Source organism: Macaca mulatta, chromosome 6 (assembly GCF_049350105.2).
Source record: "Macaca mulatta isolate MMU2019108-1 chromosome 6, T2T-MMU8v2.0, whole genome shotgun sequence".
In the NCBI taxonomy this organism is placed as follows: Eukaryota; Metazoa; Chordata; class Mammalia; order Primates; family Cercopithecidae; genus Macaca; species Macaca mulatta.
The window spans coordinates 133466996-133755353 of NC_133411.1; the positions used below are offsets into that span (position 1 = coordinate 133466996).

General features: G+C 40.4%; 1 protein-coding gene, 1 long non-coding RNA gene and 1 pseudogene across 6 annotated transcripts; all 3 read right to left on the minus strand.

Moving 5' to 3' along the window:
• Window positions 1–7407: 7407 nt before the first annotated feature.
• LOC144341245 (uncharacterized) lies at window positions 7408–10185 on the minus strand. The gene is made up of 3 exons (XR_013418126.1): window positions 10046–10185; window positions 9677–9758; window positions 7408–7520 (listed from the first exon to the last, which is right to left on the minus strand). It is a non-coding gene; the product is annotated as an uncharacterized LOC144341245 (long non-coding RNA).
• An 88816-nt stretch (window positions 10186–99001) lies between these two features.
• On the minus strand, window positions 99002–211892 carry ZNF608 (zinc finger protein 608). 5 transcript variants are annotated; one of them, XM_015140667.3, is made up of 11 exons: window positions 209228–209671; window positions 207114–208203; window positions 163771–164026; window positions 111707–111794; window positions 108774–111228; window positions 106311–106728; window positions 105576–105748; window positions 103320–103473; window positions 101234–101315; window positions 100882–100923; window positions 99002–100001 (listed from the first exon to the last, which is right to left on the minus strand). In XM_015140667.3, the coding sequence occupies exons 2-10, from the start codon at window positions 208017–208019 to the stop codon at window positions 100920–100922; spliced, it is 4536 nt and encodes a 1511-aa protein (XP_014996153.2). In that variant the 5' UTR covers window positions 208020–208203; window positions 209228–209671; the 3' UTR covers window positions 99002–100001; window positions 100882–100919. The 5 variants fall into 5 exon arrangements, with proteins under 5 accessions (XP_014996153.2, XP_077860607.1, XP_014996152.2 ...); XM_078004481.1 differs by lacking the exons at window positions 100882–100923; window positions 209228–209671 and adding an exon at window positions 211563–211892; XM_015140666.3 differs by lacking the exon at window positions 100882–100923.
• A 57677-nt stretch (window positions 211893–269569) lies between these two features.
• LOC704506 (large ribosomal subunit protein eL28 pseudogene) lies at window positions 269570–272150 on the minus strand (annotated as a pseudogene).
• Between the last annotated feature and the right edge of the window lie 16208 nt (window positions 272151–288358).

The following is a 288358-nucleotide window of genomic DNA, read 5'->3' on the forward strand; positions in this document are numbered from 1 at the left end:
ACTATGCTTATGTTAAGATTATCAAAGAATGTGGAGCACTGAGTCCCTTTTGTTCTTTATAAAAAATACCAGAGCAGAAACCAATAGTTTGTCAAACAATTCACCATAGCAAGATTTTAATAAATGAGTCTTTTTGCTGAGATAGCAATTGCTTTACACAGAAAAAAGATATAAATTCCATGCTGCCCTGGATCTACCCAAACAAGAAAAAACATTCATAATTCTGGAAATTTTCTAGTTCAGCAACTCTATCAACTTTCAATTAACCTCAGAAGCCAGGCCATTACTGCTGCCAGATTAGCTCAAAAACTCTCCAGGACCCTTTAACTCTTTACACCGGGCCTTTTCCACATTTATTTGTCTATTTCTTCTTTCTCTCCTCTGCCTCCTCCACTTTCTACTCCTTTATATCCTTCTTGATCTACCACACCTCAGTGGTGAAGGTGGGCAAAGATGGCTGCCATTGTGGTATCAGCAGGAACTAAACTTACTTGGGAAGTCAGACAAGGGGATGCAATCCCCATAAACATGGAAAATGCATATTGATTCTATGTTATCAAGCTCCGCCTTTCCCATAGGTTGCATGTGGCAAGATAAAATGCCAGGATGGGGACATTTGTACTGCCCAGCTTCCAAGCTTGCCCTCATGTGCCATATGTCAGATTTCTAAGAACACTGTTCATTTTTCCAAAAATGAACCTCACACATTCATAGGGCAGCTCAAACTTCCTGTCCCCACCAAAGCATTCTTCATAACCAAGCAGACAAAAAAAGAGTTGTTGGGAAACGATCTCGTGCTCAGAATCCATGGCAGCAAATGCCTTATGATCAGGAAGTGAGTGTTATTTAAGTGTGAGATGGTTCCTCTCTAAAACAATGGTGCCCAGAAAATAACTATAATCATGTTATTTTATTACTTTGCCGTCATGCTTGTGTATTTTTAACCACTGCACTGTGCAAAGGAACTCCTTGCTCTTCTCTTTCATGAGTTTTCTTTGTTTCTACCCACTTTCCCCCATCTTTGCTACCCTTCTTTGAAGTATTTGCTCATATCATTCTCCCTTTACAGAATGCCCTCCCTGAATCTATTTATATAAATCTACTCTTCACTTCAAAATACAACTTAATTGCTTCTCTTTTTCCAAGCATTCTATGATCAAAAGAGCAGGTCATGGACTTCTCTGCCTTGAATTCATGTAGCACTCACTGACCAGAGCAAGGTTTTCATTCACGCAACAGAACTTGTTTAAGCACCTACTATATCCTTAACATAATGCCAAGCCCTGCACTGTATGACATTTTCTAAATGAATAAAATCTACTTTATCAAAGAAGAAAAGATATCACATGACACAAATATCTATACAACAATGTAGAAGATGATGAATGTCTTGAAAGATACATAATTTTATAATTCAAAAGAAGGAGACAGATGACTTCTCTCCAGGGAAATTGCTTCAAGGATTTGTTTGCTGTGCCAGTCTAGAAGGAATGCTGATCTCTATCACATTATTATTTGTGGCCCTGGAGTCATCCCTCTTGCCTTTCATCATTTGTTGCCTTGCACTGTTCACTTGCATTTTTAGATGCTTCTGTCTTGCCACTATAACTAGATATGAGCTCGAAATGAACTGAAATCTTGCCTTATATTTTATATGGTTCCCTCACTACGCTTTATCTAATAGTTACACAGTAAATATTTTTTAACCCAACAAACCCTTATTTAACCCCTACTGATTTCCAGACTCTGTGCAGGGTAGTTAAGGATGGCAGCCAACTTCCGCAGAGAGAGACCTGGCCAGGAACCATTCCACTATGGAGGTGAAGAATAAACAGAACTTTATAGGTGAGTGATGGTTTACCAGATGGACAAGGAGAGAAGTATTCCTGATGCAAGAAGAGGTTGTCCAAAGGCCTGACAAACCAAGAAATAGGAAACAGAAATTGAGGCAGGAGAGGTCTTTATTGGCCATACTAATATCTTACCCTAGAGTCTCTGACATCCACAAAAAAATGTAGTATTATTGCAGTGAGATGAAATCGGGCCACTGCACTCCAGCCTGGGCAATAGTGTCCAGACTCAGTCTCAAAAAAGAAAAGAAAAGAAAAAGAAATGCAGAATTAGTTCAACCACTATTCTTATTTTTATGTTAAATGTAGAATTTGTAACATTGTATTGTAAATTATAAAACAGAACAAAAATTCTATTTTCAGGTTGTAGTTTTTCCTTACCTTCAATCTGACAAGATCATCTAAATCCATGTCTCCCTTAAATAAACAATTTGGTCAGTTAGCCCATCCTAGGGTCACCACTTCTCCAGATTATTAAAGAGAAATTAATTTAACAAACAGATGTCTTCTTATCAGATACAATACTGTCCCTTCCTAAAGAAGCATTCCAAGCAAGATTCCTTTAGAGCAACCACATAAATTAGCACTGGCACTTGAAGTTGTAAATCAAGAAGCATTTTTTGGTAAAAGTTCTAGCCAATGGCTACTTCCACGTGGCTTCTCTGAGATTTGCCAGTATTTCCAGAAGGAAGGAAGCAACTGTATGAAATTTGATCTCCATAGTTGGACTTCGTCATCACTTCGTCACTGGCTACCCTTCCCCACTGCTATCCTTTCATGAAAGTCAAAAGTTTCTTTCTCATCCCAAAACCTTCTGGAGATTCCTGTCTTATGAACTATGAAAAGGTATGTTACTGGACAAGTACATATTTCATTTGAAATCCCATCTCTGTTTTAATAAATGCATTATTCATAATATAATACCACATATACTGGACATGTTTGTCTGGATCAGACTTATTTTTTTCCCAAAGGCTATAGGACAAGAGACATTTAAAATTTAAGTAGGCCATAGGCTACTTAAGGCTATAGGACAAGAGACATTTAAAATTTAAGATGAAAGGGATTTGGTTTTAAAAGGTTACTAAGAAAGCTATTAGTAGAACAATTTCAAAGGTGGCTACTCTGTGGACATTTCTATATTTTTATTGGGTACAAATTGGACAATGGAAAGCATTTAATTGACAAGTTGGGGGGAATACAAATAAGTGTGAATTTTATGCTTAGCTAATAAGCATACAAAACAAATTATGTGAAAATTTTGTCTAAAGGAGAATGGAATATAATTTCAAGAAACTCTCTAAGTGACTCAAGGGATATTAATGACCACACAGAAAAGTGGGAAGTAAATGTAACATGTAGCAGAGCAGGGTTGGAGTCAGACACTCATACCACGGATAACTGTTTGTCATTTTCCCCGTGACCCTATAGCTCTCCAAGCTCCTACGTAGAAGAGAGTTTCTGTGTGGAGTAGCAATAGCCATGTTTTCACCAACTCTGAAACAATCCAATTTGAATCTACCCTTCATGAGGAGGGCTGCCTATTCTCTAATAACAGAAGTTTCCCCCTTCTTTCCTCTTCTAAGTCCTGTGCTCAGGCTTAAAGCCACAGTAAAGAATCAACTGACACCATTCAGGCAATAGTTTCTAGCAAAATCTGACTCCTCCCTATGCCACGTGTCATTTAAGGCAATCAGTGCGTCACTGAGACCTACAAAGGTCCTGGCTACTCATCACTCCTGCTCTTCCCTGAGCAGCCCCTTGCTCCTCTCACTTCACTTCCAAGCCCTTTTAGGATCAGCCTGCTTGAGACTGCTCCTGACAGCTGTGTATGGCACAGCTTCCTTCCCCACTACACCTGCCTTCCCGCATTACACCTCTCCAAGGCATTAGCTCACATCGATAATCACTGAGCAGATCTGCTCTGCTGCCAGCTATGCAGGGACAGGACTGAGTAGGAATCAATATATCCCAGGACCAACTAGAAGACAAGCGACATCAACATTTCTGCCCTTTGAGAGAGTCAGGACGCTGGGAAAGAGAGACAAAGGGGCTGAGGGAGGGGGGGTTGAATCAGTCTGGGCTCAGTAGGGTGTGCTTGTGGAGTGCCAGCCCCGAAGTTATTGCTCTTTCAAAGTCAGATTAAAAAAATAACATGAGACAATTTGTTCAATTTAGTCCATCTTCTCCATAGGGAAGAGAAAAGTGGAACCAGCTTTGCCAACATGGCAAGTTCAGCCAGTAAACTGGGTTCTCCATGACTTTGATCTGAAAGAGCCTGTATAGCCACGGTGTTGGCAGTTTTGTCACACTTAGAGCTGGAGGGCAATCACTGGGGCTGTCCTCGGGGGAGTGGCCTGGGCTACCATATTGGAAGCAACAGGATGGTCCATGGGTTGTTTTAGCTGGGGTTTTATGCTAGGAACTTAATTACTAAGCATAAAGAGGAAGATTTCCTCAGCTCTCATGATCCACCATATGAAGGCGATTTGTTAGAAGAAAAAAAAGACATTTAATGACCTCTCTTTAGGGCCTCTTAGACCCACATCATCCTCCACATCTAGGTGAGAGGCTCCCTTCAGATGAATGGACTAAAGCCTAGGATTATAACCAATCACGTCCCTCAACTCTCCCTCCTCCTGTTCCTCACAACTTAATTAATGCCATAACCAACACCCCTGTTGCCTAATCCAGGAAACTCAAACCCTACTTTGTTTCTACAACTAGCACCTCCTATTCAATCTATCACAAAATCCTATTGAATCTGCCTTCTAGACATCATCCTTGTTTCAACTCTAGCTTGGGCCACCATCGTCTCCTGTCCATCCTGCACAGGTCCAGAGAAGTATACTCTCAAAATGTAAACAGAATTATGTCGCCCTCTTCCAGATTAAAATCTATCAATTCCTTTTCACTGGTTGTCATTAGGATAGTCTAAACTCCTGACTCTTGCCAGCAAGGCTCTTCATGGTCCAGCTTTTGCTAGTGTTTCAGATCACATCTCCTTGTATTTACATTTCATCCCTCCACATACCAGTCCACTCACACATACAAACACATATGCAAACACATAATACACTCCATGATTTAGCCATATTAAATATTCAGCTCTTTGAATGAGTCACACTTTTTCCCTTACCTTGCTGAATACTTTACCCTCACCTTATAGGATACTCTTCCTCCTATTCATTAGTACTTACCTTACAAGTCAGTTCCTCTGGGAAGCTTTCCGTGAACAACCGACCTGTATCTTCATAGTTTTTAGAGAAGTTTGGTGCAAGATATAATTATGGCTGCTGATTGCATTCAGATGCATTTAATTTTAGTAGCATCTCCTATTTGCATATTTACCTGGTAAGTAACCATGGAACACAAATGACGTTTTATTCTTGTCCCTTGTGTCCTCAGCATAACCCTCTTAAATAATTCTGCCTTCCTGGGAAATGTGGTGTACTATAAACTTTCGCTGTGCAAACTTAGGCACTTTACAGGGCTGTGCAGCAACTGATTTATGCATTCTTTGTATAAAACATTTAATTGACTCAAATTGCAAAACAGAAGAGATGTGTATTTGACGGCAACTATCTACAAAAGGAGTAATACATTTGCCACCAGATGATCATAATTGCACTTCACAAAACCTGGAAGATTTCACCATTATGTATTTTTGTTATTTTTAAAAGCCTCTTTGGTAAACACAGCCTCTGGCCTTGCGGTCTTCACTAGCTAGCTCCATTTGATTGTGATTGTTCATCTTCATTAGGAGCTTCACCTGTAATTGAGTGTATTTAAGAGAAAACCTGGTGGGTATTTTAATACAACTTGCAGTTGCTTTCATGCTCCAAATCAGAGATTCTATCCTGTTGATTTTGCTCATTCCTAAGTTATTTCTTTGACTTGGCCACTTGAATAAATTCTTATATTTGGATCCATCCTAAACGGAAGCCTGGTATTCAAGATATTATTTGATCAATATCTTAAGAGTTTAATGGCCTTCATTTATTCTCCTCCATTTCAGTTTTACAGGTGTGTTTTAAACTTCAAAGGCCTTCCAAGTAACTCAGATGTACTATAACTTCTCCTATCATCTGAAAAAGATGGCCCGCTCACTGAGGTTTGGAAATATTTTGCTCTATAGAGACTCAAAGATACATGTTAGGCTCTTTCAAGATGCACCAAAGAGACGTGCTCAGGTTACTTGTAAAAGGTCATGGGATTTGTTGTACATGTTTATTAACCAGAGTTCTTTTCATCCTCTCTTCATTATGGTAGAGGCTCCCCTATCAACCTCACTCCCTGGACTCTCTTTCCCTCATTCAAATAACAAGGCTCATGGCATTCACTGCCTCAAGGGAGGGTTACTGCAGTAAAAAGTAAAGAAAAATAAAGTCTGACTGGGTAGAGTTTCAAGGTTCTGGTATCCTGAGAAGAGCCAGAAATCAAATACATGAAAAAGCAAAAGGAATAAGAACTACTGCCCCTTCCCCTGCGTATACATCAAGATCACCTTGGCTTCCCAAGGGTGGGGAAGGAAGGGTGCTGAGGGAAGGAACCAAAGGAAAGGGACATGTACAGGTTTGCAATGAGAAGGGGCTTGGAGTGACCGTGAGGCAGCAGTGACATCAGGTCCCTGGGTTGCCTGGCCTCTCCTCCTTCAATATCCCCTGTATTGCCAGCAGCAAGCAGCTTCTGGGAACTGCTCACCTCTGCAGACTGTCTAGTCCTTACCTGCAAGCAATGCACCCCGCTTCTCTAAAGAACTGTGCTGTCTCTCCTTCCCATATTGCACCCCACAAAAACCCCCTGTGACAGCAGGCAGTACTTCCTCAGTGAACCTCTGGGAGTACAATGCCAATCTGGCCCCAGATGTTGTCAGTCTCAACAACCTACCCAGTTTCAATAAGCCTCAAAGAAGGACAGGGAATTGGATACCCCGTGGGGAACAAGTAGGATGAAAAGAAACGTCCCTGCACCTGTACGCGGATACAACTGGGCTTAAGCTTCCTCAAACCCCACTTCCTTCTCACCCTCGGCCCCTGAACCAGGAAATGGTAAAACACACTATTAAATAAGAATTCACAGGAAAGCCAGGAAGTCAGCAAATCATCCCAATTAAGCCCAGCCAAACCTCACAGAGGCCAGAATATCATTCAAGACACAATGCCACCAAGAGCAGCCACGAAACCATCTTGTCCCCTCAGCAGCTAACTTCTGCTGTTGCCCTCTCAGGTGCTGCACAAGAGTGGGTGATGCAGCTTCTCTCCCTGTAGCTGAGTCTCTAATTGGTCTCCCTCTGCTGTAACCAACTAATGCCAAGAGTCTGAAGTTCAAAGCCACTCAAGTGACAAAGTGGCAGGGTTGGCCAGTTAGCTCATGAAGAGCTGAAATGAAGACTAGGGCCACACTCTTTTTAGGTCACATGTCAGCCTATGAGTCAGCTGCCATTGGAGAGAACACCAGTTACTGGTCAAGTCCAGTGAAACCAAACCCAGAAGAAGGACTGTGGTGTGGTGACTATGCTGAGACTTCACAGAAAGAAACAGAGTAACTGTCAGGTGCTTTACATACCAGGCTAGGAAAGGATGTTAGGATTACAATGCTGTCTGCATTTCAGTTCCTAGGACCCAAAAGCCAGAGATGAAGTAATCCAGCTGATGTCACACAACTCATCTGGAATAAAAAAACAGGTTTTATTGTAGAACTCAAAGTATACAGTACACGTATAAAATGAGGGGCATACATAACACTTGTCAAGTTTGCCAAAATTCCAATGCCTTTTTTTTTCTGATGTGTCCAGATAGAGGTGTGGCAGCATTGCCCATGCAGAAGGCACAATACCTGAAAAGCGGATGACTTGGTTCTCAAATGCAACCAAGAATGCATTTAGGAGGCCAAGGCAGGAAGATTGCTTGAACCCAGGAGTTCAAGATCAGTCTAAGCAACATAGTGAGTCCCTGTCTCTACAGAAAAAAAAAAAAAAGCTGTGCATGGTAGTGTGCACATAGGTAGTCCCAACTACTTAAGAAGATGAGGTAGGAGGATTGCTTGAGCCCAGGAAGTTTGGGCTGCAGTGAGCCATGATGGCAATGCTGCACTCCAGCCTGAACAGCAGAGCAAGACTCTGTCTCAAAAAAAAAAAAACAATGCATTAAGGAACAAGGGCTAACTCTCCTGGACTAGAAGGTTTGTAAGTCCTTGAGCCTAGCCAGCAGTATCTCTCTCCCACAGGGTAGGAAGGAGAATACAAAGGCTGCGGCTGCTCCACAAGCCAAAATCACTAGTGTCTAGGCCCATGTGCATTTGTGGCATGGGCTGAATACTGGAGGCCCTTGGACTTTGCAAAGTGTCTCATGTCTATGCAATGCTCTCTTCAGTTGCCTTTTCTGTACTGGCAAAAGACTGGTTACATTCGTGCCCAAAGATATGAACTTGAGCTATTCAAGATGTTTTACAACCATTTCTGTGATAACTCCATGAACACACACTCAAAAGCCATAGATTCTGTACAATTGCGTACTATACTTAATAAGGCTTTGGGGGTAGTGTTGGGACAAAATCTATGGAACTTTGTCACTAAAGCCCTAAGAAAAACAATAACAACTCTCATAAATATACAGTCACAGTTAACTTTCTATTGGCATTAGCACTCAATGCCACAGTTTATCATTTGCAATCTTAACCTGAAACTTCTGCTTCCTCCTCCTTAATGAAATAAGCTCTTGAAGGCATGATGTGCTTCTAATAGAGACCAGTTTCATCAAAACCAAAAACTATATCCTTTGTTTTAATACAGAAAGAATTTTTCTTTTTTGAGATGGAGTCTTGCTCTGTTGCCCAGGCTGGAGTGCAGTGGCCCAATCTCGGCTCACTGCAAGCTCCACCTCCCAGGTTCACACCATTCTCCTGCCTCAGCCTCCCAAGTAGCTGGGACTACAGGCACCCGCCACCAAACCTGGCTAATTTTTTTGTATTTTTAGTAGAGGCAGTGTTTCATCATATTAGCTAGGATGGTCTCGATCTCCTGACCTCATGATCCACCCGCCTCGGCCTCCCAAAGTGCTGGGATTACAGGCGTGAGCCACCGTGCCTGGCCTACAGAAAGAAATTTTTTTAGTCTTTTTATCTACACCCTCAGCTTCCTCAGATAGCTTAACACATTGAAAAATATCATAGTTCTTAAAGCCAGTAAATCAGCCATGGTGTTAAAAATAGACCAAAAGAGTAGAATGGATTCATCTCTTTGCACTTTCTATTAAGATATGCATTAGGTCTCTCAAATTAAAACCAGAGCAGAAATTCTCCAAAGCTAGCAACCAGAAATGCAGGTAAAATCTAGATAAAGGAATAAGCATCCCCAGAGCTTTTATCTCATTAAAAAAAAAAAAAAAAAAAGACAAGGATGAGGGAGGTGAAAGGAGATGGGATCATCTGGGTTCTGACAGTCACATGAACACTGATGGTGAGGAGGTGAAGATGAGGACTTTAGTAAAGGAATAATGTTCTCATCATAAATTCAAACTCTTTTCATGCTGTTTCTTGCCCTTGTTCCTTGTCAAACCACCTCCTATGCCTCTGTGGTACACATCCCCTATAAAAATGACTGATCCAGTCTAACCCATCAGGCACGCATAGGTCAGCACCATGTGAGAAACTCCCTCGGGTGCTATCTCAGCACCAAGGAGAGCTCCAGGCCAATTGCGATAGTAGGCCATTTGTGCTTTTCCTTCTGAGCAACTAAGGAAAATCCAGTCCATCTCACTCCTTCACTTAGCTTTTGGTGTGCATGTACTCCAGGAGGATTTCAATTTTATATCTCAATAACTTACGTCATTCCTCTCCCAGATTAGGCAGGTCCCATCCCACTGCATTTCACCAGAATGCTATTCCAAAATGTGGTCTGGATCCAGGCTAGGGTAAAACAAAAGAATTCAGTTTAGAGAAACAATGAAACTGTAATGTCTAACTGAGAATGGAAGTGATGGTGGCCCATGTGTGCCCTGTGTATGTTTGTGTTAGTGTGTATGCATGTGTGTGTGTAAAATCAATCTTCCACTCACAAAAGTCATTTTATGGGGATAAAACTATTCACCTTTCATCTAACAATTTGAAATTAAGATATTATTAATTATACACTAGGCAGGTTTTCTCTCAGTTGAAAACATGAGCAATTTACATTATAATACAAGCACACTCACGTTAGCTTTCCATTTTACTTGTATCGACTCCTATTTATTTCTTCATGATACTTGTTTTTTTCTTCCCCTTCAAAAAAAGAGAACATGAAAATAAAATAATGGCATAACAGAAAATAAGCTGTGATTTAGGTTGCCTTTTTATCTTCTTTTATTTCAAAAGAATGATCTGGAACAAGGAATACTTTTGTGAGGTAAAACAGATGATCCTCTAAGAGGACTGCACAGTCTGTGAGTATTATTGATTTTTCTTCCTAAGTCATTTCAGCGATACAATCTTGAGCTGAGTGACCATCGATAGTAAATGATTTCCAGCCAGACACTCAATCGTCAGACCTGCTTCTCTCAAAGGTTTAGCACTTCTGGTGAAAATACATACATGGATTCTGAAGCAGTAATATTGTGTGATAGAAAATGTCAACTTCAGAGGATTTTTACTTATTATAATAAGCCCTGTAACTGGAATTACAAACAAGAAAGTGAAAAGGAAACCACAGTTTCTGCTAGTTTTTTAAAAAATGTTTTTCTTCAAGGTTTGGGAAATTACAATAAGTAACTAGATCTATTGCTACCTAAACCTTAAAGCCAAAAAGGAACAATTTAAATCACTCAAGATCAAGATCTCTTGTATCAAAGAATGTATAATGAGACTACATGTCAACGTCATGAGTAGCAGCACCACCACCTTGAGAGATCAATGATGTAATGATCCATGGGTAATAGGGTTCAAGGGACATTTTCTCCAATCCCTGGCAAGCTCCTGCTGAAGCTCCAACCTAAACCATATTCAAGCCAAAAGCTTTGAAGAATTCAACACCAGTCTTTTTCTTGAGTTCTATAAAATGCTAAGAGTCTGACCACGAAATTCAAGTTTCAACACAGCTCTTGGAAACCCAGCAACAAAAGTCCAAACCTTCATCCTTCAGGTTGAATGTATAATTTCCCAACCATACTTGTATAGACTCCTATTTATTTCTTCATGAGACTTGTTTTTTTCTCCCTGCTCAAAAAAAGAGAGACTTGAAAATAAAATAATGGCATAACAGAAAATAAGCTGTGATTTAGGTTGCCTTTTTATCTTCTTTTACTTCAAAAGAATAATGTGGAACAAGGAATACTTTTGTGATGGAAAACAGATGATCCTCTAAGAGGACTCTCATTGGGGTTTCTCTCTCTCTCTATCTATCTCTCTCCCCGCTCTTCTTCCCACTTCCGCCACCGCCCCCTCATTACCTCAATCCTTCGGGCCAAGATGATTCTGCCCAAGCTTATGTAAGTCCTTGGAAAATCAGAGTGCCTGTGAGCCACAATGGATCCACCTAATGAAAAAATAACACTCAACTAGATAAAAATGGAGACACTTTAAGAACACAACTTGAGGTTCTAGTGGGTTCTCCCAAGATCTTCTGCAGAAAGAGTAGCATTTAAATGCTTAATCAAAGTCATTTAGCAGGGAGTAAGAAAACTCAACAGGATGCCCTGCCAGTGTCATTTTCCCTGAAAACCCTACAGTGTTAAGCTTTGTCACCTGCATAAGTAGCATTTCCACAGGTTCATGGGCTTACACATTTGGCCAACTAACCCACATCCACTAACCAAGTAGATATGCATTAAATTTCCCAGTTTCAAACCACTCATCATCTGCTATCTAGCTGATCAATTTGAATTACCACTAACTTCACTATAATTCTGTCTCTATTTATAATGATGCTGAAAGGCTTTGAAAATTGTCTTGACTTCTTTAGCACTTACAGCTTTAACTTCCCAAATCCCAACTGTGAGAGTCTGTCCCCCCACAGAAAAGGCCTATGGAAAATAAAGGAAAGATAGAAGCAATGAAATTGGATACATTTTCAAAACTCAAAGACTGGTTTTGTTTGGAAAGTCTGTTTCTCTCTTTTCTGAAACACAGAAGAGCCAACAAACAAACAAACAATCAGGCTGGTCAATTTATTGTAAACTGGAGGTAGTGTATAGGGATTGACAGAGGTGCTTGGCTGGAATGATGGACAACATGGAGGGGTGCTCAGGGACACAATCGATAGATTACCTCCTATTCCCATTTGTGGTAATTGTCATATAATAGCTTGTTTAAGTCTTCTCGCAGGCCTTAATTGCAGACTGGGTTCTCACCTTTGAACTATAATCCCCTAGTTTTAATTGTAAACAATAAATTGTCTTTCAAATGTTTTTGCTTTTCTTTGCCTCCATCCTCTCAAAACTGAATCCGCCTCAGCTTGACATCTAACAGAAGGTGTAGTGGTGAGAAGGAGAGAAGCCAGTGCAGACCTTGGCAGTCACCTCTGAGCTGAGCTTCAGTGACTAAGACACACTGACAGAAGGACCTAGAAAATGTGGCATCGACAAGCAGTAGCTAGTTCACCAACCCCGAGCGGCCAGCTTCACTCTGACCTAACTTTCTCTCCACCCTCATCCTCTCGTATTTAAAGGCCTCTGGGGGAAGGCACTATTGGCCATTTAAACAATAAGTTTCTTAGAGCTTGTGCCAGATATTTCTTTTTAATTGCTTAAAGGCCTCGAGAAATAAACGTTACACCACTGAGGTCCTTCAACTTGTTCTCGTATGAGTCAGGAGCAGAACTCTCCCTCTCTGGGTACCCTTCCTATGTATTCCTTTGTATATCATTCAGAGTCATTAATCACTCCAGCAGCAGCTCCTTCTCATAGGATATGTGGGAAATGATAATGTTTTATGTGAGTAATTAATCCTGTGGCAGATGTGGATTTCCAAGACTACTACCATTAGCACATTGACAGGCTTCCGAACACATCTTCCAGCACTGGTTAGTAATGATTTTAATATGCTAATACTACGTTACTCATAAACAAGAAACATTCAGGCCTTAAGTTTTACATAAGTGCTATTATTTGCAGAGGCTTTCTTTCCAGAGAAGACTGGTGATGAGGTTTTTATATTCTTAATGCTGCTGTTGAATAAACAGTGTCCAATTAACATACCAGCTGGAAGCACCCCATTCCTCAGTTCTGTTTCTTCCTATAATATTCAACGTTTATTTGTAAAGCGAATACAATAATTCAGAGTGAAACTAACAGCCATTTGGGGAAGAGAAAACAGGAGTTCTGTGCATTATTTTTCTAACAATGTGGCTTTCAGTCTTGGATATTATAAAAATGACTAACAGAGCTACAAAAGAAAATGCAGGAAAAAATACTGGCTGTATTTAATAATTTAAAAACATTTCTTAAAAATGCAAAGCTGGTGTATGCCCCGTACTCGCTTTGCCTGGTGGCTGCTAAGTATTTTGTCACAGGGTAAGCTTGTGGTCTTAGACTCGCTACTTATCCAGAGCTGGCACAGTTCACAGTCTGCAGCCTGCTTTATTATTTCTCCCTAGTTTAGGTAAGGTAATAATCCCCAGAGAGTCACAGTACCTTCTGTCTACCTTTCTTCTTGTCACATTTTCTCCTTAAAGATGTTTTAGTATAATAATGAATTGCTATCCATAGTAAAGGTGCTTAATCATAATTTGGCTTCATGCTGAATTCGTCAACGGCCACAGTCGTTGATGGGCAGTCTGTAACAGCAACAAAACAGAGTTGCCACAGAACTGACCCAAGGTCAAACCCTCAGTGTTGGGAAGTACAAAAACACTGCCTCTCAGGGAACGCTGTTTCTTACTGTTTCGTGTTTAACACGATAAAAGGAAAGGAAACCAGGCATAAGAAAGACTTTTTGTAACAAATCTTTTTTTTTTTTAAATAGACATTTTAATCAAACAAATTGGGAAACAATTTTCCTGTGGGTTTAGACAGAGCCCCAAAATGGGAGGGCAGAGGGTACCTCAAGAAACTAAAGGAATGGATTCCAGCATGGTCAGCTCGTGACAGTCATTCCTGTTAGGCTAGCACCTGCAAATGAGAGTTTTATTGGAAACTTCTCTTCAGCCCAACGTCCCACACAAACAAGAGGGTTTTGTTTGTTTGATTTGTTTAGGCCGCTATGTTATGTTCCATGAACAAAATGATCTTTTAGAAATATCATGGAGGCCAATCTAATTTTTTTTTTTTTTTTTTTTGAGACAGTCTTTCTCTGTTGCCCAGGCTGGAGTGCAGTGGCGTGATCTCGGCTCACTGCAACCCTCCGCCTCCCAGGTTCAAGCGATTCTCCTGCCTCAGCCTCCTGAGTAGCTGGGATTACGGGCACACACCACTATGCCTAGCTAATTTTTGTATTTTTAGTGAAGATGAGGTTTTGCCATGTTGGCTGGTCTCCAACTCCTGACCTCAAATGATCTGCGTGCCTTGGCCTCCCTAAGTGCTGGGATTACAGGCCTGAGCCAACGCGCCCGGTCAATCATTTAGATAAACTGCAGAACAATGCTGCAGGTACAACACAAAGCAGAGTCCTGCTCCTTCCCAGGGAAACAGCTAGGAGATAGTGTCACGCAGGCAAGGTATTCCTTTTTGCTGACTGCAGATCCTGGAAGATCCTCCTCTCTCTTATCCCTATGTCCTTTGTCTTTTACTTCAAGGAAATGACCGTCTATGAGTATATTCCATGGCCCAAGCACTCTCCACCCTGATTCAATCCTCAGAACAACCTATGAGACAGGAATCATTTGCTTCATTTCAGATGAGCCACAGCAAGGAAAATTAAATTGTTCCAGGCCCAGAGATTCAAATCCAGTTTTGTCTGGCTCCAGACTCTGCTTTCATTATTTCCTCTTCTCATCTTCCCAGCGCCAACTGTATTTCCTAGAAACTATTCTTGAGACTACAGTATGATCATATTATTCCTGCCTTGGAGGAAGTCAAAATTTAGCGAACAATTTAGAAGTTTATTCTTGATATTATCAAAGAACATTTTCACCATACGGAGTATTTGTAAAAGAGTCCATTTAAATTGAAACCTTCATTGGTATAACCAAAATTTCAAAACTAGAGTCAACTTCAAAGTTTGGATTTTTTTTCACTCTTGTTTTTAATAATTCTTCTCCTGAACAAAGTGAGATGCCTGTGTAATGAGATAACAGGAGCATTCCCCCAAAACAGGTAGAAATCTTCTGATCAAATTAATTGGTTTTAGTGACTTAACTATAAGCGTATCTCAAAGATTGAACTATTGCTACATGTTATACACCTAAAAGGAAGTAAGATGCCTGAATTATATTAGACCCTCTACACAGTTAGTTCATGCCTTTAAAAATTCTTTTCATTTCATAGGTCTCATGTGGCTCCTGTGGGCTTATGTGAGACCTACACTCCTCTTCCTCCATTGGTCTATAAAAGGCAGGAGGCATTGTTTTTCAGTGCCATGAGCTTTAGAAAATGTACAGTCATGATCCCAAGATGATGTTTTTAAATTCTTTCAATCATCCTCTTCTTAGCACCCTCAAATGTCCTTAGTATGCTGCTTCCTTAATTTAACAAATGATTATTGTGTACCCGCAATGTGCTAGGCAATGTGCTAAGAAAGCGTGATAAATAAAGCTGACAAGGTACTTACCCTGGTAGAGTTTATATTCTTTTTTTTTTTTTTTTTTTTTTTTTACGACAGGGTCTTGCCCTGTTGCCCAGGTTGGAATACAGTAGTGTGATAATGACTACTGTAGCCTCAACTTCTTGGACTCAAGCGATCCTCCTGCCTCAGCTTCCCAGGAAGCTGGGACTACAGGCACACACCACCATACCCAGCTACTTTGTTTATTTTTTATAGAGACAGGGGTCTCCCTAGTTTGTCCAGGCTGGTCTCAAACTTCTGAACTCTAGCAGTCCACCCACCTCAGCCTCCCAAAATGCTAGAATTATAGGCAAGAGTCACTCGGCCCAGCCTAGTTTATGTTCTATACTGGCAAATATTTTTTAGTATTTTTTAGTAAAGAGTAAGATAGTAATTATTTTAGGCTTTCTCGATCATACAGTCTCCAATGCAATGACTTGATTTTGCTATTGTAGCACAACAGCATCCATAGACAATACATAATTTAGGAAGACAGCAGTGTTCCAATGAAAGGTTATTTGTAAAAACAAGCAGTGGGCCAGACTTGGCCTGTGGACCATAACTTACTGATCCCTGTTCTACTAGAATCCATGTTGTTACGGGTCTCACTTCTTAATACATGTATTATTAAAGTAAACCTGATATTATTTTCAATTAAACTTTTTATTTTGATATAATTATAGATTCACATTAATTTGTAAAAAATAATATAGAGGAATTCTGTGCACCTTTCCCCCAAGTGGTAATATCTTTAGAAATGATAGCATGGTATCACATCCAAAATATTGACATTGATGCAGGCAAGATACAAAATATTTCCAGTACTACAAAAATCCCTCATGTTGACTTTCTCTAGCCACGCCCACTGCCCTCTCTACCTGCCCCTCCTTGACCTCTGGCAACCACTAATCTCTATTTCTATAATTCTATTTTTATAATTTCCTTCTCATCTCTATAACTTTAAAGGGTAAGAACACATTGTTTCCTACTATGATTTCTGTTAACACAGAATACAAAGTCACATCTTACTCTGCGTTAGATTCTAAAACTGGTAAATGAGTTAAAACTTAATTGTATATAAGAACACTTAACCTTAACAATTCTTAGAAAGGCACCACTTTGTAGATATACATGCCAACTCACTCGAAATAGAGTAAAGCCAGCACTTCCTTCAGTGGTAGACCAGATGGCTTTGTCTCTATTGTGGCACCTACTCATACTCAGATTATATATCTTCAGTCACTGGAATTACACTCAGCCCTTCAAGAAAAGCAGCATGTGGGAACTGAGGCTACCAAAAAAAACAACAGTTTCAGGTTCCTATCTCAAGTCCCTTATGCCTTATGTGATGCCCATTGAGTAGAATATCTTCTCCATCCCTCACTGTCTCCTTCTGTTCCTTAATGCAAAGCACATAATGCCTAGTGTTAAATATATTGATTTCTTTGATTATCGCTGGAGTTTTTACAATATTGTTCACTGTCTTGGTAGAACTCATCTAACTCAGTAGAAAGAGCAAAACTGCTGTCTGCTTCTATGTAAGTTCCATCTATTGGGTTATACTACTTTAGCCAGCTGGTGTCTTACAACTGCATCTGTTACTTAAAAAAAAAATAAAAAACACTCTTTCCTTTAGTAGACATTATATAGCTTTGTTATTGTAATTTTGGGCACACTGCATGAAGACTCTTATCTAAAATTGGATATTTGTTTTGTACATTAAGAAGATAAATAGGTTTGATTCTTGTTTTATTTTTTATCTTCCATGCAGTACAGAGTGCAAACATTCATAGAAAGAATCAATTCCCTCTAATACTAAGAGCTTCATTGTCTTTTTTTTTTTTTTTTTTTTTTTTTTTTGACTTTCAAAGACCTTGGCTACTGTAAAACAAATCTGTTATAAAAAAAAAAAAAAAAAAAAAAAAAAAAGTAAGCATTATTCAAAGGGAGCACTCTGGTATGCCAAGTTTTCACCCAGAGGGAATTTTTACAGTCAAGTTACAACCCTCTTAAAATAGGGTTATAATAGAAAACACCATTAGACAAACAGTAGTCACTTCAGAAGTTCTCTTTAATAGCAGTATAAGCATTGGATATTTCTTCCTGGGAAATATTTGAAATACCTAAATGTGTTCCATCTTTACTCAGCCATGCGCCTTCTAAATAATCTCCTAGTACAAGTGGAGGTTTGTGACTAGGAGAACAGCATGGGCTGTCTCGAATGTTTCTTCAGATATCTGCAGTAAGTTTATGCCCTTCACCTCAGTCACTCTTAACATGAAAGAGACTTGATTTAACTTCTGCCCAGCAGTACACCCTTGGACTGTTATGAAATGGAAGCTTCTATTCAATGCACGAGCTTGCGCCTCACAATCTCAGCTTTCCCCAGGGACGGCGAAGTCCTCCCTCCTTAGCCTTGGCCGTGCTTGGTAGTTGTGGCTGTTTCAACACACATCTCAGGCTGCCTTATAGAATCATTACTGGTGCACATGTCCATTTTTCCCATCAGATTCCAAGCTCTCAGAAACAAAAACATTATTCTCTACAGCATCCAGTACAGAGCTTGGCACATGGTAAGCGCTTTTCGAAACAGCGTGTGTGAGAAGAAAGCCCCCGAGCCATGTTTACTACTGTAAGTGAAAAAGGTCTGGGATATCAGATTTTGGCAATACATAGGACTAGGGACACACTGATCCTGGGTAAACTACAACAACAACAACAACAATTTTTTAATGTAGTGTGGGGAATTAAGAAAAAAACAATTTAAAGAGATAAAAAGAAATAGAAAAGGAGTAGCAAGCTGAAACTGAAGTCAGATAGGTGAATGATATCATCAAATCTGGAGTTAACCTAGAGTAAATTTCAACAGCAGTGCAGGACGTGGGTGGCTAAATTTTGTCACTGCCGCAGGTTGAGGGAGTTGAATCTGGGAAATATGCTTTAGTATGGATCCTCCAAAACAGCTAGAGAGATCCCAGGTTAGAAGCACCCCACTCCCAGCTCCAAGAAGCAAACACAAATTCTCTCTGAAAGAAAGTATTGCCAGTTTAGTCTCACATGATTCTTAGAGATTAAGTTGAGCAAAACAGGAGCTCACAACAGCAACAACAAAAATTACCAACCACACAAGAAAATAAGCAGCTATAAGCGAATTCAGCAGAAACAAAAATCCATCAAGTTAGTGTCTCGATGATTTTACTGTTGGAATAATTCTAAGATAGAGAATATAAAATAGGTATGATGTACTTCTTAAAAATATGTAATTTTTCAAAAACAACTTTTGGTTTATCAAGCAACAAAAGACTTTACAAAATTATCAGAAAGATTTAAATAAGAATCAAACCAACTTTCAAAAATAAAAATTATAAGCATTTAAATTTAAACCTCTATTGAAGTATGAGACAGTCGATCATATACACTTGAAGAAAAAATTAGATAATGGGGTAATAGATATTTAAAAGTTACTCACAATGCAGTGCAGAGAATAGAAAATATGGAGAAGAGTTAGTGAGAAGACTAAGAATCAGTTAATTGAATTTTTAGAAGGAAAGAAGAGAAAGAATGGAGGAGAGGCAAAATTTTAAAAGGCAATGGTTGTTGGGTGCGATCCCTCATGCCTGTAATCCCAGCATTCTGGGAGACCAAGACAGGTGCATCACCTGAGGTCAGGAGTTTGAGACCAGCCTGATCAACATGGCGAAACCCCATCTCTACTAAAAATACAAAAATTAGCCAGGCGTGGTGGTGGGCACCTGTAATCCCAGCTACTTGGGAGGCTGAGGCAGGGGAATCACTTGAACCCAGGAGGCCGAGGTTGCAGTGCAAGATCGCGCCATTGCACTCCAGCTTGGGCAACAACAGTGAAACTCTGTCTCAAAAAATAATAATAAGAAGAATAATGTTAAGAAAGGTAATGGTTGATGATATTCCACGACTGATGAAATGCAAGAATCTTCAGACAGAGGATGCAAAACTCGTATCAAACAGCATAGATAAAGCCAAATCCACACTTAGACATATTATAGTCAAAGAGCAGAGTATCAATGACGAAATAAAGGATTATAAGGCATGTAGAGGAAAACTGCAAATCAGAGAAACAATTAAATGGGAAGCAAGATTCTCAAAAGCTGTGGTGAAAGCTGGAAGATAGTGAAAGAATGCCATCCGAATGCTAAGGTATACAACCATCAACCTAAAACAGGATATTCAGCAAAATACCCTTTAAGAATGAGGATGAAATAAGGACATATTTAAATAAGCAAATACTGATACAGTCTACTCAGCAGACTTTCACCATTGAAACTTTTAAAAATACATTTCAGAAAAAAAGACAGCTGCCCAATACAGAAGAAGAAAATGAGAAAAACGAAACTGGAAAACATGTATGTAAATTTAAGCAAACATTCTATACAATAATAATGATGCTAATGTCTGATGTCATTGGATTAAAAACTAAAATAATGAACAAAAATAAAAGGTATTTTGGAGAATGGTTCTCAGAATAACAAATGTTTTAAGTTTGTGTACGGTTTGGAAAGACATTTAGATAAGACTAACTTTGGACTTCGGTAAGTCCAAATAGTAGTGGTAATCCAAATACATAGTAAAATTTCACATGTAGCCACTACAAAAACAGACAGTCATATTGTGTCTGGAGTTGGTTCCTTCTGGTGGGTTCTTGGTCTCGCTGACTTCAGGAATGAAGCCATGTACCTTTGCAGTGAGTGTTACAGCTCTTAAATGTGGCACGGACCCAAAGAGTAAGCAGCAGCAAGATTTATTGTGAAGAGCAAAAGAACAAAGCTTCCACAGTGTGGAACGGGACCCAAGCAGGTTGCTGTTGCTGGCTGTGGTGGCCAACTTTTATTCCCTTATTTTTCCTGACTCACATCCTGCTGATTGCTCCATTTTACAAACCTCTAGCTAGCCACAGAGTGCTGATTGGTGCGTTTTACAATCCTAGCTACAGAGTGCTGATTAGTGGATTTTACAATCCTTGTGTAAGACAGAAAAGTTCTCCAAGTCCCCACCTGACTGAAAAGTCCAGCTGGCTTCACCTCTCAATATTATCCAAATAAGTGGAAGGAAACATAGAATAAGAACATAAACAAATAAACTCAAATTTGTACACACAGAAAAGTCATGATATAGAAACTACGAAGTAATGCAGAAAACACAAATGTAAACATATTACTAATAAAAATAAATGTAAATGATTTCTGTTGTCCAGCCAAGGAATAGAGATAATCAGATTGGGTGGGAAAGCATCCGGCTATATGCTGGTCACAAAGTAAAGTTTAAAAATGAATACATGGCAAGATTGAAAGTAAAAGAATGAAAATTGATCAAGTTGAAAGTCAAAGGAGAAAAAAATGTAAGACTAAAATGAACCAATGAAAACAGGGTTAAATATATTAAATCAGAAAAACATGACCTTAAGAAGCACACGTTTTTCAAAAAAAAATGTGTCACCATGGTAAAGGTTGTTCTCAACAGAAACATGTAAAAATTCAAAATGTATATGCACCAAATAGGGACTCAAAAAGTACAAAACAATAAAGTGATAAAATTACAGATAAAAAGTAACAAATCCATCATTATAGTGGAACATTTCAGTATATATCTCTCCATAATTGATGGCTCAAGGTTACAAAAGAGTGGTAAATACGTAAAATTTTAAATCACAATCCACATGCTTGACATAAAAGATGTAAATAGCGGCCAGGCGCAGTGGCTTACGCCTGTAATCCCAGCACTTTGGGAGGCCTATGTGGGTGCATCATGAGGTCAGGAGTTCGAGACCATCCTGGCCAACATGGTGAAACCCCGTCTCTACTAAAAATACAGGAAAAAACTGGGCGTGGTGGCGGGCGACTGTAATCCCAGCTACTTGGGAGCCTGAGGGAGGCTTGAACCAGGAGTCGGAGGTTGCAGTGAGCTGAGATCGCACCACTGCACTCCAGCCTGGCGACAGAGTAAGACCCCGTCTCAAAAAAAATAATAAAATAATAAAAAGATGTAAATAAGATGCTGTGCCCAACAATTGGAGAATATATAATGTTCCAAGCACGCATGGAACATTTACAAAAACATCGTCCACACAGAAGCCATAAAGCAAGCACCAACAAATTTCAGATTTTAACCATAATGTAATCAAGTTAGAAATGAATAATTAAAAATAAGTTATGTGAATTTTTGAAAAATTCGTATAGCCATTTTTAAAAGACTTCTAAGTAACGCATAAGTCAAAAACATTATAATTGATATTTTTACATACTTACAAGTAATTGTTAACTTGAGAGAGGTAAGCACCAATGAAAAGCACAAACACAAACTAGAAACTTGAAGAAGGTATTTGCCACATACAGAGCCAAATACTGATTGGTATTCAGAATATATAAAGAAGTGCTGTTAATCATTAAGACAAGCAACCAAATGGGAAAAGATATGAACAGGTATTTTAGAGAGGAGGAAACAAGACTGGCAAATGAACCTATGAAAAGAGCTCAACATCATTCACAGTCAGGGAAACACTAATTAAAACACAATGAGATACCATTTTTCATCCATTAGAACAGCAAAAATTAAGAAACCTGACAACACTAAATGTTGGCAAGAGTGTGGAAGAAGAATCTACCTCTCCACTAATGAGAATATGAATTATCTTAACTACTTTGCAATGAAATTTTGTATTGTTTGGAAAAGTGAACTCGCAGCCAAAAACTGCAGTGCCAATTTATGCTAGAGGAACTTTTGCATATGTATACCAGGAGACATGTATGTAATTATTCATAACAGAATTATTGTAGCAAAAAAACTAAAACCAAACAAATTAAGGATATGCACAAATTGTGGGTATATTCAAACAGTACAAATATGCTGTTATGAAAATGAATTAACTATAGCTATGTACAAGAGCATGGATGAATTTTAGAAACATGTTGAATGAAAAAAGTAAAGTATGAAAAAAATTGTATTATATTTGAAATCAAAGCTAAATACATAGTGATAAAGGCATATGTGTTGTGCATCTGTGGTTAAAAGTTATATTTAAAAATGGGGAGGAGGAGTTGAGAGATGGGGAAGAAAGTTAACTGTTAACGGGTACAGTATTTCCTTTTTTAGTGATAAAATATGCTAAAATTGATGGTGATGATGGTTGCAGAACTCTGTGAATATCATAAAAAAAAACTTTGAACTGTACACTTTAAATGGGCATATGGTATGGGTGTGGATTATATCTCAATACAGCTGTTTAAAGGAAAAAGCAAGGGAATGATTAAACACAAAAGTTTAGGAGAGTGGTTGCCTTTGATAACACAATGATGGAGATCAGGTAATTTGGTGGATATTTGTTGTAGTTTTATTCATGCTTATAAGCGTATGTGTGTGTGTGTGTGTGTGTGTATTTTTCCATATGTGTCAAATATCATGTAAGTTTAAAGGCTGCTAGTAAAACAAACAAATTTACATATTTCCCCTAGAGAAACCTTATTTTGAGCTTCCAGAAATTCACATGCAGCAAAGCCCCAACTCTGTAAAAGTGACTCACACCGGAATTGTTATTTCTGGAATAATTGAGTTTGTATGAACAAAGTGAAATAAATTTCAAACACTAAAATCCTCTGGTATATAGATTTGCCCATTATAATGCAAAAGTCTAAATACACTCTAGGAGTAAAACAGAACATAAGGACACTTAGATCATCAACTTGCCCTTGGAAGTGTTTTTAAAGTGAAGCTGACTTGTATAAAACCTCTTTAACATGAATGTTTCCATTGAATTTGAAAAAATAGGTAAATGCCTTTAACTTTTATGTAAGATATTTGCAGGTGGCCTTGAGGCGTGGAAAAGAAGACTGTATTAATCTGTCCGAAATTCAGCTATAAATTCTACAGTGTTTCACTCTTCTCTTTTTCAAAAAAATAATTATTTCACAGAGGGAACAAAATTATAAATATTGAAAACAATCATATCTAAATTGTATTAAACCAAAATTATTGTTAAATTTTGTCACCCTTTGTGTCTTTGATTTGTGTGTTCAGAAACAATAAGACATGGTGCTTCTAGGCCAGGTGTGGTGCCTCACACCTGTAAACTTGGCACTTTGGGAGGCTGAGGTGAGAGGCATGCCTGAGCCCAGGAGTTCGAGACCAGCTTGGGCGACATAGAAAGACCCCTGTCTCTACAAAAAATACAAAAATTAGCCAGGTGTGGTGGCATGGGCCTGTAGTCTCAGCGAATTGGGAGGCTTAGGTGGGAAAATCAATTGAGCCCAGGAGGTAGAGGCTGCAGTGAGCCATCATGGCACCACTGCATTCCAGGCTGGGTGACACAGAAAAACCCTATTGATTCACATTAGTAAATCTTATGCTATCATTTCAGCACCTTCAGACTTTATACAACTGTGGCTTTTCTGGTCATTGCCAGAATTTTACCTTAAAGATCTGGAAATAAACATACACTATGTGAAATATTGTCTTAACAAGACTTGACTACCATATTATTTTCATGTACACTTTTTTTTTTTTTTTGAAATGGAGTCTTGCTCTGTCAACCAGGCTGGAGTGCAGTGGCGCTATCTCGGCTCACTGCAAACTCTGAGGCCTCCCAGGTGTAAGTGATTCTCCTGCCTCAGCAGGCATCCGCCACCATGCCCAGCTAATTTCTTGTATTTTTTAGTAGACATGGGGTTTCACTGTGTTAGCAAGAATGGTCTCAATCTCCTGACCTTGTGATCCGCCCACCTTGGCCTCCCAAAGTGCTGGGATTACAGGCGTGAGCCACCACACCCAGCCATGTACACATATTTTTTAAGTGCTGGGCCAATCTCAAGTTGATTCACATTAGTTAAATCTTATGTTATCATTTAGGCACCTTCAACGAAGTCTGTAAGCTCCAAACCTTTCCCTCTCGCACTAATCAAATATCTTAAATTCTACTCAAAGAGATCTAGTCCTTTCTCAAAGACACTTCTGTCTTTCAGAGTCCCCTATTAAAGTGCAAATGCTGGCCAGGCACTGTAACTCACGCCTGTAATCCCAGCACTATGGGAGGCCGGAGCGGGTGGATAGTTTGAGACCAGGAGTTCAAGACCAGACTGAGCAATATGGTGAAATCCTGTCTCTACAAAAATTCAAAAACAGCCAGGTGTGGTGGCATGTGCCTGTAGAGCCAGCCCCCAGGGAGGCTAAGGTGGGAGGATCACCTGAGCCCAGGAGGTTGAAGCTGTAGTGAGTTGTGATTATGCCACTGCCCTCCAGCCTGAAAGACAGAGTGAGACACTGTCTCAAAAATAAAATAAAGTACAAAAGGCCTTCAGAAAGCAATGACCTCAAGAGAGCAGTTTTGCATGATGAACTGTCAGTTGGGCTCAGATCCCTGGTCTATAGAAATCTGAATCAAGATAGGGCCATCAGTAGAGGGAGGAAAAAGGGAAGGTGGGTAAGATGGAGATGACTCTGGAAGCAGAAGAAGGAAGGCAGATATTCACCAAGAGGAGAGAATCACAGAAGACATTGCCGGGGAGAAGGGGGATCAAGCAAAACCATGCTTCTCCATTTCACAATATTTTGGAAGGGTAGATAACACAAGGGAGCTAAGAGACTTGCTTACAATGGCAGCAGAACAAGACAATTTTGTAGCACGGCATCCAGAAACACCTAGTCACAGGTCACCAAATCAGTTGGCTTCAGCACTATGATTTTGAAACTCTCATAAAAAGTGTGTTAAGCAGAACAAAAGTTTATTGTCGTGTATTACTGTACACAGCATTTCTAGAATAATAGATTAGATGCCTCTAGGAGCTTAGAGAGAGAACCATATGGATGAGAAAGATTCCCCACTGATACTTGATACATGTCTAGACTCCCTGAAGCAACTTAATGTACATCTTGAGATTCAAGCCGGGAGAGGTTTTAATATTTATCTTTCTTAATTATAAAGGTGATACGTTTTCATCATGAAAAATGGAGAAATTGAAAATGACTGTAAAACACCATTTCATATTTATCAGATCAGCAAAAATTGAAAAGCCCAATAATATCAAACATTAATCAGGATAAAAAGAAATAGAAACTCTTTTATATTGCCGGAAAGAGTAGATTTTAGAACAACCACTTTGGTAAGACCTAGTAAAATTTTAAAATGTGTGTACTCTTTTTTCTTTCTTTCTTTCTTTTTTTCTTTCTTTTTTGTCTTGAGACGGAGTTTTACTCTTGTTACCCATTGCTGGAGTGCAGTGGCGCAATCTCGGCTCACTGCAACCTCCGCCTCCCAGGTTCAAGAGATTCTCCTGCCTCGGCCTCCTAAGTAGCTGGGATTACAGGAATGCACCACCACGCCAGGCTAATTTTGTATTTTTAGTAGAGATGGGATTTCACCATGTTGGTCAGGCTGGTCTTGAACTCTTGACCTCAGGTGATCTACCCGCCTCGGCCTCCCAAAGTGCTGAAATTACAGGCATGAGCCACAAAGCCTGGCCATGTGTACTCTTTAACCCAGAAACTCCACCACTAGGTATCCACCTTCGAGAAACTCACCATTTTACACAACAAACCATGTACAAAGATGTTTGTTATAGCACTTTTTATAATAATAAAAAAGTGAAACCAATCTATATATTCCTCAAGGGGGACAGACATAAACTGTAGAATAATATATAACAGTCAAAATTAGTGAACTGTATCTACAGATATCAACACGAATGATTATGAAAAATATCTTGTTATATTTTTATAAAGCAAATTACAAAAGGATATGTACAGTGTAATATTTAGTTATAATAATAACACATACTATATATTATTTAGGATACATACATATTTGTTAAAAAATACAAGACATATTTCAGAACAATGCACAGTATATGGGTTAACTTAGGCTACCAGTGACAAGAAATTTAGTGATAGTGGCATAAATACATTGGAATTAGATTTGTCAAATAGAAGTCTAGGTAAGTTGCCTAAGTTGAGATGGCAACTCTGCAGGCATGAAGAAAACAGAATTTTTCTGTCTCGTGGTTCCACCATCCATAGCCCATAGCTTCTACCTAGTGGTCCAAAAGAGCTCCTACCATGATAGCCCCACTCTAGCCAGTGTGAAGAAGGAAGAGGAAAGAGAAGGGGCCCTTCTTTCTTTAGGGAATCTTCCAGGATGTTGTACATATAACTTCTACTTTAATTCCACTTCCACTGGCCAGAATTTACTCAAATGGCAGTATCTGGGAGATGCAATGTTTATTCTAGGCAAACATGTACCAAAAGAAAAAAACCATGATTACTTCTACAAAGCGGGGGTGGGGGAATAGGAGAGAGTAGTGAGACTAAAGTTGTTACCTATAATGTCAAATTTCTTGTATGTTTTAAGGAGAGACCAGAAGCAAACATGGCCTATTATCAGCATCTGTTTAATTTTTGTGATGGGTGCATAAGTATCATTTCCATGATTTCCAATCTTGTCTATTTCTTTGAAATTTTCATAATTTAAAAGAAATTTGTTTTTGTTTTTGTTTTTGTTTTGTTTTTGTTTTTGAAACAGAGTCTCACTCTGTCACCCAGGCTGGAATGCAATGGCGCAATCTGGGCTCACTGCAACCTCTGCCTCCTGGGTTCAAGCAATTCTCCTGCCTCAGCCTCCTGAGTAGCTGGGACTACAGGTGTGCCTCACCACACCCGGCTAATTTTTGTGTTTTTAATAGAGATGGTTTTCACCATGTTGGCCAGGCTGGTCTTAAACTCCTAACCTTGTAATCCACCTGCCTTGGCCTCCCAAAGTGCTGGGATTACAGGCATAAGCAACCATGCCTGGCCCAAAAGAAATTTTTTTTAAGGCATGGAAAATATAAGAAAATAGCTATGTAGAAAAACCACTGACCATAGTTCCCCCATGCATATTACATATACATACACATGAAAATATCAGAGTTAACATTCTGGCAGCCAGGCCTTTGATCTTTCTCCTATACATATTTTTACACAACTGTGTTTTTAATATTTATATATTTTTGTAACCTACTTCTTAGTTTATTGCAAGTATTTTTCATAGCTTTTAAATTTAAAAAATATATAATATTTAATGGCTATCAGGTAATCTATCATAAGGATGTATCATAATTTAATTACCCCTTATTGTTGAATATGATGATTTTATAAAGGTTAAATAAACTTTATATTATGGATTTCCAATGTACCTATTTCATCTTCTATCACTTTGTCTCCAGATACTATTAATTTCAACATAGGAATAATTATTGGTGTTTCCCGTTCATTTAGTTACAATTCATCCCAAAAGCGGTTTTTGTTTTGCTAAGTGATTCTCACTGGTCTTTTGTCCAAATTTCTTAGAATCAGTTGAAATCCCCTGAAACCAGAAGTTATCCTCACATATTTTCCTGACTCTCCTGGAACTTCTATTGATTTTATGTGAGCCCACAAATATGACAGAGAAGCATATCAGGGAACTCTGACACTTGGGAATACTAAGAGTCCACGGTACTCTGTGTTCCCATCTCTGCAAGGCCTGAACAATATCTTGGTACAATTGATGAATGTGGCCAAGGTGCTCATTTTTTTTCCAAATGCTAAGTTCAATTCACTCTCACTTGTGCTCTCATTCTCTTTCTCATGCATTTTTAGTAGTCTTCCATTTAGGCAATGCATAAAAGATACCTTCCAAAACCCTTTTAACAGATCGCGCTTGTCATGCATGCATCCAAATGTACTTTAGAACTCTGTCTAGATACTATTGTGTGCCACAATTTAGGGATGCATTTTTAATCTAATTCAAAAATATATTGGCCAGGCATAGTGGCACATGCCTGTAGTCCCTGCTACTTAGGAGGCTAAGACAGGAGGATGGCTTGAGCTCAGGAGTTTGAGGATGTAGTGCACTGTGATTACACCTGTGAATGGCCACTACACTCCCACATGGACAATACAGTGAGAGCCAGTCTCTTAAAAAATACAAAATAATGCAAATACGTGTGTGTGTGTATAGATGTGTGTGTGTGTGTGTGTGTGTATAGATGTGTGTGTGTGTGTGTATAGATGTGTGTGTGTGTGTGTGTATAGATGTGTGTGTGTGTGTGTGTGTGTATAGATGTGTGTGTGTGTGTGTGTGTATAGATGTGTGTGTGTGTGTGTGTGTGTATAGTTACTACAAATTCTGAAAGAACCTACACAAAGAAAAGCTTTCCAAGAAATTCCAAATTGATTCATTCATTCATTTGACAAATGTTTATCAAGCATTCAATGGGTTTCACTTCTGGCACTACAGAAAAGCACAGACTAAACGTGAGAAGTGGATATGTAAGTAAACAATTAAGACAACGTGACGGGGGCAGTGGCTCATCCCTGTAATCTCAGCACTTTGGGAGGCCAAGGTGGGTAGATCACTTGAGGTCAGGAATTCGAGACTAGCCTGGTCAACATGGTGAAACCCCGTCTCTACTAAAAATACAAAACTTAGCCAGGTGTGGATGTGCACACCTGTAATTCCAGCTACTCAGGAGGCTGATGCAAGAGAATCGCTTGAATCCCAGAGGCGGAGGTTGCAGTGAGCCAAGATCGTGCCACTACACTCCAGCCTGGGCAACAGAGTGAGACTCCATCTCAAAAACAAAAGACAATGTGACACCTGAGTAGAGTAAGAGCAAGTTTGGGAGTATCAGTTTGAATATGTTCATGTGAGTGTCTTTGTAAAACAAAGACCTGGCCATTTTATTTGATTCTTTGATACATACTTACTAATCAAGTCTACTAAGAGAAACACGCAGACTCACAGGTTCTGCCCAGAAACTCCATGGGAGCCAGTATCCCTTTCTGTAGCCACTCTTCTTCTAACTCCTTTCCCAGCTATTCACAACTTACTGCTCCATCCTTACCATCTCCTTTGTTCTGTGTAGATACCAACTACACACATCCCTCACAATCTCATTCTTGGGGATTCCTCTTTCAGGAAACCTTCTCTGAGTTATGTGATATCCCAGACCTTTCTGGACTTATCTCTACTACGCCCCCAGCACAGTGGTTTGTAGTGGGATTTTACAATAAAAAGCATATGGAACAAATTGGATAAACTCAGATCATGCCTGCATTTGCACTTACTCTACTCAGGTGTCACATTGTTTTAATTGGTTTGTTTGTTTCTGAGATGGAGTCTTGCTCTGCCAACCAGGCTGGAATGCAATGGCACCATCTTGGCTCACTGCAACCTCCGCCTCCCGGGTTCAAATGATTCTCCTGCCTCAGTCTCCTGAGAGGCTGGAACTACAGGCACCCGCCACCATGCTTGGCTAATTTTTGTATTTTTAGTAGAGATGGGGTTTCACCATGTTGGCCAGGCTGGTCTCGAACTCCTGACCTTGTGATCAGACCACCTTGGCCTCCCAAAGTGCTGGGATTATAGGCGTGAGCCACTGAGTCTGGCCCATTTTGTTTACTTTAATATCCACCTCCACCACAATTAGTGAACTCGGATCATGCTTGAATTATCTTTAGCCAGATAATTTCTGGCTTTAATTTCTGGTTTTCTAAAATGGACATGGTAGATCAAACCTACATTAAAGACTCAATATTTGCTGAGTGAAAGAAAAAATAAATCAATTTGTGTGTTTCTAGTTCCCCCTTAGCAGAGTGCTGACCATATAGGTTTCAATCAATTGTCAATTGATTTCCTTTTGTGGTACAAAATTATGAATGTATCAACAGAAATTTTTAAAGTAGGTGTTCTTTTTCTAATGATTTAGCTTGGTAATTTTAATATATATTCAATTAGATACAGAATGTTTGGCAGCACCTTTTCAGAATTGGTAGTCACATCAACTTCCCATTTTGAATGACAGATGTAAAACTTTGTTAAAGAAAAAAAATCTGCAGCCCAGTCCAAGGTTCCTAGGAGGCTCACCCGTGAAAGGACGTACCCACTGATGCCCAGTCTACCTGAAAAATGCAAAATGGTCCCTGAATGTGTCATCTGATGGCCATTTTTCTTAGACACAAGGTGCAGCACATTACAAGATACCTACAGGATAAGATAGCGTTCCCAAACTGCATCCCTACAAAAATCTACAGCCATTCTCAGAAAGGCAGACATTCTTCTTTTCCCCTCCTGCAGGGCTCAGTTTTGTTCCTTCAAAAGTCATAGTTGAGGTCCTCACCCCCTGTACCTCAAAATGTAGCTGTATTTGAAGATAATAAGGTCTTCAAAGAGGTAATTAACTTAAAATAGGATCGCTAAGTTAGGCCCTAACCCAATATGACTGTTGCCCTCAGAAGAAAAGGAAATCTGGACACAGACTTGCACGTGCACAAACGGTGACATATAAAGATCCAGGCAGAAGACAGCCATCTACAGCAACGAAGAGAAGCTTCACCAAAAACTAGCCCTGCCAACACCTCGATATCAGGCTTCTCAGCCTCCAGAACTATGATAAAATAAATGTCTGTTGCTGAAGCCACCCAGTCTGTGGTACCTTGTGATGGCAGCTCTAGCAAACCAGTAGATCTCCAGGGGGAACCCTCCATGTGACCCTCCTGCAACCTGCTCATTGTCCATGTTACAATGATGAGCTGCTCGAGACCTGCCAATAGAGTTTATAAATGGTCTAACAGGGATCTGAAAATTAACATCTCTGCCCCAACCAGCTTAATTGCCCCCTCCCTGTGTGGAGAATCACCAGACAGCTGCCCCTTCCTCTGCCTGGCCCTGATTCTCTATCATACAGAGTTACTGTTTTTCGATCATAGCATTCAGTTGCAATCTATAATTATCTTGCTTTTTGCCTAACAAGAATGTAAGCTCTATGAGGGCAGATCCCTGTCAAATTCCTTATGTCTGTATCCCGAATGCCTAGCACAATGTCTCCCGGAGAGTCACAGATAGTTTTGAATGAGTCTATTATTTTTGTTTTTTGAATCTCCTAGGTAAGCACGAGCTCTTTTTGTTATATACTAATGCAAAAATAGAATATTTCTTCTTCATTTCAATTCATGAAGCTTTTGGAATACGCAACTGAGAGACCTAGACTTGACTTCTTTAAAAAAAAAAAAAAGCCAAAATGAAACCAGATATCCCTGGCTCCATGTGTACTAGCCTGCCTGACAGCAACAGTTCACAGTATTTTAAACGATGGAGGTTGGGCGAGGGAGGGGTTCAGGATGGGAGACCCATCAGAAGAATGATATTGCATTCAGAGGAGTGTTAAAAATGAAGCATGTGTTATAAATAGTAAAATACACCCAACTGTGCATATTAAGTTGTAATTCGATCTCTGGCTCCTTCTGACATTGATAAACCACTCATAGATTCCCTCTCATGGTTACGATGCCACGAGTGACTAACCTCTCTTAGTGGAACTTCTACCTCCTTAATTCCAGCTACTTGAGAGGCTGAGGAAGGAGAATTGCTTGAACCTGGGAGGCGGAGTTTGCAGTGAGCCGAGATCACACCTTTGCACTCCAGCCTGGGCAACAAGAGTGAAATGGTCTCAAAAAAAAAAAAGAAAAAAGAAGTGAAGAGCAGAAGATGTGTACATCAAGTATACAGGTCCTGTCACTACAATTTCCTCTATTCGGTATTGACTTAAACAATTATTCTGAAAAAGAAACTGTGTTTTCCAGATGGATAGAATGCCTGGACCACGGTGGAGGCAGTGCTGCTCTGGGTGTCCAGGGAAGCCCACTGGGCTGCTCTGAATTCCATGGAATGCCTTACAACCTTCAGCATAAAATGGCCCTAACAGCAGAAATATGTGCTACTGGTTCTCCCCATTTGACCAAGTAAATTCACTGGACTTATCCTTTGAAAATCAGTCTTGCTGCCACTAGCTCCACTGTCACTCAGTGCTTTTCAGCCAGGAGAAGCCCAGGGTGAGCTCTATGCCCGGGTTCTGAGCTTGGGCAGGGGTTTCACCAGGCACTTGGAGAATAAACATGAGCTCATTCTTCCACCTATTCATCAATTCCTATAAAGTTCCAAGGTCTCCCCTTCCTTCCAGGTATCTGGTTTATTCCCTTGGGAGCAATAGGACATCTGCTGAAGCTACCAAGTGTGGTGGCTGGTTCTGCCCCAAAGCACTTAGCTAAATCACGAGAAGGGAGTCTCAGCAGCTAAAAATAACAATAGAACATTGATAATTTTTTCTCTTCCCCTTCTCCCGTTCCCACCAGTCACTTTCACTTCAGAATGTTTTCTGCTGACATCAAGATAGGGGACAATCTAAAAGAAGAGGGTCAGCAGGCAAGGAAGAGAGAGAGGAAGAAAGAAAGAGGCAAAGAGACACATTCTGGGACAAACATCCTAGACAGGTCAGAGCACGTTCCCCAGCACATGGGCCAGCTGGGGGCCGTCGGTCCCTCGACACACACAGATGGTCTTGCAGAAGCGTCACACAGCTCAAGCCAGCCAGAGCATCCTGAAATTGACACGCTGGATGGTCAAGGACAGCCTGTGACCTTCATGCCGCAGCAGCAGCAAATCAAGCTCACACTTGGATTTTGAAGTGTGCTACTCTTCAACGAACTTTCGTCAGGAAAAAGATCTGGAAGTGCACACAAAACAGCTATTAACTAGAGTTTATCTCTGAGGGATGGGGTGGGAGGTATAGGAAGGGATTTGGACTTTTGACTTTACATCTTTTTATAAAAAGCAATAGAGTTATAAGTGGTTTTTCCTTCCTTTAGGGATTTCAAAGTTTTTATAAGAAACGGTTTGCTAAAACAATTTTTGAAATTTTTTATCTTTTATTTTGAGACAGAGTCTCCCCCGCTGCCCTCCAGGTTGGAGTGCAGTGATATGATATGATCTCACTCACTGCAGCCTCCATCTCCTTGGTTCAAGAGATTCTCATGCCTCAGCCACCTGAGTAACTGGGGTTACAGATGTGCACCACCACACTCATCTAATTTTTGTACTTTTAGTAGAGACGAGGTTTCGCCATGTTGGCCAGGTGGGTTCGAACTGCTGACCTCAAGTAATCCGCCCGCCTCAGCCTTCCGAAGTGCTGGGATTACAGGTGTGAGCCACCACACCCAGCCACTTGTATAATTATTAAATAAATAAATAAATATTTTTAAAAATGATTTCACAGGCATGATCACATTTAATCTTCTCCACAGCCCAGTGAGGTGAGCAAGGTGGATGCAGCTCAGGATTCAGTCACCCAGCCTTGGGTTTGATCCCTCTTTTCAAATCTACCAGATATAGAATCTGAGGGAGGAATTTGAACTGGTACCACAGATGTGATAACAGTACCCACTATGTCAGCTTCCTAGGAGAATTCTATTAACTTTTTTTTTTAAACAGAGTCTCACTCTGTCCCCGGCTAGAGTGCAGTGGCTCAGTCTCGGCTCACTGCAACCTCTGCCTCCCGGGTTCAAGCAATTCTCCTGCCTCAGCCTTCTAAGTAGCTGGGATTACAGGCACGTGCCACCACGCCCTGCTAATTTTTGTATTTTTAGTAGAGACAGGGTTTCACCATGTTGACCAGGCTGATCTCGAACTCCTGGCTTCGTGATCCGCCAGCTTTGCCCTCCCAAAGTGCTGGGATTACAGGCGTGAGCCACCATGCCCGGCCTTAGATACAACATATGAACCCTTATAAAAATGCTCAGCACATGAGAAGCACTCAGTAATGGGAAGTCATCATCATTGTTCTTGCTATTATCCTAGTTAGTAGCATCATTATTATTATGAGAGAATTTTAAGAGCTAAGTCCAGGGCAACACAGCTAGCAGTGGCTAAGCAAAAACCAGAGCCAAATTCATTTTATGGCTACCACATGGGAGGAGGTTAAACAGGACTGGTTGTACTACCCCCACCTTGAGTTTCAGACTGGAACAGGACAGCCGGAGCCCTCTCCAGAATCAGGCTCAGAGAGAAAGCCTCATGAGAGCCATAGTAATATGGACACGGGTCAGCTCAGCCCCAAATTCTTCCTGATCCAATCACAGATGTTTTGGAACAAACAATGCTATCAAAACAGCTTTTGGGGGGAAAAAAAGCCTGTGCCTGATGGGCAAAACCCAAGAGAAAGGTTTGAAGGAAAATTAATATTTATGTGGATAGACCTAAAATAACTATTTTTTTAAGACACGGTCTTGCTCTGTCACCCAGGCTGGAGTGCAGTGGTGTAATCACAGCTCACTGTAGCCTCAACCTCCTAGGCTCAAGCAATCCTCTTGCCTCAGCCTCCCAGTAGCTAGCACTACAGGCACGCACCACCATGCCCAGCTACTGGCTAACTTTTTAAATTTTTTGTAGAAATGAGGCCTTGCTGTTTTGCTCAGGCTGGTCTTGAATTCCTGGCTCAAGCAATCCTCCTGTCTTGGCCTTCCACAGTACTGGTATTACAGGTGTGAGCCACTGGCCAGCCTTTTAACTTTTCACTAAAGATTTTATTTTTATTTTTGTTGCTCATAAAGACAAACGGCAACAAAAAAGTAGTTTGACTATTCCTCAAGTCTTGTCACCAATTTAGTTTCAAAGCAATTCCAAAATTTACTAGTGTTTCATTGCACTTCAGGGTCCCTTTATTTTTATTTTAGACAGTGTGATTACTGCGAATCTTAAACATCATTACATCATTCAGATTGAGGTCTAAACTATGCTTCAGATCTTCTCTGTGTTTCTGTTAGGGCCTTGAACAGTCTGCAAAGGAGATTCACGGTGATTCTGCCTGACACCAGGCAGGAGAACTAGGACACGGCAGGGAGGCCAACGCCGGTGGGAGACCCACTGCCCCTCAGTGGGAGTGTCCTCGGGACCCACTGCCCCTCAGTGGGAGTGTCCTCGGGACCCACTGCCCCTCAATGGGAGTGTCTGCCTCTTGGAGCAAACACCTGGTGCTCTAGTTCATTGTGGTTAGTGATGACCCCTGATGTTTATATGGTGTTGAACTGTTTACAAAGCACATCCTTGTACATTATCCCCCACTATCCTCTCCACAATCCAATAAAAAACAAACATTATTAGCTCCATTTTTCAGCTTAAGAAACTGGACACTCAGCAAATTGAAGTGATTTTCTCGAAGCCATAAGGCTAGTAAGGAAACGCATGGCATGAACTCCACGTTGGCATCCTATCCTCTACACTTCGAGTGTTGTTTACACCTCTAATTCCTAAAAAAAATAAAAAAAAATAAAAAATGTTTTCCATTTAACCTCTCCATGCTTCAGTTTCACCACCAACACACTCTCACACCCCTACACATTCCCCTCTCCAAAACTGTGAAAGCTCAGGTAACAACAGGCAACAGCAAAATCAACCAATGCTTGTTGGAGTCCTGACAACATTGACAAAGTCCTTGGCAGGCCCTTCAATTTCATGATCAATTTCATGATCAATGGTACTGCAGCCAGAGACAAGCCTAGCTGGCTCTGAGCTGATCTCTACTGTGAAAATGCACGCACGGTGTACACATTCGTTTATATTCTAAGCACAGAGGATGAAATAATTCTGCACCGTGTCCATTTTTGTGCTGTTAAGGCATACGGTTGCTTTGCAAGCAAAACAGTAGATCTTTCATTTGCCAGTGACATTCCACAAAGTGCTTATAATTCAGTGTTAGCTTATCAGCCGTCCAATCTCCTACTCCAGGGAATGTGTCAACCATCAAAAGGAGAAGAGGAGGTGTGCTGCATCTTAATGGCTTTCATTTCATCAGACTTACTTTCTTAAGGGCATTTAATCAATGAGGACAAGTAGTAGGCAGATTTTTAAATAAATGTGTCACTTTAGGTTAATCCACAACACCGTTGAATATATTTGTTTATGCAACTCCCAAATATGTCCCTCTGTTGCTCAGCAGAATTGATAATCTGTAAATCAAAACATGTTACAAGTAGTTTTAAACTATCCCCCTAGGAACAGCTTTATTTGACCTGCCTGAATGGGAGATGTCCAGGAGTTTCAGGAACAAGGGTGTTGAATGTCAGAGCTGCTCAGAATGCCTGAGTGAAATGCCAGTTCCATTTACAACAAAGCCTTCTATTCATTCTTCCTTCCTTTCTTTCATTAGCCAGGTGAATGATGTGCTTAAAAAAATGTATTTGAAATGACAAAGAGCCTAGCAAAAAGATGGCAGACTGGGAAACAAGGAGGACTGCAGGAATCTTAATTTATTCTTTGGGCTACTATTAAATGCAGAAGGAAATAAAAATTGAAAGTAGACTGGAATAATCCTGATGGGGTTTATATCACTTTGCATTGATTATACCAAGATACAGGCTTCTGTTCGTTCTCTCCACTTTTTGCGTCCTTAATGTGCCCCAGACAAACAGAAGGGCTGTAATTGTGTAAACTCAGGTCCCATGTCAAATAGAAATTTCTTTTGCCATCCGTTATCAGCTATCTGAACTGTCAAAATATGATTGTCACATCTGCTGGAAGCGTATTGGCCAGGTTGGGACGTGAATGAGGTGTTGTTATTTTAGATTGATTTTCTTAATGCTGGTCATAAGCGTGCCCATGTGCAGGCGTGGAGATCCTTTCAGTCCTTTTAACAAAGCTTGAACTGTGTTGACATTTGTCCCCAGGCAGCAGTGTCCATTCAGAGTAGGACCTCTGCTGAGGCTTTTGTTGGAACCACTTAAATAATCTCTTTCTTCTTTCTTTTTTTTTTTTTTTTAACAGTGAGTGTTTACCCAATAAGATTGAGACTGTATGATCCTTTTGACACTGTAGCTAACAAAAGTTATTAATATTCTGTGGGCTTCAGAGCAAGAATCTATTTAATGGTTTCCAGAATCATTCAAATCCCAGGCACAGCCTTAACTACAGCTTTTTGTAGCTAGAAAAGGATATCCAGATCTGTATGTGTCTGTGACATTGCAGAGGACACTGGGGGTTGATAAAAGCGCACTGTATTATGTCTTTTCCCCATTTCTTTACAGACAGTGAGGGAGAAGATGGCTTTCTTGGACTTGGGAAGAGTCATTAAACTGCCAGTGCTGGTGAATGAACATCACAAGAAAAGATGATGCGCTTCGTCTTATTTTATTTTACTGAAAATAGTGACATTTACATAATGATGTCTAATTTCTTTTTAGGCCTAGTAAAGACTCTGCAGGTTTTCAGAATGTTGCCTCTGCTTCCTTAGGGTGCCAGGACCTCAGAGTTTCTAAGAAATTCAGGGAGAGGACCCCAGCCCTAGGTGCACCTCTAAACATACATAATAGCCAATTTACAAGAGAGTCAGTCAGAATGGATATTCATGTGCCAGCTTGTAGTACCATTCAGCTTTCAATTCTGAGACAAATTAAATTCATTCTTGTGCATCCTAGTGGTAATGTACAATTAGCTTTCAGAAACTGTAATATATTTTCCTATCATATAGAAGTCTTTAGAAATTTCAAGGGTAGCCTCTCCAGTCCCCTTAACACTAATCTTAAGTGTGTATCTCCGAAGTTACATAAATCAAACCATTTGGTAAACCGTGTTGTAACCTTTTTAAACATATCTCCCTGTTAGCTTTAACATCATTATATCCCATTGTGATGAAAATGGACTTTCTGTATCCAGCGATAATGAAAATAGCCACTTTATGCGGTTTCTGCATGCAATTATCCAGGCTTTTCTCAGACTCCAGAGAAATCTAAGCTAATTGCTTTGGGACTTTTCCTACATTTCCATAAATTCTTTGTTAATTTTTTATGAGAAACTGTTATTGCAGTCGCCCTTAAAGTTCCCATTGTATTCAATAATGTAAAGAAGTCATAATGGAAACAGCTATTTGCTAGTGTCCCTGCCAGAGCCAGTGTATTCTCAGGTGAGGTGGGAGGTGTTTTTTTCTCAGTTTTTTTTTTTTTTTTCCCAATACAAATTTTTCTCCATCTGAGTTTACTCAAAGCCAATCTAAAAGCAGTTCTATGTGGTGCACGACCTTGTCATTATAGGACGAGAATTGAGTTTGCTTTATCTGACAGTTTGCTCTGGATTTGCTTTTATACCTACTCATCAACCCCAAAGACAAAGAACTCTGTTTTAAGTGATAGAGGAGTAACTGAAGGAGCCACGTTTCCCAGGGAATGCTCTAAAATTACCTTAGATGTTACATTTGATTTACTGATTGCTTCAAACCCAGAGTCACAATTTCTGTAGCTTTCAATAAGCACTGCCTAAGAGCACCGCAAACACATTGCCAAGATGTTCAGAGATTTTCTCAGCCTGATTTTCTCTTTTGAGCTCCCATGGGTACAAGAGCACACCCTCTGGAACCACTAAGGGAAGACAATCTTCCCTCTCTTGTTCTTAGGCAGGGCTATACTAAACAGAGTCAGATCAGCCTGGTGCTTAAGACACGAAAAGCAAACACACAGAGAGGAAGAGAGATAAGCTTAGCTTTAATTAACTTATCTAGAATTAGCAATCAGAAAATATAAAAAGAAATCCTTTTAATATCAAAATACTTGCAAAGCTTGTGTTTTACAGCTTGCACTCGAGTTTTATGTCAAATCACATGAGAGACAGATATCAATTCATCAATCTAAACTTAAGATTTGTGCAGGTTACTATATGCATGCTACACCTCGATAAAAATGACATGGAGAGAAGACCAAAAAAAGTCACCTGAATGTGTCATCACTTTGGGCTTCTAAAGGCCTTCCTCTTTATGGGAAGGTAACGAGCACTGGGGAAGTTACTCTGCCACTTTCAGCCCACCTTGAGCTCTAGGTTGGAGGCTTTGGATGACTGACTTCCAAGAAAAGTACTTGCGTTCCCTGCAGGTTACTGTCTCTTAAATATTATAGGAACTTGGCTATATTTAGGGCAAACCACCCATTGGCTGCACTACACTCTTGGCTAGGGCACACAAGTGGTAAGTATAGCATAGGCCCGCCCACATGTGACCTCAGAACTGACCGTTCAGAGTGTGAAAGCAACAAACTCTTCTTGACATGAGCTCTTCGTTATCCACGGGTAGTTTTGGCAGCCTGCTTGTGAAAACTGCCCATTTGCAAACATGTTCTATACATCAGCAAATGACCAAGTGGATTTTCTCAAGTATCAAAACCCACTGGGAGACATTCAAAGTGTACAAATCCATTCATGCTCTCTTAAGGAAAACAGAATACACAAATATTTTCACAAATGATACTTGTTTATTTTAATGAATGACGTTTGTTTAAAACAATTAAACCTGCTGCTTTCCAGTCATAAAGGCAAAGTTCTTGGACCCCAGTGTCCCCCAGGAGCTTTCCCAAAGAGTAACTGTTCCTTTTGGTAAGCAGTTCAGTAAATCCGTGTTACATTAAAATGGAAGCTAAAAGAGTAATGTCATTTGGAAGATTCTTGGTCTGCTTTCAGCATATCTGAACACTTCACTTGGTACTGGGAAATCCTAAATGGTTCCCAATCTTTGATGGAGAGCATCAAGGCACTGCTGGTACGGAAGATGTTCTAGCTTCTCACAAGTGCACAGACATGGCTTCAACCACACTTCTCTCCAAATCACAACTCAGAATTCGGTCTCCTCTTATCTTCCAATTGGCATTAAGCATTCTTTCAACAGTTTCATAAACCATTTCTATCAGGAAGTAATTATTGTCTTTAACTATGGAAACATAAGTCAGCTGCATTACATAACAATAATAGCAGTTGGCCTGGCACAATGGTTCATGCCTGTAATCCCAGCACTTTGGGAGGCCAAGGTGGGCAGATCACTTGAGGTCAGTGGTTCGAAACCAGCCTGGCCAACATGGTGAAATGCTGTCTCTACTAAAAATACAAAAATTAACCAGCAATGGTGGCACATGCCTGTAATACCACCTACTTGGGAGGCTGAGGAAGGGGAATCCCTTGAACCCGGGAGGCAGAGGTTGCCGTGAGCCAAGATCGTGCTACTGCACTCCAGCCTGGGTGACAGAGTGAGATTCCATGTAAACAAACAAACAAACAAACAAACAATAACAGCAGTTATGTGATTTAAGGACATTACCACAAAGAAGCAAGGGTATGCTCTGAAGTCCCTATACTTACCAATTTGTATTTGAAAATTGAAAATTGGATGAGGGTGGAAGTACTATCACCTGGATATAAGAAAAGCTAGTTAATAAACAAGAAAATTTTTTTTCTTAACAACAAAATTCATGTGGAGCAGTTACTGACACATCAGCATTCCCTCATGTAATCCTCCTAACAATGTGATTTAGAAAGCGTAATCCCCATTTTACAGGTGAAGAAACTGAAGGTCAGAGAGGTCACAGAAATTCCCCAAGATAACACAATAAGTAACATAGTCAGGACTTCAGCCTCCCCATCTCTAAAACTCATTTTTTTCCCACTGTGTCCCATTCAAGGGTCAGCTCCTCCGTGCCCTTTGACCTGTAGCCTTGACCTATCGTAGTAGAATTGCCCACACGGTTCTTTGGACTCTCTCAGTGTTCTATATGAACTTTTTCTGTGGTGCCTATAATACTTCACTGCAGTTTTTGTTTATGTGTCTGATAGACCATGAGTTCCCTAAAGAAAGGCGTCTTATCCTGTATATCTTTGTATTCCTGGAGCTTACCACAATACCAGGCACAGGCAAGAATTTATTGAAAGATAATACTGATGCCAAATAAACATATATAAAGATACTCAAGTGCTCACATAAATAAATGCAAGTAAAACAACAATGAAATTGGAGGGTTTTTTAGCTACTAGACTGACCAATATGTTAGAACATTTTCTAACATTTAGTGTTTTCCAGGATGAGAAACAAAAACAAGGACTCTCCTACTTTGTTGGTTAGCATAAAAATTAATGCGTTTGAACAAATTGTTGGCAATACCTAACAAAATTTTAAATGTCCGCACCTCTTCTAGACATTTGCCTTTCAGATATACCCAAAAAACAGCACAAATATGTGTACAAGAATATTCATCATAGTATAGTTTGTAATAGAAAAAAAATGAAAACTTCCTCAATATCCTTAATAGGAAACAGTTTAAATTGAGTGATACATTCCTGTGTCAGAATACCACTATCTGATTGAGGTGCAGCCCAGTTGCTAAAAAAATAAAAATAAAAAGTTCTTTGCATACTATGTACTGACATGACATGGAGATAATATTTATATATGTGGAAGTCTCCATAAAGTTATACGAGAAACTGATAACTGTGGTTGCCTCCAGGGACTGGGGAGCTGAGAGAGATTGAGTAGGGAAACTTTTTTCTTTCATTTTATATTCATAGCTATATTAATGATTTTACAACACTCATGTATTAATTTGATCATAATTATGCAAAATGTAGAATTTGATGAATGACATTATTGTTTCAAAACCTGTAAACTGTCTGGCTCAGTATTATACAGATATTCCTTACACCAATCGCCAATAATGCTTTAAGACACAATGTGATGTTGTGAGGAGCACCGCAGGACTTGGGGATGGAGAATCAAGAGTTTTGTTTCAGATCCGCCACTTGTATAAACTTATGAAAATCATACTCAACCTATCAGCTCCTTGTTTGATCACCTGCACAACAGGCAAAGTGTCACCTACTTCATAGGACCACTGACAATGGTCAGCGAATGAATAAACAGGAGAGCTGTAACTTAACACCCAGCATATAGTAGGTCACTAATAATTATAATGAATGCTCTATGTGCTTTGTTTCCCACAGACAGTCGCTTGATTTATTAGCCTTCTCCCCATGGGAGGAGCTCAGAGACTAAAAAATAGAAAGAAAATCTAACTAGTTAATTTTGCTACTTATAGTAGATGTGTTTAAGATACGGAAATCAATGAAGGAGAACAAAGAAATAGCAGAAATAGCAGATTATAAAGAGATTCTGTTTTTTCCTTTTTGGAGATAGGGTCTTGCTCTGTTGCCCAGGCTCAAGTGCAGTGGCATGATCTTGGCTCACTACAACCTCCACCTCCTGGGTTCAAGCAATTCTCCTGCCTCAGCCTCCCAATTAGCTGGGATTACAGGTGCGCACCACCACACCTGGCTAATTTTTGCATTTTTTAGTAGAGATGGGGTTTCACCCTATTGGTCAGACTGGTCTTGAACTCCGAACCTCGGGTGATCCACCCACCTCTGCCTCCCAAAGTGCTAGGATTAAGATTACAGGCATGAGCCACCCACATCCTGCCTGTTTTGTTTTTGTTTTTGTTTTTGTTTTGAGACAGGGTCTTACTTTGTGATCCATGCTGGAGTGCAATGGCACAAACATAACTCACTGTGGCCTTGACCTCCTGGGCTCAAGCAGGTCAATCTCCCTCCTCAATCCTCCCACCTCAATCTCCTGAGTAACTGGGACTACAGATGTGTACCACTACACCCAGCTAATTTTAAATTTTTTTGTAGAGACAGGGTCTTGCTGTGTTGCCCAGTCTGGTGTCGAACTCCTGGCCTTAAGTGATTCTTTTCTGCCTTGGCCTCCCAAAGGGCTGGGATTACAGGCATGAGCAACCACATCCAGCTTTTAACAAGATTCACGGTGGATTTTATTGTTTCCACAATGGACAATGATTCCTGTTTGCTTTCTACTTGAGAAAGCTAAGGGTAGCAAATCATTCTTAACTAGGGTGACCAACTTGTCCCAGTTTGAGAAATCCTGGATCCCAGATCTCCCCTCAGTCTTCAGGACAGTTGTTCACCCTTTAATTGCAATGACTTGCCTGATACTCAATCTCCTCCCCTCCCCTCCCCTCCCCTCCCCTTCCCCAAAACTCAGCTTCACCTGAGCTGATCCTGGCCTTCCCCTTGAGGTGCTTTTCCAGCTTGAGAGAACCTCAGAAGAAGGCATAGCGAGCCCCTGTCCCATCAGGCAGCCTTTCCCAGCGTGGCAAGCAGGGCTTTTCTGAAACCAAGCAGGGTGCCCCGAGCCTCATTTGCATGTCAATGCCCTTTCAGTGGTGTAGTGATTTTGTTGCTGGGCTGGTCTCCCAGCTCTGGGAACAAACGGAAAGGTTTGTGTGCGCTTGTGAATGCATGCCATTCTCTTTGCTTTGCTTTGCTATCTGTCACCTCAAATGGTGAGGGTTAGACAAACAGTTCCTTGAACTGTTTAAAGGGAAACTACCCCTGCCTAAACAAGGCGGACTTGGATTTTCTCATCCCCGGGATAACGATAAAGAGATCGGACTTTGGCCTGTGAATCCACATTCAGTGCCTATAGAGGGATTGAAAGTGAATTCACTTTTTCTTAAAAGTGGCCACCAAATTAAATGGAGAAAAGGCTTTGTTTAGGTTTGGGTTTGTGTTTCAGCTCCCCACAAGCCTGGCTTTCATGCATTCTGACTGTCCAGGTCAGCAACCAGAATGTGCCTGGCTCCGCAGCTGGGCCTCCGCACGGCTTGTCTGGCTAAGTCCAGGCGCACATATTATCCCATCCAAGCATCAGTAGGTATTCAGAGCAGACAATTAGTTCTTTGAAATCAACTGGAAAGCCAGCATTCCTGTGCTCCAGTGAGGAGGAGGGGGAGAAGAGGGCAACTTTTAGACTATTAAAACATCCATCATACAGCCCTTTGCTATCAGGGGCACCTCACAGGAAAGCAAAGGCGACAAAGCAAAGAGTATAAACAGCTGCTTGTTCGTGATTCTGCTGTGTCTCTAAAACCTCTGTGGCTCCTGCACTCCAAGCCCCAGCTGAGTGGAAAAGAAGTGTCCTGTGCATCAACGTGTTCTTCAGGATGCTTGTTCTTCTCCGCACTGACTAGGAATTTTCAATGCCGCCATGCAAGAATGGCGCTTTACTTAAAGACACTGCACTATGTTAAGTAGACAGTCTGTCATTACTTAGCAGCCACACTATACTGTGGATGCAGTCCTGTTGTTTTTATTAAAGGGGTTGTCAGGATCTATAATTCACACATCATTAACCGCTTCATTAAGAAGACAGCAGCCCTGTGGGCCCTAAACTTGTAGCAGTTTGAAGACAAAGCAAGTAAACACTCTCCTTGACTGAGCCAGAGAGGCGACCCCCCAACCCCCCACTGGTGGGAGTGTCTGAAGAAGTGCTGTTTCCTAGAAGAAAGCTTTTTCAAACTCTGGAGCATAAATGTGCAAAACATGTTCACTTAAAACTGATTTGATTTAAGTTAAAAGCATTACTTTGCAATGAGCTGCGCAATCCCACATCATTCATCAAAACCAAGCCATCACTGGCCGCAATGTGTGGTTACTTAAGCATTTTCATATGCCCTAGACTTTTTTAATGGAACAAAAAGCAAGACCATGAAATACACAGAAGGGAAAACATCAAAAAATCTGTACACGGCCCATGACATTGGTATTCCTCTAACATGGATTTTACTAAGCATCATTTATATAAACAATGGAGCCAAATCCTGTTTTCTATTTCATAATGCATGTTTTCTCAGCAGTAGTACTGCAGATCTTGAAATACAATATGAGGGCTCTGGTTTCCCAGTGAAATCATATGGTTGGTGTATTTCCACACAATAAGCTTGCCATATGGAACCAGCCCCAGAGCAGGCCTGGATCAAACAGAAATAGCTAAAGATCCTGCACCTCTTGAACCAGCCAACTCAGCCAGTGTGAAGACCAGTCAGCCCTAATGATTTCTTTAGTCTTTCCACTTGGGTCCTATATTGGACTTTCTCTGAAGTTTTTGTTTGAAGAAAGAATTCTGTGACTAAAGTGAGTTGGAAATATACCGTGATGGGACTTTCTTGATTGTTTTTACCCTGTCAAAACCTTCCTGTTCTTACTGCCTTTTCTCTCGGAGCTCTACCAGGTAACTGGCTAAGTAAACCATACTGTACTAAAGCCAATGTAACGGATAAAACATAACATGTTATGTTTTTCTGCATAACATTTGCATTTATACTTCAGTCTTCAACCTCCTAACCCAAGAGAGTTGAGCATGAATTTCAGGTTCCATGGCAGGGCTACTTGGCAAAATAGTTTTGCCATAGGAATGAAGTAAGGAAGAGACTTCTCATACCACCTAGCAATCGCCAAGACGATGATTCTCCAAATGTGGTACCTATACCAGCAACATCAGCATTACCTGGGAATTTGCTAGAAATGCACATTCTCTGACCACACCCCAGCCCTACTCAATCAGAAATTCTGAGATAAGGGGCCCAGTGATCTGTGTTTTTAACCAGCCTTGCAAATGATTTTGATGAACGCAAAAGTTTGAGAACCACAGACACAGATTCATGTTCTAAGTGGTGTTACCTAGAAGCAGAGCCTGAGATGGGGATTCTTATGAAAGTTGTTTATTGAGGACCGTCTCTCAGTAGAAATCTGTAAGAAAGGAAGTTGGAGCAAAGAAAGGGACAGAGACAAGCAAGCATGTGATGTGAATTCAGGTGAAGTCTCTCCTTGGCCTGATTCACAGGAAGAGGATTCTAGAGTGCAGACTCTAGAATCAAAAAATCTGTACTCGGCCCATGACATTGGTATTCCTCTAACATGGATTTTACTAAGCATCATTTATATAAACAATGGAGCCAGATCCTGTTTTCTATTTCATAATGCATGTTTTCTCAGCAGTAGTACTGCAGATCTTGAAATACAATATGAGGGCTCTGCTTTCCCAGTGAAATCATATGGTTGGTGTATTTCCTCAAAATAAGCTTGCCATATGGAACCAGCTAGAGTTTGCAAACTCTAGAGTGCAGCAGAGTTATCTCCCTTTGAAGCAAAGGGCTAACCTTTGTCATAAGCCCTTCTAAGTCACTAACTATAGGGAGGACAGAGTCCTCCCCAGTTGAGGCCAGTTATCTGGAGAAGGGAAAGTAGTTGTCATTAGCAACCAACAGTCACATAGCTGTGGGATAGGGCGCCTGGGTGAGTGCTACTACTGCCAATATAAAAAGTCAGCTTCAGCAATAGACAAGCTCCACTACTTTTACTATGAATCAACTAAAGAATGACTCATCTACTCACTCTCAGTACCCAAGACAGTATTGGTTATGCAAATATGAAGCAGGAAACACCTTAAACTCCAGTCTGCACTGAACAACCACCAGAAACCTAATCCACTTCAGTCACCTTTGAGTACTATCAACACCGGAATAAAGCTGGTTTCAGAACCTGAAGCCACCAGCCTCATGGTGCAGTGAGAGAACATTTGAATTACTAGTTCCATACAACAGGAGTTTTGGATGCTTGCATATCTAGTCCTCCTTTTGTAAATAAGAGCACCCTGATTTCCCTTGGGGTACTTAGCCCTTCCCCATTGCATGCTGATCTTGGCGAAGCTGCAAATCACTGTGCCCGTCTTCTGCTAGACAAGGTGCAGGCATGTGGCTCAGTCTGGGTTGACTGATTGCTTTCCTTGTAATTAAAATCTTAATCAGAGTGACACAACTGACTCTGGTCAGGGCACATTCATAGCAGTGCTTGAGACTTGAAGAAATTCTTCATCAGTTCCTTCTGCCCAGGCCCTCAGAGGGCCTTTTTAAGTGGAATTATTCTTAATTCCTCTAGACCTTTCCAGCCTCAAATCCTGCCAGCAAATTCTCTTTTGCTTAAGTGAGTGGATTTTGGTTGCATGCAACCAAAGAATACTGACTGACACTGGTTTGCAAATTCCTTGAGTTTGATGGTCTATTTTGTTTTAGTGTTATGGTTTTTATTCAGGTTAGAAGAATCCTGTTTCCATTATTTTTACTACAAAACAAGCTACCTCAAAGCTTCATGGTATAAAATAGCTATTTTAATATGTTTATAGAGTCTGTGGGTCAGGACATAGCAAGGATGGTTTGTGTCTTCTCCAATTTTTTTTTTTTTTAATTAGCCAGGCATGGTGGCACTCACCTGTAGTCACAGCTGCTTGGGAAGCTGAGGTGGGACCATCTCTTGCGCTGGAAAGTTTGAGGCTGCAGTGAGCTATAATCGCACCACTGTACTCCAGCCTGGGCAACAAAGCAAGACCCCATCTCTTAAAAATAAGTAAAAGAAAGTACATAAAGCTAAAAGGCAACTTTATGAACCCAATCACAATTTTAAAGGAATTTCTTCTAATTTCTTTTAATATTATACATACATTTAACATAGTATATATGTATGTGACATTCCTTTTTACTAGTAATGAAACAGGAAAGTTCCCTGATCCCCCTCATAGGACATGCAGCAGGGCTGTGGCTAGCCTGTTTGGTCACTGCTGCTGCTCAAACCCCTGACTGGAGGGGGAGTACACAGATGGGCAGGTGTAGGAGCCACGGTGAGTGCTGTGGGCTCCAGCCCCATGCTTAGGGGTGGGTGCCTGCAGCCCCAGTGTTACAATACTCCTTTAGCCTTGCTGTCTACAGACAGCTTAAGTGTTAAAGTGTTAACCAGCTCAATGGACCGTCTGCCTTTTCACAAAGGCAGAAGGCCAGTGTGACAGCTTTCTGTATCCTGAGCTCTTGCCCAGCATCCTGGAAGAATTGGGTCACACACAGACTTGAAGGATGAATGAGAGGTTTTATTGAGTGGTGGAGAGGGCTCTCAGCAGGATGGATGGGGAGCTGGAAGGGGGAATGGAATGGGAAGATGATTTTCCCCTGGAGTTTGGCCGTCCAGCAGCTAAATTCCCCTCTGACCGGCCCCAGCCAAACTCCTCTCAGCTTTCAGACATTCCTTCCCTTCTCTCTTTCTCTGCAACACTGTTCTGCTGTTCGTCTGCTTGTCTCCTAGTCTCCTTGTCTGCTCTTCTTCTCATCGGCTTCTGGAGCCTGGGGTTTGCAGTTTACACGGGTACAGGATAGGGGGTTGTGGTGGGCCAAAAGGCAACTCTTCGGCAGAAAACAGAAATGCCTGTTCCAAGTTAGGGCCATGGGTCTCCAGGCTTGAGGGTGGGGAATTTGCTAGGGAACTGCCCTCTTCTACCCAGTATTTCCCTGTCTCCTGTCCATATCAGTAACACTCAGAGACCACACAGATTCATGCTCCCCTTTTGCAATCATACCCCATGCTCCCCACTTTCACGCCTAAGAGTACTTGACTTTTAGAGTACGAATAGCAGCTATAGAAGATTCACCTTTGGGATCCTTTAAATACAAAATGTGCTAACATTTAACATAGTTAAGAGAAACATTACATTGCTCCAGAGTCACAAGCTACAATAATCATGTCAGAAAGCAGAGTTTGCAGTCACTATTATCCTGTTATTCTTTCTTGCTTCCTCTGAAGCAGAAGTTTTTATCCTACTGTGGCAGGTAAACCCAGGGTAGTTCTCTGCCACATAGAAACTGAACGTGGCAAGAATGGCTATTCTGTAATTTCAATAAGATTGACTTTGCTTCTGAATGAAATTTGAATTTAATACATTTGCCTGAAGTAAACTAAATCCAGGCTAAATAAGAATCGATGTTGGAATTTTTTCAAAATGGCTTTCCAGTTTTCAGAAACGGTCTCAGCGTCACCCTCGCAGCATTTCTCTCTGCTCCTCTTTCATTGAGGTGGATTGCAACTGAGTCAAAGAAATTGAAGTGGAGCTTTCTGGGCTGTTTACTCCATCTCTCTGACATTTTCACACTCATCCATTTCTTCCTGCTTTTTGGACTTTTATCCTTGAATTTGGTTATTTTGAACTTTAATTTTTGTCTTTTTTTTTTTTTTCTTTATCCAAACCACCAAGGGTCAGTATTGATTATTGTGGAGACACGCACCTTGCCCCAGAGACAAAGACGCCTGTGGGAACAATCCCTGGTCACATCTCTTCAGCTTCTGCTTTGTCACTGTCAGAGTCACTCTCGTCTAGAAGCGAGGGATCAGGAAACCTCTGTAGCATGTTTTATGGGACTGCACACAAAGAATGCTAAATAAAATGGATGATGTTGTATTGTATACTTTGATATTAACCTAAGAGTGCCAGGGAGAACTTAATTGATTGATGATATGCCGAAGATCCATTTGAATTGTGCTAAGCTCATTCATTTCAGTTTTGCTGACAATCTGAACAGAATATTTGTTAGCATAAAGTCAGTCTCTGGGTAAATGTACTGTCAGCAGTGATATTGTACAGTCTTTCTGAGGTGAAATGTAAAAATTCTATCAACAATTTTTTTTTTTTTTTTTTTTTTTTTGGAGATCAAGTCTTACTCTTGTCCCCCAGGCTGGAGTGCAATGGTGCTATCTCGGCTCACTGCAACCTCTACCTCCAGAGTTCAATCAATTGTCCTGCCTCAGCCTCCTGAGTAGCTGGAATTACAGGTGCCTGCCACTATGCCTGCCTAATTTTTGTATTTTTAGTAGAGACAGGGTTTCACCATGTTGGCCAGGCTGGTCTCGAACTCCTGACCTCAGGTGATCCACCCACCTCGGCCTCCCAAAGTGCTGGGATTATAGGCATGAGCCACCGTGCCCGGCCTCTATCAACAATTTTTAAAGTAAATAAACCTAAATTTAAAAAATTTAAAGCCATCCCTTTGAGCCCCTGTTGACATGTGTAGGTGACTCATACAACTATTTCTTTCTCTTTTATCATGTTGTGTCTGGTCAGTGTTATCATAGTCTCCAGGGGGAACTAATAGTCTGAAAAAATATATACACCCATATAGAGAGAATTTAGTGATATGGGGAAGGGGGGTTCTGATCAGAGAAAAGAAATGACTGACAATAAAATGTGGATAACTACTTCACTTTGAGTCTTTTGAATATAGATCACAAATTATGATACATCCTTGGTATAATTCATCAAAATATGCATGCTACAAAATTGCAGCTAGTGCAAAGGTATCATTAACCTTCATTTACAAACAATGACTGTGTTCACTTCTCCCTGAATCACCTCAAGTCATTCTATTTTATTTTCATGAATTGGCCTTTAATCTTCCACTGATACATTTATGTTATGCGAAGTCTGACAAGAGGAGATTACTGAAAATCTCCTATTTTTCTTTTACGCAGCCTACTAAATGAGGACTGTATTTGCTCATCAGAAAATCAAGTATGAGAACATTCTAATATTTGCCACTTTGAGGGATGCGTGAAGAGAGATTGAGCTGCCCCCCATCTTCCCCCTGTATGCACACACACACACGCTTGCCACTGAGTTCAGTCTTAACCTAGAAACATTATTCCTAGAAAGAAGAGATATAAACCTAGTGACATTAGTTATGTGGCTTTTCCCTTGAGAGAAGTAGCTAGAGAGTGTGTTAATCATTTCCTGATATAACACTGATTCACCCATTTTTATGTTGTAAACCAAAGTTAGGACAATTTCTCATAGGGCAGAAAATGTGACTTGATACTCCTAAATATCAGCTAGCAGCTCTGGGCTTAATTGCTGCTGCTTTGGTACTTCTACCGAATATATAGTTATGTTGATTTTGAAGTGTTTTCAAGATGCTCAGCAATTGCACAAAGATACTTGATTACAAAAATCAAGGAAGCTATTTCAAACTATAAGTAATAGCAAAATGTAACATCTCTGCCTTATACCAACAAGGTAAAGAGTACCTGAAACATGTTTGCACTTTTCAAAGATTTTCAGACCTTGATACTTCTAAGGCTTATTCTATAGGGTTTTTGTACTTAATATAATACAATTTTACAAGGCTTAGAGGCAAACTGTTAGAAACATATATTAAGCAGAAAATAGGAATACTTGTATCTTTTTTCTATGTGTTAGTTTTACCCTCTAACTAGATAGCTCCTTGGCATCTTGAAGTTTACATCTTAGTATATATTTTGATGCAATGCAAACTACTTATCACAATGTTATATTCAAAATTGCTTCTCTGTATTAAGTCTTTGATTGAGTGGATGCTGGTTCTGACACTTCTGAGAGTAGATGGCATCTAGATCTTTTCCTGCTTCTTTGCCTTCCTTCCTTACTTTCTTTATCTAGTTATTTTCATATATATAGATAGATATAGATATATGATTTCAGCTTTTATTTTATTTATTTATTTATTTTGAGATGGAGTCTCGCTCTGTTGCCCAGGCTGGAGTGCAGTGGTACTATCTTGGCTTACTGCAAGCTCCGCCTCCTGCGTTCATGCCATTCTCCTGCCTCAGCCTCCCAATAGCTGGGACTACAGGCTCCCACCACCATGCCTGGCTAATTGTTTGTATTTTTCAGTAGAGATGGGGTTTCACCATGCTAGCCAGGATGGTCTCAATCTCCTGACCTCGTAATCCACCCATCTCGGCCTCCCAGAGTGCCGGGATTACAGGCGTGAGCCACCGCGCCTGGCCCAACTTTTATTTTAGATTCAGCGGGTGCATGCACAGGTTTGTTACATGGGTACATCATATGATGCTGAGGTATGGAGTATGACTGATCCCATCACCCAGCTACTGAGTATAGTACTCAATCGTTATTTTTCAGTCCTTGCTCCCCTCCTACGCACCTCTAGTAGTCCCTAGTGTCCATTGTTGCAATCTTTGTGTTTATGAATACCCAATGTTTAGCTCTTACCTATAAGTGAGAACATGCAGTATTTGATTTTCTGTTCTTGCCTTAATTCACTTAGGACAATGACCTTCGGCTGCATCTATGTTGCTGCAAAGGCATGATTTCATCTTTTTTTACGGCTACATAGTATTCCATGGTATATATGTACCAACTTTTCTTTATTCAATTCACTGTTGATGGGCATCTAGGTGGATTTCATATCTTTGCTACTGTCAATAGTACTATGATTAACATATGAGTACATGTGTCTTTTTGGTAGAACAATTTATTTTCTTTTGGATATATACCCAGTAATGGGATTGCTGGGTCAAATAGTAGCTGTTTTAAGTTCCTTGAATCTCCAAACTGCTTTCCACAATGTCTGAATTAATTCACATTCCCAGCAATAGTATATAAGCATTCCCTTTCCTCCACAGCCTCACCCACATCTGTTGTTTTTTGACTTTTTAATAGTAGCCACTCTGACTAGAGTGAGATAGTATCTCATTGTGGTTTTGATTTGCATATCTCTGATAATTAGTTATCACATGATTTTCAAATTCTTCTTTGAAACTTGGCAGATACATTTATAGGTAGAATGGGTCACTAGCAACATTTTCAATAGATGCATACAAGATCATTTTAAAGACGTGGGAAAATGCTCATTAAATCATCTTAATCAGTGGTGCCACAAGGTACAACTGGACAAGTCCCTTCATTTGCAAACCCATGGTTACTGAACCACTCAAAATCTGGAGAAACAGCTCAGGGCTCTGCTGAGGAATCATCCACCATTGGACCAACGTTGTAATCTGACCTGAGAAGTGTCAATTATATTTTCTGTCTTACTGGAATTGTTTTTCTACTTCCTTTTTAACCTTTTTCAAAATTTTAAAAATATAGATACAATAAAATCATTCTTTTTAGTGTAAAATGCTATGATTTTTGACAAATGCATAGAGCCATGTCACTACCATCACAATGAGGTGACAGAATATTTTCCTCATCTTCATCACTCTAAAAAATTCCCTTATGCTTCTCCTTTTCAGACAATGTCCTCAACCACCCCTAACTCCTGGCAACCACTGACCTACTCTCCATTTCTATAGTTTTACCTTTTGGGGAGTGCAGTATAAATGGAATGTCACCTTTTAAACGTGGCTTATTTTACTAGCATAATGCATTTGAGACTCATTTATCTTATTGCACATATCAGTAGTTTACTCCTTTTCACTACTAAGTAGTATTCCATTGTATTCGATGTACTACAACTTGTTTATGCATTTCCTAGTTAAAGAACATTTGTTTTGTTTTATTTTCCAGTTTGGAGAAATTATAAATAAAACTGCTATAAGCATTCCTGTAGACTTTTTATTCGTTTTTGTTTGTTTGTTTTTATTTTGTTTTTTTGAGACAGAATTTCGCTCCTGTTGCCCAGGCTGGAGTGCAATGCTGCGATCCTGGCTCACTGCAACCTCTGCCTCCTGGGTTCAAGCTATTCTCCTGCCTCAGCCTCTGAGTAGCTGGGATTACAGGCATGCGCCACCACGTCTGGCTAATTTTGTGTTTTTAGTAGAGAGGGGATTTCTCCATGTTGGTCAGGCTAATCCTGAACTCCCAACCTCAGGTGATCCACCTGCCACAGTCTCCCAAAGTGCTGGGATTACAGGAGTGAGCCACTGTACCCAGCCTTCATGTAGACTTTTAAAAAATCATTTCACTTGGGTAAGTATGTCGAAGTGGAATTTCTGCATCATACAGGAAGCGTATGTTTAACTTGATAGGAAATTTACAAACTGTTTTCCAAAGATAAAAAAAATTTTCAAGATAAAAAAATGTTTTTCTTGCATTTCCACCAACACTGTTTGAGAGTTCTAGTTGCTCTGTATTTTTGCCAGTTTTTTTTTTTAAATAAGTGTGTAATGTTAGCTTGTTGTGGTTTTCATGAACATTTCCCTAGTAACTAATGATGCTAAGCATCTTTTCGTGTGTTTATTTGCCTTCGGTACATATTGTACCAAGAACAAGCTTAATAAGCAAAGGGAAGCAGAAATGAGAGACATCCTGTGATCGCTGAGGTTGTGAGTATAAACATGGTCTTTAATTTCCCATTCTACGTCTCCTGAAACCTGTCTTCTCTTCTTCTCATCTGTAGATATCCATGAAATTGCCTTTTGGAATTCTTAAATTATCCCTTACTCTGTTACCTGAGTGAACCTTAGGGAGTTTCTGATCTTTGCCAACAAAACAACTTTAACAGGAACAACTCTGCAGACAGTATCATGTTCTTACTGAATGTGCGTGTGCATGCATAATTTTAAGTAACACAACCCAGGTAGATGGAGAAAACACATCATTTCTTTCATCTATGGATGATGTGTTCCTCCCCTCCAGTACTCAGATATCATTATCTGGGAAAACATTAACTAAGTGCCCTGTCAGATATAACATTTAATCTGATTTTATAAATTAGACTGCTGCTTTAAGTAGTATTGAATAGAAATGCTAACATCTCAAGGTAAGAGGGGAGAGGTGACCTCAGGGCAGAAAAGCCAAGTCAATTTCTTTCAGTTCTTTGGCCTCCCTTGCCCTTGGAGCAACCTCACCCCCTAGATGCTACAGTCCCAAATGCCATTCATAGCATGTATCTGTAGCTGGTGGAGCTGGCAACCTGGTCTCTCAGCTTGGTTGGATAAGCTTGACATTCTAGACTTCTCTCAGGTCTTACATTTCCCACTGAGCCCCAGCTTGAGCTGTCAGCTCTACATCTTTTGTGACAGAGGCACCCCACCTCCACTCTGGTAACCCTGTTTGACAGTCTCCGCAGTCATGCTGGGTCCCTCTTGACTCCACAGGGACCAAGGACAGCTCCAAAAAGATAAACTTGAAGACCTCTCTCCACCTGAGCTTGCTGTACCACCATTTATTTTGCTGTGGCTTCACTTCTGATTGATACATGGTAGCCAGTGTGGCAACCTCCCCCATTCCCCAAATGGGCATCAGGAGGAGGAGGTGGGCAAGACTCCTGTTGTTCACCTCATTTTTCTAACTCACAGCACGTATCTGATATTTTCTGTCTCCCAATTCTCTTTCCTTCTTCTTCCCCCAAACTCCCTAGACTGGAAGACTGTTGTAATCTTCCTGACTGGCCCTCTATTAAGAAATTACCTATGGTCTAGTTCACTAAGTATGGATTTTGATATGCTAAAAAATAAGGAAACAAAGTAATTTTGAATTATTTTTCTCCAAGAAATATCCTGATTTTCAAGACTATTGATTTGCTGCAAAATCATATCATTGAATATCAAAAATTGAGTATCACTGTGTTCCCTGTCTGCATTCCTGACAGATGGATAGGTGGTACATCAGGCAGAATAAGGCCAAGGTCAAGTGCTTAGAAAAAAAAAGAAGCCACATCAAACAATTTTAAACTATTATGACCACCACACCCCTCTTACAGGCCCACTTCCATACATGCCCCCACCCGCCCCACACACACACAGAAAGAGAGAGGGAGAGAGAGAGAAAGAGAGAAGTAAATACACATATTGAAAATTCCAAAAGACAACACATCGAATTGTCAATTGTGGCCGCCTCTGGGTGGTATCATTATAGCTGATTGTTGTTTTCTTCTTTGTACTTTACAGAATTTTCATAAAATGCAATGATGTGCATTTATTCTTTCCATAATTAAAAATATTAAGATTTCCAAAACTTGATTGAAGTCTTACTTCATTCAAGAAGCCTGCTCTATTAACTTCCCCATCCCAAATCCTAGGAATTACATCATTCGTTAAACATCCACCTAATATTTATTGTGCAGTACTTACATGGCAGTCTCTGTGCTGGGTGCAGCAGATTCAACGTCCAACAAGTCCAGTACGCAGGGAGGATATTCAAACGATCGAGCAATCTTTATGGCCCAGATGACAACTAAACAGAATGGCCCCAGGCCAAAATGCTAGAACTATGCCTGCAGGGCCTCAGTCTGTCCTTAGTTACTGAGTCTGTGGGAAATAGCTGGGGCTCCTGAGGTAGAAGGGACACTGAAGTCATCACCTACTGCTACAGGAGGAGTATTTCAATGTTTTAACAACGGGAACAGTCATACCAGTGTGTGCTAGCCCTGCTCCCACACTCTGCTCTTACAGTGAGGTAAACACTATGTGGGGCTCAATGTGGCAAAAGGGCCAGTAAGGGAGAACCCCGAGCATCTGGCTGAGATGTCTCTCCTTGTTCGCACAGCTGCATACCAGTAGATCTACTATAGTGTTGGGGTTTTTTGTCTGTTTTTTGTTTGTTTGTTTGCTTGTTTGAGATGGAGATCCGCTGTTGTTGCCCAGGCTGAAGTGCAATGGCGCAATCTCGGTTCACTGCAACCTCTGCGTCCCTGGTTGAAGCACTTCTCTTGCCTCAGCCTCCAGAGTAGCTGGATTGCAGGCATGTGCCACCACATCCGGTTAAATTTTTTTTTTTTTTTTTTTTTTTTGTATTTTTAGTAGAGACAGGGTTTCTTCATGTTGGTCAGGCTGATCTTCAATTCCCAACCTCAGTTGATCTGCCAGCCTCGGCCTCCCAAAGTGCTGGGATTATAGGCGTGAGCCACCCTGCCCAGCCCCCTGGTATAGTTTTTATTATGACTAATATATTACTTATAATTATCATTGATTTACTTGCTTATCTCCTCCCATCGGATTCTAAAATTCCTAAAGTGCTGAACATGTATTATTTATTTAAGTGTCTATCTGGCACAGTACCTGGCATAGGGTAGGCCTTCGAGAAACATTTATTGAATAAATGAATTAAGTATTAAGACTGTGATTCCCCAAATCTGAAAGGAGAAACAGTTTTCCAAATGGAGTCCTCTGAGAAATAACCAAAAGGATTCTGGATGAACAATGTTTGCTTAGATGCAATTGTTTGTTGGACAGTTGCTTGGGAAGGAGAAATGGTGCTGAGAGACAGGGCACCGGAAGATGACAAGAACAGTAGAGAGGGAATCCGGGAAGAAGGCAGGGGGAGCAAGTGTGGGGAAACAAAGGAAAAGAATTGTTCATTGTTGTGCGTGGAGCCACCATTCCACTTCAAAGCTGTACCAGGGATCCAGGGACAGACCTTACTGGAACACACACATGCAGGTGAGCACACACCTGTCCCAAAGGGCAGCCTAAGGTGAGTTTTAAATTCAGAGTATGATACTGAAGTCTAGGGGTACTAAACCAAATGCAGTAAAAGCATGCCTGAATACAAGCACGAAGCCTGTTGCTTCATTATCCAAGTGACCTTTCCACTTCATTTAGGGCATGGTGAGGAGAAAACTGCACCTAGGAGCTGTCTGCTGTCCCACACCCCCAGGGTTGGTGCCAGATTTATGTCCTGAGTGTCCTGCATAGCCCAAAATAGCCTTATTTCCAGGACCTCTGAAATGCATGGATATGTGTCCTGCTTCTGCAACCTGGAAGGAGAGCGTCCTCACTAAAATAGATAAAAACTGCCAGATTCCATGATGAAAGTCCTTCTCACTAAAGAACTGTATCAAAGAACTGTTCTTGTCAGGCACAGTGACTCACGCGTGTAATCCCAGCACTTTGGAAGGCCGAGGCGGGTGGATCACAAGGTCAGGAGTTCGAGACCATCTTGACCAACATGGTGAAACCCCGTCTCTACTAAAAATACAAAAATTACCTGGACGTGGTGGCATGCACTTGTAATCCCAGCTACTCAGGAGGCTGAGGCAGGAGAATTGCTTGAACCTGGGAGGCGGAGGTTGCAGTGAACCAAGATCACACCATTGCATTCCAGTCTAGGCAACAGAGCGAGATTCTCTCTCAAAAAAAAGAAAAAGAAAAAAAAAAGAACTGTTCTTTAGAGAGTCCACCTGTTCTGATTTCCTATTTGGTGTCTATATTTCATTCAGAAGGCTAACACTTGGCCAAGCGTGGCCAGCAACTTCTCTGAAATGAGTTGAAGGCACAGTCAATGGGGCACTCTTGAGCTGTGAGCCACTGGGCACCCCTTCACTCATGTGGATTTCACTTAGAGCACTTTAAAGTTCCAAATGAAACGCAACTTTTTTGTTTTCTATGAAATGCTAGACTTAAAAGCTGGAAAAAACAAGACACCAGTCATGTCACCAAATCTAATATTATTTTACTCTCAAAGATTATCAAGCCCAATGCGCACGGCACTGCCTCATTGTTTTAATCAATGTAATATTCAATTCTCAAAGGATTTCTGAAAAAAAATAAGATTACATATTTTTTAAGAATGGTAAACACCAGGAGGAAAGTACATCCTTGAAATACTCAATATATAAACACACACACACACACACACACACACACACACAAATATACATAATACATATTATTTATGTCTTTTATTTATGTCTTCTAACCCCAATTCAAGTTAATCTGCTTTCTTTGTATTCCCCGTAATACCTTGTACAAATGATACACATGATAGGCATTCAATAAATCCATGTTGAATCTACTGCCAGCTACTATTTTGTCCAGACAGTAGTTAAAAACATTTCTCATCGTGTGAGACAAATGCTATTGAAGGTGTGTGAAATGAAGTCGATCACAAACACAGCATTAAGTAACGCTAACTTACACAGTGAGCAAGTTATTCTATTTTCAGTTTTCTCTCAATCCTTCTGAATACATCAAGGAGAAAGTTGTTTTTCTTTTTTTTTGAGATGGAGTCTCGCTCTGTCACCTAGGCTGGAGTGCAGTGGTGCGATCTCAGCTCACTGCAACCTCTGCCTACTGAGTTCAAGCAATTCTCCTGCCTCAGGCTCCCTGTAGTGGGGACTACAGACACATGCCACCACACACAGCTAATTTTTTGTATTTTTTGTAGAGACAGGACTTCACCATATTAGCCAGGATGGTCTTGATCTCCTGATTTTGTGACCCACCCACCTCGGCCTCCCAAAGTGCTGGGATTACAGGCGTGAGTCACCGCGCACTGCCTTTTTTTTTTCTTTTTTTTTTTTTTTTATGGAATCTCACTCTGTTGCCCAGGCTTGAGTGCAGTGGTGCGATCTCAGCTCACCACAACCTCTGCCTCCCGCGTTCAAGTGATTCTCCTGCTTCAGCCTCCCCAGTAGCTGGGATTACAGGCACCCACCCACCATGCTCTGCTAATTTTTATATTTTTAGTAGAGACAGGGTTTCACTATGTTGGCCAGCTGGTCTCAAACCCCTGACCTCAGGAGATCCACCTGCCTCAGCTTCCCCAAGTGCTAGGATTACAGGCATGAGCTACCGCGTCCAGCCAAGGAGAAAGTTTTAGTTTGGCACTGGTATGCCCTTGCCACCTCTCTAACCCTGACATCTCTTTCAGAAAAAAGAACAGGCCTCAATCTCAGATCCTTTTCAGCATTTCAAGTCTAAACACCATTGTTTTCTCTCCATAGTTTTGAATGGAGTCTCCTATTTATAGCATAGGATATCTTGTTTCCTTCTATAATACATTTATTTAAATTAAAATGTGAGTCAACTCTTTTTTTTAAGATTTGGTAAATTTTAGAAAGGTGGATTCACAAATAACTCAAGTGGGTGAAGCACTGCTTGAAAGATATATTTTTTAAGTTGTTTCTCTCTAAACCCTGGTGAACATCTTTCGCCTGGAGCTTTGTATGCACAATCCATGGATCAACAGTAGGCAAGTTAGCACTAGTTCTGGAATAGGGGTGAGGAGCAGGAAGAAGGAAGCAGTCTAGACAGTGATGCCAAAAACCAAAAAACCAAAAAACCCATGAGTTTCATAAACACACAAGTCCCCCATAAATCAACTCAAATATCCAGGCATGCCTCACACACCCCTACCTCAGAGACTGCTCTGTGGGCTGTCTCAGATCACTGCTTTACCCTGATTTCACCCGAGTAAATACTCAGTTGTGGAAGGGGCAGACCACATGACTCATCCTAGACCGACGGCCTCTGAAGATTTGGACCTCACTTTTCCTAACCATGACTCAACATATTCGAGCTCATTATTTGTGTTTATCTTTGAGCTATGTATGAAATGGAGATCACAGCCCCAATTTGGTGATCGTAAATGTTAGCAGAAACTAATCTAAATTCCTAGCTTTAGGAATTCCTGGGGAAATCAAACCAGGGAAATTACATGACACATGGCCAAGAATGTATGTAAGAAGTAATTATGCTGAAATTCCTTTGTTATCTATTAATACCAACTGCCTGGCACTGTGTCAGCATGCGGATAAACAAGTGACCCTGCTGGTTCAATTGTTTAATTCTTTCATTCTAAAGGAGATAAGACAAAACAATAGATTCCTCTTTGGGAAGAAATGCCCTCTTATTTTTGTGGTAAACAAAATAGCTTTTTGGATAAGTCCTTTCATCATTTGATCCAGGATAGATTGATGGCTGAGGTTAGAATTTCAAGATATTTATCCTGAACAGAAGTGGTAGGAGAGAAAAACAGCAGATGTAGAGTGGTTCCAAATGTTAGGAATGAGATTTACAAGGGAGCAGGGTTAGAGCCAAAAGAAGTAAAACTAAGGCAAGAGGACTAGAAATGAAGCTATCCAGGCTGACTGTCTTCAGGTAAAGATTATGGGAGCTTAGACACTGCCATAAGTCATTTAAACAATTGCACAAGAAGTAATTATTAAATACATTTTATGTGATTAATAAATATGTACAGATATATAAAATTGGTGCATGCTTAATTCTTCAAACCAATCTTTTAGACTTTGCATTAATGGAACACTCTAGCTAGTCTCTAAGAATAAAGCCAGTAGAATCCATGTTTATAATCCTGTCTGGTCTGCCAAAGACCTGGGTAACCCACTAACATTGACAACACAGCCAGGGAAGAAGTGGACTGCCAGTTGCTACTTTGACATTTCAAATTTTATATTTTCAATAAAAACTGTGCTGTTGGCCGGGCACAGTGGCACACACTTGTAATCCCAGAACTTTGGGAGGCTGACGTGGGTGGATTGCTTGAGCTCACAAGTTTGAGATTAGCCTGGGAAATGTGGCAAAACCCTGTCTCTACAAAAGACACAAAAATTAGCCGGGCATGCTGGTGCACATCTGTAGTCCCAGCTACTCAGGAGGCTGAGGTGGGAGGATGGTTTGAGCCTGGGAGGTGGAGGTTGAAGTGAGCCAAGATTGTGCCACGACACTCCAGCCTGGGTGATAGAGCCAGACCTTGTCTCAAAAACAAAACAACAACAACAAAGCTATGCTGTCATGGTTTTTGGAAAATATATTCACATACCACATGAGAATATATTTGAGATAAGTCAAAAGATCTTACTTATTTAAAGTAAGCCAATGGAAACCTTTCTTTCTTTGCTACCAATAAAGCTGCAGTAGGATAACTTCTAAATACAGACTAATTATACTTAAATATCATCCATATTATAAAATTAAAATGAAGTTACATAAATAGTAAGAAATACAACAAAGACAGTGACATTGGCCATTTCTTATATGAGATAGCAAGTATATCTCAAAGTCCTACACTATACACTATAATTTGAATTTCTTCCTCTGTAAAAGGTCATAATCCCACATTCCAGAGATTTAAGTTCCCCAAATCTGAGTAAGCAAATACCATGTAGTGAGGCTATTTTATCATAAATTTGATAAAAAATTATATGTTATTATTTATGGTAAACTGCAATGAGGCAATGTAGATATCTATGCATATTCACAATTATAACCAACCAAGGGTAAGTCTAAGTCTTTTTTATTTGTAGACATATTTAAAGTGACTTTCATATGTTCAGATTTCACAACTGTTGAATTTTACAAACGGAAATTACCTTGAAGATCCTCTTTGAAAAGACAGAAATCCAATAAAGTATAATTGTTAGACCTGGGAAACATCCTAGCTGGTATGCTACATATTAGATATCTGACATTCAGCAAAATTCTTAGCTTTGCTGAGATTCCATAGGAAATAGCAAAGCTAACTGTATTCACCTTTCAGGGCTTTTTTGAGGATAAGATGGAGTATTGCGTGTCAAGCTTGTAACAATGCCTGGCATAGAATACAGGCTCAATAAACACAAGCTGTTGTCATCGGTATCATCAACAACAGCTTCGTTAAACTAGAAAGGTTAAGTGAGGACTTGACCAAGATCAAACAGCTATCATAGTAAATGGCAGAGTTAGGGCTTGCATTAAGGTTTCCTGAATTTTCATACAGTGCTACTCCCACTAAACCACAACTGCCACTGATGTTTCATCCAGTTTTTAAGATCACATTTTTAAGAGATTGATTAATGTGGTGTACCCTGCAGCTTCTGTTCAGCTTCATTTCGACTTTGCAGTGAAGCCACAGGAACTGTGTGTGATGTGAGATGAAATTGCAGTTGAACGGGGTCTTTAAGCCGGTTAGAGAAATTTCTCTTGTGTTCCATTAGTTTAATTATGACATAGTTAAACAGACTCTGAGAAATTTCAAACCTGGGAACATTTGCCCACAGAGGCACGCAGGCCCTGGCAGTAGCTCTTAATCACATTCCTCAGTCAGGTGTCGAGCAGAACACAGGCACAAGCACACAAGCAAGTTTTGTTTAGAATACCTCAAAAAGCCAGCCAAGTGGCAAATGTGGACATCTGTTCTAGACTGTGGCTGTCCTGTTTTTTCAGTCTAATCTGTCAAGATAACCATTTCCCCATTCTCTTAAACAAACACAGACTTCCTTGTTTAAACACTGTAACAGTTCTAACAGAACACACAGCTTTTAATCATTCTGTGTTAAGTACACTGGCAAGAGTCTGAGAAAAGAATCAAAACATCTTAAACGTAAACTGGCTGATTTTGCTACTTTACAAATCCCAGGAAACAGAAAAAAGAAACCTGAAATTCCAGATAAAAGGAATACAACATTGGAGGAGAGATTGCAGTGAATTTTAAATTTTTAATTGAATTGGAAAGGCAATTGTGAACCCAGTTCAGCTTCTAATGAAGAAAGCGATCTGATCATGTTTTCTTTTTTCTTCTAAGTTTTGCAAATTTAAGTTCATTTGTTCCAGTGGTTTTGTATATACTTATAAAGGCAATACTAACGCTTGAGCAGTGTGATATTTTCAGGAGAGCTATTTAAACACAGAGCAAAGTTGCTTCTCTGCTAACTCTCTTGAAAGCTCTTTAGCATGAAGCTCTGTCACAGTGCAGAGCACATTTTTTCCATATAATAGTTGAGAATAAAAATGTGAAGGGTGGGGAGAAAACCTTTCACGGTGGAATAAGCAGGAATATGGACAACACTGAAGTTCAGGTGTGCACCCTGAGCCTCGGAACTCTTCATTTCACTTGCGAACTATCCAGGCTCACCCTGAGATATGAAAAAGTTAAAATGTACATAAAACCTGATATGCTTTCTACTTGGAGAAAAATGAGGGTTAAATAATCCAAACTCTGCTGGTGGCTCACGCCTATAATCCCAGCACTTTGGGAGGCTGAGGCGGGAGGATCACTTGAGCCCAGGAGTTCAAGACCAGTCCTGGCAATATAACGAGACCCCTGTCTCTAGAGAAAATTTTAAAAAGTAGCTGGGCACAGTGGTGAGCACCTGTAATTCCAGCTACTCAGGAAGCTGAGGTGGGAGGGCGGCTTCAGCCTGGGAGTTTGAGGCTGCGGTGAACTATGATTGCACCACTGCACTCCACCCTTGGTGACAGGGAGACACTCTGTCTCTAAAAACATAAAAATAAAAATAAAATAATAATTCAAATTCTGCATTGTCCGTGCTCGAGTGTGATTCATGTACAGGTTTTGTAACCTAACCAACTTAAGGTCATATCCCGGTTCTATGACTTAATTGTGACTGTACACAAGTTAATAAACTGAGTCTTTTCTATGAAATGAGGATTAAAAAGTATCTTACAGAGTTCTTGAGAAGATGAAAGAAGACACATTTGCAATGGTAAGTGCTTGATAAAGTTAGTACTTTTTTTTTTTTTTTTTTTTTGAGACGGAGTCTCGCTGTGTCTCCCAGACTGAAGTGCAATGGCGTGATCTTGGCTCACTCACTGCAACCTCCGCCTCCCAGGTTCAAGTGATTCTCCTGCCTCAGCCTCCCTAGTAGTTGGGATTACAGGCGCCCACCACCATGCCTGGCTAATTTGTGTATTTTTATAGAGACAGAGTTTCGCCATGTTGGTCAGGCTGGTCTCAAACTCCCGACCTCAGGTGATCCACCCGCCTCAGCCTCCCAAAGTGCTGGGATTACAGGCATGAGCCACCGCACCTGGAAAAGTTAGTACTTATTATTACGTAGAATATCCATTAACACCTGTCAAAATTGTATAAAGTCCCAACTGACATAAAATTCAGGTTTGATTAAGTTTATATACAACATATGAATTACCAACTTTATAAAATTAGAAAATAATTTAAGAGTGAAAAACTAAACCTGTTTAAGAGATTTAATGCCAGGAGTGTAAGTCTCATGTCCAATTCCTTAGGTGAATAAGTGGCCAGAATTTGCACAGTTTTCACAGTCATCCTAACACCGCCGGCTGGGCCACAGTGGGACATGAGTGGGACCCCAGTCTAAAAACTCTGGCATTTGGCTGCCTTGTAGACTGTGGTCCAACCACAGATGGCTTGAGGGCACCTAGTAGATTGGGACTGGCTGGTCAGTCAAATCTTCCACTTTAATGACAAAGTCAATCTTGAGAGCAGTGGTAGCAAAGACCAACAGAGGCTTAGTTTCCATAATGGCAAAGTTCAGGAGTTGGGAGCAACAGGGGTCTGTGCTGAGGAGCCAAGGAAAAATAGAAAAGAGGTAAAAATTCTGGTCCTCTAGGAGCTGGGGTAGTGTGGGAAATGGATTGCTTTTAATCATTCTTTATTTCCTTTTGAATCCTTACAATATACACCCTAATTGAAGTAGGCTGGATATATATTAGTTGTTTTGCAACCTGAAAGAGTCTAGTAGATCATTTTATCTTTGATGAGTCAGAACACACTTGAAGATCTCAAAACACTTGAGGGTCAGAATTGTTTGCATCAGTTATCACATAAGTATAGATGTCTAATTACTTCCTCTTGAGACTTCATGTCTATATTCTGATAACTGCTACTAAGTTGTGGATTAGGACACTAACTGGGGTCTCTTGGGTCCAACCTATATACTTTAATTAAACAAATATTTATTAAGAAACTACTATATGTAAGGCACACTGATAAATATTGTGAGCAATTAACAAATAAATAAGAAGTTTCCCTGACATCAAGAATATTACAACTTAATGGTATTTGACAAGTTCACAAGTACTATGAGATAGAATGTAATAAATGCTTTAAGAGAGAAGCAAAACTTTCACCATGATCCAGAGGAGGAAGAAATTATAGGCACTTGAGAGGAGAAACATGTCAGGAATCAGGGAAAGCTGTAGGAGGGCATGACTCTAAACACCTTGAAATCCAAGTGAAATTTTGACAGGAAAGGTGAAACCCATGATAAGGAGCAGGAAGAAGTATTGTTTGAAGAATAGCAAGAATCACTGATTGGCTGCTGTGTAGAGAACTTCTAGTAAGAGATAAAGATGGAAGAAAGTTTAAGGCCAGCAAATGAAGGACTTGAAGTGTCAGAATAAAGAATTCAGAATTTATTTAGTAAGTAATGGAGTCTGGTGAGGGTTTTGAGCAGGAAATGATACAATCAGCTGAGCGGGAGGCTGACACATGTTTCCACACTTGAATAACTTTTCTATAAAAATATGACTTTATCAAAATCTTTATGAATAAAATAACACATACCTATAAAATATGAATAGGCAATGGAAACACAATAGAGACTAAGACTGTAAATAGTATAACATCTAGGCATAATGTGCTATCCAATTTGCCTTATCAGAGAAAGATGTCAATTTTCTCTCCTAATAATCACTTGAAGCTGATTTCTGCAACCATTATTCTCTTCTTCACAGAGCATGGAACGAACTGGTCCTTCATCAGGTTCTCTCCCTAAGTTGCAGGATTGAGAGTAGTTATAAAGACTAGGAGCTAGACTGCCTTGAAGCTGGAATTTTCATTCATAATTGGCTCAGCCCTTTTGGAGAGCAATTTGGCATGTGTATTAAAAGCTATGGAATATCCATACCCATTAACCCAGTGTATCCATTTGTAGGGTCTCTAGCCCCAGGACATTTTTAAAACAAGGGCAAAGTAATGTGAATTAATATAATTCAATATTATATAGTATAGGAACATATATGGCAATATGATTCACATAATATATAGTAATAGGATAGTATAGTTTACTTATATATGTGTAAAAATAAATAAAAACTTAAATTTAAAAAATAGGAAGACTTCTCTATATAAACAATGGACCATCTATTTCATGAACTGTTACACAGCTGTTTTAAACAATAATTATGAAAACTGGATTAAAAATCCAGCAATATGTCTATGTTAAGTATTAAAAAAAAGCATGATTACAAATCTATGTAAAATTGGATGTATACAAAAGAGACTGGATGACAAAATATGTTTTTTATAAATATCAATTGTGTTGGAATAATTTTATTAAAGGAGATGTTTTTTTCCTCCATTTTGTTTTCCAAAATGCTATTATGTTGTCATAATTATTCCAGCACTTTGGGAGGCTGAGGCAGGTACATCACCTGAGATCAGGAGTTTGAGACCAGCATGGCCAACATGGTTAAACCCCATCTCTACTAAAAATAGAAAAATTAGTCGGGTATGGTGGTGGGCACCTGTAGTCCCAGCTACTCGGGAGGTTGAGGCAGGAAAATTGCTTGAACCCAGGAGATGGAGGTTAGAGTGAGCCGAGATCATGCCATTGCACTCCAGCATGGGTGACAGAGCAAGACCGCCTCAAAAAAAAAAAAAAATCTCTAAAAAGAAGCTAGTTAGTCCCTTTAAGGCATGCGAAGAAAGAATCAAGTGGCCATGAGGGGTTTCCTTCCTGACAGATCCCATGGGAACTTAGGGTCCCAAGAAAACCTGAAGCTGCCAAAGCCACATAGCATAGGATGAAAAATGAGTTTCACGATGATTTTGTCCTCTATGGTTCTTGCATGACAGTGCAATCAGAAGGGGACACAAAAGGAAAGGAGGACATATGTGTGATATTTCATTGAGCTGTAGCTCTAGTGTGCACGAATCATCAGACTCCACTCTCCAAGGTCTACTCTCAAACGCTAGGCAGATTCTCGTTTCCTTGTTTCTTTTTCTTCCCTTAGGAATGAGAAATAGGAGATCGGTAACGGAATACTAGGAATAAAATCGATTTACCAGTTGATATTAGCAACATACATTTAGAAACAGAGCTATTTCATTCTCTTTTTAAGTAAACCAGTAAAAATAAAATGCTTTCTGATCAATCAGGTCATCAATTGAGACCATGATAAAGTCCTGCTTAAGTGTTTTGTGAGTAGCAGGATGCAATATATATTTAACTGCTGGCTACAAATGGTCAAAGTATTATCTCTATGTTTCTTAGAATAATCTTATCTATAGAATTATTCACAATTCTACAATATGTACAGCAAATAAAATAATTTTAAAAAGCATCACCATATAAAACACAGCAAATTAAATTATTACTTCGCAAGGATTTAAATATTGCTCAATAATTAATGTTCCTCTTGTACTAAATCAGTTTTGAAGCAAAGGTCTGACTCCAAGGCAATTAGTACTATTAAATGAAAGTTTTTGCTTTGGGGACTTTTCTTATTTACAGTATATTTTATCATTAATTTAAATTAGGCAACACTTAACTAGGCTGCTGACATGTATATTGTATAAGACAGAAACAAATACTCTTCTCTGAATTCATTTCTATGTGCAGCCACTTTCCATTGGTAGTTGGCTGTTCAGACCTGGTCCTGTGTGCTGGAGTTATTTTGTCAGTGTGCAAACATCTTTAACCCTGCTCCTTCTGACTATTGTGAGGAAGATACACAGAAAGAATGCAGAGTCTCGGCAGTATTTCACACTTCATTCCGAGGAGAAGGCAAAGGTTAAGAATGAGGAAAATTAGGCAGACAACCATGTGTGGCCGAAAGAAAGGCTTACTATTCTGCAGAGGCCGATTCCCCTGACACAAAGAGAAGAAAGGCCCATGAATGAGATCATGTCAACTTCCTCTGCTTACATAGTAATGCTGGCCTTCTTTCCTTTCGGAAAAACAAGTCATCCGTGCACCAGAGTTCAGGGCTGCATTGTAAAATGTTTCCGAACTCCCAGTGACAGCACACTGACACAGGTCCAAGGGACAGGTCCAAGCAAGCTTTTCCAGGCTTGGCCTAAGAGCCCTAGAGAATTCACAGAGCCTATTTTCTGCATGTCGATGAAATCTAAACCTCTGATTATCCAACAGTCAATGAACTTCTGGAAATGCGCTAAATGAATGGACTTGATTTTTGAAGGAGAGTCTTTCAAGAATCTCAAGATGGTGTTGGGCTGGCTTTGGGCTCAGTGATACATTTTTACACGTTAAAGGGAGGTGATTCTGGTTTTTGGCAGTGTCCCTACTTGTGGGGGACGGGACTCAGTAAAATAATTTCACAGATGAACTCTAAGTCAGAAACAGATTTTAAAATTATATTTTATCCATGGATTAGTACACTCGATTTCTTTTATGATTATTTTTCTCAATAAATTATTTTTGCTCTCCAAGAGTGATTCTAGTTAGGGAATATGACATCAATTCCCAGAGTAGGCATTAACTCATGGTAGATTGAAAGGCTGAAGATCATAATATTTCATATAAAGAACGAGGTTCCTATAATCTAATGCTGAACAGCATTACGCAACTGTTTTATGGGCAAATCAGCCTCTAAGTTACCGAACATTAAACAATAAGTAATATGTTGCTATGGAAATTCTACATTAAAATCAGATGTGTATAAATGTATTCATTTCAAAATTTTTGTATGAAATATTTTTTTTTTTTTTTGCTAAGTCTCTGTTTAAAAAAATTGAAAAGGCCCTGTAGCATTTTCATTGCTTTATGTCAGACTAATAGCCATCTCTGCCAAGGCAGAAGTTACTGATAGGGGAATAGGGCATTATCCTAACAATACTTCCCACATTCCCTCCTCAAAGTAAGCTTCCCATGAGGTCAGGTATCTCTACAGACTGTGAGTGGTATTCTTTAGGGTTTCAAAAACAAAGCGATCTCACTCCAGGTAATTTGACAATACAGTAGATGCTCTGTTAACTCAACTCCAAATAGCCAAATTCCCAGACTAGCTGATATGTTCTCAGCCCTGATTCTTGGCCACGACACACAGATGTCTTGTCTCATCACAAACAGGCTCCTCTCTCCAGACAAAATATCTGAACACCTTTGCTCTCATCATTTGTATTATATACTTAGCAAGATAGGTTGCCTTTGTGCCCAAATCTGTTTATACAGGTTGTCTTTGTTATTATAATTAGATGATTTATTTAATATCTAAAATAAACTGATAAAATTAAAGTGGTGGAAGAAAGAGAGTTGTATTTTCTCTGAAAGAGGTGGGGTTTTTTGGGTTTCTTTTTGGTTTTTTTTAACATCGTCAAATTAGGTGTGGAGGGCCAGGTGTGGTGGCTCACGCCTGTAATCCCAGCACTTTGGGAGGCTGAGGTGGGCGGATCACCTGAAGTCAGGAGTTTGAGACTAGCCTGGCCAACATGGCAAAACCCCGTCTCTACTAAAAATATCAAAAAAATTAGCCAGGTGTGGTGGCGGATGCCCGTAGTCCCAGCTACTCAGGAGGCTGAGGCAGGAGAATTCTTGAACCTGGAAGGTTGCAGTGAGCTGAGACTGTGCCACTGTACTCCAGCCTGGGCAATTAAGCAAGACTCCATCTCAAAAAAAAAAAAAAAAAAAAAATTTGGTGTAGAGGAGAAAGCTATAAATGGCTACTGGGATAGCATTAAAATTTAGGAGGATTTTTGTTCTCATAGAGCTTCAAAAGTTTCTTTAAGTTCTTGCTCCACTTAAAAGAAACCAAAACCAAAGAAATCACGCAGTTGAGATGTGAATGCAAAAAAAAAGATGATGCAGAATATGAGTCAATGGGCCAGAAAGTGTTAAACTAAGGCACACTTATATGTTTTAAGGTAAAAAAAAAAACATGTAAGATATGCATGTACCATCTGATTCTATTTTAATTGACTTTGTTTTTATTAACCCACATACTACCTTCAAATTCTGATATTTTAGAATAGGGGGATTTCTACTGTAGTGTGTCTCATGCCCTAGAGTTCAAGAGCTAGAAAGCAGACATACTGGCAAACCAAATTCAGGAAGCGATTTCGCTCAAAGCAAGAAAGGAGAACCTGAACCTCAGTGATGACAAGAAAGTAGGAGGTGTACGTAAGAGAAGTTACAGAGTAGAAGTAACCTGTTTCTGACCGTTTATGAAAAGGCATTAAGAAGACTCCAAGGTTTGAGTGTGAGTGGGAGGTGGCACCTTGGAAAGACGTGGAGAGTCCAGGAGAAGCATCTGATTTAGTGGAGGAAAAGGGACTCAGGTTTTTGATTGATCGAGTTTGAGATGGACAAAGACCTTCAGGTAGAGATACCCTGATGTTGTTAGGAGGGAGTTAGAAACGTAGTTCTGAAACTTAGGAAAGAGGTCAATAGTAGAAATACAGGTTTGGAAGTGGCAACATAGACAACAGCAATTGAAGTCCGGAGGATGAAAGAAACCTGAAGGAAAACCAACAGAGAGAAGTGGCCTAAGGAAAAAAACAAAACAAAACAAAACAAAAACACTATGTTATGTTTGAGGGCAAAAGGTTTAAGAAAAGCTATAATACTAAGGAGATAAAAGAGGTGGGAAAAAAAATGGGAATTACTATTGGACCAGGTCTCAGCATCCAAGGGAAGGGAGAGTTGGGGAAAAGGAAGATGGTCAGGGACATAAGCTTCAGGGAAGTGTCACTTAGCCTGTCACCAGGCTCCAGTCATGGAAGCACTCTCAACAGAACATTAAGGGAATACACCAGATTTCAAAAGGTGAAGGATTGAGTATCTGGTGAGGAAGAAGAGTCAAGGGTCATAGAAAGCTCAAAAAGCTCAGTGTGAAGAGAAGACAGACTGCATTATCTCTTTGAGGGGAAAATGTTTGAGTGGCAGTGTTTAAGATAATGAAGGCTTCGGCTGACCATATTCATGAGAGAAGGGAAGAAAGCATTAAACATACAGTTTGTGAGAGAGTAAAAGGGAAGGATCCCGTAGAGGTAGATGGGGGAGAATCAAGAGAGCCAGAAGGGGCAAACTGGGCAAAAAGGAAAGGGTCTTCTTTCTCCAAGATAGGAGCCAGGAAAGAGAAAAGGTAAAGAGAGGAGGAAAGTTAAAGTGTTCACATCCGCTAGCCTCCATTTTATTACTAAAGTCTGCTCACACAATGGCCAAATCAATGTTTAGTGAATAAATGTGTCTAAAGTCATCTGCTAAGTGGGATTATCAAGGATAGGACTGGGAATTGGAATTTATGCATGACATGTAAGAAGCATACTTACCAAATGGACAACTGATTGATTAGTACATTCAGTGAGATAAGCATTCAATGCCACGTAAAAAATAAATTCCTGGACACATACATCCTCACAAGACTAAACCAAGAAGAAGTTGAATCTCTGAATACACCAATAAAAGGCTCTGAAATTGACGCAATAATTAATATCCTACCAACCAAAAAAAGTCCAGGACTAGATGGATTCACAGCCAAATTCTACCAGAGGAACAAGGAGGAGCTGGTACCATTCCTTCTGAAACTATTCCAATCAATAGAAAAAGAGGGAATTCTCCCTAACTAGTTTGATGAGGCAGGCATCATCCTGATACCAAAGTCTGGCAGAGACAAAACAAAAAAAAAAGAGAGAATTTTAGACCAATATCCCTGATGAACATCCATGCAAAAATCCTCAGTGAAATATTGGCAAACCAAATCCAGCAACACATGAAAAAGCTTATTCACCACGATCAAGTCGGCTTCATCCCTGGGGTGCAAGGCTGGTTTAACACACGCAAATCAATAAACTTAATCCATCCCATAAATAGAACCAACAACAAAAACCACATAATTATCTCAATAGATGCAGAAAAAGCCTTTGACAAAATTCAACAGCCCTTCATGCTAAAAACTCTCAACAAACTAGGTATTGACGGGACGTATCTCAAAATAATAAAAGCTATTTATGACAAATCCACAGCCAATATCATACTGAATGGGAAAAACTGGAAGCATTCCCTTTGAAAACTGGCACAAGTCAGGGATGCCCTCTCTCACCACTCCTATTCAACATAGGGTTAGAAGTTATGGCCAGGGAAATCAGTCAAGAGAAAGAAATAAAGGGTACTCAATTAGGAAAAGAGGAAGTCAAATTGTCCCTGTTTGTACATGACATGATTGTATATTTAGGAAACCTCATCGTCGTAGCCCAAAATCTCTGTAAGCTGATAAGCAACTTCAGCAAAGTCTCAGGATACAAAATCAATGTGCAAATATCACAAGCATTCCTATACACCAATAATAGACAAACAGAGAGCCAAATCATGAGTGAATTTCCATTCACAATTGCTACAAAGAGAATAAAATAACTAGGAATCCAACTTACAAGGAATGTGAAGGACCTCGTCAAGGAGAACTACAAACCACTGCTCAACGAAATAAAAGAGGACACAAACAAATGGAAGAACACTCCATGCTCATGGATAGGAAGAATCAATATCGTGAAAATGGCCAAACTGCCCAAGGTAATTTATAGATTCAATGCCATCCCCATCAAGCTACCAATGACTTTCTTCACAGAATCAGAAAAAACTACTTTAAAGTTCATATGGAACCAAAAAAGAGCCCGCATTGCCAAGACAGACTTAAGCAAAAAGAACAAAGCTGGAGGCATCATGCTACCTGACTTCAAACTATACTACAAGGCTACAGTAACCAAAACAGCATGGTACTGGTACCAAAACAGATATATAGACCAATGGAACAGAACAGAGGCCTCAGAAATAACACCACACATCTACAACCATCTGATTTTTAACAAGCCTGACAAAAACAAGAAATGGGGAAAGGATTTCCTATTTAATAAATGGTGCTGGGAAAACTGGCTAGCCATATGTAGAAAGTTGAAACTGGATCCCTTCCTTACACCTTATACAAAAATTAATTCAAGATGGATTAAAGACTTAAATGTCAGACCTAAAACCATAAAAACCCGAGAAGAAAACCTGGGCAATACCATTCAAGACATAGGCATGGGCAAGGACTTCATGACTAAAACACAAAAAGCAATGGCAACAAAAGCCAAAATAGACAAATGGGATCTAATTAAACTAAAGAGTTTCTGTACAGCAAAAGAAACTACCATCAGAGTGAACAGGCAACCTACAGAATGGGAGAAAATTTTTGCAATCTACCCATCTGACAAAGGGCTAATATCCAGAATCTACAAAGAACTTAAACAAATTTACAAGAAATAAACAATCCTATCAAAAAGTGGACAAAGGATATGAACTGACACTTCTGAAAAGAAGACATTTATGCAGCCAACAGACACATGAAAAAATGCTCATCATCACTGGTCATCAGAGAAATACAAATCAAAACCACAATGAGATATTATCTCCTGCCAGTTAGAATGACGATCATTAAAAAGTCAGGAAACAACAGATGCTGGAGAGGATGTGGAGAAATAGGAACTCTTTTACACGTTGGTGGGAGTGTAAATTAGTTCAACCATTGTGGAAGACAGTGTGGCGATTCCTCAAGGATCTAGAATTAGAAATACCATTTGACCCAGCAATCCCATTACTGGGTATATACCCAAAGGATTATAAATCATGCTACTACTATAAAGACACATGCACATGTATGTTTATTGCAGCACCATTCACAATAGCAAAGACTTGGAACCAACACAAATGTCCTTCAATGATAGACTGGATTAAGAAAATGTGGCACATACACGCCCTGGAATACTATGCAGCCATAAAAGAGGATGAGTTCATGTCCTTTGCAGGGACATTAATGAAGCTGGAAACCAGCATTCTCAGCAAACTATCACAAGAACAGAAAACCAACCATCACATGTTCTCATTCATAGGTGGGAAATGAACAATGAAAACACTTGGACACAGGGCAGGGAACATCACACACCGGGGCCTGTCAGGGGGTTCGGGACTGAGGGAAGGATAGCATTAGGAGAAATATCTCATGTAAATGATGAGTTGATGGGTGCAGCAAACCAACATGGCACATGTATACCTATGTAACAAACCTGCACATTGTGCATGTGTACCCTAGAACTTAAAGTATAATAAAATAAATAAGTAAATGAAGAAAACACTACAAAAATATTTGTTATTGATTTTTTTTCAACCTGGGTAAATATTAAATCGATGATCACAGGTACTGGTAGGACCAGAAAAGACTGAATTAAAAATTCCTGGTTTTCTCTCCAGGCTCTCTAGTCTGGGTGGGAAGAAGAGACACCTAGAGACTCACTTTTCATTTTGACAAAAATGTTGGGACATTGGCATAGGTAATAACAGCACAGAGCCTTAAGGAATCCATTTTAATGAATAAATTGACCTTCTAATTCACACAGCATCGGCCCTAGCTCTTCTGCAAATGGATTTTCTATAGTTATAGTTGGTGTTTTTAATGAGGCCTCATCAAGTTGTGTGAGATTTGCTTCTTGAGAAGCAAAGCCTTTTCTTGATAAGAATGACAATGTCCAGCTCCCCCCTGCCAGAGAGGCCATCCGGCAGATCTTCCTTACTCATTCTCAGCCACTTAAAAAGGTGTCCAATTTAAACATGAAGCAGTTGGATTTGATTTTCCTTTTTAGAAACGTTGAACAGCCGAGACATTTAGAAGATAATGTGATAGGACTCAGCCTTTACTAGGTTATTTCAATCTTATGCTGAAGCATTTCAACTGCATGAAGTAATCAGGTAAGTTGAAAGAGACATTCTCTGTTTCTGGTGTACATGAACACCGCCCACGCTGATCTTAAACAGATAGAAGGAAAATATGTTGTATGATTTGAAGAAATGGAAGGCCTTCCGATGCCTACCTCTCCCAAGATATCTCCCCTGTGAGGTTGCCCAAGTCCCAGATAACCTTATTTCATTCCTGCTGAGAAGGTCACTGTAGTTTTATGAGTCACCATTAAAATGAGAATAACCCCAAGAGAGAAGATCATCGTTAACACTTTATATGTTGGTATATCAAATTAATCAGCCTGTGACCTGAGGAAATTAGACCCAGAACAATTAAGTACAGAAAGGCAAGGGAAGAAAACGGTCTGACCCTAGAAATAACCGAGCAGGGGAGCAGTTCTGAGTGGCAAACTTCCCAGGATGGAGGATACTGAGCAGCCAGCCTGGTCCCCCAGAGCAGGTCTAGAAATAATTACAACAGCTAAATGGAGGAGTACTTCCTTAACTTCCCAAGGAACCTCAAATGCTGGTAGATCAAGTCCATTCCAGAAGAAACATATTTCATGAGGTCAGTTGCCTTGTACCCCACCAGTTTGCTTCACAGATGAAATTCAAGTCAATGGCTCCCCCAATCTGTTTTCTCTTTTAGTTCAGATAAGACCGAAGCATAAGAAAGAGGGGATTAGAACAACAGGTGGGCCATTAGACCAGATGATCCTTAGAAGCTCTTCTAACATCAAGATCCTAGGATTGTGTAAAATATTGCTGAAAGTATAGGGGCCAAAGCTTAGGATTTCAAAGGTGTTTGGTTAGATAAGACAATCTTGCAATTGAGATTTTGATTTTTTTTTTTTTGACAAAGAAATTATCCCGCTTAACTGTCTATTATTTCTTGACTGATTTTGAGTAGAGAAATCAGAAGTTTGTAAATATATTCTATTTAGCAGTTGAGAGATTTCAACTCCTTCATACACCTTTTGCTTGTTTGTTCGAGACAGGGTCTCGCTCTGTCAGCCAGGCTGGAGCAAAGTGGCGTGATCATAACTCACTGCAGCTTCAATCCTCTGGGCTCAGGTGGTCATCCCACCCCAGCCTCGTAGGTGGATGGGACCACAGTCACGTGTCACTACACCCAGATAATTTTAAATGTTTTTTTGTAGAGGTGGGGTCTTGCTATGTTGCCCAGGCTGTTCTCAAACTCCTGGCCTCAAGTAATCCTCCTGCCTCAGCCTGCCCAAGGGCTAGGAAAGACATGAGCCATGGTACTGGGCCCCTTGTGTACCTCTTGATGTTATGTTGAGATAGAAAAAGGAATAGGAAGGAGGAAATAATGTTTATTGAGCAACTGTTAGGCACTTTAATTATTTTATCTAGTTCTCTTTAATAAACATTTTCTTTTATCTCCATTTTATAGGAGAGATCATTGGTCTTATGGAGGTTAAATAACTTGCCTATGAACATAGAATCAGAGGGCACAGATTTAGAGTCTAACCAAATTTTTTATACCAAATCTCATGCTTCTTTAATATGCATTATGTTCTATTTCATACTTTGAGTTGTAATATAGATATTTTTTGATTGATTCCACCAAATCACTCCACTTTCAAGGATGAAAGTCGCGTGAGTTTTAAATGTAGCAGGAACCCAAGGACATTTGTGACCCATATACTGCCTTTGCTAAGTACCTTCTATCAAATAAGGAAGGTTTATGCCTGTTCTATTCATAGAAATAATTTCAATTCATTGAAATGTAAACCATTAAAAAATTTTAAGCGCTAAATATTGAAATACAATCCTGTTTGTTTTAAAAGATATGTTAAAACAAAGCAAAAATGCCATGGGGTCCTTTAGAAAACAATGTAGTACTCTAAAATATTTCCAGTATAACTAATGTTGCATATCTAAATAAGATGCTTAAAAAAAAAGACTCTGGAAAAGTTAAGAATTCCTATTTGTGTCACCATTGCAGATCTTTATTTACTTTGGTATTTAATTTAAATTTTTACTAAAGTAATAAATAGATTACCCCCAAATATGGTGACAGACTTTCTAGCAATTATATGATCATTTTTATTTTGTATTTTTTTTTTAGTGACAAGGTCTCACTCTTGTTGGAGTGCAGTGGCATGATCATAGCTCACTGCAGCCTCCAACTCCTGGGCTCAAGCTATCCTCCTATCTCAACCTCCAGAGTACCTGGGATTACAGGCTTGAGCCACCACACCCAGCTATATGATCTTTTATTATTTTTTTTAAGTCATATTCTCTGATACAGAGCAAACTAACAAAGTAAGCCATGCCTTTCCTTAAATTAAAGAAGTAGATTGTACCCCCGACACAATTTGAAATCATTTTTAAGAAACCTATAGAAAAAAAAATGATGTTCATCAAACTGGTTGACTCCATGAGGTTTGAGTCCTATAAGCATGCTTCTCCAAATGTATGATTTTTTCTACAAGAAGAAACAAATAGAAATTGAGTATTAATTATTTGAGGTTTTAACCTCTCTTCTGTAAGACTTGCTAAGAATAACAAGGCTCTGATCTTGCTTTAGTTCTTAGATTACATCCTGCTCTAGAATGTAACAGAAGACCTTCAGCCCCTTGAACTGCAGTTACCACATTCAGACTGAACCATCTAATGTGGTCCACCTCTATCCAGCCTTCTATTAATAAGCCCAATATGCTGAGCTCTTAGATTAAGAAGTGATAAAGCACAGAATTCATCTACTTTCTATGGACTTTAAGTGCTTAAACCAAAGGAGAAGGGGCGCTTAATTCCAAGAGCTGCTGATCTGTCTTAGGCCTTAACCAATCTTTTCTGACACAGATAGGTTCCAGATGAATCCCAGAGTTGGGAACATCATGCTAAATATTTCAAAATTCTGAATATACTTCAAAGTATCTACTGCTGTCCTATAACAATTTTTGACTTAGTATCTTGGAGAAATTCTTACCCATGGATGTATATCTGAGTTCATAATAGACATCAATAGAGAAGTGGGATTTGCTTTGCAGAAATTCACTTTATAGCCAAATTTGCTAGCTGCATGTATTTGATAAAGTGAGGCATAAATTTATTTATGTTCGTATTTATCATATCTATATCTGCTTACCTCTCTGGGGTTCCTTCAGACAGAATCTGACAAAAGAAAATTGACTTAGAGGAGAATGTGGTTAGTTCAACAAATATGATAGATCTTGTTTGGGAGAGCTTAGCATAACATTCATAACCATCTAGTAGAAGCCTTTCAAATAGAGTGTATCATTTAATTGCCTCCCCACTCCCAATCTTCTCCACCTAAAAAATAAAGCTGACTAATAAAGAAAGTATTATTCTCATCGTGTTATTCATGCCCTTATTTTACAGACTAGGAGATAAACGTTTAGTAATGTTATTTGATTTCCTCAAGATCACAAATTTAACAGTGTAGCAATAATCTTTTTTTTTTTTTTTTTTTTTTAAGTTCAGGGTTACAAGTGCAGGTTTGTTATATAGGTAAACTTGTGTCATGGGAGTTTGTTGTACTGATTATTTCATCACTGAGGTATTAAGCCCAGTACCCATTAGTTATTTTTCCTGATCACTTTCTCCAACCTCCTCCCTCCAAAAGGCCCCAGTGTGTGTTGTTCCCCTCCATGTGCCTATATGGGTTCTCATCATTTAACTCCCACTTAAATCTTAAGGGAAAGATTCTTTCAGGCCTTTTAAGCCCAAAGTTTGCCTTTCTTTCTCATTCATGAAACCACATTGTCTTGTTGGTTTCACGTAACAACTTAGTGACCATTTTTCTTCTCTTTCTTACCTATAGTCCTATTTTCCTTTCTTTCTATTGAATTTCTCTTCTTCCTTCTTTACCCAACTGAGAAAAAATAGTTTCTTGAACTCCAAACCCTCTTTGTCTCTAAATTCTCTGATTAGAAATAAGACGCTAGCCAAGCTTTATTTCAGGTCAGAGCAGTCTTGACTCTGATTTGGAAAACTAACTGTGTGTGTAGTGGGGAGGGGTGGGAAAAGTAGGAGCAGAACAGTCCAGACATCCAGGTGGGATTTTTGAGTAGGACTCATCATAGCCCTTAAGAAGCAGGAAGGAGACCTGAAGCCGCAGAGTCATTCATTTGAGCTTCAGATTATTCACTTTCCTAACTAATCAATAATTGTTATAATTAAAATTGATAGCTGCAAATAACATGACAGAGGGCTGCTGCCAGAATACTGATTGTGTCTTTGGCTTGGAAAGATAGGCAGCAGCGTGGAACACTTATTTTCCAATTTGCTTTTAGCTGTGTGCAAATTGCTTTAGCTGTATCCAGCTGATTTAGACCTTGCCTGGAGGTACACTAGATTAATTGGGAGCCACACATTCATTGCTTACAGAATGGACTCTGTAATTGGCGAAATTTGTTAGTGCCAGTTATAAAATAACTATATAGTTCTGTTTTTAGCTGTCCTTTCATTACTCTTTCTGTTAGAGGGGCGTGGAGACAATTAGAACTCATCTGACGATTAAGATCGGCGCTTTTACGTCAGGACTCAAAGGAACGTGTCTACAGTCAATATTTTATCCAAGCAAATGTTAGTGTGAATATGGTATTGATTTTTTTCAAAACCTGAGAAAGTACTTGAGCACATAAAAGAATTTTTTCATCTTTGTTGTGACTGAGCCTTAGATAAGAGAACCTATTTTATTAGAACTATCAGCAGATTTTTCAAAATGATTCTTTGTTCTCTCTTCTAACTTTATTGGGTTAAATAGAACAAGCACTCTTCCTTGCTTATTGCAAATGAAAGAAATAAGAAAAATCCTGAAGTCACACTCAGGTGCCCTCCAGTTTGTCTTGTTTCTCCCACTTTCTTCTTTGGGTCACAGGGTACCATGGGGCCATCCACACTGCCGACTTAAAATAACAGATAAATATGAATGAATTCGAAAGTCATTTTTGGCAGAAGGGCATTTTTTAAGAGCACAACCACGCAGACCAAGGACAAAACATAAGTTATCATTACAGGTTAGGAAAACAAAAAGTTTTTTTTTTTTAATCCCTTAAAAAGTGTTTTATGTCAATAGACTTAAATAAGCGAAATGGTAAATTACATCTCCCAAACAACTCGTAGTATGTTGAGACGCATGCCAAATTGTCAATGCTATTCCCGCATATATTCAAAAACCATATATACACACAGAGATGTCGGTGAGGACCCTGTCACCTGAGTGACAAAATCCCAACTCAAACTCATTTAAGTAAACAAACAAAAGAGTGGAAGAAGAGTGTGTTTATTAGTTTAGGTAACTAGAAAGTACACAAGGAGACTGTTAGACACTACCAGATTTATGGGCTCAAAAAAGTATCATGACTCTCTTCTTCCATTTCTTGGCTCAATGTTATTTCCTGCTAGCTTCACTTTCAGAAAAGCTCTTACCCCATGGAGGTCCCTGTCAGACCCAGATTTATACTATATCTGTTCAGCACCTCCAATAAAAACAAGATGCTTTTTTCCTAATAGTTTCAGCAAATTCTCAGACCAATAGTGAATTACTTGCCCACTTCCTGAACCACACATTATGGCCAGAAGTGTAGAGTATGCTTATCAACCACACCTGAGCCACGTGCTCGCCTGGACTGAGAGTGAAGGAGGGCAGTCCCCCAGAGGAACACTGAGGTACTGTTACCAAGGAAAGTGGAAATGGATACCAGGCAGGGACAACAACAAATGGCCACAACACTACCGGCACTAAAGTTACAGTAAACTATTAGTATCCTTAGTAGTACTACTTACACTTTTCATTCATTGGTGTCTTTGGGATCTAATTAAAACTAAAGATCTTTTCCTGTAGAAAAACGCCTACGTGACTATGTCACGCAAGATGTTGCTTGCTATTTCAGATGGGTTCATGCATCCCTAGAGTCCAACCAATAACACAGAAACTAGAAATCTTTCTGAAGTAAAAGATGCTTTTTAAAGTATCCCGTCTTGTATCTAAGTCCCACAATTTTTGGTTTTTCTTTTCCTTCCAATGGCCTTTTTTTCCCCCAAGTAATTTTGTTTGTGAGGAATTCCTCTTATGCAGGTATTTGTTATCCTTATTGTAGAAGGACAAAGGAGGGAGCAGGCCTTCAGTTCTTGCTTTCAGATTTTAGAAAAGAGAGGGGTTTAAATGAAAACTCAGAAAAAAAAAAGAAAGAGAAAATTACCACAATCATAATGTCCAACTTTTGTTGAGCACTTTGCCCTTGAAGATAGAAGGAATTGTCATATTTCAAGACAAATAATTCTTATAAAAATGTATCATGTTCTGTAGCTATAGAGTAAGAGCAAAGTTAATGATAGGATGAGATAGTATCCTAAAAGTGAGTATTAACAAAAGACAAGATTTAAGATATGAATTTAAAAATATATAATATCAATTTCATATATGTACACAGAGAAATATATAGAAAGATGTGTACCAACCAGTGGAAACTGATCCTTTTTAAAGAGTTTAGGAGAAAGAATCAAAGGGACTTCTATTTCCTTCATTCTCATTTAGTTATATATGCCTTGTGCAATGAAAAAAACTGTATGATAGTAGTGGAAATGTTTAAAGTATGAGAATAAAGATTTCTGATATAAACAAAATGACAATTTGGTCCAGAATTTCTCTTCTCCTGGAAACTGTACTGAGTAACAAGGACTATGGAAACAACTTTTTGGTAAAACTTTATTATTATTATTATTGCTGCCCCAAATAGCAGAGATTAGGCAGAGTACAAAAGGAAGATGTTCTGGAAGCATCAGGGAACAGCCCAGCAAGGGATGAAGGAGCCCAAATTCACAGCAGATCCCAAAAAGCATAAACATACATGCACTGAAAATGAGAGGCATCCACTAAGAAGTGAAAACGAAAGAGAAGGCTGCTGTGAGATGAAACAGAGCTACGATCACGATATCAGGTTCAGAGAGGAAAAGAGCCTGCCAAGCATGCAGATATCATATTGAAGCAAAATGTGTCTAAGACAGCAAAAAAACAAGAACCATTACAACGCCTGGAATTTTATCTTGCCCTATTTCCCGCTCCTAACAAAAACATCCTTTAAATAAGTGGTCGAGGAAAATGTAACCCTATCAATCATGTATAACATAATTAGTACAATGTGATTTTGAAAACATTTTTACAGCAGTAAAACTTAGAAACGGGTTAAAAAAAAACCACTCTTTAAAAAGATATTGCCATAGAGTAGATAAAATTCATAATCACAAAAAGTATCGTGACTTTTTAAAGTAATAAAAAATTACCTCCATAAAGCAAGACTACAAAATAAAAATATAAGAACAGAGAGAAGACTAAGCACCCAAGGGAGTATAAAATATCACTGACAGAACTTAGGAAATAAATACAAGAAAAAAATTACAGAAATGAATTTTTCTAAATGGAAGGAGCAAAGGGGGAAGTGGAAAAAACCCAAAAAGAAATACTAAAGATAGAAATGCAATAAACTAATAAGATAGAAATTTTTTAAAAAATTAAAAAATTGTACAGAAAATAATGGTTATAAAAGACAAAATGTATCTAATTGATCTAGAAATCAAGGATATTCAATGTACACATAATTGGAATCTCCAAAGATGGGAATGTAAAACAGAGCAAGTATTCTGAAATGATCAGCAAATAAACTTTCCTGAAATAAATAAAGATTTGTATCTATACATTCAAAAGGCACATTTTGTATTAGGGAAATCAAAACTGAACTACCAATACTGAGACATAATCTTTTTTTTTTTTTTTTTTTTAAGATTCAAAATAGGCCTTTATTTGTTCATAAAGATGTCTGAATGCAAGATACCCATTTAAGAAGTACAGTGCTAGAAAGAAATTCTATTTAGGCTTGGGGGAAGAACTAAGAAAATATGTATGTATATTTTTTGAGACAAGATTTCACTCTGTTGCCCCAGCTGGAGGGCAGTGGCATGATCATGGCTTGTTGCAGCCTTGACCTCCCATGCTCAAATGGTTCTACCACTTTAGCCTCCAGAGTAACTGGAACTATAGGCGTGGGTCACTACCCCTGGCTATTTGTTTTTGTATAGATGGGGTCTTGCTATGTCGCCTAGGCTGGTCTCGAACTCCTGAGACATAATCTTTGTTGTTGTTGTTGTTTATTTGAGACAGAGTTTCACTCTTGTTGTCCAGGCTGGAGTGCAATGGCGTGATCTCAGCTCCCTGCAACCTCCACCTCCCGGGTTCAAGTGATTCTCCTGCCTTAGCCTCCCCAGTAGCTGGGATTACAAGCATGTGCCACCATGCCCGGCTAATTTTGTAATTTTTGTACAGACAGGGTTTCTCCATGTTGGTCAGGCTGATCTCGAACTCCCGACCCCAAGTGATCTGCCTGCCTCAGCCTCTGAAACTGCTGGGATTACAGGCGTGAGCCACTGTGCCCAGCAACATAATCTTTTTAACTCTCAGATATGAAGTACCATAACAGGGTACTTAGCCTATTATTAATAAAGATATCTATTTGTTTGCTACTCCATTTGAGCACTTTTCTAACAAAGTTATGAGAATTTTAAGATAAAGAAGTAATATTCTGCACAGCTAGGCAAAACGATCACATCATTTATAAGGAGGGTTTGGTTTCATTTTGTTTTAGGTATGAAAATGTTTTTATAACCTCTTAAAAATAATAAAAATAGAGAGGAGAAGGTAGAAAATAGGTGAGGACAAGGGAATGTTATTTAATATTGACCAAGTGATGGAAGGGTTAGCACTACAAAGGCGACAACGAAAACAATAAGGCTAAATTGGAGGAAGGAGAGTACACAGAGAAGGAAGAGAACATCAACTAATCCTATCATGGATGATGGTAAGGAACAAAGAGGATGGGCATTATAAATAAAGGGAACCTTTGTACAAGGGAGCCTTTGGATGAAGAAGTCTTTGTATGGGGTAATTACGCTTTTATATAATACAAGCAAGTTGTGCAAAATAGTTGCACAAAAATATAAACCTTCCCAAATATCACAAGAATTACAATGTTAAAATTAGCACAAAGATAATATAGTACAGAATAATATGACAGAACAGAGACAAGCATATCTTTTAGAGCCATCAATAAAATGAGCTAAACTTGAGTATTAAAAAAGTTTCTGATTGGATTACTAAGAAACTAATCTCTACCCTTCCTAAAAGAAACACACCAAAAACAAATGATTCAGAAAGCTGGGGATGAAAAGGTTGGGCAAAGGTATTCAGGCAAATAAAAAATACTTGCATATATATACAAAAGATCCAGGTTCACCTCCAGTGACATAGAAATATATGAGTATATGAGATGGCAATACAAGGCAATTGTTTTACATTAAGAGTTATCTTAAGCCTGCTTACAGCTCCTGGTACCATCAGTGACTCCCAGTCCCTAGAGACTAAGCAGTAGAAAAGCAACGAAGGTGGAAGGAAGCCTTTCTGTTACTCTGGGCATTAACTAATCACAAGTCCCTCACCAAACTCAATTTTCACTAAACAGGTAAGGAATCTGAACTGCTCTTTTCAAAGCAGCAGCTCACAGTGCAGAGGAGTCCACTACTTGCTCCTAACTGCCCATCACAACTCATTCGCAAAATGATAAGACTTTCTCCATTACTTCGAAATAAGACATCTGCTAAAAGAACATTACATAGACAGCTTCACAATTGATATGTTTAACTCCAAGATGTCTCTTTTGAACTCTGAGGTATTAAGTACCATAAGAGGGTACTTAGCCTATTATTAATAAAGATTTCTATTTGTTTGCTACTCCATTTGCGCACTTTTCTCATTAAGCCTATAAGAATATGCATATAATGTTAAGCTAGAGAATAAAATATTATTCACTAATAGCCAAAGACAAACTGTGTATAATTCAAAGCCATTACCATCACTGCAAAAGATTATATAACTAATAAACATTCTCCCTTCATTTAATATCTATTAAATTAATTAAATAGAAATACATTACATAGAGGTAGGGATACCAAAAGAGATAGAGATAATTTGGAGACACAGCATGCCACGTTGGTGAAAAAAAGGTCAGTTTATTTTTAAAGTGATTTATGTCCTTCATTTTAAAAAACCAAATAGTTCATAATTATATTAATTAACAACAATATTTCCTCCCCCCCCACCCCAGGCTACTTCTTTCCATTTCCCATTCATCATAAATCACTTCTGCTAACAGTTTGAAATACTTTGCTTTCCAGGTATTTCTATCCATATATAAATATACTGCACGAACACACATACACATCTACACACAAACATACACATACATAAACGTCTATTCATTGTTTTTTTTTCTTTACAGAAATAAGATTGTACTCCTATAACCCTACACATAGTATCTAGCAAATTCACTTGTTAACAATATGTGACGGCCACCATATCATGTAAATACATGAAGACTTATTTCATCATTTTCAAGGCAGCACACTGTGGCCCTGCTGTTACTAGAACACACTGATGGACATTTGGGTAGTTTTCAGTGATTTAAAATGATGCAATGAGCATTTACGTACAGTGTCTTTGCGCAATTGAGGGAGAAGAGCTATGGACTATTTCCCAAAAGGAAATTATTATGTGCATTTACATTTTTGACAAATAGTGCCAAATTTGTCTCTAGTAAATTTCTCACCAATGGTGCAGGAATTTGGACCCACACACCAACATTTAACCTCTGTCATACTGATAGATGAAAAATAATCTGTTGTCCCTTTAATTCATTAAATGACCATCTTTTCATATTTTTCTCAGTCATCACAGTTTCTTTGCTGTTAACGTTGTTTATACCCTTTGCTCATCTTTTCTGTGAGGTTGCCGGCTCAATGCTTTTTACAAATAATTTGAGTATAAAAATTGGCCCTTTGCCTGAGGTATATTTTGCAAGTATTTTCCCATTTCCTGTTTGCTATTTGACTTTATTTATGATGTTAGTCCCCAAGTGCAACTTAAATTTTTTAAAATGTAATCAAATTATCTATCTTTTCCTATATGGCTTCTGAATTTCATGCTATGCACAGAAGCACTGCTCCAATTCCAAGAAGAGAAATAAATTCATCCACATTTTCTTCTAGTAGTGTGATACTTGCACTAAAAGTTTGATCCATCTGGAATTTATTTTGTTGTAAGGCATTATATAATAGGATTCCAGGCTAATTTTTTTCCATATGGCTAACCAATGTGTCAAGGTATATTTAGGGCAATACATACCACATTTACTGGTCAAGTAATGTTTTATTACAAATACAGATAAAATTACCTTTATCCTTTCATGTATTAATTTTACTTATTAGTTAGTTAGTTTGTTTGTTTTCTTAGACAGGATCTCTCACTCTATTACCCAGGCTGGAACGCAGTGGTGTGAACACGACTCACTGCAGCCAGCCTCCAACTCTTGAGCTAAAGTGATCCTCCCACCTCAGCTTCCTGAGTAGCTGGGATTACAAGTGTGTGCCACCATGCCTGGCAGAAACATTAACAGTACACTCTTGTTATTTCATAAGCTTTATGATTTTTTCTAATAAATATATTCTGCAATTTACAAATAAACAAAATGCAATTGCTAGTTCTGTGTTACAGGAACATGAAAAAGGAATATCCCCTTAATTTCTTTTCAATGAAAGAATCCAGAAAAAAGAAAAAAATGAAAACAATTATACTGCACAAAAACATTTTTAAGTGACTCTTTTAGTAGAGCTTAAATTGGCTTTCAGGGTTTTATATCAGGTAAGACTGCTATCCCCTTTTGCTTCGTAAACAAACACTGCAACATTTCTTTCTTTTTTTTTGATAGGGAGTTTTGTGCTTGTCGCCCCAGGCTAGAGTGCAATGGCACAACCTCGGCTCACTGCAACCTCCGCCTCCTGGGTTCAAGGGATTCTCCTGCCTTAGCCTACTGAGTAGCTGGGATTACAGGCACCCGCCACCATGCCGGATAATTTATTTTATTATATTATTATTATCTTTTTCGAGATGGAGTTTCACTCTGTCACCCAGGCTGGAGTGCAATGGCACAGTCTCAGCTCACTGCAACCTCCGCCGCCCGTGTTCAAGTGATTCTCCTGCCTCAGCCTCCCAAGTAGCTGGGACTACACGTGTGTGCCACCACACCTGGCTAATTTTTGTATTTTTAGTAGAGACGGAGTTTCACCATGTTGGCCAGGCTGGTCTCGAACTCCTGACCTCAGGTGATCCGCCTGCCTCGGCCTTCCAAAGTGCTGAGATTACAGGCGTGAGCCACCGCGCCTGGCTCAACATTTCTATCAGTAGGAAATATGTTGGTGTTCTGTCCCAGCTAACTCAAATCATGAAAATAGTGCAAAGTATAAAATATCATATTCAAAATCTATTGAAATGGGCAGAAGGAAATAGATAAGGACTAACTGAAACAGGACATCTTGGGGGGAAAGTCAAGTTTATTGTAAAAATTGAACAATCGGTTAAAAAGCAACTGTGTCCCTTCATCTTAAAGGTGCTAATTTATCTCCTCCTGTCTGCAAACTTCTCCCATTAAACTTCTTCCAGAGCTGGCTGGATCTGCTCTCTAAGCTGACCCACGTCTGCTGTTGCCCAGTGCCTCCTTTCATCCTGGAGTGGCTGCCTTATCCCACACTTTCTTCTCACTTTTTCGTCATTGCAAAATTGGAATGACTGGTAGGCAAACAAGTGAAATTAATACCCATTATTCTTCCCCCCGCCAACTACCCATAACTCACATTGTCAGCAGCTTTTATAAAACACTACTCTTCAAAGAAGCAGCTGGCACCTTCCTCTATAATTTTTCTTACCTCCTACCTTTCCTAAAATCTTCCATGCATGTGACAAAGAATCATCTAAACAGGCAGCTCCTTCATTCCCTTTAAAGCAAAAATGAAGTTCTTACAAGAGTATACAAGATCGTAGTTAATATGTCACTTTCCCAACCCAAGCACACACACAACTCTTGGGCCTCATGCAATGACCATTTTCTGAATTGAGAATATTCAATTCTGTTAGAGAAGGCAAAGCAATAAATTAAATTGATGCAAATCATTAGATGTGTTAAGCATAGATAATTAAATTATTTACCTGGGAGATATGTTAGACGGATAAAGTAAGTAGAGCATATATGTTTGAACCTAGTTAGGAAGGCAAGGAAGAACCAAGTAAATACTAAATATTCATAGCTGGGCGCAGTGGCTCATGCCTGTAATCCCAGCACTTTGGGAGGCGAGGCGGGAGGATCATGAGGTCAGGAGATTGAGACCATCCTGGCTAACACGGTGAAACCCGTCTCTACTAAAAATACAAAAAATTAGCCGGGCGTGGTGGCGGGCGCCTGTAGTCCCAGCTACTCAGGAGGCTGAGGCAGGAGAATTGCGTGAACCCGGGAGGCAGAGCTTGCAGTGAGCCGGGATCGCGCCACTGCACTCCAGCCTGGGCGACACAGCAAGACTCCATCTCAAAAAAAAAAAAAAAAGTACTAAATATTCATGATACACCAAATATACATGAGAAACATTAAGCACTGAATATTTATTGTATCCTAAATATAAATGAGGTCACGAAGCACTCACTATCCATGAAGTCTTATTTCAGCCACTCAGTGACACCCATGAAGGGCCTCAGCTGCCCTCTACCCTGGAGATGCAAATAAAGCCCTTAACTGCTCATCAGGCTAATGCTAAAGCCCTTGGCCAGGCTCTCCAATAGAGCAGGCATGTGCTCACTTCAGGCACCTTCCAGTTTCCTCGTCCTCTATTTGGTCCCTCATAACCACATAACCAGACGGAAAGGCCGATGCAGCACAAAGAACGACAAGATATGTGACCATTGTGCAACCCTAAATTCAGGTCCTGTGGCCCTTCCATTTTCTTGTGCTCCCCAGCCTAGGTGCATTAATGTAGCACTTTTTTTTTTTTTTTTTTTTTGAGACAGGGTCTGACTCTGTCGCCAAGGCTGGAGTATAGTGGTACAATCATAGCTCGCTGCAGCCTCAAACTCCTGGCCTCAAACAATCCTCCTGCCTCAGCCTCCCAAGTAGCTAAGACTACAGATATGCACCTCCATACTCAGCTAATTTTTTAGTTTTTTTTTTTTTTTTTTTTTTTTTTTTTTTTTTTTGTAGAGACAAGGTCTCATTACATTGCCCAGGCTGGTCTTGAACTCCTGGCCTCAAGTGATCCTTCCACCTCAGCCTCTTGTGTTACTGGGATTACACATAAGAGCCACCATGGCTGGCCTCCTCTCCATTTTATTCAACTTGCTTCTCACTGTATGCTTTAGTTTAAAATACTTCAGCAAACTCTGATCTGTGCATTTTAAATCTGCCTTTCCCACAATTACAGGATAGCGTGTCTGACTGTGTAGCTGAAGGTAACTTTAGCCTCAAGGTTGTATCCACACAACACCTCATCTGCCATTCTGCCCCTCACCTGTACTCCAACCACAATGTTTCCCATGCTTTCCCTTAAACACTCCAGACACATTCTCACCTTAGGACCTTTGCACCTGCTCTTCCCTCTGCCTGAAACATTTCCTCAGACATCTGCATGACTTGCTCCTTTAGTGCCTTCAGATGTCTCTTCCCTGAATCTTCTACAGAAAATTACATCATTTTCCCAACAACAATTTCCAATTCTCTAACACCAACTGGGTGTCCTACAACCCAGTTCAATTTGGACATTACTTGGAGTGAGTGCAGATCCATAGAGTTAAGGATTCAGTCCCACAAGACTTCCTTCACTTCAGGTGCCAGCCACAAACAGGGTCCCCGTACTACCTGCATTTCTGCCCAGCCAACTACAAATCTGAGGCTTCTCGTGATCCCCTTGTGGTTCAATAATTTGCAAAAATGGCTCACAGAACTCAGGAAAGAGTTACAATCTCAGTTTTATTATGAAGAATACAACACAGAACAGCCCAATAGAAGAGATATATAAGACAAGGTATGGAGACAGGGGTGGCACAGAGCTTCCACGCCCTCTCCAGGCTGGTGGCATGCCACCACCCAGCACATGGGTTCAGCAGCCCAGTTCACCAGCTCCCTAAACCTCGTTGTTGAAGAATTTTTATTGAGGCGTCATTATATAGCCATGGCTGATTCAATCACTAGCCATTGGTGACTGGACTCAATCTCCAGTCCTTCTTCCCCCAAAAAGTTCCAACCCTCTAATCACGAGGTTAGGTCCTCTGACGACCAGCCCCTTCCTGAAGCTACCCAAGGACCCGCCAAGGGAACCTCATTAGCATAAAGTCAGGTAAGGTCCAAAGGGGTTCATTATGAAAAGTAAAACCTTCTAGAGGTTGTGGGTGAGGGAGATTCTCAAAGAAAGGAGGCAGATCAATGGCATCTCTACTGTATCCTGACATGACATTTGCTCACTCATTCATTTGACAATATTTAAGAGCCTATTTTAGGCAAAACACTGTTCTGGGTGCTGGAGACAGAATAGTAGGAAAAAATGATTAGGTCCCTGCTCTTATGGAGTTTACATTCTAATGAGAGGAGAGGCCATAATCAGATACACAAACAAATATATAACATGTCATTTGGTGGTAAACACTATGGAAAAAGTAAAGTAGGACAAAAGAGGAAGTACTCAGGGAAAAAGGGGACATTTCTATTTTTGTGGTATAAAAAATAAGTGTGTGCGTGTGTGTGTGTGTATACATATGTGTGTGTGTATATATACATATATATATAGTCTTTGTCTGCCACCCCACAATTGCTGGCACAGAGCTCCTAAAATCCTTGGAATCTCCTAAGTCACAGGAGTGTTGACAGTCCTATATAATTCCATACACTTCTCCCAAATCTGGCCCAGCCACATTTGGTTATTCCTCGGACAGAAATCCACTGCACTTGGCGCAGGAATTTGGAGTGCAAACTGAAAGTCTAGGTCAGTTAAATGATGGTGAGAAACGAGCCCTCGTGAACTCCATAGCAATCCCAGGCCACGTTCAATGACAAGAACAGGGAAGTCACAAAGAGGTAGAAACAGTCTGTCAGCAGAAGCAGGAGAATGGGACAGAGACACCAAGAGAAGAAGAGGTAAGAGATGATGTGATATTCGAGGAATATTTAGGGATTTTCTAGACACCAACAATCACTATGACCTGCCAATTCCCTCCTATCCTTGGAGAGTATGAGACAGATTCTTATACGCTTTCAATAAACCTTCTTTTTAACTAAGCTGGTTTGCTTGATTGCTCCTGGTCATAAATGTTCCTTCGACAAAGGGCTTAGATGAAAGTGGTGTGGGGAGTCAAAAGAAGCCAAAAGTAGGAGCCAGCTTAGCAACTGTTCCCACCCCATACTGCCCAGCCTCCACTCCCTCAGCAAGCTCATTCTATCCTGTGGCCCTGGGGCCTGGCCACTTCAATCCTTTTTTCTTGAGAATCTGCAATTTGAACTGGGAGATGACAGACAGTATTGCCAGTCAGGTGAGGTTATGTGTTTGGAGAATCAGAGAGAGCCAGTGTGCAGAGACAGGAATGGGGCAGAGGATGAGTAACACACACACACACACACACACACACACAAAAGCAGACAAAACAAGCCATGATGTGTGTGAGAGAGAAGCTTCCATGGTGCCTAGGTCTCCTCAGTCCCACCCAGCGCCAGCCCCTAGGAAGCTTGGACACAGTTGTCACCCTTGCCCCTGTAAGAACCCCTCTGCTCTTACATTAAATCTGCCTACTTTGCTTATGTTTGCTTGAATAGATTTCTGTGATTTATACCTTAAACATCCTTGTCCAAGGCACAGTGGCCCTGGAAAGCAGGGGAGCCCTGCCAAGCATTCAGAGGGAGGCTTCTAGTCCTGCGGAGTTGCTGACATGGAGTGGGACAAGATTAGAGATTCTCGGCCTCCCAGGAGGATATCACATTCACGTTAGGTACCAATTCATCGATTTCCACCGCCGGATGATAACAAGGGAGTCCCTCCTCTAGCTCACCTGGGAAGGCCGCTTGTTCACCTACCGTAGCACACCGCATCCACTGGAATCAGTCACAGGAATGTCCCTGGGCCCCATAGGCTTCCATGGAGAAGCTACACTGCCACAGCGTGAGGACTGTCAAGCTGGAAGCCATTTAGAGGCTGGCTGCTCACAGGTACCGGGCGAGCTCGGTGTTGGCTCTCCCTGCTTCTGACTCCTCAACTCCCTGCCAGTGCCTGACAGGGGTGGAGTGACTCACAGCATCCCCCTACCTCTGGGCACATCTGTGGCTCCCCAGTGTCCCGTTGTGACCCAGTCCACAGCACTGCAGGGTCAGAGGCTTCCTTGGCTGTCTGCTGGGGCCTCTCCATGAGTCATCCCTGCTTCCGCCCTCAGCGGAGGCAGCCCTGACTGCGGGACGGTCTGGTCACAAAGCTGTTGTCATAAAATCCACCTTTTATGGTCTGCCTCCCAGTATCTTATCACTGAGGGGATGGTGGGGGCTGGCGGTGGCAGACACACGGGCACCTGGGGGTTTCTGAGGCTCAGCACAGCAGGCTCCCAGGTTTACGAGCTTTCGAGGCAGAGTCTCACGGTGAGTGCTTGTCTTCATGGCAGACCTTCTTGGCCAGCACTAGGTCTGCAGAGTTCAGCTTTGCTCAGCTTTACGGAGACATCTATGTGCTCATCCAGAGGTGGGAGGGGGCTGCCCCACTCTGTCTATAAGTGGGAGAAGGCAGGGCCTGGGCATCCTGTCCCCAGGACACAGGACCTGGGCACCCAGTCCCTAGCCCCCTCACAGGTACTCAGGAAATACTTCCTGAATGAATTCTGCCTCATGTCCTGCTCACCCACTTTCAAAATTCCTTCTTTTGAAGGAATTAATCCCAACCCAATGGTTTGCAGTCACTAGATCTGCTGGGGGGGTCACTCTCCACCACTCACCCAATCAGGGACAAATTCAGGTTGGTAGAGGGGCAGGAAAATGAGGCTACCAGCTGCGTCATGGAAGAGAAAGAAAAGAAAGACGGCAGGTTTCTGAATCTCTTCATGTTCCTTTGAAACAGTGCGTTCAGTGCAGCCCCGTGCCCGCTATCCTAATTCTGCCTCATCACCAGATTCTCTGAGGAAAAATCAGTTACAGCGGAGGGTCTCTGTGAGTTCTGCTGGAGTGCAAACAACTGTCTGCCTCCCATCCACACCCATCCCAGACTTACACCTCAGGAGAACCCAGAGGACACTAGGAGAATCTACCACGGTTCACTAGCCTCAAGGAAAGGTTCATGCCTCAGAAAACAAAATATTCATCCCCCTCTTCATTCTCTCCAACAGAATCCTAGTTCTTAAGCCATGAGCCACTCCTCCCATGCATGACTCAGGGGCAGATTCTCATCCTTCTTAGCCTGAGGAACTCATGGCAATCCCATTCTCTTGTGGTGATGTTTCAGGAGTGAGCATGTGTCCTGGTTCTGGCCAAGGAGATGGGAGGGATGCCTGCCAGAGGCGTCTGAGGAAGGTTTCTTCCCTCCTAAGAGACACAGGAAGACACAGTTCTCTCCCCTGGACACTGATGTCTCCAGACAGAGATCTGGAACTCCTTTGGCCCTAACACAGGGGACAAGGCCAGGAAGACTGAGCAAAGAGTATCACAGAGCAGAGTCAGCAGCATGAAGGATGATGTCTGGAGATCACCCTGCTCTTGGCTTCGTGTTAGGGGAAAGAACACATTTCCTTGTAGTTGGTGGCAGTTTCAGTCATGGTTTCCGTTACAGGCAGCTGAAAACATCCAGCTGTACAGCAGCCTTGCTAGAGACAGTCTCCCTCTCCATAGTTATTACGCTGAAAGGTCATCCCCACTAGGCTAGGGATTCCACTCCCCTTCCCCCATCCTGGAAAATTCCCGTCTGGTCTAGAAGGACAGGTTGGGTGGCTGGACCACCTTCTCTGAAGAGTGATGAGGAAGATGGAACTACTTTCTCTTTCAGACCTGTAGTTAGTTCAGTGACCTCCAGTGATCAAATGGGGGCCAGGATGCCTTCATTCACTGGCCCCTGCCACCCTTATTAGGAAGAATTTTTCAATTTCTGAAATTTTGCCCCAATACATACTATTTAGAGCAAAGTCCTCACAAAAGCCAAGAAAATTCTAGGCATTCATTTTTTGAGGTTCTCACCATATGGAAATAAAGAAGCAATTTCAATATAATACTGCAGAAATTATAATTTAAATGTTTATATCTTGCAAGTAGTTTCACATATTCCCTTGTCCCCCAGTACACACAAAATACACTGGAGAAGGATCTGGTTAGGAGAAGATGTTTAAAGAGTTACAGCTGAGGTTTGAACATCCTTCTTTCTAATATTTTCAAAAATCCCCCGAGACAGTAAGAATGACATCATTTGTAGATAATTAGAAGTACAAATTTGGGGCCCTTTGTCAGAACGTTGGAATGACCCTTTGTAGGAGCCCATGATAGTCTCTGCCAGAATCACAAAAGTATCAGCCTTCCCACCAGCCTCTGACACCCAAGCACCAGTTCCCATGAAGCCCAGCTCCTGTATTCTGAGCTTCTAGTCATCAGATACCTATGGTAGAGTATTGAAAAAGCAAGGGCCACCATGGCAATGAGAAAACAAAAAAAGGTAACCCTTTCAGCAACCTCTGCCAGCAATGCACTGAAGAGCCACTAGGCTCTCAGGATCCTGGGCCTCAAATGTGGAGTTTAACAAGGGTCTGACACCTGGCTCCAGCAGAGGCTGTACAGGGGCTTTGTCTCATAGCAGCTTGGAGAGGCACACCGTTATTTGCCCCTCTGAAATAAGCACTTTAGCAAAGGAAAATCTTGTCGATTCCCTAGGGAGTGTATTATCCCTTCTCTGAAGCAGTATAGCATAGTGGTTACGGTCCTGTCACTCACATAGTGGTGTGAACTTGAGCAAATTACTTTAGCTTGGTGCCTCAGTTTTTCCAGCTCTAAAGTAATTGGGTGGCTATGAGAACTAAATGAGTTGTCACATGTGAAGTGCAAAGCAAATATACTATAATTTTGATGATGGTCATTATACCAGTTGTAATATTTTATATTATACAGTAGAACTATTATACTATTATTATTGTGTTAATAATACTGCCCAGGCAGAAAGGAATTTGTGTTGGGTGGTGTGGCATGTGGCAGGCAGAGTGGTAGCCCCCAAAGATGTCCACGTCCTAATCCCCAGAATCTGTGATTTTGTTGTTATATGGCAAAGTGGAATTAAGATTGTAGATGGAAATAAAATTGCTAATTGGGTGACGTTGAGACAAGGAGATGATACTGGATGATCTGGATGGACTCTAGCTAACCAAAGATCATTATAAGAGGGTGGCAGGAGAGCCAAAGAAGACGTGATGATAGTATGAAAGTAAAAGAGAAAAAAATAACACTTCCATAAATCAGTAGAAATTTGGGTCAATAAGTAACAATTCTCGTTCCCCAACTTTTCTGACTAAAGAAATCACGGTTGGTTGAAACACTGAAGGTAAATAAATAACTTCCAAAGTTTCCAATAGTTGAAAGGAGGAATAGTGCCATGTTAAGTCTCCTTGCCTGAAATTGGGGGGTGTGAGGGTGACACCCTTGAAAGTTCTAGGGGTCATGATTTAGTTCCATAAGAATTTAGTTTCTTGCAGAGGTGGCCAACAGCCTTCGTGTTGCATGTCAACTTTGGTCTGTTTTTTAGGGGCTACTGGGAAAGCTGTACTGAGGAAGTTAAGAGGTCTCACACACATTCAGGTGGAGAGAACGCTGCAATGATTAGCCACGTCTGTTATGGACACAGGAAAGAAGCTTTGTTCCATTGTACTACTTGCCATTCCAGGTATTACCGGCAGGGACGTGACAACAGCTGGCCAAGGGTCAGGCCAGTCTGATCAGACCTAAACCTAGACTTGTCCATGGGTGTTATCGTGCCGTGTGCTCTTGACAGCCCTAGATACTTTAACTTTCTCCATATTGCAGATTTTGATGTTTCCTTTCATTTTATTTTCAAATGTCTAAGTGAAAAAAAAAAAAAAAAAAACTTCACTGAAATGTATAGTGTATGTGAGAATCTCTCAATGTTTGTTCCTGTATATGAAAGAAATGCCTCTCCCTGTGTGAAGAAAATCTGAGTTCCATCCCAGCAGCTCAATTAAGATTTATCCATTTTTTCCAGGTTTTCCACTGACAGCCTTCATTCCAGAAGAAATAATATGTATTTTTAGTTGGCTAGCGTTGCTAATTGACATGCTGTGAAATGAATCTGGCCCTCAGATGTGGTTTTAAAATTGAATTCATCTTCAACCTAAAAGAACTACTGATTATTATGTTAAAATCTGGGTCATCCATTTCTTTTTAAAGAGGTGGAGGTCTGGTCCAACTTTATCCACATTGGTCGAATGAGTATCCCCATTCTATTTACATTCTAGTTACAAGGAACCATCGATGGCTTTCCTATCTCTAAAAGCAACAAAGAACAATAGAACTCAGCACTCTACCTGTGGGGCAGGGCCTAGGCATGAGTTCTAAATTTCATACGACCTGTTGGTTGTCACAATTTGTTGGGGAGGTTGCTACTAGCATCTCCAGAGTAGAGGTCAGGGGTACTGCTAAATATACTACAATGCACAGAACAGCAAAGAATTATCTGGTCTCCTATGTCAATAGTGCCAAGGTTGAGAACTCACCCCTTGCTTAAAAGAGTGATTTTGTCAAGAAAAATGAAAAGTCAGACTGGGGGCTTTGCTTTGTTTTCTCTTCTAAAGTTAACTGAAAGTAAACAACATTTATGACTCAGGCTACTGCAAGAAGATGACTGTGGTTAGTGACAAAAACAATAATAAATGGCTTTGCCTGTCTTGTCTCTTTTTCAGAGTCAGGGAAGGAATGAAATGACCAGTAATTATCATTTAAACTGCTGTTTTTATCCTGCATCAATCAGAGCCATTCATTCTGGTTACTCACAGACCCTTGGGCTGAAACCACACTAAATCAGGGTCACAGCCAGTGTGAATGTATAAGGCCACACTTTTTACTCTGCAAGTGTTAATGACCTGGGCTGAACAGCAATGGCAAGTTTCCATGAAAAAGCCATCTGAGATTGTAATCTAGGAATGAATGGTTCTATACGGAGCCTATTACCTGGTTTTTAATATTCTGTATTCAACGGGACCACAGCTGTAAACAACTCTTCACTCCCATTTCTCCATGAAGTTAATTTGCACTGTGTCAGCACTGCAGGCTTTTTGCATATGTTCAGGACAAGCTGATATGAGCAGGCCTGGAATGAGTAATGTTTAGTAAAATCAATAAACCCTATTATTAGTCACTAAAGGGACTGATTTTATGTCTATAAAAGTAAAACAATTAGAACGTATTAATGGCAGATTCATCATAGTAATATAATGGAGCCAAGTATGCTTGTCTTTTGGGACTCTTTAATTTACCATTCGGTACTGACTATATACTCAGCCAGAGAAATGGCACACATAATATAAATAAGCCCTGGCCTTTGGCAATTCATATTGTCATCAGTAAAGACAACACTGTAACAGTAAGAGGAAGAAACAAAACTTCATTTAGTGATTAATGTAAACCGGTCATGAATAATGTTCCAGTAAAAGCCTAGGGGAAGAGCCTATTCAAATTGCAATGTGCTTTTGGTCATATATCTCTTTGTATTTATCAGCATTCCTGTTTATTACAGTAGCAGAGTTAAACATGGTCCAATGCAGCTATTTATAACCTATTTATTTAGCCACCTAATTAGAAGTGATTTTAAAAAGCCTGGTATGTAATAAACATACATCTAGTCATTTTGCAACTGAAAGGGAAGATTGACTTCCATATATATTATTAAGAGCAAGAAAATCATCAGGAGTCCAGAGTATCACCCAGCTACCAACAAGAACATGAAAATTCAGCTGGTGAAGATATAAGTTGACCTTAGTTCTGCTTCTGTGCTTTGACAGTTAAGGCGTTGGTCAAGAACTGAATCAGCATGTAGGCAACCAACAGATGCCAACTATATTCTAAACAGAGAAAACATACTTGCTTAACTGGTATAAAACAAATTACCTCAAGTCTTCAAGGAGAATCAAGATGTCGTATAAAAATGAAAAAGCTTTGATAGCTTAAAAATGATGAAAAATATGTGAAATACTCTTATGTGTAGGATTAAACACCATAAACAATGTTCTTATAAATGACAACTTGGATGAAATTCAAAAGAAAAACTGAAAACTAACAGAAAAATATCTTCCTCCTGAACTCTATTAAGAACATAGACTAGACGTGTAAGTCAAGCAGCAAAGGCAACACGTTAAGGTGGTCTTTCAAAATCAAGGGAAACATTTCTTTTTGATTGCAAAATTCTATTCATTTGCGACGCAAAGGCCTCTACGTAGAACTAACCAAATTACACCAAGACAAATTCTGTCAGTTTAAAGAACTTTTTAGTAAACCACGTGGTAGCACTGTCATTAGCAATTACAGTAAAATAATAAAAACGTACAGCTGGAATGAAGCACTGAAATCAACCAGTCCAAACATACAACGCATACTCCCACCTTGGGGCTTCAGTACTTGCTTTTCCACGTCACTGCAGTGATGTTCCCCCAGATGTCTGCATGGACCCCTCCCTCATCTCTTTAGTGGCCACTCTGTTTACAGTTACAAACTCCAGCACACATTCACTATGCCCCACTCCCATGCTTCGTTTCTCTTCATTGCATTCATCAACCATCTAACATGCTTTATATACCAGATATTTTATGATACGTTTATCCCACCACCAAAAAATGAAAGCTCCATGAAGACAGGAATTTGTGTCTGCTTTATTTACTGCAGTATGCCAGAACCCTGGGCAGTGCTTGGGATAAAGCAGGCACTCAGTAAGTGTTTATTTGAAGCAAAGAAGGGAAAGAAGAGGCAGTTAAAATTTGGCATAAAATATTCTAGTAAATCAATGTAATGACAGCTAACTAACTAAATGACTTTTTACATATTTTCCCTATTATCCACATGTCATAACATTTGCATCTTTGAAGTATCATTCCATACCACAGAAACCTGTATCTACTAATTTCCAGTGATATCATACTCCATGTTTAGGGTAAATACCCTGTAAATGGGAATACATCCACCGAATTAAATACACTATTTGGTTGTTATACTTATGTATCCTATAAGAGAAGTTAATATCTGTTTACTGTATCTTATGCATTGGATATTAATAATATTAAGAAACCCTTTCTTGAAAATTAGAATGACTATCAGGCAGAAAATAACATGAGACAGACAAGAAGCCATTATTTAAAAAAAAAAAACTTTTTAATTCTGATTGCCAAATTATTTAAGGCAGGTATAAAAAAGGAAAGCATTCAATATACATTTTACATAAAATAAACTAGATTACAGCATAAAACAAGTAACCAGGCAATGGCGTTAAAGTCTCTCTCCTCTAAAACTGGATAATTGTAAACATTAAAAAAAAAAAAAAAAAAGACTGTAGAACTATTCAAGTAATAGAACAATCACAGATGTCTCTGGTACGCAGGCTATTGGGTTATTTGCCATTCAAGATTATCAAAAAATGACACCTCATTATTCACAGATGCTCATTATTTCCCCATTTTAATCTTTACATTATGTACAACACAGTTTTTGTGGTACTGGCAACCCCATGCCTTCCAAAAGTACTTTTTCCACAATACACAAGTACAAACAGTGACTACAGGAACATTTTACACTGATGCGTCTTTAACAGGAGCCACCAAATAGACATCTAAATTGTACCAAAGTGTCATCATCACAGTTAGCCTTTCTGAGGGGCTTATGGGAAATATGTGAAGGATATGCAAGGTTCAGGCACACTGATACATAACATTATTTATTTACAATTTTAAAGGAAAAGGAAAAGAAAGTAAGTAGCCTTTTGTGGCTAACACTTTTCAACATGACAAATACATTTTTAATTTCCTTTACTGAGTGGTTTGCGACGTGGCAGCAGACCCTGTGTGTGCGAGCCTGGTTACTGATACAAAAAGTAAAGAATATATTTATATTTTTATATATATATATATGTATATATACAGATATGTATACGTATATATATATAAAACAGAAGTTTAATTACAGCAACATTTGTTACTCTGTGATAAAATCTGTAATTTACAAAAATGAAATGACTGGTTTTTGCCTGCCATTAAGGCATTTCAAATTAACACCATGGAACTGATGTCTGTATAAAGCGCTTCCCCATGTGATCCAGTCACATGACAATGTACATTTCCAATCTTGTTATTCTCTGCAAAAGAAAAGCAAACCTTAGCACACGATTCTATCAACACTTTGTTTGTTTGTTTTTTGAGTCGGAGTTTTGCTCTTGTTGCCCAGGCTGGAGTGCAATGGCTCGATCTTGGCTCACGGCAACCTCCACCTCCTGGGTTCAAGCGATTCTCCTGCCTCAGCCTCCCAAGTGGCTGGGATTACAGGCATGTGCCACCATGCCCGGCTAATTTTGTGTTTTTAGTAGAGAGGGGGTTTCTCCATGTTGGTCAGGCTGGTCTCGAGCTCCCAACCTCAGGTGATCCGCCCGCCTTGGCCTCCCAAAGTGCTGGAATTACAGGCATGAGCCACCGTGCCCAGCCAACGGTTTTTTTTTTTTTTTTTAAATTTTGAGACAGAGTCTCACTCCATCACCCAGGCTGGAGTGCAATGGTGTAATCTCGGCTCACTGCAACCTCCGCCTCCTGGGTTCCAGCAATTCTCATGCCTCAGCCTCCCTAGTAGCTGGAATTACAGGCGCACGCCACCATGCCCAGCTAATTTTTGTATTTTTAGTAGAGACGGGGTTTCACCATGTTGGCCAGGCTGGTCTGGAATTCCTGACCTCAGGTGATCCACCCGCCTTAGCCTCCCAAAGTGCTGGGACTACAGGCATGGGTCATCATGCCCAGCCTCTGTCAATATTTGTCACTGTAAGCCTGAAAACCATAAGACTAATAAGACTTATTTTAATTCCATTCAAATGTAGAATTCAATTCCAGAGAAAGTGAATAAACACAAAGTAATGATACGCATTGTGAAAAATATTAATTTTATAATACTAACAATTTAATTCCTTTAAATCATTTTCCTTCTTAAAACTTAGGGAATAATTTAAAATATCAAAGAACAAACATTACCTTTAGTATTATGAAAATAAATGTCTCCATTTGCGACTTTATCTTTAAACATAATAAAACAAAGGGAGTCATGGTGAATTATTTTAGCAATGTTGTAAGGATAACCGAAGAAAATTTCAACTGCCTAAAAAACTAATCAGTTAATTACTAATCTACGTAACCCTTATGGAACGGGGCTCATGGAATTTAGGTTGCATGTGAAGCAACTTACACTGGCATAAATAAACACATTCATTACAAGGATATAAAACCCAAGGAGTTCAGTTTTTGGCCTAAAAATCCTGTACTTACTTCCTCCCAACCATTAAGATATTTCTATCTAGAACTAATTAAAAATGTAGAGGATATTTACCTTCTTTGTCCAGGAAACATTCCAGATGCAGATGCCTGGGCAGCCACCTGCTGTGAGGCAACAAGGGCAGCAGAGGTCAAGCCTAATGGGGAAAAAAATGTAGAGTGTCTGTGATCTTTAGAAGGATAAGAGTAGATACAGGCCCAGTGGGGAAGGGCCACAGACCCAGTAGCAGCACGGTGTCCTCTCCTGAACACACACATGAACTCTTTCATACAGCAAGGACACGGTACAAACCATGTGGTCTATCCGCTATCTATCCTTTCTTGAATATTCTGCAGTTTTCTTAATAGCTATTCGAAGGAGATACAGCATTCCATCTCTCCAGCTCTGCATGGTGCTAAATGGTTTGCATGCATTCCTGAATAGGAAGCTCAAGAGAAATAATAGATGCCAGGTAACAACAGGAATCAAAAGTCACAGTGAATTACAGAAGCGGCATGCTATTTGCCTAGAATACAATACTTCCATAATAATTGTTATCACTTTAACATTTTCCCCAGTGACTGAACACAATGCGTCCCATAAGATACACAGAATCAGTAAATCAAACTTAGAAATGCTCTTCACTTTCACCCTGCAAGACGAAGGTAGCAGTCAGAGACTTAATAGCTCCAAATGGCATGATGTTGCCTAACAGAGAATTCTTTTAAATTCTATAGAAGACAGTCCTGGGGAAAAATAGAGTAAACAAATGCAAACCTAGGGAAGATAACTGTCTCTTTCTATGTCTTTTATTTGGATATATTTTCTTTTCCCAGAGGTAACTTAAGACAGTACAATAACAATAATATTATCTTAAAAGAGATAATTATTTTCTTCTCATATATACTTTATTTACATATAGGTATAATGTGTTAGACTAGAAATAGAAAAGCTCTATTTTGTTTAAGAAATAGAAAAGCTCTCTTTAAACACTATTAGTTGACACCAACTAAAAAGACTTGAATAAATAAAAATGACCCCTTCACATTTGTATATCACTTCCCAGTTTTGGAAACACTTTCAAACATATTATCTTACTTTCTATTCACACAGCAGCATAAGAGGCAACTTGGCAAGTGCAATAGACTAAATTATGTCTCCTCAAAATGTTGAAGCTCTAATCCACAGTGTGATTAGATTCGGAGATGGGGCTTATAAGGGGGTAATTAAGGTTAAATGAGGTCATATGGGTGGGACCCTAACAGGGCAGGATTAGTGTCCTTATAAGAAAGCACACAAGGGCTCCCCCTGCCTCTTCCCCACCCACCAGCTCATGCACAAAGAAGAGATCATATGAGCACACAGCAGGACAGCAGCTGCACACAAACCAGGAAGACAGGCCTCAGCAGAGGCTGGCTGTGCTGGAACCCTGATCTTGAACTTCCAGCCTCCAGAACTGTGAGAAAATAAATTCCTGTTGTTTAAAGCCATGCAATCTGGGGTATTCTAGCAAATTGTAAAGATGGTGCCATCACCCACCCCCTATGAGATGACAAAGATGGGACAAATAATACATGCTCAACTAATGAACCACAAGGTGAAGATTCCCTGATATCAATCCTATGGCTTAAAACATGTTTCTCTTTCTCAATTCTCCCATTTAGTGAAGTCGCAGCAGTGAAGGGCTGTGAAGAACCCTTGAATGAGGTTATCAAAGTGTTAAACCTGATCACATTACTCCCATGATTTCCATGGGAAAAGAGCAACTTAAAAGGCATGTAGAAATCAGAACAAGTAATTTCACCAAAGCCTCCCACCATCCCTCCCTTTTTCTACAATTTCCCTGAAGTAGATATCTGATCTTCTGATTGTTATATTCAGTGCCCCAGACACTGGCCACCACCCTCAGTCTGTGAGATAACAGTAAGCCACCGATAACATCAACTGGTGACAATTATTAAGTGGTAGCCATTTCATGCCTCAATAGAATACAAAGATGAGGGAATAGCGTTAGCTGTGTCACTAGGAAATAAGTGTTAAAAACCCTCCTGAGAGCTAATGTGAACTCAAAGCTCAATATTTTTAAGATGTGAAATGCAATTTTAGCAACTGTTTTCCAAAGCAGAATGGACAAAGACACAATAATGACAGAGCTGCTGACCTTGAAAAGGGTCATATTGACCCGGGATTAGCGGGTAACCCATGCCAACGTGGGTGTGGTGATGCGTGTGCAGGTGCCGCTGGCCGAAGGGGGAGTGGCGATCCCTTTCCCTTTCCGCCTCCCGTTCCCGCTCAGCTGTAGCCTTTTCCACAGGCTGCAACAAAAAAGAGAAATTTTCCCCCTTCACGCTCTGAAAATCAACTTATAAGAGTACTAAACCACCTTCGTCCCTTTGACAATATTGTGTTAATGATTAAAAAGTAAATATAAAGATACAATCTTTAGTAACTAAAGAGAATTTCAAAAAAACATGCATTAGTTTTCGTTGGAATTAAGCCAACACAAAAAGAACTGCTCCACCCAAAATAAACCGAGTGACACCAATGTTTTCCTGAAATGACGGAAATAAGAGGACTTCTCTCTATATTCATTCATAATTGCAGGTTAAGAATGTACCCAATTGCTTCCCATAAACAACTTTTAGAAAATAAGTAGTTTTGGAGATATCTTTAAGGTCAAGTTTTCTAATTACACTTGTATTTTATGGAGAGAACCTATCTCACAATTTTAAACATGTCTGTATACATTTTGTTCTACTGAAAAAACATGCCCTAAAGTTATATGCCAATATAAAGCACAAGAAATCACTGTCCTACACCCACATTTTGAAGCTCTCAATTTTTGAACTCTCACAGAGAAGCTCCCATCTCCCCAAACCATAGTCTGGGGTAATGATGGCTTATTTCCTATGACTTTCTACCTTTAGAACCTAACCACCCTTTAACTAAAGTTATCCTTCTCACTTAAAAGAAATCCTTGTACTAAGAAGAAGGTCTCAGAAAGATTCCGAAATCACCTTTTCTAGTTTCTCTATAGAGTTTCTGGTAGACTCATACACATTGCAGATACTATTATTTTAATTTACTTTAAACTCTTTCCTAGCCAAGCACTATCCTATTTTTGTTTAGTCTCTCTTCACAACAGTCTCTAGGACTACAGCAGTCACCTTTTTTGGGGAACAGTCATCTTTCACAGACAAATATTTGTATTATTCAGCAGAGTTAAAGGGACATGACAAAGAGTTAAGGCCAGAAAACAGCAGACACAGCTTTCACCCCTAAACCACATGACTTACTCTTGGAAATGAGCCTCACAGTGTGCAAGGCTCAAATCTGTGCCTTATTACATGTCATGGGCACTCAGCTTTGCTCGTGATGAACCTCCAACCATGAACACTGGTGATGTGAATATGGAGGGTCAATTCAAGTAGGAGAAACCTCAAATCTCTCCAGAAGTCAAGCTAATAACAAAGACAAGCGATGCAGGTTGGGGAGCTTTTATTTACATCCATGCACATTGATGAGGAGCAGGACAGACTGCCCAGATGGGGCTACTGGCTCCCATCAGTTACTGCCATGTGATTTTGAACAAGATTTTCTATTGTCTTTTTTTTTTTTTTTTTGAGACAGAGCCTTGCTCTGTCACCCAGGCTAGAGTGCAGTGGCACAATCTCTGCTTACTGCAACCTCCGCCTCCCGGGCTCAAGTGAGTCTCCTGCCTCAGCCTCCTGAGTACCTTCGATTATAGGTGCCCACCACCACCAGGCTACTTTTTGTATTTTTAGTAGAGATGGAGTTTCACCATATTGGCCAGGCTGGTCTCGAATTCCTGACCTCAAGTGATCTGCCCACCTCGGCCTCCCAAAGTGCTAGGATTACAGGCGGTAGCTCACTCCCGGCCCAGATTTTCTATTGTCTTAAGAGAAAGAGGTCATCTGAATTTGTATGTAAAATATCTGATTTTTAAAAGCTGTCCCGCAAGAAAACACTTTTTGAAAAGCTTGATTTGCCCAAAAGGTCAACAGTTTATAGCCTCTGACCTGCTTACTTACAAAAATTATATAAAATAGACTCCTCTGTTACCTAATTCCTCAATGACTTATCAAACATATTTTACACCAAAAGTTGGTTCCTATGAATTTAAATTCCCACCTAACAACCATCCTCCTGGGTAAGCAAGGTATACTAGATTTCGCAACAGAAAAGCTAGCTACTGCCATACATGCTTTAACAATTTTCTCTCATGTGTGAAAGCATCTTACTTTTGAACGCTCCATTCTTTATGTATTAGGATAAAACAGCATCCTGAAATCACAGCTGGGTTCCGAAACCATTTATATTTCAAGACTGTTCTGTAGCTTGTTCCCCTTTCTCCCCAAAACACAGTACTTTTAAATAACAACAAAAGGAGGCTTACAGCAGGAGACTTGCTGCGGTATTGGTTAGCATGCTGCTGGAGCAAATCCAGTGCTTTAGATTCAGTGGTTGTTTTTGTGTTGATGCTAGGGCTGGTATTGACTTTCTCTGTCTCTTCTCTCCCTGACATCTTCCCATAAACAGGATAATGAAATCCTGGAGAGAGATAGGCCCCTGCAGATAAAAAACAAATGCCACATCAAGTTACAGGCTATATCTTTAAAAAAAAAATAATTTGGGTTACATGAATTTGGAATAAGAGTCAAAGAGATCTTAAAATAGGGGGTTACATTAACAATGGGCTACATCATCATTAAACTGTATCTAGCTTCTCCAGTTTTCTTCTCCTAGTTAATTCATCCTGATGAAGGGAGGTTATAAACAGAATTGAGCTTACAGCCATTTCATACATTTACGTGTCTGCTTAAGTGAAAGGAATAGTAACTATAATGATTATGACAGTAAGTGCTTAGAATATTTTTATAGGCAATAAAGTATCTGTCAGCCTAACAGCTATAGCAGACCATCAGAGACTATGGAAACTATAGCTAAGGATTCCTGACATTTCATTTAAAAAACTTACATTAAATCAGTTTTATCTTTGGGACTTTAAACAGCATAAAAACAAGCAAAACAAATGTCACTCTTGAAGCTTCTAATTTATCTTGAGTTTTTAACAGCTAATATTTGAACATCGCCTCTTCCCTCCAATATAGTCAGAACCGACAACACGTACCAGGATAACTGTGCATTAGGACGGGAGAAACAGCCCGGTATGCAGGATGGCTGGGGTCGTACATCTGTGGGTAAGGATAAGCATGCAAGTACTGTATGTATGACTGATGCTGACTCATGGGTGAGGAGACAGCCACTCTTGTTCCCCGAGAGTCCTTCCAGTTCACAGGAGTCTTTCGATCATCATTTTTCAGCTTGCTCTCCTCCATTGATTGAGAATCAGGACGCTTGGCCTCTTTGGGCTCCTCTTTAATGCTCGTTAATGATACAGGAAGGCTGGGCACACCACTCTCTTTATTAGGAGTTTTCCTTGGACTATCCTCTTTTAATTTCTTCTCTCTATCAAGTTCTTCTGACTTTTGCTGATCCAGATATTTGGGCTGGTATACATAATGATGCCATGTTCTTGAATCTGGATCCTGATTTTTTTTTTTTTTTAAAGAAAAAAACCCAACAGATTTGTTTTAAAATTTCAATTTTAAAGAAAGCTTGTTAATAATCATGACAGGACTAGTACTCTTAATTTTAACACTAAGTTGACATTTATTTCTGTGCTAGACACTGTGCTAATTGTTTTACCTCCTTCTCTTACAAAGTAATAATGTCCCAGATAGGCGTTATTATTGATCCCTTGTACAGAAGACAAAACCAAGTGTTTAAAGTTCAAAGCAACGTCAAGGTCATGCTGCTGCCCAGTCGTGGAGCTGGGCTTCCAACTCGGGTCTGCTGAAATTCAGAGCTGGGCCCTTAATGTCATTCCTCAACACTAAATAACATCCTCAGACATATTTAATTCTACCTTCATTTGCCTTTTAATATCTCGCACAGGTAAAAAAGAATGTTAAAAACTCCAACTCAAGCTAATAATAGTAAATTTAAGTAATTGCTATAGCTATTAACATCACTTAGGAGGAAAAACTCTTGGTTTCCGAATACATTTTCCTCATCTACTGCAGCTGAGGCTTAATATATTGGCTCACTTCTCATTACGTGCTAACATCTTAATCAAAACAAAATTTCAAATTAATAGCACACATTATGGCTTCTGTATTGGAAAACAAAGCCATCTATAAAACCCCCAAAATTATATCATTCTTCTGTAGCCCTGTGAAGTGACAGCCTGATTTTTGCCTCTGGAAGTGGGGAAACTGAGAATCCTAAATGGCCTTTGTGATCCCCATCCCATTCATGATAGAAGCCCACTGGGGATTCAGGTTCTCAGAGAACATGCAAAGTTGTGCCTAAGTAAATGTGTGTGTGGGTGGCAGTGGTGGGGGCTGGTGGTTCTTGCTCTAATGCACCAGGGAGTATCTAAGCATGGGGGTGAGGGTGGGAGTGGGGGTTTGCAGTGCTGGGAAATACCAGAATTAATGTTCACAGGGTTGCAGTGGGTCAGGATGTCTGAACCATGACAGAAGGTGCCAGTACATTTGTGGTTTCATGGTAACCAATTTTCAGGTGTTCTCAAGCTGACTGACCTCTGGGGCTCTGGGACAGCTATTGAGGCCCGCCACCCAAACCTCCTCACCCTCCTCACAAACATTCAGCACTGAGCTCTGAGTTTTGGGGTACTCAACATAGAGAGTAAGGCTGAAATCTAGGCATCTCTGACCACAAGTGAAAGAAATCTGGGCCCCAAATTCTATTAAAAAGATTAATGGGAAATGTGAATTCAGGGACCCAGTTATTATTATCTTCCAAGAAGATGCTAGTAGAAATTTGAAAATGGAAAATAAATATTTTAGAGATGAGACTCAGAATCTCAGAGTTAGAAGGGAATTCAGCAGCCCCATTGTGGAATGTCCTCGCCTTAGACTAAGAAATTAAGGGATCTTCGCCAGGCACGGTGGCTCACGCCTATAATCCCAGCACTTTGAGAGGCCAGCGTGGGCGGATCACGAGGTCAGGAGATCGAGACCATCCTGGCTAACATGGTGAAATCCCATCTGTACTAAAAAAATACAAAAAATTAGCCGGGGGTGGTGGCACACGCTTGTAGTTCCAGCTACTCAGAAGGCTGAGGCAGGAGAATCGCTTGAACCCGGGAGGCGGAGGTTGCAGTGAGCCAAGATCATGCCACTGCACTCCAGCTTGGGCCACAGAGTGAGACTCCATCTCAGGGAAAAAAAAAAAAAAAAGGAAAAGGAAAAAGAAAAAAAAGAAAGGAAGAAATTAAGGGACCTCATCAGAGTCACAGAGCAAGTCAATGGCATGAAACACAAATCTGCAAAGCACATGTTCACAGTTCCTTTTACTATACAACATGACCAGAAAATAGTGATAATGCACATTTTAGAGCTACATAGTAACTCTTGAGAATCTTAAGATACTTTTCAAGAGCAGAGGAAAAAACTAATGTGGGTTTCTTTCCTGTGTCAGAAGTCTAACCAGATCAAGCCCAGACATGTATAATACAAGTCTCAGACTGCTCTGTCCCTGTTGGGGCCACGCTCCACAATCTTACTTGTTTAAATCTCGAGGTTGGGTCTACACCTGTCTGCTTCATAGAGTCCATGACAGACTTCATTTCTACAGCCTCCTTAATAAGCTGGTGGTTTTCCATCTGCTTAGCTTTGAAGCTGTCGGCCTGAAGCTGCTGCTGGTGACTGGAGAGAAGCTGTGATTTACCTGTCTCCTCAGTTTTATTAGGCACTGATGGCCCTAGTTTAGAATGGTTTTTGTTAGGCTCCGGAGTAGAGGGAGCTTTTGAGATTGTGGCCGATGGCATGTTTTTCTGTTTAGTTTCCTCCTTGCCCAGCTCTTTCAAGGGGAGCTCGCTTTTCCTTTCACAGTCTCCTCTCCCAGTCTGGGCCATTTTCTGCTCTGCCAGCCTCTGATCTTCATAGTACTTCTCATATTGCTGTCTATAGGCAGGGCTGGTGGCCATCAGAGACTTCTGGTCCATATAGAGTCCATAGGCATACTGGCCATAATAAAGTGACTGAGCCAGGGCAGGATGTCTTTGTGTGATCACCGATTGGTGCTGAGGCTGTAAGGATGCAGAATTGTGGTCCACTTTCTTAGAATCTAACTGCTCTGCCTTGTCTTTCTTTTCAGCATCTTCCTCAGACTCCTTCTTGATCTTCATTCCCTGCGTGCTCCCACTATTTCCAGCTGCAGGGGCGCCGACCTGCCCAGGATGCATGTAACTTGGAGAATAATAAGGATCATAGCCGTGGTAATAGGGAGAATGGGATTCTTTCAGTTGAGATGATTGTGCTGTAGTTGAAGAATGCCCTTTTACCACACTGTCCTTACTAGAAATAATATCTGATGGGGAACTGGCCTTTGATCTCATGCCCTCTGACCTGCTGTCGGAACCACCATCGTCAGCAGCATCGGATATGTCTGAATAGGCCGGGCTACTTGTCTTTGCAGCTGAACTCTCTGCCCCATTCTGGGTCAACACATGCAGAGGTGCGATTGGTGCCTGCCCGTTCACCAAAGTGCTGCATTCCATCCTCGAGGCGCTCCCTATGGAAGGGCTGGGAGCGTTGTCTGTGAAAGTGTAAACCTTATCGGCCTCAGCTTTGATACTGGCCATGCGGCTCTCCTGAGACTCGGACAGTCCATTTGCCAGCCCTTCATTCTTGTTGAGATGATCCTTTAAAAAATGCCCAGGTAAATCTTTGCTGGCCCCCTTGGAGTCCTCTAGTTTCCCCAGCTTGGCATCCATTTTTGGGCTTCCCGTCTCTTTCCCTTCTTTGTCCTTTAGCTTTCGCTTCTCCTTTTTCTTTTTGTCTTTGAGTGACACCAGAGCTGGGTTCACGGTGATGGGCTCTCCCATAATCGTGGGCTTTGGTTGAATGGGTTTTAACGGAGGACTCTTTGGTGTAGCCTGAACAACAGTTGTTGTGAGGGAGGGCAGTCCGGGTATTGTCCCAGTGGTGGTGGTTGTAAAGGTTGCAGTGGGTATAGCGATTAGTTGTGGCGGAGTGGGGGCTGGGGCAGGGGCAATGGGCCGGGCACTTTTCAGTTTAGAGAGGTTTTTGTCCATTTTGCAGTTGTTAGCCTTTTTGCCCTTTTCTTTATCTCCTAAACTTTTCTTGTCAATTAATCCTTCTGCTTCCAGCTTAGGCATCTCAGCAGCCAAACTGCCGTCTGCTGCTGAGCAACTGTCTAACGCAGCCGTCATGTTGGAGATCACTGGAAGGTTGTTCAGTTCATTGTTAAGGCCCTTCTTTTTGCCAGAATTCTTCCCAGCTTTAGCACCAATAATGGAACCTGGGCCATTGCTCATCAGCTCTCTCTTTCCCTTTGGGGTGCCAGGCGGGTTTCCAGCACCAGGGGATGCCGGTGCCTTCACCTGGTCATAAGCAGATACACTTGTGCTTGGCTCACTGCATTCAAGTGCCACATTACTCAATGCTTCCTCGCAGTCCGAGATCTTGTCCTCGCTGTCAGGCTCGAACTCCAGCTTGTTTTCTGGGTCTAAGTGTGCATGAGCCTGGTGGTACCTCAGGCCATTAATGTGCTTGTACTTTTTGTTGCAGTTCGGGTGGGGACAGTCGATTAACACTGGAGAAGAGCAGCCTTGGTCCAAAAAAGTAGTCTCTGGTTTCCCTTGAGGGGTAGTGGGAGTGCTTCTGGAATTTGTGCGGACACGCTTCCCAGGCTTATTGTCCTCAGAGCTGGAGTTCAGGTCCAGCTCCATTGGAGGCTTGTTTTTCCTTTTGTTGGTGGAGGAAGGGCTGGCTTTGATGTCCTCAGCAGCACAATTTGGGGGTGTCCTTCGTCCGCTGGCATTGAGGCTGCCCCGCCTCCCTTTCCCATTGGCCCCCCCTCTGTTCTTGTTCTGCAGCCCTCTGGACTCCGTGAAGCTGGCCTCAGAGCCGGGGGCAGCAGCAGCAGACCTTGCTCTCTTCCCTCTGCCCCGGCCCCCTCTCATCTCCAGGTCACTTGTTGGTGACTCACAAAACCTATGGAAGCAAGTAACAGATGTAAAAATGAGCATCCCCAAAAGAGCCAAGTGAAATCACAAAGTACACAATGCAGCAAAGAGGAGTCAACACTCCAATAGCTTAAGGGCTGGGCCCAGTCAAGGAAAAGACTGACGATTTCTGACACCTGCAAAAGAACAGGTTACCAAGGGCTTATATTCTTCCTCAGAAAAACCAAAGAAAAACAGCTCAAGTAGCTAGCTTCCAATCCAGTTCAAATTCCCACTTTGAGAAAAAAATGAAAACAAAGACAGGAGAGAAGGGGTGGGGAGTAGAGATCTTCTGACAGAAAAGAAATCTAGCATCTGCATTTTACTGCGTTCAGTCCTAAATTGCTCATTTCTCCTTTGCCTGGTTTCAATTACAGGCACACTTTTATGTATTATGAATCTCTCTCTATAGTTTCCCTGCAAAGAGAGGATGGGGGAAGGAGAGAAATAAAAGGCCTTGTTCCTACCTGGGAGGGGCCCAGTCGTGCTTGGTGCAGTCCAGTAGGGTTCCCACGTACGTTTTGTTCCTCCACGTGACATTGACCACTAGGACACCTGCAGGAGGCAGGGGATGAAAAAGGATCATAGTTACCACTGATTACTATTATTTCCAGTTCACTTATTCATTCTTTCTTTCTTTTTTTTTTTTTTTTTTTTGACAGCAAAGTTCTATTCTCATTTGCTTTCAAAAGCTGTGGTTTGCATTCTTCCTCTTTCTGGTTTCAGTGACCTCAAGTTAAAACCCACAGGAAATAATGTGTGTTGTGCATTTGTGCGCGTGCGCACGTGGTACAAAAGGGTGAGACTGTGTGTGAGAGTGTAATCAAGATACTGCTGACAGAAGGAAATGGTTTTTGCCATGTCCTGCTGTAAAACAGCAACACTCACCTCTTAATTTTTCTATTATTACACATAATTGCTTTCGTTTGGCAAGCAGCCAACATAAACTAGCGCCAGTTACCAGTGCTTAAACCAGAGGGTGACTGAAAGGAATCGGTTTTGTTTCCAATTCAACAATATAAAATGATGGTGATTTTTATTAAGAAAAAAAATTATGCAGGTGTATAAAAATAGGCATAGAGAGGAGAGTGGGGACTTAAGAGTCTAGATAGCAGACAATCAACTATTATTTCACTTCCCTAATCCTCCCCTCTTTGACTTTGTGGGACAATAATCAGCCTGGGTACCATATCTGTTTCAGTGTTTGGTTTTGTTTCATATTAAGGACTCCTAAAATAGCCCTCTTAAGAAAATAAATGTGCACAATAGATTTACTCTTGGGGTTATCTTTGGAATCAACTTTGGTAAGCATTTGCCTCAGAGGATTAGAAAAGAAATCTCAAAACTAACACACTTGTTTCCTGCAAGCCATTCTGCTTTGTCCAACTGCTTTTCAGACAGACAATTTAATTTAGCACTGCATCTGTGAATTACTAAACTTAAGTGTGCTTAGTATACCAAATGTCACAGAGAAACAAAATATAATATCCTCTTTATTTCTGAGAGGACAAATGTCAAATTAAAAAAAAAATCACTTCTTTAAAGCATATTTTAATAGGACCTTGATTTTGAGACATACATAAACTATCAGGGTAAAGACATAAAATATTTAATTGAGCCTTTGTTTTCTTTCTGCATCTACCCCTAGTCTTTCTTGGAAGCACCAGAAGACATTAGTCAAAGTCTATTTCTAGCTAGTTTGCTCACTTGCATGACCATTGCCATTGTGAATTTTACAGAAAACCTGTACTGGGTTCCTTTATGGTAAGGGAAACCTCACAAGGTAAGATTCATTTCCTTGGGAACCTTTTAACAGCAGGTAACATATTTGAATGGTTGGGACGCAGCCCCCCACGGCGCGCTGGAGACCGATTTCTTTCCAAAGTCTCAAAAGGAGATTTTAAAATTGTTTCCCATATGGTCTATGTTGCTATTACTTAGGCAACAGCTGAATTATTTACTCAGTGTTAATTCAGTCTATTGTAGCAATAGGCTAGCAGGGGAAAGGCTAGGATGGAGCAAAGCAAGTATTTCCTCAAATCATAGCTGATTCCAATGTAATTCCCTCAGGACATTTTTTTTTAAGCCATTGAGTATAAAATTTCATATTGCGATGAGAATCCATGGCAATTAGGCATTTGGTCAAAATTTGCACAAGACAGAACAATCGAAGGAAAGGATTCTTTATGAGCACATCCCTTCAGGAAAGGGGAGGGAGTGGGAGAGGAGGCGAAGGGGAAGACTGAGCTGGTTTTCTCATCATCTGCTCTCTGGGGCACTGTGTGTGGTGTCAAAGACTTTTGCAGCTGCTTAAAATTCTTTAGCATGTCAGCTATATTTACAGTGCAGGAATATATCCGTATTGCCAGAAGGTTACTGCATTTTAGCTTTAGATCCAATAGGCTGAATCACTGCGTTCCAGAGTCCCTGATGTAGCACAAATGTATAATTAAAATTGCTTGAAAGGAAACATGAAAGAAACAACAAACCCTCCATTCTTGCAGTAATAAAATTAAAAACAGGAAAAGTCTGCACAGACACTTAACATTTGTCTGCAGTGAAAGGCTTTTGTTATTGCTTTTCCCCTAAGGGTTTCGCGTTTCCAGCGAACGCTGGCCGCGGATTGGCCGGCGCCCGCTGCGAGCAGTAGCGTCTGATTGGCTGGGACGAGGCGGCCGCCCGCAGCACAGAGGCAGCGGTCGGGGAGAGGCGAGCGTGGTGGAGGCAAAGGCACGCAGCCCCCACGGCGCGCAGGCCGTGCGGGGCGAGAGGGCCGCCCGCATTGCTCGGCTTCCTTGGTGCACGCGGGACACAGGCTCATTCGCATTAACGAGCCCGGCCGTGCCGTGAAAGCTTCGGTCTGTGTGACCGTGCTGCGCTCCCCCCAGCACGCGGCTCCACACAGCACGCCGGCCCACGCAGAACCCTCAGAACGGAATTCACCTTCTCAAAACAAGCTCAAGGGAAACCTGGAGCCGGAACAAGGGAAGGGACCCAGGGCAGGCAATTAATCACTGGCTATCTGGGGCCACAGGTTGAAGCTGTCACAAAGGCTAATCTGCAGTTGCAACTTCCTCACTGTAAAATTATTCACATCTCCTGCTGCTCTTTTTGGAAGCCACACAAGCAGACCTCTTATTGAGGTATAAGTGATGCTGTTGTTATTTGCACTTGGAAGGAATAAAGTCCTGGAAAGAAAAGTCCATTTTCAACTTCAAAGGACCTAAATAAGTCACCCTTATTTTTCCAGAAGCATTCCGTATTTAAAATGCTAAAATTTGTTTTAATGCTTTACACCCAAGGAGAATTTGAACAGTCTCCATCAAGCAGTGCTAATTAAATATGTGTGCTTGTGTTTATCTTTCTTTATATGTACAAGCCGCTTCACAATGCCACAGAGTATTTAAATCTGCCTACAATTCATATCCGAATATATACAGGCACATGTTTACACAGCCAAATCTGCCACTCTATATTGGAATGAAGGCTTAAGGAATGTTTCTCATATAAACCACACAGTGTACTGTTTCTTTGTAAGAAGGTCTATGTTTAGACAACATCCCATTGTGAAGGGCCAAGTATAAAGGTGGTGTTTAAGTTCTAAAACATGTAAATGATTTATCATTTTGCTGAAATCTCAAAATCTTGAACATTTTGTAACCCACAGTCATATAAAACAGACTACAATTACTGAAGGCATAAACGCCCATGATGAGAATCAGTTCTTTAAAAGTGCAAATTTGAATTTATAAATCTGGGCATAAAGTTCTATTTCTCACATATAAATTGGAAATAAGTGTACATTTACTCCAGAAAGATGAGTTTCTTTTCATGCACACTTACTCAAACATCTAGCCTGTGAGTTAGGTGTTGGGGACGCTCTATACAGGTACTTGTCATCTTTATATTCAAGTATTCTACCAGGTTTATCATTCTCCCCTGTCCACCCATGGACTGGGCCTGGTCTTTGTCAGAGAGCTAATGCCCTGTAACATGTTATACTTGAAAAATATCTGAGGCTTATTACTAATAAAGAATACAGCTGAAGAGTACAATGGATAGTTTGAGAGTGTGCTGACCACACACAGGTTTCTTCTTTGTATTGTTAATACTTTGTCTGAGATGCCGCCCCCAAAGGCCTATTACCTACGGAACATTTAATAAGAACAAGGTCTTTATTATAAAACCTGAGCCTCTTACTTCCTCAAGCCAAAAAAGCCTGAGACCTCATAAGGATTTCAGTCAGTGTTCTGTTATGTCCTTTGTAAAGGGTTTCCAGGAAGATGTCAAGCTCAACACTTACTGTGTGTGTCTACAGGGTACACATTAGGTGCCTATTTGGTGCTACGGAATCAACCATGTTTTACTTGGAACTCCATCCAAACTCTGCACTTCAAGAGTCTGTGCATGAAAAGAACAGTACACAGGCATACACTGATGCACAAGTGGAAGTATAGTTCTGTCTATTACCTGCATTTTTACAGTAGGCCTCTTATGCTATCACATCAGGCTAGATCCTGGATTTCATGTTCATGGTGCCCCCACCTAAAGCAGTGATCCTAACCCTGCTCCCATCTGACTGGACCAGTGATGGGCACCTGGAGCAAAGGCAGCCAGCCCAACAGGGGCTTATGTTGAGAATCTGAATGAGAAATATGGAAGTTCCAGAGAATTGGCAATAGGAATAGAAGCCTAAAGCTTGCAAGGTACTAAGGTGTAGAGAACCATGATGGGCCAAAGTTCCAAGGGTGCAATAGCTATGAGACCAGGAAGCCAACTGCACTGTTGGTGCAACACCCTCAGGACTTCGTGTGTGTGTGTGTGTGTGTGTGTGTGTGTGTGTCCCTTTTCCTTCCAGCTTCATCACTGATAGAAGATTTCACCAGCACCCACCCAGGACTGCCTAGTTATTTTCCAGCCCTCTTGTTAAAAAGTTGTTCCTTGTGTTAAACTAAATTGGTCTTTGAATACCTTGGTCCTGGCTGTGCCTCCTGATACCCTGCAGATGCAGTCCACCCATCATCTACTCAACAGCCTTTCATCCAGGCAAGGATAATGACCATGTTGGCATTCTCCTCACCTTCTGCTCACTCTCTCTCTTTTTTTTTTTTCTTTTTTTTTTTCTATTTTTTTTTTTTTTTAATGAGATGGGCTCTCAGTATTTTGCCCAGGGTGGTCTTGAACTCCTGGCCTCAAGCGATCCTCCCCGCTCAGCCCCCCAAAATGCTGGGATTACAGTGTGACCCACAATATCCAGCTTTTATCTCTCCTTTACTCTCCAGCCTAGACAAGTTTCTTCAACCGTTCTTCATGTCACACTTTTAATTCCCCTAAAAGAAACCTTGAAGATGCCTTAGTCCAAATCCCTAGGGAAAGTTAAAGTTCCTAATGAATCAGAAATAAATGGAGACAAATGCAAAGGTTCTCACTTCTGTGAATCCTTGCCCTAGACACACACATACCAGGCACACGGCCAAAAGACGGCCATTCTCTCCTGGATCCCCACAGTACTGCATACACAGTTCTTGCCCTGATGGAAACTTACAAGCCATGTTTCCCTCCCCTTTCTGAGCCCACAGCTAGACTCCTTCTCATCCTCCCTATCAGTCTGATGCGGTCATGTGACTGAGTCCTATGGAAAGCAAGTGAGAGACCTGATCAATGTGGGCCACTTCCAGGCCTGGCCCATAAGAACCTCTCATCCCTTTCTGTCTGGCTGCAATGGAAATGGTTATTGTGATCTTGAAGCCCTCAGGATGAAGGTGGCAGAGTCTCCTTCATCTGGGATCCTGAATGACAAGGAGAACCTCCCAGGTCTGAACTTGAGGCTATTTGTCCTACTGTAATACATGGCCCCCATAATATTTTACTCTGCTCGTATACACAGTATGCCTATCTCTTCCAACTAGATGACACTCCTTGAAAATAGGAGCAGTGTCTGCATCCACATCCCCAGGCGGCACAGTGGCTACCTAACTGAGAATCATTAAACACCTAGGAACTAACTACACAGGGACTGACGAGAGAGAGTCTAGACTGAATCCTATTCAGTGACTTCCTTTTAATGCTAGCTACCATCCTTTTCCAATAAGCATAATCTCCCACTAGTTTTATAGATGATAGACATTCTCTGCGAAGAGGCTTTGCTCCCAAGATGTTATAAATGTGGTTTATGAATTATTATTTCTGGTATTTGTGAAGCTGTTTCCTCAAGAACGGGGCAAATGCCTGATTTCCCAGTGGATCGACATAATTCTGTTTGTATTGAGTTTAAAGACTGTTTCAGAGTCTTTAAAGTGCCTCATCCCTGGGACAGAAGTCTTTGCCAAGCATCGCAAATGCTGAGTTTGGAATCAGACAGAAGTTTTTTTGAACTCTCTCAGACTACCACATCTGGATGGATTTGATGTGCACCCAGGCAGAAAACAGAAACCTCATTCGAATAACACCAAATAAATGGTAACCCATTCATGCCATATGCCTGTAAAAAAGAAAGTTTACACATTTCTTTCCTTTTGTATATATTTTTTCTAGTGAAACATTAGGGACAAAATGTCACAATATGCTGATTTCATGAGTACAGGATAAAATTCATATATTTCAGATATCATATTACCCTACAGTTTTACACAATGTGACTATTGTACAAGGTATGATTTATCACCATTTCTTTGTTCAGGACTCTCTGCCCCCATTATTTTGTTGTTGTCACTCTGTGGTATTCAATACTGGTACTTTTTAAAAGCTGAATCTTGTATAGTACAAGCTTCGCTGTTCCAGCCTCGAAGCTTATAACCTTCAGACAGATCCTTCTTCAAATATAATTATTTGGGAAGATTTTAAATGTACAACTAAGGTTGCTCATAAAATACCTGCCAGCCAAAAATCATAGGGACTTTCCCATTACCTGTGCCAAGTATATATAGAGCACTAGGACAGGAAAAGTAAGTGTTGTCACATGACCATAAAATGCAGTATGTTTTTTTTAAAGAGCCCTACTGCTGGGCTGAATGTTTGAAGAGTCACTTTAACCACATCCTGTAATCAAACCATCTGGAACACAGTGCTGCGATTAGTCACCCTGCACATAGGGCTTTATCTGAACAAATAGTGTATGGCAATGGAGCTTGGGAGATAGGGCAGTACTAACAAAAGGAAGTGTAATGAAACACTTTATGCCCTAGTGTGCCGCCACCCCAGTCATAAACCCCAGAGACACACTGCTCTGGTGTTAATGTACTACTTTATGAAAGCACAGTGAGCTTAAAGATTAAAGGACTGAAGGACTAAAAATTGCTGGTTTGGATAGATCTTCTCTGTCAGCAGCTGGAATGTGTTGGCATTACTCTATCTGCGTTAATTTTAACCTCTCAGATGACAGTTGAGCATTCCTATTAGGAGTTGGTGTTATTTTCAGGGCATTAGGAACAGGGTTTGTTTGTGGGAGGGTAGTTATGATTCTTGATTTGCCAGAGGTTAATCTGAACACAGACTTTTTTTTGGTTCATCTAAACCCAATCCATATATAACAACAACAAAAGATGAAACCTTAAGCAATACCAAAAAGCAATGGGAAAATGCTGTTCTACTCTGCATTTTAAAACATGATAGTCTTTCTTACTTGAGTGTACTTATCTCTTTCAAAAGTACATTTGATCATTGGTATACAATCTATGGAGATCCTTTTTAAAAAAAAACTGAAAGGATTTCCCCCTTAAATACACAGAATAAGCCCTAAACACACACACACACACAACACAGCTAAAGAAACCTTGTTTCCCCACGGGCCTTATGGTTTAATACACAAAAGAACACAGCGCCACTTCCATCACTGTCATCTCCCCCGCAGCCTTTGTTCTGAGGCCTGATGAGCTGTATTGATTTGGGAAAATCATTGAGCTTCTTGGAAAACTAGACTCTCGCTTATTCACTGCCATCTATTTCTTTCCCATGAAGACAGGTGGTCAATATCCAGTTGACTGGTCAGCTAAAAGAAGCCCTAGCTGCTTTTTTCTTGCTTCCCTAGTAACATTATCCCTTCCCACTTCTAGAAGATATAATGGCCTGTTAAGGAGTCTTGTAAGAAAAGGGAGCAGAAATAAGACTTTAATAAGGCACCACTGGTAACACTAAAACGCTGTCCCATACATTCACACGGAGGCTGCACCGCATTTATAGATGGTGACAATAGTTTCACTGACCAAGTTTAAGCATCAGTGAAAACTCAGAGGGCCCAAGATATAACATGAAAAAAAATACTAAATCAAAACAGATCATTAGAGGCTGGGTGCAGTGGCTCATGCCTGTAATCCCAGCACTTTTGGGAGGCCAAGGAGGGCAGATCACGAGGTCAGGAGATCGAGACCATCCTGGCTAACGTGGTGAAACCCCGTCTCTACTAAAAAATACAAAAAAAAAAAAAAAATTAGCTGGGCTTGGTGGCGGGCACCTGTGGTCCCAGCTACTCGGGAGGCTAAGGTAGGAGAATGGCATGAACCCGGAAGGCAGAGCTTGTAGTGAGCCGAGACCGCACCACTGCACTCCAGCCTGGGCAACAGAGCGAGACTCCGTCTCAAACAAAAAAACAAAAAAAACAAAAAAAAAAAAAAACAAAAAAAAACAGATCAGTAGAAATCAATTAATGTTTACTGTGGAAAGACATGCTTTACTTCTTTTAAATAATCAAAACATATGTTCTACCAAGCAAGTGTCCTAGTTATAAAATGTCACAGGTGTAATTATAGACATTTTAGGTAACAAAGAGCATCATAAAAAAAAAAATCACATGAAGATCTTTAGAAAGTAACTTTTAATCAGGAATTTTGATCAGTAACAAAAATATTTGCTTTTAAGTTAGGCAAACATGCATATCCTAAAGCAACATTGCCATTGATGACTTGAGGCTAGCTTTAAAATAAAATAAAATATATGTACCGCACCATTCATACACAATATGTACCCCTTATTGTGTAGGCCGTTCCTCTAGTAGTTTCTGCTAAGGTTCACAGAGTCCCTACTTTGGGGGCAGGCAGGCATAACAGGTTTGAGGTGATAGTGTTGGGGGAGGAGGGAAGAGGACAAGACTCCTGAGCTTGCTTCAACAAGGTCAGCAAGTCAGATATTTAACTGGGATGCATCAAAAGCCACCCCCTGAACCCCAAAAGGGGTGGTCTTCATGCTGTGGTCCCTCAGGGCTCAGTCAACACACAGCCCGATGCAAGGGACAAAGAAGGACAGGAAGTTGGAATCAAATAAAAAAATACAGTCTTCTGAGTCAGACATTTGGGGCAATTCAAATGCATAAACTGAATGTGTGCATGTATAGAGTGTGTGTCTGTATACATTTGTACCAAGGGGTTTTATTTCTTGTCTTGAAACTTCCTAGTAAGTAGCTGCCTCCTCTGAGGCTTAGTGCCACCAAACTAAGCAACAGCATCACTCTGATTTCTAATGCCAAGTTTGAAACTTAATTTTTCTCTTGCTCCTTGTCAGGCACCACTGGTTGGTCTGAAATCTGATTAGTTTGGATGATGATTTCTCGTGTGGGGCAGGTTTCTCAAACCCCCTCTTTTTTTAAAGCCAAATTTCCTCATTAGAGTAGCAGAATTCTTTCTCCTTCTCTTCCTCCTCCCTCTCTTCGTGGGAAGACAAAGGTTCAATGCCCACTGTAGCAGAATTGACTCCCCTCCCCCAATCCAATCTCACAAGCCTGTATCATTAGCTTGTTAAGACATATTTTTCTTCCTTTAAGTAAAAGTGTTAAAAAGTTTGGGAAAGGTGTTTTGTAATTATTGAACTAGGCCTACTATGAGCTGTAATAATGACACAGATCTTATGGTATTACCCCCTAATGGTCATTCCTTTCCTAAGAGTGTTACTTTAGGAGACAGCGATTACAAGTGGCCCTGGGCACACAGCACGGGACCAGGGTGTCCCAAAATGAGAGGGAAACAGCTTTCACTCACTACCACTGTCAGACTCAGGATGTCACTGAAGATAAGCAACTGAAAGAATGCAGCCTTTCGAATCATTGGTCCCAGTCCTTTCCTGCACTTAATATTAATTACAGGATTTTTTTTTTAAGTTAACGACTCAGATACCCAAGCTCTCCACGATGCCATTATTTCAACTAGAAAAAACAGGTAAAAAGAACAGCAAAACCAGACAAAAATAAATCATCCTTCAGGCAAAAACTCCCCCTCCATGCCACTCACCGAAAAACAGAGTACTCTAAGGACCAAAAGCGGGTAGAAGGGTGTAAAATGCTCTGAATTTGAAAAGTCATTAACAGCTATCTGCCACTTCCCTATTTTCTGTATCTGGCAGCATAGTCTGTTTCTTGCCCAATTTTTCCCCAGTGGCAGGAGCAAAGGAAGGAGGAGCAGGCAGGAAGGCAGAGTAATTACCAAGATGAATGAAACTGAAAGATGCAAAGGAAATAAAATGTAAGAATGAAAAATCTCATGCCTTGTGGGGAGGGATAGGCAAGGAAAAGGGAATAGGAGCTATCGTCTTCCGGACACCTCTCATCACCTAGTTTTCCTCACAAACCCACCACCTCTTGTAGATCAGTAGGTCATGGGTGATTTGCAGAATTCCAGGTTTAAATGCTATTGAATTGCTTGTCAAAATATGTGTAATACAACTGTAGATTATAGGACTGTGTCTTAAAGTAATTTCTTACCATCCCCAGTCCTTGAGCTATAAGGAGACAGTGGGAACCAATTGACAATTATGCTCCACATCAAAAAGCTGCTACTGATCCATGTGTCTCACTGGGATTGAAGAGCCAGGCTTCCTATAAATTATGATGCTTTATTTAAAGTCAGAGCGCTTATTTGCTTTTGTGCCAGCTCTGGGCCCTTTTCATCTCTAGCTATACCGGGCCCAGGAGAGCACACATTCCTACCGCTCTGCTGGCCACCAGCTGTGTCCTCTGTAAATCATAAAACCTCTGAACAAGCTATTCTTTACAAAGGCCAACAACATTTACTGGAGATGATCACTCTGCTATTATTCCACTCACTGAAATTTAAAATAGCAATTTACAACAGCAGCCGAAAACAGGAGAACTGCCTCTCTTAACTGTGTGTGTGTGTCTGTGTGTGTGAATGGGAGGGATCTGCATGTATATGGCACACAAAGGGGTACATTTTGTGTGTCACCAAAAAGCCACCAACTTTGCCAATCTAGAAAAGAAACAAGGAATATGAATGTCAGAGAAACCAGGCTCAGTTTCACCTTTGGAGACAGGGTGAATGAGGCTTATGTTGTTGGTGAACCTCCCTGTTCTTCCTGGAGGTGGCCATGCCCTGCAGGCAGTGTGGGAAGTAGTTACCACACTCTGGTAGAGAAGCCACAGCATGTGGCTCAGGTTCAGAATGCAATAGGGAAAGCCGAAAGGATGAACGCTAATCAAGTTTAGTCTGCAGTCATTTCTGAGGAGTAGGAAGGAAGAAAAAATAAACAGTGGTCATCAAATGGAGCACCCTAAGCACCTGAAAGCATGTCTCTGGAGACAGAGGCAGACCCACCTGTTCACAGCCAGCTTTGTAGCTGCTTCATCTTGAGCTGACCTAAACCTACCTGAGCCTCAGTTTCCTCATCTATAAAATGGGAATAATATGAATATAAGATGTGATTTATGTAAAGTATTTAACATGAGCATAAAGAAGCCACTCAGCATATGTACTATGGCGTCCTCATCTTTTAAACTCTCCTGTAATTCACCCAGGTCATAAGCTGAAGAAGGGAAGGAGATGCCAAAATGCTATGAATTCCACACTCAGAAATGCAGCCGGCAGCAAGCCCTCCCGCATTCCTTCCAGGTGAAGCAAACTCGGTTACGCGCATCTACACTAATTATCCCACATTGCTGGGGACCAGGCTTACTATAAAGGTGGCCTGTCTTTTAGAATCTTAAGGCCTACCAATTCCAACCTGAGGGACTTCTTTTATTATTTCTACACCCACTGCCAATTTCAACCGATGTAAAAGTTATCTTTCCTAACCCATCCATTGTTTAAAGCAAACATTTCCTCTGACTACTCAGCAGTAAAGTCAACTGAGAAATGCAGTTCTAAATCACTGAAGCCTCATCTCTGGACTGTTTCAGGGTAAGGAAACCTCATTTCATGTTTTCAGGAACAGCTACAGCTAACTGAATGCCTGACATTGGTCTAAATTACAAAAGGCAAAATTAAAGCTCCCCAGTACTGTGACAACAGAAATGAGACTCTGCAGCAAGGCTCTGGGGATGCAGATGGACGGAGCAGGTTAAACGTGAACTCATCTTTCCAGTTCCCACCTGGACCCGCCAGTTTTCTTGACAGCACTCAGAGGCTGCCTTCCCACCCTCCCCCATTCCACATTCCAAAGTTCTTATCTTCCAGGGAAGAAAAAAAAAAAAAGCCCCACAGAGTTACAAGTATTTCAATAACGTGCTTAGAGACCAGCTCTTTTCTGTAAACAAGCCTAATGAAGTGTGACTAATAGTGCTCTCCTCCAGCACAGGGAAGGTAAAAGGGCCTTTGTTAGCACTTACTGGAGCAAAGTCGTCATTTTGCTGGAGCAGAACAAAACTTAGTTGGTTATTGATTGACCAGCCTGCTTGGTGTCACTGCTTTACTGTCTATTTCTATATACTCTGTGTGTAAATACGTGTGTTTACGCAGACACGGAGATCGTCTGTACACACACAGTCACACACAGCCAGCTAACCGTTCTCTGCAAACAGGATGAAGGGTTCAAGGCATCTAATTGAAATCTAATTCCTCTCCGATATTTATATCTCTTCTAGTCCTTGATATCACCTAACATTTCTCTCCATGTTGTCAGTACCATGAACCTCAATTTCAGGGCCTGTAAACCGATGCTCCCCATGGACACTTAATAGTTTCCGAAGTCACTCTGATTTAACCTGACCTGGTTATTACATTCTAGAGGTGATTTTGTTTTTTCATGAATTCAAAATCGCTGCTGTTTCCTTTCCCCATTTCACTGATCAATTCCGAAACTCCTGAAATTTGGCTCCAGATGTTAACTGCTAAATAAATATTTCATGATTAAATTATCTTCTTCAATTAACATTTGTCTTAAGTATTATTAATATACACAGCAGCGGTGTTAGCAGGAAGATCTGAAGTTGGCTCTGACTTCTTTCTTGGATGGCTGAGGACGAATTCAAGTCAAAACCTGCTTTCCTTGCGAATCTGAGCACAAATTTCCGTATAAATTATTGACTGCACTTTGGCCTCGTCTGAAACATTAGCCCCACAGGCTGATAAGTTCTGACCCCAGGTGGCACATCAGCCCTCTCAGAAGAGGCAGGAACATTAGTGCTTCGCACTGGGGACTAAGGCGTGTAAGCCAATCAATCACGCTCTCTGACAGCTTTTACTGCCTCTGTGCATTAGGCCCAAGTCAACCTCCAAGACTCCTATTGTTCACATTATTCTCTTATTCTCTGCTCTGATGAAGTTAGGGTTAAGTCCAAGGCTTTAGCGAGAGAAAGGCTATTGTTAGTAACTCAGTCTTTATTGACTCTGACCTGTAGGGCAGCCGACTTCAAGTCTTTTCCAGAAAGTAATGCACTGTTAATTGCTGCTCATTGTCAGGGTGTGTCTTATACACCTCTCTTCACTGAAAGAAAACCTGACCAAATATTTCAGCATCCTCGCAGGTTGCCTTGTAATTCTCTCAAGAGTTACAGACACACATAGACACACAGACACACACACACACACACACACACACACACTTCTAGACAAAAATCTGATTTGTACTTGCCACGGTCCCTGAACCAGTAAATCTAATACCAATGCAAACAGAATGTTTGGCTGGACTATGCTAACACTTGGGGGTTGGCACTTGGAACAATAAATAAATTTTTTCATGGCAAATATCTGTGGGGATTAGTATATAGGGCAGGAAAATGCCTGATGGAAGAATGAGGTAGAAACCTATTTTTCCTTCTGAGGTCCTTTGCTTAAAATAACTAAAGATCTTTTTCAGCGGAAACTGGTAGCTCTATTTGTGAGCAGCCAGCAACAGACTGGATAGCCTCAGGGTGAAGAGTACAGCATTCCACTCAGGCTTCCTTTGAAGAAATTCAGCACTCTAAAGGGGTGGCAGAATTATTGGTCCAAAGGCTTTCCGGTTTTCTTTGAAAGCGAAAACAGGCAGCCCATTATCTCTTCTTACCCAAACAGGCCTCTCAGGGGAGACAGGAGGGAAAGGCCAGTGGTGTGGCTGTAGAAGGTACACACCAGAGCATCCAGGTCTGTTGCTCACTGCACCAGGGACACAGACCCGGCCTACCACACAGCACGCAGCAAACCTGCCCCACCCCGCAAAACCTTGCTGTTCCAAGTGGTGAACGACAGGCTAGAATGTGAATGCTTCAAGGGCGAAAGCACATGTTGACATTTTGGAAATCAAATTTCTTGGGTTCAGGGAAAAAGCACAAAAATCAAATGATTTGGTTTTATACACAGCTTTCGATTGAGAAATTTTCAGCCACAAAAGACTTTGACATTTAGCCAAAGTATTATGCTATTAATACTTTATTTAGTACATCTCAGCATATGAATTAGTATATATGAATTAGTGCACACTTTCCCAAACCAGTGAGCAGAAAGCCATTTTAAATTCTGTTCCATTTGTGTGCTGGATAATGGATTGACTCTAAGATATGTGAAAGTAATACTAAATTTGATAAGCTTTCCAAAAAGGCGCTGGTTAGGAGAACAATGCTTTCTATCTTGATAAAGTCTCCTGGTGTGGCCGATTACATTTTCTGGTGCCATTCAGTTCAACTTAATTTTAATATTCGAGAGAATTAGATCGAGGAAACCTAAAATTTGCAATTAACCTTTTTCCTTTACATTGTAGTCCTGTATCTGCAGCTTAAATTTTTAACAAATCCTTAATTTTTAACAAACAAGAATGCAACATCACAGCACATTAAGCTCATAAATATGATGGGCTAACAGGGCCAAAACATATTTTGTAAAGTACTCAAAACAAAATGGAATAGCCTGTTCTTATATAAATGAACTTTCTTGAGTAGTCCTATTTCTTACAGCCTAGAAATAAGTTAGGAAACAATTCAGAGGGAAAAAAACTAAAATATTCAAGTAGCTGCTGAAAAAAGACAGTCTACAAATTTTAAGTCTTGAATTAATAAAGATGGAAACTGCAGGGGGTCAGAATTGAAATCACTAAAAATTGTAAGCCTATGGACAAACTGAACTCAAGACGTGCTCACTGAATCTTGGTAGAGTTGAATTTGGGGCCTCCTCTGAATCTTAAAAGAAGGCAATTCAAAACTAATAAGCATTATTTTACACACTAGGCAGTTAACATTTTTGTTACTGTCCCCAGGGGATAAAGACAGAAAGTAAATATTAGGAACATTGATTGAGTGCTTTGCTACATGTAGGTCGCAAGAATGAGTGTTTTTATACAGCTTATCTCCTTCATTCCTCAGAGCCTGTGTGTCAGGTTCTTTTATTATTGCTGTTTTACTGATGAGCAAATTAACTCTTGGAAAGCTTAACTGGCTGACTTGCCCCAGGTCAGAAAGTCAGAGATTTGGAGCACAGGCAGTCTGACTTCTGATGCCATACCTCTAAACGCACTGTATAAGTTTACATAAACGTATTTATAAATAACACAGTGTCATGAAGGAACTATTGTGCATGTATGGATGGGGACCCACACGGCTAAGGTCTTCTCAATGATGACAGTGGTATGCTGGAGGCATGTGCTGCAGGTGGCAAGCATCTCTTCTCAATATTATGTTCAGTGACATCACACTGGAAACTTGAAACTGACCAGAGTGGTGATATAATCACCACAGAAAACAACAAATGTTACAAATCAGGGCTCTCCCACTGCAACTCCCACCCAAGTCAGTTGTTAAATACTTATTGGCACACCAATGGTTATAAATTTAATTTGCTGAACTGCCATGCTTCAATCACATGAAATATTAAAATAAATAAAAGTACAACAGAGTCAAAAGAGCTCCTGTATTATAATTATGTTCCCCAGTCAAATATAAAAATAAAAACTGGAAAGGTGAAAATTGTTCATCAGTTGATTCTGATATCGCCTAAGTGAAGGAGCCCATCTCAGTTGGTTCTTTCCATTTTTAAAATAATCTAATAACGGTATAGCTGTAAACAATTTGGTTTCATGTATTTCTGTTTTTTATTAGAAATTTTTGTGGATAAGTAATCTCACAAGTTAAAGAAATCAGGAACCCCTTCCTCTGAGATTTCAGTAGCCATCCAGTTTTATTGAACTATTACAAAAGCAATTGATGAGGTACATTTGTCGCTCACCTGATGCAGAAGCTTTAAACACAGCCCATAACGTGCCCAGCCACGGCAGATCCAGACTGTTGGCCTCTCCCACTACTCCTTGCAGTTTAATGAACAGTCATATCCAACAAATCTCCTCCCAATAGCCTGCCAGTGGTTATTCTCCCAGACTCTGGGCCCCAAAGAGAGATTTGTCATTGCTTAAAATAAATTTTACAGATGTAATAGATAAAGGCAATAAAGAAAACAGAGCTTTTATAAAACAAAGTTGACAGAGCAGAAAGCTATCTCTCCATGATGGGCACGTACATTTGTGCGTACTAGTTTACTTGTGTGTACCAAAGGGAAATAGACAATGAAGGTTAGGAGGCATGAAATGACAGCCTTCTTTGCCTTTCAGGGAACGTAAATTTTATTCACTGAATGTAAATCTTAAAGCCATAGTTTTCAATCTGCATGTGTGATCACCAGAAATTGATTTCAAAGAGATATAAAATTATTTAACGTGTTGCTTGGCAATGCAAATCCCAGGCTACATAGTCAAGATTGTCAATAGTAGAAAATTCAGATGATGTTTCCTGTTGTGATCCTTGTTGGGACAGATTATTTTCATCTGCCTTTTGGTGACTGCGCCACTACTGGATGCAATCCGTGTCCTCAAGTGGCCCATTGCTTCTAATAGGCACTTCCCTTGTACTAGCTGAAATACTAAAAGATAATTTTCTTTCCCAGTGTGCTTTAGGGTACCCTCATGCTCTCCAAATAATACAAATAGAGTAGTTTCTTTTAAAATGCCAGTTCTTTAGGCTACTAGAAATCATGTACCTGGTTCCTAATACAAGGGAAAGAAATGGAAAGAAAAACACGTCAATTTTCTTGCCTTCATAATATAGCAAAGGCACATTCCCCACCCCAGTCCCGGTAAGACTGGTAACTCAATTTGACTACTTTTATCACAACTTAAATGATCAAAATACAAACTGGGTTTACTCTGTGTGTGTGTGTGTGTGTGTGTGTGTGTGTGTGTTTAATCTGTTTAACAATTTTGGCCTTTAATGCTTAACCCTAGTTAATTAAATTAGCCTATTTTTATGTAGAGATATATTTTAAAATAGAAACTTGGTAAATATGTAGAAATCCCAGTATGCAAACATATGTTCTATAAAATAAAACACAAAATATTAAAGACATTTAATAAAAATTGTCATTCTAAAAACACATGGTCACAATAACCAACAATGTAGGTGCCTGGAATCAGCATATGAGTAAATATGGTCAGTGCAGATGCAGAAGGTATCCTCGGGAGCAGCAGATTACAGAGATGTAAATTTTCATCTACTTAATATAAATTAGCAATTCAATTCAAAGTAAAAATGAACTGCCTGATCCCTGAGTGCAGGAAGTATTTAAGATCAACTCTTCAAGATAACATCTACTTAGACTATATTCACAACCCCAGTCGTTAGATTCAAGATATAAACTTACTGGTATGGGTTTGGAAGTTAGGATGGCAGGAGGAACGGCAGGGGGCAAGAAATATCTTTTACAAAGCATTTATACATAAAGCACTGATTCCAACTACATGTCCTGTAGTTTAATTCCATCTGACCCCAGAGGAAAGAGGCTTCTGATAATCAGTGAAACTGGGCTCCTGTGGACAGAGTGTTCATTCTGTGCAAGCTCTGCACTGCATTCATCCCCTGAACACAGCTTCCTCCCACCCCCATCATCACTGTGGCTGGAAGGAAACAAGTGGCAACATCAACACCATTGTTGATAACTGTGAGAAGATCCACAAGTAGCAGGGTCTTCTATGTTGAAATTCCGAATTATAGACAGCATGCTAATGACAGACAGCCCTCTGTCTCTGCCTAGAACAAATATTACAACACTGGGAATTGCACTTTTGTTTGTTTAATTTAACAAGTGCATATCGTGCTACGTTAGGCACTACTCAAAAATGTCTTCCGAATATTAACTCTTTTAATCCTCCTAACCACCCAAAGAGGAGGTACTATATGAGAGTATCTCTACTGTACAACCGAGGTACAAAGAAGGCAATAAGTAACTGCCCAACATCACAGATCTGTGGAACTGGGAAATGGAACCAAGGGTGGATGGCTCCAGTTTGCGACAATTACCCAATATTCCCTTGTAGAAGACACTGGTGCAAAGAGAGTGAACAGAAGACTCCTGGCCCTCAACTCAAGAGGTTTGCCCCTTGCTCTAGTTGGTCAGGGTGCTAAATATACATGACAAGGTACGTAAATCACACAATAAGCTTCACCGTATCACATCTAGAACTCATATAAAATAAACACCAACAAACAAGCAACAAAGGCCAGGCATGGTGGCTCATGCCTGTAATACCAGTACTTTGGGAGGCCGAGGCAGGAGGATTCACTTGAGGTCAGGGGTTTGAGACCAGCCTGAGCAATATACAGAGACCCTGACTATGCTTTAAAAAAAAAAATATATATATATATATATATATTATAGCCGGATGTAGTGGCATGCACCTATAGTTCCAGCTACTTACAAGGATGAGACCAGAGGATCGCTTGAGCCTTGAGGCGATCGAGGCTGCAGTGAGGTATGATAATGCTACCCTGCCTCAAAACAAAACAAAACACCACACACACACACACACACACACACACACACACACACACACACACACAATCACAGAATTTTCAAGCACAAAAGAATCTTGGAGACCACTTATTCCATATTTGTCCTCCTTATCAAGAAGGAAACTGGGGCCCAGAGAGGTTTAACGGCTAGTCCTGGGCCCTAAAACTAATTGGAACAGAGCCAAAAACAGAGCCCAAAGCACACTTGGATCTCTAACTTTCTTCTCTTCCAGTGATCCTTTGCCTCCACCCAGCAGCCTCTGGGGTAGGTGGCCATCAGGACGCCAGTTGCCTGGCTCTCAGCACTTCTCCAGTGAGCATAATGTTCCTTTAACGCCCATCACACAGCTGGGAGGCCTAGCCCACACCCAGGAGCCTTTTGGGAATTTTGCCCCAGTGAGACTAACACAAAGCTAAGTGATTAGAAACTGCTTTGGAGAATAGGGAGTTCAAGACAAGACTTCCTTGAGGTCTGGGTAAAGAAGGGGCCAATGCACTGAGCAATAACCAAAGTCCTGCAGTTGGTGACACAGGAAGCAATTCATTTAATCAATCATTCAACCAATTCATTTAATCCTAAACTTCCTAATTAGCAAGACAGCCAAACCCAAATGTCTCAAATTTATGGCACATAAAGTAATTGAAGAGAATGAACCAGAAGACTACCTATTGCAAAGGGCATACTGCTACTGCTAAAATATAACTCATTTAGCACCACATTTAGTGCACCGAGAAGAAAAAAAAAAAAAATCAGATTGAGCAGTACTGACTTTACTGCCTCTGGTAAATATGACCATAGACTTCCCAGGATAGCACCTTGATAAGACAGGGACAAGTGGTAGACAAGAATGAGCCTGGTGACTCAGCATCCCTCACCGAAATCACATTACAAAATAGAGTTTATCTAAACTTACATTGCAAGCCTCTTGCTCTACTTGCTTCATTTTATCACAAGGCTTACGTAGCCACTCTGGCTGAAAGGTTGGGGGGCTGCATCCTCAGATGCACACTATCTGTGCTTTCCACAATGGAAGAAGAGATGTTCTCAGGATGGCATCAGCCACTACATGGACTGCTCTCATAGAGATGGTTCAGCACCCAGGGACCTGACGGGAACAGTGGGCAGCATGTAATACAGTACTCAAACCAAATGGGCTGTCCCTGCCAAGTGAACGATATAGGCTGCAAGGTATTAGCTTGTTCCAAATGTTAAGAATCAGGGTTCCATTTTTGAAGGAACTATAGCGTAGGTTTCAGAACCTGGGTCCCTGGTTCAAAAAAATCCATGAATCCCTTCTCACACACACACACACACACACACACACACTCCTGGAGGATGGTATAGATGGGTTTCATATCCAGGCTTATCAGACTCCTCTGTTTTCCCAAACTCACCAGATGATAAAAATACCCCTGAGTGCTTATTACAGATACTAATCCCTAGCTCTCCCCTAAGGATCCAAGGTGATTCTTATCAGAGCCACTAGGCTAACGACTTTAAAGAAAAATGTGCATCATACAAACTAAGATATACATGAACTGCGTTGAGTTTTTCCAGGAAAGAAATGGGGAATGATGAATTTGATTAATTACTTTCCAGTATTTTGGGGACTGGGTTGCAGGTGGGAGTAGGGTGTATTTGACTATTCCTTTAGAAGTCACTAAGGAGCCTGGAACAAGGCTGAGAGGCTTCTTATCTGCCTGAGCCCTATGACAGGAGTATTAATACAACAGCTTTACTTGGTTTAAAGAAAGAATTATTTCACCACCCACACTAATCTCTTCTGGCAAGAAGCAGTATTCTGCTGTGGCTACTCACAAAAGATGATGGAGCCCAGCAATCCTTTCTTTGTAGAGATAGAGGGGAATCTGGGACTTTTCAAAATATTAATATAATCTCACTTATTAAGATAAAATGATGTGCTAAATAAAGCACTGGAAATTTTCACAAGTGCAGCTATCTATCCTTTTTTTTTTTAATGGAAAAGCTCTATAAATAAGAGTGCCCATTTTCACATCATTGCCTAAAATATGAACATCTTCATATGCTATGTAATTGTGTGCTATTTTACCAGAAGTCAAATAACTGGACCAGTCACCATGCAAGATAAAATAAATTGTAGCTTAGAGAAAAAACTAATAGCAAGGCTAGCTTCTTCCTTGTCGTAGGCATGGATCCTCTGCCAAGGATGCCTGTGTATGATGGTAAGTGTGCCTGAGGGTAACTCCTAACTCCATCTAATCACCCTACTTTAGAATCAGTTAACCAGTACACTTTTCATTAAGTTTATCAAAGGCCCTTTCTTTTCTTTTAAAACTATAAGAGACAGAGACAGAGAAAGAAAGGAACAGAAGCAAACACGCTTGCCTTTTCTATACCGTTCCATCACACAAAACCCTTCTTGTGAGGTCTTCAAAAATAACAATTCAGCAAAAAGTGACAGCAGAGCAACCACTGGGTCAGCCCTTATAAGTCCTTTTCAAAAAGCTGCTTTCAGTGAATCAATTTTCAATGTTGTTTCAGTTATTCTTAGACAGAAAACTTTCTACCCCCTCCCCTTCTCCTTTGGAAATTTGGTAACCATAGTTTCTGTATCCTGCTGAGACTTGATATGTAGAGCTGTATTCTACCTGCTATTAAGCTGCTGATAGCAGTGTTTCTGTTGCAATTTATGAGCAATGTCAGCTGAAGGCAGAGAGTATTGTACACACTATATTTTCCCAGCTGGAGATCTCCGTGAATGGAAAGCAAAAACATGAATACACATGCACTGTGGGCTTGAGGGAATAAAACGGCAGAAAAGAGGCAGCAGGCTAAAATCAGGTGGGTGGTCCTGATTATAAACCAAGTAGATAATAAAATATTCAAAGGAAGCTCTAACTAAACGGTCCAAAATAGAGACACACAATATAAAGAGAAGCCCAGAGAGGTCTCTTCTTGGCTGTGTATCTCCTGCCCAATTCCTGGATCAGTAATGTGCCAAGATTCACCTTGCCACCTGGGGTTTTAAATAACTCACCATATCCAAAAGGTCATTTGAAACCACAAAAACAAATCCCATTCCACATTAAGTTTCTAATAACTGCTACAGCACATGGTGAGAACACCAGATTTAATTTTTCAACCTTCTCTTCTAAATGTGTCTACCCACACAATACCTCAAGAGTCAAATTTATCTCCTTTCCCTTAAACAAAAAGATTTTCTATGGAGAAAGAAACTAGGCTTAACTTTGGGGCTAAGAAACAGGCACATCATACTGTCCTGGGGTTTCTCTTTTTTTTTTTTTTTTTTTTTTCTGAGACAGGGTCTCGCCCCAGAGTCTGGTGGCAGGATGACATCACAACCCACTGCAGCCTCAACCTCCTGGGCTCAGGCCATCCTTCCAGCTCAGCCTCCCGAGTAGCTGGGAGTACAGGCATGAGCCACCACACCTGGCTAATTTTTTTTTTTTTAATTATTATTATTTTTTTGAGACGGAGTCTCACTCTGTCGCCCAGGCTGGAGTGCAGTGGCGCAATCTCGGCTCATTGCAAGCTCCGCCTCCCGGGTTCACGCCATTCTCCTGCCTCAGCCTCCCAAGTAGCTGGGACAACAGGTGTCCGCCACCTCGCCTGGCTAGTTTTGTTTGTTTGTTTGTTTGTTTGTTTTTTGGATTTTTTTAGTAGAAAAGGGGTTTCACCGTGTTAGCCAGGATGGTCTCGATCTCCTGACCTCGTGATCCGCCCGTCTCGGCCTCCCAAAGTGCTGGGATTACAGGCTTGAGCCACCGCGCCTGGCCGCCTGGCTAATTTTTAAAATTTTTTGAAGAGATGGGGTCTCCCTATGTTGCCCAGGCTGGTCTCAAACTCCTGGGCTCAAGTGATCCACCTGCTTCAGCCTCCCAAAGTGTTGGGATTACAGGCGTGAGCCACTGTGCCCAGCCCCCTTGGGCTTCTTTATCATGAAGTACACAGAAAAGGTAACAGGCCTCAGAGAAGCCCAATTCTACAAAGAAAAAAATAATCAAATAATGAATCAAGAAAGTATCCAGCAAAAGCATTTTTAAAAAGTCATTCTTTTCCTAAGAATTCTACTGAGAAATACAACATAAAATATTAATAGGCACCTAGTTAAAGAAACTTGATTTAACTCTCTCTCAGCCAAATATAATACAGAACTGGTTTGTCTGTGTCAGTGGTTTCCAATCCTAGTGCTCATTAATTATAAGGGAGGTTTTATTTCATTTTGTTTTTAAATAACCACAGCATGGCTGACTCCAAAATATTGTGATTTGGTTGATCTGGATCCCAAAGACCACTCATTAAAAAAAGGAATTCTTATGTTTAACCAGAGTTGAAAACCACTGGCCTATGCTCTTCCTCCATGGAAATAATGAATCTCTAAAGAACTAATAAACTAATCTAACTATGCCCTTGATTACCTCAGTAAGGCTAAGCTGACTGGGAAACAGGAAAACTGTCTCCTGATATTAAATGAAAAATGCATACAAAATGAATAATTACAAAAAAAAAAACAAAAAAAGGACCTTCACTTATTTTCACCGGAACACAGTTTAAGATGTTTCTCAAGTAACACTGGAACAGATCTTCAATCTAGGTGTTCAACTGTATCCCTAATCAAAATTTAGTGTTTTGATTCAGACACTCATCTCATAGTACCAATATAAAATAAAAATACTGAGCCTATTAAATTTACCAAGCACAGAGCTAAATCAGGGGAAAAGTGATTACCAATTAAATAGCAACATAAAGTTCTTTGAAGGAACAGCCTTTTGATGTTACTGTCTCAAATGCTAAAAGGCAAAAATCTCAGATCTTAACCTTGTACAGAGAAAGTCCAGAGAAAACAAGTATGTCTCCTAAAACTTCTTTCATCGGAAAAAAGTATGAGCCCAAGTCAGTTATCATAGGCTTGTAGTGAGTATGCGGTGACAACAGTAAGGTCCTACTAAATTAAGGTGACTCTCAAAGAAACAGGAAAAAAGGGGAACTGCAGTGGACTGGCTATTCTCAAACTGCAGAAAAAAACATAACCCGAAAGACTGGGTACATGCAATTAATACATTTCTGGAGCCTCCAATAGCCAATGAAGGGGCCTAACTTAACTGTGAGGTCCCAGCACCCACCCTGCATCCCTATCATCAGTATGAGCATAGTTTGTGCATCCTTTCAAATGGATTCAGCACAAAGCTGCAAACGCTTGTTATTATTATACTCAGTGTACTTAACTCATACCAGGAGAACTTTCTCCTACGAGAGATTGAAATCTTACAAATTATTAGAAACACCAGACCATATGATGGTTATAGATAGAAATACAGATATGCAGATCTCCCCCACTCTCAATCATTATGCAATTCGTTAACCAGTTGGTGGATTAAGCAGTTTGTACATTTTTTTGGACACTGTAAAACATTTATACTTATCCTCCAACCACAAGATGACCTTAAACTTTTAATTTCTTTCCTAGTAAAAAAAAATGTATAGACATTCTTACACAATGCTGGGCACATAATAGAATTCGATAGATTCTATTGAACGAGCTCAGTTTTTCATCTTTGGTTTTTTTTTTTTTTCATTTCTCTTTTTTAATATAATACTATATATGAGTATGTCCTTAAAACAAAAATCATGAAAACAAAAGAGTTAAACACAAACCAGACAACAGCTCAAAATTCAAAAAAGCCTAAATAGAATATGGAGTAGGGGGGAATAAACCTTACATATAATAAGACTTCTCATCAGTTTTGACGCATATTCCTATTATCAAAAGTTTATCTCTAAATCAGCTATTCATTTCAAGGATATATATACATGTAGTTTATGATCATTTAACGATAGAAAGAAATTATAATTGTTTCTTGACATGGCATAATTTGATGCCTGTTGCTGCTTATATACATTTTCCCTAAATATGAAAGTTTTTTTTAAATTATTCAAAAGATAGTATGTGCTTGCAAAGCAAGTTTCTCTGCTCAGAGGCAAACCAGGTAAATTATGAGAAAATTCACTCATAAAGATAATAATTCTAGAAGTGGAATATTTACTGGGCCATGTTCTCCAAACTTGCATTATCATAAAAATCATTGTGGAGCTTGGCATTCCTCTAAACATTCTTCTGTAGATTCTGGTGTGGTATCCAGGAATCTGCATTTTAGCAAGCACCACACATTATAGGTAAATTGAATGATCAGGTAAAGTCAGACAACGGCTAACCTATCTGTGTCTGGTACTATGTTCAAAGAGCCCACAATTTAGTGTAATAGTTCAAAAACTGCTGCACATTGGAATCAACTGGGTGGCTTTTAAGCTTTGATGCCCATCCCCATTCAAATCAAATCCTGTGGAAGTGGGGCCCAAATATCAGTACGTTTTAACCTGCCTAGGTGATTCCAGTGGACGGTCACACTGGTGAACTAATCTTCCAGCCTAGTTTAGTGGTTCTCAGTCCTCACTGCTCATCAGAGTAACTTGTAGGAAGTTACAAACTAACTCATTAAAAAAAAAAAAAAAAAGCATAGACTGCACATTAAACCAATTGAATCAGAATATTTGACCATTAGGACTTAGTCAATGCATTTTTTTTCCTAAGTTCCTAAAATGATTTTGTGTGTTTGTTTTGCTTTGAGACAGAGTCTCCCTCTATCATCTAGTGTGGAGTGCTATGGTATAATCATAGCTCACAGCAGCCTCAAACTCCTAGGCTCAAGCAATCCTCCCACCTCAGCCTCCTGAGTAGCTTGGACTACATGTATGCACCACCACGCCTGGCTAATTTTTTTATTCTATTATTGTACAGACAGGATCTTACTTTGTTGCCCAGGTTGGTCTTGAACTCCTGGACTTAAGTGATCTTCTGCCTCACCTCCCCAAATGCTAGAATTACAGGGGTGAGCCACCACACCCAGCCCTAAAATGACTTTAATATGCAGTCCAGATTGAGAAGAATGGGCCTAATCGATTCTAAGGTTAATCAAAAGTATTTAAAAGTATTTACCCAAACACGCTTTCTCTGCAAGGCACAAGACTATGTTTGCCAAATACAACAACAAATTAAAAACAAATAAATTAAAAACAAAACAGTCTGTCCTTTGAAGGAGACTGCAACTCAGCTGGTCAGATAATAATACACCCTGATGAAAAAACAAGAGGATATTACAGAGTATCAGCGAAGGTGAAATTTACAGAAGGCTCAATACCTAAGTGCTAAGGAGAAAACTAAAAATGTTATTAGTAAGTTTCTAGTACACGTTAGCTAAGTGACTAATCATTCAAACGTGTGCAAATGCTTGAGAAAAATTACTCAAGCTGACCTGGAGGTCATGGATTTGAAATACAAAGTCTTCCGGAGCCTTCCAACCTGACTGATCCTTTTCTATTTGAAGACTATTTTCTTCCTGCAGGAAAATGTATAAAAAACACTTTCAATCCACCTTCCCTTCACAAACATTTAAGGCTAGTACAGCCAGTGGCAGTTTAGGTATCAACACATTCTCAAAATACTGTTTCCATTTTTTAAAGCAATATTGTATCCCTTAACATTTTGTGTTTATCAAATCCTTAATCCCATTTTACAGACAGAAAAATAAGGCCTAAGGAGTTTGATCACTTGTTTAAAAGACTCTTGTCCCTATCAGGATTCATTCCATGAGACTACAGCCATCGTGGGTTTTTTTTGTTTTTTTGTTTTTTTGTTTTTTTTTTTTAGAAATACCCTTAATCTATCTGTTATTTAAGGGAAATTTATTTTCTCCATCCATTTTTATGCTCTGCCCCCTCACAGCGTTAGGCACTTCTAGGTGCTTGGAATACAGTAGTGGACAAGACAGACTCCATGCTCACATGGGGCAAGAGAGATAATAACCAAGCAAGCAGCTATGATTTTAGGTACTTAATCCTTGATGAAAATAAGGCAAAGGTTTAGGGAGTAATAGGAGAGAGACTATTTTAGAAAAGGGAGTCAAGAAATGCCTTTCTGGGAGGTAGTGTCTGTGCCAAGAGCTGAAAGACATGAGACAGCTGGCCACGCAAAGGCCCGCTGGCAGCAAGGAGATGGGCTGCAGAAGTAGAGATGTAGCATTCTACTTGTTCAACAAAGCCTGTCTCAGAAGACATACTTGAAAAATGGTACATATTTATTGAGAACTTAGTGTGTTCTCAACATTAAATGAAGTCAAAGAGATGTCATCAAAGGCCTTTGGTGAATGCTACTGGAGAGAAGTAACCAGAGAAGCCTAGAGCCATCTGAGGGGCGAGTGCACACAATAAACAATAAATGCTCTGTGAGCCCAAGAAAGAGAGGTGAATGCAGCATATGGAAATGAACGAGGCACTTCTTGGAGGTTTTCTTTTCCTTCTGTTTATCTTTCTGATCTTAAAATTCCATTTGACTCTTCAAGCTGTAGTTTTAACAAATATTAATGAAATGCATTTTGCAGAAGAAATGACTTATCTAGACCGCTATTAAGAGCAGACAAACAAAGCTCCTATTCCTTTACAATATTGCATAAATATGGAACTTTCTTTGAAGTGTGTAATAAATGGTCATTTTATAATCTATAATACCTAAAATATTTTGACGTACCCTGTTAGCAAAACAAATCTTTAAAAAAAAAAAATAGCAGTACACTATTTAAAGTAGATTGGTTTGTTTAACAATTGGCTTAGATATCAGGAGAAAGTGTGTGAAATAGTAAAGAACTGGCCACAATCCAAAAATCCATGGGCACAAGAATGGATAAATAATAATGGTATATTCAAACAACATGATGCAGCATTGACAATGAACTCATGCTTCATGTTGAGTGAAAAAAGCAAGTTGGAAAATATACTATATATGATTCCATTTATGCAAAGTGCAAAGCCATGCAAAACTGAGCAATGTATTATTTAGGACTTTAGAAGTATATGATAAAACATGGGAATAAAAACCATAAAATTCAGGATAGCGGCTATGTAGGGAGGGCAAGAAGCAGAATAGGGTTAAGGAAGGATCACTGAGGGGTTAAAAAGGTCCTGAAAATGAAATTTTCAATTACTTAATCTAGTGATAGGAAATATATGTTTGCTTTCATGCTGTTTTTTATATCTTATGCATATGTTTTAAAATATTATTTTGCATATATATTCAATGCTTAATGAGACAAGATTTTAACTGATTTAGGAAGAACTCAGATCTTTACCCAGATACATTCATGCCTGTTTCACATTTGTCTATAAATTCCTTTTCTTAAGCTTAAATTTAACATCCTTTCTTGCATTTATTTTGGTGAACACAGCCTGAAGAAAAAGAAAAGCAATCCCCCCTTTTGAAAGGGAAAACATCTTAAAACACAAAGTAGATTGTGAATGAAAACAGTTTTCCCCTGAGGAGCCATGGAAAACTGGAGCAAGAACTCTCCTCTAAGGTGAACAGAGTCTAAGGTGTCCTGATCTGTTTGACATAGGACACAGCACAGGGTCTGTAAGGAACACTGAAGCAACATTTGCGAAGCAACATTCGCGTACAAGGGTGTACTTTGCAGGAAACCAAGGATTAATTTTCCCAAGGCTCACAGGCAAGTACTTCCAAAAAAGGGAAAAATACAACTATTACATATCCGTGCAAATCAAAATTCATAGAACAGTGGCAGGCAGCCAACCCAACTATTTCAGGTCTGCTCTCCCATCTGCTTGGCCTGTTAACTGTCGGAAAATACAAGCAAATCGCTTCTTCTGCAACTAATTCTCAATAGGGCTCCTAAAAACCAGACTCCATGATGCAACTTTAATAAGACAGAACAGCTTATTATGATCAATAGAGCAAAGCCTTCCAGCAGTTGCAGAGCCAAAAGCTAGCTCAAATGCCTCTTCGGTGGACACGGAGCACGAACACCACCCTTGCCCAGCACTGCAGAAGGCCCCGAGCCAGAAACACTCAGGCACCAGGAAGCAGCTCTCAGTCCTTATTCCTCTCTGCAGATGAACCCAAAGGCATTCTCATCCTGCTAGATTTTATTAGCCCCAATATATGGTAATTAATTTACTGCAGGCTCTTAATTCATAAATGGATCAAATAAAGCCTTACATGGCTTTTGGCAGCCAACCCTTACTAAATTATGGTAACTAGAAGTTTGTTCAAATGCTGCCCGTAAGTCAGCCCCTTCAGCTTGTAAAGTTCAATTAGAGAGTTCTTAGCTTATTGTGTGCCTTAAAGCTTCAAAGAAGGCATTATTCATGCCTTTTCCACTGCCAAAAAAGGAAAGCTGGCAATGAAGCAATTCCTAGAATGTTGATCCAGGCATTACCAAGAAATCTTAAAACTTCAACTCTCAGTACCCAACACTTTGAGACAAAAATCCCAGCAAATTGTAATAGACTAAAATTAATCTAATTAACTATGGAAATCCACAAAATGAAACGGCTGACTAAGAACGCACAAACAGAACCACCTGGCAGAGTTTCTTTTTCTACATTCCCCTTCTAAGTGCCACCGATAGGTTCCTGTAAATGTAGTCTAAACAGACGGGAGACTTAACCAGAGGCCAGAAAAGGACAACTTGGAACTGTCATTCCCACCACAATGGGCTGCCATTCCGTTCCCATGCTCACATCTAGACTGGCAGGCAAAGCCAGGGGTGTCACTTGCCAAAGGTTTGAGTCTGACGAGCATTTTCTGAGGGTGCGTGTGAGTTGATGTGTGTTTCCTTTGTATGCTGTCTACTTCTGCCAGGGCTAATGACAGCTCTGCCCAGGGCCCATGAGCCAAAAGCTTTCCCCTCTGATTCTTCCTTTCCCAGCAGGTAAGTGACTGGACTCTAGTGCTCCTTCCTGTGGGCTGTTCTGTGGTTGCCCTCAGATATGAAAAAAGATTGGTGTATTTTCCCAAGAGTACACCATTAAGTCAGAAAAGTCCTGGGCAACAAATCTCCAGGTCTGTCTGTAAAAAGAAGAATTTAGTCCTGCCAGCTCAGTAAACACCCTGGCCCTTCTTATTTCTGTGCGGCAGACTTACATGAAGGAGGAAGAAAACAATTCCACTGCGAGCTACTGCCGGGGAGGCCAAGGCTCTAAATCTCCTTGAAGCTGAAAACAAATTAGCAGCTTTGCCTGCATCAAGCCGGCCATCTGAAAGGAGGCTCCTTTTCACTCCAGCATTACAAACTGTGCTTCTTGAAGATAACACTTTTAAGGATATAAAAAGGTTTCCTTCAGTTTACTGCCTGTCACCTATTGACTCAACTGGCAGAACAGCACGGACTCCATGCAACAAGGTCCCTCTGAGTGTCTGTGTAGGACTTGAGCAACATGGGAGGCAGTGGGGACAGAAGTGGCAAGATTGTTTTCAGTCAGGCTGAAGTCAAGTCATGAGTTCTCTTGACTTCCTTCTCTCTCCCTCCCTCCCTCCCTTCCTTCCTTCAGACAACACATATTTATTGGTAATTGCTAACGTGCTGGGCACTGGGGCTACATTCATGGACAAGAGAGAAAAAAATCCCTGCCTCAGAATAAGATATCAATGTGATGTTTAAAATCACCTTTTACAGTCTCCACTCAAGGAAGGCAGGCAAGTACCTTTTATTATTCGGAAGTAGGTGGACTAAAGGAAAAAGTACCTTTCTAGGCTGAGAAGAAAAACTTGAAAATACAGGCGACTGAATATGCTTTGGTTAAGTGAGCAGAGTGCTTTGGAGCTCTGGGGAATACACCCTGCCCCGTGGCTTGGTTTTACCATAGAACATAGCAGTGTACCTTGGTTTTAATGAGTGTCTTCCACACATCTGTCCCTTGTAGAAGGAAAATGCTTATGAGATCTGTCTTTTCCTAGGACTCTGATTCTTAGAAGTGCAGGTATTAAAGGGCTGGTCAACATTGAAAGAATTTGTGAAAAATCAGCTTGGCGAACAGCTCATGTTGATAAGTAAAGATAAAGACAGAGCTCAAGCCCAAGATAATGATCTGGCAAGGACCCATAAGGGAGGGAGGTAGGGCTGGGCTGGGGGGAGTCTGGCCATTCATATGCTGCTGATTTAAGTCCCAAGCTTATAGTCTTCTGAAAACCAAGCATCACTGAAGCCACATTTGGGGGGGGGGGGGGGGGAAGGCCAAGCAAACCACAATAATGATAAATTAAATGACTAGATCTCTGTAGAAGGATAATTATGATGGCACATTCCAAATTGACTGAAATTATCTCAATTTCAGGTCATGAAATAAATGATGGCCATGAAGAAATTACAACAAAGAAACTTAAAGCTCTAAAAATTTTCTCATTTGTAAAACGGGGATGATATTATAGCCACTAAAAAAAAAAAGAAGAAGATTTCAGTCATAGTTTATAAAGTTTATATAATGAAGACTGAATGCTTCACTCTCTTTTTTTCCAAAATTGGCAGCAAGAAAGTTGGTTGCCAGGAAATCAGTGAAGTGTTTTTGGGGGAAAACTGATAAAAGCAAGAGAAAAGGAATATGGGAATTGCAACTCTACAGAATTCCAGAATATGGGAATTGCAACTCTACAGAAATAATTGATCCAGGTCTTCAGTTCTACTGAAGCATGTAGAAGTTCAAACTAGCTTCTCAGCACACCACTCATAGAAGCAGACAGCCAATGGTCATAGGCATCTGAGGAAAGTCTCCAACATAAAATACAGATGACAAATCACACACATACACAAAAAAGAGAGGAATTAAAAGCAATGCTGACAATAAAAAGAAGAAAGAAGAAAAGCTAATTAAATATCTGCAGAGAAATAAGGAGATGCTTCATTCATGAAACTAGAATAGAAGACTTTTTAAGAGAGCAATGCCAATAACTAAAATAGAAAATAAAAAGCTTTTAGAAATTAAAAACGATATGGGGGAAATGAAAACACAAAGATAAATGCAAAAAACTCTCCCAACAGAAAATACAAACTGCTCATAAACCAGAGTTTTTTAAAAGGAGAAAGATCAGAAAAGAAGAAGATTGGTACAGGAGGTTCAACTTCTACATAAAAAGAGTTCCAGAAAGAGATAGCATGGAAATGGAAATTAATCCTTTCCAAAGAAATACATCTGTAACATTTCCAAAACTACAGGACTTGAGTTTTCAACGAGAGGACCAAACTCAGAACAACAGATTAAAAAAGAATCCTAGGCCGGGCGCAGTGACTCACACCTGTAATCCCAATACTTTGGGAGGCCAAGGCAGGCGGATCACTTGAGGTCAGGAGTTCAAGACCAGCCTGGCCAACATGGTGAAACCCCATCTCTACTAAGCATACCAAAAAAAGTTAGCCGGGCGTGGTGGTGGGCACCAAGAGGCTGAGGCAGGAGAATCACTTGAACTCGGGAGGCAAAGTTGCGGTGAGCCGCGATTGCGCCACTGCACCCTACCCTGGGTGACAGAGACTCCATCTCAAAAAAAAGAGAGAGAGAGAGAAAAAGAAACCTAGCGACTCTGGAGGCTGAGCTGGGAGCATCACTTGAGACCAGGAGTTCAAGACTACCTTTAAACTCCTAGGAAGATCCCATCTCTACAAAAAAATAGAAAAAAAAAAAAAAAAAGAAATGAGCCTAGCATGTTGGCACATGACTGTAAGTCCCAGCTACTTGAAAGCCTGAGACAGGACGATCCCTTGAGGCCGGGAATTTGTGGCTATAGTGTACTAGGACCATGCTACTCACTCTAGCCCAGGTGAAAGAACAAGTTCCTGACTCTAAAAAAAGACTCATGCTAAGGGATGCCATTGACATATGTCAGAATACTGGAAACAAAGAAAAGATGAAAGTTTCTGGGGTGGAGCAACAGGTATCAAATACAAGATCTGAAATCAGGAATGGCATTGGCCTCCTCAGAGACAACACTGGGGAGCTTAAAGCAAAGGAGCATAATCTTCAGAAGTCTGAAGAAAAATGATTTTCAACCAATTCTTCATGTAACCACATTATCAATCAAGCATGAAGGTAGACAGAAGAAATTTTTATGCATTACATTTTTTAAGCATCTGAGCTTTCAAAATGTTTACTTCCCATGAATACTTATCTTTTCCTTTCTTTCTTTCTTTCTTTTTTTTTTTTTTTTAGACTGAGTTTCACTCTTACGTCCCAGGCTAGAGTGCAATGGCGCGATCTCGGCTCACTGCAACCTCTGCCTTCCAGGTTCCAGTGATTCTCCTACCTCAGCCTCCTGAGTAGCTGGGACTACAGGCGCCTGCCACCAAACCCAGCTAATTTTTGTACTTTTAGTAGAGACGGGGTTTCTCCATGTTGGCCAGCCTGGTCTCAAACTCCTGACCTCAGGTGATCCACCCGCCTCAGCCTCCCAAAGTGCTGGGATTACAGGCGTGAGCCACCGTGCCCAGCCTACCATTAATCCTTTTTTAGGAAGCTATTGGAAAATGGGCACCACCCAAATGAAGGGATGGACCAACAGAGATGAGTCAGGAAATAGGGTATCCAACATAAGAGGCAATGACATCTTCGGAATAGTATACAAGAGAGATTTCAGATTTTTATAGCTATGAATAATGCCTAAGCAATCAGTCCAGATTGGAGAAGGTCAGAAAACTCTGGGAGAGGCTGGGCGCGGTGGCTTACGCTTGTAATCCCAGCACTTTGGGAGGCCGAGGCGGACGGATCACGAGGTCAGGAGATAGAGGCCACGGTGAAACCCAGTCTCTACTAAATACACAAAAAATTAGCCAGGTGTGGTGGCGGGCGCCTGTAGTCCCAGCTACTCGGAGAGGCTGAGGCAGGAGAATGGCGTGAAACCGGGAGGCAGAGCTTGCAGTGAGCCGAGATCGCGCCACTGCACTCCAGCCTGGGCAACAGAGACAGACTCCGTCTCAAAAAAAAAAAAAAGAAAACTCTGGGAGAATATATTCCAAAAGATAAAATGTATAGAACTTATACTTGGTGTATTTCAATATACTGAGACGCAAATTTATAATTCTGGCATGACAGTTAATGGTGAATCAGTGTGTATGCACAGAACACTAAGCCAACAAAAACATAAGTTAATTATTAACTCATGGAAAAGAGTTGGATTAGAAAAGGTAATCGTAGAACATGGCTGTGCTCTAGTCATAATGTAAACGCTGAATAGTGACCTAACCATAATTACTTGTGGTGGGCAGTCTCATAATTACTTGTGATGGCCCCTAATGACACTGCCTCTTGGCATTCACTCTTGTGTGATGCCCTCCCCTGAGTGTGGGCTGAACTTACTGATAATGAACATGAGTACAACAGAAGTAATGAGCTATCATTTCTAACATTAAGTTATTCAAAGACTGAATTCCATTTTGGGTGCGCTCGCTCTCTCTCTCTCTCTCTCTCTCTCTCGCTCTGATCTTGCTGGGAAGCAAGTTGCCATGTTGTGAGCAGTCCTATGGAGAGGTCCACGTGGCATAGCACGTCGAGTTGCCGGTGAGGAATTAATGCCTGCCAAAAACCATGTAAGGAAGCTTAGAAGTGGCTCCTTCATCTCCACTGGACGGTGTCTTCAGCTTACAGTAGCACCTACAGCTTGACTGAAACCTTCTGAGACAATCTGAGCCAGAGGCACCAGCTAAGTTGCTCCCAGATTCCTGACCCATGGAAACTGTGGGATATGGTTGTTGTTTTAAGGTACTGTTGTCTAGAATAATTTGTTACATAGTCATGAAGAGCTCATAACTCATAATTATATTGGAAGTATGGGTGGTGGTAAAATATATTTGTGTTGGAGGAAAGGGTGAGTAAGGGAGCTAAATCATTACCTTCCATAATAAAAAGTTACTATAAAATACCTAAAACTGAAAAATAAATCAAGAAACACCCATATAAACATGTGTTTTCAAAATATAGAGGAAGATGCCAGCCCAAAGGGTTTTGTGAGTTGCCTCTGGAAAGTAGAAACTGGGTGAAGGGAAAGGTGAACTATGAAACTACTGTTCTATGTTACGGGCCTTGTAGAACTATGTGGCTCTTTAAACTATATACACACATAACCTGAATAAAAGTTAAAAAGAAAATTCAACTACATTTATGTGTTAACTCTCGTGCATCCAATAAATTCTGTATTTCACAGTGGTCTTTTGAGCATTCTAAGAAATCTTAATACAAGGTATATATAAGTGGCACTAGAAGTCATTGGATGTGGTACAGGCACGTTAGACCAGGGGTTCCAAAACCTGCTAATGAAACTGGTAAGACTCTACCTCTTAGGAATCTTATTAGATAATGTCTTTAATGGGTTCATTCTTCTTTGGAGTGTATCAGAACATAAAATAAGTGTTAGCCTACTCAAACCAGATCCCGCAGAAGTGCTACTAGTTTAATAAATGATGGGAGTAAGTAGAGTCCTAGAAATAGACCTGTTTTTGGAGACTCAAGTCACGGCTACTCGTTCAACAGGACTTCGCACTGTGGGTAATGCCATCAGGGCTGACTATTTGCTAAGAATTTTGTTTAGAATCCTTTAAGTCTGAAATGATGCTGGCATGAAGAACACCTTAAGATCTTTACCACTCCTTTGCTACCTGATTCTGCCATGAAGAACACTGTAATATCTTAATATTCCTTGGCTACCTGAATTTCAGGTATCTTCAAGAGATTACGTACTCCAACCTCCACCCCTTCTCTGTACACCTGAGGAAAGTGAGGCCAGAGCCAAGAAAACACAGCTAGAGGGTGCGAAAAGGGAGGTTACAGCCCCGTTCTCTTGACACCTGATCCAGTGCTTTTTTCCAGGGTTCTTCTTTTCCCTTGTACCTTATCAAGCTTACCCATTAAGTCCTAAGGTATTTCCGAACTACATCATACTTAGCTTATACATAATGCATTAGTTTTCACAGTGAATTGGAGATATTGTCACCAAAAGGAGAGGATGCAACAAAAGTACTCTGAAAGAACTTCGTTAGGTCATTATATATACATATATTTTTGTAACAAATGGGTGTGGTGCGAAGTGAGAGTTCCCAAAAGAAGTTCACTAGTTACTTAGTTTTCCTTTTCCTTTTAACTGGACTCCTTTTTCCCTTGTTTTAAAACAAGTACACTATAGTAACCTCAAAGTTAGAGCAACCACGCCATTTTGTTTTAATTCCGTTTTTCTCATGGTTTAGCTACAGGTCTTTTCTCAAACACAGTTTGTCCAATAGTAGTCATAACTGAAATACCAAGAACTCTTGATGATTCTGCAACAATACATTTTTAAAATCTGCTAAGTGGATAGATGTTAGACTACTGCAGCCAAAAGGATAAAGAATTTTTAAACAAAATATTGCAGATGCTTCTTGATTTATACAATTATGTCCTTTCAGAGGGTCTTAATGAACACAATATTTTGTATGAAATATAAATGCACTTTTTGCTTAGTTGTCATGAGGCATTACAAAGGCAAATAACTTCTCACATGCTTTTGCAGTCATGTACTGTCAACTCCAGATACTCTTCACTATTCATGTATCCAAAAAAGAAGTTCATATGTAATAGAAGTAAGGTTTTGGCTGCCTTCAAGTGATTTTAATGTTTTCATTTTGGGCTCTAATCAATCTTATTATGCCTACCAACTGGCCTGGCACTCTTGCTACACTTTTGTCGCTTTTCATTAATGATCAGAATGAAATAAACAGGGGAATGACACAAAATACTGAACCATAGCAAGTTGTACTGCCAGAATTCACAGAGCGAAAGAACAACACAAAATTAGGCTCCCTGACAATCCCCTAATATTCCTCTGTAAACACCAGACTATTCTTTCTACTTTCCAAAATACACAAACAATTTACCCCAAGGAATGCATGAAGTTACAGTTGCATACCCGCTGGTAGAGTATCTGCATCTCCTTTGGGTAAAGGGTAGTGTAAAACCTGACTCTCCTGATCAGGCATAGTCAGGGTAGAGTCAAATCTAGAGTAAAAATAATAACAAATAATAATAATTTAAAAAATAATAAAACAACAGCAACTTATCAACAGATCCCAGGGGATGTGACTTAGCTGCCAGCCTGATTCTCCAGAGGAAGAACTCAGCACGTGGCCAGCCCACCTGATCCTGAAACCTTGAGGTGGGTATATGTGGTTAGAACAACTATATCCCTCCCAAGCCATCACTAGAGCCACAGAACTCTGTGCTTTTAATTCTCCTTTGGACTCTGCCTTGATTTCTATGCAATTCATAGATTCCTCCATACTTCATTTTCCTCGCTTTGAGAAAATAAAGATGGTGATTCTAAATCACAGCCTCAAATACTTAACAGTCACACTCAACATATGATGTGCTTTGTTGAAATTCCATACTTGGAAATGTGCTACTTGCAAGAAACTGCAAGCTTAGGAGGACTGGTATGGCTGATGATATTTATTTTAAGAAGACTTTTAATTCAAATGCCAAATATAAAGTGAGATTTCCTAGAGGGTGTATACTTTAGGGATTCTCTAGCAACTGACTGGGAAATTTAAGGTAATACTCCCCTTCTGAATCATTGAAGATTAATGTGTAACCAATATAATGTTAAGTAGCTCACTCTATTCTGCTTCTTTGAAAACTGACCCTCCATTTCCTTAATTCCATTAGATTCTCTGTCCCTGTGAATGTGATAATGCCCTTCGGTCACCCTATCAGGCAGGAGTCTATGGAAGAGACGAGTTCACCATGGCGCTACTGCTTTGCAATGAAGATTGTCCTGGTTCCTGGTCTATGGCCTCCTAATGTGTCTGCCCTTGAGTATTCAAAGACTTTTTGAACTGAAAGTGACTCTCACACACTTGCTTACTGCAGCCAGCTTCAAGAGTGAGCCAAGCCAATGGCCCAGTCCCAGTTGTGGTTCTTCTGTGCTTCTGGTACCCACCCGCACATGTGTGTCTGGACAATAAATAATTTTATATGTGTACTTATGTGCATTGTCTGGAACTGGCTGGCTTTTCATATTCCAAAAAGTGACTAGGTCTTCTTATGAAGCTGAGGAAAGCAGTGGAAAGCAGCTTTTGCAGGTTCTCTTTAAACAAGTTGGCCTCTGCTGCTGCTCAAGTGAAATAAGACACATTAAATGTTCTCAGTCAGCTCTGTCAACTTGAGTTACTTCAAAAGTTGTCTGTCAATGTGGATATGAGGAAGACATCTACAAGACAATAAACAAACTGTGCAAATGTACAGGTAAGTCCTCGAAGAGCTGGCAGGATCAAAACTGTCCACTGGGCCAGGAGAATACAAGGCATTGACTCTCTGAGGCACAGGAAGTGGTGGGCCATTTTTTTTCCTTGTTATGAAATATATAGTTGGAAACTACAGTTGAGGTGTTTTTGTAAAAATATTTGGTGAATATCAAATTTTAAAAACATTTCACTCAATAAGCCGAATTAAGTTTCCATATTTCAGTCAAAACCTCAAACGGACAAGCAAATGTTTATTTATTTCTCTCATAGCATATTTTTTAAATAGTTGGTTATATTCATACACACATAAACAGACTCAAAACTACGAAAAGACTAATCATATTAGATAAAACTAGAAATTCAGAAAGAAGGCACTTCCCACTGTCATTTTCTTTGGATGGTCTGTACCTTACTTTTTCCATAAGAATAATGGGCCTGATTATGGGAATCGTCTCCGTAAATGAGAAAATGCTAACTAGATGGTGTTGATAGAGCAACAGAAGGTTCTCCAGGCAAAAGTGTTTAATTGTTCAGACACACCAAATGTGCCTTGTGTCACATAAAGGAAACAGCCACATTTCTAACATCCAAGGTTGGAAATACTGTGAAGGGGTCTCAGATATATACATTGAGTCTGAAGACTTAATTATGAAATGAATATATATGGGTATAATGTGTATGTATATAATAAATGCTCAATTTACTATTCAATTCCAAGAAATTATCAGATGAGCTGTAAGCATCCTGCCTGCCTCACAGCACTTTTTTACCTTCCTGGGTCTCCTGACTGGGTTATGTCAGACTTTGCTAGATACCCTGCAATTGTGCCCACGAGCCGAATTCCCCCTACTTTTTTTGTTGAGGACAGCTTTTGAAAATCTGTGATATGTCTTCTCTCATATTACAGCTTATTTTTCTTTTGCCAGGAAAATACCAGCCAAAATTATTTGAGATCAGAAAGGCCCCAGAAGGGCATATAGGAATGCTTTTGTAGATACTACTTTTGAAAACTATCTTGATGGTTCTTCCTCCTGCTGTAGTTATACACAGAAGAAGCCAAGGGAAAAAGAGACTACGAGAGGAAATAAAAGTAGCAGGGGGCAGGACAGCACTCGGGCATGCCAGGGAAAACTGCACACTGCATGCATCAAGTGACAAATTATATATTATAAACAAATCATGAGACGCAGAAGGTTTCCTAGAAAACCCTGTCCTTCATCCTTCTTTATTCTGAAAAAGCAGAATCCAGAAGAAAAATGTTTGCAGAGACAGCAACACAAGTAAATCAGATTCCTTCCAGTTCAGAATGGATGCTTGACAGACTAATTTTCTCCCTTGAGTGTTTGAATTCTTCATATTTAAAAGTCTCTTTTAACTTCCTTCACTTGGGAGAGAAAGAGCTGTAAAAGTCATCCTAGACACAAGCCAAAGTTAAATCCAAACCTTTCTGACATCCAGAGCAAAGCCCTCCATTGATGCAGAGCCCAGTCGTGTGGTCTCTTGGGAGCATCGTTTGTACTCTTGCAGATTCCTCTTGCTGAACAATTTTGGGTTTTACTATAAGCAGAAAGTCTCATTCCCTTTCTATGTAGGGTAGGACCCTGGGTATGAATGTTGAGAGCTATACATTTGACTTACAACTTCATCCCTTTGTCATCAAAATGTCAGCAAGTCCAAAGTTGGAAAGGATAACTGAGATGGGCACTCTCATCCAGGAAATATAAACTGGTACAGCTCTTAGGGGAAGTAGTTAGGCAATATGTGTTTCTACTACATTAGAAATGTTTGTGTACTTCAACTCAGCAATTCAGCTTCCTGAAAACTGATCCCAGCATAAAACTTTCAAATTCACAAAACAAAACAAAAAAACTTCATACACAAAGACATACTATGTAATGCTATTTATATTTATCTAAGAAGTTGAAAGCAATGTAAATATCCATTCTTAATGGAATTTAAATTAAATTAAGCTTTGGTGTGTCTATACCATGGCATATTTGATATTTTAAAAAATGCTTCCTAGAAAGTGTTTTCCTAACACCAGAAATGCTTGTGTTTTAACGTTAAGATTAAAAGAAGGCAACATTTAAAAGTGTATCTACCTAGAACTACTAAGAAATTATAGCAAGGATGCAGCATGTAAGGTTAATATACAAAAGTCAATCAATTTTCCATACACCAATAATGAGTAAGTAGAATTTGAAATTAAAAACACAATAATATTTATATTAGCAATGAAAAAGATGAAATACTTAGGTAGTATAAATGCAAAAGGAATATGTGTAAGATCTATATGAGAAAAACTAAAGACCAGGCGTACTGGGTCATGCCCATAATCCTGTGCTTTGCGAGGCCAAGGTGGGAGGATCACTTACGCCCAAGAGTTAAAGGTTACAGTGATATGCTTGTGATATGCTTGATATGATTGTACTACTGCACTCCAGCTTGGGCAACTGAGCAAGGCTCTGTCTCTAAAAAAAAAAAATTTTTTTTAATTAGCCAGGTGTAGCGGTGCACACCTGTAGACCCAGCTACTCAGGAGGCTGAGCCAGGAGTATAGCTTCAGTCAAAAAGTTCAAGGCTACAATGTGCTATGACCACATCACTGCAATCCAGTGTGGGTGACAGAGTAAGACCCTGTCCCCCCCGCCCCCCCGCCCCCAAAAAAAGAGAGAGAGGAAACTATTCTCCAAAACATTCAAAGACCTTTTCAAATTCAATAATAAGAAAACAACTCTAAGAAAAATGGGCCAAAAACCTTAACAGTCAGCTCATCAAAATAGATATACAGATGGCTGATAAGTACCTGCAAAGAGGCTCCACATCATAAACTGTCAAGAAAATTCACATTAAAACAATGAGATACCACTACACACCCATTAGAATGGTCAAAATTCACAACACTGACAACACCAAATGAACTCTCATTCATTTCTGGTGAGAATGCCAAACAGTAATACCACTTTTCCAGAAAACAGTCTGGCAGGTTCTTACAAAACTAAACATACTCTTACCAGATGATCCTGCAATTGCACTCCCTGGTATTTACCCAAAGCAGTTAAAAACTTTATGTCCACACAAAAACCTACAAATGGATGTTTACAGCAGCTTTATTAATAATTGCCAACCTTGGAAGTTACCAAGATGTCCTTCAGGAGTGAATGGACAAATAAACCATGATACATCCAGACTCCATGAAATAATATTCAGCACTCACAAGCTAAGAGTCATCGAGCCACGAAAAGACATGGAAGAAACTTAAATGCATATTGCTAAGTAAAAGAAGCCAATCTGAAAAAGGCTACAGACAGTATGATTCCAACAATATGACATCTTTAGAAACAGCAAAACAATGGAGACAATTAAAAGATCAGTAGTTGCCCAGGATGGGGGAAGGAGAGATGAATAAGTAGAGCACAGAAGATTTTTAGGGCAGTGCAAATACTCTGCATGAAACTACATGGTGAATACAGCTTATTATCTATTTGTCTAAACTCACTGATTACATCACACCATGGGCAAACCCTAACATAAACTATGAGCTTTGGGTGATGGCGTGTCAATTAGATTCATCAGTTGTAACACATGTACCACTCTGGTGGAGAATGTTGATAATGGAGAGGCTATGCATGTGTAGGGGCAAGGGATATATGGGAAATTTTTGTACCTTCTTCTCGATTTTTTTGTGAACCTAAAACTGCTCTTACAAAACAGCCTTTTAAAAAAGTGTATCCAGGTCGGACACAGTGGTTCCTGCCTGTAATCCCAGCACTTTGGGAGGCCAAGGCAGGAAGATCGCTTGAACCCAGGAGTTCAAGACCAGCCTGGGCAACATGGTGAGAGCCCACCTCTACAAAAACACAAACAAAGAAAACCTTATCCACTGAATGATCTCAACTAAAGACACTAAGACAAAGGCAACAAAAGCAAAAATAGCCAAGTGGGACTACATGTAACTAAAAAGATTCTGCACAGTAAAAGAAACAACAGAATGAAAAGGAAAAAGAATGGAAAAATATTTATAAACTCTGTTTCTGACAAAAGGTTAATATCCAAAAAAAAAAAACACACACACACACAAAATAACTCAATGAAAAAATGTGCAGAAATTTTTTACACAATTTTTCATTGGGTTATTTGTTATTTGCTATAATCCCAGGAACTCAAGAGGCCAAGATGGTAGGATCACTCGAGGCCAGGAGTTCAACACCAACCCGCGCAACATAGCAAGACCGTGTCTCAGCCAGGTATGGTGGCACACGTCTGTAGGCCCATCTCAGCTACTTGGGAGACTGAGGCAGAAGGATCACTTGAGCCCAGGAGTTTGAGGCTGCACTACTGGCTGGGTGACATAGCAAGACCCTGTCTCTTTTATTTAAAAAAAAAAAGAAAGAAAGAAAGAAGGTGAGGGCTGGGGGACACTTGAATAGACTTTTCTCCAGAGGAGACACACAAATGGCCAAGTATGTGTGAAGATGCTCACAGTGCTCAGCGTCACTACCCACAAAGGAAATGCAACCAAAACCATGAGACAGCACCTCGTACCTGTTAGGAGAGCCATTATTTAAAAAATCAAAAGATAACCATTCCACTTCTGGGTTGTTTATCCAAATTGAAGTCAGGATCTTGAAGAGATGTCTGTATTCCCATGTTCATCACAGCATTATTCACAATAGCCAACATATGGAAGCAACCTAAGTGTCCATCAGTGGGTGAATAAAGAAAATGAGGAATATACACACACTGGAATATTATTCAGCATGTCAAAAGGACATCCTGTCATATGTGACACCGTGCATGAGCCTTAAGGATATTACATCAAGTGAAGTGAGCCAGTCACATAATTATTACACATATATGATGTATCTAAAGTAGCTGGCCAGACAGAAGCAGAATGGAATGGCGGTTCCCAGCAACCGTGGGTGGGAAAAAGGGGAAATTGCTGCTCAACAGGTATAAAGTTTTAGTTGTTCAAGATAATTAAGTTCTAGAGATCTGCAGTACAACACTGTACCCAGAGTTAAGAATAAAAAAAAAAAAAAATCAAGAAAATGAACTAACATATTTATTAAGTCATCACTAAATTGTGAGATTATAGAGTTTTTTTCCCATCTACATTTTTACTCTTCTTCCCAAATCTCCTAAAATGGCATGTATTCCTTTTATAATTGAAAAATGAAAACTGTATTGAGGATATGTATGATTTGAGGGAAAAAGTATGTCAAATATTTTGTTCCTCCTTTCTTGTGCAGATTAATCTTACAATAACAAGGATGGAGGCTGAAACATAATAAAATGTAATGAGATTTTATAATGCATTTTTAAAAATCAGTGACAAAGTAGATTTCTCTATTTTCAATTGTCTAGACCAAACTTAATTTAAAAGTAACATATTCCTGACTAGAAAGCTACACTACTCAAACAGGTATCAAGACCATATCACTTTGTTCCACGAATTTATTCAACATTCAACAAATATGTATGGCGCACTTACTCTGTGCCAGGCGCTGGGGATCCAACAGTGAACAAAACAGATGGAATTTGTGCACTTAAGAAGCTTGCAGCATAGTGGGACTGAAAGTGATGGTTTGTATACATCAACCCAGCTGAAGCTGATTCAAATACTACTGCCAAAATCAGATGCTAGAATTATAAAGAAATTCCTATCATTCCATGTTTAAAAATAAACTCCAGTTACTACATCACATTTGACTCCCTTTCCAAAGAGCACTTTGTAAAATAGACAGGAACTTTTGTGAAGGGGTAGACAGAAATCCAGAACACCCAGGAATTGTATGAAGAACAAGGACTCTGAAAGTCCAACCACAGTGTGTTCAAATCCAGACTCTCCCCCACTTGCCACGTGTGCTGCCTGGCACAGATGAATCCCTTTTTAAGTCTCCTTTATTAAAATATAGATAATGACAGTGGGCTTATTTTGGCTTTTGTTCTGAGGATTAAAGGAAATCATGACCTGACAAGCATGCCTAGCACAATGCCTGGCACAAAGTAAGTACTCAACAAGCCAGTCCCTTCTATCATCCACACAACATACATGTTTGCACATAAAAACAACAAAGAATCAAGGACAAGGATGTACAAGTCAACAAAATGGGGGGATTGGAGTAAGTGGTAATGACTGTTGACGGATACAGGGCTTCCTTCAGGGTGATCAAAATGTTCTGAAATAAATTGTGGTGATGGTTGTACAACTCTGAATACACACACACAAAAAAAACACTGAATTATACTCCTGAAGTGGGTAGATTGTAAGTTATGTGAATTATATCTCAATAAAGCTGCTGTGAGAACTTATTTTTTAAATGTCAGTGGAATACTTTAATCAAATATCCACCTAGGATAACAAGCTATTCTTTGCAACCAACGAGGCCATCTCCATTTTGTAATTAGAAAATACCTCTTCAGCTCAAAGTCACTATAATATTAAGACACTCAAGATTTTCTTACTAATTCCTGACCAGGCGCGGTGGCTCACGCCTGTAATCTCAGCACTTTGGGAGGCTGAGGCGGGCAGATCATCTGAGGTCAGGAGTTCGAGACCAGCCTGGCCAACATGGTGAAACCCCGTCTCCACTAAAAAATACAAAAATTAGCCAGGCGTGGTGGCAGGCACCTTAATCCCAGCTACCTGGGACGCAGAGGCAGGAGAATCGTTTGAACCTGGGAGGCAGAGGTTGCAGTAAGCCGAGATAAAGCCACTGTACTCAACCCAAACCTGGGGGAAAAAAGCAAGACTTCTCTCTAAAAAAAAAAAGATTTTCTTACTAATTCCTTCTTTACAGGAAGAAGACCAAAAAGCAGAACAATACCACATATACATACAAATATTATAAGATAGCACTTACATCTTTTACCATAAGTCCTAAGAAAAAATTAGTTTTAAAGTTTTCCATTATATATTCACATATAAGAATAAACCTGGCTATAATATCAACCAACACAAAAAAAGAGGTAACAGTGTCTTTACATAGTGAGTTTTAAACCTATTGGTTCATTACTTAGCACCTAATGTCACCACGAAAATATATACACAAATGACACCAAAAAACAAATATTTGATCTAAAACATTAAACTGAATCCTACTCAACAACAGCTTACTTTTCACATTGACAAGAGTTAAAGTGACGGTCTATGTTGTTGCTTTCCCACAAAATACACAATCACTCATCATATCCAAATTTGGCTGCAATCCCTCATCAGGAAAAGCATAAGACAAGTAGGTCCACAAGTAAAGCAAATCCAGGAAAATGGCACAAAACCCAGGACAATTCCTTCCTTTCTCTCCATTCAGTACACCTTTATTGACTGTCTATTGTATGCCTATGTGAAGACCTGTCTTTCGTTTTTTTCTACCTTCTGTATTTTTCTATGAAGCTGCTAACATTTCATGAATCTTTCTTTTTTTTATTTTTTTTGAGACCGAGTCTCGCTTTGTCACCCAGGCTGGCGTGCAGTGGCGCCATCTCAGCTCACTGCAAGCTCCGCCTCCCGGGTTCAAGTCATTCTCCTGCCTCAGCCTCCTAAGTAGCTGGGACTACAGGCGCCATCCACCATGCCCGGCTATTTTTTTTTTTTTTTTTGTATTTTTAGCAGAGACGGGGTTTCACCGTGTTAGTCAGGATGGTCTCGATCTCCTGACCTCATGACCCGCCCGCCTTGGCCTCCCAAAGTGCTGGGATTACAGGCATGAGCCACCGTGTCAGGCCCTCATTAATCTTAAAATGAAAATACCCTGATGAGTTTTGTTGTTTATTATGTATCCTTAATTCGATTTTATTTTTACTAAAAAAATTTTTTTTCATCAATGTACTCAGAATAATCAGAGGTAACTAAGATGGTAAATATACAGATTTGATTCACTATTTGGGTTGCCTTTTCCATATGAAAGTGGGTAGCACTTGTGAACTTCAGAAGTGCACTGCTACCCTGAGCTGCTGTGCTGACAATGGTGATGAACCTCAAGGAATCATCCACACTTTTTGTTTTTTTTTAATTATACTTTAAGTTCTAGGGAACATGTGCACAACGTGCAGGTTTGTTACATATGTATACATGTGCCATGTTGGTTTGCTGCACCCATCAACTCGTCATTTACATTAGGTATTTCTCCTAATGCTATCCCTCCCCCTCCCTCTCCCCCACAACAGGCCCCGGTGTGTGATGTTCCCCTTCCTGCATCCAAGTGTTCTCATTGTTCAATTCCCACCTATGAGTGAGAACATGCGGTGTTTGGTTTTCTGTCCTTGCAACAGTTTGCTCTGAATGATGGGAACCACCCACACTTTCACTAACAACTTCCATGGCAAGATGGCCCAGGAAGCCAAGGGGAAAGTTCACAGCCAATACAGAGTGGCACTAACTAGTAGTTCTTCCAGCCTCTCAAAACTTCTGTAGAGTTCACGTTGAGGCTCACCACTTGGCCCTTTTTCTCATTAGCATGGTAATTAAACAACCATGCTCACCTGCCCAACTCACATACTGGGGGCTGATTTATCTCCATTTAGCACAGGAGTCATAAGAAGCATGCGCACTAGACATCTCAAGTTCCCCATCATTGCACTGTTATAATCGCCACTGATTTGGATAGGGGTAACAAAATACAGACATCTTATTCCTCTTGGGAGTCAAAGTTGAATTGATAAAGTCACTATGAAATACCTCAATAAATAGTATTTCATTCTGTAAAGTACTATACCAACTCCATGCTGTTACTGAAAATACAAAGTAAGCCTGGATTAATGTTTAATCTTGCCTCAAATTTATCAGAATTTCAAAAGAAAAGTTCTATTTTCAGTTGTAAGATTGGTAAGCAAATACTGCAGAACAGGAATAACAATACCACAGATTCATTTTCCATTACATAGGATCATTTACCTTTTAAATTGATTAGCTTGAGGCTGAGTGAGATACCTCACTATAATTCCAGCACTTTGGGAGACCAAGGTGGGTGGACCGCTTGAGTCCAGGGGTTCGAGACTAGCATGGGCAACATGGCAAAACCTCGTGTCTACAAAAAATACAAAAAAAAAAAATGAGCTGGGTGTGGTGGTATGCACCTGTGGTCCCAGCTATTTGGGAGGCTGAGGTGGGAAGACTACCTGAGCCCAGGAGATCAAGGCAACAGTGAGCCATGATCACAACAACTGCACTCCAGCCTGAGCGATGAACTGAGACCCTGTCTCAAAAAAAAAAAAAAAAACAACCAAGAATTAGCTCGAACCTCCTCCTGCATTGCACACTTAAACACTATCATCTTTATGACTTTGGAGATACAGGAGCACCCAGCCCGAAGCAGAAGAATTTAAGAACATCTCTGGTGATTTAAAAGAGAATCATTTCGGTCGGGTGGGGTGGCTCAGGTCTGTAACCCCAGCACTTTGGGAGGTCGAGGTGGGCGGATCACCTGAGGTCAGGAGTTCGAGACCAGCCTGACCAACATGGAGAAACCCCGTCTCTACTAAAAATTAAAAAATTATCGAGGCGTGGTGGCGCGTGCCTGTAATCCCAGCTACTCAGGAGGCTGAGACGGGAGAATCACTTGAACCTGGCAGGTGGAGGTTGCAGTGGGCCAAGATCGTACCACTGCACTCTAACCTGGGCAACAAGAGCAAAACTCTGCCTCAAAAAAAAAAGAAAAAGAAAAAGAAAAGAAAGAATCATTTCTTTCTCCAATTAACTACCCTGAAAACACTGATTCCCAAAGTCAATTTCCTTCCTTGAAAAATGCATCAGGTGAAGAAGGTCCTCATACAAACAAGCATTCTTCCTCTCACACCAGGTGCTGAGTCTTCTCATTAAAACAACAGTCACTATGGTAAGTTGCCCTTTGTATTTCCATTGCCCCCACCCCCGAAAAATCTGATTCTCCGAGCACAATTCTATATTTGGTACATTAACAACTTTCCTTAATACTATGGGGTTCTGAATCATCTCAAAAATAATTCAGCAGAGGCCACACAGAAATAGAAGTATTGCATCTGGCTCACTTGAGAAATCAACAGTAGGGTCCACTCTTCCCATATCAATAACTTAGGAAGACTGGTACTACCAGTTGTTTGTTAAGCCTCTTAAATCCTCTGTGGAGTTCATGTTGAGGAACAAAGACAGACCTCTTCTTCATCAGCACAGTGATTAAACAACTCTGCTCACCTGCCATAGCATCCTGATGGACACTGTGAGGTAAGCAGGACAGGTGTCCCTATGTCCATTTTATATCTGGGAAAGTGAAGCAATAACACATGTGTCTTCCTTACAGGGAAAAGGTCAAGGAACTTGCAGAGGGCTAAGACATAAACTCTTTGCCACGAGAGTGGTTCTCAACCTTGTTTGCGCATTAGAATCACCTAGGGAGCTTTGACAAAACACCAATACCAAACCAGACCAAAACGCCAACCCAGACTAAAATGCCTGCGGTGGTGCCTGGGCATCAGTGGGTTTTAAAAGCTCCCAAGGTGATTCAAAGGCACAGCACTGAGAACCGTCTTTGGCAAGTACCAGTTTTCTTTCTCTCACTTTCTTTTCTTCTTGGCTTTACTTAACCAGTAAGAAAGTGAAAGGGTCGTGAATGACAGAGTGGCAGAGCAGTAGTAAATAACAGTCATCACAATGGCGACAGATGCAGCTAAACCAAGTATGTATTCAGGTAAGGCAAAAAAAAAAAAAAAAAAGCCAATAGGAAACATGATTCAATAAAAATCAAAAGGAAACACATTCATAAAGGCTAAAAAGCCAAGTTCAGCACATATGTATTACACATATTGCTATATACACTATGTTTTTTTTCCGGTTTTTTTTTTTAAGAGCAAATTTTCAAACAAATGACTATACAGAGGCATGTGTGTCCCAAATGGCAGGAATAAATGCTAAGGAAATTCTTTCCAACATCTGTGAGTAATTTTGTACCATACATCATTGGTCCTATGCATTCACCTTAAAGAAAAAAGATCAGAGTAGAATTACCAAACATCCAAATGTAGTAATAGTTTTTCTCTCCTATTAGGCATGATCTGAAACCCATTAATTTTTTCCAGAGGGAACTTCACTAGTAACACTTTATTCGTGAGCACAACTTGGTTCTTAGACAACCAGTACTTCATGTACTGGCAGTAACACTAGGGGAAAGACTATGACTAAAAGAATCCTCCTCTAATGAGAAACTCTAAACACAAGAAACAATTAAGTATTGAATGAGGATCCTCCTAGTCCAGTTTTGCAATTCTCAACCATCCAAAGAAATCACAGTAATATTCAATATTCCCCAAAGAGTGCAGACATGAACTCTTAAAATTCTAGGATCTTAAAACACACGCATATATATGACCTTCACACACATATGATCGCACGTAACAAATTAGGTTTGTGGAAAACACTATCAGTTACACAGTACTCTCAAAGTGAAAATACCAGGGACAGGATTTTATTCAACTCCATCTACAGGACATTAGTCAAAGGCACCTGACAGTTTTATAAATGCTCAACTTGAAGCTCTTTGTTAGTGAAACCTCATACTACAAAACTATTGTAGCTTACTCTCCCCTCCCCTTCTCCTGGAATCCCTCTCTTTCAGCCCTGCCAAATAACTGGCTCCCAACGTGTTTGTTCTGTGTCTCTCTTTGTTTTTCCCAAAAGGAAAAAATTAATGGTCAAGTGGGTTTAATTTTTAAATTGGTACAAGAGCTTTAAACACGCTGTAGTGAGAAAAATGCAAATGGAACGCTCTTGCAAATGGCTGCACATTAAACATACATCTTATGACCCAGGCCTTTACTAAGACGAGTTCTTAAATTCTTTGGAGGTCAGAAGTTTAGTTTATTCAGCAAGAATAACTCTATTAACAGCTCCAGCTCCTTCTTGTCACCACAGTAAACATCCACACATTCCAAATCCTGGAAAATGTGAGGCAGTAAAGAGAAAGCTGGAGCTGCCAACAGCCTGAAAACCTTCTAAAGCTATCAGTTCATTGTACGAATGTACAAAGATATCCACAGAAATGGATGGATCGGAGCACATATAAAAGCAGCTACATTGGACTCAGGAGACCAGTTTTTCAGAGGACAGAGTGGAACTGGTGAGGCTTTATGTATATCACTATCAAATAATAATAATAATAGTAATAATATCTTACAGCTCTTTAAGCAGATGCCCAAAATTCCACATCAACTTATGTACTGCTATAGTTTTCAGACCCTGATTTTTTTCCTAAATAATCCTATCTTTGAGAAGAGGCTAAGGTTAAAAGTCAAAACTAAGCAGACTTCTAAGCAAAGTGAAAAATAACTCAAGCTTTACAGCTGTTCCAGAAAGTCTGTGGCTAATTTTACAACATCTACCACCCAGTGAGGTCACACTGCAGGAACTTAGTCCTACTCCACACTTGAATAAATAAAATCATGACAAGCAATAAACTGATGGGAGTGCTAAGTCATAGCTAAGAAATGGGAAGACAGCATTTCACCCTAATGAGTAAATTATCCAAGTACAAAAAAATCTGATGTTCAAGTTTAGGGAAATTAACCCTTACACTTTCCAAATATTTTGCTGTTCCTGAAAATGTGCGCACCTAAACAAATTCACTGTGACCTTATTAAGGTCTTGAATCCTTTTTTGTACTTTTCACACCGAAGTGTCAGTCTGAAAGCCTTATCCACCATTTCCCTTAGAGAAAATGAAAGGGAAGGCAAACTGCACAACCCAAGAGAATAACATGATAGAAGCTTGCTCCCCACATGGGACCCCTTGTACTGGAGGGTGACTGAACAGACAAGCAAGAAGAGACAAATTCTGACTCCTCCAACATCAGTTCCTCCCAATGTGGTTCCACGGTATTGTTTCAAATGGCTTCCCAGAATATCTGAAAAACTCAAATTAAAAGTACAAAAAGAAAGAAGAGACCCAAAACTCAAACATTTCTGAAGCCACAAAAGTAAATTTTAATCACTTCCCTCTGAGCAAACAAGAGCTGACCATAGTCATACTTTCAGACCTTTTCTCTGATTCTTTCTTGTATACTCTTTATTTATACTTACCGGTGCCATCTACAAATATTTTTTATTTAATTATGAAACATATCCTACAAGAGTATATTTAATGTAAAATGTAGAATTCAGAGTTCTCTAAGAACCTTTGTTTTTTACCTTGAAACAGCTTGAGCCATTTACTACCTTTTAAGAATTATACTCAACACTTGTCATCTGATTTTAATTTATTCTTATTTTCTTCTATCATTCCCCAGTTTGTCACTATCCTTAACTATTTTTTCTCAACTACTTCTTGCCCAGCACTTACCCTCAACATTCCCCATTCACTCAGTCACTTTTGAATACATTTCACCTTCTCCCTTTGAGTTTTGGCCCTCAAATTTTCCCCCTTGATTCAGAGGAATCGAATGAATAATTGTGACTCTCAGACCCTTCTTGTTACCCTCATCCTGCCCTTACTCCTCTGGCAAATGACCACGATATCAACAAACTGTCATCTCCTTTATCTTTGACCAATCTAACTGACAGGGGAAAAAAAGTTCCCCACCCCTTCATTTTTCTTTGTTCCCTGGTACACTCTGAAGCACCCTGCAGCATGCTTCTTCCTTATCCCTTCTACTCTACTCATTCCCCAATGGAGCACTGCAGCTCGTCTTGGTACTTAGTTTTCAATTATTGGTTGGCTTGTTTTGGTTGGCTTGTTAATGACACTGGCCATATGAAACACGTTGTACCTGGTGGTCATGTGCTATGAGACATGGCCAAGATTTGGATCCACTATCGGCATGGCATATGCTCTGATGTATATTCCAATAGCGATGATAGATTAATCCTGATCCATTTCCTTTGAACCTTGTTTGTCTTGTGGCCAATGGACTGCATTTGCCAAATGGATTGCCGAGTTAAGGAACAGAAAAGGTTTTATGTCTCTGGCCATAGAAGAGAAGTGACCGGCTTACTAGGGCTTAAGTCTTTGGCCCTGGCCTCATTACTTCCGAGCACCAGCTGGCCACAACCACATCATGACCATGATCCTCACTACGTACAAGAACCTTGGTTCAATTCAGAAAATAAATATAAGCCTCCATAACACAAAAACAACCATGTCAAGATAGACACATTGGTTGGCACCCTAAGAATTACATAAACTTGAGATCTATCTCCCTTCCCAATTTCCACAATACCTTTTAGGGGCAGAGTAAACCCTAACCCGCTTCTCACAGTCCTTCCATGTTAGCACTTAAAAGAGGAGAATCACTTTTCGAAACACCTGACTCATCCGCAATGTAAAAGCAGCCATGCACAAGAGGACAAACACAGTTCTTCCTTCCAACACAAATCCAGAGAGCGGAAAAAAAACACTTTTCATTCCTCTCTGAATACCGCAAAACCAATTCTCCTCACAGGTGGACATAAATACATCGTGGGGAAGAGGGCATGGGGAAATATATAAAAATAAATTGTATTTACCTTCTTCTGTTTCATGCCACACGATCCCTTCCAAATTCACACTGGTCCCAGGTTCACAGGGCCCAAGACACTCTGGCTCTGTCACTACTCCAACTTCACACGTATTGACACCCACAGAACGAGTCCGAACCAAAAGCTGTTCAACCGGTGCTGCAATATTGGATGAAGATGGGGAAAAGTAGGAGGGTAGAATCTGAGGCGTGAGACTGCTGGAAATCGGCGGTGGTGGCGCTGGCACTGTAAACAGGGGATCAACCTGAAAGACAGACAGGCTTACTGCAGTAGGGCTGCATTCCGTGCATTCCTTTTAATGCAATTTGCTTATACCACTTCTAGAATATATCACCATTCCAAATTCCATTTGCAATTATAATATGCTTTGAGTGTTTCAATGGTGCCAAAATATAAAGTAGAATAGAAATGAGCATTTTGTTTTTTCATGCCAAATAAGGTAAACATGAGAGCGCTAGCTCCCTGAATCATAAGCAGGCCTTCAGTGCTCTTCTAAATTCATCATTGGACAACCGTTAGCCTCAGCAGACGTGAATGAAACATGTTTTGCAAAATTAAGGCTACTTCTGACATGTAATGAAATCTCATTTTAAAAATTATAACATTTTCCAAAGGAGAAACTCCAATAAACACTAAAAATTTAAGTATAAGAGATGAACTAAAACTGTTTTCAAAGCACTTTATAAACCATAATGAATTAAATCACTACTAAAATATATTAGCTTTGCTGAATATATAAATATATGAACTTTACAATCTACACCGAAACATAAAAACTGGATATTGTTAGCATGTATTCAGAATCAACTCCTAATTAAGTGTTCTATTGCAAAGTTTAGCAGAATTCATATCCGGGGGAGATAAATGTGTGTGCCCCACATCAACAGAACTTGAGTTTCTCCAACGCACAAATTCTTCCGTGGTTAAACTGGTAAAGATCCTTAATGAGCTTGATTAAGGCTCAGCCACCATCTCTCTAAATAGAGGAAATGTAAATCACAGCCAACTACAAGATCTTGTGGTGCAATGACATCCCCTTTGCACCGCTATCCCCAGGAGAGCAGCAAAGGAGTTCTTCATCACAAAAAGTTTAAAAGTCTGGCCATAATGAAACCAAAGGCTATGCATGTACTAAACAGTACATTCATTTGGCCCATTGCTAGGACTGCTACAGATAGCTCTGACCCTGATTATTGGTTGTGAAAATGCCACACACAAAGCCCATTTGTACCAGGACTCCAGATTATCTATGTCTTTGTGTTGCACATAGAAACGGCCTACATTTAAGGGATGACACCTCACAAGTATTATCAGTTGGGCTAACAAATCCTGTATGTAAACAGGACAGATCGAAGATCATTCTGGTAAAAATGTTATCTTATTCTGCTGTTCATAGATTCCCAGTTATCCACTGTAAGTTATCTTTTGTAGCCACTTGGCTACAGGCGTGATAGTATATAGTCTTTGTTGGTTTTTGGTTTTTTTTTTTTTTTTTTAAAGAAACAAAACAAAAAGAGTGTATTTCAAGAGTCATATGAGGAAGTGTGCTCCTAGTTAAACAGCTGAAGCAGTCATCTGTGTGGGCTCCTTGTTCATATGACTGTAGGAACTATTTCTACAGTTTGCATTTCACTAAAATGATAAACTGACGTTCACTTGCCTGAGTGATCCAAGATGCAACAGAACAGCCTTTCACCCATCTGCATGTTAAAAAAACTTAATTTCCTGCTCTCAAAGCTGCCATAAAACTTCTTTTGCTCCATGCTTTTTATTGTTCTGCATTCTTGATCACAGAGCCCAGGAAAGAAAAGCATTTAACAGCCCCAAACCCCAGGTACTGTGATTTATGCTTTTGTGTAAATGTAGCTTAATGTGGATCAAAGTTCACACTGATAGTTCTTATTTTAAAACTGAGCTGACAAATGAACAAAGGGGTTCTGAGAGAGGAAATTTAAGGGGGAAAAAAACAATGCTACCTAGTAGTCTTTATTACAACTAAAAGACTGTCTGAGATTAGAATCACTTTCCAGAGTCAAAAATAGAGACCAAAGAAAATTGGGGTTTTTTTGGCAGGCTTTCCAGCTTCTTAATTTGTATAGTTAGTTGTAAATTGACTGCAATTCGATGTCACATGTATAAATCGAAAAGAAATAATAGAACATTATTCTGAAAATATTCTTCATATTACCTGATCAACAGCCTACATTAATATCAAGAGAACAAATGTAGCTTGAATAGGATGCATAAGAAAATGAAATAAAATTAGAGATGAAGAGTCTTACAGCATATCAATTCTCTGATTTGGAGGTGAGAACACAACAGGGCAATGAGAGTTATGGTGGCAAGATATACTAACACTAGGACTGGCACCAACTCTGATATTAACTAGCTTATGACCCTGGAGAGTCCTTCAACCTCTCTGAGGCCCATTTTCCTCAACTAGAAAACACATTCTTGGCCAGGTATAGTGGCTCACACCTGTAATCCCAACACTGTGGGATCTCCAAGCAGGAGTATCACTTGAGGCTGGGAGTTGGAGACCAGCCTGGGCAACACAGCAAGACCCCCTTCTCTACAAAAAAGAATTTAAAAATTAGACAGGCACGGCTGGGCACAGTGGCTCACGCCTGTAATCCCAACACTTTGGGAGGCTGAGGCGGGTGGATCACGAGGTGAGGAGATCGAGACCATCCTGGCTAAGACGGTGAAACCCCGTCTCTACTAAAAATACAAAAAATTAGCTGGGTGTGGTGGTGGGCACCTGTAGTCCCAGCTACTCGGGAGGCAGAGGCAGGAGAATGGCGTGAACCCGGGAGGCAGAGCTTTCTGTGAGCTGAGATCTTGCCACTGCACTCCAGCCTGGGCGACAGGGCAAGATTCCATCTCAAAAAAAAGAAAAAAAATTAGCCAGGCACTGTGGCATGAGAGTAGTCCCAGATACTCGAGAGGCTGAGGTGGGAGGATCAATTGAGCCCAAGAATTCAAGGCAGCAGTGAGCTATGATCATGCAATGGCACTACAGCCTGGGCAACAAAGCAAGTCCGTCTCTTAAAAACAACAGCAAATGCATTCTTCAGTCACCTAATATTGATGACAAATCCCATCACAACAGAGTTTCTAGACTAAAGCCTTATTTCAACATAACTCCACCTATAGATATATATTTGCATGCAGAAACACACACACACACACACACACACCCCTCTCTCTCTCTCTCTCTCTCTCTCTCATATTTATGTAATTTCCAAGTTCAAATTTCTATGGAACCGGGATGCCTTGAGGGGAGAAGCCAGAGTACTTTGGGCCTACTTGTAAATTAATTGTGTTTGTTTCCATTAACACAATCCAAATGCAACCATGAAAGTTCAATTGATATTTATAGCAAGAACGTTTGAGCCCAATTCAACATGTTTTAAAATGAGAAAGACAAGGTTCAGAGAGTTTGACTAAATATAAACTTAATCATAAATAGTACCCCAACGTGATAATAGTCTTTAGACTATTTAAGGCTTTTAAGGCTTAAACCCGATAGTTACTATTGTTTTGAGGTTCACATCTTTGACTTGCACAAGTGAACTTCTCTGTTCGTTTTTCCACTGTAGTATCGGCTTTTCATGGTGACTCAGAACTGCCACTCCCATAGGTACCAGACCAGCACTACCAGTGAGAGGAGAAGCAAATGAGAGGAGAATCGCACCTTCCCCCCATCCACTGTGAGATGTTGGGATTGGGGACGAGGTGGAGCACAAAGTCTACCCACGTGGTCTACCATAGGCCCCTCTTCCTTAGAGGTAGCTAACGAGAACAGGATTTGCAGGTGGGGATTACAGCCACTCCCAGAGGTGTTTTTATTTGGCAGGTATGTTACTTTTTAAAACATTCCAATTTTTTTACCAACACTTTAGTAAATTGGAGAAGAATTTAAATTTCTCCTCTTTCGTAAAATAATAATTGAATAATGTGCTCTCCTGGGCCCACATTCCTCATGGCATCAGCTGACAGGACTGAGCTTCACCGCAGCCTTGCCACGTGACTTGCCCAACCAGAGAATGCTGAAGTTTGTGCTTCTAGCCTCTCCCTGAAATAATCACAGAATGTCGCCTAGCCCGACCTACTCAACTCAGTTGAGAGAAAACTGTGGCCCGTATTTGTACAAGTGTAATAAGCTATCTCTAGTGGCAGCCCAGGTACACATAAAACGATGGCATCCCACAAGCAGAAAATTGACAGGAGTTCAACATACACTAGGAAACAGAAGAAGAGTGGAAGGGAAGTAATTCAAAGAGTGTGGCCAATTCTTTCTGCTAGGTAGTGCACTCAGCAGGAGCTGCTCCCCCCAAAAGGTTTCAGTTCTCTTGTGTATCTCAGTGTCAAAGGTGAAGTCACATGTATCATATGTAAAGCAGGATTTTAAAGCATTTTCAGTAGTTATTTTTGCCTTATACAAAAGATCAAGTCCACTGCACCCTGATTTCTCAGGTCACTGATCCATACACTGAACCATAATTTCTTCAGCCAATGAAGGTCGTTAAGGCAGAGGGTGGCCACAGTTGCCACAAGGACTCCCTGCAGTAAGGAGGCAGCATACCACGCCTGGAACCTCTGGTTCTGTTAGCAGACAGAATTGGGTTCAAATGCTGACCCTGTCAGTACCTGCTGTGTGGAACCCTGAGCAAGTTACCGGGCTTCTCTTCTCTAAGACTCAGTGTCTAGTTCTAAGAAATGGGAATAATAATAACAATTACCCCCACAAGAGTTGCAGTGAAGACTCAGTGAGATAATCCGTGCAAAGTGAATGCTCAGCATAGTGCTTAGCTCAGTAAACACTGGCTTAAAAGTCCCTGGTCTGATATTACAGTTCCCTAACCCTGCACACAACCTTCCAAAGCTCCTTTTTATATCCTACTATATTTAACATAAATCTATAATCCCCTCCAAATGCATGGTTAAGTGCGGTTAAAGTATGTTAAAAATATAAGAAAGGGGGCTTAACCTTGAGAAGCTCAGCCTGGGGAAATACTGCTTCTTTCATACACTGGCATCTGGCAGCAGTCGACTGGCTTAACCCACCCCCATTTTACAATTTTATGGCAATGATGGGATCACCATGAAGGTCCTGATGAGTCCCGTACTACTACAGAATCTCCTCCTCCTAATCTCTAGTTGCAGCTTTTTTTCATGCACCGCTGCCCTAACAGTCAGCTCACCTCAACTCTTATCACACATCCACCCAATAATTACTACCTGCCGTGTGCCAGGCACCGTGCAACCTGCTAGAACAAGAGTAGCCCAAACAGACCAGATCCCTGCCCTTGTGAACTGACTGTGTAGTGGGCAAGACTGTGCACTAGTCAAATAATCATACAAATACAGCAAAATTACAAGGATAATTGTAGAACTACAACCAAAGGACCTTTCATGGTGGCCTGAGAGCAAAAAGTAGGGTGTTAATGGAAGACAGGGTGGGGCAGGGATCTGTCTTCATTGGGAGTTGGAATCCCAGCTCTACTGTTAGCTACAAAACCTTAAGCAAGTAGTGTGATCGCTCTGGGGAATCACTGCCTTCATCTGTAAAACGGAAATAACCCCTGGTTCATGTGACTACTACATAAGATCATACAAATAACTTTAGCTCAGGGCCTGGTAGAAGGTAGCACTCAGTAAATAGGGGCTACTGCTATTGTCAATATTAGTATCATTATTACAAATATATCTGAGACCTGCAATCGATAGGTGGTTTGGCCCTATGGGACCAAATGCTAGTATTTGCTGCATTCAAAGGCAATTCACAAGAGGCAACTACAAATCCCTTTCTGAGGGGAGTAACACAATATAGTTCTAATCAGATACTCCTCACTTAAAAATCAGTGTGGGGGATTGTTAGTCTAATAATACTAATAACTGGAATAAAATATCAGAATAGAGAACTGGCCTGTTTCAGCAATGGTTTCTTTGTCAAAGCTCTTTTCTGTCATCTTGATAGGACACTGATGTAACCTATTAGAGCCCAAAAAAAGAGGAAAGCAGGAAAGCAGCCATCTCCACTGGAAAAAAAAAGACCCATAAGTCTAACAGCTGGTGGTGGCAGCCTGTCAAACTGAGGAAAGTTAATGTCAAGAACAGACACGCGGCAGTCTCTCACTGTTATTTTTGCATGATTATTCCCAGGTGTTGGTGCATGCTGAGCAGTAGCCTGGCTATTTATCACACGAGAGAGCCTAAGAGCATGGGAGGAGGGAACAGGGAGGCTGAAGGGAGACAGGGAAGAAAAGGTTATTTACACAGATAGTGGCACTTAGTGTGTGTAATCAAAGGGCTGGGTTAGGGGCGTGTAATCTGCAGGGAAATCCTGGCAATGTTGTCTCTGTTCACCTTCTTTCAAAGGCTTCCTGAGTGCTGATGGGCAAGGAAGGATCCAAAGATGGAGTGTTGGTGGGGACAGCTTTTCATCACTGGGACATTTCACTGTGTTGGTCAGTGATGCTTTCAGTACCAGGAAACCGACAGCCCGTGAGGATAGGTGGCTAAGGCAGGGCTGGAGAGGGCTCCCTCGAGCACTCCTGCTCCACCCAGACCCAACAAAGAGACATTCAGGTGGCTCTGCTGCCAGGTAGAAGGAGAAGGTGAAACCCAGGACTGCCAAGAAGCAAGCCTCCAGAAGGCAGAGAGATTTCCTCCTTTACCTGGAATCAGGTCTAAACCCTGACAGGGAAGCTTGCCACAGCTTTCTCCCATCTGTTGCCAAAAATATCCACACCTATCCTGCTATTAACCCCTCAATCCCAGGATCGCCAACAACCAGAGGGGGAATGGTGTTTTACTTTGCTCAGAGCCAATATTTTTATAGTCTGTAAGAATGCTGGGGCACGATTACTTAATGCTCACTTTTTCTCCATATCCTGGTATTGGGCTGTTTTACGAGATTGCCCATAGTCACCTCTTCATTTAAAAAGCATTAGAAAGACACTCCACTACCATATAGGGGAAATCACAGCTCTTTAGAGGTGACCACTGCTGCAGTCTCTTACTTTTTCTGCCTGACGTCACTGCTTCATTAGCAAAGCAGGAGAAGCTTAAAAAACCGTTTCCTTAAATTAGGCACTGATCTTTTCTCCAAAACGAATCAGCAAGGCTGAATTTCCATCCCTAAAGGACAAACCTGTAACAACTGAATTTTGGTCACTTCTAATTCTGCCTTTCGTAAATGCGATGCAGACAACTCTTCCTTTCAGAACCATGATCAAAGCCATTTACGCTTTGCAGCTTGCTGAGAAAACAACATGGGCAAATTCTCACAGAGGGTCTAAGGTACCAGACTTCTCCTATCTCCTTTAATTCTCACAAAATTCCTATTTTATAGAAGCAGAAACTGAAGATCTCAGAGGATGGGCAACTTTATCCAAGGAGCTGAAATTCAAGACCAAAGCTCTCTGATCTTAAAGTCCATGGGCTTTCTCATAAAAATAGTAACATCAGCAGCTACTTTTTAACACACACAACATAGAGGGATTATAACTGTCTTACCACATATAGTGTAGGAGGGATTATACTGTGCATTCTCTCTTTTGATCTTTACAAAATTGTTAAGGGAAGTATTTTACAGATGAGGAAAAGGAAACGTGGGAAAAGTTAAGTAACTTAAAAGGTCACTCAGGGTCGGTGGCTGAGCCAGAATTTGGCCCCACATTGGTCTAACATCAAACGCAAACCCTTCTAAATGTAAAATAGAAGATGAGATGGAAAGAAACCTTTCTCCACGGGTAATTTCTGACCCTTTTCTATATGTTGGAAGCAATATACCTGAATCACCCTTTATTACCCATAGTTCAGAATAGTGAATCTCAGGCTTGCAAGAAAATACTACAATCCCTTCAGAAACCTCACTTTAAAACCTTACTGAAACCAAAGCTCAGCTTTTGTTTTATTGTTATTGTTGTTTTAAATCATCCAATTCTAAAATTACCACTATGCACAGACTGGGAATTATACTGCCATTTCCACTTTCTCATTACCAGGTATGAAGACCAACCCTGCCCTCAAGTGCTGTTCAGGCTTAGCAACTGATCTGGTAGGACTTGGCCTGGGGATAGACCAGGGCTCTGGCCCCAAGGCCATTGGGGCCAAGACGGATGCTTCCACCTCCAGCCAGAACCCCCACCATGCCAAAATTCCAGAATGCCAAAAATCCGAGGCCGGGTGCAGTGGCTCACGCCTGTAATCCCAGCACTTTGGGAGGCCGAGGTGGGTGGGTCGCCTGAGGTCAGGAGTTCAAGACCAGCCTGACCAACATGGAAAAACCCAGTCTCTATTAAAAATACAAAAATTAGCTGGGCGTAGTAGTGGCACCTGTAATCCCAGCTACTCAGGAGGCTGAGGCAGGAGAATCGCTTGATCCCAGGAGTCGGAGGTTGCGGTGAGCCAAGACTGCACTGTTGCACTCCAACCTGGGTGACAGAGCGAGACTCCGCCTCAAAAAAAAAAAAAACTCTGGGGTCTGCATGGCACCACTTTGGGATGGAGAGGAAAGGTGGTCACTGACTGTTCGTGTCTGACTGCCAGAAGGGTCCCTATATACAAGTCTCAAAGCAAGAGAATGTACACGTACACAGCTACATGTGTAAAATATGCTTTAAACAGCCGGGACTATTTTTAACTTCATTCTCTAGTCATGACAGTTTTCAAAGCAAAACAGAAGGTACTGAGTATGTAAAGATGGAATATAATTAAACCACTCTACTCAATGTCTTAAATTTCTTTTGTTATGAAGCCAAATTAAATTCCTCCCTCAAAGACCTTGAACTGTGTAGCGTTCTATAGCAAAGCGATATTGGTGGAGGGGGAGCAGACACGGGGACTCTTTTCTACCACACCACATCATTTGTCACATACTTAGCCTCAGTTGTGTTCTTTGAAAACCTGTCCTACTGCTGAGCCACAGATACTTAATCTGTTTCAAAAGTGCCGCTGACATCTTTCACTACTCACAGAGCTGTGTGTGCTTTAAATAGTAGCAGTAAATGATCAGTGTTTTCATATCTTGTTCATAAGAGTTCTCTGATTTCCTCTCATCCTATTTCCAAAGACACTTAAAGCACAAAAATAAGCCACAAAGAAAGGAGACCATCGTAAAGTTACTAAAAAAGTCTGTGTTCTTGGATTAATCCTTTTCACAAGGCCCTTTGTACAAAGCTGAAAAGTTCCACGCAAATTCCATTTCTATCAATTAGATCTTGTTCCCAATCCCTTAAGAGAGAAACTTTTTAAAAAGAAAGTTCAATGGAAAATTCTGGATGTTCCTAAACATGGTTGTGCCTATATTAGCCAATAAATCAATTTCAAAACACATGAATAATGCATGTATCTTAGTTGATATTGGTCATTGATAAATACACTGTCCTTGTGTGACCCTTATTTCTCCTTGAAATTAGGTTGAAATCAGGGAAAGGTTAGAAGTCTCTCATCCTTACGCTTCTGGATGCAGACATGATTTTAAGAAGAAAGAAAGGCAGGGAGAATAAAGAAAAGCCCATTTTGGAAACCACCACATTCCGATTTCTCTCAGCTTAACATCAGTTATTTTTCTTATCTTCTTTTAGGGAATCTCACTTGCAACCACCTAAAAGGAGTGTTTTCAACCAAAATTTTACACATTTGAATTACAAACTGGAAACATGCTGGTCATAACAAATGAAATGACAAGGAAGCGCCTGAGTCACACTGTATAGGAGCTATGTGGTGTCCTATAAAGATTGCGGTGAGCTGAGATCCATATAAAGGGAAGGCCACAGAAGCATCCAAAACATCACGGGTCGGTCACAGAAGAAGACAATTTTGACTCCCTGCCCAGGATACTATCTTGGTACCACTCACTTTTCTCCCTGCAAAATCTGAATATTGCTCACATATATTCAACATATGTCTAAGAAGCCTCTTATGTGTGTCTCCTGCCTCTTCTTTCCATACCTCCCAAATGTTGACCCAAAACATTGATCAATTTTAATAAATTAAGCAAAGTTTTGGAAATGTAATTTCATTGTGAATCACAGTTAAGCAACTGGGTAAAGCTCTCCATAGTTTATCACAGAGATGGAATGGTTAGAGAGAACATGACAAAGCTTCCCCATACACCATCTCTATACATGCACGTATACTATATTTCCATCCATATGTAATACTTAGCTACATATCTATTGTCAAGGACTCTTTAAAGAAACATTCATTCTTACTACACATCTAGAGAAAGGCAAGGGTGGGTTTTCTCATCTGATTGTGTAAACTGAGGAAACTTAGTCTTAAGAGATAAATTACTTCTCAGGGTCAGGAGCAAAAACAAGAGGCCATAGCCTGTCCCAATGGGGTCTATCATGCCCTCTACCAAGTTCTAAACCTAAACCACTTTTAAAAGTTTCTTCTCACAGAGCCCTTCACACACACACAAAAAGCTCCTTGCTCACAGGTCCATAATTCGGTTTCCCCACCTTGAGAACACAGCAGATTTTATTAATAAAAGTCAACAGATCACTCTCCAGAAAGAACCCTCTTCTAACAGTTTCTTGTGTGTTCTTTCAGAAATTTTATCCATATAGAAACATACAGAGGAAGAAGGAATCACTTTTCATTGTATAGCCTTCTCTGCTGCTTGAACTTTAACATGACCATATACTATTTTATCATTTTTTAAACTAATTTTTTAATGAAAAGATGCTAGGGTGTTCCACTTTAGAGTAAAAGTAAAGCAGAGAGGAGAGGGTAGATGCTTGGAGACTATTATTTCAACTCCTCATGCAGAGGTCCTGAAATCCACAAGTGAGTCCAAGGTGGCATAAAGACCTAGTTTGTGTGACAGGAATCATGTATTAACCCCAGGCCCTCCCCTTTAGATGGGTTGCCATTTAAGCTGCCTCACTGTTGGGGAAGTCATTCCTCCATCCAACAAATTATTGCCAGGTGCCACAATATGCCAAAGGTGAGGAGATGAGCAGTGGTCGAAGAGCCAAGTGTGGTCAGAGCTGAAGACGGTCAGTTAAGCCCAGGGCATTGTGGGAGCACCAAGGGGGTGGGGCAGGGAGTGTGCTGAGCTGTGTGTTAAGGAAGTGGAGGACTTAGCCTGAAGGGATGGGAGGTGGAGTGGGGCTGGGCAGCTCTGGATGGTACACTCTGGGAAGGGGCTGGCAGCTTAGGGGGTGGGGGAGCAGAGAGAGCTAAGGCTGGAATACCCGAGAATTCACAAGAGCCCAGGCCAGGCTAAGAATCTGAGGGGTTACTGTGAAGTTGGAAGTGGGCACTGAGGATTTTAAAGCAGGGGAACGGGAGGATCCGATTGTTCATGTGGTAAAAAGCACACTGGAAGCCACGGGAAAACAGATGAGACAGGGCAAGACTGGAGGAAGGAAGACAAGAAACCATTACAAATTAGCCAGGTGTAGGTGCGTGCCTATAATTCCAGCTACTCGGGAGGCTGAGGCAGGAGAATCACTTGAACCCAGGAGGTGGAGGTTGCAGTGAGCTGAGATCGCACCACTGCACTCTAGCCTGGGCAACAGAGCCAGACTCCATCACAAAACACAAAAAAAGAAGCTATTACAGTACTCCAAGAAGACCTGGCACCTGTGTTGGGGTGGGGGGATAGGGAGGAGGGGTCAGACTCGGGAAGGTGGCAGAGGAGGGCAAACTCAAAGATGTGCCCCAGGGGTCTGTTTCAGTTGGTGACAGTGTCATGGCCTGGGATGGGGAGGATGGGCAGAGGATCGCCTGTTGGGCAATGTCTATCAGGCAGATGGATAGAATTAGATCATCCTAGATCAGCTCTGTGACCACTGGCAAAGAGAAAGTAATGAAGCCAGTGGAGTGGCTGAGATGGCTCAGGGAAAATGCAAAGAATGTAAAGAGAAGGGGCGAAACCCTGTAGGCCTCCATAGTGATGGAGCACAAAGAGTGAGAAGGAGCAGAGTGGCTGGAGAGGTACCGGCAAACCTGGAGAGTGGGGTAACTAATCTAAGGAGCGGGGCTCTAAGAGTAGGGAGGTCTGGGCAGTCTGGTGTCCAATGACGCCATGGAGAAGCCACGAGAAGACGCTGCCCGCCCATGGTCCCTGCTTTCCTTCCAGCTACCAGAAGAACAAAGCAGCTGGCTTTTTAAAAGCTGTAGATTCCTAATAATTCCCTTAATTTTACCCTAACAGCCACTGGCAGCCTCACAGTGTTGCCCCTACACCAACCTGGAAACTTTTGTTTCAATTTAGGTGAAGAAATGACTCCACACCATGGCTGCAGTCACCTATTTTTCCATTAGATGATGCATGATCTTTGAGAAACCAGATCCCATCCCCAAATGCCATGACCCTTAATCTTTGTGTGTCACGGACAGCCAAGATAATGAGCCCTTCATTTCAGGAAGCTAAATCACAAAAGTAATATGTATCCTAAATAAGCTTTTTCAAACCTCTATCCCCACCCACCACCTGATCCCGGCCTTCCCAGAATGACGTCCAAGGCACATGCCCCTTAATCACCATTGGTCCCTGAACAGAGATAAACTCTCTCTCCTTCCCTTCTCTCTCACTACTCTTGTATCTTTATATTCACTAGTTCCCTAAGGTGGTTCTACTCTACAAATCCCATTTGAACATCCTCCCTTTCCAGTCTTAGAGCAATGAGCCTTTAGGAGAAGGAATATCTAGGGGAAGTGACCCTGCTTAGGGATTTCTCAGTCCACAGTCTAGTTAAAAGGTCACCAAATGATGATCCATGGTCCACATCTGGCCCACTGCCTGTTTTCCTAAGGCCTGAAAGCTAAGAATGTTTTCTACAGATGAACTTTTGCAATCAATGTAATGACAGCAAACATTAACTTTGAACACTTAAGTGGAATGTTATTCTCTCCCACAAGAAAAATTTCATTCTTCTCATCAGTAGATCTGTATTACCGAAAATTGTGCTCAATAATTGTCATTGGATTTTAATTTTTGTCAATTAAAAAATTCTGTGGAAATCTGTTTTCTCTCTTGTTACCCAAGTGCCTACATAATATACGTGATGTTGCCTCTTGGCCTGCAAAGCCTAAAGTATTTACTATCAACCATTTACAGAAAAAAATTTGCCAATCCTTGCTCTAGTGAATTCAAGAGCTCATTTAGGTTCAGTCTTGGACGTTAATATCTGTTGGTGGAGAGGGGGAGGGGGAGTTAACAGTATGTTGGAAGAAGGCAGGAAGGAAGGGAAAAAGGAAGTAGGGAGTGGAGAGAAGTGTAGATTTTAAAAGTAAACATCTAGATCCACGTCTGAATGAAAAATAATAATAAATGTACCTACTACTACCTAACTCTTAAAAAAACCTAAGAGTCATAAACCAAAAGAGATATGAGGAGCCACATTCCAGTTCTAACTTAAGCAGTCATAACGTAAAACATTAAATATTTATTGAACATCTTTTTATTATACTAGCCATTATGCTGGGTGCTAATAATAACCAGGACAGACAAGATCCCTCCCTTCATGGAGCTTACATAAGAAGTAAACTTTTTAAAAAAACAACACTGTCAATCTATGATAACCTCTCTATTCCTAAAAGAAGAAACTTAAGCATCCTATGTAATTGCAATGTGTTTTTGGTACATTTTTAGCTTGAAAACCAGGATACTTTATCTTAATTCCCCCATAAGTGAATGAATTAGATGAAAAAATCAAGTTCTCAAACACATTCTGTTGAGAACTAGAAATGAAACAAGCCCTCCTAGAAACCTGGGGTTCTTTCATCCAGAAATCTAGTCATGGATGAACAACGAAGGCCATCAGTCCCAGAAGCTGCTTCTCACAGAGTATGACAGGTCAATGTCACATGTCACATGTCTCACTAATGCTTTTGAACTGGGTAATATAGTGTAATAAATAGGAGTGTGGTCTCTGTGCTTCAATCTCAGATCATTTACTTACTAGTATAATCTTGAAAATTTACTTAACCTTTCTAAGCCTCAATTTCCTCACCTATAAAGTGGAGATTATAGTATTACCTCATTGTATTTAATGTAATAGACACATCAAACGAGAGATCCTATATAAAGCCCTCAGTATCTCTATCATATAAGTATTCAACAATGTTAGTTATTACTGTCCTTGCCAATACCAATCTCAATAACAAATGTTCATAAGCCTTTCTTAATTTGTCACATGGCTAAACCAACACATTAAAAACATACTGCTATAGTCTCTGAAAACCAGAGGACAATTTTCAAATTAAATGAAACACTTCAAAATACCTAGGGATGAATTTATAATTGAATATTTAAGGTTCTTTAGAACCAACTACATAATAAGATTTTATTTGGAGAGAACAGTGATTTTTCCTCTTCTAAAAGCTGACATCCTAAGAGAAACCCAGGCTAAGAATGAAATCAGGATCTTCTACTTCTAGTGTCAACATCCATGAGAATTAAGAATGTTTGCCTCCGCTATTTTATAGGGGTACTTCAAGAATTAAATGAAACAAACTCTATGAAAATGGTCTCAAAAGAATGCACGAATTGTAAATAAAAATAAATGTTATTAACCATTTATTCTTGCACAGTTACCAAGTCACCTCATTTACTCTTTAACACAAAAAAATGATGCCACAAAGAAATGAAGGATAGCAGGGGTGGTAAACAGGACCACACTCTCTTGGCATCACATTTCCAGAATATTCATTATTTATTTCTACAAATGTGTCTAATATCCATGTACGAGCACCCCATGGGTGACAGAGCTTGCCATATCTGCAGCAAAATAAATATTTCTATTATGCACTCCCTTAACCATTAAAATAATTTCTAGCTAGTTGACAAACACCTGCAATATAGCTTTAGCAATATCTAGACTACATTTAAATCAAGTTGATTTGAATCATGATTTAAATAATCAGTCAAGAAAAACTATTATCTTCTAAAATTAAAAAGTGCATGCTTATTTTTTGCCATAATGGTAATATACACACTTCATAAAGCTCATAGATATATGTACGTATACTGCTTTTTAACAGAAAATATATTTTTAAGTGGTGTAAAAAAATCTTTTTAAATGTTATCATTATTTTTATTTTTAATATTACCAACCAGCCCTTACTTATGCATACATATTTTACATAATGAAAACCATACTCTATATCTTTAATGCATTTATCTCATATTTTATAGCTGCATTAGAAACTCTAATATAGTTGCTTTAGGTATCAAAACTAAATGAAGCATCTATTTAAATCACTGAATGGCTATCTCCTCTAAGTTACTCATGGGTATTTTTCCATAGTGCATTAAAATCTAATAACCATCATCAAAACAACTTAAATTTAAATTGTTTCATTTAATAAAAAAAAAAAAAAAAAAAAGGAGGGGATTTCCTTCAACCACAAGTCATTTAAATAAGCAGCTTGGTTAATTACCTTTGTTCATCAATGTTAATACTTACCAATAAACATTTATTCCCTGACTATAGTGCTTATTTTAATTACAGTCCTAAAATATACCAGGAAAAAGTAGTGCTCATGTCAAAGCCACTCTTAGGAAGTTGGGAAATAAACTTGCCACCTAGACTTAAGGTCTAAAAGTACTGGATATAACAGGAAGTACTCAGTTAAATCTTACATGACTTTTGTTTTGGTGGAGTGGGGGAGGGTAGGATAGGTGAAATTTTTTCAGGTAGCTTTAGTGTTAAGTGCATTCTCCTGCATTTTTGCATTCTAGAGCTCTAATAACTCTTTAAACTTTAATAAGTTATTAACAAAAGCCCCACTCCCAATCTTTGTCACAGAACATAATTTTATTCTGAATAAAAGTTGTACATTTTGGCTGGGCATCATGGCTCAAGCCTGTATTCCCAGCACTTTGGGAGGCCGAGGCAGGCGGATCACCTGAGGTCAGGAGTTGGAGACCAGCCTGACTAACCTGGAGAAACCTCATCTCTACAAAAATACAAAATTAGCTGGGCCGCGGTGGTGCATGCCTGTAATCCCAACTACGCGGGAGGCTGAGGCAGGACAATCGCTTGAACCCGGGAGGCGGAGGTTGCAGTGAGCCAAGATCGCACCACTGTACTCCAGCCTGGGCAACAAGAACAAAACTCCGTCTTAAAAAAAAGTAAATTTTGATTAAATATTTACCCTCTGACAAATCTTAAAATTATATAAACTTCTCTTGAAATGTGATTTTTAAAACTCATTTTTGCTGGCCAGGAGCAGTGGCTCATGCCTGTAACCCCAGCATTTTGGGAGGCCTAGGTGGGCGAATCACCTGAGGTCAGGAGTTCAAGACCCACCTGGCCAACATGGTGAAACCCTTGTCTCTACTAAAAATAAAAATTAAAAAAATGAGCCAGGCATGGTGGCAAGCACCTGTAATCCCAGCTACTGGGGAGGTCGAGGCAGGAGAATTGATTGAACCCAAGAGGCGGAAGTGGCAGTGAGCCAAGACTACGCCACTGCACTCCAGCCTGGGTGACACAGCGAGCAAGACTCCGCCTCAAATAAATAAATACATAAATAAATTCATTCTAAAAAACCAGTTTTTTAAAAATCACAAACCATTCTGATTTAACCATTTCTTTGCAATCTAATATTTGATCTCAAAAATTAAGCAAAGATTAACTAATATTAGCAAAAAGGCTTTTTTGAGGCTCTGGAACAATACAGTCCAAGGACATGCAAAATTAAAAGCAGTAAAATCACCTTAGATATTATTTAGTCCTTTTGTTGTTGTTGTTGTTTTAGTTTTATAAATGAGTAAAGTTAACTCAAAGACCACAGGAGTTTATAGCCAACAAAGACCCAAAACTTAGCAGAAGTTCTCAAAGCTCACCATGTGCACGCAACATGCAATCTGGTTTCATCTCTGCCGAACACAGAGTTCTGGGCAGATGGGAGACTCTGGGTGTGTCTATGGCCGGCTGAGTGTCCCCATAGGGCAGCAAAGAAGGAAAATGAATACTATGGCTGGTACCTTTTCCTCTTATAAATCCTTTTTGCTTTCTCTTGCCTGTCTATAAAGGAGAATCACACCTTGACGCATGGGCTCAACACATAACATGGCTGAACAATTAGTGCTATCTCACTGCTCCACCCTATCACAATCTGAGCACAGGCCCGCATTCTGCAGACTTCCTCCCTGGTGGCCTCTGCTCTTCTTCTTTCAAAGTGGCATGGCACCAGATGCCATGGCCCCACTCCATTCACCTTGAAGTAGGTAGCAAAAGCAAAACTAGGACCTGCCATCCCAACTTGTACATCTTCCCACTGAAAGCAGGTCATCTTTCTCTGCTTAGCACTCTTAAATACCTTGTTAGGAGAACAAAAAAATTCTCTTTCACATGCGTTAGAAAGTCTAATATTTTGTCTAACAGAAATGAAAAATAAACCTAATCTAAGCTGTCAAAGAATCATGAAATGCTTCTGGCACTTCCATCAAAGTATGCAGAATTGTACGAACTCTTTGAAGAAATGAAACTGCAGTTTATCAAGTGTGATTTATAAGCAACACTGATTTAGCTGGTAGATAACACTGCTGTCTAATCATTAGTAGTCAGACAACAGCCATGTGAACACATCAATTATGGGCCACTGCCAAAAGCCCTTGAGATCTTGGAGATTAACAGCCAATCCTCTGTTTTACAAGCTCACATCAAAAAGAATATTAATAAGAGGAGGGGCGATGTGAAAGCTTGTCAGAGTAATTCAGCCACTAAAACAAGGCATTTTTTTTTTCTCTCTTTTCTGTTGAATTGGCCCAAGGAAGAAGCTGGCATCAGCTACAAAGTGCAATGCTGCCAATTTCTTGGAAAATGTTTTTCACTAGCATATGGGAACTTGTAAGGGTCTGCAAAACTGCTATTTGGTGAATAAAGACAGGCAAGCCTTCTCCATGTCCCTTTTTAATGCTGGAATGAAACAAATGGAGTCATTATTAAATTATTTTTAAATTAACTTGCACAATAGGAAATCCACTGGCTTTTTCTCTACCCTCAAAATCAGAAATTTTGTAAAATCTCATCACATATGTGCCATTTTTAATACTTCTGCCATCTACCAATATGTAACTAAGAGAAACTACTAGTACTGACCTGCACGTTAATGAGTTTCTTGAAATTAACATGGTTCTTTACAATGTAGAACAAAAATCAAAATGCACTAAGTGCTTAAATTTCTTCTTTCCAACTATTTGAAGAAGACGGATATAAATCCCACTGATATTTCTGCAATTAGAATTAAACTAGCTCTGACAACCCATACATAGAAAGCACTTGCAAAAATGTATGTCACAGGCACAGCATTCGTTTCAGTGATGTCTGTATTTAACATACACACCAGTGAGGATTGCTATATTTTTGTAAATGATCAGATGAAACCAAACAGCTGGCAACTAACAGTTTAGTGGGGTTCCAGCAGGCTCCCTAATATATGAACATAAGCCACACTGCAAAATGTGTGGTCTGGGTTTCCCTGCCACTTACAGATTTGTTTGCATTCATATCTGTAGAACACTACATTTACCAAGTGTTTTCCTGTTATTTCATTTGTTGTTCACCACTTCAAAATCAGCATGGGGCGGTGACAAAAACATTAGGGGAGGAAAAAGAAGCATGGGGTTCCTGTTGCTTCTCAGTAGTTAAGCTATTTGCCCCCTAAGTCAGTCACTTAATTCAAGGGCTTGTTGACAAGCAATGGTTAAATCAAAGATTCTTTATGTGGGGATCAAAGATTCTTAATCTGGGGTTCAAAGATTTGTGGAGCCTTAGAAACCTTGTAATTACAGAAGCAAAGGTTTATACATCTGTGTACTTTCTCTCTTCCTTTTCCTGTAGAGAGAGTCCATAGATGCCCAGTAAAATCCTAACCTACCTAGGAGATGAGAACTGACCCAGTGGTAAATTCAAGGGCAAGAGCTGTGCCTCTTCTTCATTACAGTGCATGCTTAATAAACATTTGCCAGACTAAAAGCACAGGCATCATTCTGAACCTCAGTTTCTTCACCTGGGAGCCAGAGCAATAACGTACTCTCTTATGATCTTTGAAGGCTGTCAAAACAACAACAACAACAACAACAACAAAACAACCAACAGGAGTGTGGCTTTGGAAGTACTTAAACATAATTTAACGTGCTACTGAATTCAACACATGTTCCTTGGGTAGCCACATGCCAGGCACTGTACAGAGATTACAAATTATTGATTGTACTTTTTATTTTAGAAAAGAAATAGCCTTCTCAGTAGGTAATTTATCTGAGCGAATGTATTTGGGGGCAACAGGGGTGTCTCAAAAAGGAAACCCTTCCAAGGCTTTGTTGATACTGTATTAGAAGCTCACTCCAAAAGATGTTAGATTTCTCATTAATGGTTGCCATAATCTTCTTTTATAATATATCTGACTATGAGGTTTCTCTATCACCTTTCTGATTATGAAGTTTCTTCTTTCTACCACTTTTCTGGCAAAAATTGTGAATGGTAAGAAAAATAAAACTTAGTAGAGGCTCTATGAAAACTATGCTATAGCTACCTAACACAGCAACACCGGAATTCATTCAGGCAAAACAGACTTTCATGGTAAACATGTATAGCTTCAATCTGTTGAATGTAAACTGAAAAGTACACTTTTTGGAAAAAATAAATTTTAATAACATGTTGTGTTTGATGGGCAACTTCCAGGTGAAAATAAATCAAACCACTGTTCTTTTTTTTTTTTTTTTTTTTTTTTTTGAGACGGAGTCTCACGCTGTTGCCCAGGCTGGAGTGCAGTGGCGCGATCTCGGCTCACTGCAAGCTCCGCCTCCCGGGTTCCCGCCATTCTCCTGCCTCAGCCTCCTGAGTAGCTAGGACTACAGGCGCCCGCCACCGCGCCCGGCTAATTTTTTGTATTTTTAGTAGAGACGGGGTTTCACTGTGGTCTCGATCTCCTGACCTTGTGATCCGCCCGCCTCGGCCTCCCAAAGTGCTGGGATTACAGGCTTGAGCCACCGCGCCCGGCACCACTGTTCTTTTCAACAACAATTATGGCTATGAATGACCTATGATTAAAGTGTCAGAATGGGCCGTGCTTCATGTTCTTATACAAATTTCAACAGAGAGAAAGGGGCCAAATTCATGCCTGAGCTCATCATATCTAATTACACTCCAAACTCCTGGGCTGGCTTTTTTTTTTTTTTTTTTTTTTCCCTTTTACTTTCTCTCTTTTTTTTCCACAAATTAAATCATTAACTTGGTTTAAACAACCTTTCAAAGGTCACACCTAAGCTATATGTTATAATAATCGCTTCTCTCTTACTTTTGAATAACGATTTAAAGAAAAAAGTAGCACTTCATTTTAGCCCTGAAAGTCATGTGGGTAACAAAGAAATCATCAGACAAAAATCTGCCTAATGCAGATGCCATGACAGTTTGTTATTCTGACAGCATGACCCTTCTGAATAAATCATCTTTATTCTTTAAAATTCAATAGGCATGCTCTACCAAACCTGGGAAACCAGGTGCTGCAGTATAACTGATTATACAGATGACAATACTGTTAAAGAATTAAAAATGTCACATAAATGCAAGATAGAAGAAAATCCAGATAATTCCCATCAATGTTTTTGCCAACGATCTCTACATGGAAGAAAAGACAAAAAATGTGGACCCCATCGAGCCAGTTTTAAGGCCCTTTTTTCCTCTGTAACCCTACTAAAAGAGAATCCAATTCAACAAATATTGACTGAGCATTTCCTGTAAGAGGGCACAGTGCTAGGCGCTGGGGATATTAAAAGAAATAAGATGGCATCCATGCCCTCAGGGGTCCTAGGGTGGCAGGGGAAACATGCACTCACATACCACAGAACAAAACAGCAAAAGTGTAGATAAACGACATGTGTTTCCAGAGCAATAAATAGAAATGGGGGAAATTACAACTGTTTTGGAACAGTAAAGGTAGTCAGACAACATAACCAAGAAGCAACTAAGGCTCAGAGACAGTGGCTGTTGCCCAAGGGTCATAAAAGAACTCAAAGCCAGGCCGGGTGCAGTGGCTCATGCCTGTAATCTCAGCATTTTGGGACACTGAGGTGGACGGATCGTCTGAGGTCAGGAGTTCAAGACAAGACTGACCAACATGGTGAAACCCCATCTCTACTAAAAATACAAAAATTACCCAGGTGTGGTGGCGGGTGCCTGTAATCCCAGCTACGCGGAAGGCTGAAGCAAGAGAATTGCTTGAATCCAGGAAGCAGAGGTTGCAGTGAGCCGAGATCACGCCACTGCACTACAGCCTGGGCAACAGAACGAGACTCTTATCCCAAAAAAAAAAAAAAAAAAAAGAACTCAAAGCCAAATCATCAAGTGGGACCAGTCCCCCAATTCCCAGTTCTAGAGCTTCTCTCCCTGGATCATGACCCAGGTACAAATCAAGAATAAAAGGTCTGCAAGAGGGAACAATCTGCCTAAAAGCCACACGTGGCCAACATCAGCAGGACTTACTGGCTACCCTCCACACTGAGAGCACGATAGCAAAATGGCAATTTTCTGAAGCCCAGCTGACCAGAAGAGATGACCTCCATAGATCAGACCTACAGCAGTAATATTTCCAACTTCATGCTTTAGACACTCCCAAAACGTTTCCCCTGCCTCCATGGCAATTACCTACATTCTACTAAACCAAAATGGCTAACCAAGCAAAGCTACGGCTCATCTTTACTACTTAAGCAATTCATTTGTGCAGCGACGTCTCTGCCCTAGGATTCTGGGAAACACCAGTAAGTGTATTTACTGGCTGTAAATGTTCCTAGGGCTAGAGCTGCAAATCATTAGTCCCTTTGCCTCCCATTTGACCAAGTACACTAATTAACCACCCGTAAAACACCTCAATGAAGTCATATTGAAAGCAATACTGTGATGATATTTCTAAAAGAAGAAGCCTTAAAACATACACACACACACGAAATTCTAATAACCATTCCTAACATCTGCCCTTTGAGAAAGGACGGGGAGGTGGGGGTTGCAGGTTGGAGAAAATACCTTCAAATAAGTTATCTGAAGCATTTGCTAAATGCACACAAAGGAGCCAACCTTTAGAGCTGGAGAATCAGAATAGGGGTTAGGAGACCTGAGACTGGGTATTTGTGGAAATGGAAACAATTAAGCACTCCGGGTAATTCAGATGCACAGCTATGATTAAGAAATAATATTTATATTACGAGTTCAACAATTCTGTATACTGGATCAAAAATTATTTAAGTAGAAATACGACCCCCAAAACCAAGAAGGTGTGTATCATAAATTGCAGTTAAAGACCATAAAAATAGTTCAACTACCATAAAAGCAGTAGGAGACTTAAGACACAAGGTCTTTCTGTGTTGCCCAGGCTGGAGTGCAGTGGCACGATCTTGGCTCACTGCAGCCTCCACCTCCCCAGTTCAAGCGATTGTCGTTTCTCAGCCTCTCAAATAGGTGGGATTATAGGCACGTGACACCACTCCCAGCTACAAGGTTTCCCCATGTTGGCCAGGCTGATTTCACATTGCTGGCCTCAGGTGATTCACCTGCCTCGGCCTCCCAAAGTATTGGGATTACAGGCGTGAGCCACCAGGCCCTGCCTTATAGTCAGATTTAGAATTCATTGCCTTTTATGGCTAAGGGGTTTTGTACTGGTTTAGGGAGACATTTCCTATTCCAAGGTTAAGAAATAAAAATTTTTGGCTGGGCACAGTGGTTCACACCTGTAATCCCAGCACTTTGGGAGGCCGAGGTGAGCGGATCACCTGAAGCCAGGAGTTCGGGACCTGCCCGGCCAACATTGTGAAACCTCATCTCTACTAAAAGTACAAAAATCAGCCGGTCGTGGGGGTGGGCACCTGTAATTCCAGCCACTCGAGAGGCTGAGGCAGGAGAATCACTTGAACCTAGGAGGCAGAGGTTGCAATGACCAGAGATCGTGCCACTGCACTCCAGCCTGGGTGATGGAGTGAGACGCTGACTCAATCAATCAATCTGACTATACAGTTTAAGATATTCGCATGGGGTAGGGGGAGGAACAGCATAAACAGAATCAAACGACAAATGAAGAGATGGGAAAAAATATTTGCAAAGCATATAAAAAAATTTGCAAAACACACGAAAAAATTATATATTTAATAATTATACACTGAAATACTTAAAAGTCAGTAAGACATGGCCAACAGCTCACTAGAAAATTAATCAAAGGTTATAAGTTATCAATATTTAGGAAAATAAATACAATGGCTTGTACACATGAAAAATGCAAATTAAAATATATTACTATCAGATTAGCACAGATTAAAGCCAGAAAATTATAACTCACAGTGTTAAATTGTAGAAATTATAGGTAATTCATGTTCCACAGTTGCTGGGAATGCAAATGGATGCGATCAAGTTGGGGGGACAATTAAATTTTGAAACATACATGTGCAAAGATGTTCAAAGGAACATTTTAAAGGTGCAGATCAGTTTCTTTAAAATGCTGTGATTTGTATAAGGGGACAAAAATATAAATATATATTCTTGAACATATGGGGACTATTTCGAGGACATACAAAACTGTTCAAAATAATTGGCTCTAGGGAACAGGCTGGAGGGCATAAGGGGGAAGTAAAACCTACTTTTCATTATATAACATTTTAGTATAGTTTGAACTTTTACCAATTTCTGACCTGCTTTTTTAATTTAAAAAAAATAGTCAAAAAGTAATAAATGCAACTAATTTCTCGGGGCTCTAGGCCAGTCTCCTAAGTAGGAAACATGTTCAAACCCAGGGAGTATGCAAGGAGTGCAAGAAAAAAAAAAAAAGACTGACATTTCTATTTGTATTATTACCTCGTCATTTCCAATTTTTTGTTATTTGTAACTTTAGTAAACATCAACTATATTAATTCAATAGCACGTGTGTGTGCATGTGTGTGTGTGTACACAACCAGAGACACCTGGAAAACATTCTCTGGGGAAAGTAATACTCTTTCAATCAATGTCTTCAGAGAAAGTTACCATTTTCTCCACTTTCTGAAAAAGGACTCAATATTTACGATCTTGCATGTTAAATCAGTTGATATAATTCACACGAGGTAACGTCATCTCCCCTAACCACTGAGAAATGAGAATGAAATCAAAAGCCAGAGGTTAAGCTTAGGATCAGTTCCCACACACTGAGATACTTTTAGAACTTAAGTCACAGCCTGTCCCTCCTCTGCTCAAAGCCCCCCAGTCCCTCCCACCTTTCTAAGTCTTACTTGGTTCTGGAAGGCTCTTGGGAGCCTGGCCTCAAGCTCCATCTTAGATTTCATCTTCTGGAACTCTCCTCTCTCTCTTATCCAGCTTCAGTCACTCTGGTGTCTCCTCAAACACACCAAATACACTCTCCCTCTCCCCCACCCCTGGGGGATTATGGTACACAAGCCCTGAGTCTAAAAAGTTCCCTCCACAAGGGGGCCAAATGGCTCCTAACTGTACTCAGGTCCCTACTCAAACATAAACAAATAAAATTCTTATTTTCCACTGTCTCTCTCTACCACATTCTCCTGCTTGATTCTCCCTTAGAGCACGTAATGCCAACCAAAATATATGTGTTTGTCTGGAATAAATTTTAATATAAGCGTCATGAAAGCAGAGTCTTGGTTTCTTCACTACTGTACCTCCAGGACCCAGACTGTGCTAGGCATATAATAGACATTCAAAAAAATTTTCGCTGAGGCAATATTTTTACTAGGTATTTTTGCTGGGTAAACAAAGTAAGGAATGAATAAAGGAATGAACGAATGAACAAATGAAAGCACAGATTGAGACCTGCTTTTACACCTCCCCCATTCTAATTATTTTTGCTGTCAGAATACAAAGTGGCCAAAGCTTCTAAACTGTAGGAGGAGGCAAGGAAATGAATATTTAACTGCTGTCTATGACTTGTGTATTTTTTTAATCCCTTAACATAGCAACAATACTCTGCACAGTGATAAAATGAAAACGCTCTAGTACTGTACCACCCCTAAATCTGTACATATTCTCTGACTTTCTCCGTTAATAATGGCGGACTGTGCTAGCTCCAGAGACCCATGGATGCACCCTATTCCAGGACACTGTCTCCTCTCTCTCTAGTATGGACAGCTCTTCTCCATCCCTCTCTCATCAATCCCATCAGCATACAAACAGGCTGTGACAGTTCTCCACTTTTAAAAAAGTGATAGATATTCCCTGATCTCTTTGCCTCTTACAGAAAAAAAGGGTGCTATATTAATAGTGTCCTGCTTTTTCTCACCTCCCACAAAAAATCCAAGCACTCTAATCAGACTTTTTATTTCCCCATCACTACCCTTTACCCCAGAAGCCATTTGTGCTAATGTCACCAAGAATCAATTCTGAGTCTCATTTTAACCTGACTTCTTGGCAGCAGTTGACACAGCTGATCACACCTTCCTTGCTAGAATTTCTTCAATTGCTTTCCAGAAACACCAGACTGGCTGGGTTTTCTTCCCCTTCAATGGGCACGGCATTGGCTCCTACTGCTCCATAGCCCACCTCTGGGCCCTAGCCTTTCCATCGATACTAACTCTAGAGGTGACCTCTTCCAGCCCAATAACTTTAAAGCCCACCTATTTGCCCATAGGTGTCTACAGCCCTGGCCTTCCTGTGGACGGACCATAATCACTTGGCAGCCACAGGATATATCAAATATGAGTCACAATTCTTGATTCCATCCACCTCCAAAATCCAGATATTTTCCTTAATTCTCATTCTTTCACAACTCCACATATATCCATATCCTCATTATCTCAAGACAATGTGACCACTTCTTGCCACCACTTCCATGCCTACACCAAAGAAGCCTATCTTCTCTCAACAGGACCACTGAAAAAGTCCTGTAACTGATTTCCCTTGTCCACTTCTTGCCTCTTTACATTCAGTTCTCCACACAACAGTCAACAGTAAGATTTGCTTTAAAAAAAAAAAAAAAAAAGTCACTCCCTTGCTCAAAATTCTGAAATGGTTTCTCATCACATTCATGCTAAAATCCAAATTCCTTACAATACAAATTCCTACAAGGCCCTGCAATCCAAATTCCTTAAAATACAAATTCCTACAAGGCCCTGCATGACCTGGCCTCTGCCCAACTCCCAGTCCAATCTGGATATGGTCTGTGCGCCCAACACATTGCATGTGTGTTACCTGAGTGGATTTAACAGCATGTGCAGTCAGTCAAGAAACAGACTAGGAAGCACCTCTAGAAAAAAAAGTGCAAATATCCAATCATTTGGGATTCCAGGCTTTAGATCCTCTCTCAATTCAGCATCAGTTGCTGAATCCGCTCTTTCTCTCCCATCTCAAGCTTGTACTTAACAAGCTTTCTACCTTGTAATAGAGCTTTCTACCCTTGTAATAGAGCTTCAAAATCACAGTGAGATCCCGCACTTCATCTTCATCCCTTTACCTATAGTTCACAGCACCAAAGGTCTTACAGTGACAGCAACAGAGTTTTGCTACAAGTAGGCAAATCTCCAGTAAATTTCTTCTCCACTGTGTTCTAAATGTGCCAGGATTTTCAATAGAAAATTTCACAACCCTGTGCTCTGTCAACCCTAAAACCCTCTCCTCTCCCCAAGTCAAGGCTTCAGAGGAAATAAAAAGTATCACTGCTCATACAAGCTATATTGAGTTTATCACATCCATTGTCTTTCCGACTTCTGTCCTTGGGATTCCAGTGGCCTTGACCTTGTATAGCTGCCCTCACAGTATCTTTGTCAGTTTATGCACACTACTTCTCTTATTTCTATTTCTCAAATCAATTTCATTGGGTATGTTAGAAATATGCAGAAATTCTAGAAATGAATGTATATGTAAAAATATATTAACAAATATGGAAAAAATAACTATATAACATTTACACTACTCTCAAGATGGTATCAATCCTCAGGATCTCGTTTTCTTACTAGGTCCTTATTGAACTTCACTTCTTAGTTATAAAAGTCCCTTAAAAAAATCAGACCAAAAAAAAAAAAAAAAAAAACACCTCACACACATCAGATATAGCTTCAACCTCATCAGTTATATCTTGTTGCCAGCTCCAAGTATCTTTTTTTTTTTTTTTTTTTTTTTTAGACGGAGATTTGCTCTTGTTGCACAGGCTAGAGTGCAATGGCATCATCTCAGCTCACCACAACCTCCATCTCCCGGATTAAAGCGATTCTCTTTCCTCAGCCTCCCGAGTAGTGAGGATTACAGACAGGCATGTGCCACCACGCCCAACTAATTTTGTATTGTTAGTAGAGACAGAGTTTCTCCATGTTGGTCAGGCTGGTCTCGAACTCCCAACCTCAGGTGATCTGCCCACTTGGGCCTCCCAAAGTGCTGGGATTACAGGGGTGAGCCACTGCACCTGGCCCCAAGTATCTTAAGAAACATCTGTAAAGGAGGTTCTCTCCAAACACAGCTTTATAAATAGGCAGAAGAGATGATTGCTCAAAGGTGTGATTTAAGACACCAGAAAAGCTCTTATGCCTCTCCTCCTATCAGACCAGTCCCTACCTTTGAATTCCATACCTTGGTCTTGAAAAGTCGACTCACAATGGGATAAAGGTGCTATCTTAAAATCACCTTAAGGGTCATTCAGTAGGTTGGTAGTGGAGGGCAAAGCTCTTAATAAATGGAGAAAACAAGAGGCTTTAGGTGGATAGGAACATATCCGAAAGATATTTTCAGAAGGAACTTAGCCAAGGGGATCAAAGCAAAGATCACCTCTGCTTTGCAGTGGCTGACCTTTTGTTTATCTAGCTCTCCCATGCTACTGGCAATAATAACAGCCTCACAGACATGTATAGTACTCACTCCTCCACAGGAAGCACCTTCTCTTGACCTATCTTACACAGATGTTCCATAATCTGAAAATCACTGTCCCAACATGGCTGGCCTTCTGCTTATCTTCCTTACCATGCAAGACAACCTCAAACTCGTTCCTTAGCCATGTTTAAATGCGAGGACTCAATAATCAAATATGACAGCAATTGATATATGATAAATACAAATACATTTAGCTCATTTATCTATACTTCCTGAATATTATTCAATTATGTTGATTTATAAATACTTGAGCATATTTCCACTCTAGTGCAAGAAATATATCCATGTTGCTTGCATTGTAGACTATAGTACCATAAACCCCACCCACTCAAACAATGCCGACTTTATCAACAGCCCCATAGCCTCACCTTCTGTCCTGCTATTTCCTAAACCCCATGACACATCACTCTTCTTTCTCTTCTTATAATTCCAGGTAACACAAATAAAATTCACTATAGAACCCTATTAGCCCACCAACTTCAAAGCTAATTTATGGGCCCAAGATTTAGGTCAGCAGTATTCTAACTCTACAAAAGGGGAGGGAGACCAATTTCTGTCCTTTGAGCTCTCATCTGCACAGGAAGCAACCAGAAGGAGGAGGTCCTGAGTCGCTTCAAAAGCATCAGTTCTGATTACTGTACTCATTCTGGAATGGCCATCAAATGCAAGAAGTGTGAAGAAGAAATGGATGCTGTTTTAAAAGAAGGCTCATCCTGACACAGCACACTAATCACCATCTCACTGTCCCTTTCACAAGCTTACTCCCTCTTTGAGCTTACAGCTGCAGTTTGGGAAGAACAGGCTGGCCCAGTCCTCGGAGAACATCCCAGAGAGGAAGACAAGCCAATGGAAGTCCTGAGTGAGAGGGACATTTGCCCTAATGTTTGGTGAGATACCTAACAATGCCCCTAAACCAAGGATAGCCAGTGGCAGGAAAGTGGTATCTTAACACACTGGAGGGGAAACCTATTCTGAGCCCAATAGAGGCTAAACACTGACATTTAGGAAACACTTAAGAACAGAACATAGTAAATCCTTAAACATTAAAAATTACTCCTCTTGTAGGTTGTATTGGTTCAGGCTGTTGCAACAAATTCTTTAAGCTGTTCCTTGACTGTAAATACTGTACTTCTATATGTGTATATGTTTAAGTATATATGTCTATGTGTGTTTATAAATATAAAATATACATATATGCTATATTTAGTGATCTGTGGTTACTTTTATTTCTTTTTTGTTGTTTACTTGTTGTTTCCCGCACTCCCCCAAAGGGTACTTTGAAATCTTTCCAGTTTTTACAATTAAACCTAACCATCTGGACAAAAATCTTCACATTCACTAAATTAGTCACAGATTTTGTGGGTAAGCTGAGAAAGTAAATGCTATGCTCAGTGCTAGGATTTAAACCACATCTACCACAGCAAAACACTCTCTCTCCAATAATCTCTCCAATTATGCACGCACATTCAGGCTCAAATAACATGGAAGCAACTACACCTCACTGCACAGATTTGTACAATTAGTATTATTCCTTAGATCCCAAAGTAACAACAAATCCAAAGTAAAATTATTCAAAAAGCTTTCAGAATTTATTTTACAGACAAAAGATAAAACAGTGCCTATTTTTTCACCACCATTTAACTTCCTCCTACTCCTGGTGTGTGCTGGCAAGCTGCTCACCAAATGCACAAGTGATTTGAAGAGATCTGTGTTTATGTGTTAAACACTGGCAAAAATGTGATTTGAATACATAGGGCATTTTCTAGATGTTTCAAGTGTAAAAGCCTTTGACCCTCTTCAGAGTTTACTGTAAGTATCAAAAAAGGAAAATTTAACATGTTTAAGATCCAATATACTTACAGAACCGAAATCCAACAAGGGCAAGTGATTTCGTGTTGTCATCCAATCACCAGTATAAAACTATAGATATTACAGAATTTCTATCAATCTAAAACAAGACAGGATTATCTGCTGGAAGTAACTCTCGCAGATGTACTGACTCCAGGTAACTGGGAAAGACTGGTTTTTACAAGGAAATAATGTACAGAAATTTATAGCAGGCTTACGGATGCAAATGCTAGTGTTTCAAAGGAGACTTTAAGCCTTTAATATGAGCTAAGAGAGGCAGTATTAGACTTTGGTGTAAACAGGTTTATAGAAATCATTTTCAGAGTGTCTTAGGTTGGCATTTTTCCTTTCACATTGTATATGGGCAACAAAAAGGATTCACATCTGTAGTATACAGAACAGGTTAGAGAGGAGAAGCAAGAGACAAGAACTCTTGTTAATATTAAATTTTGAGAGGCTGAAAGCTCAGCACTTACTCTCCATTCTTTATGCTACATGTAAGCACATATTAAACTTACTGAAATAAATTGTGTATTACAGGGCGGTGTTTTTTAAATCCTCAGAAGCATTCATATAGTGGAGGCACCGACAATTTGATAAAAAGCTTTCTTTCCAGGAAGGATTAAAACCGTAGAGCTATTTCAAGATTGCAAAGCCTCTAAGCTATCACAAATACTAAGGGAAGCCATGTTTATCTGTGCACTTTTGTTTTGGTTTGCTAAGTACACCTGGACTGAGCACATGTTAACATTCAAACAACCAAAGAAATCACAGGTAGGTGAGCATCTGCAGGTGTTCCCACTGGTAAGACATGATTTTTTTTTTTTAATAACTTTTTAAAAATGTGTTTACACAAATTTGGTCTGCTTAGTGACTACAGCAGTGTTAAGTTTTTTGTTTTTTGGGTTTTTTTTGAGACAGAGTCTCGCTCTGTCGCCCAGGCTGGAGTGCAGTGGCGCAGTGTCAGCTCACTGCAGCCTCCACCTCCCGGGTTCAAGCAATTCTCCTGTTTCAGCTTCCTGAGTAGCTGGGGTTATAGGCCCGGCCAAGTTACATCATACTTAAAAGTTTGGAGTTTTAGGCCAGGTGTGGTGGCTCACGCCTGTAATCTCGGCACTTTGGGAGGCGGAGGCGGGTCGACTACCTGAGGCCAGGAGTTCGAGACCAGCCATGGGCAACATGGTGAAACCCCGTCTCAACTAAAAATATAAAAATTAGCCGGGCGTGGTGGTGGGTGTCTGTAATCCCAGCTACTGGGGAGGTTGAGGCAGGAGAATCGCTTGAACCTGGGAGGCAGAGGTTGCAGTGAGGCGAGATCGTGCCACTGCACTCCAGTCTGGGTGACAGAGAGAGACTCTGTCTCAAAAAAAAAAAAAAAAAGAGTTTGGAGTTTTAGACATTAACAGAAGTAAAATCCAGTCTCTTTCCTCACTAATATGGAAAATATTAACAGGAAAGAAGCAGGAATGAGCAATCGCACATTAAAAAGTGAGTAGCAGTTTGACAAGACCGAAACTACTTAGACCTAATTTTTTACACTCTTTGCTCCCCAATTCCTACAATCCTTCTCTTGTTCACTGCCCCTCAGAAGAAACAGATCTATATAATGAAGCTATCAGCCATTATTTGGACTCAAAAATCATGCCATTTCAAAAGGATACCAAAATAATAAATAATAGCAGAACTTAAAGCTAGGAGAAAAACAAAACAAGATCACTTTAAGCCAAGTAAGATATTTAAAATTTCAATGTATCAAATATGCATCAATAAACAAATGATTTTAATGTTATAGAAGAACATGCTTTTTCATGGCATGCATCCTGAGCTATCAAAAAGAGACAATTTATATACAAAAGAGCAGATTAAGATAAAGGGTTTCACTCCCAAGATTAAAGTAAAAATAAGAACAGTGAGTTGGGGAGTGTTTAGAAAGATACTTCTAGAAAACAACACTAGATCTTTCCAGAAACCTATTTATTCACAAGAAGATTAGAAGGACAAACTGCAACTACAACATGGACAAATGCCATGATTTCTGGTCATCCAGTCCTTAGGAAAAGGGTTTTTTTGTTTGTTCAAAGAAAAAAAAAAAAAGAGAATGACATTCAGGCTGCCAGGCAACTGCTTTTCCCCCTCCAAAACTGCTGTACCACTTCACTGCTGTTGCTGGAGAGTCCCTTTCTATTCAGAAACAGGGCTAACTAATGAAATCGTGGGGAATTTCTATAAATGGTCCCAATTATTCAAGAGAATGCATTGTCTAGGGCCCTTGCAACAAAAGCTCTACCACAACTACCCTCTTTCCCACACACCTTTCTACTTTTTACTCCCTACCTCCACTACCACCATTCCTCCGTAAGTGAGCAAAAAGGAAGATTCCCCAAGTTTTCTAGCCCCTCTCTCAGCTAAAAGAATCTTAAGATTTTTGCTTCCTGACCAGGGAGCACAGAAATAACCTGCCTCCCCGCACCCCCCGCTTCTTCCCTGCCTCTGTACAGCTTAAAAAATGCACTTGGCCAGGCAGTTCTCTCCATTAAACAATTCATTCTTCTTTTGCTTTCTTTGTGAAAAAAAGGGTAAAAACAGCTGAGCATGATCACAAAACATAACATTGGGCATTCAATTTCTCTACCTTACGGCCTCATTCTTTCACCTCATCCATAGGATTTGGCGACGGAGTAAATCTTAATCTGCAAACAAACGGTTTGCTCTACAATTAAACCATTCATTCTCTCTCTCTTTCTCTTCCCCCACCCTGCCCCCCCATTTGGCCGCTGCCCAACCCAAAGTCTTCTAGGTTCTTCCATTATTTAGCTCTCCCAATGGTTAAAAAGCAATAAGCTCATTTGGAGTTTATAAAACTATGCACCATCAACAAAAGCATGTAATGCTTCCAAGATGCACAGTGGCCTCTACAAGCACAATGAGGAGCTGTGTATAGTCTCCCCCCAAACAAAAATGCCCAGGCCCCAATTAAGCACCCTGGGGGCTTTCAAAGCAGTTATGCTAAGTTGCAAATACAGCAAGATCCACTTGAACTCCAACTGTCTTGTGTGCTTTTCCTCCCAAGGTAGGGAAAAAGCCGGGGCAGACTGACCTCATTAAAGGGTAATTAGTGAACCCCAGGACTTGAGGGGCTACCACAATCATTGCTATTGTGAGCATTTCACTACGGGGCCACTATTTTTTTCTTTTTTTAACCCAGGAGGTCTCTGCACTCTGAAGGCCCAACATTTTAAATTTTTAAGGATTTCAATCTGGCTGTTTTTTTCTACTACTAGTCATTGAGTAAGAAGAAAGGAAGCAATACAAAGAGTACGCCAACTTCTTTTGTGGGATTCTGGCATATCTAAAAATAAGCTTTTAGAAAATCATTTAAATAATGTATACTCTATATATCTAAGAAATAATTTTGAATAGGTTTTGTGGAAACAAAATGAAATAAATTCTCCACCTCCTGATTAGAGATTGAAAGTGGCACATAAAAGAGCATTAGAAATCAATCAATATAGGGTTTTATGACTGTATATGATAAAGATGTTTTAAAAAAAACTCATGCAGCCATTTACATGCGCAGTTGTTACTCAGAAACTAATACACAGTGATGCGATCAACATAACCACTTTACCATCAATAAAATCCTTCACACCTCTTTAAAGCCCATTATTACTGTTGATATCAATCTGCCAAGATGCTTGAGGACTAAATTCTACTATAAAATGCACCAGTAAATTTCGCTGTTTACATTAAGAGTAGCACCTTTTCACAAATACTAATCCAGAGATCCACTGCCTTGGTACTAAAATTCTCCAGTACTTGAGAAAGCAGTCTTTAAGGCAAGTAATAAAATGGTTGTCTTAACTTGACATTCTCAGCAACCAAGATTGAAACAACTCTAATATTTACATATAACCAGGGGGATCAACATCTTTGTTTAAAAAAAAAAAAAAAATTCACCGAAAGAGAGGAAATGGAGTTGGGGTGATGGGTGATGATCACCCTCTAAACAGAACAATCCCAGAGCTAGGTCCATTCTCCTAACATTGGCGTAAGGAGGGAGTGGGAAGACCAAAGTCACAGGAACCCACCTACTATACTGATCTCAGCACAACCGGCCCAGCCGCTCACTGAGGGAGGGTGTGCTCCAGAGACCTACACAAAAACTTGGGTACACATTAATGCCCACAGTAACTTCTTTAATGCTGCCGTTAGATTTGTGCCAAGCCAATTAATCACCCAATTCGTTTATTTGGCTTTACAGCTTTTGAATATTGAATGAAAGAATTTAAAAGTGTGGAACAAAAGTCTTTGTGTTTTGGCCAAAGTATACTTAAGCTATATTTAGAAGGAAATGTGTGTGTATATTTCTCTTTTATTAAAACACTGCATAGGGACCCTTCCTTAGCCAAACATCCTTGTTTTGTTTATTTTAGAAATACTACAAAATTTATTTGCATTACTTAAACATATGCAATACATTTTGGGAAATCTTGAAAAGATGGAAAAGGCTTATTAAGTGATGGGGGGCAACATAGTTGCTTTGTTTTGTTTTAATGTACTCAGTATATTCGGCTTTCGGGAAAAAATGCAAACCCTGGAAGTCATTCCAAACAGTTGGAAACTCTTCCTCTTAAAGTAAATCCAAGGGCTCAAAAAATAAATATTCAAGAGCATTAATTTGTTTCTAGATGTGTGCGTGCAAGTAAAACAGCAGTCATAATGTGGAAATTTCAGTCACATTTTGCAACTAATTGGAAGCAGATTAGAATTCTGCCTCAGGGGAACGTTGTCAAACTAGAAGCTGGAGCAAATGAAGAAAGAGGTGAGGGCGTCGTGAAGAGCTGACAGATTTACAGCGCTCAGGGCCATAAACGGGTCCCCGGCGGGAAGAAGGGCGCGTCCCCGGCTGCACGCCCCCGCCGCCCCGTCGGGAGCGCGCAGCCCCGGGCCCGAGGTGCCAGCGGCCACGCCCCCAAGAGCCCAGGACCCTCCATCTGCTCCCATAGCGAAAACAATAAACGGACCTGCTGAAGTGCGAATGATAAGATAGAAAACCTGCACACTGATAAACTGGAGGATGCAAAAGTCAAAGGGAGAGAAGGCTTCTTTATTTTAAGAATGGGGGAAGGGAAGAGCAAAAGAAAGCAGATTGTGGAGGATAATACAGCAATGGAGTAATGTTTAGAAACAGCTGCTCGCTTTCTACTTCAGTGTCTGGCATCTGCTGCGGCATCATGGGAAAGGCTGTTGAAAGATTTGGGCAAGGAATGTAAATGGAGACAATTGACCAAATGGAGTTGGATGCGGAGAGGCTCAATTGCTCTGTTTTAACATCATGTTGCTCCCTTTTGGGAGCAGAAACAAACAATATTACTTAACTCAAATTACACCTTCAGAGAAGTTTAAAGATTTGGGAATACGAATCGCTTTTCAATTACTGAAGATGTCAAACGATATAGGGGGATAAAATCTAGTTGCAGCCTCCACTTCTCAAAAGTGTTGAGCTCATCTTCCACACATCTTCACAGAAGCTAAATGGAAGTAGCTTCCTCTGTGTTTCAATTATTTTGAAAAAAAAGATGTTTAATCACCACTGCTTACTTCTTAACTGGCTCAAGGGATAGTTTCTATTTGTTGTGCCTATTTTCCCCTTCGCTGCAAAGATTCAGCTCTAATTTCATTTCCATCACAAAAGAACTGGCAAATAACTAAAGCACGGGAACACATAACTACAGTGCTGCTGTGCTAGTCATAAGCCTATAATAAAGCACAGATTTGATAGTATTATCCATGTACTGTGGTGAACCACACACAAATAAACAGTTCTCCATGAAGAATGAAAACCCAAGGCTTCAACCCTTCCAGTTCAAACATTTTTGTTGTTTTTAACATGAGCCATCCATAAAATCAGTCAAGGAAGTGACAGGAAATCCAGAAGTAATCTGGCCTGGCTATGCACACTTCGGAAAAAAAAAAGTTAGAAGATGCTTTCCAACTCATCCTGATGATGTTTGAGGTGAAGAATGGATAAAACTGTAAAATCTAGGCACAAAAACAAAAGGTACTTTTATGCCAGCTGAATTCAAACATATGATGAGTGTAGTTTAAAAATTTTTTTTTTTTTTAAAAAGTACATTTCCTCCAGCGTGGGGAAAATTTTCTAACCTAACTAGGAACAACTTAGACACAATCTTTGAACCTTCAGTGACTAATGCGAAGGACAAAAAGGTGTACCGAAAGCGGCCAGAGGGCCAGATGTGCTTTCCTAAGAAACTAAACCAGGAGTTTTCTTTAATCAAAAGGACAAACAGTGACTTCCAGGAGTTTATGAAAGTGTGACCAATTGGAACTTTGTCGTCTGTTGCTAATTGAGGCATATAAAAGAGTCCACTTCTTAAAACATACTACAAACACTTTTTTAAAAATTCTCTGCCACATGACAAAAACCAGAATCGAGTTGACTGGTAGAAGATCAGCGCAACCAAAGACCAAGCTATTATTTCAAACTGTCAGGGGAAGGCAGTAAAATTGCTACCAGGTCTCCTTAAGTTACCCTTCAATAAAAAGAAGCCATCAGGGAAATAAGAGGAAAAGAAAACACATCAAAACCTTAAAAGTCCCTTTAAGTAAAATTATTCGTCTGTGGCACCATGCCATCTGCTCTCTGGTTAACATAATAAGCCAATTCCACAACCTAAATATCTGCTTTCTGAAATCATTATGTACAACACAAAATATAATCCATATATTTTTACTTGCTTTTTAAACTGTAAAAGCTACATTCATGTGGCATTATTGGAATATGCCTAAATGTCCCTGTAGACACATTTTTCTTAAGGTGCTAGCTGACAATGAGGCTTCCCTGGAGGCAGAAAGCTCAGTGGTTGGGCTGGAATAGTCACAGTGAATAATAATCAAACTAGGTCGGGGGGTGGAGATGAGAAAGAAGAGAGAGTGGCTTTGAAAAACCCACAGAAGTATTTGTTCATCATTTCAAACCTATTTGTTCTAACCGAAACACCCTTTCCTTTGTGTTCTCTATTACAATTATATATATTATATAAAAAGGTATATATTAGACCTTTAAGTTTTCATTTAGTTTCACTGGGGAGAAAAGCCTTCTGAATACCAGATGGGATCCCTGTGGTTCAAAGCCTAGTGACCTAGCAAAATACAAGTATTTGCTTTGTGATCATTTCAGTTCTTAAGGCAAAACCCATCATCTTTTCTACTACATTCCCAAAGGTATTTCTAAGCAAAATTTAGCAAATATGCAAAATTCAGCTTTAGGAGCAAAGTGCCAAGTCTCACCCTCTTGCATATCCTTTGAGCTCTCAAAATAACATTACAAACAGCCCAACTGCTGGTCAATCAACTATGAATAGTTTAACAACCTTTCATTCAGTTGCAAAGGCTTTGTTCCCATTGCCAAAACCTTGAGCTTAAATTAAAAAGAACTTAAGACAGGGAGCAAGTAGTCACTAGTGAAACTGCAGTTGGGAGAAAGAATTAGACACAGAGGCAGAGGTCCATATACTCTGCAGCACAGTTGAACGTAAAACCAACAGTGACCATTTTTTAGAGAATAAAGCTCATACTAACTAAATACTCCCAATCCAACATCTGTATATGCAGTTACAACATTTATATACACACACCTATGAAACACCAGTTACAGGGCACCAATATCATACACATATTACTTACTCTCTAATGACAACCTAAGTCATCACTGAGGCAAGGAGCTCGCCTGTTTTCCAACCCTTTAATCTTCAATGACTGCATTAGGAGAGGAGAGTATTATGATCATTTATCAACAAGAATCCTAGTGAAGAAGGGTTATTTTCCCTAAGATGTTGCTAACAAGGAGAGTCCAGTATTTCCTTAGTTCTGACTTCCGTATGACACAGGAATGTAATACAAGTAATTCAGGAATAAACTATTTTGTATTCAAGCAAAACCCTTGATGTTCAGATCGCTGGCAAGTTCAGAGTGCTGGCAATCAAAACTATGTTGCGCTGCAGAAGTTACTATGAAAAACTTCCAGTGCTTAATATTAGAGAATAGAATAACATGATCCTGCCATCTCTTCTACACCTCTAGAGTGTGTTCAACATGGCAATTATCTTCGTTCAAGAAGACAGAGTTTAAACTGCACTGAAACTCAATTATACTCATGACTTTTGAAAACATACACTCCAAAAGTCAGACTTCATCACATTCAAATCATTGCACAAAATCTTATGAAACAGATTTTATGCCCCTCCCACAAGACATCTTCAAGCATAAAAATGACTTATTTTCAGCTCTGTACCCACTTTTTCACTTTATTAAAGTAGAGAGATGGCTGAGCAATGCTGAAAGACAAAGAAGGATCTCAGCTGATAAAAACAATTCAATGTGCAGCTCCCCCACACGTCATTACCCAGGCAGCCTAGAACTGCCACCACATTAAAAAACAAGATCACACACTTGTTAACAAAAAACACATTACTTTGCTACTTTTAAGAATGCAAAGAACTAGGAGTAGTAGATTTATGATTTAAGTGCTTGTGGCTAAAATAGCTTTCCAATTATCAAGGGCCTCTTAGGAAGAGCAAGAATGCATTATGTGTTAATGACCACAACCAGGGGTCCCTTTCTCGACTCTTTTGTCAGAACCCAAGCAGATCCTCCCCGCAGCTTCACCATTAGCATGTCTGTTTCCTGTCAGGCCACTCAGAGATAATGTCATTTATCTCAGGGAGGCACAAGCCCAGTCATTAGCTTCAATAAAAGACCTCAAACAAAGGCCGGATAATGTTTTACCCAGGGCTCTAACTAAACCCAGAACCAAGATTCTTAGTGTCTAAAAGTCAAGGACTCAAAAGTTACCCTTCCTTAAAAGGATATTTTCCTCACTATCAACAATCCTAGATTACAGCTCTGAACAAGAGCAAGGTCTATGTATCCTAAACACCAGTCCACAGCAATATCACACACAATTAGATTAACTGATAAACGCTGACCGGAGTTGGCGTGAGAGCCTTTTCTCCTCCTTGCCTCCAGGGGGAAAATTGACAGAATAATTCAGGTACTGACTAAATAGTCAGATCTTTGGAAAAGCTGACCGCTCATTGTGATTGCCTGCAGGAACTGTATAACCATTATAAAGTGTTCAATGGCTGGGCTTCTGGAAATCTTTTAAATAAAAGTGGAACTGGTTAAAATAAATGTAGGAACACGTGTTTTCACAGTGTTGCTCATATTACTGCAATTTCAAGTTTCTATGAAGTACCAGGTGAACTTTTTTAAATTAAAAAAAATACACGCGCGCACGCAGACACTGTCAAAATTGGAGCAAATCTCAGCCATTCAATCTCTCTTTTTCATGCTGAAAACCAAGAACAGATGGTACTTTCCATGTTGTTTGAATCTGGTTATTGAACACCTCTGTGGTTAGGGAGATTTCTGCTTAGCACTTTCGGCATACATTTCATTTACTAACTATAAAAAGCTGCTTAGGAAAAATAAGTCTTTATAACAGTCTAATTAAAACCATCTTGCAGCCAAGCAATTTCACTTGAAGAGCATTCTTAACCTCATGACATTTGGACTATCAATCCCTCCCCCCACCGTTTTCTACAGACTATTTGCAAAGTTATTAAAAGTTGCAAAACATTATTTATCTCCTATAGGACAATCTTGATCAGTTATGCATATTGCTTCTCTCTCCAGCAAAGCAAAAGGATTTCACACACCAAAGTCAGAATTCAGTGATGGGTCTGATCACAAAAATACCTAAGTTCCAAGCATTCTTGGGGAAAGGGCAGCCCCTCCCTACCTCAAAAAGCCCTGTCACCCTGTAAGGAGAGCTATAGAAAAGTAAGGAGCTGGATCAATGCTGATTGGAAGCCACCCTTAGTTACCAACGTTTTTAACAGCTAAATCCCTTATGTAGCTTTCAAAACAGCTGTCCAACAACAATGGACTCTGTTCTTTAATTAAAGCAAGTGACCTTTCTGCCCTTTTATTTCACAGTAGATACACTAAACTCTAGGCAGAATTCACATGGGACACTATATTTGAAAAAAAAAAAAAAACAGAATAACGTTCACAAAACTCATTAATCAAAATATGTTCTTAAACTGCTCACACTCACTTAGAAAATGTGCCAGAATTCCCTAGTGAAGTATAAAAAGGCCTCTACAAAAGAATAAAATAAAATGAATGATATCCTTTATGGACAGGTCCATTTGTAGACACCACCTTTATGACCAGGGCCATCTTAATGAAAGCAATATGATATTACAGAAATAATTCTCTTCCCTGAATAGGTATTGAGACACAACTACATGACCTCCTGTGCCTTTCACTTCTGTTTAAGTATCAGCCACTTTTAGGATTTTTGAGTTTTTGTATATATTTTTGAATTTTCCAGAAATCAAATAAATCCATCAACTTGATATATAAACTGTTTGTTTATAAAGCCCAGCTGAATGCCTCCCTATCTGAGAAGTCAAAACTGTGAGATGGCCAGGAGGATACATAAAGAAGAGCTTCAATGCAAGGCTATTTTGCTTCACAAGAAAGAAGGGGAAGGTGGAGAGGCAGGTTTTAACAACCAAAGTCAACCCGTCAAATCTACTTATTCAGACATGTCACTGGTGGCTTAACCACAAAATGGGCTACAGAAATATAGCTCAAACATCTTAGAATTATGGCATGTTTTGATTTTGTTCACGTATTAAGGGAGTGGCGACTTTTACAACATACTTGTGGTTTCCACATAAAGGAGTAGAACACTCATTGATTTAATTAGGTTTCATAAGGTCCAATTTATCATGTTTTACATGACTTTGTGTAGTGAAGAAACAGAATAAACAGACCAAAAATAGACATTTAAGCATGCTGTAAAAATTAACCGGTGACAGCAAGTCTTATGAATCTCCTGTGAACCTTCCAACCAGAAAAAGAATATATACATATGCACACACACATACACTCCCCTTTGGTTTTCACACGTGGCCCCTCACAAGCCACATCTGATTGCTGAAAATTAATAATCTTCACTCTCCAGGCACTTACTCTTCACAAACCCAGATAATCAAGCAAGGTTGAAGGAAATTAAAACGTTGTATAAAATGTCAAAAAAACCTCGGTGTTGAAATATTTTTTCAGGTGAAGCTTCTTGTCCTACTAAATCTTTACTTCCTGAATAGGTATTCTCACATCAGTAGGAAGCATTTTCTAAATGGATGCCTAATTTGATGCAACCACTAGTTAGTGGAATTAGAGTTACTTTCCTGTGTGGCATTCATACAAGGGAGTGCCATTTCTGTGTGCCAAGGATGAAAGCATTCTTAAGAGAAGTCGTTCTCAGGATGAGGTGGGGGTGGGGAGGAAAGCCTTAAGGAATAATGTTTGAGATCCTGAGCCAACGCCCAACTTGACAGAGAATGGCCAACACTACAGGATCCAAGCCCCTGGATCCAAGCCTCTGAGGGGCCCCTGTGCCAACTCCAGTGGCTAAGATTGGTGGCACGGCTTCCTCTGGTACAGGACCAGAAGTGAATCTAAATTGCAATGTGCTTTCTTCCGCCCCCACCCCAGATCCATCATGACTTGCTTGCTCTTCATTTATGTAATTCATATTTATCACATTTATACTGCTGTAACTGAAGGTTAGTTGCATGTATATGAATAATTTAATTCTTCCATTCTTCACCCAGTTTCCTCTGTGACTGGAAAGTGAAAAGAACACAAAAACTGGAGAAACGACACCACGCTCTAATCTCAGTTGCCATGACAGCAGCCTTTGAGATACTGAAATGTTCCGATTGCCAGCTAAACAAAATTGTTGAATGTGAACATTTGGCTGGAAGATTAAAAGGCTAAGGGGAATGCAAAAGGGCAGTACCTCCCACATTCCAAGCAGCCAGTGAATCCAATCAAATGGCTCTGACTCCTTAACCACAGCCATTGTGAGCACTGGATTAGGGCAATTCATCTAGATAGTTAAAGCAGATTAGAACTGCAATTTGAAGACTATTGGCAACAAAAGTAAATGCCCTACTGTACTAAGTAATAAGAAGATTTCAGAACGTCTTTTAGCAGAAACAATGTGAAACTACACATTTAAACATAAGAATCAAAACCTGGAATTTTTAAAAATTCATTTATATTCATCAATGTACCTTACCAAGAGGATATGAATTTATAAGTGTTCGGAGGCTTTTTGCAAATTTGGCATTATCTACACCTTAATGTGCCTCTATCAACTTTTAAAAATCAAAACTTTACTCCTATACTCCAACTTAAATCCTGAGCACAAAAACAAGAATATAAAAGTTTAAGGAGCAGTGAACCATTTTACACAGAAATAATTCTCCAAAGATATATTATCACCACTTACAATCCCAATCGCCAACTATAGCAAAAAAAAAAAAAATCAAAATTATTTAATAAGCATGTTCCCAAACAACCATGCCACAACCCACATGACAGAAATCTTGCTTCTGCAAGGCACAACCTGTAGAATTAATATGAAGACTAATTTCATAGAAATATCACACACACACCCCTAACTCCTTCCCACTTGCCTAGTGGACAGAACACCTTCTGTTCCCAAACATTAGTCAATGTGGTCTATGACTAAGCAGCAAAACATGGGGTGGGTGTCGGGGCGGGCAGTTCTTCCAAGGCAATGTACAAGTCTAACTATAGACTTGTACAAAGATGGGAGGAAGGGTCCAAATGGTCTAAATCAACCATCCACACCATTCAAATGCAGCACATAATTCTATATTCCAATTCACTCAACCGTCTGCATCCCCTTTGGCTACGTTTTCACATTTCACGAATATCAGTCCAGCAAGTCTGCTTTATTCTTCTTAGCTGCCGTGCAGCTCCCCAGTCAAGCTAGGTATCCAAGTGATAACACTCTTAACTCTCTAGCTAAGAACTGGAACTGGGTAAGGGAACAAGAGTAGAGTGCTAACAACCACCACAACCATGGAGTTTTTCTGCAGTTATGAAACCAACGACCCAACACATCAAGCTTGGGGTTTAATTCAGGACCAATAACAAGAACTCATTCAAGGATATCCTTTCACAGTACTACTCTGTCGACAGTAAGGAAAAAAAAAAAAAAAAAAAAAAGAGGGAGGATGAGGGTAGAATGTAAATTAGAATCCTCGACATTCCTCTCCAGGGAGGGAACTTGAACCTTACACCTAAGGACACATTACCAGCAATACTAGGATGAATAAAATAAAAGAGAAAACTGTTCCCCTTAAGGAAGAAACCTGGTCAAGAGTCAAGAGGGTGCATGAGCAGGTTTTCTATTAAAAGGACACGGCAACCTGCTGACTAGTGAGGAACCGATCTACAGGGCAAAAGGTACTTAGAACATTCAGGGCCTCCCACCTGGGAACCCAAACACTAGCATCACTAGCAGCAGCAGCAGCAGCAGCAGCAGCAAGGACAGCAGAAGCAAGAGCCAAACACTGCACCCAAGTAGGCTCCCCCATATCAAATTTTAATATAAAGGATGCATATCATAGAAATCTCACAAAGAACCACAAAGCATAAATAAGTTTAAGGCACACAGAGGCACACCCCCACACACCCACACAAATGCACACAGAGAAGAGTAGGACATCTAGGAAGGCGACTTTATCCTACCTTCTCAGTTTTCAGTTTCTTGATTCGCCTGTGGCTCTCCTCCTCCTCCTCTTCCTTCTTTACCAACATAGAGTTTCCCATGAGCCCTGAATCCGGGGCACTTTTGCTAACTTCCCCTGCAGCGGCGACGCTGCCACTCCCAGTGCCCCCGCAGTGGAAGGGGCTCGCGCCACCTCCATTGCTCTTGGCCCCAAAGCCATAGAGGTGCCCCCCGGAAGGGGCCTGGCTGCCACTGCCATTCTGGTGGCCCTGAAGCAGGTCGTGCTTGTCCTTCCTGGATTTCCCCGCATCCTTATCCCGCTTGGCGCCTCGGCTGCTCTGGCTTTTACCTGGCTTCTCCTCTTTGCTTTTCCCACAGGAGCCTGCCCCCGCGGTGGCGGCAGAGGTGCTGGTGCTGGTACTATTGCTGTTTGGGTTGCCGCTGCCGCCGCTGCTCACACTTTGACCCAGCGCTGAATTCATGCCAGTTGCCTCTCCAGGGCGCCCTTGGACTTCCTGCCTCTTGCCAGTGCTGCTGATCTCGGGAATCCCATACAAGGCAGCAGAAGGCAGAGATTTATTAGCATCCTTAGAAGTTTTACTCCTTTTCACTTTTGATTTGCTGGTCTCTTTGTGTGAATTCCCCTGGGGAGCAGAGGCCTGAACAGAGGCAAATTTTAGGCCATCAGCTAGGGCTGCGGTAGCACCAGCCCCACTGGAGGCCGGACCTCCACAATCCTTGGAGTTGCTGCTACTAGTGGTGTTGGTGGAATTATTCATCTCAAATTTCTGTCTGTCCTTCTCCAAATCAGCGTCCAAATCAATTATTAAATTTCCAACCCCGATTTCCCAATCATCGCCACTGTCATAAGTATCAACTGTATTTGGATCCACACCTTTTCCTGCAGTAGAAATGTTCACTGACATCCTGAAGATGAGCTCTCTAGAATAAAAATCCGATGAACTTTCCTTTGGAGATGAGGGGACATTCGTTTATCTCCGCTGGGCTTTCTCTCAAAGAAAAAAAAAAATCTTCTAATCTTCCTCTTCTTTTTCCTGCCTCACGAATGTGTCCAGGGATTTTACACCCTCAGTCCAGGTCCACCTTTTCCTGTGAAGGGGGGAAAAGTCGAATATTTCTTGTCTGGGTGTTACCAGAATAAAAAACGATTAGTATTGGGGAATCAGTAAAGGGGACAGGGAAGGATGGAGAGTAAGGTGGCTCATGTATTGTCTCCACAGTCCAATATCAGGTTTAAAGGAAAATAACCAAACCCAAAAAATAAACCTATGACAGTAAGCATCTTATGGTAGCTAAAAAGAAAATCCCTTTATCAACAACACAAGGATAATCACCTTTTTAAAAGCATTAAATTATCTTAAGGATCTGATTCAAGTCCAGAAAGGTTTTTGTGTTCTCTTTTAAACTTTAGGATTTCTGTCTGGCACATGTGATATCTCAACCCCAGAAACACAGCCTGAACACTCAGACAAGAAGGAAGAACACAGCTTTCAACATCCCTAAACATGTCCTAGATCTTGCAATTTAGAAGACCAGACCCTGGAAGTTCTGAGGCTAGTTTTCAGAATAGAATGTTGCTAAAATTTCCTTATTTCTAATTTTAGGTTTCAGTACTTCTTTTTACAAATTGTCTGGGCGATCTGGTTTTTGTTCCTAGTAAGGAACAGAAAAAACAACCAATAACTGCCCCCAACACACACACATACCTCCCTCCTATCCTCTTTTCCCCAACAGCTTATACGATTTTTTTAAAAAAAAAATACATGTCTTTTAAGAGCATTTCTCTCTAGAAAAGACAGTGTTATATAAAAAGTTAAAGATCTGCCTTTTGAGAAAAAAAATACATTTAAACAATTCTACCGTATTCCTAGGTCACAGAATTGCTCACTCTGTTAAATATGGTGCTACTGACTGTACGGAAAACTGATTAAGACATACACTTTAAGTGATCTGCGCCAAGGTGGCCTCAATGACCGCAAATGAGTGTGTGTTTGACAAAGAGCAGTTAAAACGGTTTTTAAAGGGATCAGCCCCTTTTTAACAGTTGATTGTCAAGAAAAAAATAAATAAATATACATACACACACACATACACACACACAGACATTGCTTACCTTTTAATCCTTTATCATTTTTTAATTAGGCCAGCAAATCAAAATGCCTTTCCCACTCCACTCGGCAAACAAGCCTGTGCCTCATTTTACTTAAACACCAAATGATCAAGAAGGAAGAAACCAAATAACACATCTCAGCCAGAATAATCACTCGATAACATTATTCCACCTCCCCACCCCCCTTTTGGCAAACGAATCAGTCCTTTTCTCCTTAAAAAAATGTGTCACTGTACAGCTGGAAAATAATGTTTCACATTCACAACAGAAGCACCAAAGGTTTTTTTTTCCTCTTAACAAGCATCGAGAATAATAGTTTTTTAAAAAACAGAGAGTTTAGAGAAAAAAGTTTTCCCAACTTCTCATTCCGCCTTCAGTTCCAGACTTCAGAGTCACCGTGATCAGTAATGATCCCATGTAGCAAACCTACAGGCGTCCGCTAGTAACGAGACAGAATGTGCTAACATCGGGATAAATTAGTGAAAGGGAAGAAAGAATAAGAAGAAAGGACTGAAAATCTGGGCTGGATTCCGCCTGTTAGTCGGGAAGTGGCATTTTTCCGCCCGTCCTGACAGATTTGATTTCTTGAACTAACTTAAGAGAAAAGGAGGGGGGGAGTAGAGGGAGGAGGAGGAGGAGGAGGAAGAAAGGGTGGGATGAGAAACTGGGCAAGAGGAGAAAAAGAAAGGTGTGGAGGAGGAGGGAGCAGATGATTCAGTGAGCTGATAAACCAGTTATAACAGCATTCGCTCGGGGCGGGGGGCGGTGGGGTGGGGAAAATAACGGCGTTTAAAAAGGGCTCAGTCTTCGAAACCTAAAGGATGTGATGTTTTCCTGTCTTACGTTGTTTTAAGAAAAAGGAACTGAGTTCCTAGTACAGTTCCCGAGGGGAGTGGAATCCTCTGTCGCTCAGGTCAATCAGTCATGTGGTAATTCGATAATTAGAGTCAAAAAAAAGGTTTTTGGTTGGTTTTTTTTTTTTTTTTTTTTAAGGCGACCTTTTTCGGGAGTTTATCCCTCTGATACTCGCAGCAAACGGTGTGTCTCCCTTTTATTTATTTTTTCTCTCCTCCTCCTCCCTTCACCCACCCCCTCCTGTGTTTAGTCAGATGGCCCCGGAGCTTGGCTTAGTATTTTTAATTAGCTGGCGTTTGGAAGCTAAAAGCAGTAATGAATTGTTGATGGATTGGAAGTGGAGAGTCGCTTTGCTGGAAATGTCGGGGCTGGGAGAGGGGGATGGGCGAGTTAGTAACAACCAACCATCTAAAAGGAGCGATTTTGTTACAGTGCAAGCCTTTCACATCACGTGAGGATCAAGGGCTCAATTGGTTGTCGTGAGAACAAAAATGGTGACAAGCGTATCAAGAAAATACTGATCTGGTCTTTAAAAAAAAAAGCTGTAGGTCTCTCCCCTCCCCCTGCACACACTCCCCCAACCTCCTCCCCCCGCCCCCCCGCAGTGGGCGAAGCTACAAGTTATGAATGTGAAACATTTCTCGGAGATCTAGGATCTCCGAAGTTCGGAAGGAGTGAAATGTAATGAGCACAAGAGCAAAGCAGATGTTTTAAAGAAACACTTTATAAACCTTTCAACTTATCTCCAATTTGTCAGCTTTCCCAGGGGGCCAGGGACGGGGACGCCTGGGGGAGGGAGAAGGGTACCTCCGAGCTACTTGGATTTTAGGGACCCCCACTTCATGTATTAAACAAAGAAAAACCTTTTGCTTGCTCACCAGCCTGGTCCTGTAATAAACACACCATTGTTACTATTTGGGGGTTTGTTTGGGTTGGGTCGGGCTTTTATTTTTTCTCTTAATGGTATTTTTGTTGCTTGCTTTTTCAAGGAGATGGCGAATGGTAATTATAACCATTACACGTAATGAGTGACTATTCCCTTGTTTAATTTTAAATTATCGGGCACTGGGAGCTGACAGGAGAGAGAAATCGGCTTGTTCTGCCCTTGCCCCCATTTTCCTGGATCGGTTTGGGAGAAGGGTCTGCCCAGCTAGGACAGAAGAGGGAGGGAGTAAGGTGAGCTAGAGAATTGACACTGCAGACCAGGATATGTAACTGTGTCACTTTTATTCTCCTTTGGGTTAGAGCCCAAAAGCTAATTTACTCTAAGTTACCCCGAGTGCCCAGTCAAGCTTAATTTGTGTGAAGTTACAAATGCTTCACCCTCCACTGAATAAAATTCACCCTTCTTGGGTTGTTGTTCTAAATGCAAAAGCCAAACCCTGTAACTAGTTCCTCATTTCTATGCATAAAACTCGCACATTCCCCTGCATGAAGTCCCCGCTAAGTGCTATATAGAGACACACCACGCAACCGTACTTACGGTCTGTATTGGATGGAGTTGACCTTTTCCTTCTAACTGCATTGAATGTGTTTGGTTGCAGCCGCTTTATTTTGGAAATTATAATCTCTTCAACAAATTTATTATTAAAGAAGATGGACCATCAAATGTCACAGACCGGCCTGTGTATGTTTTATAAAAGCAAAAATTAAAATTTAAGAAAAGCAAAACAAAAATCCCCCTGGTGCACACACACAACAAGCTTGTTCTGCAACACTGAAATCAGGACTGAAACACAACACACACACAGGGGGAGTGGAGCAAAAGAAGCTCTCAGCCTCTATACCTGAAAGGGACTTTTCTTTGTTCCCAGTGCCCTTTCGCATCGGGCCAATCAGAGAGCAGCTTTTATGAAACTGGGCTCTCTCATTGGCTAGCTGCTTTCTCTTGGCTACTGTAGGGGGTTGAGATATACACACGTATAAAACACACACTGAGAGCGGGTGGGGGTGCTGTGGGGGGTGGTTGTGGAGACAAAGCGTTTTATTTTCCAACCAGATTGGGGTTGAGGAACCTCCCGCAGTAAGAAGGGAAAAAAATGGTGCGCCCGTTTCAATTACTACATCATTCACATAAAACACTTATTTATTAAAACAAATCTCAAACAGGCTGCGAGGAGAGGATGTCGGTAAATACAAGTTTGATTGTGTTATCTTGGGGGAAATAATGTATGTGATCGCTCGGTGGCAGAGAGAAGCCAAATGAGCCACTAGCGCGTAGCGAGGAGAAAAGGGAGGCTGGCTGTGTGGAAATGACTGCGAGCATTTTGCTGGCTTCCCTTCCTTGTTCCAAGGACTCCGCAGTCCAACTCCCAAGACTGATTTTCTGTATTGCAGCTTCTGGCTTTCAACCCTCCCCCCACCACTTTGCCCTTCCTGCAATTTTTTTTTTTTTTTTTTTTTTTCTTTTTCTTCCCTGTGTCTCTCTTTTTACTCGCTGATTAAATAAGAAAAATCGATCTGCGGGTAAAGGCGATGGTGGGGAAACAAGTAACCCTTTTGTTTCCAGGGCTCTGGTCTACAAGCACTGAAGTGTGAATGCAGGCGACCATTTAACCAACACTATGTGAATGATTCTTCCCTGGAATTAGTAACAAATCTTTTCCACCTGGTGTTATTGACGCCAAAAAAGAAAAAATATTAAAATAAGGTCCTAGCTAATCATAGTAACACCTCGGGCCAGCCTCATCTTTTTAAAAATTGACTTGTGAAAGTTAAATATACTAGGAAGATTAACTGTTGAACAGTTCCAGTACACATATTTAAACTGTGGAATGGTCAGAATTCCTCTTCCCCCAAATCTTTCACCCTACTGCTGGGGAACCGGGTGTCATAAATCTTCTGAATGCTACATCTACAATCCACAAACACAGAAATATTTTACAATTTATTGTAGGACAAATGCCAGCAACCAAGTTAATGAGACTCAGGTCACAGGATAAGAGAGGTTAATATGAAATAACAAGTTTAGCGTTTTACTATAACAGCTAACATATTTAAGCTAATGTATTTACATATATTAAGCCTTTAGAGTACATTTAATTTTGAATTTTTTTATTGTTACCTTCATTATTTTTAGAAGCTACAATATGGACATTTTAAAGTCAAAGGGTACTGTAAACTGAAAGCATCATGATCCCAAGTTGTAAAGATCCTGTACTACTGTAATTGTAATTTCCACATGACAATTGCAATTTAAGATTGTGTCTTAACTGAGTCATATGGACACATATAAAGTGAATGAGTGCTAGCAGAAGACAGCTTCTGATGTAAATATTCAGTGATGACTTCGTGGATCAATAAAAATATTTATGTCACATATTTTAAATAATGGCTATTGACTCATGTTTGAGCTTTCAGTATATTTAGTCTATAAAAAATTGCCAATTAGCTGTTTCACTACCATAAATGAACTAGATTTGAGGCTGCAAATAGTTATAAACAGCAGTTTCCACCCTTTATTGGGATATATAAACCAGAGGAATGCAATCTGTAATAGTCCTTAGCTCTCCCTAAGTCAATTTGTATTCAAATCAAAGCTGTACTTTAACAAATAAAATGGGCAAATTAGGGATCCGTTTTAGCTTTGAGATTTGTTATATATGTTTGAATGTACAGATTTTACATTTGTGTATGCCCCATTGATAAGAATACAGCACCATACTGTTTTTTGACTTTTCTTCTTTTAAAAGAGTGATTTCTCAAAGGACCAGATCACTCTTGGGCACTTCCTGTGTCCCTGGGGTGCCATCTACATCTCAGCCTTTGGAAGCCCATGCCTACCCCATATGTTATATTAGTTTAGAAAAATCAATAGTTAGTTCTTAAAAGAATGGGACATTTAAAAATGAGACCTAGTGAAGCTGGAGAAGATTGCAGTTCCTCCAATACAAAACAAATTACAGCGTCTGCAGCACAGATGAAGTCTAACTAAAACCAAAGTTTAGGGTTCCTAATAATCAAATAATCTAATCTAACCCTAGCTTCAACACTTAAACCCAAACCTTAAACCTTTCTGAGAAACCCTACTGGCCAAAGATGAAGGCTTAGGCCTGACCCGACCACATAATTTAACCCAAACCATTTTGACAAATTGAAGTATTTCCTTCCATTCCAACATCTCCACACTCCATTTACACCCCACCCCCACCTCCTTCCTCCCAGGTTCTTCCAGGAGACTTTTGAATAAACCAGTGTTGTCAGACTGGCTTTTCTTGTGTTTGTTTTGTTTTGTTTTGTTTGACAAAGAGGCCAATCAAGAGGCATCAGAGGACCATCACCTAATTGGTGACTGAAACTAAGACAATTAACTACCAGCTTTGAAAATCAGAGCTACTCTTCTCACAAAATTGGGGAGTTTTCTGTATTTATAGAGACGAAAATGTTATCTTAATCTCTCATCAAGGTAACTAGGAACCTATTTATCTGCATTCTAATATCCACATGCATATACTTCATAATAGCAATGCACTACTGTATAATATGCTCACTATGTAATTTTACACCTTAGTGTCTACTCAGAGATGTGTTAGAAAGGAGGAGATGTCTGGAAATGAGTATTTGGAACAGAGGGTGGAAGAAGCATGAGGATAGTGTAAAAGGGCATTTAAAAAGTATCATCCAGCTCTTTGGGAGGCCGAGGTGGGCAGATCACCTGAGTTCGGGAGACCAGCCTGACCAACATGGAGAAAACCCCGTCTCTACTAAAAATACACAATTAGCCGGGCGTGGTGGTGCATGTCTGTAATCCCAGCTACTCAGGAGGCTGAGGCAGGAGAATCGCTTGAACCCAGGAGGCGGAGGTTGCAGCAAGCCGAGATCGGGCCATTGCACTCCAGCCTGGGCAACAAGAGCAAAACTCCATCTCAAAAAAAAAAAAAAAAAGACCATCCCACCTCCAACAACCTCCACTGTCCCCTCCTTGGATCTCAAGATCAACTCTGCTTATAGATCATTGTTAAGGTCATCAAAAGGTCCCTTTCCTCCTTTTTTAAAGACAGAAGATCTCGATGCTGAGGAGGCCAGGGGCTTCTAGCAATAACACAGGAAAATATGGTGATCTTTCTTTGGTGCCTATTTCCTCTGATTTAGGGTATATTCTTAAAGATCAAAGATTATTTCTTGGGCTAGGCCTCATGCTTGTAATCCCAGCACTTTGGGAGGCTGAGGCTGGAGGATTGCTTGAAGCCAGAAATTCAAGACCAGCCTGCTTAGCATAGTGAAACCCTGTCTCTAGAAAATTCTTTTTTTTTTTTTTCCTTTTGAGCTGGAGTCTCGCTCTGTCGCCCAGGCTGGAGTGCTGTGGCATGATCTCAGCTCACTGCAACCTCCACCTCCCGGGTTCAAGCGATTCTTCTGCCTCCGCCTCCTGAGTAGCTGAAATTACAGGCGTGTGCCACCACGCTTGGCTAATTTTTGTATTTTAGTAGAGACGGGGTTTCACCATGTTGATAAGGCTGATCTCGAATTCCTGACCTCATGATCCTCCCGCCTCAGCCTCCCAATGGGCTGGGATTACAGGTGTGAGCTACTGTGCCCAGCTGCAGAAAATTTTTAAAAACCTAGCCAGGTGTGGTAGTACATGCCTATAGTCCTAGCTACTCTGGAGGTTGAGGTGGGAGGATCATTAACGGCCAGGAGTTGGAGGCTGCATCGTAACACTGTATTCCAGCCTGGGCAACAGAATGAGAACATGTCTAAATATATATCTATTTCTCCAGTTTTTGTGTATTTGTAAGGGAGTCTATTCCTAAGCCTACCTTTTCTATATTTATGCCAACATTGACACTTGAGATCTACTTAGGATCAAGGGAAAAAGTGGAAAACAAAGTTATAAAAAATAAAACCTACATGGAAAAGGGGTTAATTTATAGGAAAAGGAACTTAATTTAGACATAATGAGAAACTTACTGGCTATCCCAGAGGATTATGGAGAAAGATTCTTATCTCTCTGGGTTTGCTCATGAACAGGATGGCCTCAAGGCAGCGGGCAGGTGTCCTGCCCTGGTTTCTAGGCAATATAGTTGATGACTTATGAAACACCTACACAAACACTAGAAGGTCTTTGCTTTTTTCCCCTACGGGTAACATCCTGACTTGCTAAAGGTCCTCTAGAAAAAACACTGTCTCTACTTTTTCACACCTGCATGCTAAATCCAATTCAAGTTTCTAGGTAGTACTTTTAACAATATCCATTTCCCAGGCTGGATGTGGTGACTCATGCATGTAATCTCAACAGTTTTAGAGGCTGGGGTGAGAAGATGGCTTGAGCCCAGAAGTTCAAGACCAGCCTGGGCAACATAGGGTAACCTCACCTCTACATAAAATTAAAAAACTAGGCCGAGCGCGGTGGCTCATGCTTGTAATCCCAGGACTTTGGGAGGCTGAGGCAGGAGGATCACGATGTCAGGAGATCGAGACCATCCTGGCTAACACGGTGAAACGCCGTCTCTACTAAAAATACAAAAAATTAGCCGGGTGTGGTGGCAGATGCCTGTAGACCCAGCTACTTGGGAGGCTGAGGCAGGAGAATGGCGTGAATCCGGGAGGCAGAGGTTGCAGTGAGCTGAGATCAGGCCACCGTACTCCCGCCGGGTGACAGAGCGAGACTCCATCTCAAAAAAAACAACAACAAAAAAAACGAGTCAGGTAAGATAGTCTATAATGCCAGCTACTCAGGAGGCTGAGGCGAAAGGATCACCTGAGCCCAGGAGGTCGAGGCTGCAGTGAGCCATAATCACACCACTGCACTCCAGCCTGGGCAACAGAGCCGGATCCTGCCTTTTAAAAAAAATCAAAAAATATCCATTTCTAGATAACTGTCGCCAAAAAGAGAAGAGCAGTGTTGTTCTTGGTCAAACATTTGACGTTTTCCATTATCCTGAAATATCACTGGAACAAGACAAAGCACCAAGAGCCTTGTCTACCATGGAAAGAGGGGCCCCTGCAAACCATAACACTTTAGGTCCTTTTGGGGAGCAAGGTTCTCAGAGAAGAAAAACATCAACAGTCTTCTCCCTGCCGTGAAAGACTGTGGGACATTTCCAATATCCATTTTGTAAATATGGCTACTTACACACATCGTATAACTCTGCTATGTTAACTTTTCAAGATACTCCTATGCCCTATTAATTCACCTTCTGTTTAAATTCCTTGGAGTATAACAAAAGATCCTCCATCCAAAGGAGGGAAAATAATGACTGTCTTGACATGTCTTTACAATACAGGTTACCTTAAACAAGTTGCGACGATATAAAGCAAATATTACATGAATTTATTTACGACTACAATGCATTTAATAAGGTGAACAACTTTATATACTTATAAACCCTCTATGTTTATGTAATTCCTCATACAGTCTCCAATCCTCCATCTTAAAATAATCAAAAAGAAAAAGCAACAAATTGGATCTTTTTTATGCCTTGCAGCTATGGAGAACCTAGCAAAATATTGCAAAACAACGTGGTCTTTAAAGGAAAACATTTGTATACTGCTCGCATTAAGAGAACTGCAATGTAGGTCAGTGTTAAGTGTCTGAAATTGTACCTCCGCTTGGCTCAGGCTCTTGTGGTGTGGTGTGTGCAGCTATATCTGAGTGGGTGCCCAAGCAAGGTCTGAGGATCAGTTAGCAAAGTAAGGCAATTTACATCTCATGTAATGAAACCATTTCTGGAAAAGGATTTTTCTTTTATGCCAGTGGAGACTGACTGCATAAAGAAGATCAAAACACAAGCTACATTAAAAAAAAAAAAAAAAGAACTACTTATTGGAGATTTCTGTTGCTGGTTTTATTACAATATGTATTTTACAGATTTAGGTAATAGCCCTGATTTTTCAAATCGACCTCTGTTTAGACACGTTTCACTTTGGGCTGTTTCTTGTCTGTAAAATTACAGTCATTTGCACGTTATTACAGTGAGTAGGAGACAGATTGTATTTAGCACTGGGTGGGGGAAGGGTTATTATGGGAAGTGATCTGCTAAGGTCAGCACATAATTTCAGCCTGAAGAAAATTGCTTCTGAATGGCTGGTCTGTTAGCTAGCCAAAGAATAGTCACTGGGAGAGACTGCAAAATACTTCTGCTTAATCTGCATTATAGAGTTATTCTCATTTCCAGATAGATGGCCTGTAGATACAATGTCTGTAAAACTAAATTTAAAAACTTGTAGAAGAAATGTTGTCACTGCTCTATTTGAATTCAAAACAATTATAACAAATGCAATACGACCAAGCACAGGAAGATCAAGAGGCAGCAGGATCCAGCCATTACGTTCCACTCCATCTTTCTCCTTTGCCTCCATTTCTCTGCTTCCTCGTTTGTCATTTTAAAAATCCCTGTGACTTAATGACAGTAGATTTTTACATATGTGTAAAAATTGAGAGCAATACCAAACACATTGATAAATGTATCTCCAACTTTCACACATATATGACTGCAGGAAAAAAAAAGAATGCCTACATTAGCTTCTTTTTGGAGAGTGGCAGAATTCCCTCAAGTGTGAAAGCATTACATACACTTTTGATGCTAGAATTTAAGGATTTTTTTCACATTTTATAAAAATACATTCTATTTGTGCACATTTTCTAAAGCTGACAGACTAAAGCAGTGATACTTATCAGAAACAGTAACCCCTGCCTAATTTTATGATTTAAATCCAACCCTCATGCATCACCTAGGAAGTCTTCACATACTTGCTTAGATGAAATCAGGAGACTAAAGTTTATTTTAAAGAAGAATAAAAGAGTTCCATTATACTCGGCTCCTTTGGCTGTTGAATATCACTTTCGTTGTGAACAACTGTGCCTCTTTTGTTTTCAAAACAAGCTTTCCTAAAGAATGAATCACTACAATCATTTGGAGACTATGCGATAAACAACAGAAAGCCAGAAAGTTGTTTTGCTATTTTCTCAGCAGAGCTTTTCCTCCCCTTCCTCACAGCTCAGCGGAGCCTCCAGTCCACCAGCCAATCATCATTATGGAAATGTGGTTCTCAGCCCCCTGATTGGCTGACTTCTGGTCCAGGATGTTTAAGGTTTCTACAGCTCAACACATGCATTGCATGCCAGACTGCTCTGTGGACCTTTTCTTACTATGAATATTTTAATTACCTTTTATTTTCCTTTCTTTTCTTTTCTGTCATTCTGTCTTTTTTTAGAGATTTTTAAAATCATTTAAGGAAGCACCTTGTATTTTCTTGTAAATACCTTTAAAATGTAATGATCTGTTAAGAACAGAGTCGAATATACGAGAACATGTTTTCTAACCATATTTTAATGTTTTCTGTTTATTTGGGTTCTAATGGTGTCTCTTTGGATTTTAGAGGAGTCCCATGAAAGTTAAATGAACAAACATATGCTTTAATTTTTATAATTCTAAACATAATGTCTCCGAAAAAAGAATTTTCTTGAGATTTTTACAATTCAAAACATTACATTAAAAAACCTTTAATACTGAAAAGTAATCTTTCAGGCAAAGGAGACAATGTATTTTTTCATAATTAAAACAATGCCTTTTGTTTATAATTTTAAAAGATGTTTTAAACGTCAACACTCTTGGCCAGGTGCCGTGTCTTACGCCTGTAATCCTAGCAGTTTGGGAGGCCAAGGCAGGTGGATCACTTGGGGTTACGAGTTTGAGACCAGCCTGGCCAACATGATGAAACCCCATCTCTACTAAAAATACAAAAATTAGCCTGGCATCGTGGGGCGCCCATAATCCCAGCTACTCAGGAAGCTGAGGCAGGAGAATCGCTTGAACCTGGGAGGCAGAGGTTGCAGTGAGCCGAGATCACGCCACTGCACTCCAGCACTGCCGTCTGGACAACAAAGAGACTCTGTCTCAAAAAATAAAAAATAAAAAAGAAGTTAACGCTCCTATAGTGTCTTAAGGATGCACAACTCTTTCAAGTTTGCTGTTGTTGTTATTGTTGGGTTTTGTTTTGTTTTGCTTTGCTTTTTTTGTATTTTTGGAGACAGGGTCTCACTCTGTCACCCAAGCTGGATTGCAGTGGCATGATCAAAGCTGACTGCAGCCTCAGCCTCCTGTCAAGCAATCCTCCTACCTCAGCCCCCTGAGTAGCTGGGACCACAGGCATGCACCACCACACCCAGCTAATTTCTTTATATTTGTAAAGAAGGGTGTCTCCCTATGTTGCCCAGGAGGTCTCAAACTGCTGGGCTCAAGGGATCCTCTTGCCTCGGCCTCTCAAAATGCTGGGATTATAAGCATGAGCCACCTCACTTGGCCTGAAATAGCTTTGTAATTCAAATGAGTAATAGTAGGAAATATATGTGTGATTTACCATGTTCCAAAAACTCTTCTTAATTCTTTATGTGTATTAATTTATTTAATCTTCATAGCAGGCAAGTGAGATAAGTAGTATTAGCATCAGAATAAGGAAACTGAGACACAGAAATGATGTAATTTGTGTAAATTTTCCAGTCAAATCTTGGTCCAGCCAAGATTTAATATAGGAAGCCTGTATGCTTAACTACTGCACCAGAACTATCAGAAAAAAATAAAACTCCAGACAACATTCATTGCTATATTGCCATTCTTTTTGTTGAGCACAGAAATTTTTTTTTTTTTTTTTTTTTTTTTTTTGAGATGGAGTTTCATTCTTTTTTTCTTGTTGCCCAGGTTGGAGTGTAATGGCCTGATCTCGGCTCACTGCAACCTCTGCCTCCCAGGTTCAATGATTCTTCTGCCTCAGCCTTCTGAGTAGCTGGGATTACAGGCGCGTGCCAGCACGCCCAGCTAATTTTTTGTATTTTTAGTAGAGATTAAGTTTCACCATGTTGGTCAGGCTGGTTTCCAACTCCTGAACTCAGGTGATCCACCCGCCTCGGCCTCCCAAAGTGCTGGGATTACAGGCGTGAGCCACCGCGCCCGGCCACCGCGCCCAGCCACCGCGCCCAGCCGAGCACAGGAATGTTAACAGGTGACCAAGGACTTCGTTTCCTGAAAGAATGCAGTTAACAAGCAATGTGCTCATTTTTTTCCAACATAGAACAACTCTATGCCAAACCGAAGATATGGCACATTTGATCAGATATATGCAAATTATGCGAGAAATTGTATCTCTTCTGGTCCTAAGACTAAGGATATTTTTATAAAAATCAGTTTTGTTCTTATCACTTAATTGAAAAAAAAATTGGGGGGTCAGATCTTTGGATCTGAGAAAAATTTTAAACATTTAAAAAATATTCTCATAATAGTGAGGCAGCCAGGTGGGAGGGGATCCCTGGAGAAACTCCAACCAGCCAAGCCAGTGAGATGGAGCCTCGCCAACGCGAAGTTCAGGACATTTGCGGCAGGGAGCAACCTTGCCCCACCTTTTCCTGTGTGGAACCTGAGATTCAAGCTGCTGGTGGGCAGCACTCTATCTGGCCTTGCCAGAGTCCTTGTTTCCCCCTTTTCTTCCTTTTCACCCAATGAAACCCTGGTTCACTCACCCTTCAAACCATCTGGGAGCCTAAATTTTCATGACCGTGGGATGGAGAAGGACCCCGTCGTTAGCTGAACCAAGGAAAAGTCCTACCACAATAGGTGGCAGAGTGAGATTAAAAAATGACATAAAACTGGCCATTATTGGGACTGGTGGTTTGTTGACTGGGATCGTAATTTTCTTTTTTTTTTTTTTCTTTTTTTTGAGACGGAGTCTCGCTCTGTTGCCCAGGCTGGAGTGCAGAGGCACGATGTCCCCTCACTGCAACCTCAGCCTCCCAGGTTTACGCCATTCTCCTGCCTCAGCCTCCTGAGTAGCTGGGACTACAGGCACCCGCCACCTCGCCCGGCTAATATTTTGTATTTTTAGTAGAGACGGAGTTTCACCGTGTTAGCCAGGAAGGTCTCGATCCCGTGACCTCCTGATCCTCCCGCCTCGGCCTCCCAAAGTGCTGGGATTACAGCCGTGAGCCACCATGCCCCGCTAGGATCATAATATTCTTTATGTAATACATGTGCTCACATACACACACACACTTTTGAAAATTTCTATGTTAAAAACTGGGGCCAGTTGAGAGGCTCATTCCTATAATTCCAACACTTTAGGAGGCTAAGGCGAGAGGATTGCTTGAGGCCAGGAGTTCGAGACCAGACTGGGCAACATAACAAAACCATGTCTCTACAAAAAAATTTTAAAAATGAGGTGAGTGTGGTGATACATGCCTGTAGTCCCAGCTACTTGAGAGGCTGAAGCAGGAGGATCACTTGAGCCCAGGAGTTCAAGGCTCACTACAGTGAGCTATGCCACTGTACTCCAACCTGGGCAAAAAAGCAAGACCCTGACTCAAATAAACAAACAAAAAAAGCTACCATGCCTTGGAGAAGGAAGGAGCTATTCAGAAACACAATTTATCCCTTGGCTTTAGAACAGTTTTTGCATTAATCCAATAGGGTAAAATGACTTTACTGTATATACAAACAAGCAGCAGATTATGCCTGTAGCCTACCCTTTGTTTACACAGGTTTTTGTTTGTTTGTTTGTTTGTTTTGAGTCCAATTTACTTGCAAGGCCATATACATTGAAAATCTGTAACATGCTATTTATGTTTTCTTTTTTTTCTTTTGAGACAGAATCTGTCTCTATCACCCAGGCTGGAGTACAATGGCGCTATCTCGGCTCACTGCGACCTCTGCCTCCTGGGTTCAAGCGATTCTCCTGCCTCAGTATCCCAAGTAGCTGGGATTACAGGCATGCACTGCTACGCACGGCTAATTTTTGAATTTTTAGTAGAGACAAGGTTTCACCATGTTGGCCAGGCTGGTCTCGAACTCCTGACCTCAAGCCATCCACCCATCTCAGCCTCCCAAAGTTCTAGGATTACAGGTGTGAGCCACCGCACCCAGCCACTATTTATATTTTCAACATGTGTCTAGGAGACTCAGTTGAACAGTTTATAACTTCCTTGTATAAGCTTTTTTTTTTTTTTTTTTTTTTTTTTTTTTTTTTTTTTTTTTGAGACAGAGTTTCACTCTTTCACCCAGGCTGGAGTGTCATGGCCCAGTCTTGGCTCACTACAACCTCCACCTCCCAAATTCAAGTAATTCTCCTGCCTCAGCCTCCTGAGTAGCTAGGATTACAGGCATGTGCCACCATGCCCAGCTAATTTTTGTATTTTTAGTAGAGACAGGGTTTCACCACCTTGGTCAGGCTGGTCTCAAACTCCTGACCTCGTGGTCCACCTGCCTTGGCCTCCCAAAGTGCTGGGATTACAGGCGTGAGACACCGCGCCCAGCTCATTCATTTTCTTTAAAATAAAGAAAAAATTTGGTGGTTTAGATTTCTTCAGTACATGTTTTCTGTCTTATTCAAAGAAATAGAGCTGTAGAAATGAAACACAGAATTCAGACACAGAATTAAATTACTTTTTTTTTCTAAGGTGGGCTCTTGCTCTGTCACCACAGCTGGAGTGCAGTGGCATGATCATAGCTCAATGCAGCCGTGAAATCCTGGGCCTAAGCCATTCTTCCGCCTCAGCCTCCTAAGTAGCTGGGACTACAGGTGCACACCACCACATCTGGCTAATTTTTTAATTTTTATTTTTGTAGAGATGGGGATCTTGCTTTGCTGACAGGGCTGGTCTTGAACTCCTGGACTTAAGCAATCCTTCTGCCTTGGCCTCCCAAAGCACTGGGATTATAAGGATGAGCCACCATGCCTATCCAGAATTAAATTCTTTAAATAAAATAGCAGCATACAGTGAAAGACACTATATAATATAAGCAAAATTGAACAGAATTAGACTAAATGAAGAGAAAAATGTTTAATCTTTTCACAAAGAGGTCTAAGACATTGACATTAAAAAGGGCATTGAAAAAGATAAAATCATGGTAACAGTTACTATTCTTAACAAATAGGATATAATTTTGTGAAATAATGAGATTATAACACAAGGAGTCACTGATAAAACTGTTATAGCAGAAAATGGATAAATCATTAAATATAATGAGATTTAACTATCACTGTAAGAGAAATGATATGTAATTAGAAAAAGGAACAGAATATAAAAAGAAAGCAATGTTTCTATCCATGGTTCCACATTAGTAAAAGTCTAGTGATAAAGAGGAAAGTATCTCTGAGTCTATTAATAAATTATAGACCCAGTTTTCATTAATTATAAAAACAATGGTTCTTCCAAATTCAAACTCATCTCCTATCATCTTTTCATTTTATTTAAGAAACACCTGTATAGCACTTACTCAGTGCAAGGCACTATACTAAGCATTTTACAAATATCAACTCATTTCCTGTGATTAAGTTTGAGATATCCATGTAGTAACTCAACAAACCTCTATTGTGTTATGTAAGGTTCAAAGAAGATATGAAAAGGAAAAGACATCATCTCTGCCCTTGAGAGGCTTCAAGTTTCCTAGAGGAGATAAGACACTAAACTATGAAAAGAATGTGATTTATGATAATAAGAGTAGAAAGAAGCATTGCTTTGGGGCAAAAGGAAAAGCTACCCTTATCTGAGGAGTCAGTATAGGTTCTAGAAATAAAGTAGGTTAAATTGTTAAACCACATTAGAATGGAGATTGTATTTCCAAGCAGAGGAAATATAATGACCATACATGTAGGGGCAAGAAAGAATGGGGCTCCAGTGTTGTCCAGCATGGCTAGATCTTAGGGGTCTTAAAGGGAAGGAATGCTGGTCAGGCTGTAGGCGGAAGTCTTATTGTAGATAGGGTCATCATGAACCGGCACAACGGTGTTCTGTTGAGGGGACAATGGACGCTGACATCAGACCGTGCTCTGCTCACCAGGCTGAGTGCCTTGGCTCTGTGCTGTGTCACTCTAACGAAGGGCAATCTTTTGTAATGTATGTCAAACTGTGTTCTCATCCAGACTGGATTACACAGTTGCCTTTACCCCCTTTAGAGGGGCGTTTGAGTTTATCAGAGGACAATGGCCTACCCCAGTAGGGACTATGGAAAATTCTTTAATTTCTTATCACCTACAGTTTTTTATTAATGTATATGAAAAGAAAAGATAGAAAAGTTCCAGGAGATAGTAATGAATCATACCATATATGCCTGGGCACATTCTTGAAAATTGTAATGCTCAAAACATTTGTAAATTAATGAATCTATATTGAACTTCGTATGTATAAATAGTAGAGAGAATGGATTCCCCAAAAATGTAAGGGACGGTAATGAATCACAAGCAGCTCAGGATGTATGGAGATATATTGAAGCCAATGAGTATATTCACTGGACAAAAGATAACAATAAACATGTAGTAAGACAACTCTGAATTTAGAAACCCTCAAATTAGAAAGTGCAAATTCTGCAAGAATATTTTACAGCCAAATTAAATAAACTAATGGAAGCAGAGAGAGGTCTTTATGAATGAAAACCTGTTGAGAGACAGGTCCTTATGAATCGAAACATGTTGAATGAAACAAAAGTTAATGTCAACAAACGGAACATAGAGTCACAAATGGGATCCCTAGAGAAAAACAACATCTAAGTTGTCAAGGAAGATCTTCTGGATAAATAAATAAATATCTAAGTATAGGGCAAAAAGTAAAAGGGCTTGAATGAGAGAGAAGAGAGATTTTCTAAAACTAGGGAAGTGACAGGTCTGAGGAGAGAGTGACCAACAATTCCAAATGCATCAGGGAAATCAAGTAAGTTTCAGATGGAAAAGCCTCCGTTGGTTTTTATTTTTGGAGAGTCATTGGTGATCTTAGAAGGAGCAATGTCAGTGAAATGGTAGCAACAACCCATTGACTACAATGGGTTTGGGACTGAAATAGACAGGAACAAGTAGATCAAATGAAGTCTAGTCTTAGAAGCTTGTTGTTGAAAGGGAAGAGAGAGCATCATTTTTAGAAAAAGAGTCTGGGAAAAAGACTTTTGTTGTTGTTTACCTACTATGAAACAGCCTTCAACATTTTTTTTTTGAGACAGAGTCTTGCTGTCACCCAGGTTGGAGTGTAGTGGCATGATCTCAGCTCACTGAAACCTCTGCCTCCCAGCTTCAAGCGATTCTCCTGCCTCAGCCTCCCAAGTAGCTGGGATTACAGGTGCACACCACCACACCTAGCTATTTTTTGTATTTTTAGTAGAGATGGTGTTTCACCACGCTGGCCAGGATGGTCTCAATCTCTTGACATCGTGATCTGCCCACCTCAACCTCCCAAACTGCTGGGATTATAGGTGTGAGCCGCCGTGCCCGACTGACATTCTTAACATGTGGAGAGAAAAGAGTCAGTAGAGAGGGGTGGATATGGGGGCTCACACCTGTAATCCCAGCACTTTGGGAGGCCGAGGCGGGCAGATCGCCTGAGGTCAGGAGTTTGAGAGCAGCCTGGCCAACATGGCGAAATCCCATCTCTACTAAAAATACAAAAATTAGCCGGGTGTGGTTGTGGATGTCTGTAATCCCAGCTACTCGGGAGGCTGAGGCAGGAGAATCACTTGAACTCGGGAGGAAGAGGCTGCAGTGAGCCAAGATCGTGCCATTGCACTCCAGCCTTAGGGACACAGTGAAACTCCGTCTCAAAAAAAAAGGACACAATGGACTTTGGAGACTCGGGGAAAAGTTGGGAAGGGAGTGAGGGATAAAAGACTACAAAGTGGATTCAGTATATACTGTTCGAATGATGGGTGCACAAAACTCTCACAAATCACCACTAAAGAACTTACTCATGTAACCACAAACCACTTGTTCCCCAATAACCTGTGGAAATACATTTTTTTAAAAAATAAATGCCTATTCAAGGTTTTATCCTAGTAACAAATGCTATGCAAAAGGAAAGTAATGCAGCTGCAAACAGTGTGAATATATTCCCCACTCCCAGGTCCTTTGGTAGACCTTGCGTTACCTAGGGCTCCTCTCCAACTTGAACTCACAAACTAGAGGTCATCTTATTTTGTTTGGAAAGAAGTTAGAGTGATAATCTGGAGGCAAAAAGCCTTTGTTTCCTGCTGGTCAATTGATGTGGCAAAGGAGCAAGCAGTTGGACCCTATTAGTGTAGCTCTTTCAAATGTGGTTCTTTGGTACTTTGAGGATTACCGTGGGTTCTCTATTGAACTTCGCATATGTTAGGTTATTGTTGGTATTACTGATATCACGTTTGTGATAGCTTTCTTCTGTTCATGTTTTTCTCTACTGCTTTTTCTCTTTCAGGAATTTCTCAAGAGAATATGGCGTTCTTATGGTAACCCATGTTGCTTTGTAGCAATTTTTTTTTTTTTTTTTTTGGAGATGGAGGCTTGCTCTGTTGCCCAGGCTGGAGTGCAGTGGCATGATCCCAGCTCACTGCAACCTCCGCCTCCTGGGTTCAAGTGATTCTTCTGCCTCAGCCTCCCGAGTAGCTGGGATTACAGGCTTGCGCCACCATGCCCAGCTAATTTTTTGTATTTAATAGAGACAGGGTTTCACCATGTTAGCAAGGCTGATCTGGAACTCCCGACCTCAGGTGATCCGCCTGCCTCGGTCTCCCAAAGTGCTGGGATTACAGGCATGAGCCACCACGCCCGGCCAATATGGTGCTCTTATGGTAACCCATGTTGCTTTGTAGCACTCTTAAAGGTTATTTTCTGTCATCTCAGTGGAGTTTGGGGTGTTAAAAAAATTGTATAGGCATGCTGAGATCATTATCTTGATGTAATCCCTATTGGGTTTTAAATTGAAGAAATAAGTAAAAATAATTATGTTTGTCTCATAAAGTAAAACTACTACTACTAATAAATGCAATATTCAGGTGTATATAAAGCAAAAAAGAATATGTTGTCTTCCAAATCTCCTTCTAACCATACTCTCTTCTCCAGTAGAAACGTTTCTCTGTGATTTACTATATTCCCTTGCATATTTTGTTTCCATGCATTTATAAGTTTATACATGATATGCAGTTTTTTCTTGCAAAAACTAGAATTTCACTATTATAGCTTTTTCTGCAATTACTTTTTCACTTAAGAATATATGATAAACATCTTCCCAGATCAGTACATAGAAATGAGCTCATTCTTTTTATGGCTGCTTGATATCATTGGGATGGAAATACTGTAATTTACTATATCAGTTCTCCAAGTGATGAATATTTAGGTTGTTTCGAAAAAGCATATGGTTTGATTCAACATCTCAAATAGTTATTAAGGTGTTATATATATCAGAGGTATCAAATAACATCTTATACCATAACAGAAAATATTATTAAACTATTCAGTATGAAAAATGAAGACTATTCCAGGAAAAGTCATTTAGTTGTCTTTCTTATGCTTAGGATTAAAATTATTAGGCAGAAAAAACTAAGTAACAGTGGCCATGGCTGAGCATGAAAGCAAACATCACATTAAATATTTGCTTTCCATGGGTCATTTGAGGTTCTATCAACTCTAAACCCATGGCCTTAAACTGTTGAAAGTCTAAAAATAGTTGTGCTACTGCTTTCCTTTTTGTTCCTTATTCATCTCATATCAGTTTACCTGATGTGAGACGTTTTCTTCTAATATTTATTTAAGCACTCTCTGTGTGCCAGGCGTTGCACTAAATCTTTAGCCAGAATATTTTGCTTACCCAATACACCAACCAAGAAAAGTGTTATCCTTGTTTTTAAATTAGACAGATTTTGTTCAAATCTTAACTCTGTTCTTTGTTAGCTGTGTGGCCTTGTGCCAGTCATATGACTTCTCTGAGCTTTGTGTTCCTCGTAGAAAAAAATGAGAACCATACTCTAGTACTAAATCATTTACAAACATTTATTGAGTTCCTACTGTGTCTCAGGGACTGAGTAACAAGGTTGTTTGAAAGATTCAATGAAATCATGCTTGTAAAATTGTACCTGGCACAAAACAGGCTTTCAAATGATAGATATCAGGTTGGTGCAAAAGTAATTGTGGTTTTTGCAATGTAATAGTAACACTATTATTTTAAAAATGTGTTTATTTATTATTTATTTTGAGACCAGGTTATGAAACTGGCTACTTTTCGTATTTTTGATAGAGACGAGGTTTCACCATGTTGCCAAGGCTGGTCTCAAACACCTGGGCTCAAGGGATCCACTTGCCCTCGGCCTCCCAAAGTGCTGGGATTACAGGCATGAGCTACTATGCCTGGCCTGTAATGGCAGTACTATTATTGTGACCAGAAAGACATCAAGCTTGAATTTGAACTCAAGTCTGTATGAGTCCAAGGCCTCCTCCATGTTTCTTCATGACTCCATGTTATCTTCCTGAAACCAAGATCATGTGACTATACCTGTAATTCACCATTCGTTTCACTGGTTTTTGTAATCTAAATCATACAGTTCTTTCAAGGCTAAAAAGTAAGTCAAACCCACCATAGTTTTTATGTTGAGGAATACTACTCCAAATCATTTTTTACTTCTCTTATTTGTTGTTGTTGTTGTTGTTGTTTTTGCACTGTACTCTACATGATCTAGTTAGTTCTCCATAGGTTGTCATATATTTTTTTCTCTAAGCTATAAAAGTTAGCCTGGGCTAGCATAACAAACAAGATACATTGGGAGACTTAAGCAACAGAAATTTATTTTTTTCACAGTTCTGGGGGCTAAAAGTCTCAGATCAATGTCTGGTATGGTTGGTTACTGGTGAGCATTTTCTTCCTGGCTTGCAAATGGCTCCCTTCTCCCTGTGTCTTTATGTGGTGAAAAGAGAGAGAGGTAGAGGGCTCTCTGGTGTCTCTTCTTATAAACACCAGTGCCATTGGATCAAGGCCCTATGCATATGATCTCATTCACCCTCAGTTACTTCCTTAGAGACTTCATCTCTAAATACAGCCACGTTGGAAGTTAGGGCATCAACATATGAATTTGGGGAGACACAAACATGTGGTGCATAAAAAGTGCTTTCTTAAATGTATCTTGTCTTTCAAGACTTCAAGCAGACAGATAGTATTGTATTTTCAACTTCTTTTATGTTTCTTGCAAAGGGCTTAGCTGTAACTAGAAATGTAGTAGACTGAGCAATATACACATGAAATCTATTTTACAAAATTTGCAAATCAAAATAAATGGAAGGACAACCACTAAGACACATGAGTTCATGGATACTAGTGTGAAAGAAGTCAGTGATAGAAGACTGAAGAAAGGGCAAACATTTAAAACTTCTAGGCTCTTTGACATTGAAAGATATGTGTATATATATATATATTTTTTTTTTTTTGAGATGGAGTTTCACTCTTGTTGCTCAGACTGGACTGCAATGGCACGATCTCAGCTCACTGCAACCTCTGCATCCCGGGTTCAAGTGATTCTCCTGCTTCAGCCTCCCAAGTAGCTGGGATTACAGGCATGTGCCACCATGTCTGGAAAATTTTTTGTATTTTTAATAGAGATGGAGTTTTTCCATGTTGGTCAGGCTGGTCTTGAACTCCTGACCTCAGGTGATCCTCCCACCTCAGCCTCCCAAAGTGCTGGGATTACAGGGGTGAGCCACCACATCTGGCCTGACATTGAAAGAGATTGATGCCAATACCCATGATGTTACAGTAATAAAATGGGGAAGGTGAGTGTAAGTCAGCAAGAGTAAACATCAACCTAATAGTTTATTTAGAGTTGTAAATAGCAGGAACATTACAGTTCAAATATATATATATATATATATATATATATATTTTTTTTTTTTTTTTTTTTTTTTCACTAGACTCTTGTTATTTTTAATCGATTATCAGATGGTTTCCTCACCAGGGCCCACGTTGGCAAAGGCAGTAGGGCACTAAAGCCAAACATAACCAGAATTTTTTTTCTTTTTTCTTTTTTTTATTTTTTTGAGACAGAGTCTCACTCTGTCACCCAGGCTGGACTGCAGTGGCGTGATCTCGGCTCAATGCAACCTTCACCTCCCAGGTTCAAATGATCCTTCCACCTCAGCCTCCAGAGTAGTTGGGACCACGGGCATGTGCCACCACACCTGGCTAAATTTTTTTGTATTTTTAGTAGAGACGGGTTTTTGCCATGTTGCCCAGGCTGGTCTCAAACTCCTGAGCTCAAGCAATCTACCCGCCTCAGTCTCCCGAAGTCCTGGGATTGCAGGTATGAGTAATCACACTGGTCAGGATTTTTATCTTCAGCAACACATCTAAAACTGTGAACTGCAAACACCTCCCTGTATAACTTTTCATAAGAATATAAGCACATGTATATACTTTTCTATTTGTATTTTTATATAACAAATTATTTGACTATTTTGCCCAAACAAAGCAATGTGGTCAATGGGTAAGAGATCTCTTACAGCAGTGAAGAATTTGGTGATGGGCACCTAGTGGAGTGAGTGAGCTGGCTGAGAATGGGGGCAGGAACCATGGAAATAACCCTGGATTTAGAGTTAGAATCCTGGGTTCTTGTCCTAGTTGTCACTAATCAACGGTGGTGCCTACGGCAAGCCACTTCAGTTTTCTGCTGTGCCCTAGTTTTTCTTGTTATAAATTGGGACAATAAGGCTTGCCCTACTTATCTCATTCATTTGTTGTGAGGGTCATACAAGTTAATGTGTGAATGTGCTTTTAAGACAAAAAGCCATCCACAAATGCAATGCATTTTCATTTTTTATGTTGTCTAGTGAAACTATCAAATAAACATGTAGTTGGATGATACTCCATCTTGACGGCTGTGGATTATACAAACAGACATAATAAATTGCTAATATTATACCCCCAAATTGCATTTCAAAACAGTATGAATTGATAGAGGGATAAAAACAGTTGTATACAGATGAGTCTAAGAGTATGTTAGAAAATGATATATTAGACACTGATAGCTTTAGGAGATGTTGAGATAAAGATATAATAGCAAATATGCAATCTAGATAAGTTGGTCTAGCATTTGATAAAATAATAGTGAAGTTGAATGCTTTGCTACAGTGGTTATTTTTAAAATTTAACCTGAGGAGGTATGAAAGTAAATAAAATTTTTCATCATTAGAACTATATCCTTCCTTCCTCCCTCCCTCCCTCTCTCTCTCTCTCTCTCTTTCTTCCTTCCTTCCTTCCTTCCTTCCTTCCTTCCTTCCTTCCTTTCTTTCTTTCTTTCCTTCCTTCCTTCCTTCCTTCCTTCCTTCCTTCCTTCCTTCCTTCCTTCCTTCCTTCCTTCCTTCCTTCTTTCTTTCTTTCTTTCTTTCTTTCTTTCTTTCTTTCTTTCTTTCTTTCTTTCTTTCTTTCCTTCCTTCCTTCCTTCCTTCTTTCTTTCTCTTTCTTTCTTCTTCTTTTTTTTTTTTCTTCGAATACAGGGTCTCACTCTTGCTACTCAGGCTGGAGTGCAGTGGCATGATCACAGTTCACTGTGGCCTCTACTTCCTGGGCTCAGGTAAATCTCCCACTTCAGCCTCCTGAGCAGCTAAGACTACAGGTGTGCACCACCACACTGGGCTATTTTTTTGTATTTTTAATAGAGACAGGGTTTTGCCATATTGCCCAGGCTGGTCTCGAACTCCTGAACACAAGTGACCCACCCTCCTCAGCCTCCCCAAATGTTGGGATTACAGGCATGGGCTACCACTTGCAGCCAGAACCAACATTTTTAATTAGAAAAGACCTTAGAGAATATTCTAACCCAAATTCTCGTAATTTGGCATATAAAAACATGGAAACTCAACTTGCTTGTTCCTTGTCAAAGGTCACACATCAAAGATAGTGGCAAGATTAATCTAATATTCTGGATAATCAGAGCTATCTTTGAAACCATTTTTCAAGCCCAAAGTGAGAGACTCACTCAAAGTGGTAGCTAGATTAAGAATCTGGGATTCCAAAGAGGGACAAGATGAACAATGCTGGCATGGCTGGGCTGGGAGAAAAAATGAAGCTTATGGACAGCCAGGAGTAAAGACAAGTTGGTTGAATGATCCACTCCAAGGAAAAGGTAGAAATGGGTCAATTAAACTCTAAAGGAAAGAATAAAGTATCTGAAGGGAGATCTTGAGCTGAAGACAATGTAGAGCCAAAGAGTAAATACCCCAAGTTAGGACAGGCTAGCCAAAATAGGTTTGGCAACAACGGCAACAAGAGAATCATGACACTACTTCTAATGAGTCTTGCTCTGTCACCCAGGGTGGAGTGCAGTGGCACAATCTTGGCTCACTGCAACCCCGACATCCTGAGTTCAAGTGATTCTCCTGCCTCATCCTCCCAAGTAGCTGGGATTACAGGTGTCCACAGCCATGCACAGCAAATTTTGTATTTTTAGTAGAGATGGGGGTTTCACCATGTTGACCATGCTAGTCTCAAACTCCTGACCTCAAGTGATCCTCTGGCCTCAGCGTCCCAAAGTGCTAGGATTACAGGCATGAGCCACTGTGCCTGGCCTCATAATTTTGTTCTTAAAATATATTTTAAAAAAGAAGATAGAAACTGTTATCCCATATTAGGGAGGAGGAAATGGAGGCATAATGGGAGAGCTGGAGCTCAAGTAACCTGCGTAAGTCTAAAATCCACATTCTTAACTACTATGGTCTATGACCTCCAAAATAGGAAAAAAGAGAAGACATATACTGGATTTGGCAAGGCCAGGCTTTGATCCATAGGCTTGTTTTTAAGGGTGCAGTGTATGGCTCCCAAAAACTATCAATGTGTTTGAATATAATATCCAGAACCTACATCCAACTCTTGTTTCAAAATTATAGCTTAGCTTGTAAGTTATCATCTTGCGCTAATTCTGGATCATCATATGTCTTAGTTTTCTTTGTAATGTAGATGTGATAAAGTGGCAGTAGAGAGTCACAGGACATTGGCTTGCAATTAATTCCAGTGGATTGACATTTATACCAAACAGCAATCAAAATAATCAGGTCATTTGTATACTAGTTAAATATTTACAAAATTACAGAATCAGAAGTCTATCAAATGTTGATATATGTGTTTAGAATAACTGATACCCATTCTTAATTCTTTCGACAAATATTTATTGAAAATCTATTGTGTGCCAGGCTTTGCTCTAGGAACCAGGGATACTAAAGTTCCTGCTTTCATGAAGTTTATATTCTAGTGAAGTTGAGAAATAATATGTAAACAGGTAATAACATATAATAATTTTAGATAGTAATAAATGATGTAAGGAAGATAGAAAAGGATGATATGAGGGAATGTGATGGGAGCAGGAAGAATTTTAACCCTCTAACTCCCCTCCCACCACTTCGTCAAAAATCCATGAGGGGCTTCCTTTCGTAACTGTAGAATATTCCTCTGAATTGGGTTTAAAATAAGCCTCAAAAAATATGCTTGCATTAGAGGGAGTATTAAATAAGCATTGCCCATATGAAATAGGACTAGTCCCAGAAAAACCACGTCGTGGTTCTGTGTGACCGAGGGATCCACAGGAATAAAGTGCACTTGTCATTTAGCACTTCTTCATTGGCCATTTGCTGCATTCTCTTTCAGGGTAACACAACCCTGAGATCCCAGTGAGCTTTTGAAGACTGATGAAATAACTGACTGCTGTGGTCTGGTTAGTTCGCAAGGAAAGGCACAGGACATAAATTTTCCTTGTTTTATCATATCTATCCATAAAATTAGGCTAACGAATTGGTAATATAAACTGGCATTCTGAAGTTATCATCAAGAAACTCCCGATATTGGTTGGATCATTTTCATAATATTGCCATTTCATTTTCATAAGCAAAGAGACCCCATTTGGAAAATAGTGCCTCTTATGCTTTATCATGTAAATGCAAACCACTGTTGAAGTTTAGACACATAATGCTATGGAAGTGAGGAGACCTTGTTTTGGCAAACTGACAGCTCCTATTGTGTCTCTCTGATTAATATGGAAGTGATGCATGCAAATCTTATGACTTCATTGGATATCAGAATGGTAAAAAATTGACTCATAATATTGTTTTCATAAAAAAAATCATTAAGAATCAAGTTTGGGAGAATAGGATTGGGAATGGGGAGAGAAGTTGTGAGGTAGGAAGGGAAGAGAAATGTGAAGAAGAGTCTTAAGAAAGTCAGCAAAAAGAGGGACCTGTTAGGAGGTTATTCAACTTTTGGGAATTGATTATGTGCATATGTATCTCTCTTATAAAGAGAGGTCTTTGTATCAGATTGACAGGGAAACCTGGATGGATACCACACTCTTCTGCGGAAGGTGCTTCTCCTACAAAAACAGAACCAGCAAGGATAGTCTACTTTGAAAGATGTCATTTGGTTTGGGCCAAAATTACCTAGGCTTCAGTTGGGAGAGCTGTCCCGAGTGTTTTTTCTTAGAACCAGCACAAGAAATGCATTTTCTTTTAGTTGGTTCAAAATCCCTGTGGGATACAGGCACCATCAAATGCAGATTGACATCTATTTGTAGCACAACCAGAAAGGCAGTTTCATTCTGAATTATTTAACACGGCAACATTTTGCACATATAAATCATGTCCAGCTTTATTAGATTAGGCCAATTGAAGAAATATATACACCTGCCTGTCATGTAAAGCCCTTTATCTTGGGGAGTAGACTTCCCAGGGGGACATCCCAGGAAGTAAATTGAATACTGAGTGGTTTATTCAGTGATGGGGCCTGACTTGAAAATTGAAATTCCTGCATGGACATCAAATTTCACATCAAAAATGAGAATCTAGTTTATCTCTTTTGGTTACCAGGGTACTAATCACTCTAGAAATTTAGATTTACATGACTATGGCCCTTCTGTGCCCTTTATGTTGGAGCTGGGCCCTGTCAATGTGATAATGTTCATAAGGCCCTTTGAGGTCTTCAGATGAAAGGCATTCTACAAACACAAACTATCACTTGCATAAATCAACCAAGTAGCTTGATATTATTCTCTCCATCTTTGGGTTTGCCAGAATAAGACAGGAGATAGCAAATGCTATACAGTGAGATGAAAGCATAGAGATTAATAGGCGACTGCTTTGTAATCAGATAAGGCATGATGATGCACAGTTGATAGACTTGATTTCTATTACAGGAAAAAAAAGTACACCCAGGGTTGTTCTCATTGTAGTCACAAAATCTCAGAGGGCAATCTCTTTCCTAAAAACAGGCTGCATCTTAAATAACTGCACCATGTTAAAGCTCTTCCTAATTTAAGTTCAGAAAAAAAAAGAAATCACTTAGTGCCACATATGGGCACAGCATTGAGAAAATGGGATTGTATTTCTTCTCCCTCTCACTCCCCCTTCTTAGACCCAGTGCCATTATTTTGGAGAGCTGAGAGGTGGAGAATGAAAAAGCCATTGGTCTCAGTTTTCCTGCCACAATGGCCTTTTATGAGAGGGATTAGATACGCCAAGAACTGGTGCAGCATTCACTGGTGCCCCAAACGACAATCTGGAAAAAAGACGATAAAAATCAGTTTGTCATAAGGTTAAATCACCAAAGATTTCCTAGATTGGTTTTTCAGATTGTTTTTTCTTTGGAAAGGAGATTAAAAAAAAAAAAGAAAGAAAGAAAGAAAATAAAGAAATATGGGCTAAAAGCTGATTTTTTTTTCTTTTCCTTTTTCCCCTTCAGTGCAAGATGTAGCATTCAAAAAACATGTTGAGTGAGTTGAAGCATTAAAAAGATCAGTCTTTGGCTGTTGAATGAAAGGCTGTTGTGTGTGTGACTCACATACTAAATGGAAACCTGCCTTCAAAGCCTATTTTACTGCCTAATTATATATACACAAAATGTAGCTGTCTGTTTCAATCAAATCATAGGAAAAGGAATAAAACTCCCCTAAAGATGCAATTTTCATGGTTTGTCATAACCTTAGAAACACTGCTAATGTAAAAGGGGGAAGTACAGCTGCATGGTCCAGATAAGGTTCCAGTAATTGTTTTTCTTTTAATTATTACTTTATAAAGACATTATACTTCCTACTCCGAAGAAGAAAAATTAGTGTCCTCTGTCTCTTCTGTTTTTTTTTCCCTCCCTTTCCATTTTCACACCAAGCTTGTTGATATGCATTTGAGCTGTGGCTAGAAGCCAGTGTAGCTATGGAAATAATATTTAAGTAACCACCATAACTACAGGCTTTTAGAGGGTTTCAGGGAGGAAACCTTTTCTAAATTTATGTTTGAATTGAGTAGAGCTTTCCAAAGCACAAAATAGAGTGCCAGGGATTGAGATAAAGTGCTTAGACCTAAACAACTGTTTGCACTTGGCTTTCATGGAAATAGTTTCAGTTCATAATAGCTAATGTGCTTATTTTTAAAAATTAGTAATTGCATGGGCATTTTTATTCTTGTCATCTTCACAGAAGAATAATGTAATGAAATGCACAAAAGGCTCCCCCCTCAACATCTTATAATGTACAGATCTTTTTATACAATAACCAGAAATTGTAAAGTTTAATAAGCCATTACTAATTTACATATTTTCATAGATTCAAATCATTAAAATGCAATGATATTTTAATGGCTTAATAATATATCTAATTGCAGATTAAAACTTTCTAACACTGGAGATGGCATTGAACATACCACCAAGGGACTCCAAGTGCGTAATTCAGTAAGCATTGACAGCGTCTGATATTTCTTAGGGAAACAGAGTTCATCACTGAATGAGTAAATTGATTATCTTGCAACATGCACTTTTCAAAAAAGTTATAATTTTAACTACACATACCACCCTTCCCCTTAATCTCTTCCTGCCTACCCCCAGTTCCGTCTCCAGCCGTATTGAGTTTGGGACCTGCCATATGAATCCACAGAGTAAACAACTTAGCTGAGAATTCTGTGATGATTAAGCAGACATTATCACAAAGCTACTCTCAATTACTCTGAGAAATCCTGGGGTATGAGAGATATGCTAACAAATAAGAAACACGCAAAAACTGAATGAGTTTATACTCTAGAAATCACTGTCTACACCGCAAATTCCAAAATGGGGTTTGGGACCTGTTAGAAGGAAATATACAATGTTCATAGTAGCAGTACTCACAATAGCCAAAAGGTGGAAACAATCCATGGCCATCACAGACAAATGGCTAAAATGGAGGGACAAATGGAGGGACAAATGGCTAAAGAAACAAGTATGTTCATATAATGGAATATTATTCAATTGCAATAAGGAACAAAATACTGATACATGCTGTAATGTGGATAAACCTCAAAAACATTATGCTAAGTGAAAGAAGCCAGAGAGAAAAGGTCATATATCATATAATTCAATGACATGAAGTATTCAGAATAGGTAAATCCATAGACACAGAAAGCAGATTGGTTGTTGTCAGAGACTAAGGGGAGGAGAGAATGGGATGTAACTGCTTCATGGGTATGAGGTTTTATTTTGGAGTGATGAAAATGTTTTGGAACTAGATAAAGATGGTAATTGAACATTGTGAATGTACTGAATGCCACTGGTTCTTCACTTTAAAATTGTTACTTTTATGTTATGTGCATTTCACCTCAGTGAAAAAATCCATGGTCTCATCACTCTCATTCACTCACTCACTCACTCACTCACTCACTCACTCTTCATTGACTTCAAGAAGCATATATTTACTACTGACAATGTGTCAGGCACTGTGGTAGGCACGGGGGGAGTAAGGTTGAATCAACTAAGAAAGCCTCATGTAGCTTGCCTTCTGGTTGGAGGAACAAAGCAAAAAAAACAAATCAAACAAATTTGTATATGGGAATTTACTGGGGGAGAGAATAACATATACAAAGCACAAGTTTTTCTTGTTACAGGAAAAGAAAGGAGTTCAATAATAGTAAACAAAGTGAGTTAAGATAAATGTATAAAGTGAAGTCAGAGAGGTAAGCAGATACCAGGTTGTGTAGGACATGTTCAGAAACTTGGATTTTATTCTAATTGTGATGGGAAGATATTACAGAGGTTTTTTTTTGACATACAAAAAGCTGTACATATTTATTGTATACAACTTGATGAGATATTACAGAGTTTAAAACAGAAAAGTGACATGCACTTTTTAAAAGATCACTGTCGCTAACTCATGAAGAATTAATTGGAGGGTGGCCATTGTAGACATAGACTATCAGGCTACTGTGGTTGTCCAGAAGCAAGATGATGATGGCCTGGAGCAGGATGCTGGCAGTGAAGAGGGAGAGGAATGGACAGATTCAAGTTCTATTTTGGAGGCAGGCCCATCAGAACCTGTTAATGGATTGAGTGGGTAAAAGGTAGTTAAAAAGGAAGCATCACAAACTACACATAAGGTTTTGGCCAGGGCAACTGGGTAGATATTGGTGCCACTTCCAGAGATGGGGGGGGGTTGTATTAATTTTCTATTACTGATGTAACAAAATACCACAAATTTAGCAGCTTAGGACAATATGAATTCAATATCTTGCAGTTCTATAGGTCAGAAGTCTGACCTGAGCTAAAATCCAGGCATCAGTAAGACTGTTTCTTTCTGGAGGTTCTAGGGGAGGATCTGTTTCCTTGTCAATATCAGCTTCTAGAGACTAGCAGCATTTTTAAACTCCTAGCCTTCTTCCTTCCTCTTCAAAGCCAACAAAGGTGGCTCTTGCATGTAATCTCTCTGAGCTTCCTTCTGTTATCACATCTCCTCCTGACCACAACTGGGAAAGGTTCTTTGCTTTTAAGGTTTAGATTGGAGTCACCTTGATAATCATGCTGCCATCTTTCTGACTCTCTTTCCCATTGTCACAGCTCCTTCTCTGTCCTGCTTCTTCATCCCACTTTTAAGGACTCTTGTGATGACGTTGACTTTATTCAGATAATCTAGAATAATCTCCTCATCTCAAAGTTCTCAATCATAACTGCAACGTCCCTTTTGCCATGTAAGGTAATACATTCAAAGGTTCCAGGTATTGGCATGTGGACATCCTTGGGAGGGACATTATTCTGCCTACCACACGGATAATTGAAAGAACTAGGTTTAAGATGGAAAATTACGATTTAAATTTGAGATTCTCAAGAGACATCCAAGTGGAATGTCAAATAGGTAGTTGGATCTCCACTTGGAATTATGTCTAAAGTTAACAAGGGAGGTCTTGGCGAACAGGTATAAATGTAAGAGGTGTGGTATTTAAAGCCACAGGGAAATAGATTATGTAGAGGAGGCCGGGTGTGGTGGCTCACGCCTGTAATGCCAGCACTTTGAGAGGGAGAGGCAGGCAGATCACGAGATCAAGAGATCGAGATCATCCTGGCGAACATGGTGAAACTCCGTCTCTACTAAAAATACAAAAAAAAAAAAAAAAAAAAAAATTAGCTGGGCATGGTAGCGTGCCCCTGTAGACCCAGTTACTCGGGGGCTGAGGCAGGAGAATCCCTTGAACCCAGGAAGCAGAGGTTGCAGTGAGCCGAGATCATGTCGCTGCACTCTAGCTTGGTGACAGAGCGAGACTCCATCAAAAATAAAAAATTAAAAAAAAAAAAAAAAAAAAAGATGATCTAGAGGAACAATGAGATAGAGAAGAAAGTCTAGGACCAAACCCTAAAGCACTTCAGCAGTTAGAGTTTGGGTTGAGTAGGGAGACCAGTGAAAGAGAGTAAAAGAAAATCAGTGATTTAGGAGGCAAAGCATTAAAAAAAAAATGGTATTTCAGAAACTAATAGAAGAAGAAAAACATTTTTGTTTTTCTCAACCTCACTGGCTCAAGTGATCCTCCCACCTAAGCCTCCCAAATAGCTGGGACCACAGGTGTGTGCCACCATGCCTGGCTAAGTTTTCTTTTTTTGTAGAGACTGGGTCCCTCTGTGTTACCCAGGCTGGCCTCAAACTCCTGGGCTCAAGTGATTCTCCTGCCTTGGCCTCCCATAGTGCTGGGATTATAGGGATGAGCCATCTTGTGTAGCCTTAGAAAAGCATTTTAAGAAAGAAGTTCTTAAATGTACCAGAGAGAAGGAATAAGAATAGGTCAGACAGGTGATCTTTAAATTTAACAAAAAGAAAACCATTGGTAAACTTGCTTAAAGATGTTTCCGTGGTGTTGGGATGAACATGAGAAAATGGAGAATATGAGATTAGACAATGCTCTGAGTAAGTTTGGCTATGAAGGGGAGGGGGGAAGTGAGGCAACATTTTTGTAGGTGCTTGTAAAATTGGAGAAGAGTTTTGGTGTTTTGTTTTAAAGATGGAGTCTCACCCTTGTCACCCAGGCTGGTGTGCGGTGGCTGATCTTGGCAACCTCCACCTCCTGAGTTCAAATGATTCTCCTGCCTTAGCCTCCAGAACAGCTGGGATTATAGACACCTGCCAACACACTGGCTAATTTTTGTATTTTAAATAGAGACAGAGATTCACCATGTTGGCCAGGCCAGTCCCGAACTCCTGACCTCAGGAGATCCACCCACCTCGACCTCCCAAGGTGCTGGGATTATAGGTGTGAGCCACCACACCCAGACTGTTTTATTTTAAAGAAGGGGCATACTAAGGTTGATGGTTCTCAAACTATGGTCCCTAGACCAGCAACATCAACATCAGCTGGGAAATTATCAGAAATGCAAAATCTTGGCTCCGACCGCAGAACTGTTGAATGAGAAGCTCTGGGAATGAAATGCAACAATCTAGGTTTTAACAAGGCCTCCAGATGATTTTGAAGCCAAATCAGGTTTGAGAACTGTGATGGTTAATATTAGGTGTCAACTTGATTGGACTAAAGGATGCCTAGATGGCTGGTAAAGTACTGTTTTTGGGTCTCTTTTGAAGGTGTTGCCAGAGGATATTGACATTTGAGTCAGTGGACTGGGAGAGGAAGACCCACCCTCAGTGTAGGTGGGCACCATCCAACCACTGCCTGCACAGCTAGAACAAAGCAGGTAAAAGAAAGTGGGATAACCTTGTTTGCTGAGTCTTCTGGCTTTCCTCTTTTTCCCATGCTGGATGCTTCCTTCCGTTCCTCCTGCCCTTGGTCATCAGGCTCCAGGTTCTTCAGCCTTTGTATTCTTGTACTTACACCAGTGGTTTGCCAGGCACTCTCAGGCCTTTGGCCACAGACTCAAGACTGCACCTCGGCTTCCCTGCTTTTGAGGCTTTTGGACTTAAACTGAGCCACTATTGGCTCCTTTTTCCCCCAGCTTGCAGACAGCTTATGATGGGACTTTACATTGTGATCGTGTGAGCAAATTCTCCTTAATAAACTCCCATATACATATACATATACATACACACACACGTATATATCCTATCAGTTCTGTCCCTCTGGAGAACCCTGACTAATACAAGAACCAATACTGCAGTTGTGATGGCTATGATCTGATGAAAGAAGGAGGGGCTGATATTACTGAAGAGTAGACATGTCTAAAGTCTGCAACAAGATGCAAGGAGTTAATTTAGGAAGTCCTAATAGAAAGATGTAACATCCATTGAATCAAGAGTGTTTTCCCCTGGTAAAAATAAGAAAGATAAAGTTGTACGAAAAGTTGCAGATCAGTCAACAGAAGAGGAAAACAAGTCATGACACACCTAGTTTCCTTTCATTTTTAGAAATAGGATTGGTTAAATAGGTAGGTAGAAAAGGGAATTCTATAAATATTGGGTATTTATTTATTGAGACAAGTTCTCTTTCTGTTACATGGACTGGAGTGCAATGGCGCAGTCATAGGTTACTGAAGCCTCAAAGTCCTGGGCACAAGTTTTCCTACTATCTCAGCCTCCCAAGTAGCTAGGACTATAGCAGTGCACCTCATGCCTGGCTAATTTTTACATTTTTTTTAGAGACTGGGTCTTGCTATGTATCCCAGGCTGGTCTCGAACTCCTGGCCTCAAGACTTCCTCCCACCTCAGCCTAATATCAGCCTAATACTTAATATTTTGATTTCAACAAGACATATGACAAATTGCTAATGACATCCTCAGAAAAGGTAGAGACATGAAAAGTGGGGAATAGGAGAATTGAGTGGGTGTGGCTGTTTCAACTAATGGGGAGATTTTTAGTGGTACAATAGTGGCATGTCTCTCTTTCAGAACTTCCCTGTCCAACATTTTATCATCTACTTTGCTGAAGACAGAGGAAATGTGCTTATCAAATTTGAATTTGGCACAAAACTGAGAAAGCAAGCAAATGTGTTTGGTGACATAATGTGGATTCAGAAAAATTCAGACAAATTTGAATGATGAGCCAGAAACTGAAGAGAAGTCTGAGTGAGGACAAAGCTTATGTATTTTATGGTATTTAAAAATGATTTTTAATGACAATTTGGGGATGGGATAAGCTTAAGATTTGTATGGAGAGTCATTTATAGGTGAAAATAGGACTTTTAGTTGCCTATAAGTTCTATGTGACCCAAGAAGTTCCACCTTAGGCTGCATCAATGAAAGTGAAGTAATCACATCAAGAGTTACTTCTATCCTTCTCTAATGATCATCAAATATACCAGAAAGACTATGCACAGTACTAGAGGACATTGGGGGCTAGAGGACATCATGCATCTACACAGGCATGAGTGCAGTGAAAAGTCTGAAAGCCATAAATAACAAGAATTTTGAAATGACTGACTGCATTCAATCATGCAGCAAGCATTTCTTGAGCCAGACATAGCTGTATGCGCTGAGCACAGAGTGGAAGACCAAAATCTTTATTCTGTCTTATGGTACTTATAAACTTACTGGATGAAAACAGGCCACAGATAAGAAACTAAATGAAACTGATAATTTTAAATAGTGATAATTGCTGTGAAGAAATGAAACACAGTGGGCCGGGCATGGTGGCTCACACCTGTAATCCCAGCACTTTGGGAGGCCAAGGCGGGTGGATCACAATGTCAGGAGATCGAGACCATCCTGGCTAACACAGTGAAACCCTGCCTCTATTAAAAATACAAAAAAATTAGCCGGGTGTGGTGGCGGGTGCCTATAGTCCCAGCTACTCGGGAGACTGAGGCAGGAGAATGGTGTGAACCCGGGAGGTGGAGGTTGCAGTGAGCCGAGATGGCACCACTGCACTCCAGCCTCTCTAATAATAATAATTAATAATAATAATAATAAAAATAAATAAAACACAATGACAAGAGAGGTACAGGAAGAGAGTAGGGCAAGTAACATTTAATAGAGAGGCTGGAGAATGTCTTTCCAAGGATAGGGCACTGGAGCTAAAGCTGGAAAGGCTAGAAGTCAACCTTGGTACAATCTGGGTGCAAAGTATTTCTTGCAGAAGGAAGAGTATATGAAAAGACAGCAAGGCAGGAATGAGCATGGTGCCTTAGAGGAAGAGAAAGAGGGCCAGGATAACTAAAGTACAGAAAGTGAGGGGAGCAAGGCTGTCGGAGATGTCAGCTGGGCTCTTCTAGGCCATGTTTATGAGTTTAGATTTTATTCTAAGGAAAAGAGAAAGGTCCTACAAAGAAAATGATAAGATCAGAGCTATGTTTTTAAAATATCATTTGGGCTTTTGTGTAGAGAATAAATTGTTGAGGAATTGGAAGATAAGATGGTCTGAGGGGATGGGGTGGGAGATGAGGAGGAAGGTCAGAGTCATGATCCCAGGGAGAGCTGATGGTGGCGCTGCTAAGAGACAATGCTCCAGGTGGTGCACTGGTCAATTTTTAGCCACTTTACAAACAGAAACTGCAAACCATACAGTTATTACAATCAAGGGAAAAGTCAGTGGATAAAAGGGAATATAAATGAATTGACTTCAGATTTAAAAAACACGTGAATGGGCTGATTTATAAATACCTTCCACCATAATGAAAAAAATCTTAACCCTGAAGGGGCGAAATGATCAATTCACACATACTTAAAAAATACTTACTCTTTGAAAAAGGATCTTACACAATAAAACATCATTGCCCTGATAAGACAATCCTAGACTTAATGTAAAGCTTAAGATTTGCTACAAAAAAGTCTCAAATATTTTCAAATGTCAACACTTTGGACTCTTCTTCACACATGGGATACTTTGAGGTCTCGAAATCTCCTTGGTCCCTCCACACCACGCCCCATTATCTCACCTAACAAGCACCTCTTACTCCCATTTCTTTCTCTGTGAACAGGACCTCTAGTGTCTCAGCAACCCAAGGCAGAGACACAGAGGGTTACCGCTGATTCTCCCCTTTGCTTCACTCTACCCTGATTGCATCCATAACCATGGCCTTTGTTCTACCTACTGTTCCCATTATTTTTTCCCACTGTTACTTTCTATTTTCCTCTTTGCAGCAATTCTTGTTATCCTTGATTTACCCTACTCCAGGTCTCCAAACTTTCTATATATACCAGTGGAAATAGTTCCCTGAACAAATTCGATGATGTCGTTCCACAGGTACCTGGTATATCATTAAGTTTCCATGGCTGCTTCAACTGAGCATTAGAGACCTTGTATCATGAGATTGAGTCTACCTTATCTTACACCCTTTCCATTTCTAAGCCCTAGTGATCTAGCCAACAAAGAGAAGGACATTACAGTGTTTACAGCAATGTTATATTTAATATATGATTATCCCCATTTCATAAAGAAGGTAGTTTGTTTGCAAGATGGCTACAATACTTCGTCCCATTCCTACGTTCACAGCTTTTTGCAATGTGACTTTGCCTTTCTTCTCATCAAGAGATACAGTTTCTTTCTCTACCCTTTGCTTTTTGGTTGTTGTTTTGGTTTTCATATTTTTATTTTTATTTATTTTTAGACAGCGTTTCACTCTTGTTGCCCACGCTGGAGTGCAAAGTGCAATCTCGGCTCACTGCAACCTCTCCATCCCGGGTTCAAGCGATTCTCCTGCCTCAGCCTCCTGAGTGGCTGGGACTACAGGCACTGACCACCACGCCCAGCTAATTTTTGCATTTTTAGTAGAGACAGGGTTTCACCATATTGGCCAGGCTGGTCTTGACCTCCTGACCTTGTGATCTGCCCACCTCAGCCTCCCAAAGTGCTGGGATTACAGGCGTGAGCCACTGTGCCCAGCTTGTTTTGGGTTTTTTTTGAGAAGGGTCTCACTTTGTCACCCAGGCTGGAGTGCAGTGACATGCTCATGGCTCGCTAAAGCCATGACTTCTTGGGCTCAAGTGGTCCTCCTGTCCAGCTAAATTTTGTATATTTTGTGGAGATGGGGTTTCATCATGTTGCCCAGGTTTTTCTCTACACTTTGAGTCTGGGCTTGGCCATGAGACTTGCTTTGGTCAATGAGACATTAGCAAATGTAATGCAAGCATCGGTTTAAAAAGTGTTTGTAGATGGGTTTGTGCTTTTTTGCTTGTGGTTGCTGCAATCCTGAGATCATTGTGTGAATGAGCCCAAACTAGGCTGCAGGTTATGGGAAGAAGTGAGATGCCCCAGGCAGACATGTGAGTGAGACCATCTTTGATCAGGCATCCCCTAGTTGAGTCTAGTTGAATCACTGTCCAACTATATCCTCATACCTGACCTTAGGAGAGATCAGAAGAACTGCCCCATGGAACCTAGTCCGATGAGCTGACCCACACGATCATGAGAAAATAAAGTGATTCCTGTTTTAAGCCTACTAAATTTGGGGCTGTTTTGTTACACAGCAACAAATAAATAACTGCCAGTGGGAGGTTTGGAGAGTTGCTCACAATTTCATAGGAAGTAAAGTGTTGGAGCCAGAAATCCAACCAAGTCCGCTGACTGCACTGGCTGTTATTTTGCCAGGACCTACACTACTTCCCCCAATGTGTTCCCAAAGAACTGTCCACAAAGTTAAACTATATGTTGGTGAAAAAATGTATAATTGCACATTTGGTGAAAATCCAAAGTCAGGGGAACAGTTCTCAGAAGAACTGGGTATGTGGCAATGCTGTTTTTCTGTTAAATTGAGCAATGTCTTTTAAAATGCTCAGCCAAAAAATAGATTTGCCCTAGATTTGGGGAAAAAAATCTCTGACCCACTTTTCTCTGCCTCTAGAAAACAAAATACCTTTGCCAGCAGCCTTTTCCCATTCTTCTTTTATGAATCCTCCAAACAACAACAAAGGCTTTGGGCTAGAAAGTGGCCCTAGTCCTTTCGCTCTAGGGACTGCTGGGCAAGGTTCCTCTTGGGCAGCTAGAATGCTTGCATGGAAAAGCCAGAAGAATCTTGAGCTCTGTGATAATGATAAGCATCTTGAAAAATCACAGGTTGTTTTTCATTCGTTTATTTTTTACTTTTTTTATTTTTTTGAGACAGAGTCTCACTCTGTCGCCCAGGCTGGAGTGCAGTGGCGCCATCTTGGCTCACTGCAACCTCTGCCTCCCGGGTTCAAGCAATTCTCCTGCCTCAGCCTCCCGAGTAGCTAGGATTACAGGTGCACGCCACCACACCGGCTAGCTTTTCTATTTTTTAGTATAGACGGGGTTTCACCATGTTGGCCAGGCTGGTCTCGAACTCCTGACCTCATGATCCACCTGCCTCGGCCTCCCAAAGAGCCGGGATTACAGGTGTGAGCCACTGTGCCAGGCCCAGGGTTTCTATGTGTTGTGTGTGTAGTGAACTCTGTGTTGGACAAAGAAAGCTTGAGTTTCCAGGATAATAGATCCATCACTCTGTAAGCTTCTGGAGGGTAGCCTTTTCCCAAATATTTAAGTAGGCGCATGCAGTGTGAACTAGTTTTTATATTAGCTCAAACAAAGCCTAATTAGAAGGATAAGTATATTATCTTGGAAACTTTAAAGCTATTAATAGAACTAGAAATAGGTTTTCTATTACATCATTCTCTGGTTTGGAGTATCTGGACCATTGCAATGTGGAGAAATGGGAAAAGCACGAGCTCTGAATAGGAGAGAATTAGGATGGTATCCTAGTTACAATGTCACATGATCTTGAGGCTTGAGGGGTCTTTGACAATAATGTAACTGTTACTATTTTAGTGTTAAATAATGTAATGTCTTTAAAGGGCTTAGTACATTATCTGGGCCCTTGAGGGTTCTAAATATGTGTCAACTCCTGTGATGGTTAATACTGAGTGTCAACTTGATTGGATTGAAGGATGCAAAGTATTGATCCTGGGAGTGTCTGTGAGGGTGTTGCCAAAGGAGATTAACATTTGAGTCAGTGGGCTGGGAAGGGCAGACCCACTCTTAATCTGGGTGGACACCATCTAATCAGCTGCCAGCATGGCCAGGATATAAAGCAGGCAGAAAAATGTGAAAAGGCTAGACTGGCCTAGCCTCCCAGCCTACATCTTTTTCCTGTGCTGGAAGCTTCTTGCCCTCAAACATCAGACTCCAAGTTCTTCAGCTTTGGGACTTGGACTGGCTTCCTTGCTACTCAGCTTGCAGACAGCCTATTGTGGGACCTTGTGATAGTGTGAGTTAATACTATTTAATAAACGTCCCTTTACATACATATATCCTATTAGTTCTGTCCCTCTAGAGAACCCTAATACAGCTCCTGAGCATGTTATAATGTTATAATTAAAAACAAGAACAATATTTACATATTATTATTTATTATTATTATTATTGAGACGGAGTTTTGCTCTCGTTGCCCAGGTTGGAGTGCAATGGTGCGATCTCAGCTCACTGCAACCTCTGCCTCTCGGATTCAAGCAATTAGCTTGCTTCAGCATCCCAAGTAGCTAGGATTATAGGCGCCCACTACCATGCCCAGCTAATTTTTGTATTTTGAGTTGAGACGGGTTTTAACCATGTTGGCCAGGCTGGTCTCAAACTCCTGAACTCAGGTGATCCTCCTGCCTCGGCCTAAAATGCTGGGATTACAGGCATGAGCCACCGTGCCTGGACGGCCCTGCATATTATTTTTTGAATAGCAGAAATTAAACATGGTTGGGGGGGGCCAAATACATTTTAAAATGTATTATTTTTTTTAGATGGAGACTTACTCTGTTGCCTAGGCTGGAATGTAGTGGCGCTGTCTCAGCTCACCGCAATCTCTGCTTCCCCGGTTCAAGTGATTCTCCTGGCTCATCCTCTGGAGTAACTGGGATTACAGGTGCCCATCTCCACGCTAATTTTTGTATTTTCAGTTGAGACAGGGTTTCACCATGTTGGCCATGGTTGGTCTGAAACTCTCAACCTCAAATGATCTGCCCGCCTTGGCCTCCCAAAGTGTTGGGATTACAGGCATGAGCCACTGGGCTTGGCTAAAATTGAATCTTTTTGTTAGTTTGTTTGTTTTGAGATGGAGTCTTGCTCTCCCACCCAGACTGGATTGCAATGGCGCGATCTCGGCTCACTGCAACTTCTGCCTCCAAGGTTCAAGCAATTCTCTTGCCTCAGCCTCCTGAGTAGCTGGGACTACAGACACACTCCACCACATCCAGCTAATTTTTGTATTTTAGTAGAGATGGAGTTTTGGCATGTTGGCCAGGCTGGTGTCGAACTCCTGAGCTCAGGTGATCCACCCGTCTCAGCCTCCTAAAGTGCTGGGATTACAGGTGTGAGCCACCACGTCTGGCCCTGAAAATGGATCTTAATGCTACATCATGAATCAACCTTGAAAACATTATGCTAAGTAAAATAAGACATAAAAGAACAAATATTGTGTAATTCCACTAAATGAGGTACCTAAACTAGGCAAATTCTTAGAGACAGAATGGCAAATAGAGGTTACTAGAGGCTGAGGGGAGGAGGAAAGAGGAGTTATTGTTTATTTTATTTATTATTTTGTGTTTTTTTTTTGAGACGGAGTCTTGGTCTATCCCCCAGGCTAGAGTGCAGTGGCGTGATCTCAGCTCACTGCAACCTCTGCCTCCCGGGTTCAAGCAATTCTCTGCCTCAGCCTCCCGAGTAGCTAGGATTACAGGAGCCCACCACCACACCTGGCAAATTTTTTTTGTATTTTTAGTAGAGACAGGGTTTCACCATCTTGGCCAGGTTGGTCTTGAACTCCTGACCTTGTTATCCACTCGCCTCGGCTTCCCAACGTGCTGGGATTACATGTGTGAGCCATTGCGCCCGGCCTGTTTATTGTTTTGTGGGTACAGAGTTTCAGGTTGAAATGATGAAAAAGTAATGGAGATGGATGGATGGTTGCACAACATTGTGAATGTACTGATGCCACTGAATGGTACACTTAAAAATGGTCAAAATGGTAAATTTTATGTTATGTATATCTTACTACAATTAAAACAAAAATTTTAAAGCAAATCTTTATTAAGGATCACACAAATGCTGAGCACTTTCTTATGTGTTATTGAGGACATTACAAACAAAAAGCCTCCAATTCTAGGAAGATAGAGTGTCGACAGCTTGGGAGGTTAGCTTTGAATGTTAAATACTTCTTTTTAATAACCATTTTCTTTGTCTTCATCTCTGTATCAGGTTGAATGAGAATCGATGGATTAGAAAGCAGTTGGCTCTACCTCTGTGCTTAGGGTAAGCTCTCAAAGATGGGCTTATCCATTCTCTCATTGACTCCACTCGAATCTATTTCACCCTAAGCTGAAATATACATCTGGAAGCACATAAACCAGTAGATACTGAATAGGTACAAAAATTAGATACAAGGAAGGTGTTAATTTGGTGACTATGTCAGCATTCTCACAATTGTGACCAGAAATTCCACTCAGTCTGGCTTAAGCAAAAAAGGGCTCATGCACATGAAATAGTTCTGACTTTGCTTTTTTTTATTTTGTTGTTGTTGTTTTTTGAGATGGAATCTTGCTCTGTCACCCAGGCTGGAGTGCAGTGGCACGATCTTGGCCCACTGCAACCTCTGCCTCCCAGGTTGAAGTGATTCTCCTCCGTCAGCATCCCCAGTAGCTGGGACTACAAGCACGTGCCACCACATCTGGCTGATTTTTTGTATTTTTACTAGAGACGGGGTTTCACCGTGTTAGCCAGGATGGTCTCAATCTCCTGACCTTGTGATCCACCCGCCTTGGCCTCCCAAAGTGCTGGGATTACAGGCGTGAGCCACTGCACCCAGCCAAAATAGTTTTGACTTTGGAGGAGGCTTGACCTACAGCTCCTGGGATGTCGCTAAGGGGCTGAGTGCTCCATCCCTCCATTCTGCCTGCCTTGTTTCTGTCTTCCTCTTCAGGTTCCACATGATAGACCCCAACAACTCCAAGCTCAAAACTTCTGGTTGCAGAACACCCAAAGCAATTTCCGACTTCACATCCTCACACCACATGAACCATGAGCTCCTTTTGGGAGCACTCAGGAAGAGCGAGGTGGCTTCTTTTTCCCAAAGTCTCAGCAAACATCTCTTCACATCTCATTGGTGCTGATTGGGTCACACATTCATCTCTGAGCTCTTCACTGTAGGCAGGGAGATGGGGATGCCAATTGGTTTAAGGCAGGGTTAGAGTCTCTTCAGGGCTATGTTGTAGTCCGTATGCAAATGGGTCCCCCTGGAGTTGTGCAAAACACAGTGTGTCCAGTCAATCACAATGGCAACTGAAGTAGTTATCTCATCCTTTCCCAAAGAGTAGAGTATTCACACTTTGAGTGCAAGGACTGTGTCACCATCTTCTATTTTTTGTTTGTTTGTTTGTTTTTGAGACAGTCTCGCTCTGTTGCCCAAGCTGGAGTACAGTGGCGTGATCTCGGCTCACTGCAACCTCCGCCTCCCGGGTTCAAGCGATTCTCCTGCCCTAGCCTTCTGAGTAGCTGGGATTACAGGCGCCCGCCACCACACACAGCTAATTTTCATATTTTTAGTAGAGACGGGGTTTCACCATGTTGGTCAGGCTGGTCTCGAACTCCTGACCTCATAATCTGCCCTCCTCAGCCTCCCAAAGTGCTTGGATTATAGGCATAAGCCACTGCACACCACACCGTGTCACCAATTTCTTTCCACTCATAGCATCTGGCACATTATGGCTGCTTGGTAAGTACTTATGAATGAATGAATTATTGTATGAGTTCACAGAAAACTCGTTGAAAAGTATAAATCTTCCATCTGAATTTAACATACAATTATTATTTTTCTAATGGTTTCTTGCTACTGGATGATTAACAGTTCTCAATTTTCAATATTAACAAAGATGAGGCAAAGCATAGATGAATACGATTTCAGTCTTCTGCTCTATTAGAAGGTGATACTTTTGTACTTCACATTTGTTATATTTAGGTTTGAATGAAAATTCAGTCATTGCAATTCAAATCTCCATGAGCAGAGACTAAGCTCTTAACCTGGGCCTTCTCTCCACACTCAACTGGGGAAAGACGACACTGACTCAGATGGTTCTTGCATGAGTAGTAGTTAGACTGTAAACACTAACTTTGTGTGTATTTTTATGATTTAATTTCCCCTTTTTATGGGAGTATAAAATGTAGTTTTAAAAATAAATAAATCTTTAATGAAAGTGTGTGATGGTTGACATGGGAAGTGTGTAAATCTGTCACCTGCAATATAAGCACATATTTAAATATGCATATTATGAACATTTAAAGCTGCAATGGTTCAAAATAATGTTAGCCTCTTATGTGAAACATTATTCTATAAATATGAGCCCACTAGCATCTTAAATACAGATTGCATTTTATATATAAGCAATGAATATAAAATATTTTCAATCTAATACTTATTCTCAAATTTTGTCTTTAAGGAGTTGTTATTCTATGTGCCAAGCTTACTTTGTAAATAGAAAAAAAAAAATTCCTCAAGCCTCTAATGTTTTTCTTAATGTAAAAACTATCACAAAAAATGGGAAATAGTTTTTCTCCCATAAAATATTCCCTGGCCTCTCCTTCTTCTCCTTTCTTTTTTTGCCTTTGATAGTCTTGTCTTCCTCTATGACTCAAACAATCAAGTATAAGTTGATGACCCCCAAATCAAGGTATCCAGCCCTGTTGTCACTTATAAGTGCTATAACATCCTAACAGAAATCATCATTCCCATGACCTTCCTTGCCTTGTTCCATGGCATTATTATCTGCTTATTCGACACAACCAAATCCCTTGGCATTGTCTTAGATTCCTTTTGCTCCATCGTCCACTCTCTGGCTCCTTCCAGGAACTCTATTGACTAGTCTGTCACATCTGGCTCCACAGTGTTTCTCTCCACTCTATGGGTTTAAGCTGTTATCACTGCTTTTCTGGGTGACTTGTACTCTCTTCCACCTTGGAGACAGTGATTCTAGTTTCTTACCAACTAATCTGCCATCCAACCTGCGCTTGCTCCAAATAATCATTTTTCAATACAATCTGATTATTCTAACTTTTCTGCTTCAAATTCTTTACAGTTTTCTCATTCCTTTTAGAATAAAGGACATGTACAAAGACTTTTGCAATCTGACCCCAACTTACTGTACAATCTCATCTTCTACCACTCCTTCCAGCTCTTCTACACAATCTTGCTTTCGCCCCTGCCCCAACAGATTACTCTATGAACACTCGCTAAGGCTTTATGTTGCTTCCTATGTCTAGATTGCTTTTCTCATCTTTCTCCCTGTCTAAAGTTAACTTCAGTGTTTTCTGATTTCCCATCACAATCAGCCATTCTCCCTTCTGTACTCCCACCAAATCATGTTCCCAGTGTGCATGGTATTAGTGGCCTTAGTGTTCCTGGGTGGGTTGTGCACTTATTGGAGGAGGCAGAGAGAGGGAGGGCTATGTCTCATTCGTCTTGGCATGGACAGCTCCTAGCAGGTGCCTGGTGTTTAGTATGTACTAAAAAATGTTTGGTGAATGAGTCTTTATTTTGAATGCCCAGAAAGACCTTAAATTTGACTTATAAGCTTCCAGAAAGAGGAAAAAGACCTACAGATTCATAGCAGTTGTATGACTACATGTGGTAAAAGCGAGCAAGTTATATCCAAGACAGACTGCAGCAAGGTAAACCCATTTCGCTACAGTCCCTTCTCTGTCTTTTAAGACATGTCTAATTTGAGATCCCTTTCACGTGCTCCCCTTCCAAGGTTTAATGTATGTGATTAATCTTGACTTGCCTTAATACTGCTAGGAATGTGGCAATGACCTCAGCTGAACACTGGCAAAGTGATTAATGTTACATGAACTGGATGAGGTGGTTTTTTTTTTTTTTTCCCCCTCTGCTTTAGCTCCTGAATAAACACATTCATGCAAGATTCGGTTGCAGACCTTTGCTCGATGGAAAATGTACCATGATTTCAAAGAGTAATGTTTCAGATGCAATAAACAACGTTAAAGGAAACACGGTCCTTGTTAAAGAAAATGCTGTTTCAGGCTAAAGTCCCAGTGATCATAAAAGATATATGATGCAATAAACAAAATGAACCATAGACAGGTCCATTCGATGACTAACCACTGATTGAATTTTCCAACACGTTTAGACTTTCTAAGAGATAAACTATTCACAAAAGGTTCATGTTAAATATAAGGCTGTCATTTCCTTTTTATGTTTCTAGGGGGGTCCAAGAACAGTAGAGGATATTCCTTCTTTTTTTTTTATATTGGTTGTTTGTGTTTTTGAATTTTTTATGATGTGAGAAAACTGGCAAACAGTTGCTATGATTGTCAAATGCCTTAAATCAAGAAGAGAGAATGCAATAAAACACAGTTTCCATGGTAACACATTGTAACCTAGTACCTCTGGATTATGAGCCAGCTCACATCTATGATCATTACTTGTTGACAGGCATAAATTGAGCCTAAAAGCATTAATTTTAGAGATAAAACTAGACTGTGTAGCTAAGTTTTAATAATGTTTAAATATTTCCAAGGTAGTGGCAGCAAATCAACTATGGTTGTGTTATTATTTAAATAATGTTAATAAACTAATCACAAATACTTTTTAAAAAGGTACGAGCTTTTTTCTAAAAATGGTGTAACATCTGTGTATGCAGTTGGGTCCTCCACATTCCTGGGTTCCACATCCATGGATCTAACCAACCTTGGGTTGAAAATGTTGGGGAAAAAAAGACCCACAAGGTTGCCAAAAGCAAAACTTGAATTTGCTACCTGCCGAACATTGTGTTGAATTCACCTGAATGTGGTGATGTGTAGGCATTGTATTAAGTATTATAAGCAATCTAGAGATAACTTAAAGTATATGAGAGATGTGCGTAAGTAATATGCAAATACTAGGTTATTCTGTGTAAGGAACTGAGCATCTGCAGATTTTGGTACCCAAGAGGGTTCTGGAACAATCCCACATGGATACTGAGGGACAACTGTATACTCTTGAGGCTGCAAGTGGTAGCTGACATGTTTTTGATGGAGTTTAAAGAATCTGAAATCAACAATGATATGGAATGTTAACCAGACATTTTAGTGAAGGAATGTTGTTCAATATGGACAAATTCCTAAATATCTTGATAGTAGAGAAACTGCTAGAACTCTTGTAGGACAATCACACACAATGTTTTTTAGTAGACATAAGTTCCTTTTTCTCTTTTTAAGGAGACTGAGGTAAAATGTGGATGATCACATGCTTTTTTTTTTTTTTTGAGAGGGAGTCTCGCTCTGTCATCCGGGCTGGAGTGCAGTGGCGCGATCTTGGCTCACTGCAAGCTCCGCCTCCCGGGTTCACGCCATTCTCCTGCCTCAGCCTCCCGAGTAGCTGGGACTACAGGCACCCGTCACCACGCCCAGCTAATTTTTTGTATTTTTAGTAGAGACGGAGTTTCACCGTGTTAGCCAGGATGGTCTTGATCTCCTGACCTCATGATCTGCCTGTCTCAGCCTCCCAAAGTGCTGGGATCACAGGCGTGAGCCACCACGCCCGGCCAATCATGCTTTTTACACATTCATTCCCATGTCCTCATCAGAAGCAGTCACACTACCGTCAAACATTTAAGGTTAAAACAAAGATTACATTATGTGTAGCAGTTACCGTTAACCAATATAGTTAACAAGACAATTTTTTTCCAAGGCTGCTTGTGACACTTCTAAATATATCTTTATGACAAGATAATCTTGGCCAGGTGCAGTAACTCATGCCTCTCATCCCAGCACTTTAGGAGCCCAAGGCAGGAGGACTGCTTGAGCCCAGGAGTTCAAGACAAGCTTGGGCAACATGGCGAGACCTCATCTCTACAGAAAATAAAAAACAAAAAAATAGCCAGCTGTGGTGGTACACACCTGTGGCCTCAGCTACTCAGAAGACTGAGGCAGGAGGATTTCTTGAGCCTGGGAGATTGAGGCTGCAATGAGCCTTGTTCACATCACCGTACTCCAGCCTAAGTGACAGAGCAAGATATTGTCTCAAAAAGAAGTAAAAAAGAAAACAACAACAAAAAAGAGATAATCTGATATGAGATGATATGATTTAATATGATACAATAATAAGAATTGGTCCATTTTCTCAACATCTAGACTTTATGTAAGAGTTCACTTTTTTTCTTCTGGCAACTTCTGAGCTCCCTTTCCTCACTAACGCTTTTACAGTGAGTGTGGGATAAACAAGGAGAGACAAGATAAACAAGATTGCTCTTCCTCCAAGTGTGCCTTTCACTGCCCTGAGCCTCAGAAAGGCAGAGAGTGACCAGCACACCTCAGTTTCCATTTCTGTACACTTGGGATTAGACCTAATTCATAAGGTTGTTGTAAGCACTTATTGAGATGGACACATGTGGAGAGCTTAGAACGGTACTTGGTGCATAGTAAGTCCTCCATGAAGGTTACCCCCTGTAGGGGTAATGCTTTGTCTAGCATTGTGCTTCCCACTCAGGTGTGCCTAGTAAATGTTTGTTAAGTTGAATAAGCCTATTTGCCCAATTGGATATTACGAGAGTGCTTATTGTAACTAATTTTGCAGGAATGTGTAACATTTTCAGGAAATCTGACTACGCTGCTTTTATTCACTTGCACCTTACCTGTCAGAGATTCACAAAATGCTTTAGTTATCGGAGGTCACGGAGTTGTGTAATAATTGTATCTCCTAGTATTGCTAATTTGTAGAATCAAACCCTTGGCAATACTGCAGGGTATTTGAACCAATCTAACACAGACTAGTCTTTAACCTATTGACCTGAGAAGGGTGCCTATTTCAGAATCCGCCATACTTTCAAGCAATGACTCAGAAGTTTGCCAGCTACTTCTGTTTTGTTTTTTCAGTTCTTTGAATTTAGCTTTGTTTTTTTTGTTTTGTTTTGTTTTTGACAGAGTCTCACTGTGTCGCCAGGCTGGAGTAGAGTGGTGCAAGCTCAGCTCGCTGCAACCTCTGCCTCCCAGGTTCAAGCAATTCTCCTGCCTCAGCCTCCTGAATAGCTGGGACTACAGGCACTCACCACCACGCCTAGCTAATTTTTTTTTTTTTTTTTTTTTTTTTGAGATGGAGTCTCTGTTGCCAGACTGGCGTGCAGTGGGACAATCTCGGCTCACTGCAACCTCTGCCTTCTGGGTTCAAGTGATTCTCCTGCCTCCGCCTCCCAAGTAGCTGGGACTACAGGCACCTGCATCGGCTAATTTTTTGTATTTTTAGTAGAGACGGGGTTTCACCATGTTGGCCAGGATGGGCTCCATCTCTTGACCTCGTGATCCACCCACCTCAGTCTCCCAAAGTGCTGGGATTACAGGAGTGGGCCATGGCAAAATTTTTGTATTTTTAGTAGAGATGGGGTTTCACTGTGTTGGCCAGGATGGTCTTGATCTCTTGACCTCGTGATCTGCTCGCCTTGGTCTCCCAAAGTGTTGAGATTACAGGCATGAGCCACTGCACCTGGCCTTGAGTTTAGTTTTTTTTTTTTTCTTTTTTTTAATTATTATTATACTTTAAGTTCTAGGGTACATGTACACAATGTGCAGGTTTGTTACATATGTATACATGTGCCATGTTGGTGTGCTGCACCTATTAACTCATCATTTATGTTAGGTGTATCTCCTAATGCTATCCCTCCCCTGCCACCACAATAGGACCTGGTGTGTGATTGATCTCATTGTTCCTGTGTCCTAGTGATCTCATTGTTCAATTCCCACCTATGAGTGAGAACATGCGGTGTTTGGTTTTCTGTTCTTGCGATAGTTTGCTGAGAATGATGGTTTCCAGCTGCATCCATGTCCCTACAAAGGACACGAACTCATCTTTTTTTATGGCTGCATAGTATTCCATGGTGTATATGTGCCACATTTTCTTAATCCAGTCTGTCACTGATGGACATTTGGGTTGGTTCCAAGTCTTTGCTATTGTGAATAGTGCCGCAATAAACATACGTGTGCATGTGTCTTTATAGTAGCATGATTTATAATCCTTTGGGTATATCCCCAGTAATGGGATGGCTGGGTCAAATGGTATTTCTAGTTCTAGATCCTTGAGGAATCGCCACACAGTCTTCCACAATGGTTGAACTAGTTTACAGTCCCACCAACAGTGTAAAAGTGTTCCTATTTCTCCACATCCTCTCCAGCACCTGTTGTTTCCTGATTTTTTAATGATTGCCATTCTAACTGGTGTGAGATGACATCTCATTGTGGTTTTGATTTGCATTTCTCTGATGGCGAGTGATGATGAGCATTTTTTCATGTGTCTGTTGGCTGTATGAATGTCTTCTTTTGAGAAGTGTCTGTTCATATCCTTTGCCCACTTGTTGATGGGGTTGTTTGTTTTTTTCTTGTGAGTTTAGCTTTTTAAGGATAAAATTATTTTAAGAACACAGAAAGCAATTTTCTTCCATTCTAATTGCCATAGACCCTGAATTATGTCAACATGATATTTAGTTAGTCTGAAAAAATTAAGACATTGAACCGTGCATATCCAGCTTTGAACACTGAATACCACTTGGCATTCTTTTTATTTATCTCTAGTCATTTTTGCTTTCACCTTTCCCAAAGCATGATCCCAAGTGTAACCATCTTCTTAATCTCACTCTCTACTTTCAAAATATCAGTCAGTGTTCTTGTTCTGTAGACACATAGAAAATAAAGACTATCATATGATAACCTGCTCTTTTTTTAAAACAGTTTCCTAACGTACAGTTGACACTGGAGCAACTTGGGGGATGGGGTGTCAATCCCTGCCCAGATAAAAATCCTCATATGACTTTTGGTTCCTCACCAAATTTACTAATAGTCAGCTATTGACTGGAATCCTTACTTATAACATAAACAGGTGATTAACACATTTTGTATGTTATATGTATTATATACCGTATTCTTCAAATGATGTAAGTTAGAGAAAAGCAAACATTAAGAAAATCATAAGGAAGATAAAATATATTTACTATTCATTAAGTGGAAATGAATCATCATAGAGCTCTTTATCCTTGCCATCTTCACACTGAGTAGGCTGAGGAGGAGAATGAAGAGGAGGGGTTGGTCTTACTGTCTCAGGGGTGGTAGAAGCTGAAAAAATATCCACGTATAAGTGGACTTGCAAAGTTCAAACTCATTCTGTTCAAGGGTCAACTGTACGAGAAAGTGCTGAAGCACAGTGCTAGCTACATGCAAAGTCACCAACAAATGTTAGTCCCTTAGTTTAAAGGAAGGAGTTTTCTAGCTTAGAGTAAGGAGTTTCCTAATGCACAGGAATCAGTATTCTTTTTGCTTTAGGATTAACTATTCAACCTGTATGCACCCATCAGTTCCTTATTGCTTTCTCTCAGTTTTGGTTTTATCATTTGTTTCCATTTCTCTATTTTCAGGGTGTTTCTCTCTCTCTCTCTTTCAGTCCTGATTCTTCCTCATTATAGTCTTTCTTATCCAGACCTAGTCTTCGTCCAGACTTCCTATCTCAATGAAAGCACCATCACTCCGATCAGAAGTTTAGGTATTGTCTGCCCTTCCTGCTCTTATACATTTCATCTCCTCGCACCCCCTACCCCCTGCATTTTGGGCTCAAGGGGATGTGGGTTTGCAGCTGAAAAATGACTTTGCAGGTGGTGGTATGATGTTGCTTTTATTCGTGTGTTTGTCTTAATTTAGACTATGTTCTAATGCAGGGATCCCCAACCTCCAGGTCACAGACTGCTACTGGGCCTCACAGCAGGACGTGAGGGGAAGGGAGCATTACCACCTGAGTTCAGCCTCCTGGCAGATCAGCCAGGGCATTAGATTCTCAAAGGAGTGCGAATCCTATTGTGAACTGTGAATGCGAAGGATCTAGGTTGCATGCTCCTCATGAGTATCTAATGCCTGATAACCCCAACCCACCCCCTCACCCTCACCTTACTGTGGAAAATCTGTCTTTTGAAAAACTGGTCCCTGTTCCCAAAAAAGTTGGGGACCACTGTTTTGATGTTTTTTTTGGGGGGGGGAAGAAAACATTTAGAACGTGGGGGGGAGGGTGGGATGGGGGGTGGGAGAGATTCTTTCATAATTGCATTCTCATTTTTAGATGATTGCTAATCTACTCTCACCTTTGAACTGGTCCTGAAAGAATTTCCCCGTTGTAGGAGCTACATTTCCTTTATAAAAATTATTTAGTGGTGACTGATGTTCCACCGCAAAAACACCATTCTCTTAATGAGACTGTCACTATTTCACAGTTGCTTTTGCTGTCTGTGTGGGACAAGGCCCAGGATGTCATACAGCCTGAGAGATTTCACTACCAAACAAAGCTTAACCACCATGGGCTGGCCTAGAGAAGCCAGAGTATGCTCGTGGTCAACTCAGAGTTACTGTGTTTCTGGGTGACCTGGAGCAAAATGACTTCATGTTTGGGCTGTTGTTGCTCACTCTAGGTCTCTTCTTCACCCCAGGGAAGAACCTCACCCAAAAGGGCAGCAGGCAATAGATGAAAGGCTATACTACGCCTTTCCCAGTCAGGTCAGCCAATTGAGTGCTGCATACTTCCAAGATCCCTTTAACATTTCCTAGGTAAGTCAACACAAAATAGTTCTTCTTCTTTCTGTATTCTTGTATTCTTTTCATTGTATAAGAGTATTTTATGGTGATAGAGGCAGGAGGCAGAGAAACTCTAGGCAAACAGGGGCAGGTTCGCCCCACCTTCAAGCTGAAAAGCCTGAAAGCCACAGTCCCCTCTCTCCTGATTGGTTCTTTCTGAATCATGTCTTTTTTCTTTCCTTCTTTCTTTCTTTTTTTTTTTTTTTGAGATGGAGTCTTGTTCTGTCGCCGAGGCCCGAGTGCAGTGTCACAATTTCGGTTCACTGAAACCTCTACCTCCCGGATTCAAGAAGTTCTCCTGCCTCAGCCTCCTGAGTAGCTGGGACTACAGGTGCACGTCACCACACCTGGCAGATTTTTTGTATTTTTAGTAGAGACAGGGTTTCACCATGTTGGCCAGGCTGGATTTGAACTCTTGGCCTCAGGTGGTCAGCCTACCTCAGCTTCCCAAAGTCCTGGGATTACAGGCATGAGCCACCCCACGCCCTGCCCCACGTCCTGTGCCTACAAAGATCCGCAACTCAGCCGGTAGAGATGAGAAGCGGCTGGACATCGAGGAGAGGCAACTTGACCTTAGGGACAATGGCTGGATGTTGGAGAGAGGCAACTTGACTTTGAAGGAGAGAAGCAGACAGACAACTTGACTTCAGGAGAGAGCAACCTGCACTTCCCATCCGCTTTCCAGCTCCCCTCTCCACTGAGAGCAGCTTTCATCACTCAATAAAGGTTTCTGCATTCACCATCCTTCAATTCATCCACATGACCTCATTCTTCTTGGTCACTAGACAAGAATTCAGAACCCACCAAATGTGGATACCCGAAAAGGCTGTCACACTGGCCCTTTGCCCTTGCTGGTGGAGGACAGCCACCCCACGCAATGAGGAAAAAGCCTTACTGAGCTGATAACACTCTGCTGTTTGTGGACAGCAGAGCTAACAAAGCATTGTATTACACCTCTGGGGCCTTAGGGTCACAGGCACCCCCACCTGGATGCCACCGCAGGGCCTGCACAGAGTTTGCGTCTGCTGTTGCCAAAGCAGCCAGCTGGTTCCTGCCCTTGATTACCTATGTGCTCCCTCTGGTGGGGTTGGAGCATGGTGGACTGAGGAATGGGGCACCCCTGCCATAAGTCCCACAAAGGGGTCAAGAAAATATCCCACATCAATGGGATACCGGAACATAGTTAAAAACTAAGGAAATCTAAATAAATTATGAACTTGAATCAAAAACAAGAGTGTACTTGGTCTCTGTATTATCTATATTAATGAAATGAAATGTTGACCTTGCGCTTGTTTCCCACATTTTCCATAAAATGGCATAGTTTTTCTTTTCTAGAGACTTTTGGAAGCTTGCAGTAAAGGAAAACAACATCCTAACCAATGGCCTAGTTTGCGTGCCAGAGACCAGTGATCTCCTGACAAGTCTCCTGTTCAGCTTCCCAGGTGCAGTGCTCAGTGTTGACTACCAAATGTTGACTTATGCTAGAGAATATTAAATTGCAGTCTACTGAGGGCTCTGGGTCAATCCCTACATTTACCTAAAAGGCAACAGAGTATTGGAAGTCACTTCTACTCCTGAACCTTAATACCCCATTATTCTGATTATTAAACTATTTTTAAAATCACAGCTTTCCAACTTTCTATTCCAAAAAATTATTTCAAGGACAAGACCTCTGTGTTTATTATTTCCATATGCTTGCTGAATGATGGTTAGTTTTTATTTTTATTATTTTTTTTTTGAGACAGAGTCGTGCTCTGTTGCCCAGGCTGGAGTGCAGTGGCACGATCTCAGCTCACTGCAACCTCCACCTCTTGGGTTCCAGTGATTCTTCTGCCTCACTCTCCTGAGTAGCTGGGATTACAGGCGCGTGTCAACATGCCCAGTTAATTTTTTGTATTTTTAGTAGACATGGGGTTTCACCATGTTAGTCAGGCTGGACTTGAACTCCTGGCCTCAAATGATCCACCCACCTCAGCCTCCCAAGGTGCTGGGATTACAGGAGTGAGCCACGGCATCTGGCCAATGATGGCTAATTTAAACTGCCCTCAATTTATTATCTGAGAAGTATATACAAATAGGCAGAACGAAATATCCAGTCAGCGTAATGACATCACATTTCTTCTTTGAATGGCACTTCAGAAAAAGAATCTGTAGAACTCAATTTGCCATGTCTCTAACCCAGTTTTGGAAAACAGACCCACCATCACTATGAGAACAAAAAAGAAGTGAGATGGTTGAAATTCAGATCCATCCAGATGAGGTGAGAAAAGGAAGAGCTGTTTTGTATCTTGCCCTTGTGCTGCCTCCTTTCATCATTGGTAATTCTAGCCTTCTCTTATCTGATCATGCAGGCACACGTGATCTGAATGCACCATGGAAAACTTACCAAATGCAAAGGAAATTAAGGGGGCTCCCTACTCTTTGTCCATGGATGGAGAAGTTATGGACATTCTGAACCAAATCCACCTCTTCTACTTATTCAAACTTTGTCAGTATAAACATGTTTTTGTTCTTATTGTTCTAACACTATGTAGAGGAGACGATTTACATGAAAATAATTATGTTGCTGTATTTAGTACTGCACTCTCTACCCATTCCTTAAATTGCTTTTATTTAAAACATTGAATGGGCTTCTGAAAACTTGGAACGCATGTGTATAGTACTATTTAAAACATGACATCTAGAAAGCAACCGTATTTTGATACAGTTTGTGTACCTCAAAGCTTTTGGGGAAGAGCAGAGGAGAAAAAATATCTCTAAACTTCCATTTTAAACAATGCATTGTGGCCGGGTGCAGTGGCTCACACCTGTAATCCCAGCACTTTGGGAGGCTGACACAGGGGGGTCACCTGAGGTCAGGAGTTCAAGACCAGCCTGGCCAACATGGTGAAACCCTGTCTCTACTAAAAAATACAAAATTAGCTGGGCATGGTGGTGTATGCCTGTAATCCTAGCTACCCAAGAGGCTGAGGCAGGAGAACCGCTTGAGCCCGGGAGGCAGAGATTGTAATGAGCCAAGATCGCGCCATTGCACTCCAGCTTGGGTGACAAGAGTGACACTGTCTCAAACAACAACAACAACAACAACAAAACACCAATGTATTGCGACAGAGGAAAAATATCGTTTCCTCACCCATTGCTAGGTTCGTGGTGAGGCCTCTGTAATGAAAGATGGATGAAAGAAAAGGATAGACTTATTTAATGCATGTTTTATGTGACATGGGAGGCTTCATACAGAAATGAAGACCTGAAGAAACAGGTAAGCCAGTGTTTTTTTTTTTTTTTAGTTTTATTTTGTTTTTTGTTTTTTAGATGACGTCTTGCTTTGTTGCCCTGGCTGGAGTGCAGTGGTGTGATTTTGGTATCTGTGGGCGTCTTGGAATGAATTCTCCATGGACACCAAGGGACAACTGTATTTTAGTATACATCTCCACAAGATAAGGACTCTTTCTCTCTCTTTTTTTTTTTTTTTTTTTTTTTGAGATGGAGTCTTGCTCTGTTGCCAGGCTAGAGTACTGTGGCACGATCTTGGCTCACTGCAATCTCTGCCTCCCACTTTTGAACCTGTGATTTTCCTGCCTCAGCCTCCTGAGTAGCTGGGACTACAGGCGTGCGCCACCACACCTGGCTAATTTTTGTATTTTTAATAGAGATGGGGTTTCACCATATTGGTCAGGCTGGTCTCAAACTCCTGACCTTGTGATCCACCCACCTCGGCCTCCCAAAGTTCTGGGATTACAGGCATGAGCCACCGCGCCTGGCCAACCTGTGTATGTTTCAATGCTAAGCTGGATGAGTAACTGGATAGTTGTGAAGAAGTAAGATTGGGTTAAAAAGTATGATCTAATGGTAACAAACTGGGGGCAGGGAACTTAGCAACACTTGCTTCAGATTCTTTTCTATGTCTCTATGCCTTCGGAGATAAAAATGTTCCTTTCCTTTATGTGTAGGCAGGGAACCTCTGACGTGAATATCTTAACGACCTGCTTCGTGGAAAGGTTAGAAAATCCTTCCTATGTTTTAGGACATGCATCAGAAGAGAAGGGTGGGAGAAGGTCTGAGATACTTTCTTGCTTCTACTATTTTCTCAAATTCTTTCAGTTTAAAATATTTAATATGCCAAGGCACCATATCTTGGGTGTAATGTGTCTTGAACCCTAGCAATGTACTCTTAGAAGGAAGCTTCTATAAGTTTTATTGGCTTTCTCTTCCCACAAGCAAATGATTATTTTCATTTTCTTTATATATTTTGCCCAGCTACTAGAAGCGGTTTCCAAAAAAAAATCTGACATTGATTTATTTTTCTTCTTCCCTCAGGTTAAAACGATGAAAAGAAAGCAACTATTCTGTTGGACTAAACAATTTATTTGAAACTTGGACTTCACAAAGACTCAAGTAGCATTCTTTCATTTGTTTCATGGTGTTAGTTGGTTTAACCTTTTTTGACTTGTCCAAGCACAGTGAATTCACTGCCCACGGGGAGTTTGCTGACCATCTGCTCTATGTCATGCATAAAAGCCATAGGGCCTTTCTTCCTTTCCTGGTGTCCATAGTTCCAGAAGGATTTAGTCAAGATAAAATTGCCTCCCATCTTGAGTTGATGTGTTTGAATGTAAGAATTACGTTTGGAGGGGGAAAAAAATACGTTCTTTTTTTCTTTTTCTTTTTTTAACCTATCATGAAGTTCATGGCTTAGGCCCTAATAACAAAAGACAGATTTAACAAGAGAAAGGCATACACGCTTATTTAATATAAGTTTTATGTGACAGGAGAGCATTCATAAAGAAATGAAGGCCCAAAGAAATAGACAACTTGAGGATTTTTATGTTGAAGTTTGATTAAGTGTGATTGGAGGACAAAAGGGCATGATCTAATGGTAATAAAAATTAAGATTTAAGGGAGAATTAAGCAAGGTCTGTTTGTTCATATTCTTCTCTGTGTCCCTGTGTCCTCAGAGGCAAGGCTGGTCCTTTTCTCTGTGTTTGAAAGGATATTTTTTGAATGAGGGTCTCATGCCCTGCTGCATGGAAGAAGAGTGAGGGGAAGGGGAGAATGGCTTTTCTGCTTCTGCTGTTTTCTTAAATGTCATGATGCCATATTTGGGCGGCAGCATGTCCTGAACCCCATTACTTTGTTTCTTTTAAAAGTAATTCCAAATTAGTATCTTGGAGGGTTATAAAGCTTCACTAAACAGAATGTCTGTTACACCCGGACCCTCTGGAGGCCTTCTTTCCTCCATCTGCATGATCAATCTCTGGGGATTCTCACAATCATCCTAGAACCTCCAAAGAGTTCTCCACTTTTCTTTTCTTTTTCACATTTCATTTTAGTTGCTGAGTTAAGCCTGAATTGGCGTTTCCATAAATTCCCCTTTCATAGCTATAGATAATTATATTTCCCTTAGTCCAGTCTATTTACAACGTTGTGGTTTTAAAAAAAAAAGTTAAAATTTAAAAAGACTTCAATTCGGGCTTTCAACTTATCATTTTATGTATTTTCGATTTTTGTGGAGGGAAGGAAGTGTAGAAGAGAAGAAAATAAAGCCAAAGTATAAAACTGCAGGAACAGTGTGTATGACAGCATTTTCCACCATTATAATGGAACTAGAATACGTATGCCCTGAAAAGTTAGAAAAAAAGAGACCACATTAGATTTCCAGTGGAGGCGGCAGCAGAGCTTTAGAAATAAAGCTTCTTTTTACTCCTACTCTTTATGGGCACGGGTTTAAAATGGTATTTTTATTAACAAAGTAGTTCTATCAGGGAGGCATCCTTGGCATGCCAGTGCACCAGCTGATTCCCCTCTTAGTCTCTATTTCTAGTCTTCCTTATCCTATTCTTCCCTATTTTTATTTCTCTAGTTCCCATTTTTTTCCTTTTGACCTTCCCATCCCTGCAATGTGCACATTGGTCCTTAGCCCTTTGTGAACCAAACTCTTAACAGTTTCGTGACTCTAAAACCACATCAAGAAAATCACAAAAGATTCCTTAAAGCATCAGGAAGTGTTACTGTATCTGTAAAAACCGCACATAGCTGAATTTCTAGGTCTCCTCAAATCTGAATTTCAACCTCAAAAAGCAGTTGAAGACGCCCTCTATTTGTTTAGTGCATTTATTAGATGGCTTGATGCAGGTCAAAGGGGGTGTGATTCTATTTTGAAAGTATCTCAGGTGATTTTGGTTCACACCCAGGCCCCCACTGACATTTTTTCCTAGATATCCGTTGAAAAATCAGAAATTACAATGAAATGCTGTATTCCACATGAAGCGAATGTAGGGGAGCGAAAATATCTTTTCCTCACCCATTGCTAGGTTCATGGCTAAGGCCCCTATAACAAAAGATGGACTAACGAGAGAAAAATAAATACATTTATTTGAGTTTTATGTGACATGGGAGCCTTCATAAGGTAATGAAGACCTGAAGAAACAGGTAAACCTGTGTATTTTTTATGCTAGATTTAATAAGTAGATAGTTGTGGAGAAGTATGATTGGATTAAAAAGTATGATCTGACGACGATAATAAACTGGGGAGACTTAGCCAGGCCTGTTTTCTTAGATTCTTCTCTGTATCCCCGTGTCTTGAGAGATAAGGATGTTCCTTTCCTCCAGGCGTAGGAGGCAGCCTCTCACATGCGGGTCTCATGTTCTGCTTCAGGGGAAGGTCAAAAAATCCTTTCTAGGTTTTTTAACCTTCCTTCCTTCAGGAAGGAAGGGTGGGAGAAGGTCAGATAGGCCTTCCTGCTTCTGCCATCTTCTCACATTCCTCCAGCTTAAAATACTTAGTATGCAAGATGCCATATTTTAGGGGGGTGGTTTCTGAACCCCATCAAAGCTATTTTCATTGCAGAAAAAAAAAAAACAAACTGCTTCAATGGGAAACTATACTTCATCTGGTACAACCTTCCTGTTATCTGATTCTAGCCTTTCATTGTCTTTGAGTTATTTTACAACTCTGTGTCTTGTAGGTAACTGATAGACATGCACATTCTGCCATGTCTAATATAGGTTCAATTGACTTCCTTCCCCTACCCCTGGAAAAACTGGTTTTATTCAATTTGCATGCTAATTTCAATATTCCTGATCTTTAAATATGTCTCTTCACATTCTCTTGAACCAGTTATAATATCTTCTGCATTCCGTCTTTGATTAATGGTTAGAATCAAATCTTTAACGTGTTCATTTTTATATCTGTATGAGGGTCGTGATTTCACCCTTCTTTTGAAAATTATCTTGTAATGTCATTCTCCCTAGCCTTTATTCATCATTATTTTCCTAACTCTGATAGTTCTTTTTATTTTTAGAGAGGGTGATTATGCTTCCTGAGTTCAGCATTTGATGAGCATAAATATTTTTACAGGCACGATGGGCCACAACATTTAGAATTGGGATGTCCCAGAAAATCTGCACAACAGTATTTCTCATGGAACTATAGAGATGGAAAAGGTCTTAAGTTCATCTCGTCTCCTTCATTCCAGGAACAAGACTAATAAAAATCCAGAGAAATGGGGAATTTTTTCAAGATTGCAGAGATTTTGAGTAGTAACAGAATTGTGCATGAACCTGTTGGGGCTCAGAACATGATACTCCAAAGTATGGTGCTTTGGCATGCTGACTACTTTGAACTAAAGGAGATTGAAAGGCTTCAGAAGCAAGGTCTCTCTGAGCTTCTCCTGCTCCCCTGGGAGTCCCTCACTTCTTTTCAGTGAGCCATAGAAACCAGAATTCTTCTCCCGCAAAGCAAGCCATAAAACTTAGAAAGGTCACTCTCTCTCTTCTCCCTTGAAGACTGCCATTTCATAAGGGTCCTGTCCCATACCTGGGAGGAAGAAATGTTACACAGAGAGGCCAAAAAGAATCTAAACAGACAGGCCTTGCTGGGCTCCTACCATTCCCAGTCTATTACCATTAGATCATACTCTTTGGTACAATCGCATTTCCATATGCCTGTCCAGTCTTCATCAATCTCTTTCGTTATAGGAGCGTCCCTTACAACGGACGAGGAAAGTTATTATACCTTTTCTCCCTTGCAAACCCAAGTCTGGCTAATTCCGGATTCCAGGGTCTTTTTTTTACTGCAGTAAACTCTTTCTAAAGTGGGGATAATAATATGGACCTGAAAATTAATGTAACAGTTAAATGACGTCTGAATCTGAAGAACCTAACACCATGCCTCACTCATAGCAGAGGCCTCTGGTGTTCTCTCTCAATGAATACAATGAAATGAGAAAGCAAACGCCACCATTTCTGTGTCTGCTTGGTCAGCCAGTCTCATTAACTCATAGGCACACTTCACATCTCATTGACATTTCCCAGAATGATTAGACACATAATAAATGCTCGATAAAATTTTGTTGAATAGAATTGATTTGAGCAGAATGAGCAGTTATGTGAAGGAACCACAGCTGATTTTAAACAAAGACTCTTTCAACTCTGGAGCTTGAAGGGAGAGCATGTTCTCATTGTGAATTGTACCCTAATCCTTACATCAACCATAAATTCTAAAAATAATCAAACTAGGTTTTTAGTGAATGATTTATCATCTAGAGCAATTGTGTTTTCTTTTAAATTTAAATGTAAGTTTTTTCTTTTTTTAGAGACAGGGTCCTGCTCTGTCTTTCAGGCTGGAGTTCAGTGGTACAAGCATAATTCATTGTGGCCTGCAACTCCTGGGCTCAAGCAATCCTCCTGCCTCAGCCTCCCAAGTAGCTAGGACTACATGTACGCACCACCTCACCTGGCTAATTTTTATATTTTTTTGTAGAGAAGGAGTCTTGCTTTGTTGCTCATGCTGGTCTTGAACTCTTGGCTTCAAGTGATCTTCCCACCTGGGGCTCCCAGTGTGTGGGGATTTCAGGCTTGAGCCATCACCCACCCGGCTGCAATTGTTGTAACCAGATATCCCGACCTACTTTCTGCTGAAAATCACCCTACATTCCTCTTTACATAGAAATATTATCACAAATCCCTTTGAATGAGCGACTGCCTATTTTAGGAAATCAGTGACTGTACTTATATTGGTTATGGCTTCCTTCCCCAGCAAATATTCCCAGGTCGATCTTCAGTTCAGGCGGATGACGATGGGCAGTATTCGCAAAGGCACTCTATAGTATAGATGCCTGAGAGCTCTTCAGGCTGTGTGCTAACAATATTTTGATATACTCTGTTTTTCTCCCCCCTAGCTGTTTCCTTTACTGCCTGAGCTGTTTGGTCATGTCTGAACTGCTGCTGATGAAGCCTTTTCTGGCAGGTTGCCCGGGGAGCAGCTCTCCTGTAGATTCCGCCTCTCTCCAGGAGTTGCCTGCCTTCAGTATAATGGGCAACATTGAAAGCAGCAAGGCGTTCGGTCGACAAGGTCAGAGTGCCTTTCATTCCTGCAATAATCAACCAGTGTAGCTCTTCCTCAGACCTGGGGAGAGAGAAGATAGAGGTCAAAAGAGCAATTACATTTCACATTGACTCCAGAAAAGGCTTGGATCACAAGACTGAAAAGAAAAACGGATTCTAGCCTCATTCTTATCCATTCCTTTTCTGGTCATTTTTGTTATTAACACTGCCCTGAAACCATAACAAGTTTTAACTTGATGACGTGAAAAACGCATTTTCCGCCTGCAGATGAGATCTTTCTTCTTAGACATTTAGCACTGTCAGCATATCGCAAAAGAATGCAAATGAGCTGCAGGATCTATAACCAGAGACAGTAAGCAAAGGCCATTAATTATGTTTTTAAAAAATGTTAACCCTAGCAGACTGTATAACAAGCAATTGTGCTAATTTCAATCTGTAATCAGTCCCTACATTAGCATAACTTTATTTATTTAGCATTAAGGCAACAATTTAGAGAATATAATTTAGTTGGAAATGTCAGTAATTTTGCAGTGGCAGATTGTTGTTACAAAGCTACCTCTATTTGACCTTACAGCTGCCAGGACTAATTACTTTAATTGCATTAATTGCACTGACCATTCTGGTGTTTAATATAGTTGCTGTTACTCTTTAACCATTGAGCAGATCAGCCTGGCTGAATTCTCAGTAAAATGGGCCAGTGCTCCTTTCTAAATCTCCTTTGATTCTTTTCTGCATTTTGAGAGCCCAGATAATTCACAGATTACCAATGTTCTCACTGAGATCATGAATTCTGAGGAGAGCTCTTGAAGGAAATAAAAATCTGTACTATATTACTGTATTTCCTCATGGATTCTTATTGCTCACTGCTGACTCGATTAAAGTACAATTAGTTCACTAATGACAAAGAAATGTGTAAGAAATGTTTGTGGCAGTTTTGACAGTAGATTAAAACTCCTTTATTTCACATTTTGGAATGAATTTCTATGAACAAGTCTGTACTCTTTATTTCTGCCTTATCGACTGAACCTATAGCTTTCCCCAGGATTGGACTCAACGCAAATTGAAATACACAGCGATGTCCTAATTTAAGGATAGATCTAATTTAAGATCTATGGCCTTGGGAATCTATAAAATAGATACTTCCCCCTGACAAGGAAAGTTTCACAGGACATTTAATAAATACTTTACTACCAGTGATACATCTATTAGTCAAAATGAAGAGCACTTGAAATATCCTTTTTTTTTTTGAGACGGAGTTTCGCTCTTGTTGCCCAGGCTGGAGTGCAATGGCACGATCTTGGCTTACCACAACCTCCGCCTCCCGGGTTCAAGCGATTCTCCTGCCTCAGCCTCTCAAGTAGCTGAGATTACAGGCATGCACCACCATGTCCGGCTAAATTTGTATTTTTAGTAGAGATGGGGTTTCTCCATGTTGATTAGGCTGGTTTCGAACTCCCGACCTCAGGTGATCCGCCTGCCTCTGCCTTCCAAAGTGCTGAGATTAACAGCATGAGCCACCGCGCCCATCCTGAAATATCCATTTCTCATCCTCAGTAGGCTGAGGTAGGAGGATTACTTGAGTTCAGGAGGTCGAAGTTACAGCAAGCTAGGATTATGCACTCAAAACTGGGCAACAGAGCGAGATCCTGTCACTACATATATATATTTATACATATGTACGTATATACTCCAAAAGTCAGAAAAACTAGACTCAGCCAGTTCCTCTGTCTACTGAAAGCAGGCAGCAGCTCCTCCTTGCTTCTTTCAGATGATCCTCTAATCTCTGGTTAAACATTTTAACTTTTTTATTTTTTATTTTATTTTATTTTATTATTATACTTTTTTTTGAGAAAGCCAGCTGACTTTTTATTGCTTTGGCGGCGCGGCCGCAGGAGCTCTTGGTGGGGCGGGTCCGCTTCCTCTTCACCATTACAGGCTTCTGGCCGTGCAGGGCGCTGGCCCTGGGGATGGCAGCCATGCGCAGGTCAGGGCATACTTGTTCTTGAGTATCACGTGTCCGATGCTGCTGAGCGTGGCGCGAGCATTCTTGTTGACGATAGTCCGCACATAGGCGGTGGCAGGCTTCCGCTGGCTGGATCTGCGCTTCATGACCACCACCACACCTCTGAGGTCGGCTGCCCGCTCCACGCCCACAGTCTTGCAGTGAATCAGCCCGTCGTGGCGGAAGGAGTTGCAGGCCTTCAGGTTATTGGGCTCTGTGCTGTAGGTCTACTCAACTCCTCTTGATCAGGAAACTGGGGCAGTTCCGCACGACCATCTATTGCAGCTGCGCAGACATGGCGGCGGCTCCTCTCGCAGCGGCCTCAGGGGCTATTTAAAAGGTAACCCTGTTTACTTTGTTCAACGATTTGAATCGCAAAACATTCTTTAATATAGCAATATATACCTATCTGTTTTATTATAACTATTATTCACTGGATAATAATATTAATAATAACCAACATGCATTGAGTGACTGCTGTGTTCCAGGCACTGTTTTAGGCACGTGATGCGTATTAATTCATTTCATCCTCCCAACAATTCTATGCAATTATTATTATTAATGTTATTAAACAGAAAAGGTAATGTAATAGTAGGGCCGGAATTTTAACCCTCATATTTGGGTCTAGAGCTTCTGAGCTTGACCTTGACGCTAGATTGCCTCAGAATTGGATGACATTCTTCCTCTAAGGCTACATGGAATTGATAACCAGATTTCCTGCTATGTCAGTTAACTCCTAGCTAGCCATCTTTGATTCCTCATCTGGCAGAGTTCAGTTTGGCAACATTTTTCTTTAAAATGAGGCACCGTGGTCTGAATACAGTTTTCACACTCCAAACATGCAGAGTATTTCTTCAGGCTAAGCTCTACTGGTCTGGAAGTTCTCAGCCCATATGTCACTTCCTTCTCATGACCCCCCCAATCGGCCTTAGGAAGCCTCAGCATCGGCTCTGGTGGTACCACAAGGCTTTCTTTACTGGCATTAACACCCTGAAATTAAAGAATTAATCCAGATTCCCTGCCTTTCACAGGGAGAGGGGGGGTGGCTCTGTCCACAGTTTTCAACAGTTTCACTGTTAACTAATCAATCCCACACAAAACAAAACAAAAAAATTCACGAAACTCTTGATTCCTTCAGATTTCAACTCTATATTCAGATTACGTGGTATCCCCAGAATGAGGAGGCAAATGAATGGCTCTATATGTGCGTGTTTTTTTGTTTTGTTTTGTTTTTAATTCCTCTCTGGATCCTCATCAGGTGTGGCGCGCTCATTGGAGACTTTCTGACAGGTAGTAAACCCTTCAGACATAGTGTTTATCCCTTCCTCTAAGGCCCCTTTATAGCCAGCTATTTCCCTGGAAATAACCTGTGACTCTGATGAACCGGGATTCTCACTATGTCTCCAACACAGCCCCACTTTCTGCCTCCATGAATAGACTCATGTGGTTGCTCTCCCCGTCCCCATCCTGTTTGCTTTCTGCTTCCACAAAAGATGTGTGGAATCCTTTCCTTCTGTAAGTTCACCTTAAGCAGCACATCCAGCGCTTTTCTAGAGGCTTTGCAGTGGGTTATTCTGTCATTTCCGCCCTCTCAGCCCCTCTCCCCTGTGCCTGCTTTGCTCTGTTCCTCTGGACTGTGTCCTTACCTCCTCTTGTATGGGCCATCACAGTAGTTGCCCAGCTTCTGGCTTCCAGTTTTCTTCATCCTGCTGACACTGGCCTATGGAAAATCACCCCGGGGCTCCCTGCCTGATAGAGAACACTTTTTGTCTGCAGTTGTCAGCCACATCTGCATTTTCAGTCTGAAGGTCATTCTTCTAGTGGAAAAGACACAAGCAAAATGGAGTTAAGTCATTCTATTTTCTCTTTGTCTCATTACCATTACATCATGATCTCTTAGAAATGTGGCTAACAGTTCCTTGTTCTTACTCTGTACACATTAGTAAAAGTCATTTTTAACCTTTTATTCAGCAAAATTGTGCTTATTTTTCACTTTCTTCTATATGACACCATTCTTTTAGGTTTGTGCTATTGAATTGCTTTTGTTCTTGGCTACAAGTTCTTTGATCTTTCAAACATGCCTTTTAATATCTGAGCTCCAAGGAGAGTTCCCAAGCAACCATATTGATTTCTTTAGTTTTTCTTCCATATCTGGCTAATTTTTATTATATAGTTAGAATTTAATTTTCTAGTCCTTCTGGACCTATTTATACTCTTCTAGAAATCCCTCTGGCCCTGGGACCAAACATATATTTTCTTTGAACTTTTTGAAATGTGCTTTTCCATGGTCTAGGATGCATGTCAGATACTGCTGAGCCTATCTTTTGCTCAGATGGATTTTAAGGCGATCTCACTTTCTTCCAAGGTTCTCAATACTTCTTTGTTCTAAACCTGTTCTTTCTTGAAGATTGGACTCAAGTTCAGAGTGTCCTGCAAAGTCCAAGTTGACAGACTACGTCTTTTTATTTGCTCCAACTTCTGTTCCTGGAGGTGAGACAGGCCCCAAATCCTACACTGCTTAGTGATGATAGGTGGCCACACCAAGCTTTGGCTCCTGTGCACAGGCACTAGCAAAGAACACCAGAGGAGCAAGAATGACAGCTACAGGGGAGGTACCCAGCCTCTTTACACTGGAATGAAGGCCACCAGGTCAATGTGTTACCTGACATAAATGAATGTGGTCTCCTTTGCCCAGAGGTGTTCCTTTGACGGTGTAGAGAAGGAGATGGCAAAGCAGAGGAGGCACGGGAACCAACATGGGAGGAAGAGAAAGCAATGAGGGGTGGGGTGGGGAGATGGGGGACTAGCATCTACTGAGACCCTATTTTGTGCCAGGCACTGTGCTAGGCATTTACACGTATCTATCACTTATTTCTCCTAATACTACTGTAACACATAGGGAAACCGAGCATGATGTAAGTTGACTTCTGACAGTCACAGAGCTAAGGAATGTGAAAACCAGGAATTAAACCTATATTTGAACATGACAGGATAACAACAGTAACACAGTGCCATTAAAACAAAACCAGAAACATACAGTTCATTGCAATACAGGTATCTCAAGTCACATGCATCACAAAAGTAATGACCTTATAAAAAGATGTATGTATATATCAAAGCCTTATGATAAACTTCAAGAGAATAGCTATTTTACTGTACATTATTAATAATTTTGATGTATATTACTAGAATTTTGTTGTATCTACTTTGTTGAAAATTGTACCCTTTATTTGAGTATTTTTGCTGGGCAGAGTTTTTTGTTTGTTTTAGTTTTAAATCCTATTGATGATACTTCTTAGCCAAATGGGAAGAAAAATAAATAACACCATAGGGATAGTTACATACTTTGTGACCTATAAAGGAAGTAGTCTTCTTGGTACATTACTGTCAGCTAAACATATAAATGTTCTTTGAGAAGTCTGCTTCTAGATGTTAATGGAGGTATTGATTTTACCTCTGTCTTTTTTTGATAATGCCTATTTACTGTGCTACCTCCTCATCTCCATTCTGAGCTCTGCTCTCTCAAGTGTTAGTGTCAGAGGCAAGTGCCAAAACCCAGGTGACTAAGTGGGTGTCAAGCCAGTTGCAGAAACAGAGGGAAGACTTAACTAATGGCACAGGTCTTCTAAGTCAATGGACCCTGTCTCTCCTAATTTCATTATCAATTCACCACAGGAACCTGACAGAGTCCATGTGCTAAGTCAAATTGAAAAGCTCAAAAATGAAAAGGGAAAAAAAATCCATTTTCAGAGTCAGGTAAAAACATCATAATTCAGAGAAAATCTTTAGTATTGACTTATAGCCGCAGACTCCTGTCCAAAGATTTCCTCTTTAAATTAAGAATACTAATGATTTCTCATGCTGAAATTAATAATCCCAAAGCTGCACATATTCAAAAAAGACACTAATTGTTGTACTTCAACCAGGAAGTGCCAGTGAGCAGATTCCTAACCTGTTTCCTTCAGTGACTGTGGCTGATGACGTGCTGTGGTGTTCCTGAGAATCATATGCTTCCCTGGGAGGCATTATTGTGTTTGCCAAGAGGCCATCAATTTGAGATGGAATATCCTGTTTGTTGAGGCTTCTATAACCTACGATCCAATGGCTCTCTGATAAACAGATTTGTTTGAGACAAAAGTTCTTGCCTGAGTCATTTGGAGACTGAATTGTGCTTGTGAAGGAGGTGATGCAGACCCCACATGAAGACAAGCCAGGGCAGGCTGGGGCCAGAGCAAGGCACTGATCAGTTCCAGAGGAAACCAGAGCTTTCCAGATAGCCACAAATAATTGAAACCAGGAGAGAGGAAATAGCTATTTGTGGGGAATAGGAAATTGATATTGAGAGGAAGTTGATATAGAAAGATACACAGATATAGTCATTTTGCTGCTATTTTCATTTACTCTGTGCCATTGTATGTATTTTTGTAAGCCACATGAAAATATTTTTAAAATTGTGTAAGAGTATGAATGAATAGGTAAAATCTCTTTAAAATATTTGATTTTTTTTTTCTTTTTCTTTTTTTTTTTTTGAGACAGAGTCTCGCTCTGTTGCCTAGGCTGGAGTGCAGTGGCGTGATCTTGGCTCACTGCAACCTGTGCCTCCTATGTCCAAGCTATTTTCCTGCCTCAGCCTCCCGAGTAACTGGGATTGTAGGTGTGTACCACCATGCCCAGCTAATTTTTTGTACTTTTAGTAGAGACAGGATTTCACCATGTTGGCCAGGCTGCTCTCGAACTCCTGACCTCAAGTGATCCACCTGCCTTGGCCCCCCAAAGTGCCAGGATTACAGATGTGAGCTATTGCACTAAGCCTGTTTTAAGTTATTTTACTGGCAAATACTATCATTAGAAATTAGGCCAGGTGCAGTGGCTCACAACTGTAATCCTAACAGTTTGGGAGGCTGAAGTGGTAGGATTACTTAAGGCCAGGAGTTTGAGATGATCCTGAGCAACACGAGGAGACCCCACGTCTACAAAAAAAAAAAAAAAAATTAGCCATATGTGGTGGCACATGCCTGTAGTCCCAGCTACTCGTGAGGCTGAGGCAGGAGGATCTTGTGAGCCCAAGAGGTCAAGGCTGCAGTGAGCTACGATCGTGCCACTGCACTCCAGTGCACTGAGTGACACAGTGAGACCCTGTCTCAAAACATAAAAATAAAAAGATAAAATAACTTTGTTAGAAATAAGTAACTCTGTTAGAAGAAAAGAGTATTTAGAAACCTTTCCAGAGTTCCCTTACAGAAAAAAAGATAAAGAGGTACCTATATTACTAGTTAGTTACCATCTGTTTTTAGAAAGCTTTTTGTATCAAAATATTGGAGTCTTTTGCAACAGCCTCAGAATGTGTTTTTTGGGGTAAGCCTACCATTTTGATTGGTGCACATGTTAAAGAAATTTAAATTTAAAATGTATGCTCGAATATCCTTCTGTTCATCTCCGTATTATGGGACTTTACTGTTTGTACTGTAATTAGTCATTCATATGCTATCTTCCCCACCAGACTGAGTTCCTGGCGGGATCACAAAGTCTCTAACCCCTGTAAGAGTCCCTAGAACAGAAAAAGTACACAGTGGACACTGTCTGGGGATTAAGTTACACAATGTAACTATTTTGCAGAATAGTTACAAGGATTAAATGAAATGACATAAAATCCAACATGTATCTATAATAAATCACAATAGGAATTCAACTGTTAGTTCTCTCCCCTTCTTCTAACTAAAGAAAAGATACTTTTCAATTTTCAAAGCAGTGTAGAACACTAAATATCAAGTTTCACCTAAAAATATATATATTCTGTGGAACTTGGTTTGCTTTTAAGAATAATCACATTTGAGGCTAGGCATGGTGGCTCATGCCTATAATCCCAGCACTTTGGGAGGCCGAGGTGGATCACTGTAGGCCAGGAGTTTGAGACTAGCCTGGTTGACATTGTGAAACCCCATCTCTACAAAAAATAAAAAATTTAGCCTGGCATAGTGGTGTGCACCTGTAATCCCAGCTTCTCGGGAGGCTGAGACAGGAGAATCACTTGAACCTGGGAGGCCAGGTTGCAGTGAGCTGAGATTGCACCACTGTACTCCAGCCTGAGTGAAGAGTGACACTCCATCTAAAAAAAATTATATATTTGATATATTTGGAAATTTAAAGCTGAGGGAGATGGATGGGAATAGAAAAAAACCTGGAAAACAGAAAATTTGGCTTTCTTCTTATCAGTGCTTTGTGGGGAAACAGCCTTAGGAAAACGTTGGCCTTCCTTCTTCTAGACTGTCATGTCGCTGCCTGCAACTAATCTGGATCTTTTCGTCCATCTTGGATGTACCTCCAGGCGACAGGCCCAAACTAAGGGTGAGCTACTTTAAAGGAGCAATGGGAGATTTGGTGCCAATGGCTGAGATCAGTGTTTCCTCAGACTAAGTCACTTATACTGCATGAATTCCATGGATGAGACAACCTCTGAGCTCTTCCTCTGGAGAGTTACCTAGCATTTCCATCCTGCACACAGATAAGCTTTGCCTCTAAAGTCAGGGCTGCTGAGGAACATCTGTTTCTCCAGGTGTTGTAAGGATAGGAAGCCCCTATAGAAGAAAATTAGCCGTATATGGCTATATGTAATGTTGATATACAGAAGGAGAGAGCAGCAATTTGTACCTAAAATGTTTGTAGTTAGTTAAGGGCAAGCTACGGCTTTGGGCTCATAGGAGGAACAATACCCCAGATATGGTAGATATAGAGATTTGTCAGACAATTTATATGCAGGTTTAAAAATATCCTATGTGAAATACAAATACAAAAGGGAGTAACTGCTATGCCACAAGTGATCTGGTGTACGCTTGTGAAAATGACCATTAGGCTACACTGAATTTTCTTTGTAGTTGATTTCCATCAGATCATAACTAGCTACAAAAGTGTGACCAAAGGATGTTTCTTTCTGAAAACAATGTCTACTGTTTTAATGTTTTCCAAACACATCTTTCTCCATCAAACTTCTAATCTCTTTAAATTGCTAGTGAAAGGGGTTTTAAAACATCTCGTTAGTGATTCCTGCTTCTTAGAGCTGTAATTCAAAGAGGGGCAGTGCCTCTGATCACTTAGAAGAGACTCGGAGAAGTACCTCTACAAAGACGTCTTAAAGTAAACAGCGCAATCTTACTTTGGTCTCTCTCTGTCATTTGAGGCATATGTGTCTGAGGACTGATGGCAAACAGCATGGAGCTGTTTTCAGTTATAAATTATTTCATCATTTCTTCGTTTGAGGGGAAGCCGAACAAGGTTCTCCGGAATTTTCTTTGTCAACAAAATGATCTGGTCATCTATGTTATTTCATTTCAAAAACTGGGACACATTCCAGACTCTGTGGTCTGTCCAGAAATCCCCAAAAATGAGTCCAAGAATCTGAGTTAGGTGTTAGCACTGACCAATTTGTTGGCCTCAAGGTTTTCATTAAAAAGGCAGTATGGGTTGGGTGCAGTGGCTCACACCTGTAATGCCAGCACTCTGGGAGGCTGAGGTGGGGGGATCACCTGAGACCATGAGTTTGAGACCAGTGTGGATAACACAGTAAGATGCCCCCCACCCCAGATCTCTATGAAAAAAAAAAAAGTCAATATGTTTAAATATCACTCTGACAACCAACTTTAAACACTTTTGGCTCTAGGGTATTCAACCTAAAGGTTGATATTTGATCATATAGATTGATAGTTCTCATTGTCTGCACTTCAGAAACACTGAGGACCTTAATAAAGAAAAGAAAAAGGAAAGGAAGAGAGTAATATAGATACATAATGAAAAAATTGAATCCACACAAAAGAGTATACAGTGAATTAATGCTCTCTCCAATCCAAGCTTCAGTTTTCCAGTGTCTAACTCTCTTTCAACTGGGATTAAAAAACATACAGATGCCCAGACCTCACCTCATTCCCACTGGGTCACTATCCTCTGGCATGGGTATTTCTAGTAAGTTCCCTGGGTGATCCTATTGCCCAATCAGGTTAAGAACCACTGACTTCGATGGTGTGGCAGAATTCCTGGACCTCTCACGCTGGTGGGCACAGTATAAGATGTGTGGGTCTGGGGACTCACTGAGTATCAGACTTTAGAATTGGAGAACCCTTATTATATGCACTTGTTAGGGTGAAAATGTTTTGTGTTACTTGCTTAAGAGGCAGTTTAATATAGTTAAGACAAAACAACACTACAGCAAAACAAACTTACAACTTGGAATGTAAGAAAAATCGCTAGATCTGACTTTACCAATACTTCATTGTGTGACATTGCCATCACATTGGAAAACTTAGGAGGCTGAACTAAATGAAAGTGTAATGTTTACCTTGCTAATATTCTGTAGTGTAAAAGGTAGATGACGTACCCTGGATCGATCTATACTTTTTTCCTAACACTACCTGGTTTTGTTCAGGTACCTAAGCCCTCTGACATAGTCCAAATACTTCAAGGGAAGCTGACTCCCACATGGCCTATCGGTGAGGCTGATTGATTGAGGGATAAGTCCTTTTCTCTTTAGGGATGGGTATGTGATCCAATTCCAGAAAATATAAGATGCCGACAGATTTGTGGGAAGTTTCTGAAACTATGAGGATCTACTTCCTCCCTCCCACCAAATGTGAACAAGAAAGCACCAGAGCTCTGACTGGTACTGTGGCCATTCTGTGATTAACGTGGAATGGACTTTAGTACTGGGCTTTCACTCTGAAGGCAGAGTGAAAAGACTAATAGAACCCCAGACCAGGTCGATGTATTGAACCATGGCATCCAACAATGCTGAAGCCCTCACTATATCCGGACTTTCTGATAGATGAGCCAATAAATCTATTGCTTAAACATTTCTGAGCTTAGTTTCCTGTTACTTGAAGCTGAAATCCACCTTAGTAATCCATCTTCTTTAAGTCGAAATCCCTCACTCAAGGTCTTAATTCATTCCCTGCTTTCAGGTATCTTTCATTAGCTTCTTAGTAATTTACCTTTTTAAAAATTTATTATTATTATTTTTTTACAGTTTTATGACCTCCACTCACCCTGATAACTTAGAAACTACTAATTTGCCATTTTTATCATCTCTTCTCTGTCTACTCTTGGCCCATTACAAATTAGCATTTAGAAGCATTGAAGTTTATGTGTATGTGTATATATACAGCTCTTGTTCACAGTAAGGGGATACTTTACTAGTGACAAGTGGAGAGGAGGCTAATGTATAGTCAGTCAACTGTTTTAGAAATCTAGGGATGTCTGTAAAAGAAGTTTCCAATGTCCCCTTTCTAGCTTTAATTAAGTAAAGGACCATTTGAATCTTGATGCTAAAGGATCAAGAAATAGATTATTTCATATGGAATGTAAAAGTTCTTTCTTCTTACCTTGGGGAACTGATTTTATAGAAATTCAGGGGAAGGAAGGGAGGGAGGGAGGGGAAAATTCATTTTTTCCTAGTTTTACATCTTAGGGCGTTTTCATATATAACTTCAGTTAAGTCTTACAACAAGTCTGCAAGGTAGGTAACTTTTATCTCCACTTTACGTTTGGGGGCAACTGAAGCTTAAATAAATAATGTTCTCAAGGCCACTCAAATATGTGTCACAGCCAGATTTACACCAAGGACTGTAAGACTCCAGAGTCATATATTCTCTACAACTTAAACTTCATCAGCTCTTTGCCTAAATCCCTGGCGAGTTTTTCTGACTTTTGCAGTCTTCTCCAGTGGTCTCTTTGTTGAGCAAGTGGTCAGTGTCACGGGGACGGCCTTCTAGCTTTGGGCTGCTTGTGGCTTCCATTCCTGGGTAGTTCTGCCCTTCTCAGGCCCTCGGAAGCCAGTGATATTGTCCGGCTACTTCTCTCCCAGGCAACTCTGGTAAATAGTCACTGAATAAATGGCTGGTTCCCATCAAATATTTCCCTGACTTGATTTCCCTACCATACTTTGGTGTTCTTGTGGTCACCACATATGAAATGATAGCCCTGGTTATAGCCACCAACCTGGTCTTGTGGATCGTTGCAATTGATTGAATTGTTCACAAATACCCACTACCTGTTTTTATGCTGCATATTTTCTCTGTTTTCTCTTAAGTAGTATGTCTCAGCTCTTAGTGAAACCTGCCACAGTGCCCAGGAACACACATTTATAGTACAACCTGACATGTCAAGCTTAAAGTATGATGAATCACCCTGAGCAGGCTGGGGTGGCTCTCTTTTTAGAATTATTCCCAACCATGACATCAGAACACTGTAATAATATGGAGAGAAAGTGGATGGGAAGAAACATTCACAAAAAGGAAAGAAAGAAGGGAGGGAGGGAGGGAAACAGATCTGGAATTGAACCCGTAGAACTGCTGATAGGATTTTTATCAATTCTATTTACATAGACATTGTTTTGGCTTAGCGATGTCAACATCAGTACTTCTGAAAATTATATTTAGAGGGTAACAATGTAACGAGATGTAGACATCAACTCAAAGATACAAGCAGAATTTTCTTTTGGGGTTGCCAGGGGGCATCTGGCCATTCTTAGAGAAAAAAACGATGTCCTGATTTTCTTGTTTCTCTTCCACTACTATACCACTCCCAGTAGTTTGAGGGACAAGGGGAAGGAAGAGCACAGATCTCCACATTTCTTGAGTGATTCTTATATGCTAGGAATGTTCATGTCTGTGAAGTCATTTGATCATCACAAAAACTGTTCAGTGAAGGTTGGTGAAAATTATTGTTCCTGGTTTTTATCCTTAGGATAGGGGAGGCACATAGAAATTGAGTAATGTTCCCTGCTATTGCTAGTGAGTGACTAAGTGGAGACTTGGACCTCCTCTTGTACCAGCCCCTTTGATATGGTTTGACTGTGTCCCCACCCAAATCTCATCTTGACTGTAGCTCCCATAATCCCCACGTATTATGGGAGGGAGCAGGTGGGAGGTAATTGAATCATGGGGGCGGGTCTTTCCTATGCTGTTCTCATGATAGTGAATAAGTCTCATGAGATCGGATGGTTTTATAAAGGGGACTTCCCCTGCACAGGCTCTTTTGCCTGTCGCCATGTATGACACACCTTTGCCCCTCCTTCGCCTTCTGCCGTGATTGTGAGGCCTCAGCCATGTGAAACTGTGAATTAATTAAATCTCTTTCTCTTTATAAATTACCCAGTCTCAGGTATGTCTTTATTAGCAGCATGAGAACAGACTAACACACCCTTCACGCGCATTGTCTCATTTAATTTACACAACACTTTCATGAGGTAGGTAAAATTCTCTTATAGTTCTCGAGGCCAGAAATCTAAAATCAAGGTGTCAGCAGGGCCATGCGGCCTTCAACGACCCTAGGAGAGAATCCTTCCATGCTTATTTCAGTTTATGGTGGCTCCTTGTGTTCCTTGCCCTGGCCTCTGTTTTCATGTGGCCTTCTTTCCTGTGTTTCTATGCCTTCTATTATGTCTCTCCCAAGACACTTTCATTAGCTGAAGGCCAACTCTAATCCAGTATGAGCTCATCTTGATCTTTTTATTTTTATTTTTTTTGAGACGGAATCTTGCTGTGTCGCCCAGGCTGGAGTGCAGTGGTGCCATCTCAGGTCTCTGAAAGCTCCACCTCCCGGGTTGATCGTGTTTTTTTTTTTTTTTTTTTTTTTTTTTTTTTTTTTTTGAGACAGAGTCTACAGGCGCCTGCCACCACACCTGGCTAATTTTTTGTATTTTTAGTAGAGATGGGGTTTCACCGTATTAGCCAGGATGGTCTTGATCTCCTGACCTCGTGATCCTCCCACCTTGGCCTCCCAAAGTGCTGGGATTACAGGTGTGAGCCACCACGCCCAGCCGATCATTTTCTTAGTTGTATCTGCAAAGACGCTTTTTCCAAATTAGATCACATTCTGAGGTTCAGGATGGACAAGGATTTTGGTGAAATACCTCTTCACCCACTAGAGGAGGTCACGAAATCGTATGCTTAAGATCATACAGCTATGTGGCTAAGGATTTATTTACTGCTCTTGTTTATTTGATACCAAGTCTTCTTTATAACCACTTCAGAGATAGCCCTTGGGGATACACAGAGTTAAGTCATGGGCTTTGCATGGGGCTTTGCATGGGCTTTGCATGGGGCAATAATAGGTAGAAAGGAGAGCTAGAATAACAATTAACTAAAATTAATGTGGCTCTATTTGAGGGTCCCCCACCCAGCAAGTATGGTAGTATGGAAATGATAAAAACTACATGAAGATCTTCGGTGAAACAATCAAAGCTGAAGAACCATGTCTTAGGGGACTCTATTGGGAAAAGGGTTAATGTAATGGAGACTATGACAAGATACTGTGATGACATAGAGCTTAATGCTCAGGCAATAAAGTGAGAAGCTCCCAAGAGTTCACAGGCTTAGAAAATAAATACAAGAGTAGAAGATTTTAAATGAATTAGTGAACACTACATTCTTGGATATTCTTAAGCCTTCAAGGAGATCAATAAAAATTAGGAATTACTTTTTTGCACTGTGCTTCTTTAGTGGAGATACATTTGCAAAACTGGTCTTAATTTTAGTCATTGATTTGTAAATATTACACACAGATTATATAGAACTTTGTAGAAATTTCTAGCCATTCTGCTAGAAGTTTTCTACATTCTTTCTAAGCAGTTCCCAAGTCTTGGGAAGAAAAACCATGGTTCAGAAATTAGGAGAAAGAATCAAAGAAAGGTCAGAAAAAGTGGAGGGGAGGAGAGGGCATCGAACCAATCTAGCTAATGAAAAACACAGACAAGAAATATGATAACATAGAAATCAGATTTACAATGGTGAATTAAGTCTAAAATTCAGAAGCAGTCTTTCCAGTCATTTGTGAAACATTTTTCTTTGATTTCCTTACAAAATTCCTTTTGCTGGTAAATTACAGCATTTTCACCATGGAATGATTAAGCACTACATTTGGGACGTCCATCACTGAACAAATCATCCAAACTTAACAAAATGAACATTGTGGTAGTGCTGCTGCAATTCTAATGCCCGGAAGTCTTCAAGGTGCTCCACAGAAAGAAAAGGAAAAACTCTGTTGTCAAATGTTTGTAATCAATTAAATCAAAGTAAGACGATCTTGGATTGTATTTATGAAGTCATAAAAACATTTTATCAAAACAGTCATCTAGAGAGTACTCAATACACTAAAAATAGAACTATGATATGATCCAGCAATCCCACTTGTGAGTACATGTCCAAAAGAAGTGAAATCAATATATTGAGGCAACATCTGCACACCTAAGGTCATTGTAGCATTATTCACAATAGCCAGGATATGGAAATGATCTGGTGTCCATCAGTGGATGAATGGATAAGGAAAATGTGGTATATACACACAATGAAATGCTACTCAGTCTTAAAAAAAAAAAAGAAAAAAAAGATATCCTGTCATTTGCAGCAACATGGATGAATCTAGAGGACATTATGCTAAGTGAAATAAGCCAGGCACAGAAAGACAAATACTGTATGAGCTCACTTACATGTGGGATCCAATAAAGTTGAACTATGGTTACCAGCGGCTGGGGCAGGGGGAAAAGGATGGGAAGGGAGGAAATGTGGAATTGTTGATTAAAGGGTATAAAGTTTCAGAGAGACAGGGAGGTTAGGTTTTGAGATCTATTGCACAGCAGGGTGACTCTAATGATAACTAAGAGAGTAAATTTCATATGTCTCACCATAAAAAATGATAGGGAAGGTAGATGATGAATATGTGAATTAGTTTGATTTCATCATGCCATGTTGTGTACAAATATCAAAACATCACATTGTACCCCATAAATGTACACAATTATGATTTGTGAATCAAAATACTTCTAATACTAAATTTTAAAATTTCTCCAGGTACCTCAAAAGGGTCTCTCTTTTGTTAAGAAGTATAGAAGGTATTTATATATGTGTCTGCTTGTGAGGCTGAGAGGGAAAATGTTTTTATTTAAGCCTGCCATTTAGACAATGGAGAGAATAGGCTATCCATTAAGAGTTTGATTCCATCCAACTAGAATCACGTATGAGAATTTATTTGTCCCTTTTACATTTATACCCTAGCCCTGATTTTGCTTGGCAACTTACTGGAGAATTTTCAATATCTTGAAAGCTCTTTAGTGTTTTGAGAATGGCACTGAATTGTTTCCCTTGTAACAGATTTAGCAAGTGAAAAATGGAGGGTTTTTTTTTTCCCTCATTTTCAGACATAATCTTGGCAGAATGTTTAAAAGAAAGATAAACAAAATGTCAGGAACACTTACAAAAGAACACTACAACAGAGATGCAAGAGGTGGCAGGGAACAGAATAAATGGATATTGTCATACAGATGGCAGCTGCTGCTAGATTGGCCAATGCAGTGATACTTAGTTTTCTTTCATGGACACTGAACTCGTTTCAAATAGCCCTGACACAGCAAAAGTGGAAAGTAAGCGCCTTTCCTTTTCTTCTCTGCCACATGGGGTAAGTCATAAAGTCATTCTTGATACCACGGACTCATCTATTTCCAGAGAGGTTATGAGTGTAAGTGGGAGAATAAATGTTTAGCTTCCCAAATCACCTTGTTCCCTGGGAGGTTTCATCAAACCTAGCAGAATCTGTGTGGATGCTCCAAATCTGTCTGTTCTAAGCACCCACAGATGTTTTCTCTTGGCACACATAATAAGGATCTAGGATTAAATGTTACCATTTAATAATTAATTCCATTCAAACTCTCCCTCCCTTCTGTTGAATGCTGGCACTCTGGTATAACTGCTGATGTGCTGACATCCTGGAACACCTGATGTGCTGATTTCCATGCTATTTGTAACATTATATTCAGGATAAAAGTAGTTTAATTTCCCAAGATGTAGTATTGTAGTTTTCATAAACTGAACCATATGTTGGGATGTGTTCATATACCTGCAGTTAGTTACATTTATATGTAAAAGTTGGCAATTGATTTCTTTCAAAGAAATTGAGAATGTGGATTCTCTAACATTCTCCTAAATGATTTTCAATGTGAAATCCCTATGCCTTTATTAGACATATAATATGCTATCACAGAATTATACAAGACTTCTGTTTCTGAACCAGGAATCATTGTCCTCTTTTAAATTACACTACACATCTGTAAAATTTTAACATTTGAGGAATCTGAGTGAGAGGTATCCATATAGTCTTTATATTATTTTCTCAACGTTTTGGTAATTCTGAAGTTATTTCAATGCAAATCATTAAAAACTTACACTACACATACAAAGTAGCTTGGTATATTTTAAAATAAACGATCTTCTGTTTCATCTAAAAAAGCATTAGCTGAAATAAATCTGTCATTTTAGATAGAGAAAACATGTAGTTTAAAGGTTCTACCCCGCTACCTATAGAAGCATAAAAGTAACAGGTACGTTTGTTGTGTAACCAACAAGGTCACAGGCCGTTCAGCTGCTGGAGCAAACTCGATTAAGACCGTGATAATCTTTTGAAAGATTGTAATTTATCTCCATTTGAAGGGCATTATCTTAGTTCTTCAGCTATCACAGGGAGCAAGGTTAACAAATATTCAATGATGAATTTTTGAAAGCTATAGTCAGATCTTGTTCTCTTAAACCCTTCTAAAGGGCTGTCAAAAGGCAATGAAATAAAAATTGTCAAATTTGTTCACAGACTTACATAATGGCTGTTATCTGAGAAAGTGGTTTATGATTCATACAGTCACTACCTTTACTTAAGCAATTTCTTGTTTGCATTAGATTGAAAACAGTCTGTTCCCATTGCTCACGTGGGAGAGATTACCACAAAAGGCTCTTGTTTACTTGCAATAAGAAGCTATGAGACGCAAAATCTGTAAAGAGGGGATCTGTACTCTCAAAATAGTGTGGTACTTTCATTAAGGGTCAGCATTATTGAGTACCTTTTTACCAAGTTTTCTTGATTTAAATGTAGATTTTGGAGTCTACAAGTAGCTTTGAATATTTCAAGTGGATTTTGAAACTAATTTTTAAGGAGGACGAGAGGAAAGTAAACAGATTGAGCATCTTCTGCATGGTAGGTGCTCTGCTTGGTGAACAGGTTATTCTTATTGAATTTTCCGAACAACCCCCATGAGGTATGTATGATTTACATCTTACAGATAAGCACATTAAACACCGAAAGCTGAAGTACACAGCACCCATTCACATTGTGAAGTCATTGAGAATCGAATTAGGGAAATACTCACCAAGCTATATCACAAGGATATTGCTTTCCACTACTATCTCTGCTTGCAACTGTTTTTATTTTAGTCCACTTTCTGTTGCTTATAACAGAATACCTGAAACTAGGTAAATCATAAAGAAAATAAATTCGTTTCTTACAATTATGGAGGCTGGGAAGTCCAAGGTCTAGGGGCCACACCTGGTGAGAGCCTTCTTGCTGCTGAGACTCTCTGCAGAGTCCCCAGGTAGTGCAGGGCATCACATGGTGAGGTGGCCGAGCATGCTAGCTCAGGTCTCTCTTCCTCTTTTTATAAAGCCACCAGTCCCACTCCAGTGATAACCCGTTAATCCATGAAT

Coding starts and splice junctions, on each gene's coding strand:
- ZNF608 (XM_078004481.1), bottom strand. CDS start 208,019: ATGTCAGTGAACATTTCTACTGCAGGAAAAGGTGTGGATCCAAATACA. Junction 164,027..207,113: donor AGAAACTGAAAACTGAGAAG/GTAGGATAAAGT, acceptor TCTGTCTTTCAG/GTTGATCCCCTGTTTACAGT. Junction 106,729..108,773: donor CAACCTCGAGATTTAAACAA/GTAAGATTGTGG, acceptor AAAAAAAATCAG/GATCCAGATTCAAGAACATG.